This window comes from Gorilla gorilla, chromosome 9 (assembly GCF_029281585.2).
Source record: "Gorilla gorilla gorilla isolate KB3781 chromosome 9, NHGRI_mGorGor1-v2.1_pri, whole genome shotgun sequence".
Lineage (NCBI taxonomy): Eukaryota > Metazoa > Chordata > Mammalia > Primates > Hominidae > Gorilla > Gorilla gorilla.
In genome coordinates this window covers 133,686,886-133,975,243 of record NC_073233.2, presented here as the reverse complement: position 1 = coordinate 133,975,243, position 288,358 = coordinate 133,686,886, and the positions used below count along the sequence as shown (strand labels likewise).

The 288,358-nt window shown below is 41.0% G+C and overlaps 8 protein-coding genes and 1 long non-coding RNA gene across 20 annotated transcripts in view; 3 read left to right on the top strand and 6 right to left on the bottom strand.

The window, feature by feature from the left end:
- The window catches only part of CDON (cell adhesion associated, oncogene regulated), a 106,072-nt gene extending 13,441 nt beyond the window's left edge, over nucleotides 1–92,631 (top strand). For 3 of the 5 annotated variants that reach the window (XM_019037649.4, XM_055356347.2, XM_063693656.1), the window contains exons 2-20: nucleotides 25,960–26,096; nucleotides 27,969–28,241; nucleotides 29,735–29,881; nucleotides 31,027–31,170; nucleotides 32,122–32,409; nucleotides 33,988–34,257; nucleotides 38,812–39,165; nucleotides 43,445–43,743; nucleotides 45,404–45,578; nucleotides 47,629–47,760; nucleotides 52,075–52,278; nucleotides 54,426–54,607; nucleotides 55,086–55,191; nucleotides 59,703–59,825; nucleotides 65,347–65,568; nucleotides 68,204–68,484; nucleotides 71,147–71,226; nucleotides 87,455–87,729; nucleotides 88,348–92,631. In XM_019037649.4, the coding sequence (XP_018893194.4) occupies nucleotides 26,021–26,096; nucleotides 27,969–28,241; nucleotides 29,735–29,881; nucleotides 31,027–31,170; nucleotides 32,122–32,409; nucleotides 33,988–34,257; nucleotides 38,812–39,165; nucleotides 43,445–43,743; nucleotides 45,404–45,578; nucleotides 47,629–47,760; nucleotides 52,075–52,278; nucleotides 54,426–54,607; nucleotides 55,086–55,191; nucleotides 59,703–59,825; nucleotides 65,347–65,568; nucleotides 68,204–68,484; nucleotides 71,147–71,226; nucleotides 87,455–87,729; nucleotides 88,348–88,511 (3,795 nt within the window). In that variant the 5' untranslated portion in view covers nucleotides 25,960–26,020 and the 3' untranslated portion in view covers nucleotides 88,512–92,631. The remainder of the gene's footprint in view (nucleotides 1–25,959; nucleotides 26,097–27,968; nucleotides 28,242–29,734; nucleotides 29,882–31,026; nucleotides 31,171–32,121; nucleotides 32,410–33,987; nucleotides 34,258–38,811; nucleotides 39,166–43,444; nucleotides 43,744–45,403; nucleotides 45,579–47,628; nucleotides 47,761–52,074; nucleotides 52,279–54,425; nucleotides 54,608–55,085; nucleotides 55,192–59,702; nucleotides 59,826–65,346; nucleotides 65,569–68,203; nucleotides 68,485–71,146; nucleotides 71,227–87,454; nucleotides 87,730–88,347) is intronic. The other 2 variants (XM_063693657.1, XM_063693658.1) reach the window with 1 other exon arrangement.
- Nucleotides 92,632–93,111: 480 nt separating this feature from the next.
- Nucleotides 93,112–103,383, bottom strand: VSIG10L2 (V-set and immunoglobulin domain containing 10 like 2). 2 transcript variants are annotated; one of them, XM_031016382.3, is made up of 12 exons: nucleotides 103,290–103,383; nucleotides 101,397–101,747; nucleotides 100,853–101,128; nucleotides 99,144–99,419; nucleotides 98,276–98,524; nucleotides 97,358–97,618; nucleotides 95,732–96,022; nucleotides 95,039–95,335; nucleotides 94,247–94,369; nucleotides 93,920–93,944; nucleotides 93,759–93,811; nucleotides 93,112–93,614 (listed from the first exon to the last, which is right to left on the bottom strand). In XM_031016382.3, the coding sequence occupies exons 1-12, from the start codon at nucleotides 103,369–103,371 to the stop codon at nucleotides 93,517–93,519; spliced, it is 2,382 nt and encodes a 793-aa protein (XP_030872242.2). In that variant the 5' UTR covers nucleotides 103,372–103,383; the 3' UTR covers nucleotides 93,112–93,516. The 2 variants fall into 2 exon arrangements, with proteins under 2 accessions (XP_030872242.2, XP_055212324.1); XM_055356349.2 differs by lacking the exons at nucleotides 93,920–93,944; nucleotides 94,247–94,369; nucleotides 95,039–95,335; ... (4 more) ...; nucleotides 101,397–101,747; nucleotides 103,290–103,383 and having other exon boundaries at nucleotides 97,358–97,577.
- Nucleotides 103,384–105,920: 2,537 nt separating this feature from the next.
- On the bottom strand, nucleotides 105,921–110,250 carry LOC129525508 (uncharacterized). The gene is made up of 3 exons (XR_008669865.2): nucleotides 110,151–110,250; nucleotides 109,261–109,355; nucleotides 105,921–106,536 (listed from the first exon to the last, which is right to left on the bottom strand). It is a non-coding gene; the product is annotated as an uncharacterized lncRNA (long non-coding RNA).
- Nucleotides 110,251–126,312: 16,062 nt separating this feature from the next.
- DDX25 (DEAD-box helicase 25) lies at nucleotides 126,313–145,144 on the bottom strand. Of its 2 annotated transcripts, none has more exons than XM_004052393.5 (12): nucleotides 144,793–145,144; nucleotides 144,095–144,161; nucleotides 143,776–143,820; nucleotides 143,186–143,321; nucleotides 141,104–141,196; nucleotides 140,889–140,991; nucleotides 138,917–139,031; nucleotides 137,906–138,083; nucleotides 132,156–132,393; nucleotides 130,608–130,770; nucleotides 128,031–128,219; nucleotides 126,313–126,590 (listed from the first exon to the last, which is right to left on the bottom strand). In XM_004052393.5, exons 1-12 carry the CDS (start codon nucleotides 144,853–144,855, stop codon nucleotides 126,529–126,531), a joined length of 1,452 nt encoding a protein of 483 aa, XP_004052441.1. In that variant the 5' UTR covers nucleotides 144,856–145,144; the 3' UTR covers nucleotides 126,313–126,528. The 2 variants fall into 2 exon arrangements, with proteins under 2 accessions (XP_004052441.1, XP_018892934.1); XM_019037389.3 differs by lacking the exon at nucleotides 144,793–145,144 and adding an exon at nucleotides 144,594–144,778.
- Nucleotides 145,105–155,562, top strand: PUS3 (pseudouridine synthase 3). Of its 3 annotated transcripts, XM_055356337.2 has the most exons (5): nucleotides 145,105–145,249; nucleotides 145,946–146,159; nucleotides 152,704–153,127; nucleotides 153,245–153,810; nucleotides 154,751–155,562. In XM_055356337.2, the coding sequence occupies exons 3-5, from the start codon at nucleotides 152,750–152,752 to the stop codon at nucleotides 155,250–155,252; spliced, it is 1,446 nt and encodes a 481-aa protein (XP_055212312.2). In that variant the 5' UTR covers nucleotides 145,105–145,249; nucleotides 145,946–146,159; nucleotides 152,704–152,749; the 3' UTR covers nucleotides 155,253–155,562. The 3 variants fall into 3 exon arrangements, with proteins under 3 accessions (XP_055212312.2, XP_018892929.2, XP_055212313.2); XM_019037384.4 differs by lacking the exon at nucleotides 145,105–145,249 and having other exon boundaries at nucleotides 145,346–146,159; XM_055356338.2 differs by lacking the exons at nucleotides 145,105–145,249; nucleotides 145,946–146,159 and adding an exon at nucleotides 147,463–147,629.
- HYLS1 (HYLS1 centriolar and ciliogenesis associated) lies at nucleotides 148,391–161,445 on the bottom strand. 3 transcript variants are annotated; one of them, XM_019037386.3, is made up of 4 exons: nucleotides 161,275–161,445; nucleotides 157,578–157,630; nucleotides 149,879–149,933; nucleotides 148,391–149,693 (listed from the first exon to the last, which is right to left on the bottom strand). In XM_019037386.3, the coding sequence occupies exon 4, from the start codon at nucleotides 149,666–149,668 to the stop codon at nucleotides 148,769–148,771; it is 900 nt and encodes a 299-aa protein (XP_018892931.2). In that variant the 5' UTR covers nucleotides 149,669–149,693; nucleotides 149,879–149,933; nucleotides 157,578–157,630; nucleotides 161,275–161,445; the 3' UTR covers nucleotides 148,391–148,768. The 3 variants fall into 3 exon arrangements, with proteins under 3 accessions (XP_018892931.2, XP_063549725.1, XP_018892932.2); XM_063693655.1 differs by lacking the exon at nucleotides 149,879–149,933 and having other exon boundaries at nucleotides 157,578–157,628; nucleotides 161,274–161,355; XM_019037387.3 differs by lacking the exons at nucleotides 149,879–149,933; nucleotides 157,578–157,630 and having other exon boundaries at nucleotides 161,275–161,391.
- A 297-nt stretch (nucleotides 161,446–161,742) lies between these two features.
- On the top strand, nucleotides 161,743–272,107 carry PATE2 (prostate and testis expressed 2). Of its 2 annotated transcripts, XM_055356345.2 has the most exons (7): nucleotides 161,743–161,851; nucleotides 204,731–204,794; nucleotides 206,455–206,513; nucleotides 267,337–267,415; nucleotides 267,562–267,585; nucleotides 268,134–268,262; nucleotides 268,617–272,107. In XM_055356345.2, the coding sequence occupies exons 2-7, from the start codon at nucleotides 204,788–204,790 to the stop codon at nucleotides 268,751–268,753; spliced, it is 435 nt and encodes a 144-aa protein (XP_055212320.2). In that variant the 5' UTR covers nucleotides 161,743–161,851; nucleotides 204,731–204,787; the 3' UTR covers nucleotides 268,754–272,107. The 2 variants fall into 2 exon arrangements, with proteins under 2 accessions (XP_055212320.2, XP_004052435.5); XM_004052387.5 differs by lacking the exons at nucleotides 204,731–204,794; nucleotides 206,455–206,513 and having other exon boundaries at nucleotides 161,772–161,851.
- Nucleotides 207,546–212,828, bottom strand: PATE4 (prostate and testis expressed 4). The gene is given in 3 exon segments (XM_004052389.5): nucleotides 207,546–207,825; nucleotides 208,147–208,263; nucleotides 212,722–212,828. Coding segments are annotated over 3 exon segments (297 nt in total). The 5' UTR covers nucleotides 212,780–212,828; the 3' UTR covers nucleotides 207,546–207,703.
- Nucleotides 254,559–259,247, bottom strand: PATE3 (prostate and testis expressed 3). Its single transcript, XM_004052388.3, has 4 exons — nucleotides 259,133–259,247; nucleotides 257,959–258,179; nucleotides 256,648–256,770; nucleotides 254,559–255,679 (listed from the first exon to the last, which is right to left on the bottom strand). Exons 2-4 carry the CDS (start codon nucleotides 258,005–258,007, stop codon nucleotides 255,555–255,557), a joined length of 297 nt encoding a protein of 98 aa, XP_004052436.1. The 5' UTR covers nucleotides 258,008–258,179; nucleotides 259,133–259,247; the 3' UTR covers nucleotides 254,559–255,554.
- Nucleotides 272,108–288,358: the final 16,251 nt, after the last annotated feature.

Sequence of the window (288,358 nt, the reverse complement as noted above, 5' to 3'; positions counted from 1 at the left end):
AAAATAGATGTTCCTCCTCCTCTGTTGAAATGAAGACTGAGTTGTAATAGCAGTGGAGTGCAGCTCCCAGTAAGAGGTGTGAGGCTGTTTATTTTCACTCTGGAGATGTATATACTACAGAAGGAAAACTCTGGCCTTGCTTAACCTAAGCAAGTCATTACTTATCTACGATCTGTCAAGCAATTTGATTAAGGTTGACAGAGCTCATATAATATCAGAACCAGGCCCTCTTAATGATTGATGATGCTTGTCTGTAAGTTTTTCTTTTTTTAATTTGAAAAGAGAAAAATTGAACAAGAAAGACTACTTGTTCAGATCTCTAATTGCCCAGTATAAACTGTCTGTAGTATTTTTATCTATAGTGAGCAATATGCATTAATTTGTATGCTGTTTTTTAGGTTGTAATTAAATGGCTTAAAAATAATAATTTTTCAGGTCTGCAGGTTAACTTGGCTTTTAAAGAATTAAATTGGGCTGGGCGCGGTGGCTCACGCCTGTTGGCTCACGCCTGTAATCCCAGCATTTTGGAAGGCCGAGGCGGGCGGATCACCTGAGATTGGGAGTTCGAGACCAGCCTGACCAACATGGAGAAACTCCGTCTCTACTAAAAATACAAAATTAGCCAGGTGTGGTGGCGCATGCCTGTAATCCCAGCTACTTGGGAGGTTGAGGCAGGAGAATTGCTTGAACCTGGGAGGCATAGGTGGCAGTGAGCTGAGATTGTCACATTGCATTCCAGCCTGGGCAACAAGAGTGAAACTCCATCTCAGAAAAGAAAAAAAAAAATAACTAAATTGTTGAAATTTTAGAGAACCTGCTTCATATCTTAGTATCTTTCTTAACATGGTTTTCTTTGATGCTATGTATTCTTTATGTAGTAGAATTTTTTAACCTGCAGGAAATTTTCCTCTTCATTCTCTAATGAAATTGAATTATTTGGAAGTCTTTGGCTTTAACTTAAGGGATTTTTGACGCTTTGCCTTCTAACTGTAAAATATGATTTGGATGATTGTAATAGCATATCTGGGGCGTTGAACGTTGCTGCTGACCTCTTTGCTCGATTGTTCCTTATCTCATTCCCATTACCAACAGATTAATACAATGTGTGATGGGAATGTGCCAAATGTTCTTGGCAACACTGTAAATCATTAGTCTATACTGTTGAGTCCAACTGAAGAAGACCATTTCTTTTCTTTTCTTTTTTTTTTTTTTTGAGACAGAGTCTCACTCTGTTGCACAGGCTGGAGTGCAGTGGTGCGATGTTGGCTCACTGCAAACTCCACCTCCCAGGGCTCAAGTGATTCTCATGCCTCAGCCTCCCAATTAGAGTAGCTGGGACTACAGGTGTGTGCCACCATGCCTGGCTAATTTTTGTATTTTTAGTAAAGACGAGGTTTCTCCATGTTGGCCAGGCTGGTCTTGAACTTCCGACCTCAAGTGATCCACCTGCCTCAGCCTCCCAAAGTGCTGGGATTACAGGCAGGAGCCACGACGGCTGAAGACCATTTCTTGATTTTTATCATTTATGTCATTCACGTACTACTCTCTGGAAGTAGATATGGGATTGAAAGACATCCACATCCTTATTTTATATAAATGTAGCATGTGGAATTTGTAGATTAATGAAATGATTGAATTTAGAATGAATTTGTGTTACATAAATGGGAGCTTTAACCTAGGCATTTTTGGGCAGTGTATTATGGCAGTTTAGACTAGGGTAGGTCCTGGAGTCAAGAGAGCCTGGAGTCAAAGCCAGGCTCCACCATATTCTAGTGATGTGAGCCCTCTGTGCCTTGATTTCCCCATCTCTATATGGTGGTACATGGGGCTATGGGATCATCCCATTTAGTCTTTACAGGCAAAATGAGGACACAATAGCTTGGGCTAGTGATTGGCACTTGCTAGGTATTTACTGCATGCAAGCAGTTGCTGTTGCTGTTCTGTTGTTCTGTTTGAGATGGAGTGCTTTTATTGACAAAATGTGATCTTATTGTGGTACAGGTTACTGAGAGACTGTCAAATCAAAATCAAATGAGTAGGATTAAAATTGAAGGAGCTCTTGCCGTGGGAATAACTAGAATTGATTGTATGTGCTTGGGTGGTGAGGACGTGGCTCCTGGGAAAGAGAGCAGTTAGGGGAGTGCTGTAATATGTAATGGTGAAAGTTTGGGTAAATTCCTGTATCTTCAAGCAACTGAACACCATCTTGATTTTCTTGCTTTAAATTTTCAATTTTGTTACTCTCCCTTTCCCCCTCCATCTCCTGAAGCTCAGTGTAAACATTCTTCAGTTTAATACCAGGTAAATAACACTGATTTTTATAAGAGATGCACTTCATACCTAGCTTTACTAGGCTAGGTATGAAGCAAGGGATAGCTAAAAGCAAGGGGATAGCTATTGTTAGAATTCTTTGCTAACTTTTCTGGTAATAGTTTTCTCCCAAAAGTATGAATGTTGTCATCGATGGGAAATCCCATTACTTCCTAGAATTTTCAGATGTATACTTAAATACTGAGCATGATTGTTACATCTGTTCTTTCAGGTTTCCTACTTTTCTTTTGGGCTTACATATGTTTGGAGTAGATAAACACTTAACTGTGATTGGCAGTATTAAAACCACCAATAAAGTACCATCCTCAAGGTGCCTCACAAAAAGAAATAGAGTAGAAGTGGGGTCACCAGAGCAGAGATTTGCCTGGAGATAGACCAGTGTGCACACTGTCAGCCCCACCCAGACACTCCCGTTTTGTTTCTAGCTGGCCAGGATAAGTACAGTAGAAGTTGACCTCAAGTGGCCATTGGAGATTGGGATTTAGTAATGGAGGGGGATCCAAAAAACTGGAGCCAGAAGGTGTTGTAGAATCGGAAAATGACAAGGGGGGCCACCGTCACCCTTTTTCAGCTGGCTCTTGCCTTTCTGTCTTCAGCAGTGACAGTAACAATGCTTCAGAAGGTAGATGCTTGTCTTAAATATTTTTTTTAAATATTATTTAGATAAGTCTCGAGAATCTCATTCTTTGACCCCACAGATTGGTCTAGTTACTGAATTTTTGTCACTGGTCTACAGGTCTTCAGAGCAGCACAGTAATTTTTGTAGCAATATTGAACGTGTATGCAGGAGAAAACATTGTACCACAGCTCTAGAAATGCCTGGACTTTACGATACTCTGTGGGCCCCCTAAAATAGAGGATAAGTTTATTGCATTGCATTTATAGAATTTTATGAGGGTAATGGTCTTCATGGCTAGGGTAGCATTTATAAGATTCTTATAACTTTTTTGATTCTAGGGAATGGGAATCTTGTATTTGAAACTACAATTCTTATCCTACCATCCCAATACCATTCTTAGTCCAGATTTGTGAAGATGTGTGATCAAGGAAACAGCTATGTGTTTGGCTAGTTATAATGCCGTTTCAGTGAATATGTCTTAATTGAGATGATAATATTCTGTATTTTGCTAAAAAGGGGCTAGCACTTAACCTTGAATGTGACTTTTTTTTTGTTTTTGTTTTTGTTTGGGACGGAGTTTCGCTCTTGTTGCCCAGGCTGGAGTGCAGTGGCGTGATCCCGGCTCACCACATCCTCTGCCTCCCACATTTAAGCAATTCTCCTGCCTCAGCCTCCGAAGTAGCTGGGATTACAGGCATGTGCCACCACGCCCGGCTAATTTTGTATTTTTAGTAGAGATGGGGTTTCTCTGTGTTGGTCAGGCTGGTCTCAAACTCACAACCTCAGGTGATCTGCCCACCTGGGCCTCCCAAAGTGCTGGGATTACAGGGGTGAGGCACTGTGCCCAGCCGAATGTGTGACTTTTTTGAAAAGGAAAAATTATTATAAAATCCTAATGTTGATTAAATAATGCTTATTTTTAATCTCATATAATTATTTATAAAATAAACTAAATGGAAACATCTTATAAAACTAAAATGAATTTCCAAAGTAAATACTGACTCCAAAATCAACACAATTCAAAAATTTAAAATAATATTTTAAAAACGTTTAGATTGCTATTGTTATGTTTAATGATTGAGAACTATTTTTGTTTATTTTATATTTCCTTTGTTTTTTGATTCTTTTGATATTAAGCATGATTACCATTATTTTTTCTTTTTAACAATTTTCCCACAAATTTAAGTGCTTTAAACATTTTAAATTATTGGCCAGGCGCGCTGGCTCACGCCTGTAATCCCAGCATTTTGGGAGGCTGAGGCAGTCGGATCACGAGGTCAAGAGATTGAGACCATCCTGGCCAACATGGTGAAACTCTGTCTCTACTAAAAATACAAAAAAATTAACTGGACAAGGTGGCACATGCCCATAATCCCAGCTACTCGGGAGGCTGAGGCAGGAGAATCGCTTGCACCCTGGAGGTGGAGGTTGCAGTGAGCCGAGATTGCACCACTGCACTCCAGCCTGGGTGACGGAGCAAGACTCCGTCTCTCTCTCTCTATATATTTTAAATTATTATAGGTACCTAATAGTTGTATGTGTTTATGTAGTACACGTAATGTTTTGATGAAGGCATAACAGTGTGTAATGATCAAATCAGGGTAACTAGGTTTTCTTTGTGTTAGGAACATTTCAATTCCACTCTTTTAGTTATTTAAAAATATACAATAAATTATTGTTAACTATAGTCACCCTGTTGTAATACTGAATACTAGATTTTATTCATTCTATCTAATTATTTTTGTACCCATTAGCCATCCCCACTTTATCCCCACCTCCCTGCTGCCCTTCTGAGCCTCTGGTAACCATCATTCTATTCTCTGTCCCCCTGAGTTCAATTTAAAAAAATTTTTAGCTCCCACATATGAATGAGAACATGTGAAATTTGTCTTCCTGTGCCTGGCTTATTTCACTTATCATAATGTCCTCTGATGCCATCCATGTTTTTGCAGATGACAAGATTTCATTCTTTTTATGGCTGAGTAGTATTCCATTTTGTGTATATACTACATTTTCTTTATCCATTCATCCGTTGATGGACACTTAGGTTGATTCTATATTTTGGCAAATGAATAGTGCTGTGATAAACGTGGGGATGCAGATATCCCTTTGATATATTATACTAATTTCTTTTCTTTTGGATATATATCCAGCAGTGTCATTGCTAGATCTTACCGTAGTCTGTTAACAGTGAATTTGTTTTTAACAATCCATTATTTTGCAGGGCAGCCACTTTAAAAGTACACCCCAATATATAATACCAAAGTATGAAGAAAACCCATTCAATGAAAACTTTTTGTTATGTATTAATAATTACTTTTTGTTGATGAACCATATTAACATGGGATCTGTGCAATATGTGTGTTCCTACTTTGTGTAAGGTCATTTCTTATGTCGTGCTTTTCAAGTTTGGCACACCAGTGCTGCCATGAACCAGAAGATAAATCTCCCACGTTTCTTTTTACCTGTTTCAAACTTTGTACAGCATTCTATAATGTCATGTGACCTTCAGATGTCATCTCTGTGATCCAAAAATGCAAATGCAACTGGGCACTGAAATTTTGGGACCTGTCTTTGGTTGATGTTCCAGACTTCGCTGGATCGAATTATCACCATAATTTATTGATCAGCAATGCATAACCACAGTGACCTTTTTTTTTCAGTCAGTTTCATACCTCCTGAAATCCATCCGCAGATTAGAATAGAACTAAAACCTGGTAAGTTTGAGAATCTTCCAGAATGACACATGGCCATCGATTCACACTGAAGTGAGTGGATGTAAGCGCAACTGTGTACTCAAGGCCTTTCTTTTGCTTAGGAAGCTGTGTATGGCGCGGGAAGGCTTAGGCCTGGGGTTGCCCTGGGTGCAAACCTCACCCTGTCTTTATTTGCTGTGGTCCCTTGGGGAGGCTATCTGAGCGTTCTTTGTTTTCTCATTTGTAAAATGGAAATAATACCTATCCTTAAGTTTGTTTGAGGATTGGTAACAATGTCACTGGTAGAGGGTCCTGACTGCAAGTTGTCTAGGTTCTTGGCATTTTGAACAAAGGATTGGACAAAACGCCCAGCAAAGCAGAGAAAGAATGAAGCAACAAAAGAACAAAAGTAGGGATTTACTGAAAACGAAAGTACACTCCACAGTGTGGGAGTGGGCCAAGCAGCGGCTCAAGGGCCCGGATACAGAATCTTCTTGGGTTCAAATACCCCCTAGAAGTTTCCTGCTGGCCACTTCATGCTCATCTCATGTCAGTTAAGTGGTAGCCTGCAATCGGTCTGACTGTTTGCAGGAAGGAGCCAACCAGAGGCCCAAGTGAAGTTACAAAGGTAATGCTCCTGTGCAAACATCTGATTGGTTGCTTTTTGCAAAGTCTTCTGTGCAAACGAAGACTCAGCCCACAATCAGTCTGATTTGTTGCAGACAGCCAGTTTCCCACCTGCCATGCAGAAAAGGTCAAAGCGAGTAGCCTCTGGTTCTTTTGTTACTTAGGTGTCGAAAGGGTTTTCCTTTCAATTTAGTTCTAGGAAGTGGTGTGAAACAGCCTTAGGTTCCCTGCCTCCAGACCCTATTCTCCTGCCTAAATAATATATGTAAAATCGGCCAGGCGAGGTGGCTCATGCCTGTAATTCTAGCACTTTGGGAGGCCGAGGCAGGTGGATTGCCCGAGCTCAGGAGTTCGAGACCAGCCTTCGCAACACGGTGAAACCCAGTCTCTACTAAAATACAAAAAAAGAAGCCGGGCATGGCAGCGTGTGCTTGTAATCCCAGCTACTTTGGAGGCTGAGGCAGGAGAATCACTTGAACGGGGGAGGTGGAGGTTGTAGTGAACTGAGATTGTGCCATTGCACTCTAGCCTGGACAGCAGAGCGAGACTCCCGTCTCAAAAAAAAAATTAAAAAGTAAATAAATAAAATCTTTGAACCATAAACTTAATAATTAGTAGTTATAAACCTAATAATTGGTAGCTGTTATTATTCTTTGAATAATCTCATAAACCAGTTGTTCAATAGGATGCATAAAAAAATATATGTTTCTGCACAATCCAGTTCTTGTCTGCTTTGTGGAAGCAAGAGGCTGGGGTGGATTAGATTGTCAGAATTATTTGGCAAGATTTTTCATACTGCATGTGTCCTACCTTCTTACCACTTACAGGTGACCCACAATTACCACTGGGAATGTGGCATAACTCTGCTGTGCTGAGGCAGAGAAATGAGTACTATCGACTAAAAACAGTTGAGTCTTTCTTGGGCAGCTCTGATTTAAGTACTTGTACAATATTTTAAAATCCTAATTTTATAATTGCATATGAAGATGAATTTATGTAAATAAATCAGCAAATTGGCCGGGCTTGGTGGCTCACGCCTGTAATCCCAGCACTTTGGGAGGCCGAGGCAGGCGGATCACCTAAGGTCGGGAGTTCGAGACCAGCCTGACCAACATGGAGAAACACCATTTCTACTAAAAATACAAAATTAGCTGGGCGTGGTGGCTCATGCCTGTAATTCCAGCTACTCGGGAGGCTGAGGCAGGAGAATCGCTTGAACCTGGGAGGCGGAAGTTGTGGTGAGCCGAGATCACGCCATTGCACTCCAGCCTGGGCAACAAGAGCGAAACTCCGTCTCATAAAAAATAAATCAGCACATTGATATTGCCTAATATTGACAGGAAACAACTCACATGCAAGCTGGATTAACCTCACGTGTATGTGTAGGTTAAATTAGCATTGTGGCAGATTGTTTAAAAAGTGTATTGACTTTCCTTAGATATTTACCAAATTTAAGACTTAAAAAATGTTGGCAAGAGGTGGGATAGATTGACCTGATGGTTTTAAGAAGATTTATTAAACTATTTGTGGTTTGACCCAGTTAGTTTGTCCAATACTGTTAAAATCTACTTAAAATTTATCCTAAGAAGTTATCCTATTTAGTACTAGCATTATGTGGTAGAATTTTGTTTTAATGTGGTTTGCTATTACATGATTTTGACTATACAGAAGTTCATATGTTGTAGGAAGCCCAACTATGTTCAGTAAAAACCTGATAGTTTAGCCAGTAATGCCCATCTGTGTCATAAGTGTGTGAAGAGAGTCTGTTGTGTTTGTTTTGGCTACAGATCCTTAGAGCATCCTAAATGTAGAGATTTCCATTTACCCACCGTTGGTCATATGCCTTTTAGAGCTTTTAAGATCATGATGTTTTGCAGCCCACCAAGTCATTTCTATTTGTGAACAAAATAATAGTGCCTTTGGTGTTGTTTGTGGTCTTTTCCCCTTAGGTTTAAAGGGATCCTTTTGTTAAACTATTTTAATTTTTGCCCCCTTTTTTTTTTTTTTTTTAGACAGTCTCACTCTGTTGCCCAGGCTGGAGTGCAGTGGCGCGATCTCGGCACACTGCAACCTCCTCTGCCTCCCAGGTTCAAGTGATTCTCCTGCCTCAGCCTCCTGAGTAGCTGGGATTACAGGTGTGCACCACCACGCCCGGCTAATTTTTGTATTTTTAGTGGAGACAGGTTTTCACCATGTTGGTCAGGCTGGTCTCGAACTCCTGACCTTGTGATCCGCCCGCCTCGGTCTTCTAAAGTGCTGGGATTACAGGCGTGAGCCACCATGCCCAGCCTGCCCATGTTTTTACTGTAGTAGCGCTGCACCATGCTCTTGGTTAGTTGCCTTGACTTTAGTACCTATTTTTTTTTTTTTTTTTTGGAGACGGAGTCTTGCTCTGTCACCCGAGCTGGAGTGCAGTGGCACCATCTCGGCTCACTGCCAGCTCCGCCTCCCGGGTTCACGCAATTCTCCTGCCTCAGCCTTCCGAGTAGCTGGGACTACAGGCACCTGCCACCAGGCCCGGCTAATTTTTTGTATTTTTAGTAGAGATGGGGTTTCACCGTGTTAGCCAGGATGGTCTCGATCTCCTGACCTTGTGATCCGCCCACCTCGGCCTCCAAAGTGCTGGGATTACAGGCGTGAGCCACCGCGCCCGGCCTTTAGTACCTATTTTTAATTATATATCCTATAATCACTTTTTAAAAATTGTTGTAGTAAAACATAAGTCATTGTGGTTGTTAAGTAACTTCATAATTCCCAGAAAACATTGCTGGGTTTCTCACAGTGTAAGTTCTTTCATTTATCACAATTTACTAAGCACTCATTTTGTGCAAGGTATTTCCCAGGTGGTGTCTGTACAGTGATGAGCAAAATAGACAAGGTCCCGTTTCTCATGGAACTGACAAACTAGTGGTTAATCTAGTTCCTCTAGAAATTTTTTTAAAAATTATTTTTTAGAGCAATTTTAGATTCACGGCAAAACTGAGTGGAAGGTACAGGGATATCCCATATACCCCCCGGTCCTCTGTTCCCAAAGACCTTTTTTGCATTTATGTGACCTGTGAGTAAGCTAGTCTAGCTCTTTTACTTATTTATTTATTCATTCGAGTATAGTGAGTCAGGTAGGATCGTCTGCTCTGTCCGTTCATGACCCTTCCTTGGCTATGATTTTTACACAGGGGAAATCAGATTAAAATGAAAGTGAAGGCCATAAGTGCGGAAGGAAAACAGTTTTAAAACATGATGTTGGAGAGCAGTGTGCTGAGAGCAAGCAAGGGGGCAGTGGGGGGTTTTGAGTGGAATGTAGGGCTGCTTGTGATAAGGGTCCTGCTTCTGAGACATCAGCTTCCCATCAAGGTCTAAGAGTTCGGCTTATTTTGGAGGGGAAGCTTAATCAAGAAGACACGGATGGGACTCTGGGACACATTGGGTCTTTTTGAGTGGCAGAAACCTGTCACTGCTGAGAAGAGTGATAATGCTGCTTTAGGGAGACCATTGGCTGACACTGAGGATGAAGAGCTGAGGAATACCTGCGTTTACAGATGACTCAGCCTGTTTCATAGCCAAATGTGTGGTGTTGAGCAGTTGTAGTATAATCCTGCTGATTTAAGACAGTGAAAATGTTAAGTCTCTAGATTAGTTGTTTTTTGACACTGATCTTTGAACCAGCATGATCTTTAATGAAGGTTTTATATTCGTCTGGAGTAAAATGAGAAGCAGCTAACCAAAAGACTTAAGCTGCATTTATACTGAAATTACTTCTTGCTTACTACTTTGTTTTCTAATGAAATACCAATAGTAGATGGCAGTGACTAATTTTTAAAAAATGTTTTTAGGGCAGATTTTGGAAAGCTTACATAGGATATACAGGCGTTCTGTTTGTAAATTTTCTGTTTATTGAAATCCCAAAGTTTGGGAACTGTTGCTGTAGTTTCCATTGAGTAAAATGACCTATGTACAATTATCTGTCTTGGAAAATGGTTTCTGTGCTGTTTCTCATGCTAGATGCTTCTTCACCTGTAAGATTTATGCCCAAGTTTTTGTGATGCCTCAGTATCAAGTAGGGTTCTCTCTCTCCAGCCGTAGACTTAAGTTGGCTTTTTATTCTTCTCCAACAGAAATGGAAATAGCTCACTTCGTTTTAGGGGCACATTCATTGTTCCATGTACTGAGGTTAGGAGGCGAGTACCTAAAAGCCTCTGTCTATATAAAAGCTGCTTTGTAGATGTTTTATTAGTACTACTGTTGGCTCTTTTAATTAGTAGTATGTTTTATTTGCACCCCGAGGCTGTTCAAGCAAAGAAGGTAATTTAAATCAACAAAATCATTTCTTATGTTTTGGAATACCTACACTTGCCATCTGATCCTTTACTCCTGAGGTACTTACTTATGTTGGCAGGGAAGCTAGGAAGAGAAAAAGATGTTTATGTGGAGTTATGAAACATCTTAAAACGTAAGTTCTTGGAACACTTTGCAACTAAATAGTTTTCAAATTGGAAATGCTCTTTTGTTCATAACCAGAGATTCTTTTTTTTTTTTTTATTTTGAGACGGAGTTTCGCTCCTGTTGCCCAGGCTGGAGTGCAGTGGGACAGTCTCCGCTCACTGCAACCTCTGCCTCCTGGGTTCAAGCGATTCTCCTGCCTCAGCCTCCCGAGTAGCTGGGATTACAGGTGCCCGCCACCATGCCCAGCTAATTTTTGTATTTTTAGTAGAGACACGTCTTCACCATGTTGGCCAGGCTAGTCTCGAACTCCTGACCTCAGGTGATCCTCCTGCCTCGGCCCGCCTAAGTGCTGGGATTGCAGGCGTGAGCCACCATGTCAAGCATGAGATTCTTTTTTTTAAGATAAATACTGAGTCTTCATGAGAAGACCTATCTCTTCTACTGTATACATATTTCTGACAGTCTTTCCAGAATTCTACAGATACCGCAATGATTGTTTGACAGTGGCTGTGACTTTCACAAAGTAAAGTTGGCTAGGGAAATTTCTCCAAATTCTTTACCTGAGTATAAAGTGAAAGGCCCGCCTCTCCAGGTTCTTAGAATGAAACTGAACTTCACGTCTCCTACTGTTTTTTTTCTTTTCAACTTAGCTTTTTGATTTTTTTGACTGAACATGAACAGTCTTTTTGCTTGCAAACTGAAGTGATGAACTTAAATGTTTAGAGCTGAAATTTTGTTGACTTTGGATATCTTTGCTGTTTTTTCCCCTTTCCTCTTAGTGCAGTCATTTTTGGAGCCTGCCATAGATGAGGCAAAACTATAGTGTAAGATAAACTTTTAAGTGTTAGTGTGTTTTTTCATTTACGCATAGCAGTTGTAAATATTTGTCATAGAATTCCAAAGCTGGAAAAAAACTGTGGAGTTTTTTTTCCTTTTGCAGACAGAACCTAAGCCATACTAAGTAAGTGTTCTGCCTATCATTCTCTGGGAAAAGGAGATAAATCCATTTAGACTACCAACTAATGATTTTGTTTTAAATATATTGTTTTAAAAAATTAGGGATCCTGTCATGTTTTGAAACTTTTTTATACCAAAAAAGTTTTAAATTCAATTGCTTATGAATTGCTATACAAGAGTTGAAGATGTCAGAGATTGAGTGTTTTAAGAAATGAGGTCAAGGTCTCTGTTATTTTATTCTGCTTTATCCCCCACCCATATTTGTTCCCTAACTGCTTTGAATATAGGTACTCAATATATTTTTGCTGTATAAATGAATGAAAAACTGCTCTTTGCAGTTTTAGGTTGTAGATTCCAACCCCACTCATAGTCTGTCCTTAGAAAATGGGTTGAATGGGCTGGGTGCAGTGGGTCACGCCTGTAATCCTAGCACTTTGGGAGGCTAAGGTGGGCAGATCCCTTGAGATCAGAAGTTCAAGACCAGCCTGGCCAACATGGTGAAACCCATCTCTACTAAAAATACAAAAATTAGCCGAGCGTGGTGGTGCACACCTGTGGTCCAGCTACTCGGGAGGCTGAGGTGGGAAGATCGCCTGAACCCAGGGAGGTCAAGGCTGCAGTGAGCCATAATTGTGTCACTGCACTCCAGCCTGGGCAACAGAGAGAGACTCCATCTTCCAAAAAAAAAAAAAAAAAAAAAAGAAAGAAAATGGGTTGAATGAAGAGATTTTAGAAAATTAAGGATCCATCCCCCAGCATTCTTATAATCCTCAGACTCAAATTAGTTATATGATGTTATATAAAGAATAAAGTTGTAGGCTGGGTGTGGTGGCTCACATGCCTGTAATCCCAGCACTTTGGGCGGCTGAGGCAGGCAGATCGATTGAGGCCAGGAGTTTGAGACCAGCTTGGGCAACATGTGAGACCCTGTCTCTACAAAAAGTGGAAGAATCAGCTGGGCGTGATGGCTTGCGCCTGTGGTGCCAGCCACTTGGGAGGTTAAGGTGAGAGGATCGCTTAAGCCCAGGAGGCAGAGGTTGCAGTGAGCCATGATCGCACCACTGCACTCCAGTCCGGGCAGCAGAGCGAGACCCTGTCTCAAAAAAAAAACATAAGTAAAGTTGTACGTTTAAAGAAAACTCACTAAAAACAAAAGAAACCCTCATGTTGTGCACAGAAGTCAACAATGACAAGTCATTCAAAGAAGAGTGAGGCCTACAAGGGTATATACGGGTAGAAATGTATTCTGTAAACATAAGGTCTGTTATTGTTTGACTATGAAATATGAGTATAGTATAATACAAAAGCCTTAAGAACTATGCCAAGACTTATACATGAGAATTGTTTCTTTAAAGAAGCCAGTTACCTTGGGAAACTCCGTATTTACCCTCTTGTTACTGTTATTGTGTCAAGAAATGTGGAGTTCTTTTAAAATTACCTTTATTGCTTGTGGTACATTAAAGAAAGTGTTTGATGTTCTTGATTTTTTGGAAATAGTCATTAATGAATAAATTGGGCATAATGTTGGAGTTAAGACTATATGTGTTTAAAAATCAGATGTAATCATAATGAGAATATTCATGCCTGCTTTATACATTGATACCAAAAATAATTAATAAGGGATTATGTTTTGCACAGAGAAGCATCATTGGAATAAGTTTATCTGGGTTCCAGGTTGGGTCTATCTGCGGCTGTGTTTTTTTAGTAGTATGTATACATATGTGTGTATTTATATGTGTGTGTATGTACCTTTTCTGTATCAGTGTCTGTGAATTATTTCTTTGACCATCCTGCCAGTGTTGTGTTACAATCTGGCCACTGCCGCTTCATGCATGTGTGGCCTAGCAGAGTTGTTCCAACAAACTTTGCTTTATTTTTGATAGTCAGGCCGGACCTGATGCCAAAGACCACTTCTCGGGCTTTTCTGCTTGGACTAAAACTTCATGCTATGTTGTGTTATGTTTACAAAGATATTGTGATCCTAATTGATTTGTTTTTCTATTTTCTAGTTTCATCAGGGCATTGTATCCTGATGGTTACTTCGGTTTTAACTGCCTGGCACTGATTTTAAGTTTTCAAGGGTGCAGGTTTTCCTGACATAGGCCAATTTGTGTTTTTACTTAATTTTAGACTTATCAGTCAGTTGGTGCCAATTATGTACTAACTGCGTAGTAATCTCTGATTGACTTGTATGTCAGCTTATGAATGTGCTTGAAGAACCCCTTTATCAATGCACAGCCTCTCTTCCATGGTAGGATGACAGCTTTGATGAAGCTGTGTCTGACCTAATTCCCATTACCAGTTTGAACAAAGCAGGGGCTGATAAGAAATCTAGATTTCTTCCATTATTTTATGTGGCCAAGTTTAAAGATGGAATAAGGTACTTGGAAACTAGTATTAATATGTTCTAGGTCTCTAGGAAACTCATAACTTGACGGTAAGATAATGTAAAAGTCATCGTGGCAGAGACCCAGTGTTCGGCCAGCGTTGATTCAAGTTTATTTGCAGCAAAGATCCTTTTCCAAGATTTGTTTTTTTCTTATCTGCCTTTTCAATGCTTGACTGTGTATATTTGAATAATGTACTTCATGGAAATGAGTTTCTCCTTGAGGATTTTTTCCTTGTTATTAAAATGGAATCTAAGCCAAACCCCATGAGGGTGAGTCTTTTGTAACTGCCAGGGAAACCCTTATACTTAGGTTAGTCCAGTGCATAAGTCAGTAGGGTCTAAGCAAAGCGCTGGACCTGTTAACAACTATGTTAATTATATTACCTAACACCTATATGGGGCTCTTTTTCAAATGTTTCCATATTCCTCCTCGTCATCCTCCAGCAGAAGTTAGTCAAATGTGTGTCTGCATCTTTGCAATAGCTAGTTCTTAGCAAACTTAGCTTTTAGCATTTGTTTTGTGGTTACCATAACGGTTATTTTTTCCCATAAAGCCAATTCCAGTGACAAACTTGAAAAGCTACCAAGTGCTGGATTTGTGGAAGTGTTGACTCCATGGGACTTGCAAAATAATCCCCTCGAAATTTTCTGTATTTTGTCTTTTTAATAATCTCTCTCACGCTGCTTTTTAGAATTTCACCATTTGTATGCAGCTATGCTTTTAAATATTTATAATGCTCCTGTACAACCCACTGTGGATGCCAGGATTATCTTCACAATTCTTGGCTTCCTGTGCTCTAGTGGCAGGAAGAAATAGTCTCTTAGAAAGAGAGTGGAACAGGAACACTTGACTTTTTTTTTTAAACACACAAATATTGTGAATAGAACCTAACTGAGCTTTTGCCCCCTCTCCTTTGGTGTAATTAGGACCACATTGATTCCTGTTGCAGCTGGCAGCCCCTCACTGTTGCCTTTTTCTGCGTGTGACCCTTGATCTCAGTGACCTTTCCTGGGGTTCGTCCTGGGCCCTTTTCATTGTGTTGGAGCTGAAGTGGCTCATGTGGAGTTGATTATTTCTTTGCTCATTTGGCCTTTTTGGTGCCATAACTCCAAGTCACTTCCATTTTCTTCCTCTACTTTTGGCAGGCCACGGTGAAAGGAAATGCTTTCGCAGGCAGCAGGATCGTTTGTATGCTTGGCTGACTCGACTGAGACTTGGGAGAAGTGGGGGAAGGGTTGCGAAGTCTGTAGGTGTGAACTTTTTTTTTTTTAAGTTGATCTGAATGATTGCACGATCATTAATAAGTGCTTATAAAGTGAGTACTATGGAAAGCTGCATTTCACACCCAGGGGCTTCATCCTGGCAGGAAGAGAGCACTCCCAGTGATTGGCAGGGGGCCTTGGTGTCTGAGATCCTGCAACTTTACTTTGATGAGATTTATATGTTCCTCCTATGGACTGGGAGCGATGCGGCAGGTCAGAAGATACATCATTGTTAATTGCACATGACTGCTTTAAGAAATTCTTTAGTTTCTAAAAGAACCCCCATAAGCCCCAGAGAGTAGCATGCTATGATAGTATGTTTGTTGTGACTAGACTTGTAGCACTCTGTTTGCCTCTCCTTTCCTCCTGTAGAATCATGGAAGATGTATGCCAGCTGTTACTCTCATTTTGGGAGAACCCCTGTGGATAGCATGAAGACCATCCCTAATCAAAGCCTTTAGTAAGCATGAAGGAATGTGTCTGATTACCCTACACTGTAGTACCTTGGAAAGGTGTAACAGTGTGAAATGTGAAATTAAATCACATTAAGAAACTCATTTTTAAAGTCTGACTGTTTGACTCCATCCCTGGAATATCATTTCTGTCTTTTCCTTTTTTTTTTGTTTTAAAACTTTTTCATTAGTAGTATTGATAGTGTGGTTTATTTTGAATGAGGAGTTCCTGTCCCTTCAAGCATGGTAGTTTTGGGATTCAGCCTGAGCCATAGTTCCGTGTGTCTGCTGTTGCCCACCAGAGTGTCATCTGTGACCCAAATCTCTTAAGAGCTTCAGGCTTCTTTCTGCTTGCCTGCCCGACCTTCCTTAGAACCCCACTTATTTCCAGCTCCTCTTGTTATCTCCACACTTTCAGACGCTCTCCATTCCCTCTACCACCTCAAACAGCAGCAGCAGACCACAGAAGACCCTGCTGCTCCCATCTCAGTAAATGCACATCATCCACTCACTCACTTGTCTAAGTCAGAAGTCTGGACAGCAGCCTCGATTCCTTATTTACAGTCACAGCAGTGGGGAAATAGAGCAGTGGACAAATGAATGGATTCCAAAGATGTCCTAGGTCCTAGTGGTCTATTCTTTTCCAGTCCAACTCATTCATTATCCAAGTCCTGTTGATCACAGGGCCTCACTCTGTCACCCAGGCTTGGAGTACAGTGGTGCGATCATAGCTCACTGCAGCCTCAACCTCCTGGGCTCCAGGGATCCTCCCACCTCATCCTCCCGAGTAGCTGGGACTACAGGTGTGCACCACCACGCCTGGATAATTTTTGTATTTTTGGTAGAGATGGGATCTCCCTATGTTGCCCAGGCTGGTCTTGGAATTTCTGTGCTCAAGTGATCCACCCACCTTGGCCTCCCAAAGTGCTGGGATTATAGGTGTATGCCACGGCTCCTGGCGTCTTACATCTTTTAAATATGACCATGTCTTAAAAATTTTTGAAAAACCTTTCAAATTTATCCTGTGATATTTCTCCAGTACAGGTCCCCGTATCTCTCACCATAGCCTTCTAACTTCTCTTATCCTCAACTGTTTTCCACATTGCAGTGTCAGTGATTTTTCAAAGGTACGGGACTGGTCATGTCCTTGCCTGCTTAAAAGCCTTTGACACCCTCCTCTCAGTATAAAAGCCAAACACTTTAATATGATTTATATTGTTCTTTACACTCTTGTTTCTGCTCATTTATGTTGCTTTCCCCTCACTGTGTCTTATCCTTCTCTTCTTACTGTATTTTCCAGCCCAGACATCCTTACTCTGATTCTACAAACACACTGTTCCTTCTGCTTGAGATATTTCCTTCCTTCTCTTCCTCCCTTCCTCTACTCCATCCCCCAAACGTATCCATGTGATTTCACCTAGTCAGTTGTTTCCTCTGAGAAGTCTTCACCTCTCCAAGTACAAATCTAGGTTAAGTGAGCCTTCTCTTTTTCCTGGAGCACCTGTATTTGCTTTATTCTGTTGCTTACCTGTCCCTTTCTCATGTAACTGCTTTAATCTCTGAAAACCTTTATTTCCTAAAAATTCTGCCTTTTAGTGTAAAGCATGTCTATTGCTTTTCGTGGAAAGAGTCATGATGTGTTCTGTCCCAATCCAAGATAGCCAGATTTCACAGATAGAAAAACATGTCAATGGAGCAGTGAAAGCACATTTGTAGAGATGGTAAAAGATACTTTAAAAGTAAATAAATCCAGTTTGTTCTTAAATAAAATGCACTGAGTTTATTATGCTTGTCAAAGGAGGAAGAGAAGCCTTGAGGCTGGTGAAAGAGGAATGGTGAGCAATTCCTTCCCGGGTGGTGTAGAGTCAGGAAATGGATTTTTGGACACTGGAAGTCGTCTTAAGGCTCGTAGTTACCTCGCATTCAAACTGCACTTAGAAAATAAAAGCACTTAAAATCACCTTATGGCAAAGCAAAAGCTCAACACAAGAGTGTTTCACAACTCGCGGAAATGGTGCACACACACACTGCAGACAGAAGATTAGTAGAATCTCACTAATTAGTGAAATCTCACAGAAGATCAGGAGAATGCCCACTGTCCTCCGCCTCAGTTGGCATCTGAACACAAAGCACAATGTTTGAGGTCATCCAAACACAGCAAGCAATTCACTTTTTTCTACATGACGTGGTGTAAAGTCTAAAAACTGTGGTATTATATAAATTGGTGTGTGCAGCTTTGCCTGAAGCTATAATATCACTTTTTAGAGTGTTTTTCTTTAGTTTCTGATTGGAAAAGTTGTACTGAATAAAACGAAGCTGTATTTTAAAAAAAGTGGAATAACTTTCTAAGAGCCATTATTGCAAAAAGTTGCTATCTGAGCCATTCCCATGTTAAGAGGAGTCTGTATTTTAATTGCTTCCTTACTTGTCACATGTCCTCACCTGGTTGTAAGCCTCATGTGAGCAGACACTGTGTCTCTTTTATTCATGGTTGAGTTTCCAGGATAGCTTAGTGCCTGGTATATAGTAAGCATGCACCAAGTATTTACTGAATAAAAGATGAATTCCTCTGCTTTGAACTCTTTCAATACTTTTTACTCTCTTATTGCATTTAAGACTTTTTTCTTTATTCTGGAGATAATTATGTTCATGCCCTTCTTTCTCAGTTGAGCAGTTTCCTTTAGTTTGGTATATCTTTGCACCCCTCATAGGTTCTTGCCCAAAGTAGATGTTCTATGTATTAAATGGTTTGATTGAATGAATATTTACTTGAAAAGTAGAGTTATTTGAGAAGTTTGTGTAGGAAATGATGTTAACTTCTTAGTTAAATTAAATATTCAGAATGAAGAAAACTGACAGGAGATTTAAAGTTGCCTGTGGTTAAGGTCAAGGTAGCCCAATGGGTTAAAAAACAGTATATACTATATTTGACTTCCATAATTGAAATTGGACTGCACTAATCTTGATAGTACTTAATCAAGAATTTTTAAGTAGACATGTTTTAGTTTTTCTTTGTAGTTCTGAAAATAATTTTTTCTTAGTTGATCAATAGCATATTTTGAGATAGATTGAAAATCGAGATGAATCATTGTTTTAAAAAAGGAAATTACCATGTTTCACACAGAATAAGATTCTTTTTAAAAAATGGAATCTAACTTAAATAATTTCCTATTTTGAAGAACTATAACTGATCTCAAAGCCAAGTTTTTGTTCACAAATTAATCACGGTTATTTCCTAAGCTTGAAAGAAAACTACAAGAAAGTTTGAAATAGGAGGCTAGGAAGAGGAATGATTCAGAAAGACAGCCTTGATCATCCTTATGAAAGCAAAGGCGTTGCTTCAAAAACAAAGTAATCAAATCTAGAAATTCAGGAAAGACTTTTCCCAAAGGATTATTCTGGCAGCATGTTGAAAAGGGGTTATAAAAGCAATAAGTTCACAACCTGAACAATAAGTTAAGTAAACGTTAGGAAAGTATTTCCTTTCTTATTCTAAGATGAGGTATACCTTTAGCTTCCCTCTGCCCACAGAAATGCTCTAAGCTTGGCATGGCATATAAAGTAGAGCTTATAGGACAGATTGCCTTCTATGTGGATGTGGGAGAAAGGCTTAAAGAAAGCCCTATAACTTAGGAAACACCAGCTGTTGTTTAGTGACATTTGGACTTTGGGAGCAGTACTTGTGCCACACGAGACTGGGGAGCCTCCAGAGATTTTTACAGCATTGAGCAATAAGTTGTCCTGCTTTGTAGATGGTCGAATGGTTTTACTACACTTAGCTGCATTTTGTGTGTTTGTGTGTGTGCATATTCTACAATCTTTTCTGGAGAGACTGTACTACCAGGCGCTTTCCCGAGAGCAAAGGGACCACTAAGCATCTTCTCAGACAAATCACCCACTCAGAATGTCGGTGAAAAGAATGGAATTACGTTGGCCACTAGCTTTATATGAAGATGGGAAGGAGATGGAAGAACTTTCTCGTGGTCATGCTAATTCCATTTGAGACCACTGGGTTCGATGAGCCCATCACTTCTGTTTTTCACATAAGGAATCAAATTCAAATTCTAACCTCTTCACTGATTTTATTACCTCTAGTAGATTAGGGAAATAGAGATACATACATATATATATATATATATATGTTACATGGACAAGAAAAGCAGTAAGAAAGGGAGAATACGGTTTTGAAATGAATGGCAATTTACTGTTTTGAATGTCAGCAAATATTCCCTTAGAGTGTCAGCAGTTTTTGCCTACAAATTTATTTTGAGAAGTACGTGTAATGAGTTAAAACCAGACAGTGTAACAACAGTAACTCCTTATTCTACTATATAATAGATTATGGGTAAAAAGCAGAGATTTTGTGTCCATGTTGTTTTTTGTCATTGGAAGTTCAAGGATTGACAAGGTTTGATGAATATGGCCTGCAATGCCCATGCCTTACATTCTTTTTCCAGTTACTTTTATGTAACTTTAGAATATTGTTTAAAAAAATCCCTAATAGAGAGTGAAAGTTGCTTTATGCCTTAGCAAGTATTTTAGTTCGTTACCCAAAGTCAAGATTTATATCCACACTTTGCTTACCACACTGTGAGGATCTAAACCATATGTCAGTGATGGGGAGTTACCTTCATGTGCCAGTTTTGGTTGTGAGGGATGGGGTTGGCTATTGGGGGCCTCTTTTTGGAACACGACTTGACAATATGTATTAAGAGTCTTGAAAATGTTTGTACTCCCTGATCCAATAATTCTACTCCTAAAAATGTCCTAAGGGCATAATTAGAAGAGTGGCTTAAGATTTATGGACAAAATATTCATAGAGTGTTATCTAGAATAGCAAAAAAGTAACATATATATATATATATATATATACACACACACACACACACACACACATACATATACACATATATAAAAATGTGGCCTAACTATCCAAAAGAGAATGGTTAAGTAGACTAAAATACAAGACATAATAAATAAATAAATAAATTCTCCGCAGCTGTTAAAAGTTTTATTTATGAAGAATTTTAATAAGGGCCAGGAGCAGTGGCTCATGCCTGTAATCCTAGCACTTTGGGAGGCTGAGGCAGGCAGATTGCTTGAGGCCAGGAGTTCGAGACCAACCTGGCCGACATGGCAAAACCCGATCTCTACTAAAAGTACAAAAATTAACCAGGCATGTTGGCACGTGCCTGTAATCCCAGCTACTTGGGAGGCTGAGGCAGAGAGTCGCTTGAACCTGGGAGGCGGAGGCTGCAGTGAGCCAAGATCACGCCACTGTACTCCAGCCTGGGTGACAGCAAGATTCCATCTCAAAAAAAAAAAAAAAAAGAATTTTAATAAGGAAAAATGATCACTAAATAATAAAGCATTTAAAACCCTAACATGTATTATCACAATTATGTAAATACCGTACACCACATATATGAAAAAGATGAGAAGGAAGTGCATCAGAATGTTGACATGGTATCTATAGGTGGCGAGATTGTCGTGTTTACTTTCCTTTTTATACGTTTATGTATTTTCTGCACATTCTGTATTGAATGTGTACTTTTTTCGGATGAGTATTCATAGAAATTTAGCAATTCTTGTAAAACCGACATATAAAATATGCGAAGAAAACTTGAATATTTTGTTTAAAATATCACCAGGCATTATGTTGACAACATAGAGTGCTTTAAAAAAATTCAAAATAAAAGTAACCCTAAAGTAAAAAAAAAAAAAAAAAAAAAGGCAGTGTGATTTAAGTCAGAATTCTATTCTATCTGACATGATTTAAATCAGAATTCTGTTTTTAATTTTTACGTGAGGAGATTTGAATGTTATGTTCACTAGAACAGAGGTTAAGCACGTTTGGCAAGTAATGTGCCCATGTTATGTGTGGTGTAGAGTAGGATGGTTGTCCTTATCATGGATTGTTTTCTCTGCTGGTCATTATTTCCAGATTGAAAGAAAAGATAAGGAGGATGGGATAACAGCTATGTAGAGGAAATTAGGGTTATCGTCTCCCTTGCCAAGGTCAATTTCTGTAGGTGAGAAAAATGACTTATACATTAAGGCTGCTGACTTGTGAATAAGAAGATGGCAGAAACCTTGTTTAGTTATGGTAAACTTTGTCAAACAAAATTGTGTTTATTTGCCAGAGCAATGTAGGGGAACTTAAATACACACACACACACACACACACACACACGCATTTGCATGTATATATACACACACATATGAATAAATTATATATTTGGTTTTCTAATAACTTACTAGTTAAATAACCATAACACTAATATTAAGGGTTTCTTTTTTGATAAAGATAGTACTTTTGAAAATGACGTACCATTGAAAGATTTTCCAGTAGTACTAATGGATATACTGTGATTTCTGCGTATCTAAACTTTGTGTGGTCAGTAATGTTTATTTGTGAGGTTGGGCCTGGGGTGCTGTTACTGGCTGTTGACTCTAATGTCGAACTACCCAACTCCATAAAACAGCAGAATCCAACTCCTTGTTGTCATTATCACAGTTCTTTAACAAACTGAGCAGGCTTGCCTTGGATACATGTAAACCAAGCCAACACGTGTTTAGTAAATGCCTTTTCTGGCCATAGGTTCTTTCCAACTTCCAAAATCAACTGAGAGCATGTAGAGAGTAACCCAATAGAAAGATAGACTTAATAAAGAAGATTCCTGTGTGATAATATTTAGGTAGCTGTAATGAGCTGTGAAACTTTCAAGGACAACTATAAAGTCACTGAGTAGGTCATGCACTAGGGTTAAAGTTGACTCTGAAATTTGTTTCACTGCTTTTTAATAAATAAATAGCTGAAAGATTTGGCAAAAGGAAGAAACAATCCTTCTAGTCCTCATTCTCTCAGGAAAATGTCTCCTGTTAACAAGTTATTTGAATGTTTACTTTGCCTTGACTGCTTTCCAGTGGTGTGTCAGTTCTTACCCTTGAACCAAGGGAGAATTCAAATAAACCAAAAAAGTTTTCACACAGCTGGACTCTTCTGCCGATGAGTCATTGCCAGTAGTCCCTCTCCCACTTTTTAAAGGAGGTCAGCAAGAAAAAACTGGAAAAGCAGATTCATAATCTGATATCCACGAGCTAGAGAAACTTAAGTTTGTACCTTTTAGATTTTAGAGTACTTGGCATAGAGAAGGTGAGCAGATTCTGGGAGATACTATTTGATTTATTAAAAGCTGTACTTAAGGTGCCTTCCTCTGTATTACTACCTAATTTTATTAATGGTTAGCGTTAACCTTTCTTTGCATAAATGAAAATGCACATAAAATTCTCATTTCTAAAATGTCATTAATGTAGCACTGTCATTAGATTTTGTTGTATTCTATAGTCGTAGGTCCAGTGTCTAGCCCTGGCTAAGCAGGAACATGGGGCAGGATTCGCAGACATAGTAGCCTAGTCTAGCATGGTGCCTGGCATATAGTAGGCACTTACTGTATTTTTTTGTTGATTTTTAAAATTATACATATGAATGAATAAGTGAGTGAAGGAATAAACAATATATCTAGAATATACTAAATTCAGATGAGATGGCAGTTCTCACTAAACACTACTTAAGGTACTTCTGGGAATTGCATTCTATTGTATTCCTTTCATTTTAAGAAACATTTTTGAAATACCTACTTTCTGCTAGGCACTAAAATTTTGCAAAGCTAAATATGATGTCATTGTTGCCTTCAAAGAGGTCACAGTTGTGTCACCAGATAAGTTACATAAGAGAGTATTGAGTGCTGTGGTTTCGCATGTCCCAGGTGTAGAAGTAGCATAGAAGAGAAAGAATTGGCCATATCTGGAGAATGGCATGGACATTGTTAGTTTTACTAGTTTTATTTATCTTTTATATTGTCCATCTCTCCTACTTGAATATATGGTATACATTTTTCGTCTGTTACTTATTTTTGTGTATACATTTTTAATTGCTCAATTCCCACCTCCTAGAATAGTCTTAGCATATGATAAGCATTCAATAAGTATTTGTTGCATGAATGATTTTTGATAGAAATAGCAGACTGCCTCCAAAAAGTATGTACTGATTTTGTTTCCACCAGCAATATATGATAATGATTTTTGCTCACATTCTTGCCAGTGCTGGGTTTTGTGAAACTTTTTTAGTTTTACCAAATGTGCTATACTGTCTCTATAGTAAAATACACACACACACACACACACCCCCACAAACAAACCATCTCTTGACTACCATTTGTCTTCAGCAATTCTCCCTGTTTTTCTGCTGCCTTTGTATAGCAGAACCCTGGAAGGAAGTGTCTGTGTCTGCTTTCTGTTTCCTGTCTTCCCATTCTACCCTGAACCACCATCACGCTTTTGTCTTTTCTCCACTGAAACCACTCTTGTCAATATCACCAATGACCTTCAGTAGTCCTTTCTGATGGTGTCTCATCTTACTCTGCTTCTCATCGATGTTTGAGGCCATGGATCACACTCTTCTTCTAGAAATATTTCTTTTTCTTATTTTTTAAATTTATTTTTATTTTTTTGATATGGAGTCTGGCTCTGTTGCCCAGCCTGGAATGCAGTGGCACAATCTTGGCTCACTGCAACCTCCACCTTCCAGGTTCAAGCGATTCTCCTGCCTCAGCCTCCCGAGTAGCTGGGATTAGAGGTGCATGCCACCAGGCTCGGCTAATTTTTGTAATTTTAGTGGAAACGGGGTTTCACCATGTTGGCCAGGCTGGTTTCAAACTCCTGACCTCAAGTGATCCGCCTTCCTCAGCTTCCCAAAGTGCTGGGATTACAAATGTGAGCCACCGTGCCCAGCCTAGAAATATTTCTTATATTCTCCCTGAACAAATAGATTTCTTTCTGTTTCATTCACTACCTCTGCTGAGTGTCCTTGGCTACTTCCCATCTCTAAAGGTTGGAGTATTCCAAGGCTCTTCTGTTTTATCTCTTCTCCTCTCCTCAGTCCTCTAAACATATTTTCCTTAGAGCTCATCTAGTGCCAAGGCGTTCATACGTTTAAGATCTACATTTCCAGCTCTGACTTCTTCCTACAGCTCCACACTCACACATGCAACTCTTGACTTGACAGTAGTAGTTGGATGTCTAATAGATAGCTTAGACTTACCTTGGCCAAAACAGAACCAGTGATGAACCCTCTCTTCTGTCTCTCCTTCTCTAGTCTTCCCCATTTCAGTAAACAGGGCTATTATTTATTTTGTGTCACCAAAACCCAAGTGTATCCTTCACACATCTGTGTCCCACACTCTATATCCAAGCCTTTGACATGTCCTGTTGGGTCGACCTTTATAATATATTCTGAATCAACTACTTTTCTCCACCTCCACGGTTGACTCACTGCCGTAACCACTGTGTCCTCATCTGTCTCCAGGGTGATTACAGTATGTCCTGCTTAGTCTCCCTTTTCCACTTCAGCCAGTGATCTTTTTAAAGCATAAATAAAATTACATCATTCCCCTTCTCTGTGTCCTCTAAGGGTTTGCTCTTGCATTTAGAATAAATCCCACGATCTTTACCATGGCCTTCAAAGCTGAATGTGATCTGGTCCAGCCTTCCTCTCTGGCTTCATCCATTACTATCCTTTTCTTGGCTTATCCCACTCTCACAATAGTGCCAAGCCCAATCCCAACACAGGCCTAACCTTGATATTCTCTGTGCTTGACCAATCCATGAGCCAGGAGTCCTCCATCTGAAAAAAGGGACAAAAATCAGTAGTACCTGTCTCACAGGGTTGTTGCGAAGATTAAATTCGTGTATTAAAGCACTGAAATGGTGTCTGGCACATAGTAAGCACTCCGTAAATGTTAGCCATTATTTTGTTGTTTTCCTTACAGTTACTATTTTAGGGGATGTGAAAGAGGAATACATGTTGGTTGCATTGAGTTTTGTATGTTTATGAGATGTGTAAGTAGAAATGCATTATAGGCAGTTGAATGTATTCATTCAGAGTGATTAGTTCTGTGTAGTAGGAGATATCCTAGGACCTTGGAAGAATGAGCAAAACTTCTAGCTCTAGTGTCTAGAGATCAGTCTGTGAATTGGGAAGATCTGGATAATTAAGTGCCTAGTATTTGACGTACTCTACACAGAGCTTTCAAAATAGATGGCAGCCGTCATGCTCACAGCTCCAGCTGCTCAGACGAAAGATTTCAATGGTTTAGATTTTCTTTCCTTTTTCTTTTTTAGTGAACCAAGGCCTGGATTTTGCTCTGGAAGCCTGTCCTGACTGCTTCTGTAATCTGGCGCTATGCATCCGGATCTTGGACCCTTATGTACACTGCTGTATGTTACTCTTATAATTCTGTGCTCTTCTGTGAGTTCAGGTAAGAGTAGAATTGGGGAGGGGGTGGTTTGGCCTTTACTCATCTTAATCCTATAAAACATAAACTTGTACTTCAATGCTTTGTGATAATGGTGCTATCTAAAGATGTTTCTAAGATTGGTTTGACCAACTACATGATTTAAAGACTTGATAAATTAAGCAATTTAAGGATCTCTTGGTAGTGCTTTGGGCATTAGCAGGCCTTCTTGTCCTGGCCCTTGTCATTTATCCCTTTCATTTTTTTAAAAAAATACGTATTTTCCAATCATGCTTTTTTTAAATAAGGGGATATGTTACTAATTTCTGAATTTGGAAAGAACAGGAATAAAATGCGGACTAAATATACCAAAGAGAAGTTTTAGAATCAGCATGATACTGTGTTCAATTGGGAGTGAGAGAACTTGGTTCAAATTCCAGGTCTGCCACTTTCTCTTATGACGTTGCCTAATTTATTGTCTACCTCTTTGGGTTACTGAAAAGCATAAATGTGTTTGTTGTTAAATGTGTATGTAAGCCCCATGCCTCAGACATGGTTCACGTGCATTTCTTTTTATTTTAGACTTGTGTAAAGATGAATATATAAGTAGATACAAATACAGTGATGTTTATTCATTGAGTACGATTTATTTTTAATATCTGCTAAAAGTACTATATAGCTGTATTAAATTTAATAAGGGGAAAATTGGTTTTGTGGTTTTACTTCTGTTTTGCTAAACAACCACCCCAGATTCAGCCAAAAGAGATACTTCCCCTTAACTTCATTTCTGATTATTCTATAGAAGTAGATTCAGCAATTTATTGATTTTTTTTCTCTTAAGTATTTTACTCTAGAAAATTAACAACTATTTCTTCTCCCTTCCCACTCTCGGGTTGGAACAGAAGGATCTGCATGGATACTTCAGTGCAAGAACACCCTCGCCTTCCCATGTTCCTGGAGTAATAGAAATAACAGACGAAACCATTTCAAATCCCAAATAAAAATACGAAGCCCTGTGTTTAAGAAAGGATAGCCTTTGTATTTCAATTGTGGCTTCCTAGCTTTCTATTTCTGTTTTCTTAAAACTTAAACATTCTTTTATACTGAAGGGAAGTAGTAAGGAAGTACCACAGGCCTCATTTGTAGAAAAACTTGCTCTCGTAAATCAAATGCTGTTGGTAAAATAGGGGAGAATTCTTTTTATTTGGAAAGTCATCTTCACTTTTTTCAGGTTCTTAACTTCCAGTTCTTCCAAGTCACTTTATTAAAAGAGCTGTTTGCCACTTCCTTCTTTCTTTCTTTCTTTTTTTTTTTTGAGACAGGGTCTCCCACTGTCACCCAGGCTGGAGTGCAGTGGTGCAGTCATGGCTCACTGCAGCCTCCACCTCCTGGGCTCAAGCAATCCTCCCACCTCAGCCTCTGGAGTAGTAAGAACTACAGGTGTACACCACCACATTGGCTAATTTTTGTATTTTTTATTGAGACAGGGTTTTGCCATGTTGCCCAGGTTGGTCTTGATCTCCTGAGCTCAAGGATTCACCCGCCTTGGCCTCCCAAAGTGCTGGTATTATAGGCGGGGGCCCCAGGGCCCAGCTGCACTTTGCTATTTCTTATTAATAGGATTGGTACTGTATCTGATTTATATCATCAGCATTCTTGTCTTTTGTACCCTAATTGTTAAGTCCTAGGCTAACATGTTGCTCTTTTTTACTTCTAACAAATAGGCTTATAAGAATTTTGCTAGAACTTTTACAAGCATCAAGAACCATAACATATATAAAATAAGAGATTGCCTTTAGTTATAAAGATACAGATGAAATGTGTTTAATGTAATCTTCTTTCTCTCTCCTCTTTTCTCCCCTGCTTTCTTTGCATATGGGGAATATTCCCTTGTAGACTTGGCACCTTATTTTACTTCTGAGCCGCTCTCTGCTGTCCAGAAACTTGGTGGACCTGTAGTACTGCATTGTTCTGCTGAACCTGTGACCACTCGTATCTCATGGTTGCATAATGGAAAAAAATTGGATGGAAACCTGGAACATATTAAGATTCATCAGGGGACTCTGACAATTCTTTCTCTCAACTCCTCTCTTTTGGGTTACTACCAGTGCCTTGCCAACAATAGCATCGGTGCCATTGTGAGTGGCCCTGCGACAGTATCTGTGGCAGGTGAGTTTAATTTTGTCCCTGTTAGGTATGGGTTTTCTTGAAATTACTGTTAGTGCTTGTATTTCTGAAGAGGGGAAAGACCATGGGCTTTGGTGTAAAGCATATAGGAGTTTTTATCTCAGCCTTGACTCTTGCTGTGAGTATATTGTGGAAGTGCACTTAGACCTCTGTGAGCCTGGCCTCATGTCCTCATCAGTAACGATGATATGGAAATGATTTTTTTAAAGTTACGCAGTTAGGACGCTTTTTTTTTTCTTTGTAATCTCTGCAGCTTTGCCAGGGAAGGACACTTTTTAAATGTGAATTCTGAACAATTTCTTTGTGAGTGCTTGGAAATCCATGATATCATTAACAACAAAAGCTGTTGTCTGACAGTTAGTTAGTTATTTCCTGGAGTCCTTTGTCTTTCTTTCACATCTAATTGTTTTATTTGCCTTGATTACTGAGTGATTTTAATGTATTTAATTGAAGCCATGGTTAAAAAGCAGGAAAAAAGTAACTGTAAAGAAAGGAATGTTGAGTATTGAACTTACGGAAAATCTGGAATGCGTGGTTTTTCTTAGTAAGTTGGAGCCATCTGCCTTTCAAATGGTGATGGCTTCCAGTAATGGAAAACGTCTTTGTAAGGGCACCCCTATTTACAGAACAAATCTGGATTCCCCAGGAGTAGTGAGTTTGTCATAACTGAGAAGAGTAAATGTTTTTGTAGAGCTGTGACCCATGGACAGCTGTAAGACGCACACTGGAGGGCTGAATTCCTCGTGGTAGGCTGCTGAGTGCTTTGAGACCTAGAGATCATAAAGAGTTCCCCTGCAGGCTCCGTCCGTAGTGAACTGAGACTGAGAGGAATTGAGACCAAGTTAGTAGATTCAGATAATCTAAATAATGATATCCTTCCTTATTTTTTTGTTGTCCTAGGTTCATTCCAGAAATCATTTTATTGCAATGTGAATAGCTACAAACAGATTAAAGATCCGTAGGGAAAGTGAGTTTTGATGGGGCACTGGATTGAAAAGGATTTATCTTAACCGAATGGGAATAATTATGCTTTATAGTTCTAGATGTCTTAGGAGCAGTTTATATTTATTCCCTAGAAGCATTGACTTATGAAAAAGGGTGCCGTGACTTAGTTCTTAGCCGTCAACCATGCACATCTGCCTCAGCTGCTTTCTTTTTTCTTTTCTTTTTTTTCTTTTTTTTTTTTTTTCTCTTGAGACAGGGTCTCACTCTGTTACCCAGGCTGGAGTGCAGTGGCACGATCTTGGCTCATCACAGCCTGAACCTCCTGGGCTCAAGCGATCCTCCCACCTCAGCCTCCTGAGTAGCTTGCCCCAGCTGCTTTCTGAGATGAAAAGATCATGCAGCCCTCTGGACTGGGGTCAGCTGCCACAAAAGGCCATGCTGCAGATGTTGTTTCTAATTTTTAAATTTCCTTTGGGAAAAAGAATTCAAATTTGCATGTATTTATTTATCTGTTTCCTTATATATTTCAGTTCTTGGTGATTTTGGTTCATCCACAAAGCATGTTATTACAGCAGAAGAAAAAAGTGCTGGTTTCATTGGCTGCAGGGTACCGGAGAGTAACCCCAAAGCTGAGGTGCGCTATAAAATCCGGGGAAAATGGCTGAAACATTCCACAGGTGAGACCTTTTGTGAAAAGCCGGTGGCACACACACAACAAATGTTCATTAAATAAGCTGCTTCTAAGCTCTGTGTGCTAGGGATGAACTGTGGATACAAGAAGGCGTGAGTGGAGAGGACTAAAACAAATGGTTACAATATACAAATAATTACGGCCCCATACCCTGCGGCCTCACTCCCTCAGTTCCTTCAGACCCCCCGTCAGATTTCACTTCCTTGGAAAAGGTAGCCCTCATGGTCCTATCTAAAATAATATGCCTGGTGCTCTCTGGCCCCTTTATTTAGTTTTGCTTTTGTTTATAGAATTGATCACACCTGATACTGTGTTATTCATATTTCTGTTAGTTTATTATTGTTTGTCTTTTCCTCTGACCTCCGCACATACCCCTACTGGAATGCCGGCTGCATGCATGCAGGGTTTTTGTCTGCTCTTTTCCTTGCCGTAGCACTTGTGCCTGGCCATTGTTGGCAGAAAGTAGCCCCTTAATATGTATTTGTGGAAAAAAAATGAATGACTAGACGGTGCAGGAACACCATGTGACCAGTGCTGTAGGTAGAGGTTTGCCAAAGTCAAAGCATGTTTCTTATGCTTTGAGATTCACTACCGTTAAAATGCTTCTGCTGGGTTTGGTTTGCTATGCTAGTTCTGTAGACTTTTTTTTCTATTCTGCCTTGACTTTCCCTTTCCTTCATTTAAGAAATTTTCCTTGATTGCTTCTTTACTGCTAATCTCATGTCTAAATGTAACGCAAGCTGGCCGGTGGCTCACGCCTATAATCCCAGCATTTTGGGAAGTTGAGGCAGGAAGATCACTTGAAGCCAGGAGTTCAAGACTAGCCTGGGCAATATAGTGAGACCCCATCTCTACAAAAAATTTAAAAATTAACTGGGTGTGGTGGCGTGCACCTGTAGTCCCAGCTACTTGGGAGGCTTAGGTGGGAGGACCGCTTGAGTCCAGGAGTTCCAGGCTGTAGTGAGCAATGCTTATGCCACTGTACTACAGCCCGGGTGACAGAATGAGACCCCCATCTCTAAAATAAAATAAGATGGAATAGAGCATAATGATCAACCTTTGTGAGTTTTAGTTGTGCTGTGGTGTCCTTCATAAAGGGAGAGGCCTAACTGCACTCCCTTCCTTCCTCAGAGAATTACTTAATCCTTCCATCAGGAAATCTTCAGATTTTGAACGTATCCTTAGAGGACAAGGGATCATACAAATGTGCAGCTTATAATCCTGTCACACATCAATTAAAAGTTGAACCTATTGGCCGAAAGCTCCTTGTGAGTCGTAAGTATTTGGGAGAATAATGGTAACTGGAAGAGGAAGAGTCCTCATAAAAAGTTGGGCAATGATAGTTCATTTTTTTTTTCAAATCCTGTTTGTTTATCATAAAAAGTCTTACCAAAAAAGTAAATACAGGCTAGGTGTGGTGGGTCACCCCTGTGATCTCAGCACTTTGGGAGGCTGAGGCAGGTGGATCACCTGAGGTCAGGAGTTTGAGACCAGCCTGACACGGTGAAACCCTGTCTCTAATAAAAATACAAAAATTAGCTGGGTGTGGCAGCATGTGCCTGTAGTCCCAGCTACTTGAGAGGCTGAGGCAGTAGAATCGCTTGAACGTGGGAGGCAGAGGTTGCAGTGAGCTGAGATTGCACCACTGCACTCCAGCCTGGGTGACAGAATGAGACTCTGTCTTAAAAAAAAAAAAAAGTAAATACATGAATGCATTATAGAAAGTTCTGTACATGCTTTAAAAATGTAACTTACAGAAGGGAATTTTGGCCAAGGTGACAGAATGAATACATGTGGAGGATTTTGCCCTTTGTTCAAACAAGAAGAAATAGAGGAGATACAACTTTATAGTAGTGGTCATTAAATTGATGTCTGTGAATTTTGAAAAAAAAAAAGAGATATGTCTGTCCTCTTTCTTTCAGATGTAATGAAAATCACTGTTGATTTTTAGGTTATGGCGGTTGAGTTGAGGTAGCACCAATAGAGCATAGCAGAGGCGTGGCTTCTGAACTTGTTGGGAATTCTGCATTTCCAAACTGCCAATTCAGAAGTAGCCCTAAAGGACCACAAAAATCTTTTAATCCTCAACTAAAAAGGATTTAACCACCAAATAGGACCTTGTAGTATAAAGAATACGTGGGAAAATGGTGATGCCCACAGGTTTGCTAAGCAAGAGATTAGAAGCGAAGACTTACTAATAATCTCTCATCTCCTTTCCTTTTCCAGGTCCTTCTTCAGATGATTTTCACATTCTTCACCCCACGCATTCACAGGCATTAGCTGTTCTTTCTCGTAGCCCTGTAACCTTGGAGTGTGTGGTGAGTGGGGTCCCGGCTCCTCAAGTGTATTGGCTAAAGGACGGGCAGGACATTGCACCAGGAAGCAACTGGAGAAGGTTGTATTCTCATCTTGCCACCGATAGCGTTGACCCGGCGGACTCCGGAAACTATTCCTGCATGGCGGGAAACAAGTCTGGAGATGTAAAATATGTGACTTACATGGTTAATGTACTTGGTAAGATGTTAGTTTTTAGTTTTTTTCAAATGAAGCCATTTTTCTGGTCTAACTGATATCTGAAGGAAAGATCTATTTGTGAAATTGAAATAGGGAGTATCTAGAACTATCTATACCCTAGCCAGAACAAGTTTCATTTTTATAATGGACTGCTGAATTAGGCCATTTTTCTGGGTGGCATAGAGCATTTCGCATGGAATATTCTTGGGAACCTCACCCCCAAACTCGTTGTACAATATAGAGATTATTCTCCCTTCTTCATAACATGGAGGAAAAAACTGGAAATCAGGAGAATGGAAGAATCTAGCCTATATCTGTGTGTAGTATCCAGTAGTAGTAACTAAGACAGAGTACTGATGAGAAAATGTCAGGCCAGGCACGGTAACTCACACTTTGGGAGGCTGAGGAGGGCAGAATACTTGAGCCCAGGAGTCCAACACTATCTTGGGCAATATGGCGAAACCCCATCTCTACCAAAAATACAAAAATTAGCTGGGTGTGGTGGCACAGGCTTGTAATCCCAGCTACTTGGGAGGCTGAGGTGGGAGGGTGGTTTGAACCCGGGAGGCGGAGGTTGCAGTGAGCTGAGATCACGCCATCGCACTCCAGTCTGGGCGACAGAGCCAGACCCTGTCTCAAAAAAGAAAATGTCATCTCAAAAAGAAATCAATCTATTTAATTTAATTTTCTTTTTTTGGATGCTCTTACCAATGCCTGGGTGATAAAATTGAATTATTTCCACCCACATTTCTATGTATACTTTATTTCAAAGCTATTCCTTTGTTTCTAACCAGCTACCTACCTCACTATCATGTGTAGCCGCAGAAAATGTTTTCCTTTATTGAAACAGATTTTCATGAAAAAATTAGGTGGAAAGTGGTTTCATAGTGAATAAAATTTTTGTAAACTCTTTGCATGTATTTATAATATTTATAACCATGGCCTGCTATAGGTTAGCAACACTGGAATTAACATAAGTGTATGACAAGTGGGCTTTGGAATTCAGTGATTAGGACTGGATTAATATGCATAATTTAGACTGAGGCTACAAATTCTGATAAATGATACACTTGTGGGTAATACGTGACTTTAAGGATCCCTAAAGGAAGTTTTGTTTTTTTATTTTCACCTGTTGTACATCTAACCTCAAAGTTGAATTGACCGTAAACATAATTTAACCTCTGAGTAAAATGTTCTTCTGTTTTGGCTTCTGTTTAGTGTGAAATCCAGGGAAATTGTTACTGTATTTCAAACTAGTCACCTGAAATAAATGCTAAGAGAAGCCCAGGATTAGAAACTATTTGTATATATGTGTGTATTCGCGTATGTTGTGGGGAGTTAAGTGGGTGGTATGATCTATGAAAGGAGACTATATCTTATTAGCAACATATGGTTTATCCTATTAGTGGAACATTTCTAATTTTTTTCTTGATTACCACAGCCGACAGAAGAATGTGAATAAACAATGCAACTTTGTTTCAACTGGTTATTGGTAGAGAGAAGATTTTTATCACTCGAGTGATAATTTAAGAAGTACATTTTGAGGGCTAGAGTTTAATTTGTGTGTTTTATTTTCAGAACATGCTTCCATTTCTAAAGGACTACAGGATCAGATAGTGTCTCTGGGTGCCACAGTACACTTTACTTGTGACGTTCATGGGAACCCAGCCCCCAACTGTACCTGGTTTCACAATGCACAGCCTATTCATCCTTCTGCACGACATCTAACTGCAGGAAACGGACTGAAAATCAGTGGGGTTACCGTGGAAGATGTTGGGATGTATCAGTGTATAGCAGATAATGGGATTGGATTTATGCACTCTACTGGAAGACTTGAAATTGAAAATGGTAGGCTTTTAGGTCATGCCAGTCATAAGAACTTTTATTTTACAGATGGGCTTTTGTTGTGGTCAAAAATGAAATTATTTTTACTAAAAGAAAATAACCCTAGCACCGTACAAGAACGGTGTTCATTTTCCATGTTCCTGGCTAGTGACAGGTAGGCATTTCCATGAAGAAGTAATCTTAGTAATCAAGCTCATTAAAAAAAGTTTTTAAAAAATTTTCAACAGATTCTGCATACTTTAAAAATCTATATGGTACAATCTCTCTCTTACTCTTATTCCCTAGACAGTCAGTTCCTCTCTTTAGAAATAATTAGTTTTATCAGTTTCTTGAGCAGCCTTGTATGTAGTGCACATACGAGTGGTTTCACACAACATGAGAGAGTGTGTGTGCATTTTATAACAATACCTGTTTTTGTTTTTTTTACCTAAATAGTGGTAGCATTCTTTACCATAAATTTTTTACTTAACATCTTGGGATATCTTCTCATATGGTACATAAAAAGTATTTTCATTCCTTTTTTAAAAGTTGCTGCTTAGTGGTCCATTGTGTAGTTGTAACAATTTGACTAGTACCTTATTGATGGTTGTTTTTAATCTTTTGCTATTACAAATAGTTCTATAATGAATGCCCTTCTACAAAGATTATTTTGCGCCTGTGTGAGTATTTGTAAAAGAAATTCCTAGAAATGAACTTGCAGAATAAAACCATATCTGTGTTGGTAATTTTGATAGAGATTACTGAATCACTCTCCATAGTCGTTACCAGTGTACACTCCCACCAGCAATACTTAACTCTCCTTGTTTCCTCAAACCCTCACCAACATGGGGCATTGTCAATTTTTAAAGTCTTTGCCAATCTGATAGGTAAAAAAGAGAACCATTTAATCTATATTTCTTTTATTACAGGTAAAGTTGGGCCTCTTTTCATGTTTTTGAGCTCTTTAAATTTGCATTTCTGTGTATTGACTGTTCTTTGTCTTTCGCTCATTGAAAAAATTAGGTTGTTGGTCTTTTTTCTTCTTGATTTATAAGAGTTCTTTATCTGTTAGGGAAATCAATTGTTTATGATATGAGTTATAAATATTTTAAATTTCAGAAAATCAATATAATATGGACCAAATGTTCTGACATTAGTGTAAGTTATTTAGAAGTTAATAATGAAAACAATTTTAAAAAATTGGCATGTATTTGGACATTTAAAATTATACTTCTCAATAGTTGGATCAAAAAAAGAAATCATAATGGAAATTTAAAATACTTTGAACTGAATGATAATGAAAATGCTACAGATCAGTTTTGTAAGAGACAGTCAAATGGAATTTAAAAGGAAATTTATAGCCTTCTGTGGCTGTAAAAGAAAATTAGACTAAAAACTACTGAGTGAAGTAAAAGGATAACAGAATAGATTCAAAGAAAGAAAAAAGATCATAAAAATAAGGGCAGAAATCAATTAAATAGAAAACAAAGATAAAATACAGAGGATCAATAAAGATAGAGGTTGGCCCTTTGTAAAGTCTAAGAAAATGGACACATCTTTGGGGAAAATGATCCAAAGAAAAGAAAGAAGGTACAAATAATATTAGGAACAAAAGAGGGCTATAAATACAAGTCTTACAGCAATTAAAGATAATAAGATTAAGCTAAATTTTGTGACAAAAAATTATAATAAAGACAGAAATGGACAAATTCTGAGGAAAAAATGTAACTTAGCAATGCTGACTGAAAAGAAATAAGCTTGAATAGTCCTACACCTATGAAAGAAGTTGAATTAGGAGTTAAAAATCTCACAAAGAAAATAAGGGGCCAGATGATTTTATGGAGGTTCTACCAAACTTCGAAGTGATAGACCATTTCAAGTATTATACAAACTGTTCCAGAGAAGAGGAAAAGATGGAAACTCTCCAGTCTTGATTCCAGAACCACAATAAGATGGTGCAAGAAAGGAAAATCAAAGGCCAATCTCATTTATGAACATAGGTGTAAAAATCCTAAATAATATATTAGCAAGCCAGGACAGTGTAAAAAAGAAAATACGTCATTTCTGAACAGTTATCCCAGGAATCCACTTGAAAATGTAGAGTGTCATTCACCCTATTTATTGAATAAAGGAGAAAAACAATATGATTATCTCACTAGAGATGGAAAAACATTGGACGTAATTAAGTATCCATGTTAGACACTTAGAAAAGTAGAAATAGAGTTGAACTTTCTTAATAAGGAGTGTCCAACAAGGACTTACAGGAAACATTGCATTTAATGGTGAAATATAAGAAGCACTCCCTTTGAAAATCTCTTCTGGCCATCATTACACTGGAAATCCTAACCAGCACAGAAAGACATGAAAAAGAAGGAAAGAACCCAGATCATTGTTAATTTACAGCCGGATATGATTGTCAACATGGACTATCCCAAATAGTTTGCTGGCCATTATGATGGCTGTTGTATGTCCTATTATGACCTATTATGATAAATAATAATATTTAGCAAGGTGGATGGATGAAGACCAATGACCAAAAATCAGTTGCCTTGGCCAGGTGCGGTGGCTCACGCCTGTAATCCTAGCACTTTGGGAGGTTGAGGTGGGTGGATTGCCTGAGCTCAGGAGTTCGAGGCCAGCCTGGGCAACACAGTGAAACCCCGTCTCTACTAAAATACAAAAAAAAAAAAAAAAGTCAGGCATGGCGGCGTGAACCTGTAGTCCCAGCTACTCAGGAGGCTGAGGCAGGAGAATTTCTAGAACCCGGGAGGTGGAGGTTGCAGTGAGCTGAGATCGCACTACTGCACTCCAGCCTGGGCGACAGAGCGAGATTATGTCTCTTAAAAAAAAAAAAAAAATCAGTTGCCTTTCTGTATACCAGCAACAAACAGAAAGTATAATTTAAAAACCACGTTTTTTATATCACAGCAGTAAAGCACAGCCAGTTATATAGGAAGATATATCAGTTCCTCAATATTATATATTGTATTCAGTATTATATAGTTATCTGGTCTTTCTAAAAATTTTCTGTGGATTTATGCAATTCTAATTAAAATCCCATCATAATATTTTAAGGACCTTGACAAACTGATTCTAAAATTTATATGCATAACCCAATGCCCAAGAATGGCAAAGACACGCTAAAGGAAGGAGAAAAAGAACATGGGAGACTTGCCTTAAACATGTAAAATATCTGTAGTAATTAAGAAAATATTATATTGGTACAGAAACAGATAGACTCTTAGAACAAGATAGAGACTTTCAGAAAGACATTTGCATGTAAGGGCTTGACTGAGCCGGCATTGCAGATCAGCAGGGAGGAGACCCATTTCGCATTTTGATGTGGGATAATTGTTATCAGCATGGAGGTAAAAGTGAAACTCAGTGTCTTACTCACATTGTATAAAAGATACATTCTCAGTGGATTAAAGATCTAAATATGAAAGACGAGATGAAAAAAGTTTTCAAGAAAACATTGAAGAATGTATGATCTGTGGGTAAAACTTTTTAATAAGACATTTTAAAAGGCTCATTTTAAAGGATGACCACATTGAAATGAAAACATCTTCCTAATAGATACTGTTAAAAGCTGAAAAGAAAAGCAGTACATTAGGAAGGAGATACTAGTCACATACATACCTAAACAAAAGAACAGAATCTAGTATATACAGAGAACTCCGAATCACTGCAGAAAAGATTCATGACCCAATAGAAAAACTGACAAAGGCATTTCACAGAGGAGGAAAATTAATAATGTCACATAATCACATGCAAAGATGTTCAGCCTCATTAGTCCTCAGGAAAATGCATGTTCTGACCAGTGAGATAGCATTTTACACTCAGTAGCTTGGCAAAAATCCAGAAATCCGGTATCAGTTGTTGGTTGTTTTTGTCAGACATGGGAAGGAGGACTGGAGAAAAAGACAGACATGCTAGAGAAAATGTCATTTACTTTGATCAATATTCCATTGTAAGCTCTCTTCAAAATACCTCCCGAGAATACCAGGACCAAAAGGAAAGATTTGGTGCCACTTTAATTTAGAAACAAAAATTCTGTTCATGCCTATGGGAAAAAACATACAGGTATCATCAGTATCAGCTTTTATTGAGAACAGGTTTTTTTCTCCCAGGCTTTTTATAATCAGATTCCTGCCTCTGTTCCCACCCTACCCCACAAAATTGACTATTTTCTTGAAGGAAAATTATCTACTTTTATACTTATTTACACATTTTTCCTGTTAAGGTCTGAGGTTTCAACCTCATATGTTCTATATTTGCAGTGGTCAAATATGTGTAGTGTACCTTCAGAAAACTCTCAAAAGATTTCTTTATCTGTATTCCTTTCTTTCTGAAGGACAGGAAATTTACGTAGGAAATGTTTGGGAGCCCACAGCTATGAAACAACTCTACCATTTATTGACAGTTTTACTTGGTGAAAGTTGAGAAGGGAACTAACAAGGAGGTAGCTATCTTGGTTTTAATCATTACTCCCACATTTACGTGATAGGATGAAGTTGTTTTGCATCGTAGGTACTACAATGTTCTTCATTTTTCATATGTGAATTACTTTTTTAATAGACGGTGGATTCAAGCCAGTTATAATTACGGCACCAGTAAGTGCAAAGGTTGCAGACGGAGACTTTGTCACTCTGTCCTGCAATGCCAGTGGGCTGCCGGTTCCGGTCATTCGTTGGTATGGCAGCCATGGATTGATAACCAGCCATCCATCTCAAGTCCTGAGATCGAAATCCCGAAAATCACAGTTATCAAGACCTGAGGGCTTGAACCTGGAGCCTGTGTACTTCGTCATGTCCCAAGCTGGTGCAAGCTCTCTCCATATTCAGGCTGTGACTCAGGAACATGCGGGGAAATACATGTGCGAAGCTACAAATGAACATGGTACCACACAGGCAGAAGCATCTCTCATGGTTGGTGAGTTGCCATTATTATTTATTTTTAGTTGAGTAATTTCCTTTTATAATAGAAGATAAAGTGATTTGAAATATGTTATTTTAATGAATCCAGCAATCTCTCTATATTTTTTCCTGATGACAGTGAAATGTAGAACTGTATTTCTTGGTATTTCACTTTATGTGAATCACATGAATTTTGGTCTCTGTTTCTGATGTGTTTGTTAAGATTGTAGGTGCAATACAGAAAGCTCTCATTTGGGAGCAGGCCCAGAATATAACCTGTCTTTGAGATTAATGCTTTTGGTTTTCTAAGCTACCGAAAATGATATTGCAGACATTTTTTATGCCCTTGATAACTACAGTATTGGGTCTAAAGGACTGGCCTTCATTGAGAATGTAGAGTTGTGGTACTATTAAGTAATACCTGTATGTATATATTCCCTGTGTCTTATCCAAAGTTATTTTCTAATGGGATGTATAATATTAATTCTTCATATTTTACTGATTTTTTGTGATGATGACTTAAAAACTATATATGATTTTTGATGTACTGGTATATAGACTATTAATATTCATGGAAATGGACTCAAACTTGACTTAATTCAAATCCAGACCTTCCATCATTAGGCATTTAGGGCAGCTTTCCCCAACAGCTAGTCAGTTGGGTGTAGATTGTCATCTTATTTGTCTTGTGAGAGGCCCAACATCAAAGGCAGTACTGCCTTTAGTTTTGGGTAACTGAGGTCTCTGACCCTGGCCTCTGCTTTAAGGGGCTTAGCGTGGCTCTCTTCTGCCTGGGGCCGTGGTCCCACAGGTTAAAGAGCCCATAGGGTCAAGGAGCAGTGCTTATGTTGAGCTCAGAGCCCACGTTCCTCCTTCTAGACAGGTCTGGGGCTCCAGCATTTCCTGCTTTAGTGAGTTCACAGTCTGGTCCCCACAGTTCCTCTCCCCTGGCCCATCCGCCACAGTCTGGACCACACGACCAGTGTGTGGGCACCCTTAGCCAGAGCAGTGGTCAACGGGGGGTCCTTGGCAGAGGAGTGATGGTTGAAATAAAAAAGAGTTCGTATGTGCACATACAATTTCCCTTCACGTGCAAACAAGGATGCCCTTGCTCTGAATGAAGCTGGAGGCGGAGGAGAAGTGGTGGAGACCAGGGACTTCCCCTTATCCTCTTGTGCATGTTAGAGGTGGGAGAGATGTGGAGGCTGAGCACGTGGGCTGTGTCAGAATCCTGGCTCTGCCACTTAGCACCTTTGTAACCCAAGGGCAAATCACTGCACTTCTCTGTTCTGTTTCCTCATCTGTGTAACAGGTATAGTGAAGGTGCCCCACTCATAGGGTTGATGTGAGAATCCGAGGAGTTAATGCATAGTAAGTGCTTAGAATGGTGTCTGGCAATAGAAAGCCCTCCATTGATACTAAGTATAAAGTTATGATTGTTACTGTCTAATTATTATTAAATTACAGTGATCTCTTGTGGCAGTGTTAAGGGAAGGAAGAAATAGTTACTGATTTTAGAAACATTAAGAATCCTTAAATGAAGAAAGTAGTTCAGTGTTACATAAATTTGCACCTATAAATGAATATGCGTGTGTGTTTATATTTCTATTCCTCTAGGCAAAAATAAGAGTGGCTCTGCTCGAAATTGTCAACTGCATGACAGGTGTAGTTGCAGGAGCTCCTTGGGTAGAATTTAGCTGAAGGGATTATGTGAATACAGGGTGTAGAGAGACAGATGTCATAGTTTTATGGCTGATGGAACTAGATATTTTGTCTAACTTCCTCACCTTAAATATGAGAAATTGGAAGCCCTTTGAAGTTATGTGAACTAACTTTAGAAGATCTTTAAGATTCCCCTGTGCTCCAGGATTTTATGTCTTGATAAATACTACTTTTATGTATGGTAACCCCATCAGCTGTATTCTACCAAAGAGGTCCTACGTTGTCTTTTGTTAATTTTCGAGTATAATTATTAAGATCCAACCGAGTTTATTAAAACTCAAAACAATACATGACAACTCACTTCTTTGCATAGGAATCTGAGCCTTATGAAATTCTAGCATCCTGACAAGTCATTTGACTACTGTACTGTAAAGGGGAGAGCAAGCTAGGTTAGAGAGAGAGATAACTCTCTCCCCAGCCTTTTGTTTTTTCCAGAGACTTTGGGTTTTTGAGGTCCTGGATGTACAAATATTTGTAGAGTGTGTGGTACTCTTTAAAACTATAATGAGGGTTGGTGTTGGTTTTCTAAATAGTTTGGGTTGTGAGTTGTTGGCAGCAGTGGTCACAGTGGGAGCATCTTTGACAGATATGGTTGTACTCCCTCCCTATTTAATTAGTTTCCACTTAGAGTCATTAAATTTATTTACATTGCCGTAGTTGCATCAATCTCTTTTCTGATTCAAAAAACATTCTACCTTAAAAGATGCTAGATGCCTGTTCTACCCATTTCATAGAGTTCTGAAGATAAGTTGAGATAATACATGCAAAAACACCGGGGAAGTACTGGTAAGGTCTTTTCAGTTGTATTGAGTGTATCTCCCAAGTGCCCAGATTATATCATTGAAACAGAAGAAGAAAGTTAATTGAATCCCCCTTTTAATAAAAGTTCTGGAGAGGTCTCATTGCATCTTAAGTCTTACAGAAATGGAATTTTGATACTCAGACAGTGGAGAAGCTGCAGCATAACGTTTTTCTCATGCTTCTGTATGAGGCATGTGGCATTTAAACTCTTTTACAGCCAGATCCCACTTCCCAGTGGAAAACTGCCCGGAGGATCCACTAAACTTCTAATGATAAAAAGGTCCTTCTCCACTACCTCAAGCCACAGTTAATTACCTCCACTTGCTGAGTCCTTCTCTCTGCATTAGCAGGCACCAGATCACACCCTGAACATCAGTCCACAGTCTGACTCACTAGATAAACACTGCTGTTCCAGGAGCAATATTTTGAAGTTGTCTCAGTGAACTTAATTAGTTTTCTTCTACATTATTTCCTCACTAGCTTCTTGTTTTCTCTGATGGAGGATGCTTCTGGGACACCCTTTCTCTCTTTTAAACTAACAGAGAACTAACCTTACACTGTTAGTCCTGTTTTCTGTTGGTTCTCTACTGCAGTGCAGCCCTTCTCCCGAAAACACACCCATCTTTTACCAGGAATCTGACTTCATTTTGGAAATAAAAGTAGTATGTTGTTTCCTCTGCACTCTTCCTCCACAAAAGGAGTGAAAAATAGAATTTTCTGTTGCCAGTATTAATAGCACTTTAGAGAAACCAAGCCGTCACTCCTTAGGTTTTATTGTGCTGGCAGTATATTTGTTTTCATAAATTGTTCTTATTATTTTTTTTTCACAGCAGCACCATTAACATTCTTCTGGCAGCCTTCACTTAGTCTCTCTGAACCTTAATTTCTTCATCTGTAACATGGGAGTATTACCATCTACCTAAGAATGTATGGAGAATTAAATGAGATTATGTTTATAAGATAGCTAGTACAATGCTTGGCACATAATATGTGCTCAGTAATTATCTTTGACTGTATGCAACCTATTTATTTTTTCAGTGCAGATAGATTATTTTTATCTTCCTCTGTATATTCTGATGCTGTTAGTAGTAAGTGTTAAGGCTGCCTGCTTGTTTTATCTTTTTAAATTTTTTTGAGAGGTGTAGTTGCAGGATCCCCTTGGGTAGAAGTTAGCTGGCCTGTTGCCCAGGCTGGAGTGCAGTGGCACGATCATGGCTCACTGCAGCCTCAACCTTCCCAGGCTCAGGTGATCCTCCCACCTCAGCCTCCCAAGTAGCTGAGACTACAGGTATGCGCCACCATGCCTGGGTAATTTTGGTGTTTTTTGTAGAGATGGGGTTTCACCATGTTGCCCAGGCTGGTCTCGAACTGCTGGGCTCAAGTGATTCCCCTGCCTCGGCCTCCCAAAGTTCTGGGATTACAGGTGTGAGCCACCATGCCTGGCCAACTTGAAATCTTCTGAGGTTAAAGTAGCAAATGATTATTACTAAAAAGAATACTCTTAGAGAACAAGGAAAAAATAAGAACTTTAACTGCTACACTATTGCATCATATAATTGGTTTTTCAAGTAATTCATTTGCTCCACCATGAGAAAAGATTGCAATTAGAGGTTAAACATTTCCATGAATTATAAATGGCAGTGTTACCTGTTTTAACTTCTAGGGCTCAAATTGTGCTAACAATACAAGTGAGGGCAGTCACGTCACAAACTGGGTAGAAGACAATGAAATGAGGAGTGTCTTCAAGCTGTCTCCCCTCTCTCTCCCTGCAGTTCCTTTTGAAACAAATACAAAAGCAGAGACAGTCACACTTGCTGATGCTGCTCAGAATGATGACAGAAGTAAGAGAGATGGTTCAGAAACTGGGTTACTGAGCTCATTTCCGGTGAAGGTCCATCCCAGTGCAGTGGAATCAGCACCAGAGAAAAATGCCAGCGGCATCTCTGTTCCTGATGCCCCCATCATACTGAGCCCCCCACAGACCCACACACCAGACACGTACAACCTGGTGTGGAGGGCAGGCAAGGATGGTGGGCTGCCCATCAATGCTTACTTTGTGAAGTATCGTAAGGTAATGTCTTGTCGTTTATCATCTTTCTCGGCTCACACCTGAACGTTCTTTGTATAACATATACTGTTGCCTTTTCCATTTGTAGAATGGCAGGAAACAGAACAAGAGTCTTCCAGACTGATGAGTTTGTCAGAGATCCCAGTCATGCTGGATTTACCAATCCTAGGAAAGCACTGAGAATGAAGTATAATTTCCCCCCAAATTGGAATTCTAGGAACCCAATGATGTCTTTACATGTTTATTCAAATGTTTTAACCCTTCAACATAAAGCTCTATAACCACTTTTAAAACACACATTCCTTCCCTCTCTAAGGTAGTAGAATACCATTTATGTAGCAAATAAAGCAGTTTCTTATTAAAAACAACTGTTTGAACAGAGTTTCTGGCATAATTTATGCCAATTGTTTGCATTTCAAGTGTTTTTTGTTTTTTTTTGTTTTTTTTTGAGACAGGGTTTTGCTCTGTTACTCAGGCTAGAGTGCAGTGGTGTGATCTCGTCTCACTGCAACTGCTGCCTCCCGGGTTCCAACAATTCTCGTGCCTTAGCCTCCCAAGTAGCTGGGATTGCAGGCATGCACTACCACACCTGGCTAATTTTTTTGTATTTTTAGTAGAGATGGGGTTTTGCCATATTAGCCAGACTGGTCTTGAACTCCTGACCTCAAGTGATCCACCACCTAATCCTCCCAAAGTGCTGGGATTACAGGCATGAGCCACTGTGCCCAGCTTCAAGTTGCCTTTTTAATTGTATTAAAGTCACACATTGTTAGGTCATTTTTGGTGGTAAACCTTGGGCCTCTCTCAGTTAACTCTTCAAATATCATTTTCCCCATGGGCTTGTGTTGGAGCAGAATGGAAAAGCTCCTCTCTGTTTAATGAGACCAGTAAATGAATGAAATGGGAGGGATGCATTCCATATTTAAAATCATTTTCTTTGTTCAAGAAATTTTAGTATACATTGTTGAATGGTAATGTTTTTAATGACTAGGAAAAATAACATGATGATATTTTAATATGATGATATTTTAAGGTTTATGTACTATTTCTAACCTGATGAATGATTCTAGATGAAGAAGTTTTGCTAGTAATCTCATCTACCCTAATACCTCCATGCAATATTGTTTCTTGGTTCCATTAATCAAGAAACAACTGATTAGATCTTTTTATTTCCTCTAACACATATTGAACAGTGTCAAGACATGAAGCAAGAATGCCGGAAATATACATAATTATATAATTCATATACATATAATATCATCTTAATTTACCATGTATCTATTATGTATATTATATAATTACCAATGATACCTATTATTTTATACTTATTTTATTCTTCATTAGCCCAGGAAGAAAGAAGGTATTGTTTCCATTACAAGTAAAGGAAACAGAGTCTGGGAGGGCAGTAACTTGCTTGAGGCCACACATTAGTGGTCAGATGCAGAGCCAGGAGTCTTTCTACAGTGAGAATTGCAGCGTTCTTGCAACAGATCTTCTATTTCTTAATATGAAGAAGTATTGTGTCTTTTTTACTTACCATGCTGTATTACTTCTTAAAACTCTTCTAGAATTAAATGAATCCTAGTTTTGATCAAATGTGACTGAAAGATTTCCTATCCTCCATCTCCTGCTTTTCTTTTCTGGTGTGTTTTCTCTTGGGCAGCTGGACGATGGGGTTGGCATGCTGGGAAGCTGGCACACGGTTCGAGTCCCAGGAAGTGAAAATGAGCTCCATTTAGCTGAGCTGGAGCCATCTAGTCTTTATGAAGTCTTGATGGTAGCAAGAAGCGCAGCAGGTGAAGGCCAACCTGCCATGCTTACCTTCCGAACCAGCAAAGGTGAGTGAGGGCTTCATTTGGAGGAATGAGCTGGCTGCCCTGATGTCAATTTATTAGTAAGAGTTATTAATTTATTTTTTTTGAGATGGAGTCTTGCTCTGTCACGCAGGCTGGAGTGCAGTAGCACAATCTCAGCTCACTGCAACCTCCGCCTCCCAGGTTCAAGCAGTTCTCCGGCCTCAGCCTCCCGAGTAGCTGTGACTACAGGTGCGTGCCACCATGCCCGGCCAATTTTTTGTATTTTTGGTAGAGACGGGGTTTCACAGTGTTAGCCAGGATGGTCTCGATCTCCTGACCTCGTGATCCGCCCACCTCAGCCTCCCAAAGTGCTGGGATTATAGGCGTGAGCCACTGTGCCCAACCAGAATTCTTTTGGATAGTAGAAATTCCTATCTATAAATTCACTAAACGACCCTATTATAGCCTCCCCCTTCCATTTTGGGGTCACATTTACGTGGTTGTATTGTCCTATTCTATAGAATATTCCACAGATGTTTTTGAAAGCTTATGTTATACAAGGCAGTGAAGATAGTTGATATAGGGAAAATGAAGGTGGTCAAAATGAGATCCATCCCGACAGAGCTTATACTTTGCTAAGAAAGCGAAGATGTGTAACTTAATACCAACTACAAGACAGTATTCAGTTCAGCTAATATTTATTGAATGCCGTTTACATGTTAGGCAAGAAGCAAAATAGACAAAACTTGTGGCCTTATAGAGCTTACATTCTAGTTGAAGAGACTTATACATAAGTTATAAGTACATTAGAAGGTGTTAACAGAGATATAAGTTAGGGGGTGGATACAGGAAGTATATGGGGTAGGAGTTGTTAACAGTTTAAGCAGACAGCCAGAAAAGTCCTCAATGAGCAGTCGACAGAGCAGAGACATGAAGGAGGGGAAGTAGAAAGCCACATGTCTCTCTAGAGAAAGAACATTCCCAGCAGAGATAGCAAGTGCCAGGGCCCAAGGTTGGGTGTGCATGGTGTTCACTAGGAACACGAGGGGGCTGCTGTGATGGGAGCAACGTGGGTGAGGAGGCTGTAGGGGAGAGAGCCCAGGGAACAACGGGGTGTCCACATCACACAGCACACCATCCACCTTGGGACGACTTTGATTTTACCTCTGAGTGAGCTGAGAAGAGCTGGAACATTTGAGGTGGCTGGAGTCTGGATAGTGTGGAGGTGGGCAGGATTGTAGGCAAAGAGACCAGAATATGCCAAGTACCACAGGAGATTTCCAAGGACAGTGCTGGGGAAGCACAAAGGAAGGATATTCTTTCTGCAGGGCGGCTTGTGAGGGAAGGCTTGATAAAAAAGATGCCATCGTGGCTTGGCTGTAAATGAACAAAGAGACGTTAGTGGGTAGAGAGGGGAACTGGGTGGAAGAGTATTTTAGTATGGCACTGTAACGAAAAGGAGGTATGAAGATTGAGAAGAAACCAACTTAGTGGCTTTTGAAAAAGACCCTTTCATCTAATTACTAAGTCTGGCCAGAAAAATAACGAGTACTTTCTATTTTAAATGTATCTTGAGTTCATTTTCATAATCAGTCATTAGGTGTTCATGGAGTCTGACCTATAAATACTGAGTAATCCTGCATTTCAGTTTTTAACAAATCAATTTCACTTTTTGCCTCTTGAAATATTAAAACGTTGTGACGCTTTTCCTTAGAAAACTTAGCAGAAGCTCTTTAATGGTGAGTTTTATAGCTTAGAATTAAGAAATATATACAGTAAAAAGAAAAATGGACTAATAGTTTGAACACTTAGTCATTTGGCTTTTTCACCTATTTTTTTGCATACGTAAAGTTAGAATGAAGAAAGACATATTTTAGCTTTACTTTAAAGATACTAGAAAAAAACAAAGTAATTTTTGGTCAGTTCCTCAGATCAGCTAAGTATTTATGAAGTAGGTCTTACATTCAGATGCTGTGTCTGATAAGTTCATAAATTTATAACCACATACCAGGTAAGTTTCACAGTACTCTTTTTTTTCCACTTTACATACATATATGCTTATGTTACTGTATATGTTTATTTACCTTTCTAGAAAAAACAGCATCATCAAAAAACACCCAGGCATCCTCTCCACCCGTGGGCATCCCTAAGTATCCCGTTGTTTCAGAGGCTGCAAACAACAATTTTGGAGTGGTACTTACAGATTCCTCTAGGCACAGTGGAGGTAAAAAGAAGAATATTTTATTGTTTCTTTACAAATATAACTGACCTGCTTCAGATTTTGGGAGGTGGGGTGGAATAGGGTGTTTGTTTATTTTCATATCTTACCATACAGGTCTTTTAGGTTCTATTTCAACAATTTTAATGTCCTATATTTAAACTTTGGCATCTCAGTGTCATGATTAGTACTTAACTTCATTAACTCTGACTCAAAATGTTCTGGTACTAAGTTTTTAGAACTCAAGAAAGGAGTTTTGTGGCTAGGCACTGTGGTAGGCTGAGGTGGGCAGATCACTTGAGACTAGGAGTTTGAGACTAGCCTGGGCAACATAGGGGGAGACCCTGTCTCTACTAAAAATTCAAAAAAATTAGCCGGGTGTGGTGGCACACGCCTGTAGTCCCAGCTACTCAGGAGGCCAAGGTGGGAGGATCGCTTGAGTCTGGGAGGAAGATGTTGTAGTGAGCTGAGATCACACCACCGCACTCCAGCCTGGATGACAGAGTGAGACCTCAAAAAAAAAAAAAAAAAGAAAAAGGAAGGAGTTTTCTGTTTCTTCTCTGGTAAGAGAAGGACATTTATATTTTGAACTCTGAAAATCTCACTTTTCATGTGTGTGACTCATCAAAATGTATAGTGGTACCTGCAGTAAGTTATTTTACTGAAGGATTACATGTTACTTTTTATTTATTTATTTTTTGCTATATCTAGTTAATCTTATGGTTTTTAAAGGTCTTAGCTGTATAATTTTCAAAAGACTTTTTTAGTATTTAAATTTCACACTTATATGAGCACTACGCTTATAGCCAGGTGTGCTTTTTGTGATTGTCCTAAAACATCAGGACATCTAGGGAAGACTTAAAATTTCATTGCTAAGCTCTGAGAATTTTCAGACTTCTCTTCCATATTTTTACAGTTTTCCATGAATTGATGTCAGACAAAAGCAGGTTATAACACTTTGAACTCCCTCCGAAGCACCCCTGTATCTTCAATATCATGAATCTCTTTTACTTGAGTGCTCTTATCTTTGAGGCACGTTTCAGCTACCTTAAGCAGATTACGTATATGAGTATTAATTTCATGTGAATAAAAGTAATGTCTGAAAAACAAAAACCTTACCATTTATTTTACACACCCTCTGGCAGATACTGTATAAAATGCTGGAACAGCAAAGATAAAATAATCCTTGCCTTTAAGAAGTTTACAATATAGGCCTAGCATGGTGGTGCACAGTGGCTCACGCCTATAATGCTAGTGCTTTGGGAGGCTGAGACAGGAGGATGGCTTGAGTCCAGGAGTTTGAGAAATGCTTGAGCAACGTAGTGAGACCCAGTATCTACAAAAAATTTAAAAAGTAGCCATGTGTGGTGGGGTACACCTGTAGTCCTAGCTACTCAGGAGGCTGAGGCAAGCAGATCGCTTGAGCCCAGGAATTTGAGGCTGCAGTGAGCTATGATTGTTCCGCTGCACTCCAGCCTGGGTGACAGAGTGAGATCCTGTTTCTATTTTTTAAAAATATTACAGTATAGTGGATGATATAAATAGCTAAACCCATTAACAATATGTGGATAATATAGACAAACTGATAACAATTTTGATTGCTTGTGCTCGAGATTATACCCTTGGTGTTATGGGTTCACGAGAAATATCTAAGTCGGTCACTCAATGTAGACAAGGGTGAGTAGATAAGAGAGGCTTCTCTGCATCGTAAGCTAAGCTTCAAAGGAGAACGAAGATACAGACAGATGAAACAGCAAAAGAGTTTCTAGCAAAGACATCTCGACAAGTGGCTGACATGTTCTATTATGTTTAGAGATTGAGAGGTTAGAGATTTTATTTAGTGTGACTGGTTACTATGGGGAATGCCTTGTGTGATATGCTTCAAAGCTGAATCTTTCCTTGAAAGCTATAATGAACCCTAAAGGATTTTAGAGAAGGAGAAGGGAGGAATAGCAAAAGAAAAGGCTAGAGAAATAAGGGGAGTGACGGTGTGGATGGAGGAGGGGGAGGACCTGTATGAGAGATTAAGGGAATGGAGTCCACACTGAATGAGAAGGAGAGAGATGATGGATTGGGTGTGGGCGCCGGAAGACCATTTACCAAGATAAGTAATAAGAGTTTTTAGGTGAAGATTATGGATTCAGTTTTGGAAATCATGAGTTTGGAGTTGTCCAAGAAGAGATAACCACAAGAAAAGATTTATTTAATATTCATAACAACCTAATGAGGAACAGATTTCCACATCTGTTTTACAGATTAGGAAACTGACACACGAGGAGGTTAACCATGCACGATGCCTCAGATCATCCAGAAAGTGGAGAAACGGCTTGCTACCCAAGTCCGTTTCTAACTCCAAGTGCCGTCTTTCTTTTCTACCTTGTTAACAGTCACATGCTATTTCTTTTAGACATGGAAGATATTATTTTCTGGGCAGACATTTTCCCCAATAACTTTCTTTTTCCTATTTGAACTGTGGTGTTTGGTGAGTTTTGATTTCAGACGAGTCAACATAAGGAAGTTGTTTGGTTTTTCTAGTATTAAAAAAGATTCACTAACCATATTATTCATTCTGTTTTCATTGCTTTCTAACTTGAAAGGAATACAGTAAGTATCACTCAGCATTGCCTGCTTTGAATACATTCCTCTTTTATCCCTTAAGCAATTTATTTTTTTTTAAATGCTACAGTTTTCTCCATACAAATACCACATTCAACTTTATTTTCTTCTTTCTTATGTATTTGTATGGTGGGTTGAAGACATGTTGAGGTGGAAGGGTGTTACTCAATTGAGGAGCATGGCATAGGCTAGAGATGGGGCTCCCTAGTGGCTTTCTCAAAGTAACTAGCATCACCATGGCCCAGAGTTGGCCCTCCACATTCCAGCTCTAGAAACTTGATTGTCAGCATGCCAAAAGATCACTGGTCTCTCAAAAACCGGCTCATGTCTATCCAGTTCACGGATGATCAAGGCAAACCAGAATGGCAATTACAAGTTTGCAATGTCACTGTCATACAGACCGGATTATTTCTGTCAGCATTCTTTCCTTGTAGGAACCAAGTGGGAAGCCAGTTACAACCACAAGATTGCTTGTTGTGTTAGCCTGTTTGTGTTGCTATAAAGGAATACGTGAGGCTGGGTAATTTATAAAGAAAAGAGGTTTATTCGGCTCATGGTTCCAAAGGCTATGCAAGCATGGCACCAGCATCACTTGGCTTCCGGTGAGGCCTCAGGTTACAGTCATGGTGGGAGGTGAAGCGAGAGCAGGCACGTCACATGGTGGGAAAGGAAGCAAGAGAGACGCCACATGCTTTTAAATCACCAGCTCTCTGTGTGAATCAACAGAGCGAGAACTTGCTTACTACCATGGGGAGGGCACCAGGCCATCATGACGGAACGGCCCCCATGACACAGACACCTCCCACCAGGCCCCACCTCCAACATTGGGGATCACTTTTCAACATGAGATTTGGAGGGAATAAGTATCCAAGCCATATCACTTGGTCATCAAGAAGAGTTAGATACATGGTTTCAATGGCTGATGAGCTTACTCCTCGTGTTTTCACCTCCTGCAGAGTCTAGACCATCTACCTGGTGTGTTAGGGCATCCCCTTTCCTTGGCAGTGCTAAGTGAAAACCGCTAGACCCTAGCTCCCTGACCCCCCTTTTCTACGTTCACGTGGATCATGTTTTCTGCTAGCACTTTTGTTTAATGACATATCCTGTCTTCCCGTATTCATCCTGAGCAGCATTCTCTCTCCCCTTTATTAACAGTATTGATTTTATCAGTCAGATTTTATCTCTATTTGCCACTTATAGTCTGTATTTTGGAGTAACCTTCCTATAGCCTTGAGGTGTATTAAGATAATATGGAATAGTAATAGTATAAGAATTAGTAGATTGCTGAGTGCATTTTGTGTAGCTTGGATAGATGAAGAAAAAACATTTAAATAAGATAACACATAATTATGAAAATTTATTATAAATTTTAACCACAATCAAACTTGAAGCACCAAATAATACTTACATTTTATTTCAGCCATGAATCTGAATAGCATGGTCAAAATGATCATACTTGTTAGCTTTCAGTTTTTCAGAGCTAATTATCAAATTTATAGATCATTTTACTTTCTCTTTATTTCCTGTATTCCCATTAGATTTTCACAGAGGACAGGAAGACTGCTGTAAATGTTATAAACTCTGGCAAAAAGTTTGGTCAAGAACCTTTAATAACATGAAGTTTGGGACTTATCCCTTTAATTTAACTATGTTATTCTCGTCTCTGACATGGTGGGTTTTTGAAATGAACGTTTCCGTGTTTAGTTCCAGAGGCACCAGATCGGCCTACCATCTCCACTGCATCAGAGACATCAGTCTATGTCACTTGGATTCCTCGGGCAAATGGGGGTTCTCCAATCACTGCCTTCAAAGTCGAATATAAACGGATGAGGACCAGCAATTGGCTGGTGGCAGCTGAAGACATCCCTCCTTCCAAACTTTCAGTGGAAGTTCGTAGTTTAGAACCAGGTAGTAATATTCAAACGTTTCCTTTTACCATCGATGTGAACTTTAGATACATATATTTATATATTTTGAGACGGGGTCTCACTCTGTTGGCCCAGGCTGGAGTGCAGTGGCCTCCCAAGTAGCTGAGACTACAGGCACTCACCACCGTGCCTGGCTAATTTTTGTGTTTTTTGTACAGACAGGGTTTTGCCACGTTGCCCAGGCTGGTCTTGAACTCCTGGGCTCATGCAATTTGCCGCCCTCGGTCTCCTACTAAAGTGCTGGGATTACAGGCGTGAGCCGTAGCACCTGGCAGATGCATATTTTTAGTAGTCTTATATTTTTTTTCGAATTGTTAAAGTATTCACGCTTATTGTATAAAAATGTGACAATAAAGAAAATATAAAGAAAATAAGTCACCTAAAATTCACCCATTCAGAGATAATCATTGTTTATATTTCGTTGTATTTTTTCTTAGCCTTTCTTCTCTCTCTCGTTTTTTTTTTTTTTTTTTTTTTGAGATGGAGTCTCCCTCTGTCGCCCAGGCTGGAGTGCAGTGGCGAAATCTCGGCTCACTGCAACCTCCGCCTCCCGTGTTCAAGCGATTCTCTTGCCTCAGCCTCCCGAGTAGCTGGGATTACAGGTGCCTGCCACTACGCCCAGCTAATTTTTGTATTTTTTAGTAGAGATGGGGTTTCACCATGCTAGTCAGGCTGGTCTCAAACTCCTGACCTCAGGTGATCTGCCTGCCTCAGCCTCCCAAAGTGCTGGGATTACAGGCGTGAGCCACCGCAGGATCGTGCCATAAATATTGTTTTATTATCCCGTATTCCCCATATTTTATCATATATGTTTTCCAGTATCATTAAAAATTCTTCACAAACTCAACTTTTAGTAGAGATTTACCTTTCATATAAATAAATATACCATAATCCACTTAGCTATTCTTTATTTCTGGGCTTTAGATTATTTCTGTTTATTTACAGTTGGAAATACTGTGGTGTACGTCTTATATGTGTGTGTGTGTGTGTGTGTGTTTTGCTGTGACTGAATAAGAGGAAAATTGCTTGTTATTTGACAAAAATTATTTGATCTGATGCTGAATTTCAGCACAGTTGTAATAACTCAGTGCTTAGTGTTGTGGACATGAGTCAATGATGAACACGCGTTTGTTCTTTAAGTTTTGTTTCAGCAGAGGAACCCTCCCCTCCCCACAAGAATCTTGAGGCTATATGAGAGAAATTAAACCATAAAAGACAAAAAGCATAAATAAACTTTCTGTACTTTCATTCGTTTAGGTTTCATGGCAATTTTTTTCAGGACTTTTAAATGTACGTTAGTAGCAAATGCGTGTGGCTGTCAAAACAAGCAACGTGCGCAGCATAGGATCATGTAGGTATAGTTGGGAGAAGCATCAGTTTTAAATGTGGGTGAAGCTAAGAAACATTCCATAGATTGAAAACACTGTCTTCAGAAGCTCAGTAATTATTTTTGAGCTATCAGGAAACTTGCTTTAGGATTTTAATTTATTCTTAAGGTTCCGATTTTCAGAAATTCACAATCCTCTACATTTTTTAAAGTTCCTAATATCTAATTCAAACAATTCCTTCCACAGTAGTCAAATCTGCTCCCTCTTACTCTTACCCTGTTAGCAGTGAAACCAGAGTGACATCTGCGGCCGCCCACACAGTGCCTCTTTATGAGTGTATTCAACATATTAAACCGTGCTTCAGTTGTTTCTTTTAAAGTGAAAAGAACCTAGTTTTGGGGACAGATAGTTCAACTAATACTGTCATTGATGGGTATGACTTAGAACAGGATGGTGAAAAGAGCAAATGTCCTCTTTCCTATTCTCTACCTGCTTCTTCCCTGAGGTGTCATTAATCTTTTGCAGTCCTCTTTCTTGGTGACTCCTAAGAAGGTCTTGGGATCTTGAACGCCATGCACGGAGCAGCCACTCCCAGTTGATTGAGATTGTCAATTGGGTTGAAATCTGTTTACCATACAGGCTTTAGATACTTTAGTATAGATAGGTACTTAAGCACAATTGCCATATTTTGACTATTCTGCCTTTAGTTGTCTTATTATAGCTTTTCTTAGTTATGTTTTTTTTTGTTGTTGTTGTTTGTTTGTTTTTGTTGTTTGTTTGTTTTTGTTTTCCCTCAAAGGTTCAACATACAAATTTAGGGTCATTGCCATCAACCATTATGGTGAGAGTTTTCGGAGTTCAGCATCTCGTCCTTATCAGGTGGCTGGCTTCCCCAATCGCTTTTCCAACCGTCCAATAACTGGACCTCACATTGCATACACAGAGGCTGTCAGCGATACTCAGATCATGCTAAAGTGGACGGTCAGTAAACATCTTCCGGGATGAGATTTTGTGGTTTGGTCATGTTAACAATCAATTTAATATTCTCATGACACAATACAGTAAACAGCAAATTTTGAACTTTTAATTGAGGGGAAGTGCAAGGGCACCAATATTTGTCTAAATAAGAGCACATATTTTGAGGAGGGGCAGGGTTAAAAGGAAAATTATTGTTTCCTCGGCTCTTATCCAAATGTTGTTAACTTAATTGCCATCATGATTCATTTTGAACCAACTGTGCTTTTATGCTTTTGAACCCAGGGAAACGTACTGCCTTATTTCTGTTTAACCTCGCCATAAGCTAAATGCTTTTAATACCTTTGAAGTAAATTAAAAATGGCCATTATTAGTATGTTTGCAAAATGAACCTAGAAAAATGTGACCAAGTAGATAAAGAAACCTTAATGAATGAGGTTACATTTATTTTTCTCTTTGACAAGTCTTTGCTTCTGTTTTTTAGTACATTCCATCAAGTAACAATAACACTCCCATTCAAGGATTTTACATCTATTACCGACCAACAGATAGTGACAATGACAGTGATTACAAGAGGGATGTTGTAGAAGGTAAGTCCCCTGGCACACTGGAGTCCCTGTAAAGGCGCTTTGGAGAAAGAAGGTTTATGAATATAAAATGCATCATCCCAAGTTAAGACAGTACCAAATGGAATGGTGTATGTGTTATTGCTGTTGAATTTGTCCCAAAGAAAGCCACCTTTTCCCGCTTAATATATGCAGCACCTTATATTCTGGTTGCAGAAACTTGTACAAACATTTTGGGGAAATATGATTAATCAGTAGTTCATCTGAAAGAAAATTTTGATTTCTGTTTCATTTAAATGAACAGTGACCTGAGTATAAAAATCCATTATAATGTCTAGCTACTTTAAAAAAATATTATCTCACTCATTTTCACTGGAGTCTGTCCTAGAAAGATGACATCTTAAGCATCTTGCTCACTTGTAGAGATGCTGAGAAATTGGAATGCATGTAGAAAAGAAAGAAAACAGCTAAGATGGTGAAGGGTGTTGAAACTGCTTTTTTTTTTACTGCATTTAAATAGAATCCACAATTTTGCCTATGGCCTGAAGGCCCCACCTGACCTGGCTGGCCCCTGCCTACACCACGTCTCTTGCATCTCTCCCTTTCTGGCCCTTCTTTCAGTTTCCTTGTGTGCACCGAGACATTTTTGCCTCAGGACCTTGGCACAGGGTAGTTCCTGTTGCCTTTACCTAGTTGTGTGCACAGAAAAATTGTCCCACTTTTCAAAATGTTTGACGGTCAAGTTACAGGGAGTGAAATCTTCCCCCTAACTTCCCCTCGGGTGACTTCCTCTCATTTGCATGAGAGGGTACCTTGCTGTACTTTCTAACCATACCCTTTATGTTTATTTCATAGTAGTTACCAACGTTTAAGCACGTGGTTTTGTGTGTGTGTGTGTGTGTGCTCACGCGCGCGCATGTGTGTGTGTGAGAGACAGAGACTGTGTGTGTGTTTGAAACTATTTGCTTAAAGTCTGTCTCCTCTACTAGATGTTAACTCCCTTGTGAGCGTAGGACCTTTTCTCCCACTGCTATGTCCAGCCCCTACAGTGGTGAGGTGGCCAGTATTGAATTCATGTATGAATGGAGTCCACAAAGAACAAGGGAATCTCTAACGATATTCAGGTTGAAAAAGACTAGCAGAAGCAACACGATAGCTGCATTCAGATATTTAAGGACTATTGTGTGGAAGAGGAGCTGAGTCAATTGGGGGAGGGGAAGTTGCAAGAAAGCAGCGTAAGAAAGAACTTTCTGACGAAGCATTTCTAGCATAGGTTCCCCCACAAAGTCGTAAACTCCTTAATGTTGGAAGTGCTCAATAGAAGCTGAATGCCCACTTCTCAGTGACTTCTTGGAAGGGATTCTTGCTTTGGGAGGAAGGCTTTTTCCAAGGTCTTTTTTGCATTCCAAGATTCTGATTCTTTGAAATAAGAGATGTCCTAGTGAATTATGTCAGAAAATTGCCATAGGCCAAGGTTATTTTCCATATGACTTCTTGACATGAAATACTGCATATAGTTTGTGTTATAATAAATTACATTATGCTGTATCACATTTCTTAAAATACTGTAGCAGTCCTTTTCATATTTATCCAGTGGAATGACTTTTGTAATATAATGAGAAATTTATGATCCAATTTTTAATGCTCAGCACATAGTAGGTGCTCAATAAATATTTTTTGAATGAGGGAATGATTGTTTCTTTTCTGCCGTAACTTTTAGTGCCAAAACTATTCTGTGCTCTTAGGACTCACGATAGTAGCTCTCATGGGAAAGCAGAGCCTGGAAGGGGCATGAGGGGATGTTTGGGGTGGGGGGCTTTCCTGTGTTCTCTTTGTTGACTTAGGTACGGGTACCATGAGCATGTCCAGCTTGTGAACATTCATTGAGCTGTACAGTTATGTGGACTTTTCTGTATGCATACTTTATGCCAGTAAAAAGGCTATTTTTAAAGAGAAATGGAAGGATAATATTTAGGTTGGTGCAAAAGTAAAAAGTAATTGCGGTCTTTGCCATTACTTTTAATGACAAAGACCGCAGTTACTTTTGCACCAACCTAATAGTGATTGTCCTCCATTTGGGGCCTGTCTAGGTCTTCCTTTTATTTCACTGGGTTTAGGGCAGTGGGGACGTCAGAATTTTATTTTAAGAATTTTTTGACAGAGGCTAAATATTTGCCATAAAATGGTTCTAAACAAGACATGTAAATAAAATGAGTATCTGTCTTTGTCTCTCTTTTTCTCTCATCATCATCACCCTTCTTGGTTCTATGTTCTAGAAATATCCACTAATAAACAGTTTTCCAACTATATTCTCTAGTCAAATCTTTGAGCTTTTACAAAATTCTGTAATATGCATATTGAGCATGGAAGTTGGAAATTAAGAAGCTTTTATATCTAGTAGTAGTGTCTGCAAATGTGAGTTTTGCCTTAGGTTCACAGAGCACTTGTTTATAAATGTAATATACTGAGCAGTTAGATGTTTAAGTGGACTTCACTATGCTGTGTAATTTGCTTATTCTATATTTTCAAGTTTATGCATTTGAAATTCTTTTTGTAGCAGTTGGAAACTATTGGTCTGTTCTCCAAATCACAGGAACAAAAGTATTCATCCTTTGTACTTAAAGTTTTTTTTTTTTAAGTTTTAGATTACTTGTGAATTGACCCAAAATTTAAACTTTTGAAAATAAAATTAAAAGTCAAATTGTAAAAGAGTACAGTAAGAGAAGGACAATTAAGCTATCCTATTTTCTGAATTAGGTTCCACATTTAGATAAACTATAAATGTTTCCAGCACACCCGTGTTTTGGTGTTGAATATTTTTATCTTCTAAAGTTAAGTCAATTCCAAGTAAAATATCAGTCATTCTGATCTTTAAGTCTGTGTTTTCGTTTCTCTCTGAGGTAAAGCCTTACCTTTTCTAAAATATCCTTTGGGAAAATAATTGCCTATTAATCAAAGGATACATGCTGGTTGGTCAGTTTTAAACCTAATGATGCACTTAGTTGTCTTATTCATCAATGATCAGTAAAATTATTTCTCTTTGCTGATATTTCCTATAATTTTAGCCAGTGGAAGAATAACTATAACAATGGAATATTAATCTAACAAGATATGTATCATTTTAACTATTTTTCTCTTCTTAGTAACATATCAGAAGCCTAGTTTAATGCCATTTTTATGAACGCTATGAAAGGAAAACTTCAAATCTAGTGTAGTAATTATTCAAGAGAATATTTATAGTGTAGGTGAGTGTAGGGCTGGGTTGGGAAAGACCCAAGGCTACAAAAAAAGAAGTTTTTTGGAAAGCCTTTGGATTTCAGAGACAGATCTATTCCATTTTCAACCAGTTTTGGAGTCAACATCTTTTGGGGGATCCTTTTTACATTTATAAATGGGGCGTAGAACTCCTCACTTTTGAGCCTTTCAGAGACGATCCTAAAACAAGCAGATTTTCTTCCTTAAAAAACGCAGGTCTGTACAAGTGAAGGGTTTTGTACTGTTGACCTGAAAAGAGGCTTGTACTTTCAGATTGAAATATTTTTGTCTGTGTTCAGTTAGAAAGGAGTCTGGCGATATTGGTCCTGTCAGCCAAGTAGATTTAACTTGCATGTGTGGTTTTGTTTTGCTTGTTTTCTCCCCCTTTAGTTAATTCTTAAATCAGTTGGGGGTATACTTGAGTTTCTAAGAAACAGTGGAGACAGTCTGAAGAGATGTTTCCACAAGGGATTAAGGGTGCTTGAAGAGTTAATTTAATCTGGCAAAAGTGTCCCTGCTTATGAAAGATTGTCACAGGTCCATGGAAGTCAACATGAAGAGTGATTTCTACTGAAGTGTTCAGTTTAGGAGTGTTTCTAAATGAAATGTTGGCTGTGTGCCACGGATAACAGAATCATTCTACTAGAGATACTTGTGTGGTTTGGAGATCTTGACTCAAAAGAAAAGCAGGAGTGGGGGTGGTGGCCAAGAGTTTCCCAGCGTAGATTTTGCTTTTTGGTGATCCTCAGCAGTTTATTCAGGCATTCGGTCATATGTCAGTTCACGTTGCATCCATGACAGTGGAATTGAGAGCTTTGCTAAGGCCATTCTTGTAACTGGTCAGTTGCTCTAGGTAGTGTACCTTTTGCTGGTCCCGAATGTCCTGTTGCTTTTTGGTGGGGGAACATGGTGGATTGACTTGCTGGGTTAAGATAGGGATGAAAGGACTTGGGCTTTCTTTCCTATGCGTGAAATTAACATGTATTTTATGAAAGACTCCCACTAATTATTTTTAGTGAAACAAGTATTATTGCCAACACACAGATACAGTTTTAGGTCAGTTTATCTCCTCTCTTTACCTTTTTTTCATGCCGTGTAATGGAAATGCTGTGTATCTGTGGTGCATTAGTCAAATACTTACTATTAAGTACATTTTTATTGCACAAACTACTAGATGGTAGTGGATGCTGCTCCAGCCTCATCCTGAAAACATTAACTAATTATATTGACATTATCATTTAGGCTGTATGATATGTAAAGCCTTTTATTTTTCCTTTTAGGTTCAAAGCAGTGGCACATGATTGGCCACCTGCAGCCAGAAACCTCCTATGACATTAAAATGCAATGCTTCAATGAAGGAGGAGAAAGTGAATTTAGCAATGTGATGATCTGCGAGACTAAAGGTAGGAGAATTTTTACTTTTCCCTGGACAGTGATAGAATTCCAACCCTGGATTACTGCTTCTGACTACTGACATATTCTGGGTTTTGTTTTGTCTTGTTTTGAGACACGGTCTCACTCTGTCACCCAGGCTGGAGTGCAGTGGTACAATCTCAACTCGCTGCAACCTCCACCTCCTGGGTTCAAGCAGTTCTCATGACTCAGCCTCCCAAGTAGCTGGGACTGCAGGTGCGCACCACCACACCTGGCTAATTTTTGTAATTTTAGTAGAGATGGGGTTTCACCATGTTGGCCAAGCTGGTCTCGAACTCCTGGCCTCAGGTGATGTACCCACCTGGGCTTCCCAAAGTGCTAGGATTACAGGCGTGAGCCACCATGCCTGGACATGACTTGATGTATTTGCCTAAGGAAATTTCTGCTTTGGACCATTTTCTAGGTGCATACACTTTGACTGTCCCAACAAATGTATAATATGTGGGCTAGAATGCTTGTCTAAAAAATAGTTTACATAATCATTAATCCTGTTCATTAATTTCTGTGTGACTCTAAGTAAATCACCTCCCTTCCCTTTTCTTTATTTTTATTTTATTTTATTTTTTTTAGAGACGGCATCTCACTGTGTTGCCCAGGCTGGTCATGAACCCTTCCCTTTTTCTTTACAAAGATATTAGAAATATTTGTTGACTACTTTCTAGATTGCTGTGAGAATGAGAGTACTAACAAAAGTTTAAGAATATTAAGGAGAAGCGCAACATATGTTTAAGGTGGTTTCTTGAATGACAGATATGTAACTTCTACTTGTTTAATTAAGTGTAGTAAAGTTTAGAATTAGCAGTTGCTAATTCTAAATTGAACATTCTCAACTCTGCCTACATAGGTAGATTCACTGTCAAATGTTGCCGTCTTTAAGAAGAGAAGGCACCACAGGGGAACAATAGAAATAGCTCATTAGATGTTTACGAGCAAAACCACTCGTCCACAGTCTCAGTTAATCTTCACAACAACTTTGAGAATACTGTCAACTGCAAGGAACACGAAAATCTCCTCTCAGTAGGCTTCAACAGTGAGGAAATGTGTTATCCCAAAAATAAGCGGCCCAGAAGTAGGTAACTAACTCCAACGTTGTTAATTCAGGAGGCTGAGACAGGAGAATCGCTTGAGCCTGGGAGGTAGAGGTTGCAGTGAGCCAAGATCGGGCCACTGCACTCCAGTCTGGGCGAGAGAGTGAGACCTTGTCTCAAAAAAAAAAAAAAGTTCATTTTTTTCTGTCTTTCCTGTTTGTCATGTTCCCATTGCCAGCTTGGCCCTAAGACTAGCACTGCTGATAGCTCGCCACAGTTCTGGGCATCACCTTTAAAGTGTTATAATATCTGACAGTGTCTATTTTCAGGAACAAGGAAAATTTCCCCCAACGTCCTCTACTAGATCTTCCCACCAGTCTCATTAGCCACAATTCAGCCCCACACAGCCCCTAAACCATTGACCAGATTTATCCCAGAGTTCTGTGGGGTTGAGGTAGACACCCAAACAAAATTGGAGCTCTCATAACATGATAAAGAAGGCTGTTGAGTGAGCTGGGCAGCCATCAGGGTCTCTACAGGTGATCTTATTATTCCTTTTTAAAAATGAGGACATGAAAAAGTACGTTTTTAAAAATTGAGGAAATGGAGGCTCCAAAAGATTGAATGATAAGCCAAGGCTTAGTTCCAGCTTTTAAACTCTAAACCATGTGTGTTTCTGCTGCAATACTCACATCTTAAGCCCATATTTAAACATATATCCACATACCTTTAGACTTACCTTGAATTTCATTTGTTTAGCATATATTTGAGTGCCTTTTTGGACCAGACGCTGTGATGTGTTCATGGGATACTTGAAGTAAAGTTAAATAAAAATGAAATTTATCATCTCTGTCCCCAGGACATTTAAGAATCTAGCCAGACAAAACATAAAACATTATAACTGTTATTTATAATAGTATAATAGTATAGCTGTGATTACAATAGTATACCTCATTTTCTGACATCAGTAGGGAATGAAAAGGTTCTACCTACAGACTTTCAGGTCAGTGGAAAACAAAAAACTTCTTTGAAATGTTAACTATTCGTATTGAATGACTTTTATGTAATTACATATTACATAATTCCCAGCCTGTTTAGATGGAAGATCTCATGTGTACTTCAACCTTTAAAAAATGACTGTAGGTTCTTGTGAACAATGACGGTTTTATCTTGAGTAATTGAGGAAGGTTTTCAGGGATGACAGAGGCGCTGAAGCCTGGCCGTTTTCCCTTCCCACCGAAGATCAGAGACTGCTGTGATGTTTCTTTTAGTTCTTTGGCTTCTCTTTATGTTTTTCATCTCACCTTTCTTTTTTCAGGCTGTTAGCTGTCTCTTCCTATCAGTGTTAATGGATCTCACTCACCCTTCAATGCAAGCCATCTGTCCTCAGTTTTTAACTTTAGCAAGGGGTTGGAAACCAGATAATGAAGCTTGGTAGAATTACAAATGAATTAAGAATAAAGAAAGAGTGATTAAACCTGATGGACTTCCCTAGGAGTAATCATGATCTTTAATATATGATACGGAATATCCATTGTGCCTCAAAAACTCTTTTGTTTTCTTTAGGGTTGACCAGGACATAGAATTGTATAATCTAACATACCACCTCAGGTAGAAATTTCCTTTAGCATCTCTGCCAAGTATTCATCCAGCTTTCAATAAGAGAGAACACCTTCTCTTGAAAGATGACTTCTTTTCTCATTCCCAGCTCTGTTGTGTGTGGTTGATGCTGCTCGAAAATTGAACCCCAAGTTAATGTTGTTTGTTGAATAGATTTTTTTTTTTTTTTTTTTTTTTTGAGATGGAGTCTCACTCTGTCGCCCAGGGCTGGAGTGCAGTGGTGTGATCTTGGCTCACTGCAATCTCTGCCTCCCAGGTTCAAGTTATTCTCCTGCCTCAGCCTCCCGAGTAGCTGGGACTACAGGCACGTGCCACCAAGCCTGGCTAATTTTTTGTATTTTTAGTAGAGATGGGGTTTCACTGTGTTAGCCAGGTTGGTCTCGATCTCCTGACCTCGTTATCCGCCCAGCTCCGCCTCCCAAAGTGCTGGGACTACAGGCATGAGCCACTGCACCCAGCCGAGTAGATTTTTATTTTTAATTTCCTTTCCTGGTTTTCCCTCTTTTTTTTAAATTATACTTTTAAGTTCTAGGGTACATGTGCACAACGTGCAGGTTTGTTACGTATATATACATGTGCCGTGTTGGTTTGCCATACCCATTAACTCATCATTCCTAATGCTACCCCTCCCACATCCCCCCACCCCATGACAGGCCCCAGTGTGTGATGTTCCCCGCCCTGTGTCCGAGGGTTCTCATTGTTCAATTCCCACCTATGAGTGAGAACATGCAGTGTTTGGTTTTGCTCAGAATGATGGTTTCCAGCTTCATCCATGTCGCTACGAAGGACATGAACTCATCCTTTTTCATGGCTGCATAGTATTCCATGGTGTATATGTGCCACATTTTCTTAATCCAGTCTATCATTAGTGGACATTCGGGTCGGTTCCAAGTCTTTGCTATTGTGAATAGTGCCGCATTAAACATATGTGCGCATGTGTCTTTATAGTAGAATGATTTATAATCCTTTGGGTATATACCCAGTAATGGATTGCTGGGTCAAATGGTATTTCTATTTCTAGATCCTTGAGTAATCGCCACACTGTCTTCCAGAATGGTTGAACTAGTTTACATTTCCACCAACAGTGTAAAAGCATTCCTATTTCTCCACATCCTCTCCAGCACCTGTTGTTTGCTGACTTTTTAATGATCACCATTCTAACTGGTGTGAGGTGGTTTTGATTTGCATTTCTTTGATGACCAGAGATGATGAGCATTTTTTCATGTGTCTGTTCAACTGAGTAGATTTTTAAAAAGCTGCTTTGCTTCTGTGGTTTGTTGGCACCATAACAGGAGATTCGGTATAATAAGCAATAATAACAGCAGAATTGATTGACCACCACTCTGAGCCAGGCTCTAAGTGCTTTCCATGGCTTAACTCATTTACCCTTCATTACCACTAGATAATTGACAGAGCTCTTATTAATATCCCCATTTCAAAATGTAAAAACTAGCTAGGCACGGTGGCTTACGCCTGTAATCCTAGCACTTTGAGAGGCCAAGGCGGGCGGATCACTTGAGGTCATCAGGAGTTTGAGACCAGCCTGGCCAATATGTTGAGACCCTGTCTCTACTAAAAATATCAAAAAAATTATCCGTGTGTGGGGGCACATGTGTGTAATCCCAGCTACCTGGGAGGCTGAGGCAGGAGAATCGCTGGAACCTGGGAGACGGGGCTGCAGTGAGCTGAGATCACACCATTGCACTCCAGCCTGGGCGACAGGGCAAGACTTTGTCTCAAAAAATAAAAAATAAATAAAAACTGAGGTTTTGGAGGTAAAAATCATACAGCTAATGATAAGTGGAGGTGAGGTGTAAACATAGGCTGTGTGCTTCCAGAGACTGGCACCAACCACTTTGCTCTACTGCTTTTCTGTGACATTTAGAGACTTAAGAACATATGATTTGGGGATGAGAGAATGAGGTTTGAGTCCCACCTGTTACTAGCTTTCGTTATCGCTATTACCCAGAATACCGATGAACCGGGTAAAAGTACTGCACCTACACGGGCTCCAAAGTCTTTGTTTTTGGAATGCTTAATACTATGTGTGAGGTTTTGGAATGTCATTTTTCTAGTAGTCCGAAGCTATAACTTCTAATATTGGTAGTGAATTTTATATACATGGTAGAAGCATAAAATATGTAATCCTGAGTCTTGTTTAGCTCAAAATATATCTAACAGAAAGGAGTTTTTGTTCCATCCATAAGTAGAAATACTTTTTTTTTTTTTTTTTTTTTTTGAGACAGAATCTCACTCTGTCGTCCAGGTTGAAGTGCAGTGGTGTGATCTGGGCTCACTGCAACCTCCTCCTCCCGGCTTCAAGCAATTCTCCTGCCTCAGCCTCCCCAGTAGCTGGGATTACAGGCACCCACCGCCACGCCCGGCTAATTTTTGTATTTTTAGTAGACACGGGGTTTCCCCGTGTTGCTCAGGCCGTTCGCAAACTCCTGAGCTCAGACAGTCTGCTCACCTCGGCCTCCCAAAGTGCTGGGATTACAGGCGTGAGCCACCGCACCTGGCCTAAGTGGAAACACTTTTATTTCAACTCTGGGAGTTTTCTCCAAGTACAGTTAAGCAGATAATCATATAGCAGTTTGGATTAGACCAAGTGCATATGTTTCTTTGCCCTTAGGATTTCTCTAACGTTTGTGGACTAAAACTTTGGCACATCAGGTTTTTAAACTTTGGAGCCCTCTTTGTGACTCATTGGTGGTCAGGTCATCTCAGTAACAAGAGTAAACAGACTGGCTTGCATTCCTAACCAGACCTCCTTCAGAGAGTAAACCATTTCATGGAGTCTGTATTCACTCTGACATCATGTTTTCCTTTATATTTCAACTAGTGAAACGTGTTCCTGGAGCTTCTGAATATCCTGTCAAAGACTTGAGTACCCCTCCAAATTCTTTGGGAAGTGGAGGAAATGTGGGGCCTGCAACCAGCCCTGCCAGAAGCAGTGACATGTTATATCTGATCGTTGGCTGTGTGCTGGGCGTCATGGTCCTCATTCTGATGGTTTTCATTGCAATGTGCCTGTGGAAGAATCGCCAGCAGAATACCATACAAAGTAAGTCACTCATAAATATTTCCTTCTCTTTTTCTAAAGATGGGTAGACAAATATTGTCAGAATAAATATTGATTTCTAACACTGTTGTATATTAGTGTCATGGTATGAAACACATTAGATACTCTTCATTCAGAGGAGATGACTTTAAAACTGTTCTAGCTGTCAGCCAGAGTAAGTGGAGCATCAAATTAAATTGCCCAGCAGACATAAACACCAAAGCCAAAACTAAGCAGGTCTCCAAGTAAATAGCTGACTTATTGCTGGGAAACTCCAGCTTTGTTGGACCACCAAAGAGGGCGCATATTTGAAGCCTGAGCTCTGGAATTGCTGTAGGAACACCTTTACACTGGTACAGAGCTTGTCAACAGGGAATAGAAAAGCCATGATGGAAAGCAGGTAGTGAAAACTTGTCTAAGTCACTGTCACTGAATGGCACTTCACCGATGAGGATAACGCAGCCCTGTTTCTGTACCTGATGGACTCAAGACTGCTCCAGCATGGCATCCTCTCCCTGGAGTGTGTCTAGGAATACGTGTGCTTGAACATCGATGATGGCCCTGCTTTGAAATAACAGTGAAGTAACCTAGAACCCCCTTTCTCTTTTCTCTTCCTTCAGTTCTCTTCACCTCACTGTCCTACTTTTCCTGTTATCTCAGCTATTATAAAATAGGATAATCAAATCAAGCAGAGAGTTTAGTCTTTGGTGGGAGGAAGTTTTTTGGTTTCCCCTTTGGCTCCAGAATAAGGAAATGAAAGAAAAGTGAGGGAGGACCCCAGCAGGCACTTCCAGTGGCTGTTAGCCAGTTCTCACGCATGCTCCCCTTTTAGTTACCAGTTCTGGGGGAAGAAAGTACTCTGTATTGAATGGTGCCTTCCAAGAGATAGGGGGAGAGATGGTGGCTGTATCAGGCTGAAAGGGATGGTGATCGTTTGATTTTCTCAGTGGTTTTAATGCCATCGCCTTTAATTGTGTGAGTGCGTGTTGAATCATGAAAAGAGAAGTATTAATCTGAAAGGGATGGTGATCATTTGATTTTCTAAATGGTTTTAATGCCATTGCCTTTAATTGTGTGAGTGCGTGTTGAATCATTAAAAGAGAACATTAATCTGGTCGTCCCAGCCATATTAATCAGATTAAAGTCATCCTACTTTGTGACCTGATAATGTTTAAAAATGGAAAATTCTCATGGTGGTGTTCATTCAGTCATTTGTTCAAAAGATAATCATTGTCTTCTGTATACCAGGCACTGTTCTGGACAGTGGAGATGTAATGGTAAATAAAATAAACACCACCTCTGCCCTCTCAAAGTGTGTAGTTTAATGAGACCACAAGCAGGTGTACTGAGACTACACACCTGGGCGAGAGCACACAGTAATGCAGGCAGCTAAGGAAAGGAGGGACACCTAATCCAGCCTTGGCAAGCTCTCCTACCTTCGAAGAATTTATCCAGACTCCAACAATAAATCCTGTACAGTTTGGACACTCTAGTTTCTAAGAGATACTTTACTTTTTCTAAATATATCTGGTAGATGTGCCTCTGGAAATCAGTTTTGAGGCAGTCATTTGTATGCTTTTAATAGAAGAAAATAGAAGGCTGGGCGGAGTGGCTCACGCCTGTAATCATAGCACTTTGGGAGGCCGAGGTGGGCGGATCACGAGGTCAGGAGATCGAAACCAACCTGGCTAGCACGGTGAAACCCTGTCTCTACTAAAAATACAAAGAATTAGCCGGATGTGGTGGCACGCACAAGCTACTTGGGAGGTTGAAGCAGGAGAATTTCTTGAACCCGGGAGGCACAGGTTGCAGTGAGCCAAGATCGCGCCATTGCACTCCAGCCTGGGCAACAAGAGCGAAACTCCATCTCAAAAAAAAAAAAAAGAAAAGAAAAGAAAAGAAAATAGAATCACTTTTTGCCTTTGGTACTCCACACCTTCCAAATTGGCTGTAATGACTAAGGAGCTATATGAATGATCAGTGACTGTATATACAACTCCATCCTATTACTTAACAGAGTTGTTTATTGCTACTTGAAATACCCCACCTAAAGCTAGTCTTTTGTTGTCATTTTATGCAGTTTTTTTCAGCACTTAGAAGTATAATATATAGGAGTTTAAGCACTTTTTCCTAGTATTGCCAGTACTCTGATAGTTTCAGCTTGCCCAATATATTCATTCTCTTTTGAGTAATTTTTCCCTAGGTGATTTTTCTTCCCGTTAACAGAATCATAATTAACTCAGAGTTCACAGCTATCTCTACACTCTATGGAAAATAATAGCAGTAACTTTATTAAAGCATGTCTTACAAGTAGGCTTTAAGTGAACATTTTAAAAATGTTTTTATTTTAGTCTATTTGTAGTTTCGTAGGGATTTTATCTGTAAGACCTTCTCAGCAAGAAGATTGTCCTTTTTAGTGTCTTACTGTGTGTGTGTGCGTGTGTGTGTGCGTGTGTGCGTGCGTGCGTGTGTGCATGTGTGCGTGCGTGTGTGCATGTGTGTGTGCGTGTGTGTGCGTGCGTGCGTGTGCGCGTGTGCGTGCGTGCGTGTGCGCGTGTGCGTGTGCGTGCGTGTGTGTGCGTGCGTATGCGTGCGTGTGTGCGCGTGTGTGTGTGTCTTTTTTGTTCTCTTTTAACAGAATATGACCCACCAGGGTATCTCTACCAAGGATCAGATATGAATGGGCAGATGGTGGACTACACCACTCTCTCAGGAGCAAGTCAGATAAATGGAAATGTTCATGGAGGCTTCCTAACCAATGGCGGTCTCAGCAGTGGCTATTCCCACCTTCACCATAAGGTCCCCAACGGAGTCAATGGAATTGTGAATGGGAGCCTAAATGGAGGGCTTTACTCCGGGCACAGCAACTCTCTAACGAGGACACACGTGGATTTTGAACATCCTCATCATCTAGTGAATGTAAGAGACCTAACTATAAATAAAAGCCCCTCTGTCCCTCAGGGTGCCAAGTACCAGAACAGGGACAGCATGCTTGGCTTTGTTCAGTATAGAAACCTCACAAGTTTCCTCGAATGGAAACAGCGTGGATCACTGGCAGCCCTTTGATCCAGAGTAGTCTTTGTAAGTTGTTTTCTATTGCCAGGTAATAGTTATGTTCATCAGTTTAGTTTCATTTTAAAATTATTTAACACTGAAAGTGGAATACCAGCAATGAACAGACTGGAAGTTGTTCTTTAGATGAAATGGAAATACCAAATACTTTAAATCTGATTTATCGAGAGCAGGGTCTTGAAAATGCAAATGCCGAAGAGTCAGGCAGATCAGGAAATTGTGGGAGTGAGATGGTAGCACTGGAGGCGATGGCCACCTGGAGAGCACAGACAGTGTCTTCAGGAAGCAGCCGTGGTTTGACACTTACAGTCGTCATGGGCTGAGGGCGCAGTGTTGCCAAATTTTCTGATTTTTCAGAACCTCTGTAAATCCAAGTGAAATTGACAGATTTTTACATGCTGGCACCTAATTCAAATTTTTGAAAACATACGTAGGCCATGCCAAACATCTCTGCAGGCCACCGGGTTGTGACTTCTGACCTTTCATGGGCTTCTTTTGTTTGTTTTGCCCGATATGTTTTGTTGTTGTGGCTGGTAAGCTTTTTACATTTTACAATGTTAGTATTCTTTAGCCACACAAAGAGTGATAAACCCTTAAGACAACCTTATTTCAGAGATAACTAGTTGATAGCGTTTAATTTTCGAAATGGGAGTAGAGTGACTAGCATATTTTAGACTTACGTGGGGTTCTCTGCACTAGAAAGTTTGATTTATGACATTGTTTGGATGCACATCTGTATTACTTTTGATCAAATAGATAATTTGTTTAATTGGTGGAATTAAGCATTCAGTTTTTGTCATTGTTCTGATTACAGATAAATTTACCATGACCCACAATGTGCTACAACTTGAAGAAGCATAGAGGATTTTTCCCCCCATCTTCAGTTTATTAAAGATTTGTTAAAATCCATTTGGAGAACAAAACTAATATATACTCATATTTTAAAGCTAGAAATTGAATAGCTTTTATGTGACCTAGCTTTTGTATGTTGTGGAAGAAATATTAATTTGCTTTGATGCATCTCATTGCTAAAAGAGAATCATGATTTCACTATTTTGTGTGGAAAGACACAGCATGTATTCAGACTTTCTAAACTTTTTTGGTCACCATTCCTAGTCCAAACTACTACCATTGTCCGAGAAAACTGAAGGAGAGAGCATTAACGTTTGAATAGCACACACTGTTTCCATAAGAAGAAAACATAAGGCCCATGTTTGCTTTAGTGTTTGAACACGGAACCTTGGGTTTTTTGAACAATGAATTTCTATTTAAATAATAGGTGCCCCATTTGGTGTACAATGTCAGAAGTTATCTGTAATTCTAAACTATTCGTTTTCTTACTTTTCTGGGTGGGGGAAATAGAGAAATTTTAACAGTGTTAGTGACCCTAAAAATCATTGCACTAACTTCAACGTGTTGAGGGATTCAGAGAATCCCTAAGTTACAACGTTACCCTGCAGGTTGTGAACTTCATTTTCTGAGCCTTTCAGGTTTTCCCTCAGATGGAATATAGTGTAGGAGAGTTCTTTCTCTCGATATGTTCTTAATAATTCCTGTTGCTGGTTGGATCAGAAACACTGAAGGAAATTTTCAGCACTTTTGGTTTGCTTAGATTCTGGCTGCTGTTATGAAATGAATGGAAATGGAAAGTATTCTAGGAAAAACAATTGCGTGAACTTTTCCTAACCTTGAAGGCCTGCTTTGGGTTTGGGTGCAGTGTGACAGCCTCTCCCACCTTTTATCAAATTCAGTTCTGCTGTTTTTCTTCTGAAAGCAGAATTCTGCCCCTGACTATCAGGCTAGTTTAATTTTTAACTTCATTTTTGAAGAAACTTGCTGTCTGTCAAGTGAACATTTTACAATGAGGTATGTGTTAATCTGGGCATTTTTCTTAATTGCTGGGCAGTTTCCGCCAAAAGCAACATCCAAATATTAACACACCCCCTCCAAGTCATTGCTGGCTGAAGATCTACTCCATCTGGAAAAATATAGCATGCTTTAAAACTTAGCGTTGTCAAGTGAACAGACCTAATCGAAATAATTACAGGAAAATGAAGATGAGTTTATCATGTGACATCATCTACACAGGTTTTACACCCTGTTTCTCCAACTGGCATCACATGAAATTCTTCCCTGACTGCCAAGAAAGGGAAAATGAATGGAGGCTGTAACGTATAACGTATTTTGAGCCCACAAGATTTGAAGGGAAGTGACTAAACTTTTCCCTTCATTTATTTACCTTTGTCTAGTACAGAAATACATAGGAAAACATGGCAGTGAAGTTTTTGGAATACAGTTTAGTCTAGTGCAGAACTCTCATTCACTCCTTTGTGAATATGGGTCAGTGCTATTCACAATGACGTTGCTCTGGGAGTTGGTTAGAATATACTGTGTGCCCATTTATGGTTGACATGGCTCATGTGTATTTGTGATTATTTGGCTACTGGTCTGTGAGTACCTTCAGCATTCCTTCTTCTTTTCTTTTTCTCTGACACTCCTTCCTGTCCAGGGTGGTGGAATGTACACGGCCGTGCCTCAGATTGACCCTCTGGAGTGTGTTAACTGCCGAAATTGTCGAAACAACAATAGGTATGTTAATAATGTGTCTGCACAAGCTGTTGTGAATAAGGCATATGCATCCTTTTATTTTTCCCTTCAGCAAAGAAAGTTCTTGGAATTTTACCTAGGATATCAAGTTCAGGATTTGCAATCTTAAGTTTAAAGCTGTTACTAATTTTTTGCCTCTGCTTTCCAATTTTTGTCTTTTTGTGCCTCTGTTTCTTCAGCTATATAGAAACAATCTTAAAGGCTCTATTTGTCACTGAAATATTATTATAAGGCTTAATGTTTTTGAAATTTTTAAATTAGAGTCATCCTCTGTTATAAAGACTTTATCTTTTCTCACCTTTTATTTTCTACTCTATGTTATGGGATGTTATGAGGATGAATGACAGTGTGTCTGAGTGTTGGGGGGAGGCGGGAACCCTCTGTATATAGTAATTTTTTTCATAGTAATGTTACTGAAATTTTCCTACCAGATTATCCAGTGTTTTTTTTAATTCTTAAAATCTTAAGAAAATTAAGCAGCAAACCCTTGCTTTGAATTTTGTGTTTTAATTTTAAAAGTGATATGTACTCACAATATTTCAAACAAGATAGAAATATGGAGAGCAATGTGCATTTAACACATAGGATACTCGGCACACTTTCCTACGACCTCTCTCTAGAGTAATCCCAAGGATTACCAAGCTTTTTGTTGTATTAAAGTTGTTTCAGAAATCTTAGTTCTTTCTTTTACATAATGATGTTATTGAATTACATGGTGTCAAAAATCCTTCCTTCTCAGTCCTAAAACTCTACAACCAAAAAGATTATGTCATAGTTAGTTCATAAAATAACTGGAGTATGGGTTGGAGTTTAGATATTTTATTATTGAAGTGATGTTTGACCTATATATTTAAAATGGAATTAACAGGTTAAGAGTTGTCTCTGGGAGTTATTGAAACCAGAACTTGAAGAAGGATCAGGCCAACCATCAAATTAAAAATACATTGTTTCAGCCTGTGTTTTGAGAGTTGCAGAACAAAAGCAACAGAGCTTCTTGGAGATTGTTTGTTATCATTTACTTAACCTATTTCAGGGTGTCTATAAAAGAGCCATCTGCTTATTTTATGTACTAAGGTTTGCTTGTTACGTATTTAAATTCTATATGACCCTGGTTTTGAAAATGTTCATAACATTGAAACCACATTTTTGTCTTGAGCTTTTCATGGACTTTACCATAGTTTGTTAGGCAACATGCTAAAGACCTGGTAAAGATGGTTCATGTAGCTGGCGAGTAATCAGATGGATTTAGTTACAAGTCGTCTTGCTTAAAAATTTAACGTGTTTTCCTTTGTGGTTCTTGGTCATCAGCAGATCTTGGTTCTCCTGGACAATACAATGGTATAACGACAGGATCTCTGGTCTAAGAATAAGTAGACCTGGGCTGTGACATAGCTTAAACCTGTGATCTTGCGAAAGTAACGTAATGTTTCTGAAGCTATTTCCTTAACTAAAAAGGGGGAAATTGTCCTAGGTAATATAAGATTGCTCCCAACATAATCTGATGGTAGTATCTGGCAAGTTCCTGCCAATCATGTCTTTTTGATGAAGTATCATCTTAATATCAAGAATACATCCCATTTCCTTTGAAGGACTTATATGACCTCTGCCATTTAAATGACCTTGGCTTTGTGGCTATTTGTATGTGTAGTGTGTGTGTGTGTTTGTGTGTGTGTGCATGTGTGCGTATGTAGTATTTTAGTATTTTCAAGTTTTTATTATGCAGTTTTTTTTTCCTTTAAGACAATGGACAATTGTATTTCTATTAATTTTCAAGTTAATGACTTACTACATTTCATGTGTATGGGTTTTACTGTTATCTGGGAATTTAGGTGAATTCTCTTCAGCTTGGAACACCAGATTCTTTTTCTTCCTGGTTTCAATTTTCTTCCTCATGAGAATCTACCTGTTTAGTGCAAGTCTTTACTTGCCTGCATTGCCTTCAAGGTTAGCCAGTGTCTCACCTGGCTCCCAGGAGCAACCGTATGATTTTGACACTCAATAATTGGACAGATAAGTATCAATAAGTACCTATCTTCAGCTCTAGAAAATTTGAATTATTAAATTTAAAGATTTTAAGTCTTTTCACTTTGGAATTGAGAACAGGTATCTCCTCTTAAGATCTTACAAATGACAAAATTTGTAAAAAGCTGTGAATGCCGAAAGGTAGATGATACGTGGTTTACTCTCAAAATATAGAAAATGATAGTCAATTTATGCTTTTAGAATATCGACATTGTTACTATGAATGAGTTTGCATTTCTGAATGTCAGCTGAAATAGTGTAAACATAAAAAGAAGCATGATTTCAGTTAAGTTATATGAGGGCTATCAAGTGGGCCTCATATGGTTTTTGGCTGTTCAGTCAAACAAAACAAAACAAGCATTTACTGAGCACTACCCAGGCTCTGGACTAGGTTCTGAGGTGTTTCCCCGTAGAAGGAATGTAAGAACAGTCATGGACATAGAAAGGACAATGTTTACATAAGAATGAATAGGCGACTTCAGTGGTTCTCAAACTTTAGCGTGCATCACTTGAAACACTTAATAAAAACGCACATTACTAGGCTCTACTCCTACTCCTATTCTTAGACCAGAGTTTCCCATTCAGCAGGTCTAGGGTGGGGCCTGAGAATTTGCATTTCTAATGAGTGCGCAGATGGTACTGATGCCCATGGTCCTGGGACCATGCTTTGAGAACCGCTGGAATAATTTGACCGGCTGTGAAGTGCAACTAGAGAATAGTAGGATATTGAAATTGGACAACTGGACTGAGTTTATATAGTGGATAACCCTGAACGTCAAGGTTTAGTAGTTTATTTAATAAACAAGTCCTATTAAATACTATTACTTAATAATAGTCCTATTAAATATTATTTATTAAATAAGCAAGTTTATTTAATAAACAAGGCCCTTTATTGAGTGCCTGTCATGTACTAGGTACTGGCCTAGGCCCTGCCTTCAGAGAGTCCATAGTCTAACAATAGTGATTCTCAGACAGAGGTAGGGATATAGTGAGTAGAGTTTGAAGAAGCACGTTGAGTTTTATAATTTTATATTTAAAGAATAGAAAAAAATCTCTATGTCTGTAATGTCTATGTATACAAGGGTATGCAATTTTTATATTAATCAAAAGGGGATATGCGTTAAATGTTGAGAAACACTGGGGTAGCAGCATCATAATTGTTGCAAAGCTTGTTGAGAACAGGAATGATCTGTTCAGAGATATGCTCAGGCGGGATGAAAGATGGCGGTGCACAGGAGGGAAGGGAGGGAGGGGATCAGTGAGACATGGGGAATGGGGATGAAGAGGAAGGGATGAGTGAGACTGCAGACATGGAGTCTTCAGGACTTGGCCATTGACTGATAGGGATCCAGAAAAACAGAAGATTCCAGATGCGTAAGAAGTTTCAAACATGGATGATCTGGGTGGTAGTCATAGTAATAAGAAACTTAATAAAATGATACATCATGAAAAGGTGATAAATTTGGTTTTAGAGTTGAAGTGTGAGTTGATATCTTAAGGAGAAAGATGAAAATGCTGTTCTTGGGTTCAGGGGGTAGAATGGAACTGTGATACAGATTTAGGACCATTTTAAGTTCTATCCAAGTAATAGAACTTAAAAACAGATGAGACACCAAAGGAGACAATATCCTTGGCAGATTGATTATTTTTATATATTTAATTATTTGATGCATTTATTTGCTTTTATTTCTTATGTATTTAAAGTGATTAGACATTCTTTTTATAAGACATCATATCTTTTGTTATTTTTTCTTACTGCCTTAATACATCTTCAGAGAATAACAGAGATGGGAAAAGGAGAATGATAAAATAAGGAGAGTAAAAAAGAAAAAGAGAATTCCCTCCCTCCCTCCCTCCCTCCCTCCCTCCCTCCCTCCCTCCCTTCCTCCCTTCCTCCCTCCCTCCCTCCCTTCCTCCCTTCCTCCCTTCCTTCATTCCTTCCTCCCTTCCTCCCTCCCTCCCTCCCTCCCTCCCTCCCTTCCTTCCTTCCTTCCTTCCTTCCTTCCTTCCTTCCTTCCTTCCTACCTACCTACCTACCTACAAATGTTTGCTGCAGGTCTGTAGTGAGCCAAGCACCAAACTACGTACTGGGGATATGGCAGTGAGCATAACAGGCATTGCTCCTGCCTGCGTGGAGCTTAGAGTTTAATAGGGGAGACATATCTTTTAAGAAAATGACATAAATCGGCTGGGTGCAGTGGCTCACGCCTGTAATCCCAGCACTTTGGGAGGCTATGGCGGGTGGATCACCTGAGATCAGGAGTTTGAGACCAACCTGGCCAATGTGGTGAAACCCCATCTCTACTAAAAATACAAAAATTAGCTGGGCATGGTGGCAAGTGTCTGTAATCCCAGCTACATGGGAGGATGAAGCAGGAGAATCACTTGAACCCAGGAGGCGGAGGTTGCAGTGAGCCAAGATCACGCCACTGCCCTCCAGGCTGGGCGACAAGAGCAAAACTCTGTCTTAAAAGAAAAAAAAAATGACATAAATAATAAAAATGAATATGTAATTAAATCTGGGTGCTTTAAAGGAAGAGTAAAGAATGTGGGAGAGAGGAAAGCCCTCTGTAAGCAAGTGGCATTTTGCTCAGCTCTGAAGATTTATAAAATTAGGTCTAAGGGAAGGAAATAGGTTTAGAGCTTTCCAGGCAAAGGGGACCATTTATACACAATCTCTAAAACAGAATGCCTGAATCCTCAAAGAACTTAAAGAAGGTCAACATAGCAGAAACCTAGTAAGTGGAGGAGTCAGAATTAAAAGGTGAGTGAAATCAGATCACACAGAGCCATGGCACATCTGTGGATGGTTTTAAGCAGGAATTCGTTTTTGTTTTCTGAGACGGAGTCTCACTCTGTTGCCCAGGCTGGAGTGCAGTGGCACAATCTTGGCTCACTGCAACCTCCACCTCCTGGGTTCAAGCAATTCTCTGCCTCAGCCTCCCAAGTAGCTGGGATTACAGGTGCCCGCCACCACACCCGGCTAATTTTTTGTATTTTTAGTAGAGACGGGGTTTCACCATGTCAGTCAGGCTGATCTTGAACTCCTAACCTCATGATCCACCCGTCTTGGCCTCCCAAAGTGCTGGGATTACAGGCATGAGCCACCATGCCCAACTGAATTCGGGTTTTTAAAGAACACTCTGGATGCAGTTTGGAGACTAAATTGGATGGGGCAGGAGAGGATACCTGGAGACCAGTTAGATGGCAGTTGCAGTAGTCCAGATGAGAAACAGTAGACTAGCATAGTTGTAGGGAGAGAAAGAGAAGAGTTTTGAGAGAATTAGGATTTAGAAAGAGATGAGTCTGAATGAGTCTGAGGGATTAAAAAAAAAAAAAAAAAGACCAAGTAATTGGTTGAAGAGGCTAGTGGAGGAAGCAGTTGAAGATGATGTCTAGGTGTCTGGGCGCAGTCACTGAGGCAGAAAACACTGCAGGAGATGAAGAGGAGCTGCTACCCCACAGTATACTTCTGGGGAGTTGTCCTCTGAGATCTGGTGGTGCCTCTGCAATTCGCCTTCTTTATTCCACGGATACTGAGAACTGGAGAAGTCTTCCGTGGGGCCTTTTCTGTATGGACTCTTACCTGCCCTGTGCCCTGCCACTCCAGGTTCTTTTTTCTCTGCCTTCTCAGCTGTAAACTTAAGCATATTTCTTGGAGTGAGCTTTTAAGAAACATTGCCAACCCTTGACCCCTTTTATCACCCATCTATTTTAGTAATAACCATCTGGAGGGAAAACGTTGCCTCTATTATGTAAATGAGAGTATGATGTGAAAAGTTGAGAGCAGGTGAGGGGAAGGTGCACCGTATAGATCTGTGGGGAAGTTTTAGTTGATTCTGGGGCTCTTGTGACATGCTGTAAATGACAGCTTGCCTCACTGGGTTCCATGACCTTGAATCCTTTTTAATTTCTTTTGATTTTCTTTTGTTTTTTTTGAGACAGAGTCTCACTCCAGTACCCAGGCTGGAGTGCAGTGGTGTAGTCTTGGCTCACTGCAACGCCGCTTCCTGGGTTCAAGCGATTCTCATGCCTCAGCCTCCTTAGTAGCTGGAATTAACAGGCGTGTGCCACCATGGCTGGCTAATTTTTTTGTATTTTTAGTAGAGACGGAGTTTTGCCATGTTGGCTAGGCTGGTCTCGCACTCCTGGCCTCATGTGATCTGCCCGCCTCGGCCTCCCAATGTTCTGAGATTACAGGCGCGAGCTACTGCGCCTGACCCCTTTGCAGTTTTTAAGAGTAATATGTAAAGCTCACTATGAACGCCTAGAAAGAAGCATATTTAAGGCAGCTTTGCAGAGAGCCAGTTCCTTACACCAGAGACCTAATCAAGAAATCCTTGTGCCATTTGGGCATTTCAAGAGTTAAATGGATTTTAATCAAAAAACATCAAAAGCTTTCTACCCTTCTCTTCTCTTCTCCTGAATTCAAAAGGCAGTAATGCAGTTCTGGATATGTAATTAAATGTGGCTTATTAGTTGCTTGGCTAGTTTAATGGAAAGGGATTGACATTAAATCTGGTCTTTTTTAGCATCAGCCTTGATAATTTGTAAGAGAGTGTAGAGAGGACACTGATGAAATTCACAGATGAACGAACTGAGAGATCCCATCAGGAAGGAATGAGAAATTAAGTTGAAGGGTCGTAGAGAGACTGGAGATGGACAGGAAGTCTCCCAGCGAAAATCACTTGGAAAAATTATATAATTCATCTGGGAAAAAAAGTACAAGTTACATGGCTGATAGTCAAGAGAAGTAGTAAAACTACTGGGAACAGTGCTTTAGAGAACAAAGATACTACAAATGACTTCAGAGTTTTGTATAATGACAACCTCAAAAGTCTGTGTGTTGGATTTGGGAATGCTCTTTCACCAACTTGAAACCTTTCATGGATGTCAGATGTCCTCCGATGACAACAACATGTAGAGATGAATACGAGAATATTAATAATAATTATTACTAATGTATTTATTTATTTATTTATTTATTTTGAGACGGAGTCTCGCTGTGTCGCCCAGGCTGGAGTGCAGTGGTGCGATCTCGGCTCACTGCAAGCTCCATCTCCCAGGTTCACGCCATTCTCCTGCCTCAGCCTCCTGAGTTGCTGGGACTACAAGTGCCCGCCACCACGCCCAGCTAATTTTTTATATTTTTAGTAGAGATGGGGTTTCACTGTGTTAGCCAGGATGGTCTCGATCTCCTGACCTCGTGATCCGCCTGCCTTGGCCCCCCAAAGTACTGGGATTACAGGCGTGAGCCACTGGAGAACATTAATTATCATAGTAGTACTTTCAGGCCTAAGGTTTGATCTACCCAGTTGGTTTGCTAAGTATTAAAACAACAAGTTGTCCAGTTCACCTGAGCTTTTTCTTCCAGCAGAAAACAGGCATTCAGCTTCTCTTCCATCTGTGGTAATCTCCCTATTTCCCTAAGAAATTCAGAGTGCTGTGTTGAATTTTAAAAATTGATCAGTGCTTTCCTTTTGGGGAAGTTTTATATCTCCCCAAGTCTGTCTCGTATTTCTAAGATGGAGACCTAGGGCCTGTTGTCAGGGAGTCCAGCTTTTTGTCTTTCTTTATAAGCTCGTGTGTGTCCGTCAACTTGCCATGTTCAGGAATGTACTCGGTCATTTGTTGTCACTCAACATTTACTGTCATGTTTTATGTGACAGCTGCTGATAGATTAATTCCCAAAAGGAAACTCCCACTCTAATGCTGCGGTCATTGCAGCATCCAACAGAGCAGATATCGAGAAGGGAAGACGGCCGTGGCCCTGGAGCGGTGCCATCAGGGTTCTTTAGGTAGTAACTGATAAGCTCTCGAAAATAAGAGCTGGGTCAGCAAAATGACACAGTGACAAGTGGAAACAGCAGAGGTGAGTGGAATTTTAACATAAACTACCGGCCGGGTGCGGTGGCTCACGTCTGTAATCCCAGCACTTTGGGAGACTGAAGCAGGCAGATCACAAGGTCAGAAGTTCGAGACCAGCCTGACCACCATGGTGAAACCCCATCTCTACTAAAAATACAAAAATCAGCCAGGCGTGGTGGCACGCGCCTGTAATCTCAGCTACTCTGGAGCCTGAGGCAGGAGAATTGCTTGAATCCGGGAGGCAGAGGTTGCGGTGAGTCGAGATCGCGCCACTGCACTCCAGCCTGGCGACAGAGCAAGACTCTGTCTCAAAAAAAAAAAAACAAACATAAACTACCACCAAGATGTAACTATTTCCGAAGTCTCAAGAATATATGCATGAGAACAAGTATCACACATCCAAGAAATTCACGGATAGTTCTTTCCCTCTAGGCATAATCAAAAGAGGAAACTTAATGCAAAAATTATATAGTCATCTAATCAGAGTAATTCTGTACATAATCATGCTTAACAAATATTCAACTGTGTAATCAGAAGTGGAATACTTCGAATACATTCTAGAAAATATTTCAGAGGTGCTGTATAGTTTTACAAGAATATTCTTCCAAGCACAATCCTGCACTACTCTTCCAATCTTCTATTTCCTAGTCTGCTATTCAGAGTGTTGCTTAAAGAATATTTTATTATTTTTTGTGATACCACAATAGAGTCATTTTCCTATCTTTCAGATTGGTCAGACAGGCCTTTCCTGTGTTACTGAAAGGTATCTTAGTAAACTAACAGGTCCCAGACCACCTGAGGTTTTACAAAACAGCTTAGATTTTTGTATGTAGCAAGATGCATAGAGCTACATTTACTCAATGTTTTTAAACTTAAGATTAAACAAAGTAGTTTCATTGAGCTAGAGAAAACTCAGTAAAAACTTTTATTCCACCTTAAGCCAGTAATAACTGCATTTGAAAGACCATTTGAGAAGCCTAAGATAGTGAAGTTACAAACTATTTGCATTATATAAACTGTAAAATGTGCATTGTGAGAGCATTTTATTGAATGTCATATGTTTGCAGACATTTGTCCTGTTTTCTTATTTACTACCTTAGATTTGTCTCTTAAGTTTACATATGTACAGATATTTTTGTGATCATCTAATTGCTTTGGAAATTTTAACTAAAGCATTATTAGTAAAATATTTGCTTTCACGGGCCAGGCGTGGTGGCTCATGCCTGCAATCCCAGCACTTTGGGAGACTAAGGTGGGCGGATCACCTGAGGTCGGGAGTTGAAGACCAGCCTGACCAACATGGAGAAACCCTGTCTCTACTAAAAATACAAAATTAGCTGGGCGTGGTGGCGCGTGCCTGTAATCCCAGCTACTCGGGAGGCTGAGGCAGGAGAATCACTTGAACCTGGGAGGCGGAGGTTGCAGTGAGCTGAGATCACGCCATTGCACTCCAGCCTGGGCAATGAGAGCAAAACTTCATCTCAATAATAATAATAATAATAGTTTTCATATATCATATCTGGTTATATTCAGAACAGACTATGTTCCTTTTTAGCAGACGATGTTCTTTATGCCTGTATCTAAACATGTAACCCCTAAGTTAAAGCCATTTTTATGCTGACACATGTAGACATCTGGAATTGAACTAAAAGTAATATAACTGAATCATTTACATTTGGTTAGCTAATTGGTTAATTACTGATGATTATGAGTTAAGATTCAGTGTACTAGAAAATTTTAAATCAATGTGGTTGATGCTGAAATTCAGGTCACAGTTGCTTTACAGATCTAACTCCCAAGTATGTTACCGTCAACACCACTCTAGTGACTGAGGATCATAGTTCAGAATAAAGTAAACACTGCTATGATTTCCTGTTTTACTTATCTGAAAAACAGATGCTAAAGAGTAGGTAATAGGAAATCGTACTTCTCTCTTGCTAAATATCTGTAATTTCTTTAAGAAGTGTGTGTATTTCATACGCCTGTTAGCTCCCAGCACATAAAACCTGTGTCGACACGCTGATAACCACACTTGTGGTTGGCCCTTGCGCCTGTCTCGCCTGCTCCTCCAGGCCTGCCCCATGTGTAAAACTTCACTGTCACTCTGACAGAAGTACTTTACAAACTATTAGTCTGCCTTTAGACTTCATTAAAAAATCTCATTCTGTAACTTGGCTTTAAATTAAAGACAAGAGCAGAAAAAAAGAAATTAAACAGAAGGAAGCAGAAGGCTTTGAGGGCATCTCATTGTCTGGTGAGTCATCATTGTTTTGTTATATCAACATTATGAGTTCATTCAAGTTCAATCTATATAAACAAGTTATTAATTTCTAATATTTTGTAGGGAACTGTCCTAGGTTTTCAAATTCTGGCAAATATGTGTGTGTGCGTTTTTTTTCCTGCATCTTAATTTTACTTCTTTTAAATGAAAACTTTTCTTTCTGATCTGATACTTCTTCATCTTTAAATATAGGTTTTAGCCAGGCGTGGTGGCCCACACCTGTAATTCTAGCACTTTAGGAGGCTGAGGTAGGAGGATTGCCTGAGCCTAGGAGTTCAAGACCAGACTGGGCAACATAATGAGACCCCCTTCTCTACAAAAAAAATTTAAAAATTTTTCAGGAATGGTAGCACGTGCCTGTAGTCTGATTGAGTCTGATGCAATATGGAAGAATATACTGGGACTAGTCTCTACCTAGAATGTGGGAAGTGCCCTATTCTCATAGCCTCAGCTACTCTGGAGGCTGAGGTGGGAGGATCACATGAGCCAGGGAGGTCAACGGTGCAGTGAGCCATGATCGTACCCAGCCTGGACAACAGAGTGAGACCCATAAAGAAAATACAGGTTTCTAGTAGCTTTTTTATTACCTCCAGTTTCTTGCAGAGCAATGCGACATCAAGGCAGAAGATCACTTAGTGTATTTTAGGCCATCACTGTTGAGGGATTTCATTAAGTACCTGACTGTGCTGTGTGTCCTAAGGTATCTGACACTGAGAACTGTCATTGCCTTTGCTCCAGGAGATTGAAGTGTAAGTCAGACAACTTTGAAGCAGACAGATAATAGAAGGACCTTACAGATCACAGAATCAATATTGAACTAGGACAGAAATAACTACTATCATTAAAAAAGCAAAAAGTCTGGTGTTCTAATGTTTATCATTTTTAAAAAACATTTTTGAGGTCCTATTGTGTGTCGTTTTCTATGTGCTTGGTGCTAGCCATTATGACATTAGTTAGAGTTTAATGTGAATTATGACTTTTACCACTTTCCAGACAATACAAATACTTTAGAACACTTTAACTCCATTTCCCCCTCCAGTGTTTTGTGTTGTTTTCTTCATATGTTTGTATTCTAAAAATATTTAAAATCCTCTAAGATATTAACATTACTGCTTTTGCAATCCATATTTATTCAGAATTCCCTGCATTCCTTTTTTTGTTGCTACTCATTCCTTTCTGTATTTCCTTTTTTTTAAATCTGTTGCTAGTCATTTTCCTTCAACTTGAAGAGCTTCCCTTAATATTTCTTACAGTACAAGACTGAAGGTGACAGATTTTCCCAGCTTTTTTGTCTAAGAATATCTTTAATTTGTCTTCCTTTTTGAAGGTTTTTTTCTTTTTTTTTTTAACCTCTAATTGACTTCTAGATTGGCAGTTACTGTCTTTCTGTACTTTAAAGACATTATTCTGTTACTTTATTGCTTCCGTCATTTCTGTTGAAATGAGTTTAGAAAACTCTTAGCTTCTATGTCTCCAATGTGGCTTCTGTTGCATTCTCTCTTTTCCCCCTGCAGGGAGATTCCAGTTAAATATAGAGTTTTTCGCCATACGGTGCCTCCTCTGTTCCTTCAGCTGCTTTCATATTTTCCATCCCTTGTCGTGGGAACTGATGTGCTTCGTGGTCAGCAATCCTCTGTTCGCCTGTGCCCAGCATGCTCTATCCCCATGTCTTGAGTTCTTAAAGTTCGGTTACTTTACTGTTAATTTCAGAATTTCCAAGTGATTATTATTATTAGATTCTAGTTCTCTGTTAAAATTCTTGTCATCTACTTTATTGAATGTATTCATCCAGTTTTTAAAGTCTTTGCTCACTCACTATCTGCATCACTTGTTTTTCTCTTGTTCTTGTCTCCTGATGTGCCCAGTACTTTTTATCGAATTTTTTTTTTTTTTTTTTTTTGAGATGGAGTTTCGTGCTTCTTGCCCAGGCTGGCGTGCAATGGCATGATCTTGGCTCACCACAGCCTCTGCCTCTCGGGTTCAAGCGGTTCTCCTGCCTCAGCCTCCTGAGTAGCTGGGATTACAGGCATGCACCACCACGCCTGGCTAATTTTTTGTATTTTTTAGTAGAGACGCGGTTTCTCCATGTTGGTCAGGCTTGTCTCGAACTCCCGACGTCAGGTGATCCGCCCGCCTCGGCCTCCCAAAGTGACGGGATTACAGGTGTGAGCCACAGTAACCAGGCTTTTTATTGAATTGTACACATCAGATATACAAACTTGCAGAGTTTCTGGAAGATGTTTTCCCCTCTAGAAAGGATTTACTTCTGCCTTTGGCAGGCAGTTGGACAAAGGCCAGATCACTTTAAGTCATTCTGGGATTGACATGATTTGCTCCTGAGTTGCAGTCTTTGTAAAAGCCCTCTCTGCTCTCTTCCTGCTTCACTCTTATTTTTAGGGTGTAGCCCTTCAAGGGTCCCACTTAAAAGCCTAGGGTGTTTACTGGGCCTTTTCTCCTTGGCAGACTCTGAACTCCAATTTTTGTCGTCCCAGTGCCATGAAACAGCCAAAAGCTCTGCTCAGCTTCTTATCTGTCTCTTTCTTCTTGACACCTCCTTGTTTCCTCCTGCACTGAATCGAGCAGATGCCTCCAGAAGAAAAGTGGTGCTGATGCTCAGGGCCACTTGGACCTTTCCTGCAGAATCTCAGCCCCTCGAGTGCTTTGGTAGCCCTCACATGCCTTTAACAGATTTAGGACAAAATTCCTCCATTTTTTTTAGTTGTTCTTAGCAGGAACAATCAGAATTGTTCTGACACAAGCTAATCAGCCATAGCCAGAAGTCAGGAATTTAATTTTTAAGAATTATTTTTGGCCAGGCGTGATGGCTTACGCCTGTAATCCTAGCACTTTGGGAGGCAGAGACGGGTGGATTGCCTGAACTCAGGAGTTTGAGACCAGCCTGGGCAACACGGTGAAACCCCGTCTCTACTAAAATACACACAAAAAATTAGCTGGGTGTGGTGGCATGCACCTATAATCCCAGTGACTTGGGAGGCTGAGGCAGGAGAATTGCTTGAACCCGAAAGGCGGAGGTTGCAGTGAACCGAGATCACTCCATTGCACTCCAGCCTGGGCAACGGAGCGAGACTCCTTCTCAAAAACAAACAAAAAAAGAATTATTTTCAACAAAACGTGGCAGCCATATAGGTTGCCCCGACGAAAGATATTTCTGATCTTTTGATATTAGAGTCCTTCTTCCTCTCTAATTCCATAATTGTTCTCTAATGTAATTTTCCTGATTATGAGATGATTGAGTCTGATGCAATATGGAAGAATACACTGGGACTGGTCTCTGGCTAGAACGTGCAAAGTGCCCTATTCTTGTCAGCCACACATCTATGACTTATCTCAAAGTTAATTGCTCCCAGTGTCTTTTATCTTTTCTTAGATAACACTACATTATATTGATTATATTGTAACCTCTTTTTTTTGGTCTGTCTCCTTTGCTAGACTGGGAGCTGGAACTCTGCTTTACTTACCTTTGAATTTTAGACATCAGATACACAAACTTGCAGAGTTTCTGGAAGATGTTTTCCCCCTCTAGAAAGGATTTACTTCTGCCTTTGGCAGGCAGTTAGACAAAGGCCAGATCACTTTACGTCATTCTGGGATTGACATGGTTTGCTCCTGAGTTGCAGTCTTTGTAAAAGCCCTCTCTGCTCTCTTCCTGCTTCACTCTTCACTCTTTCAGTGCCTACCACGATGTCTGACCTAAGGAAGGTATTTAGCAAATGCTTTCTCAATAAAGGGTTCTTTCAGATAAGGTTAGTTATATAGATGGATAATCATTAAATTCTCAGCAGTAGTAGTTTGAACTCACAAAGGCTTTTCTCCCCGCGACCTTGCCCCACATTTCACCCTGTTTAGTCTGTAGATTCCATGCATTGAATACATTCAGGGGGACTTGAGGGTTCCCTGAGTATTGGGAGACTAAGAACAAAATGCAGGAAAGGAAGACACCGATCACATGGACATTTTTAAGTGGGTTTCAGATTAGTGCTCACCTTCGCCAGCATCCAGAAAATTTTTCTATAAGTTCAGGGTTGAATAAAATAGACAAGAGAGTAAGTTGGGAATGCTGTACTCTTCTGTAGTCATGACACGTCTAGACCAGTGCTCTGATTGTGGCTCCAGTTAACGTCCTTCTGCACCAGAGCTTTCTTCACTATTTATTCAGTGAAGACATGTGTGGAAACACATAGGTTATATCTAAATCAGGCATTTTTTTTTTGCTATAGAATTAAACATTAAAATCAGAGTTGTATTAGAAAATACCATACTCAAATTATTCTGCACAGATGAATACTTGTCACACTTTACTTACCAGGTGACTGGTCTCTGAATTTAATTATCTATATAGTGAGTATATTTCTCTATTTGAAACTATAAAGTTGGAGTTATTTAAATTAAAGATTTGGTTTGCTGACAGATATCTTATTCTCTTTCAGGTTCATATCTGTCTTCGTGCTTAAGATTTGGTATTTCCAGTAACTTGAACGAGTGTAACTGCTAGCAACAGTTGATTAGACTTTTACTGATTTTTCTTTGCCCCAGAAACATATCAGCCCATGTTTAAAGGATGCAAATCCAAATAATTCTTATCTTCATTGCCTAGCATTATCTAGCTCCAGGATACTACTGGTCAGTCCTATGTGTTTCCTACCTAACATGTCCAAATCAAAGCCCAGTGCAATGTCATCTCCAGACTTTTCTTACTCCCAATTTTAGGGGGGAAAAAAAAGTGTCTCTGAGGCTCCAACTTCCAGTAATGGTGAAATAGCTTGATCATCAACAGATAATAATGATAAAATCTGGATAATTTGAAAGTATTGGAGAATAAGCAGAAGCAGGCAGAAACTGAATAAGAGTCTACCCTTGAAATAAAATGTGTGAGATTTATGAGTTTATGGGTTTCTGTCTGAAAGCATTCTCCAATCTTGGGGCAAGGATGCAAGCAGAAGCTATCAGAGAACTGAGTTTGATGCCAACAGAGCAGCCAGAAAATTAAAAGGAAAATCTAGTTTAAAAAAAATTATTATATATGTGAAGAAACAGGAAAATGTGATAATTACTTAAGGGAAAAAAAGTCAATAGAAACAGACTCTGAGATGACCCAGATGTCACAATTAGCAGATAATGACTTTAAGCAGCCATTATAAATATGTTCAAGGATTTAAAGGAAGGTATACACATAATAAATGAACATATAGGGAATTTCAGCCGATAAACAGAGCCAGTACAAAAGACCAAATGGAAATTCCAGAGCTAAAGAGCTCAATAACTAAAATGGAAAATTTACTAGATGAGCTTAACAGTTGTTGGAGACCACAAGTTAATGGACAAGAAGATAGATCAGTAGAAATTGTCCAGTCTGAAGAACAGAAAGAAAAAAATTAAAACACACATTGTACATAAAGGCAGGAAGTAAAAGTAGAACAGAATTGACGTGAAATACTCAGTGGTAATAAATTCCAGAAATTCTGTGAAGAAAAAAGTTGAAAAATTAAAAATTCCTGGATTTTGAATGTCTAATCCTTATAGCGTTTCCTCCAAGAATGAGGGGGAACATATCATCTGATTTCAAAGCAGTGTGTTTTTGGTTAACTTTCCTAAGGTTGTTTCTTTCATGTGGCCATACATTTCTTAGCTTCCTGTCCTCCTCTTCCTCTTTTATTCTCTCATTCTTCCCAGTAGCTAATGGCCTTTTCCTTCTGGGTGCTACTTTTGGGAGCCAGTTAATAATGAAGTAGATGACTTCTGACAGTGGACTAAGACAAAGGAAGCCTGTGTGCTGGGACATTGAATAAGGATGCATTCTTAAGTATTCTTTTGGTGTATTCTCCGGTTGTATGGCACTTTCACTATCATTTTGAAATTCTCAGTATTTCAAATCATAGTGAATCATTTAGTTGTTTTTAAGCATCACTCTTTCTTAAGAGTCTGTGAATACAGAATACCAAATGATATTTCAGAATAGGCTTATTTTAATTATTGGTTCCTCTAGACACAGTTCTGTTTCTTTTGGTTTAACCTCTGCAGGTGTTTCACCAAAACCAACAGCACTTTCAGCAGCAGCCCTCTTCCTGTGGTCCCTGTGGTAGCACCTTATCCTCAGGATGGTTTGGAAATGAAGCCCCTCAGTCACGTGAAGGTGCCTGTATGCCTGACTTCCACAGTCCCTGATTGTGGCCAGTTGCCGGAGGAGAGCGTCAAGGACAATGTGGAACCAGTCCCTACTCAGCGTACCTGCTGTCAGGACATTGTAAATGACGTCAGCTCTGATGGCGCAGAAGATCCAGCAGAGTTCAGCAGAGGTCAGGAAGGCATGATCAACCTTAGGATTCCAGATCATCTTCAGTTAGCTAAGAGCTGTGTATGGGAAGGTGATGCTTTCAGAGTTTCCCCTCTATGATTAGTTTACATATTTCTTAGGAGACTGGGTGGGGTGCTGGGTCCTTCAAGAAAAGATAGGACTCAAGATAAAGGATTCTTTGAAATTCTGTTATTACTCATGTCCTTCATCTCAGGCTGTCAATCCCATCACACTTTGGAAAATCTATTTGGAAATAGGCTTTGATTTCATTTGTAGGGTAGCAGAAGACTTGCTGGAAGAATGCATTTTGTGAACATGAGCCCCTTTTTGATTTGAGTTGGTTCTGGAGTTGTAACCTTTCTTTCAGGTGGTTATTTTAGGGCTTTTAAGGGGTTGCTTTACTTCTCAGGTGAATTGTATAGCTTCTCATGAGAGCTCAACTTTATTTTAAACCTTTTAAACCTTCTGTCGCCCTCAAATTCTAACCAAACACAAAGCAGGTTCTATGTATGCTCGTTTTTCTTTCTTCTTGGCTCAAAGTGTGAAGAAGTTTTTAGACTGCTTTGTAAAAATCAGCCTTTATCATTTGATAATGCTCCCAAACCCTGCTGTGTTTCAGGAGACAGCTGTGCCCATTCAGAAACAGAGAACAACATTGTAAGTTGGAATGCTCTTATTTTGCCACCTGTCCCAGAGGGCTGTGCTGAAAAGACAACGTGGTCTCCGCCTGGCATTCCTTTAGACAGCCCGACAGAGGTCCTTCAGCAGCCCCGGGAAACCTGAGGACATGCAAACAACCAGTCGTGTTCCAACTTCAAGCCAGTAACTGCACACAACAGGCCTGGGAGCGAACTGTGTGAAGGACCTTAATTCAAATCAGAGAAAATCATTATTTATTTTTTTGTAGTAGTAATGTCATATGAATGTATCTTAAAACGTGTGCCCTTTTATATTATTTATGCCTTAAATGTTTTCTTCCCCATTCCTTCCTCCCCCTTGGTAGGAAACAACCTTGTTTTGCATAGTATTCAGTCACCTGGAGGGCAGAGGGGTCCTTCCATGTTTTCTAACAGCTATAGTGACAGCAAGAGCTCCTCATGCAAAGGATCCCATCTCTTGGCTGCTTCTGCTAGGAGGGAATGCAGGGGCCAGTTGAAGGTTGCCACCAGCTGGGTTTTCAGGTGGAAAATGGTCTTTCAATAGTGTATTCTCAGACTTTTTTTTTGGTTGTTTTTTGAGATGGAGTCTTGCTGTCATCCAGGCTGGAGTGCAATGGCTCGATCTCGGCTCACTGCAACCTCTGCCTCCCGGGTTCCAGCAATTCTCCCGCCTCAGCCTCCCGCGTAGCTGGGACTACAGGCACCTGCCACCACGTCCAGCTAATTGTCTTGTATTTTTATTAGAGACAAGGTTTCAGGCTGATTTTGAACTCCTGACCTCAAGTGATCCACCCGCCTCCGCCTCCCAAAGTGTGAGGATTACAGGCGTGAGCCACCACGTCCGGCCTGTATTATCAGACTTTCTGAGAACACTTTGAAATCAACTGCAGTTGTGACCCATGTTTATAATAACAGACCTGGCTGACGGATTTTACAAGAGTGCCTTCCGCAAAAGTGGTAATGTGACCTGTTGACTTTGTATCTGCACGTGGGCACGAGTGATGTTCAGTTTGCTGGGCACTAGTCACAGTGTTATGGACGTGGTGGAGTGTAAGGTCTTGATGAATTACGGCAGAATGCAGAAAAGGAACCAAGGCCGGAGAGACAAATAATGCCTCGTGTCCCACTGCTTTAAAATTACATTAATTTATAAAATGGCCACTATGGGCTCTTTTTGACTGTTTCTCAGAGTAGGAACAAAATAAGACATTAAATGGTGGCTTGAAGAGAGAGATACACATTTTCAGAAGAAAGAAAGGGGAGGGCTGCAGGGAGCCTGTCTTGGCGGGAGCTCTCCAGTCTGCTGGATTAGCACGAGGACACGCTTAGGACACGCTTATGGTGCCGTGACGCCGAAACTAGTCATCCCCCATCTCCAGCATAGGCAACGGCCTGCAGGGGGCAGTGTCAGAAAAGACTTACTTTGGAAGAAAAGGGGTTTTTTTTGTTTGTTTGTTTTTTGTTTTTGTTTTCCTGAAATTTCCTGATATCTTTTTCAGAATGTCACCCTTGTAAATAGGCACCTAAAGCGTTGGTCAGCAGAGCTCCTGACCACGGCTGCCTCTGCGTGACAAGGACATTTGCAGCTGCCTTTGGAAGGCTCTTCACATTAAAAAACAATAATTATGTAAGTGTGTTTCATAGCTTGAGTCAAGCTTTCAAGGATCACTGCTCCTTTTTGCATTGTGCATCCCTTTGGGGAAAGAAACAGAAAATTATTCTCTTTCTATAGAGTCAAGCAATTCCAGCAGAAGTGAAGAAATGTTAGTTTCCCAGAAATCGCAGTGGAATAGAATATAATACTGTGTTAACCAACTTTCTGTATAAATGCATCAGTATTCCCTTACATATGTCTACATATTTTATAATAGAACTGTTAGTGAAAATGTGCTTGTTTAAGCTGGGTCACTATGCAAGAGTTACTTCCAGTAGAATGTAGTGAATGTAATTCCCTAGTCGGATATTAGGGATGCTGTAGACCCAAATTCTACATTCCAGATGTCCGTGCCTATAGTATACTGGATTTATTCTTCATGTTGCTTAGATGCAATTAGCTCTGGAGGGGGATAGCTGCATCCCTTATTTCTGTGACTAGCAAAGGACAAAGTCCCAGCACACAGAATATGAAAACATACCCTGTGTTAGCCAGTCAAGTTACAGCAATGCTGTCACAAAGGGAGTTTTAGAAAACTGGGGAGTCACTGACTGTAGACAGCCATTTTGATTCAGGAAACAGGTGTATTAGCATGAGCCTTAGGTCATGAACTGCTTTTAAAGATTGAGTTTGAATATGGGATCTGTCCATGAGGAGGAGAAAATGGCTTTACCTTTAGGACAATCTCATTGTGAACTGCTTTATTTATGTTATTAGTAACGCTGTTTTAAGTGTTATTCTTTTTATTGTATTTTATTTATAAAAAATGCCTTTATATATTGAAATATATAAATATATATATATATTATATATACACACACACACACATATATATAATTGCCTTTATGTTTAGCCGGTATGAGTTCTCCCTAAGCATGAGTTGGCTCTGAACCTTTCTGCCCTGCACAGGCACCCAAACAGTCCTACCTAATGTCACTTCACCAGGAAATGAGAGGACATGGTACAGTGTGGGAGATAGCACTAACACGTGTTGAATAACTACTGTGTACCAGGCACTGTGCTTGGTGCTTGTTACTGTTAACTCATTTAACCCCCACAACTCATCTGCAAAGTTGGTGTTAAAATCCCCAAGTCACTCAGTGAGCCATGGGACCTGAATCTGAACCTAGTTTATCTGGAGCCGTAATCTGGGCTCCTCCCATTTTTCCATACTGCTTTCCAAAAGCATTGCGGTTCACTCTTTGGATGGAACCAGTCCCGTTCCGTATGCTGTGATCTATCCCTGCCGTGGAATTCCTCCGAGGCTCCAACTCTGCAGCCGGAGAAGCTGCCCTCTGGCCTCCGCGGGCAGAGCTCTGCTTATGACTTCGTCTTCCAGAGGTCCACACTTCTCCCCTTGACGCCCCGTCTACCACCTCCACCTGGAAATTTGATCTTTACTGTGCTCAGTGATCACGAAATTGGTCAAGCCTCTTCATGTTCCTTCTCATCTAGAATTCTGCATGATTGTTTTAGCATAAACTGCCCCGCTCCCACTGTATCATTTCACGATCTCCTTTTAATGTTTTTCTTTCAGTTTTGCACTGACAGTCTGGTGACAGGTGCTGCCAGGGTGCAAGTTACATTGCAATGTTCTAAACCTTTTGAAGTGTTCTTAGCAAAAGCCTTTCTTTCTGGGTGTTGTTTTTGTCGAATGAGTCTATGAAGACTCAATGCATCCATCTTGGGCTGATCATGCCGCAGATCTCATTCCAGCTACAGTACTGCCAAGAAGTGAAGTTTATCATTGAATTTTACCTGTGTTGCTCTCTTTTAAAGTAAGGACTTTGAGATGCATGCTTTGTATCATATTGAAAAGTATGTTTTATTTTCCTTAAAGTGTAATATTATGTGTGAAACTGTACATATTTTAAATGATGTAGCTTTGGCAGGTTTTATTTGGTTGATATGATTTTATATTAAAAGAGAAGGCTGCTTTCATATAGCATAGCCCCTGAAGGTGGGGATACTCCCTGTTTGTACAACGCTGCTTATAGTTTGTGATTGGGGTGGGCGAATGTCTTCCTCTGAAATTCTTTGGAACCCCCACCCCTGTCCTCCCCTGAAACTCCCCTGTGCACACCCCTCTGTTCTGACTGCAGAGATCAAGGCCCTGAAGGAGCAGGATCTTGGGCAAGTGTTTTAGGGGAGGCTGAGAACATACCTGACCCTGGGGGCGATGTGGAGGCAGGCCCACCTCCTCGGGGCAACTTTGCATTTCTTTGGAAGGAAGGGAGGTGGGTAGGAGAGGAGCTTGGGAGGATGAGGAGGAGCGGTCCTGCCTCACACATTGTCTATTTTTACCATTAACCTAGGGCCACATGTTTATGAATTTCAGGATAGAAATTTAGCCTCCTTGTGAAAACGTTTTGTTTTACTGCCCTAAGAAAATACACATCTCTAGGCTTGTCTGACCAGAAAGCCAGCATCTTTTGCATCGGGTGTGGCCCTTTTGTATTTTATTTCCCATATTTAAATAAGCCTTCCTTAAACCCTAGCCCCAGTCCTGAGAGCTTTGAGGGTAGCCGAAACCCCTTATCTAATAAAGTCTAACTCTGTGAGAACCACAGAATCTTCTTAAGTTTCTCAATTTTCTGTCTCCTTTTAGGCGCCACGTCCCTTGTGCTGGCGGGTCCCCCGTTGGCTTTCTTGCCGTTTCTTCTCATCTGTGTCTCCTGCAGAGGCGGCTCGGAGTCCCGAGTCTTCTAGTCAGTTGAACAAGCATTCATTTGTGTTTTCACCCAGATTACAGACACACACACAAACAGACACACACACTTGGAGCTAGTGAGTCATGCTGGCAGCTGACATTGTGACTCTGAAACAGCCACGGTGCTCTGTGGGCCAGCTCCCCCAGCCTGGGGGCGGGAAGCTACATCTGCAGTACCTCTGCTCTGTATCTTGTGGGCTGCGACTCCTGGAGTCGGACCACTGCAGCGTCAGTGGTGTTTGTAAGCTACGGTTGAGCAAAGGAACACACACCTACACACCTTGCTTCTTCCCACTAGCCAAACCTGGGACCCAGCCATCAGCCTGTCTCTGTAGGAGTCGCAATGGAAATAGCCCTCTATTGGCGTGAACATCAGCTGTGATTTATTTAGGAATTGCTCCATCCACAGACTTTTTTTCTGGAAGCAGCTAGCTTGCTCATACTTCTATAGCACCACAGATCCTTCCCAGTACCATGGCTTTCACTTGCCCTCAGACACCCAGAGATCCCTGTCTCCCCATTGTGGGTCCTCTTCCTTGTCCTGCCACCTCTGTCTTCCACAAGGTGGGCCAGGGCTTCTCTTGTAACCATGTCACTTAGGGACACTGCAGCTGGGCCTTGTACCAGTTGTGAAGACTGGGTATTAAGTGAAAGTGGTAGTTGGTGTCTTAGCTACGTTGGTTTTATGACCAAAGTCTGACAGAAGGGCTCTTCCCAAATCCCACCTGTCCTCCCTAAGCCTATTTGCATCTTCCTCTTTGGGCCTTATGGTGTTGCAGTCACTGTGATGGTGACATTCACTGGAGAATCCGTGGTTTCTTGTGCAGGATCCAAACCTGGGGTGGTGGTTGGTGTTTCAAGGCCTGTGAAGAGCATATGTGGGCAAAGAACAGAGATGCTTTGGGAGTGTCCAAATGTTCCCAGAGCTCAAGAGAGACCAAGCATCACCCTCAGCACCCAGCACTGGTCTTGCACACGAGTCGTCTTTTTCTGGATAAAGTGCTTACCTGCCTGTGCCTCAGCATCTTCTCTGGAACCCCTCTGTTGGTGCCTTTGCTCCCTGAGAGTGAAGTGGGAGAGTAAAGTTAGTGGCAACTCACTTCCCTTGCTTTCCTTTCCAACTGGAGGAAAGCCCTGGCCCCCAGGATGACTGGGGTTCCACACTCACGTGGGAACAAGCAATTGACCAAGGCCTGTAGGAAGGAAAAGAAAAGGAGCATTACTTGGCCAGCCCAGCAGAGATCCCAGGAGAATGGCCCTCTCTTTCCCAGTGGGCTCTGTACTAGGGCCTCAGGAACCCAGAAGGGGACGGCCCCAGGTGCCTGGGTTGGGGGTTAGAGCCCTGAATGGCAACATCTAGCACTGGGGAGAGGGTCTGAATTAAGGAAGAGCCTAGATTCTTCTCCCCCAGGAGTGCTGCATCTCTCCTTTGGATAGGTCAGGGCCTGGCCACCCTGTGGGGTCAAGCAGCCCGTCCCTTCCGGTTCCCACTCACGGGGGAAAGTCTCTGGGTGCCGGGCAGCATACTGGAACACCAGCAGAGAGGCCACCGTTGCTGCCACCATTCCTGTGCCTGCTGCACCCAACACCGCTGGGTAGGCGCTGAAGGGGGGATCCGCTAGGAGGGGAGAGCACAGGTTCCATGGTTTAGAGCCACTGCAGAACTTGGGCCACAGTGGCTCGCAGGGAACCACTAGGGTTCTGGAGAAGTGGTGCCCTGCTCATCCAGCTCCCCCTGCAGCTGACATGGGGACCCAGAGAATCCTGGAGATCAGGTCTCTCCCAAGGAAGGCGGCGCTCTGTCTGCCTAGTGCTCTGGGGTTTCACTCTCCCGCCAAATCCCCTGTTTCTGGTGCAGAAGACAAAAGGTTGGTTATCTTGGCGGCTTGGGGCTGAAGGGGAGTATGCCGTAAAATCAGGAATTCCCAGGATGGAGAGGGGGCAGCAGGAAGCTGAGAGCCTGCTTGTAGCCCTGGAGGGGAGACTGAGGCACAGAGTCGGCTCCTGTTCTTAGTCACCAGCACCTTTTCCTTCCTCTCTATTCTGATCACATGAATTAGGGTTCCTAACCCTCAGCCTGGAGCCTCCCAAGCCCCCCAGGGAGGGACAGGAAAGAGTCGTGGAGATTATCTGAGGGGAGAGTGGAGAGGAGGACGGGCTGGGGATGGGAGAATTCACTAGGAAGCGAGCAAAGGAAGAGAGGAGGGGTTGCCCTGTGAAGAGGAAGATGAACCAGGGGCCAGTGCTTTGGAGAAAAGGTGGGTCCCTCCCTGGCATTAGCTGGCACCTGGTATCTTCACCTCAGAGGGATGTCCTGCAGTGTGGTGATTCAGAGCCAGGATGCGGAAGGCATAAAGGACCCCGGGGTCCAAGCCCCCCAGCCGCCGTCCTCGGCTCTCTGGCTCGATGTCACTAGCTGCTGTCTCCCACGCCCCAGCTCCTGGGCCCAGGGCACTGGCCTTCCGCTGCACCAGGAAGCCCGTCAGGTTCCCGGGTCCTAAGATGGCCCACTGAAGCTGCACCTCTCTCCGGTGCCTCCCGTAGGTCAGGCGGCTGATGGTGACATTGGGAGGAGCTGGATATCCTGGGTGAGGGTGGGGACAAAACAAGGCACATGTATACCTACAACCACGTGAGCTTGTGCCCCCAGATTTGCTCCTGTCAAGAGACAGCCTGGCAGTGTGGACAAGGCACTGGATTGGGGTCTGTGGACCTGAGAAGCCCTGTCTTGTCCCATCAGTTTTTTTCATCTATAAAATGAAAGGCGATCCTGCCTGCATGGCGTTCTGTTTGCCGTGAGTGCACCAGATTCACGCACATGTTGCCCATCTATCTCTGGAGTCCTGCCTTTGCCCAAGGAAGCTCAAGCGTCCACATTTTGGAGCAGGGAATCCTTGTGCCTTTCCACTTAAAGCACTCTGTGGCTATTGGTCTCCCAGCCCCCACCTCACCACACACACGCACTCAACCCCTCACTCACTCAGGACCTCCAGCAGCACACTCTGACTGCTATTGCCCACGGCGTTGCGGGCCACGCATTGGTAGGTGCCCCTGTGGTGTGCCGGGTCAGCATCGTAGATGCCCAGGCGCAGCTGGGCACCCTCAGGGTGCAGCATGAATCCTGAAGTGCCGGGGTCCACTTTTTGTTGTTGAGGCCCCAGCCAGAGGAGCTGGGCAGGTGGTGTGCCCCCGCGGAGAGAGCACTCCAGCCAGGCCTCTCCCCCCTCCAACACTGACACGCGGGGCTCAGCCACGTCCAGCTGTGGGGCTTCTGCGGGGACAGAGAGGATGAGGCTGGCTAGTGGGAGGGCTTGGGGACAAGGTGCTGGCCAGCATTGGAAGGCATGGAGAGGAAATGGAGCGGAGATGGAGCGGGAGAGCTGCGGAGTTGACAATGAGGCTTGTCTGGGGCCAGTCTGCCTTCTCTTCAGATTCCCATTCTATGCCAAGTTCCTGTCACAGTGTGCGCCAGGGCTCGCTAATATATGATAAAATCAGCAGTGTTCCTCCCTGCTCCTTCCCTGCCCCACCCTAGCCTCGGCTCCTGCAGGTAGGGCACTGCCTTACTAGTCTCTGCATGAACAGCCCCTTCCAGCACCTGGCCTCCCTCCCACTAGTGGCCCCCCACCTCCCAGCTGGCTCCAGGCATAGTGCTGGGACCATAGCAGGTGCTCAGATTTTATGGACTGACTTATTAAAGACCCAGACTCTCAGGTGTCAGTGAATCTCCTACGATGGAATTTCCGGTCCTGAGACCGAGTAATAGGGAAGGAAATATTTGGGGTTGAGGCCTCCTTAGAGGCCTGAGAACATGCTAGTTACCAAGCCTTTGGAGACCAAGAGGTAAAGCATTCTGTGAGAACTGTTGTATGTGACAGCTTCTCTGTTTGCTTTTCTCACATTTTTTTTTTACTTTGATATTTAATTCTTTTTTCCTGGTTGCAGTAAATAGACTGGCAGGGCCAGATGAAGATAAGGAAGAACCAGACCAAAACCAAACAGGGTAAGAGAGGTAGAGAACTGACTTCTGAAATATTAATATAATCAGGCACCTCTCTTATGCAAATCCATGTAAGTGAAGATTATGCAATTGGCATTTCCACTTCATCTAGATCAGTGCTATCCAATATTGTAGTGACCAGCCACGTCAATATGGGAACTTGAAATGTGGCCACTCCAGATTGAGATGTGCAGTAATTGTATATATACCAGATTTTGGAGACAAGATAAAAAAAGAATGTAAAATATCTCATTAATAATTTTTATTATTACATGTTGAAATGATATACTGGATATATTGAGTTAACTGAAGTGTTTCACTTGTTTCTTCTTTTTAAATGTGGCTGCTAGAATATTTTAATTCACATATATGGCTCACATTATATTTTTATTACACAACTCTGACCTAGCCTAACCCCCTCATTTTATGGATCAAAGAAAACTGGAGTCCCTGGGAGCTCAGCTCCTACCTACCTCCTAGCTTCCCCATCCGCACTGACTCACTTTCCATGCCAGCACAGCCACCCCCTAAGATCTCTTTATCCTGATTCCAAAGGGTTCCTCCTCCTGTCCCAGCCCCAGAACAAACTCGCTAGCCCCTACTCACCCAGCTGGAGGTGGCAGTGGGGGTCAGGGGTCCTGAGCAGGTGAGTGCCCCGGCAGGTGAACTCTCTGCCAGCCAGATCTTCTTGGGCCTGCAGGAGGTGAACGGCCATCGAGGAGCTGCTGCCGCCCAGGGGCTGCTGCTGTTCGTCAAGCCAGCCCAGCGTGGCAGGGGGCTCGCCACCAGGCCACTCGCAGCTCAGCATGATGAACTGGTCCCCCATTGTGGCTGTGCTCCAGCAGGTAGGCCTCCCGAGAGGCTCCCCTGGAAGGAATGATGGCTCAGTATGGCCCTGTGGAAGGAGGAAGGGCTTGGCAGTTCCACCCTATCCCCCTTCCTTCATTTGTTCCTTCACTCCCTCCTTCCTTCATTACTTTGTCACTCACTCATTCACACACTCATCATTTATTGATCATGTACCAGGGAAATGGTGGGAACAGACATTAAACGATTATTATGATTTGATGTGTGCTAGAATATAGACAGAAAGACAAACTCCCTGGGGCTTCCGGAAAGAGGACAGGATGACATCTGGACTCTGTCTTGGCTGACGGCTGGGAGTTTCTCTCTGCACACTTGGCAGAGAGAATGCTGAAGGCAAGTATCAAGCCCAACATGCGTCAGAGCGGTAGAAGGGCAGTGTAAGGGCGGTGAGAGCCTGCTGCTGACCCTGCAGGCAGGGACAGTGGGGAGGTGTCAGGGCTCCAAGCCCAAAGTGAGGGGAACAGAGCACAGTGTGGATGGGAAAGATGGGAGATGGGGACTGAGAGCTGAGTGCCGCCCACCTCCTTGTTACATGGCGTGTTTTGGAGCCTGCGGTCTGGAGCGCCACCCAGATCCCAGGCCCCCCGCCTCTACCCTGACCTCTACCCACACTCTGCCTGGAATGTCAGAGCCCTGGGGTTTCCTGTGTCCACTCACAGAGCATGACTGTGCAGAGGGCAGGCGGTGCCAGGGCTGGGTGCTGGCCAGTGCAGGTGAAGACGCTGCCACTGGGGAGCTGGGCGGCTGCATGACTCCAGGTGATGTTGCTGGGGGCAGTAGGGCCAGGTCCCTGGGGCCCTTCCCACTGCAGCTGGGCAGGCGGAAGCCCCCCAGGCCAGGCACAGAGCAGAGTCACAGCCTCAGGGCTGGGATGCACTGCACAGGAGGGCTGTCCCTCAGGGGGATCTGGATGGGGAAGTGGGTGAGGCTGGAGCAGGCTCCACTGCCAGTGCCCTGCAGCCCCCAGGCCCAGGCAGGGGAGTCTGGAGGCCAGGGGTGTCAATGGGTAGGGGAGTAGGGAGAAGTAGGTTAGGGGAAAGATTGAGTCTCTCTGAGGGGCTGGTGAGGAACAGGCTGAGCTCTCAGGTCAGGGGCAGGAGGTTACCGAGTGTACAGGAGTTTGGAGTCCCCAAGGAATCCCAGAGGCCCCATGGAAGGCCCTATCTCCCATTCTCGTCTCTGTCCCTGGGCACCCAGGAGCCAGCACACCTTGCCTCACTGCCATCGCCCTTCTCTGTGCCTCAGTTCAGTCCGCAGGGCCATGGGAATAATCACTTAGCGGCGGGGTGCTATGTAGTGTCGGTAGCTTCCCCCTCCCTTCCCCTTCCCTTCCCCTTCCCACAGTTTTCTTCTCCTCTTTCCCTGCCTCCAAATCCACTTGGTTGGAGACCTCCCTCCAATAAGAGCAACTTTGGCACACGCCTCTCCACGGGACGGCGGCGTCTGCCCCAGAACAGCCCCACAAAGGCTCCAGCGTGAGTTGTCCCCAGGACAGGTCTGGGCGTCACCCGACCCCCACACTCACAGTAGATGGTGAGCTGGACAGTAGTCTGGGTGCGGGTGTCCAGGTAGCTGTTGCGGGCCAGGCAGGTGTACAGGCCTGTGTGGACACGGCCAGCTCTGGCGATGACATAGGTAGGCCCCGTGTGGACTTGCGTGTGGTCACGGAGCCACACGTAGTGACTAGGTGGGTTGGAGGCAGCCAGACAGCTCAGGGTCACCTCTTCCCTCTCACTGGCCCAGAAGCCCTCCTCAGTGAGTCCCAGTGGCTCCATGGTGATCACAGGCTTGTCAGGACCATCTGGAGAGCAAGGAAGGCCAGTTACACCTCCCCAGCTTCATTCCTTCATTCATGCACATGCTCATCTCTCAATGTATGCATCCATCCCAGGGGCATGTAGTATGCACTGGCCCATGTCCACCCCAAGGCTAGGCCCTCTTGGAGCTCAGAGTCCAGGGGCCATGGGCACAGTCCAGGGTGCTCAGGGCTTATGTGTGGAGGTGAGTGCCCTGGGCTGTGGGCACTTCCTCGAGGGACTCCTGGGTTGGGCCAAGGTGGGGCAGAAGAGAGGTAGGGGACCAATGCTCCCCATGTGCCTGAGACTGAGGGGCTCTTGGAAGCAGACAGTCGGCCACTGTAGACTGCAGAAGTAAGATGCTACCATGGGATGATGTCCTGAATCCTATCCCAGCAGCCACCTCCTTTCACTTCCTTGTACTCCACCTTCCCCTCTCTCCTGCGTTCCAAGCTCAGGGTCACCATCTTCGAAGCTCTCCCTGACTCCAAAAGAGTTCTGAATTCTTTGCCTACTTCCAGTCTGCTCCTGCCTCTTTCCCAAGAACTCTCCTGCTCACCTGCCTCAACAGTCCTCAGTTCACAATTTCCACAAACCGCCACCGTGAAGACCAATAAATAGGACGCCATTCATCCTCGCTCCTTAAAATGGCTAAGACCAGCACTGTCCAATAGGCGGATGCCAGACACAGATTTTTTTTTGTAACATTTTCTAGTAGCCAAATCTTATGTAAAAATGACCAAACCCGATCAAGCAGAAAACAAAAACAAAAACCACCAATAGGTGTTTTACTTTAAGAATATATTTATTTAACCAAATATATCCAGAATGTTATTTCAATATATAATCAATATAAAAGTTACGGATATTTTACATTCTTTCTTTTGGACTAAATCTTCAAAATCAAGTGTGCCTTCCATGCCTACAGCACAGCTCAGTTTGGATTGGCTCCATCTCAAGTGACCGAAGATACACATGCGTGGCTGCCATGTGGGACAGCGAGCTCCAGGCCACCCTGGCCTTCACCTTTCAACCGGGGCTCCTGACTTCTAACTTCAGGCTTGCTGCCCTCTCCTCCCACTGTGGCCCCACTCCTGTCTCCTGGGGTCCTGTTGGTTTCTGAGAGCCCTCCAGGCTCAACCTAAAGGCAGACTCTCCAGGCCGCCAGTGAAATGGTGAGTGAAATTGTAAGCATGAATGTATGCACGTTTTCCTGGAAAAGGGTGTCCTTGACCTTTATAAGGGTAACAGTCTGGAACTAGAGCTGCAGTGGGCACCAGGGGCACAGCACCCCGTGACTCTTGCCTGCTGGAGACTTTTAGAGGGCGAGGCACTCCTGCAGTGGAGGGATTTGGGGAGTTCTGAGGTGTGGAAGGCTGAGTGTGGATGGGGAGATGGGTGTCAGCCCTGACAGCCCCCCCACCACAGTCTGACTCACAAATGACATCCAGGAAGGCCCCGTCACTGCTCAGCCTGTTCACGGAGTTGCTGGCGCTGCACATGTACCAGCCTAGGTGTGTCCGGTTGACAGGGTCCAGCTGGAATAGTGGCTCAGTGACCCCCACCAGGGCCTCTCCAAGGCCTCGGGATGCCCGATGCTGCCAGGCAAAGGTCACAGGCTCTGTGCCCTCCCGCACTGCACACGTGGCCACCACGGAGGCTCCCTCCACAGGGGACGGGTTACTCAGTCGCACTTGAGGCTTGGACACCGGCACTGGCCAGAGGAGGGAGAGGCCCGCTGTGTTATTACAGACCCAGGACACGCCCAGCTGTGTCCAGCGCCCCCACCCCTGCTGGCTGGGGACTCACCGGCCCACCCACCCTGACCATCCCTTCCTCATCACCCCAGCTTTCCAAAGTCCCTGGAGTGGGGTGCCCTTTAGAACCTGGGTCCCGCACACACACAAAGGGAATGGGCAGCACACTTCCAGAGAAATCCAAAGCAGCCCGCGGACTAGCTGCAGCTGGGGCCAGGCCCTCACCCAGCACAGCCAGCGTGAGGTGGGAGTAGGCAGTGTGGAGCTGGCCGTCAGCCACGTGCAGAACCTGGCATAGGAAGTGGCCACGGGCACCCTCGTGAAGCTCCCCCAGCACCAGGCTGCTGTTCCTCAGACTCACGACTCCCAGAGCCGAGGCGATGGCCTCCACCTTGGACATGGCTCCATCAGTGACGGCCACAGGCCGGGGAACCAGGGAGCCCAGGGGGGTGAAGCTCCAGAGGACCAGCAGCGGGGCAGGCCCTGAGCCACAGGCCAGCTCCACGGAGCCACCTCGCACTCCCTGGACAGACACCACCTCCTCTGCAGGGGCCTCAGGGGTCGGGTGGGGCTGGCCTGGGGAGAGAAGGGGCATAGCAGGACTTCTGGGCTGCTCTGGGCTCTCCTGCACTCCCTGCCTTGCCTGGAGCCTCTCTTTTTGGTTCTGCAGTCCCAAGCGGCCCAGGCAGGGTTCAGGAAGACCACATAAAAGCACTTCTGGAGTTGGTGGGCAAGAGACAGTTTCTGTGGGAGCCTCCGGGTTTCCTGTTTGGATGCACTGAAGGAGGGGTTGACTGAAGTCAGAGAATGGACTGGAGCAGAGATCCCCACTCCTCATGGATCACTAGACCATTCAAAAGGCAGATTCGTGGACGTCACCCCAGACTATCAAGTCAGACACTCCCAGTGGTGGTGAGGGGGTCAGGGCCCAGGAATCCATATTTGTAACAAGCGCCCCAAGATCAGTCTGATGATCAGTCCCATGACGATGGTGACCCTGGAGATAAGGAGATCTGCATGGCCACTGGTGGCTCGGGGTCTGGAGTTCCTGTGTAAGGATTCCAGGAGGATCCCAGGGCTCCATCCCACCCTGTTCCAGTTGATTGCAGCAAGGGAAAGAGGACACCGCCCGCATCAGCCCATCCAGCATTCGTTCAACTAAGCATAGAGTGCCGGGGTCACAAGGACGAATGAGCCCCCCCACCCCTGCTCTCATGGAGTTCCCAGTCTATCAGGGACCAGCCATTAAGTAGTTCCTGTGGAGTAAGTCACTTAACAGGTGTTCTTGGCTCAGGGCCCAGCCCTCAACCCCAGCCTAAGCCCAAGTACCATGTTCCCCGCTCTCCCCTCACATGTGGCCAGGGTGGGCCTCATGCCATGAAGTGCTGAGGACCTCAGCAAATTTGCATGAAAGTAAGTCCCTGGGGCCGGGCTCAGTGGCTCACACCTGTAATCCCAGCGCTCTGGGAGGCTGAGGCGGGCAGATCACCTGAGGTCAGGAGTTTGAGACCAGCCTGGCCAACATGGCAAAACCCTGGCTCTACTAAAAATACAAAAATTAGCTGGGCATGGTGGCACACACCTGTAATCCCAGCTACTTGGTAGGCTGAGGCTGGAGAATCACTTGAACCCAGGAGGCAGAGGTTGCAGTGAGCCGAGATCACGCCACTGCACTCCAGCCTGGGTGACAGCAAGACTCCATCTCAAAAAAAAAAAGAATAAAAATATGTAACCCGGAAACCAATTTCTTCCAACTCCATGGACATTGCTTTGGCCCAAGATGCATCTCTCACCTGGATTATGGCAATGATCTCCTGATTGCCCTAATCCCCCTCAAAACCAGGGAGCTTTCTGAAACCTGGATCTGACCATACCACTCCTAGGCTTACCACCTCACAGTGGCTCTCAGGATGACTCCAGCTTCTCAAGGTTAAGCAGAGTGCTATCACCTACGTGGCACATAGTAGTCGCTCAGTGAACGCTAGTTAAATGTCTAGCGATGAATGACTGAACGGACTTCATGGAATGGAGTGCAAAAGGAGGATCCCCCAGGAAGTGGCAGGAATAATGGGATGGGAGTGGGAAATGAACCCCCTGGGGGGTCTGAGTATCACTCACCTGAGGCCCTCAGGTGCAGAAGGCAGAGGTGTATCAGCAGCAGGAGGCTGACTGGGCTGTGCTGGGCCCTCTGACCCACCATGGCCCCATCTCCCTGGTGGCCACCCACCTGAGGCTCCTGCCTGACCTGTGGGCCCCTTCTACCCAGAGCAGAGCCCAGCCCTGGGAGGATGGTGGTCTGGCTCAGGTTGCCAACTTTAGCCCTGCCCATGCCTCCACCCCTGCTCTCCTGTTACCCTCAGTGCCTCGATGACTCGTTAATTATTTACCAGATGATTCACTCCATCCATAATGCAGAATTGGGGAGGGTAGGACGTGGCTGGGGCAGACCCAGGGGAGAGGACCACGAGCTCCCTGCATTTTCGCTCGAAGGATATTGTAAAATTAGAATCACTGGACAGAGTTGAGAAAGGCCCCCAAACTCTTCTGGTCCAATTACCTGCCCAACACAGGACTCTCGACCACAGGGACCTTGAGGTTCAAACAACTTTTAGGTGGAGCGGCGGGAGGAGCTGTGGAGTCAAACAGCTGGGGTTGGTGATAAACTGAAAAGCGAGGACGTTTCCGAGCCTCCCTGGGCCCTAGCTTCCTCACAGATAAGTGGGAATAATAACACCTTTTTTGTTGTAAAGAGTATATTATGAATATCAAATGACAAGACAAATTAGCACACGGGGGTGCTTTTTGGGTGCTGAACTGTGCTGTTCCTTGAGTCGAGTGAGGGTTACAGTTCCTCAAGCTGTACATTTATTTTTTATGTACTTTACAAATCTTTGATATAATTCATGCACACATATGTGTTTGATATCATTCATTCATTCATGCCTGTCCACGCATGCGCTCATGCACACACACGGGTGAACAGTGCCCAGCATGCAGTAGGTGCACCATTCATGCTCCTAGCTAGATGTGAACTATCAAGTCTGGACCCTGGAGCTGGGCTGGAGCCCAGCATTCCTGCTGTCCAGGGCTCTCTGAATTCTCTGTCTCTCTAGCTCTTGGAGCATATCCTGTTGTCTAGCTGTCTCTGAATGACAGCCCGAGAGGGGGTCAGATTTTTCCATCCTCTGGTGGCAGGGTTAGACGGAGGATGAGATTCCTGAACCCCAGTGAGAAGGGGGATCTGATGTCCGGTTTCAGGTTCTCCAAGGCTCAGCCAAGACAGGAGCTGTCAGAGTTGAATTCCAGGTGGCTCCTCCAGGGCCCAGAGATGTCACTGTGGCACTCTGGCTTCTCACTTGCCTGGGACAGTGGCTGCATGAACAGAGGCTGTATGGACAGACCCCTATCCCACCCTCACTCGATCCACGGCCAAGCCCTTCCATGCCTTCCTCAGGGTCTCGAGTTCCCTTTCCCTCCTAACTCAGCTATGGAGCAGAATGGCAGGTGGTCCCTGAGAGTCAGGTTTGACTGCCCCTGGTGACCAGTGCATACGGGCCATTTGATTCCCCCACTCCCCAGACTGGGAATCTCCTCCGAACTCCCTTAGAGGTTCCTATGGAAATAAAGTGTGGGGATCCGGCAGCACTCTCCACCTCAGCGTGGCCGGCCCCTGTCTCTGGAAAGAACGGGAGAATTCTAGCCGTGTGAATCAGCGGAGCTTTAAAGGATCCTCTGGCAGTGGCAAGAGCTTGTGCTGATGCAGAGTTAGTCTACGCTGCTTGCGTTATCAGCCCCCCAGCCTTTTCTCAGCTGGGGCATCAGGAACACGGAAGTCAGGTGGGGCTCCTCAACCTGCTCTTTCCCCTTAGGAAGGGGACCCTCGAAGGGAGAGTCAGGGAGGGAGGGCATATTAGTCAGGGGTCTCCAGAGAAAGAGAACAAAGAGGCTGTATGTATATACAGAAAGGGATTTATCATAAGGAATCGGGTCATGTGATTATGGAGGCTGACAAATCCCAAGATCTGCTGTCCACAGGCTTGAGATCCAGGGAGAGCTGAGGTTTCAGTTTGAGTCTGAAGGCAGGAAAAGACCGCAGTTCCAGTTCAGGCAGTCAGGCAGGCGGAGTTCCATCTTACTCAGCCTTTTTGTTCCGTTCGGGCCGTCACCTGATTGGATGAGGCCCACCCATGTTGGGAAGGGCAATGTTCTTTACTGATTCTATCAATTCAAATGTTCATCTCACCCCAGAACACCCTCCCGAAACACCCAGAGGGATGTTTGAAATATCTGGGTGCCCCATGACCTAGCCAAGTTGACACATAAAACAGACCATCACAGAGGTGAAGCCTACCCCCATCCTGTGTCCTGGCTCTGCCAGAACAGGAACCCCATGGCAGAGCCACAGCCCCTGTCTGGAAGAGAAGAGATGTGTCTGGAATGGGAAAACAGGCCCAGGGCTCCTGTCCCTGCTGCCTCGGGAGGTGAGGAGCTGGGAGAGACAAGGTGAGCTGGTTCCTTGCTTTGAGAGACAAGAAAGTGCAGTAGTGAGAACACACATTTATCTCTTTATTGCTGTGTGACCTCAGCATCTTACAGAACTTCTTTGAGCTTCAATTTCTTCCTTTAATGGTTTTCCTGTGAGGAACACATGAGATTATGCATGTATAGCTCCTGCCTCTTAAACTTACTTATACCTCTTAACCAAAGAACGTAAACAATAAATTGAACAAATGTTTCTTGAGCGTCTAAGTTTAAGGCACAGGGATGGGGTCAGATTTTTCCATCCTCTGGTGGCAGGGTTGGAGGCCTGACAAGAGATCCTCTCTTTCCCTCCTTCCCCTCTTCCCAGTGAGCTTCAGCCAAGCTGAGGTCACCTGGAGCTGTGCTCTGCACTGTGCAAGCTCAGCAGCTGGGCCCTGGGGCAGGTAAAGCTGTGGATTCCCAGGTTCTGGTGCCTGCTTCTCATTGTCCCCTCCTGTTCAGGGCCTGTGCTTTCCACCCTCACTGAGTGGCCTCCATCCCCAGCCTGCCTGGGCCCCCAGGGCTCACATCATCCTGGAGGGAAGGACAGGCAACTGTGTGGACTAAGGGGCAACCTGGAGTCCCTGGAGTGGCCTCGTAGCTGAACTCAGAAATGAGGGGCTTATAAGGAGGGACGCAGGACCTAGACTCCAGTAGTTTGAGGTGAAATTCTGGAGGACCAGGCTGAGGTTCCAAAAGGGCTGGTGGGACCTTCCTTTGCACAAGGAAGCCCCTCTGCCACCTCCTCGAGAGAAGGCCCTGCAGCTCCTCCCGGGGGAACGTCAGATGGGCGCTGCATGACCTTGGTTCAGTGACTCGCTCCGTCTCCATCTTGTGGCCTCATCTGTGAAATGAAAATAATAACTCCCTCTTCAAGTTATTGGACAAGTGACATACAACCACCAGTATTAAACCCCTCGCAAGCACCCAGCATGGCACGCAGATACATTGAATCAATGTTAGCTCTCGCCCTCCTTCTCTTTAAGTTGAATGAAAATCTGCTTCCCTGACACTTCTATCCTTGGGGAATTCTTTCATGGAAGTTTTGTAAAATTACTCAAACCCCACTTCCAGATGAAAGTCATTCGCTATTTGAAACTGCGTGTGCTGCTCTTCTCTTCTTCACCTAAATAAATAATACTAGTCACCATTTGTTGTACACTTACATACACCAGGCGTGGGTTAGGGGTTCCCAACAGCCCCATGAGAAAGCATTGCTATTCATATTTTATGAATGGGCTCAAATGCTCCCCTATTTTCTCCCCGTGGCTTGATTTCCTGTGCCCCAGGTTGCTCCCCATCTTTGGACATTCTCTGGTTTGTCCCCGTCCACTCTGAGACGGTGGCTCACTCAGTCTGGCCAGGGGCCTGTGGAACTGCTAAGTCCCTTCTCTTCTGACAAGAATGCTCAAAGTCTTGCTCAGTTATTTACTGAGTTTCACGGATCCCCCTCAGCTAACGTTTATCCTGTATCAGGGCATGTTGGCTACACTGCCCCCTTGAGGCCTCCCCTGGCTCCTGAGGACGGCTGGGCACACCTGGCTCTCCTGAGAGGAAGCGGCGGCTCCCTGAGTCTCCCTGTGTCTTTGGACGAGGCAGTGGTGCGGCTGGAACAAGCACCAGGTGCCTGCAGCTGCCTCCTCTCCAGGACCCTCCGCTGTGCATGGGCAGCAGCTACACCAGACCGTGGGTACTTGGTAAACTCAGGGACAGATGACGCTTGTCTCGCACCACATCCCTGTGCCTCTGAGCCAACCTACAGGCCCCTCCTTTTGTGCTGTGGGTTTTAACCCAGCTCTCCTGCCTTGTGACCATTTTGAATCCTGATTCTGAAATCATAGGGCTTTGGAGCAGCAGCATGTGAAAGGACAGGGACAGCTGGGCTGGGGAGGGGAGCAGATGCTCCTGGAGGAAATGGCTTCTCCATGTGTGCTGTCGGGCCAGCCCGGCCCTCCGGGACCCCAGCAGGAGACCAGCCGAGGGCTGCAGAGGAAATGGGTTAGAGGCTCCACAGGCAATGTGTCCCTGGCTGTGTTCATGGCTAAGGAAAGGAAGGAGGACAACAGGGACAGAGGACAGGCAGGGGCCACTGCCTAGTCACTTTGTAAACTGATCCTTAGAGACTAGAGAGGAAATGAAGGAGGCCCTGGATGGAAGGGTTGGGAACAGGAGGTGAACAGATCAGGAGAGGAAGGAAGGGGAGGCAGACGCAGGCCAAGGCTGAGGCAGTGACAGTGCTGGGAGAGCACCTGTTGGGGCCGCAGGGAAGGAGGCCTAGTTTCTGGCACCAGCTTCACCTGGGAGCTGACCCTCCTTCCATCTGCTTTCCATTCCCGGAGCCCTTTCTCAACCAGCCCTACCTGGGCACGTGGAGCAAAACACTCATGGCTTCTGTTTCCTGATTGGTTAAAAATGTGATTGCAATGCTCACCCTGACACTGCTCAGGGCTGTTGTAAGAGCGGGATGGTGGATTAGTAAGAGCGTATAAGCTGCTGTGCAGAGATGTGAAGAAAGAGGAGAGCTGGAATCATATCAGGGTTCAGATCTTGGTTCTGTTCCCACTACCTGAGTGACGATGAACAAGTTACCCACTTCAAGTCTTAGTTTTTCCTCTGTGAAATGGGACTAATTGTTTATTAGACAATATTAGAAGCCAGGCGCGGTGGCTCTCACCTGTAATCCCAGCACTTTGGGAGGCCGAGGCGGGCAGATCACTTGAGGTCAGGAGTTTGAGACCAGCCTGGCCAATATGGTGAAACCCTCTCTCTACTAAAAATACAAAACTTAGTCGGGTGTGGTGGCGTGTTCCTGTAGTCCCAGCTACTCAGGAGGCTGAGCCACGAGAATCACTTTTACCTGGATGGTGGGGGTTGTAGTGAGCCGAGACCGCGCCACTGTACTCCAGCCTGGGCAACAGAGAAAGACTCAGTCTCAAAAAAAAAAAAAAAAAAAAAGTTAGAAAATTAATTTTGTTATATGTGAGAATAGTTTTTGATTATGTAAGACAATGTTTCTGTTTTTTAATGAATACTAAAACACTCAGCAATGAGATGTCCCGATGTCTTTAGCTTACCTTAAACTACTACACAAAAATAGACCAGAAGCTGCTTTCACCAGGCCTCTAGCCCTGCATTGCCATGGGGATTCTTGCAGGGAAGAAGCTGTACATTAACATCTTCCTAATTTTGTAAAAGTTGTGTGAGGTATGCCGGGTGGTGGAAGGGGTGAGATGGAGAAAGGAGAGTGCCTCTGGGGGCAGTTAGAGCAGAGAGGAAGAGATTTCCCTGAGTTTGGGGACAGGTCAGAGGTCACTAGGTAACTGGGAGAAGAAGAGTCTGGAGACAGCAGGCCAGGACCCCAGAGCGTACAGGACTGGAGAGCTATTGCTGACTGCACAGGCCCACAGAAAGCTTGGACAACGAGCAGGCCAACAACCACCACGATGGACCAGCAGTTAGAGGCCTTCCCTTGGTTTCATCCCTCCTAAGTTTCTTAGTCAATTTGTGTGGCTATACTAGAATACCTGAGACTGGGTAATTTATAAAGAACAGAAATTTATTTTCTTACAGTTCTGGAGGCTGGGAAGTCCAAGACTGGGGCTCCAGCAGGTCCGGTGTCTGGTGAGAGCTGTTGTCTTCCAAGATGGCGCCTTGTCACTGCATCTTCCAGAGGAGACGAAGGCCATGTCCCCACACAGTGGAAGGCAGAAGGGCAAAAAGGGATAAACTCCCTTTGTCAAGCCCTTTTATAAGGGCAGCTACTCCCATTCACAGGGGAGGAGCCCTCATGGCCTAACCACCTCTTGGAGACCCCATCTCTTAATACTACCACACTGGCAACACCTGAATTTTGGGGACACATTTAAACCATAGCAATAAGCCCCCGGGTTCTGGTGGGACACTGGAAAAAGGCAGGAGCCACAGGAATGAACTCAACTCTACTTGATTTTAGTGAAATAGAGAAATGGATATTTTTGTGCACCTAAGTTTGTAGAGTAAGAGTCACACCTACTGCACCACTACTATTATTATTATTAGCGTTGCTGTTGTTGCTGTTTCCCGGGCTGTGACACTAGGCCTCAGTGCATTTGAGTGCTGTCTGATATGAGCAAAGTGCTCAGGACAGCTGCAGTTCCTTCCCCCAGGAAAGACTCCTAGCCTTTCAGTTCCCAGGCTCTTCCTGGGTTCTGCCCCATCTGGCAATGGTGCTGCTACCAGGCCGGGAATGACAATATAGGGACAGTTCTCTGTAGTTGAGGGTCTGGTTGGAGGTTCCTGGTAGGAGTCTGTCTGGACCCAGCACAGGGGATGCCTACCAGGCCGGCCCTAGCCTTCAAGGGTGGGCCAGACTTTTGAGGTCTGTTGGGGAAGCCAGGGCCCAGGGAAACTTCTAGTTGCTCTCTCCATCTTCAGGCTTGTCACCTCCTCTCTATCCCCTCCCAGTGCCCTCCACCCAACCTGGCTAGATTCTCCAAGTTCCCTGGCTGAGGAGCAGAAAGGAGTGGGGAGTTTCCATAATGTCTCTGTAGAGCTCCAGGGTGAGGCTTGGCAACTGGAAATTGTCAGCCGTCTCCTTGGCGACCAGCAGCCAAATAATTCTGGGAATGGAGGAGGGAAGGGAGCTCTCAGCAGGGCGGCCAAGAGAGGCAGCCCTCACTTCCCCGAAAACTTCAATTCCTCATTACCTGTGTCAGCTGGGGTTCAATCAGGAGACAGAAACCACACCAGTTAGTTTGAAAAGAGAATTCAGCATAAGGAACTGATAATGAGGTATGAAGTTGTTAATTAGGTAAGGAGAGGGTAAGGAGAGAGAAGAGTAAGGTTTCATGGGGGTTGCACCTGCAGGAGCAGCTACCACTCCAGGGCTGGAGAACCCTAAGGAAGAGTTTTGAAGGAGGGTTCCAGAGCCTGTGACCCAGACATCTGAGGAGGGGGCTCAACTCAGCGGGATCTGGGGTCTCTGGGTGTGAAGAAAGGACTCCTGCACCCAGACCTCTGTGGAAGGGGCAGCTGCCAGCTGGTGCTGGGGTCTCTCAGGTAGGGATGCAGGGCTGGGGTGGGGTGGAGGATGAAGCTGCAAGTGTTGGAAACACTGCAAACTGGATCAGGTGCTGCTCCAGGAGGGGCCTGCTGTTCCTGGGGTGAAGATGTGTTGCTGGGGTGCCCTCACAGGGAACACACAGATGCAAACAGGAAGGAGCCTGTCCACACTTCCTGTCCCGCCTGCAGCCTCCCTCTAGTGACTGGCAAAACAGAAATGGAGTTGGTAGGGTCCAAGCCCAACATCACAAAACTGGCTGCAGAAGATACAGGTCCAGAGCTGAGAAATAAGAACCTTGTTACCCCATTGCTGGAAGTTCTGGTCTTCCAGCCTTGTCGTTAGTGGTAAGAGCAATGCTGAATGCATAGTGGGTGCTCACCTAATGTCGTTGTCTGGCCGCTGCCTCAGCTGATTCCTGAAAAGGCGCATGGACAGGTAAGGGACAGGCCCATCCCTCCCCTTCTTGGCTTTATTCTGGCCTGTTTTGAAGTTACTGACATTCACAGGCTCTGATAGCTGGAAGGAATTTTTATAATGGTAATGATGAAAACAACAGCAGCGAAGAAATATTACAAGTGGCCTAAGGAAAACTATAAAATTACTGGTATCAAATCGCACATTAAAAGTACAGGACAAGATAAATAGCCCCATAGGGCAGAAATAGAACAAAGTTCAGAAATTTATCCCCGTGCGTATGGATTATAGGGTACAATAAAGGTGGTATTTCAAACCAGTGGATTCAAACTATGGTTTCTTTAATAAATTGTATAGGCACAGTTGACTCTATGTCTGAATGAAAAAAAAAGGTTACGACCTCTACCTCATTAAGTTATTAAAACAAAATTTCAGAGCCGAAAGATTTAAATGTAACATTTAAAACAGTTTCATGAGGAAAAATATTAGAATATATGATCTAGAGTTTGAAGAGATTTTTCTAAATAAAGTAGAAAATTCAGAAGCTACAGAGGAAAAGAGAGACATAAGATGCTTAAATTTTAGAAAGATAAAATATACCACTGGGATCATGAGGTCAGGAGTTCAAGACCAGCCTGGCCAACATAGTGAAACCCCATCTCTACTAAAAATACAAAAATTAGCCAGGCATGGTGCCACGTGCCTGTAGTCACAGCTACTCAGGAGGCTGAGGCAGGAGAACTGCTTGAACCCAGGAGGTGGAGGTTGCAGTGAGCCGAGATTTCACCACTGCACTCCAGCCTGGCCAACAGAGTGAGACTTCGTTTCACAAAAAAAAAAAAAAAAAGAAGATACCGCTGAGTGCAGTGGCTCACACCTGTAATCCCAGCACTTTGGGAGACCAAGGTGAGCAGATTGCTTGAGCTCAGGAGTTCCAGACCAGCCTGGGGAACACGGTGAAACCCCGTCTCTACAAAAAATTCAAAAATTAGCCGGGTGTGGTGGCGCATGCCTGTAGTCCCAGCTACTCGGGGGGCTGAGGTAGGAGGATGGCTTGAACCCAGGAGATCAAGGCTGCAGTGAGCTATGATTGTACCACTGCACTCTAGCCTGGGCAACATAGTGAGACTTTGTCTCAAAAGACAAAAGACAAAAAAAAAAAAAAAAAAAGAAAACAGAAAGATAGAAGATACTATATGTAAAGTCAAAAGACAAACTATAGACTGGAGAAAATATTTCAATATGTACCACCAATAACGAGTTAATATCTGGTACACAAAGATCCTGTCTGTCAATAAGAAAGAGAAATAACCCAGTAGAAAAATAGGCAAAAGATAGAAATAGGTGATTCGTGGAAGAGAAAATCCAAATGGATAATACGTTTATGGAAAGATGCTGAACCTCACTAATAGTCAAGGAAATGCAAATTTTAGAGATGGGATACTGCTTTTCATTTATCAGAATAGCAAACTTAATAAGAATGATCATACCTAGGGCTGGAGAAGATGGGGGAGAAACCACTCTTAATCACAGCTGGTGGATATGTGAATTACCCCAGACTTTTGAGAAAGGGACCTGGTAAGATATATGAAAACTAAAAATATACATCTCTTTGACTGAGCTATGTAATTTTTGGAAATTATGCTATGGGGGAAAAAAAGCAAGCTTTAATATTTGAGGATGTGCATACAAAAATATAGCATTTTTTTGTAGTGGCAAAACCATTAGTATTGATTGAATGATATACATATACCCATGTAATGTAATGTTATACAACTTTTAAAACAATACATTACAGAAAGACAAATGCTCTAGGATTCCACTTAGATGAGATACCTAGAGCAGTCAAAACCACAGAGACAGAAGGTAGAAGGGCAGCTACCAGGGGCTAGAGAGGGAGGGGAAATGGGGAGTTGTTTAATGGATATAGAATTCCAGTTCTGGAAGAGAAAAAGTTCTGGAGACGGGTTGCACAACAATATGAATATAGTTAACACTACCGAACTATATACTTGAAAATGGCTAAGATTGTAAATTTTATGTTATGTGCATTTTACTATGATTAAAAAAAAAGAGAATAAATTAGAGGGATTTTCACAATGTTTTGTTAGGTGAGAAAAGCAATCTGCAGAGAAATCTATGTGGTATTTGTAAAATAAATGACGATAAAGGTAAATAAACGCCTGCTGGGTAATCCAGACCTGCCTGGCCGCGCCCAGAGTCCTCCAACTGCAGAGCACTCTCCAGGCTGGTCCAGGCCTAGCGCTCCGGGCAGGGGCTGGTGTTGAACTAAGCTTACCGGCTTTGCCAGCCCTAGGTGGCAAAGCACCCTTTAAACAGACTTCTGCCCTGGTGTTCTCCGTCTCGACTCTCCTCCCCCAAACACTAGGCCCCCACAGGTTCTGGCACAGCCAGCCAAGTCCCACAGCTGTTTCTAATATTCTGCACACACTTTATTGAAATGAGAAGCCCCGTTTATCATCCTTCAGGCCCCTGCTCCTCCTGATTAGGTACAGATGACCTGACAGTCAGCGGGGCCTGAGCCAGCAATCAAAGAGGAGATTGTTCTGAGCCAGGAGGTGAGAGGGGCAGAGGCCTGGGAAACCGAGCAGGGTCCAAGGAGACTTGGGCCAGCCAGGAGGAGATGGGGGAGGTTCTCAGGCTGGGGGAAGGAGGGGAGGGCAGGGCTGAGTAAATTCTTCAAGGACCCCTGGTTTGCTCATCTTCTCTGGCCATATATTCTCTCTGGCCTCCGAGCCTCCTTCAAAAGGCTTGCATTCTGTGCTAGAAACATCTCCTCATCTCCAGTCTCCAAACTCAGCCCCCATTTTGCTTTACTTTCATCTCTCAACAATACCAGTAAACCTCTCTGGATGTAATAAAAAAACAGGGCATCTCTCTACCCTTGGCATCTCCATAATTCTACTCTTCCTAGAGCTACAGAATCAAAACTGAAATATTGAAAACAACCTAGAAATCACCTAAGTGTCAATCCTACAGCTCCCTCTACAGCATCCCTGACCAGCGGCTATTCCAGTTTATGCCTGAGCATTCTAAACTGTGCTGTCCAATATGGTAGCCTCTAGCCACATGTGGTTATTTAAAATCAAACTAAAATTTCATTTTTTTTGGTCACACTAGCCACATTTAAAGTGCTCAATGCTACAAGAAATATGAAGGGTCGCATATTTTACCACAGTTGCAAACTAACAAGTTAGTCTGACCATTTCATGGATGCTGGCAGAAGAGATGAGACTCCTGGGTCAGAGACAAAGAACTTTATTATTTATAGCAATATCAGTAACCAGAGTATCAGTATTTTCTTGCTCCAGTTTCCTGAGCTCCAATTCCCACAGGGCAACATGAATGAGGCCAAATGATACCCACACATACAGTGGGTTGCTGTACAAGAAAGGAACCCTGAGTTTAGGAAACCTGGTTCTTTTGCAATGTGCAGTAAGCATCTGCCCTTTGTGCTGGAGGAAGACATTGTCTTCCAAGACTGCTGGTTACATATTAATACAAAAATCCTTGAAAGGTGTCCAGAACAAAGGCAGTGCCTCTGCTTACAAAATGTGTAGAAATGCGGCTGGGCACGGCGGCTCACACTTGTAGTCCCAGCACTTTGGGAGGCTGAGGAGGGCGGATCATTTGAGGTCAGGAGTTCGAGACCAGCCTGACCAACATGGTGCAACCTCGTCTCTACCAAAAATACAAAAATTAGCAGGGCATGGTGGCGCGCACCTGTAATCCCAGCTACTCGGAAGGCTGAGGCAGGAGAATTGCTTGAACTCGGGAGGTGAAGGTTGCAGTGAGCCAAGATTGTGCCACTGCACCCCAGCCTGAGTGACAGAGTGAGATTCTGTCTAAAAAAAATAAAAAATGTGTAGAAATGCACGAGACCCATGGGGAATTGTCTCCCAACACAGTGTGGATATGAAACATTGCCATCATTGCAGAAAGTTCTATTGGAACTGCAGGGCTCTAGGGAATGTGGAACTCACTTATTTGCTAGGTCCTTTCCATCATTTCTGAATCCTGGCCCAAGGAGTCACAGAAAAATAAGCAAGCACTGCCGCTTTGTTACAGGAAAGAGGTCCTGATCCAGACCCCAAGAGAGCGTTCTTGGATTTCACGCAAGAAAGAAAAGCAAAGTGCAAAGCAAAAGCAAGTTTATTTAAAAAGTAAGAAATAAAAGAATGGCTACTCCAGACAGAGCAGCCCTGAGGGCTGCTGGTTGCCCATTTTTATGGTTATTTCTTGATAATATGCTAAACAAGGGGTGGATTATTCATGCCTCCCCTTTTGAGACCATATAGGGTAACTTCCTGACGCTGACATGGCATTTGTAAACTGTCATGGCGCTAATGGGAGTGTAGCAGCGAGGACGACCAGAGGTCACTCTTGTGGCCATCTTGGTTTTGGTGGGTTTTGACCAACTTCTTTACTGCAAGCTGTTTTATCAGATCTTTATGACCTGTATCTTGTGCCGACCTCCTATCTCATCCTGTGACTTAGAATGCCTTAACCAACTGGGAATGAAGCCCAGTAGGTCTCAGCCTCATTTTACCCAGCGCCTATTTGAGGCGGAGTTGCTCTGGTTCAAATGCCTCTGACAACTTTGCATGCTCATGTGTAAATTTCAAGGTGTTTTCCTTGAGGCAGATGTTCATCACATTATAATCACTGTCTTTCTGAACTCAGCCATGAAAGGCTGAGTCTGATTTCATGTGCTCTGTCTTCATAATGACACTGTGAGAAGAGGAGATCAGAGTAATCCAGGAGGGGCAAATGGCTCTGGCAAAGGCCCAGAGGTGGGGTGAGCAGGGCATGGCTGGAGGGGCTGGGGGGCACACAGGTGAAACGACCAGGACACTCTTAAGTGGTCAAACACTCTAGCAAAGCGAACATTTACAGGCATCAGGATAACAGAAGAGTTTGAGGGGGAGATTGCTGAGCCCCACCCCCAAGGGCTTCTGATTCATGAGGTCTGTGGTGGGGCCCGAGAATTTGCATTTCTAAGAAGTTCGTAGGTGCTGCTGCGCTGCTGCTGCTGATCTGGGGACCACATCGTGGGAACCGCTGCTCTAGTGTGATAGATGCACTTTGGGCAGCATGCTAGTGACACGTGGATGGACAATTCTTTTATTTGTTCTAATGCACATTGGAAAAATGCAACTAGCACATCAAACTAGTTATATTTTTAAACAATCAGTAGATTTAAGAATATAGTTACATATACATGTAGCTGTGTGTAGTATGAAGACTGGCGAAGATGGTGATGGTGCTACGGGAATGATTGAGGTTTGGGCAGTGCTGACGCAGGAAAGGGCCAAAAATGGGATTCAGACAGGACCCAAATTCCACTTCCACTGTGTGATGGCAGATGCAGCCTCTCAGCTTCCTTGTTTATGAAATGGCATTACTGCATTTCCATGAGTGTTTCTCAGGATGTGTGAGGATCAGCTAACAACTAACTAGCTCCTTCCCTCCTTTCCATCCTTCCGCAGGAGGAGGGCACAATCCCTGCCCTTGGACTGTTCTCATTCTAGGCGACAGGCTCTGTCACCTTTAAATGCCAAGAAATTGTGAGGGGCTATTAGAATCCCAGGTCCCCACCCTTAAGACAGAAGCCACCCCTCCCTCTGGCTGAAGCCTGAGGATTCCGGAAGGGGAAGCAGGCTTGGGCTGGGGAGCAGAGGGTCCCGCAACCGTCCCCCCCGATGGGCAGGCACAGACTCTGGGCCCCCAGCTCCCCTGCCTCCCCGGGCTCAGGCGGCACAGTGCAGTCCCGTGGGGCAGCAGTGCCTTTTCTAATCTTGCTGTCTTAGGTTAATATCAAAGCTACTTGGCGAATCCTGAGCCCGTGCCCATGTGAGGTGGGTGGACCTGGGTCTGGCCTGGAGAATCCATCCAGGACTGAATACACGTTCCTTTTTCAGGGGCAGTAGGCCCCGTCACAGGGCCTAGTCTTAATGGTAGTGGGGCAGCAGCAGAGAAAACAAATGACTTAACAAGGAAAATTAAAATATTCTTGGGATCATCAGCATGGAGAAACCTCTCTGGAGGCACCCTCCAGGAAGCTCATACTCCAAGCAACTGGTCTTGCTCCTGTCCAAAGGACTACTAATGGGAGGGGTGACGATGGGAGACACGCAGCGTTTAAAGTGAACCCCTAAATCCATGTCTTTGGCGGAGCCCTCTAGATTCTAGTGGTGTTTCCATCACACCATTCATTCCACAGGGCTTTCTGCTCCCTTCCCTCCTCATTTTAATGATCTCAGACAGACATAAAAATGGCTGAGCTCAGCATAAGTGACTGAGACATGAGCATTGCCTCAGGGTCCCCGTGGACCCCAGCTGGGTACCATGCCGCCCTAGGTTCTACTTTGACAGGATAAAGTGAACTCATATATTCAGTTGTTTTAAGTGAGCTAACGCTAGGCAGTGCCAGAGGACGAAGACATAAATCTTTCCTAGAGCTCAGAGTCACTGCCAAACACCTTGGATAAAACTTTCTGCTTGTTCAAGATGGTTTTTCCTCCCCTCTAAAAATGAGGAGGGGAAAAGTACTAAAAAATCTAAGGGGCTAGCAGGAGGGTGTTAGCAGATTCTGGGACTGACAAACTTGTCAACGCTTTGGCCTCATAAAAATTCTTTTTGTAAGAAAGGCAAACTTTTAAATCGATTTTTCTTACCGCTCTTAGTGGGTACCAAGGGTGTCACTGGTCACCTGGTCTGCCTGTGTGTTAGCCCTGGCTGGGGAATGAAGGCTTTTCTTATATCTCTGCAGGCTTCATTTGCATCAGAGGTGGGACAGCTTGTTACATATCACCCTTGGCTGTGATCATAGCCTCAGATGCTTCTCAACTGGAGCAAACTCAAGCAGGCGGTTTGAAAACATTTTGAAAACCTCCCAGCCAGAAACCTTGTTCCAGCAGTGCAGAGCAGCTCAGGTAAGAGGCAACGAGTGGTGTGCCCCACATGGCCTCTGTGTGGCTGAGAATGAACTGCTTTTTTCCCTTTCACTGATTTTCTTTGCAGTTTTTATTCTTTGCAAACACTTTATAGCAACAAACACGTAAAAGAAAGTCACCCACACTCTTATCAGCCCTATAATTTGTCAAATGGCTTTGTGTTTCTAAGTTTCTTGCCTATACACATACCTTCTATTTTTATTTTTTTATTTTCTGAGACCCAAGTCTCACTCTGTTGCCCAAGTTGGAGCGCAGTGGCATGATCTTGGCTCACTGCAACCTCCGCCTCCCGGGATCAAGCAATTCTCATGCCTCGGCCTCCCAAGTAGACGGGACTACAGGAATGTGCCACCACGCCCAGCTAATTTTTGTGTTTTTAGTAGACAAGGGGTTTCACCATGTTGGCCAGGGTGGTGTCGAACTCCTGACCTCAGGTGATCCACCTGACTTGGCCTCCCAAAGTGTTGGGATTACAGGCATGAGCTCCTGCACCTGGCCTGTACACATACCTTTAAAGTATAACTGTGACCAGGATTCTAGCACCCCTAACCCCACTCTCCTTTTTTTCAGTCAAGAATCCTCACCTAGATCCGTGTTCTAAAACTTTGCTACTCAAAGTGTGGTCTGGAAACTAGTAGCAGCACCACCCCAGACCTACTAACCCAGAAATCTGCAGGTTAACGAGATCCCCAGGAGATCATATTTATGTTAAAGTTTGAGATAGAGTGTTCTCAAACAGGGATCCCCAGCCTTTCTGCCACCAGGGACTGGTTTTGAGGAAGACAACTTTTCCACGGACAGGGGTGTGGAGGGAATGGCTTCGGGATGATTCGGGTGCATTGCATTTATTGTGCACTTTAATTTCTGTTATTATGTTGTAATATATAATGAAATAATTACACAACTCATCATAATGTAGAATCAGTGGGAGCCCTGAGCTTGCTTGTTTTGCAACTAGATGGTCCTATCTTGGGGTGATGGGAGACAGCGACAGATCATCAGCATTAGATTCTCATAAGGAGCGCGCAACCTAGATCCCTCACATGCACAGTTCACGATAGGGTTTTGTGCTCCTATAGGAATTGAATGGCGCTGCTGATCTGACAGGAGGCAGAGCTCACGTGGTAATGTGAGTGATGGGGAGGGGCTGTAAATACAGATGAAGCTTCGCTCGCTCACCTGCCACAAACCTGCTGGGCAGCCCGGTACTGGTCAGTGACCCGGGGGTTGGGAACCCCTACTATAAAACACATTAGCTAAGACAAAACTCTACTACAAATTGGGGTTACACAATTTCCTCCTTCCCTCCTTCTTGCCATAGTTGTGGAACATCTAGGGGGTGCTAGGCACTGGGTTGGGTGCTGGGCCTGACAGAGAGCCAGGTCCATTACAAATGGTCTCTATCTTCAAGCCACGTAGGCCTGTCAAAGGCTGAAGCATGATAGCACTGTGGTGTCAGGGAGGAATAGGATTGTAGAGCTGGAAGAGTCCTGGGGAGGTGGGGCCCAGGCAGGTGATGTGGCTTTGTCCATGGCCACAGAGCAGGTTCATGGGCAGGCAGGACTTGAGCCCAAGCTTCCTCCCCTCACGTGCACTCACTCTGCCGGCAGAATTCGGACCCCTGGCAGACAAGTTGGCATATGGAGATGCATAGAAATGAAATGCCCGAGCTTGCTGCCAGGTCCTCCTCCGTCAGGCATGCCCCTGGAGACCACCTCAGTGCCGACCCTCCCTGCCTCTCCCCTCGGCTAGCACAGCCTCTTGCTCAGGTGTCTAAGGGGCTTTGCTCCTAGCATATCTCCTGACCTTTTTGAGACAAGAGAGATCTAGCATTTGATTCAAAACTGTAAAGAAATCTATTCTCCACAAAGTAATGTATGGACTGAATACATTACTCCTGCCAAATGGATCCCATCAAATAAAATATCAGAGGAACTTTTGGAAATTGGTTAAATGGATCTAAAACTAATCTTGAGGAATAAACTGAGTAATGACATTTTTTCAAATATGAGAGATAATGAAAATAGCCAAGAGGGGGAACAAGTCCTTAAAATAAAACACATTGTATAACAATAATACATAAAACTGTGGTGTTGGCCCAAGAATAAACTGGCATTAAGTAGATACCCAGAATCTTGTTTTATGTGTCAGGTATGTAGAAATTTAATATGACAAGGAAGATATAATAATAGGAAATAGAGGTTTCTCGGTGATATACCTCACACCAGAACAAATTACAGATGGACTAAAGCTGAGTATCTTTTTAAAGATAAAAATCACAATAACTAAAAATAAAATTAAACATGTTTTCTAGAGCAGTGCTAATATTCTAGAACCAGTAGACAATCAATTATTGATATATTTCATTACAAAAAATTAAATAACTTTGTGTGAAACAGCTATAACACATTTTAAAATGCAGTCAGACTGAGATGGACAATATGTTGTCAGTAAAATAGAAGGTTAATGTCTTTATTTTATTTGGAAAAATAAATTCACACATATATTTCACACAACTTGACAAGGAAAACATTAACATCCCACAAGATAAATGGGCAAAGAACACTACAGATGCTTTTCAAATGATGAACCACTTTAAAAAATATAATCTTGTTTGTACTAAGAGAAACATAAACCAAAAAAGTTACCAAGCAGTTTTAAAATGAAAATATCCCTTGCTGGTAAGGTGAGGTGAATTTGGTGTGCAACTATATATTGGTATAGCCAGTCTACTGAATGCAATGTAGCTCTAACAAAATCTGTTAAATGCTGTTAAAGTGCTTCTAGTTTTTGACCTGGTACTCGCACTTAATGTCTCTAATCTTAAGAAATAATTCGGAATATTGGGCGAGAAGATATTTACTGCAGCATGATTTATAATTAAAGCTTTGGAAAAATGGACATCCTATAAATGTTCAACAAAGTCAGCTATATGCATATTCACTAGATAGGACAATCTGGTCAATTATTATTTTGAAAATATAATCCCAAACACTGTGTGGCAACATGAAAAAAAAACTTGAATGTTTCAAATAAAAAGATATAATACTATAATTAACCACAGATGTTTATATTAAGAACACGACTATATCAAGCTGATAATTTTTATGATAAGGTCTTTGGATTGTTGATATTTTGCTCTACTTTGCTGTTTCATTGCTTTTATAATATGAACACTAAATTAAAAATAATCCACATTCAGCATAAGCTTGGTATAAAGAGATGGTCACATGGGGAAGGAACCAATGCATCTGAACGCTAAGACAGGGTGCAATTAGAAGTTAACCACCCCATTTTCATTTGTGGAAAACAATCTTCTTTTGTGCAAAGCTTCTCAGACTCATGTTGCTCCACCTGTGTAGCTATTGTGTGTAGGGTCATGGAAACATGGTGTCTTAGAATGGACAGAGTCTCCGAGATCATTTTATTCTAAACTCCTGGTTATTCAAGAACCAGAACTACAGCATCTGATTAACTATTCATCTTCTGATTGATTGAATGCTCTCATGAATGGGGAGTTCACCACCTCACAAAGCAGCCTGCTCAGTCTGTGCCTTCTAAATCATGCCTGAGGCCATTATACATGACCTATACATGTTACCTCCGAATAGAACAGAAAGCAGAGATTTCAAGCCATGATCACACACTAAGGAACTGGAGTGAGGCAGTACCATTCTTTCTAGCAACAGAAAAATATTAAGCTCAAAATAGGAGACCATCTTCATTTATGAAAATTATATTCTAGAAACTGGAATAGAGAAACCCATGGTTATTCTACTGAACAGAAATAATTATGAGCAAAGGTTAATTCCCAAAGAAAAATGCTACAGATAGTTGCCATGCTTCTCTAGAGACTTATGAAAACTTTCAGTTCTTCTGAATACAAGAGGGAGAGAGAGCCCCTCTTCAGAGCTCATCTTTATTATATCAGAGCCTCTGGCTGTTTCTAACCTCAGCAGAGATGGAAGGCTGATAAACCGGTAAAGGAGGGCCAGGCAGTTCCAGACATGGGCCTGTGGGCCCCTCCGTGGGTTTGCCAAACACAGTGGGACATCTCTCAGCCAAGAATCATCCCAGTTCAGGTGTGTTTTCTGTATTTCACTAGAAGAATCTAAAAGTTTAATGTTTAAAGGGGGATGGAAAATCCACATTAAAAATGGAGAATGGTGCTTCAGCCCCACCCACATTTAAAACTGATAGTTTGCAAAGCAGTAAGAGAAACCAGCCAATGGCTCAAACTGCATCTCTCCAGGCAGACACCAGGCAACACAGTGAGGGGCAGCGAAGGAGGGTGTGGGAAGTCCAGACCCATCCTTCTGAGGGACCCAGGCAGCATAGGAGGGTGGCAAGGGATAAGGCAGAACCCCGAGGGTGAAAACATCAACCTGTGGATGTGAGCAGCAGAACGGGAAGAGGAGTCAGCAGACAGAAATGAGAAGGGGAGGCTGGGCGCCGTGGCTGACGCCTGTAATCCCAGCACTTTGGGAAGCCAAGGCGTGTGGATCACCTGAGGTCACGAGTTTGAGACCAGCCTGACCAATACGGTGAAACCCCATCTCTACTAAAATAACATACAAAAATAAGCCAGGCATGGTGGCATGTGCCTGTAGCCCCAGCTACTCGGGAGGCTGAGACAGGAGAATTGCTTGAACCGGGGAGGCAGAGTTTGCAGTGAGCCGAGATCACGCCACTGCACTCCAGCCTGGGCAACACAGTGAGACTCCATCTCAAAAAAAAAAAAGAGAGAAGGGAAAATGTCAAATTCTCTCAGCCACGGATTAGCAAAAGTATAGAAAATGTTGGGGTTGAGTGCCTCTTGGATTCCTTCTAGGGCAAAAAGTTGGTATTCCCTGTAGCATAGAACAAGACTGTGATGATTTCATAGTCTGTGGGTTAATATGATATGAGGGTCTTGAATATACATCATTATTCCCCAGAAGTAGTGGAGAGTTGAAGTGAGAGGGTTAGGATTGAAGAGGATCTGACCTTTCTGTTACTCCCTTGGGAAAAGCAGTACGTGCAAGATGGCTGGGCTCCTGAAGACCCTCCTGCAAGGCTGAGCATGATGGGCTGTCTGTACAATGTGGGTGAGAACATAGTAATGCCCCCCGGTTCAGAGAGCAAAGTGCAGGCCCATCCCAACAGCTGGACTGTCTCTGCAGGGGTTCTCTTTCTAATCTAGGTCCTGACTTGAATCAAAAGGAAGGACACTGAGCCTCTCAGAGGACCAGGAACCAAGCCAAGGCTTGACAAAACCAGCCTCTCTCTCTCTGCTGTCTGGAAAGGTACTGCTCACCACCCACCACCCCCATCACTCCTCTCAGATTTTCCACTGTTGGTCATATGTGCAGAGACCGCCAGCAGCTTTCATGGTGACCGAGCTTTGCTGAGGAGGATCAACACTTTCTCATGACCAAAAGCAATAATGTCTCTTGAAAAGCAGCTGTCACACATCCTACCAGACTATGACCAACTTATTTGCCTTTCCTATTATTAATGGTTGCCTTAGATCCAGCACCTAACATCATAGCAGCCGTGTTCCATGCGAGGTGTTCACTCACCCACTGGAAATCACAGTCCTGCTCTATGTAATCATGAATTTCAATATGCTAACAGTATTAAGCTGGCCAAGATAAACTTAATGGATTTGGTTTAGTATTTGGTGCCAAGAAACATACAGCTGATGAACCCAGCTCACAGTTGCACTGAAATCACCTGGTGTTTCCTTGCCTCTCTATCTACTCTGTCCTCAGGCAGGCACTGAGAGAGATGACCTTGGCCAGGCCATGCAGGAAGACGGGAAAATTGCTTACAGCTCTGACAGGAGCTGCACCCTGCAAAAAACAGCCTTTGGATTGTTGACTCACCAAACTAGCCAGTTCGTGTTAATGCAGCTGTGACACAGGATGGCTTTGCTGCCTCCTAGGTGGTGAGACAAAGGGACGTGAGGAGGGGGCAAAAGGGAACACAGAAAAATACCTGGTTCATGCAGACCCGTGGGAACAGCTGCCAAACAAAAATTACTGAGGACATTTGTGAGGGTAACTGGCGGAGATCTTACCAGAGATTTGAACTGTAAAGGAAAGTGGTAAAGTTTTATTTAGGACACCCAAGGCGGAGCTGAGCACGGTGGAAGGTCCAACTCGATTCTCGAATAGTAAGAGAACAAAGTATCTGGATACACTTCTCATGCTCATTCATCCTGTGCCATATAATTGGGGTTCAAAACTAGGATGGAAAACCTAAAAAAAAATTATTAGTGAATGAGGAAGTGGCAAAAGAAAAAAAAATTTACTCAACAAAGACAAAGGTTCCTGGGGCACTTAGAATGCACTGGGCACTGTGTTAGGGGTATTGAATGGACAAGAGTGATCACCAGCTTCCAGTCCAGAGAGGAAGGCAGATGTAGGATAAGGAGAACCAGGATGGACACCGAGCAGCAGGAGTTCCATGTGTTACAAGTTCTGTCCCCAAGGGCCTCTCTGCCTGAGGGTCTCCCGCTGGGACGGCCGTCTTCGTTACCACTGCTCTACCTGCACTTGCGGCTCCCTTATGGAAGTGGGTATTTCTGGGCTCTGCCCTCGGAGAGTCTGCTTTCATCTGCATGGGGAAGGAAATCTGTATTTTTTTCCCCGGGCTCTCCAGGTAATTATGATAAACTGGGTCTGGAACACTTCCTCTCATAGACTCAGGTTAGAAAGTTGCTGGGTGGTACAAAGTCCATGCTGAGAAGGCACAGTTGAATACATCCTGCTCTCCTGTAGGAGATCCTGAGTGTCCTCTCCTCTGGGAGCCAGCCTAGATGGTGTTAGGGTCCCTCCTCTGTGCTACACTAGTGATCTGGGCCCGCTTGCTTTAGCACAGTCTGTTATCATGCTGGCTTATTCTAGGTCTCCGCCATTAGGCTCTGAATTCCAACATGGCTGTTGTATCTCACTCACCTCCTTTTCCCTGGTGTTTAGCATAAAGGGTATACAATAAATATCTGTTGCTAAATGAGGGAGCGTGTTTTTTTTGAGAAAGAGTCTCACTCTGTCGCCCAGGCTGGAGTGCAGTGGCATGATCTCGGCTCACTGCAATCTCGGCCTCCTGGGTTCAAGTGATTCTCCTGCCTCAGCCTCCTGAGTAGCTGGGATTACAGGCACGCATACCACCACGCCCAGCTAATTTTTATATTTTTAGTAGAGAAGGGGTTTCACCATGTTGGTAAGGCTGGTCTTAACTCCTGACCTCGTGATCCGCCCTCCTTGGCCTCCCAAAGTGCTAGGATTACAGGTGTGAGCCACTGTGCCCAGCCACGTGATGATTTTTATGTATTTCTGAGCCCTGCTCTCCGGGAGAAAACATGGGCAGGGTGACATGAAAGAGGGATATCAAAATAGATATGTCAGGAACCACCATCCCACCGATGACAGGGCCACTCACTGCAGCCACTGGTGCAGTTTGGTGCCGTGACAGAGCTGGTACCGGCGCTCTGGTTACAAGATCCGCTCCGGCTTTCTGGGGGACTCTCCATTTACCCCATCTTCTCAAGCTCACTACACTTTACTTTTGAGTAGGAAATATGAAAAATTAAAAAGTATCTCAATGGGACTTGTGGGAAAATGTCCAGGATTCTCAGACATACCTTTAAATTCTTAAAAGCAAAAAACTTTTGCTCTCTAAAATGTTACTTCTTTAATAGGGTATGTGGGTTTTTTTTTTACCCTCCCCTGACTGCTTTTAAGAAATGCCCATAATACAGCCACACTTTTAGAGACTATGAAATAACTGATGAGGGAGTAAATCTCTAATTTGAAGAGAAGCAAAATAGAAAAATACTCTGAAATTCTGTATGTCCCTTGAAACATTAAAGAAGTAAAATACTTTTCTTTCAAATGGTTTCACTTTTTAAAAGTTTTAATCTGTACTTTCACTTAAGAACATGCATGTGCATGCATGGGGGAGTTTAAGGCGGGGAGCGGGGAAAGGCATAAATGGCTGGAAAGGGCACCTGTGAGTGAGGTCTGAAGACATGGGCTTTTTCCTACTCGCTCTGCTTCCAAAATCAGCGAAGCTCTACCGCCCTCTCGTGACACAGTAAGATGCTCCCAAGAGGCACGATCTGCTCAGATTGTATCAACCAAATCCAAAAACACCCCCACAGCCCACATTGAGACATTACCTGTACAAAGATTAGAATAAGAAATAATCTTGCCTTTTTTTTATTCAAAAGGATCACAAGCTTCACATCAATTTGGTTTCAAAAAGACCTCATGTCTTAAAACTAAGTACTGTGACATTTATTTTGCCATCTGTGACAGTTTCACATTGAAAAAGCCTCAGCATAAAAAAATTACCTTCAAAACCCACTGAGACATTCTCACATAAACTAGGATACTGCACAAACAATAAAGTTCTTTCTTCAATAGTCAATCTTTTCAATTTCATCCATGTCTTCAGCGTTGAGTTGCTTAATACTGCTGTCTAAAAGAACAAAAGAGAACAGAACTAGTCTTACGTCAGGGTCTAAATGGAACTTCATTCCATCCATATTTCTGAAGACAGTGATACCTCATATAGAAAGCCTTGGTATAGGAACATAAGGAAGGAAGGGTGCCAAAATCACTGACCAATACTAACTCAAACAGCATCAAATGCACCAGACCATGGAATGTATGTATCTAGATACGCTGGGGCAGAGAAGGCCAGAGTGGAAGTGAGGAGAGCCTGGGAGGGACTGAGGCTCTTCTACTGCAGTCACTTCCTGAGACCAGGGCCTTAGGAGCTCACCATAGCGACAATGGCCTTAACGCATCTTCCTCACCCTGTCCTCCCCAGTTAGCCTAACACAGGGGCAATTAACCTACTTCCCTGAAAGGTCGGTGGATGTGCTATACTCAGTCTGCCAACCTGTGAAAATTATATTCCAAATGGCATGTGTGTGCCTGTGTGCACTTCCCTGGGGACAGCGCTTATTGCTTTCTACAAGGTTAAGTACCACTGTCCTGGAAGGTGTTCCTTCTCCCCTGCTCCCCAGCCACATCCATGGGCTTTGGGGCACAGGACAATTTGAACCATGGGACCTTTTGAGTTTCCATCAGAGAAATCTGCCAGTCCAGAGTTCCAGCAGGCCATCATCAGAGCCTGCCTTGTTTAGATGGGGGACTGGAGGAAAGGTCGCGGACTTCAGAATTTAGGACTTTCCTGTTTGGGAGGGTGGGCAAGAGGAGGGAAAAAGCGTAAGTAAAAGAGGAGAACTGAAGAGAATCTTAAAGGATGTTACTACTTTGCTTAGGGAATTTCTTTATAAGATACGAAAATCTGCTTCTGTAATCTGCTCTGCCTTCACAAGATGTGAAATTCTGACTCCAGAATGAGTTATAACATGTAAATCTGAGCTCAAATTTTATTTTTTTGAGACGCAGTCTCGCTCTTTCGCCAGGCTGGAGTGCAGTTGTGCGACCTCAGCTCACTGCAACCTCCGCCTCCTGGGTTCAAGCGATTCTCCTGCCTCAGCCTCCCCAGCAGCTGAGACTACAGGCATGTGCCACCACGCCCAGCTAATTTTTGTATTTTTAGTAGAGATGGGGTTTTACCATGTTGGCCAGGATGGTCTGGATTTCCTGACCTCGTGATCTGACCACCTCGGCCTCCCAAAGTGCTGGGATTACAGGTGTGAGCCACCACACCCGGCCTGAGCTCATATTAATTCTGCTTGATCAAAATAATTTTTAATTACCATATAAGCATTATATAATCATCTGTCTCATATTAGAACCCTGGTCCTGTGAATTAGAAGCCTTCCAGCTCGTGCATTCTGCTTCTACTACTCTCATGAGCCCCTGGACTCCAGCTCTCCAGCACACATCATCGCTGTCAGACCGGCAGGTCTGTAGTTCATATTGTGAGGGTGGTGCTACTTACTAAAGTGGTCCTGGATCTTCATGAGCGAGGGCAGCTTATCCACTTCAATCATGTTGAAGGCAAGGCCTTTTTTCCCAAAGCGCCCCGTCCGCCCTATGCGGTGGAGGTAGGTCTCATAGTCCGGCTCCTCTCCTTGTTTTACAGGGAGATCAAAGTTCACAACAATTGTGACCTGCTTCACATCAATCCCTAGGAGAGGAAAAACACTGTAGGGTCCTGCAATGCTTTCCTCAGTACACGGGCCATTCAAGTACCATGTCTGCCAAGGGAATTCCTATTTATAGAGAAAATTTAGAAATCCAACCAGGGCTTATGGAATTGAGACAGGTACTTTGGTTAGGAAGTTTGCTTGCATGCTGTGATGTCTATGATGCTAGATGAGCGTGTCCATAGAGAATGCTACAGAAATGTAAATATACACAAGGCGTGTGTGTGTGTGTGTGTGTGTGTGTGTGTGTGTGTGTGTGTGTGTGTGGTGGAGAGGTACCCTCACCAAGCCCACAGAGCCACCCTCTCCTCTCTGCTCCTGCTGTGCCAAGTCCCCAGCAGGCCCCGTAGTCTCACACCCGCTTACCCATCATGGGGCTCTGGCTCTGCTCCATTTCATGGCTACTGTTCTGGTCAGGTCTTTTTAAGCCCTTGCCTCAGTGGTTACAACAACTTCCAGACTGGTTTCTCACCACTCTCTTCCCCTACTCCTCTCATGTCTCCTACGCGATGGTCACCACAGCAATGTCCAGCACACTTGTGTTCAAAACCCACTGCCCGAATTGTACAGGAAAAGTACAAGCAATTCAAGACCTCAAGCCACCTAAAGTCTCATCTCTTTCTCTCCTGACTCTCAAATACAACACTCCAGTCAAGGTCTGGCCATTTCCTGAACAAATGTAAATTCTCATTCAACTGAACTGCTACCCTTCCTGCAAAACTTTTTTCTTTTTTTTTTTGAGATGGAGTCTCGTTCTGTAACCCAGGTTGGAGTGCAGTGGCACGATCTTGGCTCACTGCAACCTCTGCCTCCCGGGTTCAAGCGATTCTCCTGTCTCAGCCTCCCGAGTAGCTGGGATTACAGGTGCCCATCACCATGGCTGGCTAATTTTTGTATTTTTAGTAGAGAAGGGGTTTCACCATGTTGGTCAGGCTGGTCTTGAACTCCTGACCTTAAGCAATCCACCCGCCTCGGCCTCCCAAAGTGTTGGGATTACAGGCGTGAGCCACCGCACCCACCCCTGCAAAACCCCTTTCAGATTGAAGGCTGCCTCGGAAGACTTCTGCACTTCCCCTCCCCACTGTACCTTCCTTCTCAACATTAACAAGCTGTCCGGGTCAGGATCCTTGCACTCCTTGCACTGTGCCTTGACCTGGAGCTCTCTGTGCCTTCCTTCCTCTAGGGTCTAGGGTTACGCTGTCCAATATGATAAATGTTAGCACCATGTGGCTATATTTAAATAAAATTAAAAATTCAGTTTCTCAATCACACTAGCCAAATTTCAAGTGCTCAGGAGCTGATATGGCTAGTGGCTACCCACTGAAGAGCACAGAATAGAACATTTCCATCACTGCAGAAAGCTCTGTTGAATAGTGCCAGTGTAGAGAGGGAAGAGCCTAGGCTGTGAGCTCTGAAGGGATAGAGACATCATCCTTTTTTCAGGATACCTTTCCCAAGAGCAGAGTCAGCATCCACTCCTAGCATGGCAGGTTGTCAGTTCTCTGTGCTAAACTAAGAATGAACTAGGAAATGTGGTTTGAGTATGGGGTGCAAGCAATGATTTAGGAGGGATGAAGAAACCCGGAAGGCCCTTCTCTTGAAAAAAAAAAACAAAGGATTTTTTTCACCAGTAGTCAACACTTTTAAAATTAGAAACTCCAGAGAGATGCTCAACATCATTAGTTATCAGAGAAGTGCAACTTAAAACCACAACGAGATCCCAGTATACAGCCACTAGAATGGTTAAAATTAAGAGTGACGTTAGCAATTGCTGGCAAGAATGCAGAGCAACTGGAAGAGTTTTACAGCTTCTTATAAAGCTAAACGTACACTTATCATAGGACCTAACAACCCCACTCTTAGATACTTACCCAAGAGCAATGAAAGCATATCTCTAAATAAAGACCTGCACATGAATTTTTATTACTGCCTTGTTAAATATAGCCACAAACTGAAAGCAATCCAAATGTCCATCAACTGGTGAACAGATGAACTATCAATAGAATACTATCAGCAATTAAAAGGAAATGAACTGCTGGTGCATGTAACAATACTAATGAAATTCATTAGTATTATTATGTCAGGTGGAGGAAGTTACACAAAGGCTATATACAGTATGATTTGATTCTGTGTCTCCAAAAATATGGAGACAGAAATCTGATCAGTAGTTGCCAGGGGCCATGGGATGGAAAGGGAGACTGGCTGAAAAGGAGTGTGAGGAAACTGGGGAGATGGAGATACTCTGTATTTTGATGACAGTGATAGCTGCATGATTGCATGTTTGTCGAAACTCACGAAACTGTACACTTAAAAGGAATGCATTTTATCATATGCAAATTAGAACTCAAGACCTGACTTTTAACACACACCTCGGGCGCAAACATTGGTTGTTATGAGAACCTTCTCTTTCCCATCTCGAAACCTCTGAATGATGGAAGCTCGCTGCTCCACGGTCAGCTCCCCGGTTAACAAAGACACCTGGTGGCCATCCTGTATCATCTCCACGGTCAACCACTTAGCGTTTTGACGAGTCTATGTAAAAAAGCAAAACCCAACACAGCACCCCAAGATTAAGCAAAGCAGCCTAGCTGTGCTTGTGACACCATGCATGCAGGGCGGGGGTGGGAGAGGGCTGCAGAGGAGTTGAGCTTCACCTCTCCCTCAGTCCTCCAGGGCCTTAAAATGTGGCAGGGCATCCTCCCTCCACCTGTGTTTCTAAGGCTTACATCCTCTCCACCAGTCAGACCTCTGGCTTTCTCACGCATGAAATGGAGATAAATGTGCTACATCTGCCTCACATGTGCTATGATGACAAAATGATATCATGTAACAATGGCAACGACAGACACTCTAAGAGTGCTTGCTTCCCATGTGCCAGGCATCTGGCTGAAATCTTTATGTGCATTATGGTAAGGGTCATGTGTTTTCACAACAAATTAATGAAGTAGCAACCTAATTTCATTTAAAAAATTAAAAACAGGCCAGGTGCCGTGGCTCACACCTGTAATCCCAGCACTTTGGGAGGCCAAGGCGGGTGGATCACCTGAGGTCGGGAGTTCGAGACCAGCCTGGCCAGCATGGTGAAACCCCGTCTCTACTAAAAAAATACAAAAATTAGCCAGGTGTGGTGGCAGGCGCCTGTAGTCTCAGCTACTCGGGAAGCTGAGGCAGGAGAATTGCTTGAACCCAGGAGGCGGAGATTGCAGTGAGCTGAGATCATGCCATTGCACTCCAGCCTGGGCAACAGAGCGAGACTCTGTCACAAAAAAATAAAAATAAAAAAATAAAAAATAAATTAAAAATTAAAAACAGACAAAACTCCCAAAGCTTAAAAATGTTATGTAACTTGCCCAAGGTTGCATGGTTAGCCAGTGGCAGAGCTGAGCTTTCTTTTATTCTACAAATATGTTTTTGGTGCTGTCCATGTGCCAGATAGGTGCTGGTCTAGTGCAGTGGATATGGGAGTGAATGAGGGAGAGGAGACCCTGCTGTCATGAAGCTTAAAGTGTTTACGGGGTAGTGAGAAAATAAAACAGATGAACATGAGAATGTCAGAAAGCAAAAAACAAACATAAAAATGGGGTGCTGTTAATAGTGAATAACATCCTTCACCTGATAAAGGGTATCTGTACAAGGTACAATAAACATAAGCTGAAATGGGGAAGTGTTAGAAGCAGTCCCTCTAAAAGAAGGCCCTGTGTTTAACATCACTTTGAAGATCCTATTCCATTACTTAACCTTTTTACGTTTCACCCATAAAATACAGGTAATTTCTGTTTAGAGCTGTTCTGAAGATTAAACTGGAGACACACAAGAAGTGCTGAACATGGTGCCTGGTTCTAGGGCACTTAGGATCGTCCCCCACCTCGGCCTGTAGGCATATCTGGGCTCGATGAAGACACATCCACAGAGTGTACCTGGCAGAAGATGATGGCCTGACCAATGGTGATGCTGCCATAAATGTTGCACAGAGCTTGGTATTTGTCTTTCCTGTGCTCACACAGCACGTAATATTGCCGGATGTTGTTCAGTGTGAGCTCCTCTTTGCGTAACTTGATAACATTAGGGTCAGGGATGATTCGCTCAGCAAAGTGCCACACAGAGTCCTCAAAGGTTGCTGAAAAGAGGAGCATTTGGCATTCGGAGGGTAGAGCTCTGTGATAGAGAGAAGGCTGTCACCAAGCTGCCATCCCATCACTCTTCTTCAAGCACTTCATGCCACTGCCATCAGCCGCTGCACGCACCCCTGTTCCATGTGAGGTGCTGCCTGCAACGACCAGCTGTATCTCCAGGCAGATAGCCAAGGTCCTGCCCCTCCTTGCCACCAAGAATTTAGAAAAGTATATAAACAGAATGTGAAGCGTAGGGCAAAGTTTAGGTATATATTCTGGAGGGTCTGAGGTTTCTCATGCCAACTTCCTCCTTAGGAGAGGCAGACTCATGCAGCCACAAGAAGGGTAGACTAGATGCTCTTTATAGTTATAATCTCACACAAAGGTAAATGGAGATGAAGGAAACAGAGCCAGTTATTTGACAGCAGGCATTATATATCTTGGGAGGGAAAGAACAACCACAACTAACTTGATTCAGAACGGGAAGAACTAGATACAAATTAAAGGGGAGCAACAGGGGAAAGTACAGTGACTGAAATGTACCCATTCTGAACCCAGAATGAATACAGGGCTGATTCACATAAAGTTAAAAAACAGGTGAAATAAATCTGCGGAGTTAGCAGGATAGAGGCTAATCCTTGGGAAAAGAGAGGGACCAGTGAGCAGAAAGGGGTTATTAAGGAAATTCTAGGGTGCTGGTAAAATTTTATTCCTTCATCTGGGCTGCTGTTACAAGAGCATGGCGTCTTGTGATAAATCACTCAATGGTACACTTATCATTGGTGTATTTCTCTGTATATATTTCATACATCAATAAAAAGTTAACTTTTTAAAACAAAATAAATGACAGAGACCAGAGGGAAATCAGCTCTTTTGAGAGGGAGACAGAGCACTTTGAGGAATAAACTGTTAGTGCTAAAAGGGAGTGAAAGAGACCATATAGTCCAGTGATTCTCAAACTCAATTTTAAGCCTAGGGTCTCGATCATCAAACAACAATCCGACAGACCTCTGGTCAATGATGTCAGACCGTCTACCTGTGTTATCTTCTCAGCTGCCCAAATCCCACTAATGTGATCATAAAGAGATAAAAAGAATCCACGAAAAACGTGGAGAATGGGAGAGAAGAAACTGGTGGATAAGTTATCTAAATACATTTTTGGAAGACGGAAGGGGTGGTAAATGAGAAAGTGGATGAAGCTACACCATGAGCACTGCAGAACACAGAGTTGATGAAAACGCAGCTAACCGTTCCCTCAGAACCACCGGGAGGTCTAGGAGCTGCGAGCTCCAGGAACCAGAGAATCAGGGGGAAAGAACTGAAAACAGGACATATGTTAGAAAACATGAGGAAAACTCTGCATTCCACATGCTAGAGCCTCTTGGCCACCTGCTGGGTCACAATCCTGCATCTGGAGAAAGATGGCACAAGGATTTATATCCTAAGGCTTGGGCCATTTTACTGGGATAAATATTGTGGAGAAGTAGTCTAGTTTGAAGCTTAGTGAAAGTTTAAGAGTTTGGATTGTTATTCACAAAGAAAAAATGTATACAATACATAAGGAAAGAAAACCATGGCTGTTCTGTAGAACACACTGGATTTTGAAGACTTAGTATGAAAAAAGAATGTAAAATATGTCATTAATAATTTTTATATTGATTAACTTGTTGAAGAGATATTTTGATACAATGGGTTAAATAACATATATTTATTAATTTCATCTCTTTCTTTTTGGATGTGGCTACTAGAAAATTTAAAATTATACACGTGGCTTGTATTAAGTTTCTGTTTGACATCACTGGTTTAACCTGTTTTAAGCAAATGGAAGGAAGACTGTAACAATGGAGGGCTGATCAACCAACATAAATGCTCTAATTATTACTTAATATTCTCTTGAGTATAAAGTAAAAGAGACTTTCTTAGAAAGCCCTTTTTGGGGCCAGGCATGGTGGCTCACACCTGTAATCCCAGCACTTTGGGAGCCTGAGGCGGGTGGATCACTTGAGGCCAGGAACTTGAGACCTGGCCTTGAACTTAATGTCACCCTGATATCCAGGCTTTTGTTTATTACCGTTTTTTGGTCATAAACAAACTGGCCAACATGGAGAAACCCCATCTTTACTAAAAGTACAAAAATTAGCTGGGTGTGGTGGCGCGTGCCTGTGATCCCAGCTACAGCTACTCTTGAGACTGAGGCAGGAGAACTGCTTGAACCCAGGAGGCAAAGGTTGCAGTAAGCCAAGGTGGCGCCACTGCACTCCAGCCTGGGTGACACAGTGAGACTCCGTCTCAGAAAAAAAGAAAGCCCTTTTTCACTACTAAATATTTCCTAGAGTTTTGAATTTTTCATCTGCTATTACATAAAACAAACCAACTTATTGGTAAGAGGATGACAAGAAGGGAACTTCCTTTGATCTCTGCTGAAAATTATTTTAAATAGGAAGGCTGAGGCAGAAAATACGTATAAGGAGCAGGTGGATCCCCCTACTTTAGGTAGCTAGGCCTGTGGAAGCAGAAGATTAGATGTTTATTCTGTGCAGAAATTCCAGATTTGGGGATACAAGCCTTAGTAGAAAGTGGGGGCAAAACATATGGCTGAAAAGAGGAGATCAAGTGAAAATATGCATACCGAATGGGACGGCCCTCTCAGCATGTTCCCCTGCCTTGCTCCCAGAATGTCAGCAATCAAGGGTCTATCTCCCAGAAAAGAGAACAGAGACATTACATAGTCCTAAAGACCTCCAGATGACAATCGTCACACAGTAGGGCTTCCCAAGTGACAGCCCCAGCCATGCACACAGAGCTGTCCATTGGAATTGTAGCTTCTCACCCTAGATCATGAAAGGCTAGCCAAGTGTCACCACATATAAAGAGGAACGTTCTGCTGTGAAAGAGGCTGTAGCAAACAAAAAGGAAACTTGGATAATTCACAATGTTAAAACAGAAAAAAATTTTAAATACTAGAATTAATGTTCTCAGAGAGACAACAGAAGATACTGCATCTGTAATGCAAGAAGAGGAAGCTCTATAAAAAAAAAATCAGAGACCACCACCAGTGTGATTGAGACAGACAGAAACGGAATGCTCAATGACTGTGTTATTTTAATGACAAATGGAAGGAAACACACAACAAAATAATAACCCTGTGTATGACTATTTCTTCTATTTTATATCATTTTTTTTTGGATTGTTATGATTGTGTCCCAGATGGGCTCTCTAAAAAGTTGGTCACTTTGGGGAAAGAGATAACTGAAGAAATTTTCCCAGAACTGGCAGGCCCAGGTTTTGAGAGTGAAAGGGTGCAGTATGTGTCTAGTATGATGAATGAAAAAAGACCTGAACCAAAGTATGTCACTGAAAAGTTTCAGAATACCATAAAGAAAGAAGACTCCAAAGGCTTCTCGCAAGAGAAAAAAAAAAGGTCATAAACAAAAGCTTGGAGATCAGGGTGACATTAAACTTTTCAGTAATAACAGTGGAAGCTGAGGATATTAATTATATATTAAAGTTATTTTTAAAAACTTTTCTGTTTTCAACATTTCTCTGAATTTAGAGAGAGAATGACACAGGACTCCTATCCGGGCAAACTATTAGTCAAAAGATCAAATTTACAGGTACAGTAAGGACATCTTCAGACATGTAAGGGCTGAAAAACGAATCTCTTTTATATTGTTTTTCAGGAAGGCATTAGAAAATATACTCCAGCATACTGAGGAAGTACTCCAAGAAAAACGACCCAAGATATAGGAGATTTAAAACTTAAGTGAGCAAAGGAAAGACCCGTGATGACAGCTGTACAGCAGATCTACCAGACTGAAGCTGGAGAGAGGGAGCTTGGAATATTGGCAGGAAAAAAGAGAAATGGATGGATTTTTTTTTTTTTTTTGAAATGGAGTCTTGCTCTGTCACCCAGGCTGCAGTGCAGTGGCGTGATCTCGGCTCACTGCAAGCTCCGCCTCCTGGGTTCACGCCATTCTCCTGCCTCAGCCTCCCAAGTAGCTGGGACTACAGGAGCCTGCCACCACGCACAGCTAATTTTTTTGTATTTTTAGTAGAGATGGGGTTTCACCGTGTTAGCCAGGATGGTCTCAATCTCCTGGCCTTGTGATCTGCCCGTCTCAGCCTCCCAAAGTACTGGGACTACTGGTGTGAGCCACCGTGCCCAGCTGAGAAATGGATGGATTTTTAAATTTTATTTTACTATTTGGAGATATCACAGACATATGACACATACGATAGAATAGCTAAGGGAAAATTAAAGATCCTTACACAGTGATACCAACAAAATGAAAAAAAAAAAGCAAAAGCAATGATTACTTCTAGAAGAAAAAGCTTTACAAGAAAAACAGCCCTTTATATTAGTGCCATCTGTATCTGTGGGCTCTGCATCTGTGGATTCAAACAACTGTGGATCAAAAATATTTGGAAAAAATTGTGCTCGTACTGAATGTATATGGACTTTTTTCTTGTCATTATAAATAATCTAGAAATGATTTAAAGTACACAAGAGGATGTGTATAAGTTACATGCAAATACTACAACATTTTACATCAGGGACTTGAACATCCACAGATTTTGGCATGTGCAAGGGGTCCTGGAACCAATCCCTTGTAGATACGGAGGGGCAACTGTAATTATAATAATACGCTGTTTGGCTCAGCAGTGAACAATACTTACACTGTCACATGATATCAATACTGACAGTTACTGTAACCTAATTCATGACATAATTACAAAGAGGTGATGGGGGGATAGGAAAGGTAGAATGGGTGGTGTTTTCAAAGAACTCAATTCCCACTTCCTATAATGGGAAATCAGCTGACAATGACTATACATCAGGAAACAGCAGTATGAAAATATTACTTAAAAGTATGAAGGTTAATATCAGAAAAGAGAAGTATTCTCTTCAGGTTGGAGCAAGGGGTTACTGTTTTTCATTACAAGTCTTTCAATACTAATTGAATTTAACATTGAGTATGTAATACTTCATTAAAAAATACGTGACACAGATTCCTAAATCCCACTTACAGAAACTCTCATTCAGTAAGTCTGAGGCTGCGTCCGGTAATCTGTAGTTTTAAATCCCTCAGGTGATCCTGATAGAGAGGCCTAGGAAAATGACACGGCTTTTTACAAATTAGGGGGAAAGTCAGGACTAGATTACCAGTCTCCTGATCCCACATTACTGTGTCCTCTACTCTATCTCAATTATCCATCGTATTCTCACTAGGCTTTAACAGATTCTCTTTAGAATTTTGGCCAAAATATAGAACATATTGGCAAATTTGGTGCAGATGCACTATATATTAATAGAGTCCATCTGTAAGCTGTGTTGCAAAGTAAAGCACTCAGGCAAGATTACAAACTGAAGAAGCTGGAAAACTATAGCAGTCTGAGGGACCCTTGAACTGGTGAAAATAATGTAAAAACTCAAATTTATTTTAGAGGTGAAGGTGGTGAGGAGTTAAGCAATAAAGATAATGTGGAGGAGTAAACAAATGAAATTCCCCATCTGGACAGAAGGCTGAGGAAGAGAGGAGGACTCTGAAGATTACCTTTGAATACGAATACTATGATCTGAGAATCCTTGAGTGTCAATCATCACATCTGCTTCATCCAGGACAAACACACGAATCTTAGTCAAATCAATCAATTTTAGTTTAAAACACCAATCTAGGACAGTCCCAGGAGTGCCAATTATAATCTGTTTAGTGATGTCGGTGCCTCTGGGAACTGGGGAGAAAAGGGTTTTAAGCACTCCTTCAGATGCAAACAACTCCAACAGGTCACAGTTCAGGGCAGTGCAATATAAAGCTCATAAGCAAAAATACAGTTTGTAATAATTTTCCAAGTGGAAACCCTGAGGGTCATTGTGGTTTTTGATTCTGTAGAATTTTTAAGATAAATTTCTGACTTTTTCTTAACTGTGAAAAATGGCACTTCCCCAAACAGAAAACAACCAAAATGTCCATCAATAGGTTACATTAAATAAATCATGAAATACTGGGCAGCTAGTCAAAGGAACAAACAGTATGAAAAAAAAGTCCTTCTATTTTTGTAAACACTCAATGAAAACAAATATAAATATGGGCATTTGTATGTGCTTGTATGAGCTCAAAAAAAAAAAAAGCAAAAAACAAAGGCTTGCCTGTTTACTATGTGATCTTTGGGATTACGTTTCTGGAGGGCAATGAAGAACAACTTTCACTTTTAATCTTTTTGTCTTTTAAAGTTTTTTCCCCATTATAAGCTTATAATAGTTTAATGAAAAATCCAAAAATAAAAGCTGTCCTGCACAGAACAACCAAGTGTTGAATTAAGGACAAAGGCATCCTCTTGCAGGATGTGGAAATGATGTGGCTAACATTTAGTGGGTCCTTACTACGTGCCAGGCATTGTGTACAATGCTTTACCAACGTCATCTCAATTCTAATAACAACTCTATGACATGAGTGGTATTATTTCCCCCATTTAGAGATGAGAATGCCAAGAAGTTATATAAAATGCTTATTAGTGGGGAAGCCAGGATTTGAAAAATCAGCCAGGACTGGCTTACTGGTACATACTTCGATTTCCTCGAATGGCATACATCACTTGAACATCCACACAGAATTTTCCCATCTGCTCAACCACACGGCCAGTTTGCAGAGCCAATTCATAAGTAGGAGCTAGGCAGAGGCACTGTGGGATAGAGAGAGAAGAGGGGAGGAGAAAGGTTCTTACAGGCATCTTTCAAATTTCAACTACAATAAAAATTTGTACAGGGAGAGGCACAGAAAGGAAATTGAAGGTTTTGGTTGAATGAAGTATTTTTAATTGGATACAGTTTAATAGTTGACAGATTTGAGGTGAATGTTGAGTATGAGAAGGGGAAGGGGCCAAGGAATGGAGAAACAGCTACCTTTTACATATTCCTCTCTAAAGGGTTATTTAGAAACACAAGTTACTAGTCACCCTTTTTGGAGTGGGGGAGGCATAGGAGGGGGAAGAATGGGATGTAGGGAAGCTGGGAATCAATGAATGCAAGGCAAATTACAGTTTGAGCTCTATCCCATAGCCTCTCATTTGCTATTAAAAGTCTGTCTATTTTTGAGGTTGGGCACGGTGGCTCACACCTGTAATCCCAGCACTTTGGGAGGCTGAGGTGGGCGGATCACCTGAAGTCAGGAGTTCGAGGCCAGCCTGGCCAAAATGGCAAAACCCCATATCTACTACAAATACAAAAAAATTAGCCAGGCGTGATGGCGGGTGCCTGTAATCCCAGCTACTCGGGAGGCTGAGGCAGGAGACTCACTTGAACCCGGGGGGGCAGAGGTTGCAGTGAGCCAAGATCATGCCACTGCACTCCAGCCTGGGTGACAGGGTGAAACTCCATGTCAAAAAAAAAAAAAAAAACACTGCCTATTTCGGGAACACTCCTTGCTTGATCCAATCTGTTTATATTATCTATATCTTTACAATACATAATATGATATATATAACATAATACATAATAGGCAGAATAGTCCCCCAAACTCTGTTATTCCATACTCCATAAAAATGGTGGTTGCTGATGAATAAAGACGCTGATGGAAAAAACCGGTAATATCTAATGCACTTATATGTGTCAATTAGGAATCTGTGATAGGGAAACATAGTCAAAGGGCTAAAAATATCTTTCCCACACATTTTTCAAAATGTGCTCAAACATAACTTATCCTACATAATTTTTATTGATAATATCAAACCCTAAACATAAATTTCACTGAACTTGTCTAAAATGCGTAAGATTTCCTATGCCTTACCTATAGCTGACCTGGCTGATCAGAGTGGAAGCTTACTGAGAGAGCCTTGGTATTCCCCACAGCACTTAATGCATATGGGTACTCAGCTTGTCAAGCAAATAGGGAGAGACGACCAGATACTTTTCATGAGTGGAAACTACACTAGGAGAATGGTAAACCGGGTACCAGTGCCAGTCTTGACTCAGCCACTCTCTGTGGACCTCAAGAAAGACACTTCCCTCTCCAAGCATCAGCCTCCTCCTCTGCTAGAGTGAGGTGGACTACATGACCTTCTGGTCCTGCAGTTAGATGGCTATAATTATTGCATGCTTAATTTATGCCAGGCACTGTGCTAAAAACGTAAATTACTTCATTAAATCCACATGATGACTTTATTCAATGTTTAATGAGTGGTTTCTACAAGCCAGGCACTGTGCTAGGTATTAGGATTTAAGGGTGAACAGATCAACTACGATACATTCCTTTACAGATGCTATCTTTACAGACAAGGATTAACAGACTCAGATTTATTAACTTGCCTAAGACATTCAGTTAGTAAGTGGGAGGCTAGCATTGAAACCACTCAAGACTATAAAGCCTGTCCTCTCCATCACTGTCCCATGCTGCTGCCCAATGCTCTATGATTTTATGAAAACATGTCTTTTCTAAATATTTCATCACCGTAGTAACCATATCATTGCACAGGAATATCACCTATTACTAAATTAGCACTGGTAGTGCAAGCATTCCCAGTCTTCTCTCAGCCTTCCCTTACCTGTGGGAACAATTCCAAGGCATTAACTCTGCTTAACATTGCCAACACAAATGCCGCTGTCTTTCCTGTTCCAGACTGGCTCTGTGCTATGAGGTTCTGGGGTCTGTAGAAAAGAGAAGACCACTGGGCATAAACTGAATACAAGAGAGTGGACATAAACTGAAAATAAGAAACTAAACATAGCCAAGTAGAATACCACTACCCTGGAAACTCACGGATGTGCCAGCATCATAGGGAGAGCCATCTCTTGGATTTTAGATGGCCTATTAAATCCCATTGCATAGATTCCTTTTAGTAACTCTTCCTTTCTGTCAAAAAAAAAAAAAAATCAAACACTTACAGATTATAGTTGGTCAGTAGCATCAGAAATACATACCTGAAAGGTGCATTTCTAAATTAAGTCACTTTGCAGCTGAGCTTTAAAACTAGTATTTGGAGATAGATCATTCATACCTCAACTTCCAAACATAAACAATCACGCCTGTAGAGCTAGACCACTAAAATAATAAGCTATGCCATAAGCCTAGGCGAAGGACAGTGGTAAAGGCCTTAAGTCAAACCTTCTGTTGAACAAAGCAAAAAAGGAAAAACTCATCGCATAAAAAGAATATATCTGTTTGCCAAGAGAGTTATATTTTCTGCCTAAGCAGAAAACTAAGTGACATTTACTGTTTTGTTCCTTTTCACGAATGATACTGACATTTTTAACAGTAATTTTCAGAGAAGACAAATTTTTATTTAGGTGATTCTTATATTAGTTCTTTCTAGGAGTAGAAGACACAATATTAACTCCATCCTTCTGAGGCAATATTTTAAAATGCAGCTTTCCTGAGGGTCTTAAGAAAAATGCCAGAATGAGGATAAATCAAGTGGACTACAACACTTCAACTTTTTTTTTTTTGAGACGGAGTCTTGCTCTGTCGCCCAGGCTGGAGTGCAGTGGCGCGACCTCGGCTCCCTGCAAGCTCCGCCTCCCGGGTTCACGCCATTCTCCTGCCTCAGCCTCCCGAGTAGCTGGGACTACAGGCGCCCGCCACCACGCCTGGCTAATTTTTTGTATTTTTAGTAGAGACGGGGTTTCACTGTGTTAGCCAGGATGGTCTCAATCTCCTGACCTCGTGATCCGCCCTGCTTGGCCTCCCAAAGTGCTGGGCTTATAGGCGTGAGCCACCGCGCCTGGCCAACACTTCAACTTTTAATGGCATGCACATTTGTGTATGCTTAATTGGTAGAGGACTGGTAGCCCATCTTAAATCATGGGTAGGCTTCTTCTACCATTTAGAAAATGTCTGGGAACTAGGATTTTGGATTTTTACCCTTTACATAAGTAGGTTTCAGTGCTTTTCTTGTTCTGTAAAAATACATTTTTTTAGAGTCAAATGATAAATCCCTAGGGAATGCAAACCCATTTGGGAAAGTTATTCAGTTTAATATCATTTGAAACAAAATATAATCAGGAAAGTAAAAGTTTGTGACTTATCTATAGTGGGTGAAGGAGGATGTCTGGGTCATCAGAATCTGGGTTCTGATATGGAGAGGGGCAATCTGGCTGTGCCTAGCTTAGCTATCTATCCCCCTGAGCACTGCAGGATGAAAATATCTTACTATCAAAAATGTTCTCAATTTGCCAGGCAACTTGAGTATCCTAATGTTCTTTTTTAGAATATCCTTTTTTTTTTTTTTGAGACGGAGTCTCACTCTGTCACCCAGGCTGGAGTGCAATGGTGTCTCGGCTCACTGCAACCTCTGCCTCCTGGGTTCAGGCGATTCTCCTACCTCAGCCTCCTGAATAGCTGGGATTACAGGTGCGCGCCACCATGCCCGGCTACTTTTTGTATTTTTAGTGAAGAGGGGGTTTCCCCATGTCGGCCAGGCTGGTCTCAAGCTCCTGACCCTCGGGCGATCTGCCCTCCTCAGCTCCCAAGTGTTGGGATTATAGGAATGAGCCACTGTGCCTGGCCTGAGCTATATTTTGATTGCATGGAAAATGTACAAATCTCAGTTTAATACTGAATATTAAAAATTAACTGGGCATGGTGGTGCATGCCTGTAGTCCCAGCTACTCGGGAGGCTGAGGCAGGAGAATCGCTTGAACCTGTAAGGTAGAGCAGTGAGCCGAGATCGTATCACTGCACTCCAGCCTGGGGGCCAGAGTGAGACTCTGTCTCAAATAACAAAAACAAAATATTGAATATCAGAAAACAAAGAGGAGATCCTGATGGTTTTTACTATAAGCAGACGTGTTTGTTCTGTGGTTTTCAGCATTTTTCCCACATTAAAAGAGTAAAAACACTCACAGCCGCAGCTCTTCAAATGTCTTTACTGAGTAAAGTGGAGAGCTGGGATCCTTCTGTAAAACTTCCACATGGTGACTGGATTCTACTAAGGATTGACGGATTAACTTGTTTAAGAGTGAATTAGCTGCCAAATCCACTAGAAAAGCAAAAATAAAAAAGAGGACATCAAGCTTCCTGAATGACATCAAATAAGTTGCTCTTTCTCTTTCAGTGGTTGTATACTTTTTCCTCTAAAAGAGGGTTCCAGAAAGAATGATACAGCACTGAGGATTCGTTCTTTATGAGGATTCAGTTTCTTATGCTCTGTTACTTCACCATCCTCTAACTTCAAAGTAGCCTAAGTCCATCTCCATGAGACCAAATCCTTGACAGATGGAAATTCTGAACCCAATCCCTGCATATTCCATTTCAACTTCCTTCAAATAAATACACCTTACTCCTAATTTAGTGTGTCTCCTGATAGTCACCATAAGAAAATAGGAGCAAAGACAGGCCTTTTCCAATTGAGATTATATTATTCACTCACACTATTAAAGTTATAAACGAAAACAGAATGCTAGTAGATACATGCAAATGAATTCATCTCCTACCTACATCTTCTTCATCATCTTCTTTGATGTTATTAATAGAACCATCTGGAAAGGATGGAAGAGAAACAATACAAGTAAAGACAAATGCTGAGCAGAAATGTAAAGCATACTATTCAATTTTTTCTTCCTGACTCTTCAGTGTCTACTGGCAAGAAGAGTCATTTCATGGAGGAATGGACGAAACGATTGGGAAGGTAATGGAGAGTGTTGAATGTCACACTAATGAATCCGTGGTGTTTCACTTGGCAGGGACGTGATGAAAGCAAAGCAATACTTTTTAATCATTGAGGTCGCTCTGCTTTGCCCTAACAGCACTCACCTATGTTTCGGACTGCAGTACTCTTAATACCCCAAAGGTTCTTCCGGGGGTGGCTGAGGTTTGAAAACTATTGAGAGACACAAATTTCAACCAATATTAGGATGCAAGCCCTCAAGCAGCCCAGTGCTTCCCTACCACAGGGGCTGGGAGGGATTCAGGGAAGGACACCCGGGTATTGCTTCCTTTGCAATATTAGGTAGCAGCAGATTCCTTTCAAGGTTGGGTTTCCTGTATGAGTTATCCTAAAATTGGAGATTTTCTGTATCCCCTGTACATGCAGTTTCTCTTTCCTAGGCCTCTAGTTTAGAGTTGGGCAGTACTAGGGGCTCACGGCACCAACAAGGGGAGGGTGGCTAGGAAAGTGCGCTGGCAAATGGATGGAAGCGAGGTGAGGCTTAATGGGCAAATGGGCAGAGTAGAAAACTCGGGGTCTAGCTGGGACTACCAGCTGCGTTCCCACCCTGGATTTCCAGGGGTCGTCATTTTTGCCCTTTCTAACCAAAGGTCTTGCCTCTCGTGGGGGTGGGGACGGGGTCTCCCTCTGTGGCCCTCTTCCAAACCCTTCCCGCATCTCCCCTCCAGCATCTGACGCCCCACTTCGAACGCTCGCGGGCTCTCCCTCCCCTCCCAGCCGATCTCCCTCTGCGAGTGGGAGCTCCACCCCCGCGGCTGTGCCCCCCCGGCTCGGTGGCGGTTACGTGGCTGTTCAGCCGCTCGCTCTCCGCCGCCCCTGCGTCGCCTCCCCACAGTAACGACGCCATGGCTGCGATTGCTGCTCCCGCCCCCAGCACGTGCTTCCACCACCGGCGCGAGGCGGTGCTGGCCCCATCCGCTGGCCAATGGGCTTCCTTAGGGGGCAGGCGTCCGCGCCCGCGACCACCGCGGTGCGGCGCGCAGGCGCTGGAAGGCTGGGTGGCGCGCGGAAGGGGCGGAGGGCAGAGAGCGGGGCGGCGGGCAGAGAGGGGGGAGAAAGGGCGCGGACCGGAGGGCAGAGGGGGCAGCTTCCGCAGAGTGGAGAGCGCCCCCCGCGCCGCCCCGCGGCCCGCCGCGCACACAGCCCTCCAGGCGGGAGCCCCCCGGACTCCCCGCCGCGCTTTACGCCCCGTGTCGATTTCCCTGGAAATTTCAGCCTCCACATCACAAGATGTCAGAAAGGTTAGCGAATGGGTTAGGAAAGTGGAGACAAAATCTGATGAATTTGATATGACGAATAACCTCGAATGCCACAGTTGCGGAAAGGAAGCAGAACTGTTCAAGCTCTAACTGCTGTTCCTGCCCTAGATACCTGTGATGTTCCACATAGGCTTTTTAAAGCGTTTATTCTGAAATGTGTTCCCTTGTTAAAAACATTACCTTTCGGTATAACATCTACGTCCTACATGCGTTTGCATAATCCGGTATAGATCCCTGGATCCCTGGTACTAATGATTTAATGACCGCTCAATTTGGACGAAAGAACCAAATTCCACCTCCCCCCCGCCCCCCAGTTTTCTAATTGTAATTTTGAGATTTTGATCAGCATTTCTGGAATTGGGGGCAAAAATACAAAAACCCACACGAAACTGCAGTCATGATCTCTCCGTGGTGCTGAAGCAACACTCCCCGCTCTGTTCGGTCACTCTCAGGGCACCTAGTCGTTTGTTTTGAGATTATCATATTCATTTCAGCTTTTAATTTGAATTCTAATAGTAAATGTTTTCGTCTCTCAATGGTAACTTTCTTCTCATTTAACTAGGTATAAAATCGAGCCAAGATCTTCAATCTTTTAGTTTTCGTATAAGGATAGCAGAATTTGAAAAATTACCTTTTTTCTATTATTTTAGCGTAGCACTACAATTCCTCCTTTTATAGCTGTCCTGCCACAGGCCCAGATTCTCCCCTGTGGGTGGAGAAACGGTAGCTGGACTAGAAAACCTGAGGTAGATTCTAGCACCAAGCTCGGTTCTCAGAACTACATTTCCCACAAACTTGGACTACACCTCCCATGAGGGCTCGGGCGCGTGCGCAGAAGACGCACAGTGACAGCTTCCTGTTTCGGAAACGCGGCGCGGCCGGTTGCCGGAAAGTAAGTGTGGGATTTTTGGAGTGGGTTGCTTTCTGGGTTCCACAGGGGAAGGGACAAATGGACACACTGCTGAACGGTTGTCTGTTGTCTTCTTTTTGCCCTCTTTCACATACTTTGGTCTTTTCAGGAAAGCATTGCCGTATGGAAATGAGACCTCGCTTAAGACCATGTATTTTTCTTTTGTGCCTGGTACTTTCTGGAGCTCTCAGTGGAAACTCGCCGCAGTAGAGTCGTCTTTAATTCCGTTGTGACGGGAGCTTCAGTGGTACTTGTACTGTGGAGTACAAAAGTGCTCTGCTGCCCCACTTAGAACTGGGTGCTCATAAAACAGTAGAGGTTGAGAACCCAGGAGTATGTGGGAGACTGTGGCAGCAATTTTCAAATTATTTTGGGGATTGCCTTACATACAGACCACGACTGCTTTCTAGTGATCATAGTGCGTGTCTGCTAATCCTTTGGACAGTACTCCCTCTTCTTCCCTTTGGATTAATATAAAGTTTATCAAGAGGAATGCTATTTATGTGTTAACCCACTGGTTCCTGAGATTAGGACTTTTTTTTTTTTTTTTTTTAAGACTGTCGCCCAGGCTGAGTGAAGTGGCGTGATCACTGCTCACTGCAGCCTCTACCTCCTGGGCTCAAGCGATCCTTCCACCTCAGCCTCCAACTAGCTGGGACTGCAGGCGTGCGCCATCTTGGCAGCCTAGTTTTTAATTTTTTAATTAACACACGGTCTCGCTGTGTTGCCCAGGTTGGTCTCGAACTCCTGGCTTCGAGCGACCCCCCCCCCCCCCCCCCCCCGCCACCACCCCGTCTTGGCCTCTCAAAATGTTGGGATGACAGGCGTGAGCCACGGCGCCTGGCCCAATGTATGGAACATCTGGTGATGGCTGTTTTAGTTTGTAATTGGTGCTTACGGGACACACGAATTCCCTCTTTGTGGTTACTTCGCAGCCCTGGCCAGGGTGTTACTTTAAACGTCTGCTTGGGAACTCCTGCACTTCACCCTGAATTAGGGTAAGGTGTGCTGGAAAAAGCACTGTAGTGTACCAAGTCCTGTTTTTGCCACAAATCTGCCTTATGACCAACTAGACTCACTCCCTGGCCTAGTTCTTTAGTTAGCACGGGAGTTGAACTAGGTAACTTTGGAGACTTTGGTAATGTTGGACTTTGAGATCCAAATAATCACTGGAGTGTTTTGCATGTTAAAATCACCATGTAATTTTTGACCTCATAAAAAGTTGAGGTGTAAATACAAATTACCTTTAATCCCACTACTCGTTAGGTTTTGATCTTTCCCTGTGTGTACTGAGATCATCCTGTATAGTTTATGATACATTCATGTCACTTAATTTTCATCTTCCCATATTACTTTCCCAAGATTCCCAATGACTATTTAATATTCTAATGTCTTTAAAGACATTTACTATTCCACTGTTGGTGGACAGTTTGCAGTTTCTACTTTTTTGCGGTGAGTATATCCTACATGTACCTGAGTCGTTGATTACTTCTTTTCCAGACAAATGCCTAACAAATAGAACTGGCTGAATGTGTGAATTATGTGGCTTTAAATGTTACAGGGAAAATGATTTTCGCAGATAGTAACGGTCAAGGTCATTCACCTTTATGTTAGAGCTTTTTCTCTGTGAACAAGCAAACTGTGCTATCATTCTTCTGGCCTCTGGTGTTAAAACTGACAACTTTCAGATTTTAGATGGTCCCCGTTGGGTCAGAAATATCAAGAACAGATAAATTACAATTTAAGGTGAGCAGAATTCCTATTTTGATCTGCACCCAGACAGGCTAGGTTCATATTGGTATTTATGTTTGCATCTGATTCCAGATATTACTAGTTTGAATTTCTACTGGAGTAGGAATAGCCTTCCAAATGATGCATAATTCCTACAAAAATCTCAGGGGCAAATTATAAAAAGAATGGTATTCCAGAAGTAACAGCTGGCAGGCAAAATATTAATGAAATAACTCTGAAATAAAACAAGTTTGAATCCTGTATGTTATATGGTACTGTTTTGGGGCATTTATTAAAAAGTATTTTAAAGCTACTTGGATTTGTTGTACACCTTTAGTAATGAGGCTATCCATGTTGTTAACCTCTCCCATCCTTTAGGACTGTGTAAAAAGCAGGTTTTTGTTCCTTCTTTTGAGCTCTCATCATAGCCCAGGTTCAAGATCATCTTAGGCAAGTATTTCATGAAATAATGTTCAAGTTCATGAATTTCCAAAATCCTTTAATTGGTAAGTGTAATGCCCAGCAACTTAAAAAACACACATTAAAGCACAGCAACTCATATTGATAGGTAAAAAAGGTTACAGGACACAAAGGGCCCTTACTAATTTGACAAAATAGAAAGACCAGGTCTGTTGTTCTTTCTCTGATATGATTTATCTTGCAATTGCTGGATTTGAGTGGCAATTTGGAAGTATCATCTGATACCAATGTGATATATAGCTAGGAAAGACTAATGATAGGTGAAGTCCTTACCATAAAATGTTTCGAAGAGCTTTTCAAGACAGTTGTTTCTATTTAAAAGGGAAGATATAAACAGCTAGGTTATCTCAAACAATCCTATGAAAGAAGTTTAAAAAGATTTAAGAAGGAGAAAGAGGGAAGGGAAGCTTCCTGGGTATGACACCATTTGCAAGGTCACAACGAACACCCCAACGGAGTGCAGACCTTTTCTTCTCTGTTGGTACTAGATAATTGTTTGGGACATATATGTGCTGAGGTTTGGGTTGGGGTTCTGCTCGACAAAGCATCTGCTCTCGGACACCCCAGCGTAATTCCTTCCTATGATCTTCACCAGGTAAACGTATTGAGTCCCAGTCCCGTTTGTACTCAAAATACCGGGCTACCCGGTCTGTCTTGCCCCGGTTTCGGCTTAACTGGTCCAGCTTTGGGAGAATAAAGGACTTGGGTCTGCTGGCAACAATCAGGTCTTGTTCGTAAGCTGGAGAGCCCATTCCTTCTCTTTGTAGAGAGCAAATGAGCTGATCTTGAGAAATTCCTTGGTATTCATGTGGTAGGTTAAATTTTTGTGAAACATCAAATGAAGATTCCTTGTCTTCCTGGAACTGTACATTCATCAGCCTTTGTCTTAAGTCCCAGAGATCCTGATCATTTTCTGTACCAGATTCTGATTCACTGATAATCGACTCATCTGTTACTAATACTTCCCCATCTGGCTTTCTGCGCAGCACCTTTCTCTTCATCACTGGCTTTCGGAGTCTTTGGGAGGCCTCAGAGACTGTTTCTGAAGGGACATTACTTTCTACATGTGGGTACTGTAGTTGCACAGGAAGAGCAGGTCGCTTCCCTGGGGCTACTGAAGCTTTACTGTAGGGATCATATTGGATAGACTGGGCTTCTCTCCTGACATCTCCTTCACCCTGCCCTGCACAGATGTGGGTAAAAGCTGTAGCAGCTGCCAACATTCGTTCTTCTGGATCCATATTAGCCCATATTTGTCCATCAGGTAGAAGTTCTTCCATTGCTCCCCCTACACTGTAGGACCTTCTGCAAGAGATAACATTGGTCAGTTTTCTGATAATAAATTCCCAGCTCATAAATTGCTTATTCCCTTATCTCCCTTTTATAGCAGTCAAATGGAGAAAGAATGGCTAAGGCCATCATAAATTCAATACAGGGTAGTATCAGAACAGTTTAGAGGGGCATTAACTCAGTTCTAGGGAATCTATTACCTGCTTTCATTTCCACTCTTACTCCTGCTTTCTACTGTCTTGCCACCTTCAGGTCCTAAAACAGGACAGTATAGTTCTGGCATAAGAAAAGCTTGAAACTACATGATAATGGGGCATACTGCTTAATGTACATTATGTAACAGGTACTTAGGGAGTACTTTATGTGCCTGCCATTGTTCTATGTGCTTTACATTTATTAATTCATGTAATTTTCAGCTGTGGGATTATCTGCTTTTCACAGATGAATAACATGAGGCACAGGGAAGTTAAATAACTTGCCCAAGGTTACTCAGCTAGTAAGTAGTGGAGCTGAAATTCTAACTCAAGCAGTTTGGCTTCAGACTGAGTCCCTGCTTTTAACCATAAAAGAGTGATTTGATCTAAAAAAAAATAAATCACAAAAGCAGTGTTGTGTCCTCTCACACACATATAATGTGTATATACGTACATACATATAATTTCTATGCTTTAATAATTTTTTTTTGAGATGGAGTCTTGCTGTCACCTAGGCTGGAGTGCAGTGGCACGATCTCGGCTCATTGCAACCTCCACCTCCTGGGTTCAAGCGATTATCCTGTCTAAGACTCCGGAGTAACTGGACTACTACAGGTGTGGGCCACCACGCCTGGCTAATTTTTGAATTTTTAGTAGAGATGGGGTTTTACCATGTTAGCCAGGCTGGTCTCAAACTCCTGACCTCAGGCAACCCACCCGCCTCGGCCTCCCATTACAGGGGTGAGCCACCCTGCCCAGCTGTCTTAGTAGTTTTAATGCATCTTCAATTGCCAGCTAAATCTGTTTATTCTAGTGTCTGAAATAACTTGGTATCCACATCAATCAGCCACATACCCAATGCTAGTTTCCTGACTGGATCTGAGATAGGTATCTACTGTCCACTATTTCCTGTGTCCCCACTATTTTTCTTTTTAAACTGAAAAACTAATACATGCACATGATAATTTTAAGCAAGGATTTTCCCTCCCCCACCAAGTTTTACTCTCAAAGGCAATTTCTTATGATTTATCTAGAAATTTTCCATATTCACATGTACTTTTTTTTTTAATACCGTAAAGGACAACACTACACAACTCTTCTGAACCTTAAAGATAATCTTGGTTATCCAGCTGTATCAGCACAGGCCGACATTCTTCATTTTATGTTGCGCGGAATTCCAATGTATGAATGTATCATAAATTTAGTCAGCCATTCCCTTACTGGTGTAATTTAGGTTTATAGGTTTACTGATGCTAACACGAGTATCTTGCAAGTTTTTATCTATTTGTGCAAGCATATGAATGGATTAAATTTCTAGACATGGGAGAGGTGGGCCAAAAGGTATGTGTATATTCAATTTTGACAGCTGTTGCCAAAATGTTTACCTCCAAAGAAGCTGTACTGACCATACATTAATAGAGCTTGTGTCTCTATTCCCTCTCCAAAGTGGTATACTATCAAACTTTGTCTTTGCAGTCACTTCCTTGAAAAATAGTTCATATCCTTTTGCATTTATCTCAGCTGAGTAAAATTGAGCATTTAAAATTTTTTTAAAAAAATTTTTATAAGCTTTTTTCTTTTTGTTTGAAATGCTTGGTCTTTGCCCATTTGACTCTCAGGTTGCTGGATTTTTTTTTTTACTTTTTCATTAAAACTGATTTATATATTCATGAAATATATATTAAGGAAGGTCGCACTTTACCATCACTTATTTTTTTCTTCTCAGTTTGTCGTTTGCCTTTTATTTTTTGCTGGCAGAAGTTTTTCCTTTTAGGTCACATCTTTTTCTAGTGTCTGGGTTTCTAGACTGTTTTGCTTAGAAATGCCTTTCCTACTCCAGAATTTCAGAAAAAAGTTATTCCATGTTTTCTTCTAGTACTTTCAGTTTCATTTTTTACAATTTAAACTTTTAATCTATTATAGATACAGAAACTCATAGTAAAAAACTAAGCTACCTACACTTAGATAACATGGCCTTAGAACAGATGTGGAGATGGTCTTCTCTAACTAAAGTAACCATCAGTCACAGATTGTCTAGGACCATCCCAATTTTAAGGATGTAGTACAGTTGTCCTCAGATTATTGAAATATTACAGGAATTTCTACACTGACATCTACATTACATCAGACTGACTTTTTAAACTATTAGAGGCACAGAAATCTTTTATCAAAATATGCATTTAATTCAGCTTTAGAAAGGGGTCAGAGTGCTTAATTACCTTTTTTTCTCCCATCAAAATTGCTTAAAGTGAGAAAATCTTGTCTCTAGCTTCTACTTCCAATGTGAAATACAACCATCGGTAAGCTTCTTCAGTTAGGCTAGCTTCTATTGCACCACCTAATATTCATCTAATGAATATTAGATGATGGAGCATACAAGTCATTTATTTGAGATAATGGAAAGCAATAGAAACTCAGAGCAGACAAAAGTAGCCCATATAAAGAAATCTTATGACTAGCAAATTGAACAAATACAGTGAGAAATCAAATGGAAATGTTTTAGAGAAAAAAATCTGTAACATCAGTCCTCAATCAATTCAGTGAAGATAGAGAAATGAAATCTATAGACATTCTCCCTGAATTTTGACTGCTTTAATGAAACCTTAATAATGACAACTGAATAACAAACAGTTCTTTCCCTCTGTGAACTGGCAAGACAGGATGGAAAAGAATGCTATCTGTGGATGATCAACCCACAATAAAGCTAATGCTTGTATCCCTGGAAAAGCTAAAGTATATTCTTTGGGCATTAAATTAAATCTTATATACCATTAGAACATCGTCAAAGGAACTAGCATTGAAACTGTTGTATCCCTTTGCTCTCTTTTCAGACAGGGCAGACCTGTATGATTCGTTTATTCCTGGGGTTGTCATATCATGGCTGATAATGACACAGACAGAAACCAGACTGAGAAGCTCCTAAAAAGAGTACAAGAACTGGAGCAAGAGGTGCAAAGACTTAAAAAGGAAAAGGCCAAAAATAAGGAGGACTCAAACATTAGAGAAAATTCATCAGGAGCTGGAAAAACTAAGCGTGCATTTGATTTCAGTGCTCATGGCCGAAGACACGTAGCCCTAAGAATAGCCTATATGGGCTGGGGATACCAGGGCTTTGCTAGTCAGGAAAACACAAATAATACCATTGAAGAGAAACTGTTTGAAGCTCTAACCAAGACTCGATTAGTAGAAAGCAGACAGACATCCAACTATCACCGATGTGGGAGAACAGATAAAGGAGTTAGTGCCTTTGGACAGGTAAGGGCCAATACACTGTTTCTCAAAGCAAGCAATACTAGGATATTCTAGGTATACACACTGAGTACTGAGATTATTTGTGTCTCTAAAACCCAGTATCTTTGTCTAACTCCACAGGTGATCTCACTTGACCTTCGCTCTCAGTTTCCAAGGGGCAGGGATTCCGAGGACTTTAATGTAAAAGAGGAGGCTAATGTTGCTGCTGAAGAGATCCGTTATACCCACATTCTCAATCGGGTACTCCCTCCAGACATCCGTATATTGGCCTGGGCCCCTGTAGAACCAAGCTTCAGTGCTAGGTTCAGCTGTCTTGAGCGGACTTACCGCTATTTTTTCCCTCGTGCTGATTTAGATATTGTAACCATGGATTATGCAGCTCAGAAGTATGTTGGCACCCATGATTTCAGGAACTTGTGTAAAATGGATGTAGCCAACGGTGTGATTAATTTTCAGAGGACTATACTATCTGCTCAAGTACAGCTAGTGCGCCAGAGCCCAGGTGAGGGGAGATGGCAAGAACCTTTCCAGTTATGTCAGTTTGAAGTGACTGGCCAGGCATTCCTTTATCATCAAGTCCGATGTATGATGGCTATCCTCTTTCTGATTGGCCAAGGAATGGAGAAGCCAGAGATTATTGATGAGCTGCTGAATATAGAGAAAAATCCCCAAAAGCCTCAATATAGGTGAGTTAAAAATAAAAAATAAATGGCACATGCCTGTAGTCCCAGCTACTCAGGACGCTTGAGGCACAAGAATTGCTTGAAGCCAGGAGGCGGAGGTTGCACTGAGCTGAGATTGGACCACTGCATTCCAGCATGGGTGACAGAGGGAGACTGTCTTAAAAAAAAAAAAAAAAAAGAAATAGCATATCCTCCTCTCCACCGTAACTGTCTAAATAACGAAGTCACTGATTCTGCCTTCATGAAGCTTTAATCTGAATTGTAGAATGTTATGAACATGTAAGAGGGAGCAGTATATTTAAATTTCCTCTCATTGTTCTATCCCATGAGTAAAGAGGCAGGTGTTTTGAACAGGCTCCTTAAGTAAAAAGACATTAATTTCTACATCTTTGTTGTTTCTGAATTTATGTTAAGAGGTATTACTGTTAGGGTGTGGTAAAATTAAAATGAACAAACTATTCATATTAAATCTTGCTTGTTTTATATCACTGAGTAGTCATCCTACTGTACTTCTGAATTTTTCCTAATTTCCTATTTCCAAAATGGTAGGAAAGAAAGAATAGTCAAGATTTTTCTTTTGAGAACAGGCTGAGATAGATACCAATAATTCTACTCATACTATACAAAATTGCAATGCCATTAACAAATTTGGAAAAAATACCAGCTGTTTTTAATTTTATAGCAGTATGATGGAGCCATGTCTTGTTAGCACTGACATTTACCTTACATAGATCAGGTTGATCTATGATTTGTTGTATTTTTCATTATTGTAATAAAGGTGTTCAAGGTTAGGGATGGTGAGATATTTTCTCAGCTATTAGTCAATATTAACATCAATGGTGGCCCCCTACCCGGCTCCCTTAACGCAACTAACCCTTAGTTTTTAAAGAACTGTTAGATGGATGCTATGTATTCTCAAACTTTCTTTTCTCTTTTTCTCTAGTATGGCTGTAGAATTTCCTCTAGTCTTATATGACTGTAAGTTTGAAAATGTCAAATGGATCTATGACCAGGAGGCTCAGAAGTTCAATATTACCCACCTACAACAACTGTGGGCTAATCATGCTGTCAAAACTCACATGCTGTATAGTATGCTACAAGGACTGGACTCTGTTCCAGTACCCTGTGGAATAGGACCAAAGACGGATGGAATGACAGAATGGGGAAATGTTAAGCCCTCTGTCATAAAGCAGACCAGTGCCTTTGTAGAAGGAGTGAAGATGCGCACATATAAGCCCCTCATGGACCGTCCTAAATGCCAAGGACTGGAATCCCGGATCCAGCATTTTGTACGTAGGGGACGAATTGAGCACCCACATTTATTCCATGAGGAAGAAACAAAAGCCAAAAGGGACTGTAATGACACACTAGAGGAAGAGAATACTAATTTGGAGACACCAACGAAGAGGGTCTGTGTTGACACAGAAATTAAAAGCATCATTTAACCATAGACAGTTTGCCAGGATCTAGGAACCACCTAATGGTAGGTGGACACAAAAGGAAAAAAAAAAAATTTACTTGCAAGTACTAGGAATTCAGATGATGAGCTCTTAAAAAAAAAAAAAAGCAAAAAGACTAAAGTCCTATTAAGGAAGTTATTGCTTTAATAAGAAATTTCAAATATTCTCTTATCCTGGTCCAAAAGGCTTAAGCGATTAAAGAAGCAAAAAGCAGTCGTAAAATGGAGATGTATTTACATACACCTGGAAACCTGTGCCTTGTATTCAAATTCATTAAAGCCTAATCCTGCAAGTATCTGATTTGTTGTGTTTTTCTCCCCAAAGCAGATAAGATATTCACTACTCATCTGAATTTTCATAAAGTGCTGCATCTGAGTGTCTTATTTTCTAAGACAGAATTTAAGAATATTAAGTTCATTTAATTAAAGATTGGATAAATTGGTTTAATGCCAGGCACAGTTACCTACCTGGAATAAAGCAGAGTACCTTATCTTACAAAGCATATAAATCTAGTGCAGAGGTTGGTAAATGTTTTCTGTGAAGGATTAATGAGTAAATGTTTTAGGCTGTGTCAACAACAAATGGCCTCTATTGCATACATGTTTTTACAATCCTTTACAAATCTAAAAAGCACTCTTAGTTCATGGGCCATGGTGTTTGCCAAGCCTTGGGCTAGTGACTATAGGCAAGTTCTTATAGAGGAGATATTAAAGCTAAATCTTGCAGAACAAGTGGGAGCCAGTTAAAATGAGGATAAAGAACCACTTTAAATGTGTCTAAGGCAGAAGATCCAGTTTGTATAAAGGGTTAGAGATGACAACATATGCATTCAGGCAGCTGAATTCTTTAATACGGCTTGAGAGTGACAAGAACATAGTTTAAAAAGGTAAGCAAAGGTCACATTTGTAGAGCAAAGACATTCCTTAAAAAGCTTAGATTTTGCAGGGCCACTGAAAAAATTTACATGCCCGATAGAATTGTGTGGCAAAAATATTGCTCTGAGTATTCTGTGGATGGGAAGAGGGCAAGATTGGAAGCACTGTGACCAATTAGGGGCTGCTGGAGTAATGGAGGCAATAGATGATGAAAATGGCCTAGAAGAGATTTTTAGTGAGGCAAATGGACAGAAGTAGATGAATTTAAGATTAAGAAAGTAGAAACAACAGGACTCAGTGAATAAATATGCTGTTCAAAACTAGGGAGGCTTTCTAGATAACTCCTAAGTTTCAGCTGTGAGCAAAATGAGTGGCTGGTAGTACCACATACTGAGAGAGGAAAAATGAGATGGGGCTTTGCTTGTTCTCAAAGTTAATAAGTGATCCTCAAAATATTACTTGTGAACACCAGTATTTATTCAAAAGAACTCAGAGTTGTCTTAAGTACATTATCCTTTGCAACCATAAAAATAATAAACATCAAAGTTTGAACTCAGACCTTCTTCCTCAATAATAATTTTCATTACTAAAGCGAGTGTTCACCACATTTGGAATTTTTACAAATGCCACCTCAGAGAACGAGTAATTTTGCAAACTTACATTTGAAGGCTTCTTGTTTATTTTACCTATGATGACTGTCTTGACTTATGTAGTCACTAAATTCTTACTCTTCTAGATTGGATAGTATAATCTAGTCAACCTTGAAAGATTTTACTTAAGATCTAAGACCCTGATCCTCTAATTTAACAATTCTACCATGTTTATGAGATCCAAAGTTTTACTTACCAACCAATAATTAGTTTTTTCCTACCCATGTTCAAGACTTCAGGTATACAAATATGTTTTCTATCCTCAAGCTGCTAGTGCAAATAACACATGGGACAATTAAAAACAATACTAATATATAAATCATAAACTAATGCTGCATAATTGCTACAGAAGCCCAGCAGGGGGTGGACCACAGAAATAGACTTCACTGAAACAGTTCCAGATTTAGGAAGTAAAATAGCATACAAAAGGTGAGGTGACCCTGTAGTACTAAAAAGTACATTATAATAGCTGTTATATCCTAGCAGACAGGGAACCAGAAAATACCCCATTTTAGAGATGGGGAATTAGTGGTACAAATTACTTAAGATTTATTCAAAATTGCCCATTGTATGATCCAAGTCTTCTGGATTTGAATCATTATCACTGCTTTTTGGGACCCAGTCTATCAACACTTCATTATGTCCTGAGTATTCTTAAAATATAATTACTTTGGCCTTTAATTTTGATTTAAAGATCCTCTTTTTCATGTAATCAATGATCATGGTGGAATAAATTAAATATGTAAGTGCAAACCAAGGTGTTTTTTTTTTTTTCAATTTCTTACCTTATTTCAATGTATCTTGATTGGCATTTACATTCAAGTAAAAAAAAAAAAACCTAGAAAAGAAGAATAGAGTTTAAAAAAATTAACTCTGAAGCAGTGATACATGGAACAAAATGCACTAACCATAAGTCATTGTTAGGATACTGTGTAGAAGCAAAGGAATCAGAAGATCAGGGTCTTAGATCTTAAGTAAAATCCCTTCAAGTCTGGCTAGATTATATTATCCAATCTAGAAGAGTAAGAATTTAGTGACTACATTTTTGGTAGTTGCCATAGAGACAGTCATCACAGGTGGAACAAATGGGAAGCCCCCAAATGCAACTTTGCAAAAGTACTTGTTCTCTTAGACAGCATTTGTACAAATCCGAAGTCTCTGACCCATGTAAGGACTAAATAAATGTTAGAATGAAGGAACTATTTAGGTTGTGAAATTTAAATGACACTTTTTATATATTTATACATAAATAACAATTTGTGAGACTCTGTTTGGGCTAGGAAGATTTTTGGCAGTAAAGCCAAGAGTTAGTTTTTTTTTTTTTTAATGGCATGTGTCCTACTATACAGTGATTAATGTGTTATTTCCTCTGCATTTCAACTGTGTCACACTCCTATTTTTTTCCTTGAACATATGAAGATGATGTTTGCAAACAATAAATAAAATAGAAACTTTAATAAGGTCCATAGGTAACTGTCAGTTCCTTCTCTTTCTAATATAAAAGATCGAACAATCCTTTGTCTTTAGAGGGAAACTTTCACATAAAAGCTAGAGCAACTTGTATTCTGTAAACACAGACAACATTGACCGAAATACCTAACAATATCTTCTCTTCAAAAATCTTAGTGACTCAGCATCCTAGGGTTAGCCAGTTACAATCAAAAGGATTTCAAGGGTAGAAGGGGCAAAGACTTTAAAATGAGATAAAGGGACTGGGTCAGTAGACTGCTACAGGGAGGCTATTGCAGAGTTATAACAAATTTCTCCACCTCTGTGGAGGTAAGCAAGAAGCTTAAAGAATCATAGTATTAAAACAAAACAACCTACCACAAAGGCAAACAATACCATAATGAAGGCAAAAGAGACAACAAACTGGGAGAAATATTTGTAACACGTTTAAAAATCAGTAATTTGAATTCCTCTTAGAAAGCTATTAAAGGGTACACATATCAGTAAGATAAGGGAGAAAAGACAGATGCTTTACCACACAAATAATAACTAATAAACAGGCTGGGCGCAGTGGCTCATGCCTGTAATTCCAGCACTTTGGAGGCTGAGGTGGGAGGATCGCTTGAGGCTGTGAAGGAGTTCAAGACCAGCCTGTGCAACACAGCAAGACCCCCATCTCTCAAAAAAAAAAGAAAAAAGATTAGCTAGGCGTGGTGGCATAAACCTGTAGTCTCAGTACTATGGGGGCTGAAGCAAGAGGACCACTTGAACCCTGGAGTTTGAGGCTGCACTGAGCTATGATCTGGCCACTGCACTCCAGCCTGGGCACAAAGCCAACGTCTGTTTCTAAACAGCAACAAAAATTAATAAATAGAAAACATGTTCAATTTCAGTAATGTGTATAAAAGCATTAAGACATCATTTCAGATTGACAAGATTTTTTCAGTACCCAGTGCTGGCGAGTGTGTGAAGAAATACAAACAAGCATCCTTATTATGCCCTGTGTGTTGGGGATAATCCGTTTTTCCAGAGGGCAGTTTGGCATTATTATTATTGTTTTTTTTTTTTTGAGACGAGTCTCTGTCGCCCAGGCTGGAGTGCAGTGGCCTGATCTCGGCTCACCACAACCTCTGCCTCTCAGGTTCAAGCGATTCTCCTGCCTCAGCCTCCCGAGTAGCTGGGATTACAGGCACCTGCCACCACGCCCGGCTAATTTTTCTTCTATTTTTAGTAGAGACGTGGTTTCACCATGTTGGCCAGGCTGGTTTCAAACTCCCAATCTCAAGTGATCCGCCTGCCTCCGCCTCCCAAAGTGCTTGGGATTACAGGTGTGAGCCACCGCGCCCGGCCCAGTTTGGCATTATGAATCAGAATTTAAACTGTACCACAACTTCTAAGTCATAATCCACTTCCAGGAATTTATTCCAAGGACATAAATTGGACAAGAATGCAAACATGTATACATAGAAGTGACCACTACCGTACCATTTTATGATTATGAAGAGACTGGAAACAAATGTACATTAGTAGGGGACTGGTTAAATAATATATGATACAATACAGCCATAGCAAGAAACGCCACGCATCCATTAAAAATGGTAATGCATATCGACACTGACAGAGAAATGTGTTCCCAATTTATTACTGACTCAATAATGTATAATCTGCTTAACTGACGTTCTTTTAAATTAACATACTTTATTATATTCGTAACATGCAATTATTTAAAACACATTTTATAAGGAAATCACATAAATATAAGGTATATATTATGAATATATCTGAAGTAAACCTAAATGTGAACAGTGTTTTCTTTGATGGTTATCTGTGACTGATGAAATTTCGAGTATTTTCTTTCTTCTTTATACGTACTTAAATGTTGCTGGGATTGCTAAAAACATGTACATACTATGTTTGCATTCTTGTCCGATTTATGTCCTTGGAATAAATTCCTGGAATTGGATTATGACTTAGAAGTGATGGTACTATTTGAATTCTGATTTATGTTTTTCTTTTTTTTTTTTTTTTTTGAGACAGAGTCTTGCTCGGTCGCCCAGGCTGGAGTGCAGTGGCGCGATCTCGGCTCACTGCAACCTCTCCCTCCCGGGTTCAAGAGATTCTCCTGTCTCGGCCTCCCGAGGAGCTGGGACTACAAGCGCCCGCCACCAAGCCCGGCCAATTTTTGTATTTTTAGTAGAGACGGGGTTTCACCATATTGGTCGGGCTGGTCTCGAACTCCTGACCTCACGTGATCCGCCCACCTCGGCCTCCCAAAGTGCTGGGGTAACAGGCGTGAGCCACCGCGCCCGGCCTGAATTCTGATTTATAATGCCAAACTGCCCTCTAGAAAAACAGATTATCCCCAGCACACAGGGCATAAAGGTGTTTGCTTTCATTTCTTCACTCTCTCAGCAGCATTGGGTACTGAAAAATCTTACCAATCTAAAAAGATATCTTAATGTTTTTCTTTGCCTGCTTAGTGAGATTGTATACCGTTTAGAATAAAAAAGATTTACTTCCATTTCGGGGTGGACAAACACCTTGGACGGTTCCATGCTGCAGTCCACAAAAGGTGCAGCTAGAAGGCGACAAGACACGCTCCGCCTTTCAACGGCAAAGCTCGCAGTCGTCCCGCCAGGCCGTGGGCGTGGCTAGGACCCAGGTCGCTAGCGGCCTTCGGGACTCCCCTCCAGCCCTGGGGCCATCCCCTGCCTCCGCCTGGTCCCAGGGGCGCGGCCCAGGAGCTCAGAAAGACCACCGGGGCAAAGACCGCAGCGGCGGCCAGCGCACACCGTGACCTCCAGGGACTGCGGCCCACCGCGCACATCGCCTGTAGCTCACGCTGTCCCGGCCGCCTCCCTCAGGAACGCAGACGTTGGGGACGGCTCGCCAGGCAGGACCTGGAATCCAGGGAGGGAAGCTGCCACTCTGCACCGTCCCGACGGTGGGAAAAGGAGCGAGGGCTCCCGCCGCAGTGGGCCGGTAGCCACCAGGTCCCCGCGTCCCTCCGCTTCCGGCCTTCGCCCGGCTTACCCGCGTCGCGGAAGTCCGCTCTCTGCACCGCGTCCTGCCAGTCGCCAGCAGAGCACCGCTGATTGTTATCTTTCGCGTAACTTGCGCAGGCGCACTGCCGGCCCACGCGCCGAGCCTGCGGTTAATCGCCGACCGCTGAGGTTTAAATCCAGAGAGCGAACCGGCATCCTTGGCCCGGTCCGCCCTCCCTCTTATTGGTCCTGAGGGTAAACGTCCTCCAAGTCTGTATCCTGATTGGCGCACATTTTGTCTGGGCCTTCTCCGCCGGCGGGAGCAAGCCCGGGATTTCCAATGCGGCCTTAAAAATATCCGAGCCCGCCTAGCTGAGGCGCGCAGGCAGCAGCCGTTGCTGCGACGCCTCTGGTGTACTAAATCTGGAGGGGAGGTTGGGCCCTCGAAGAGAAGGAGAAGACCCTAAAACCTTGGCTAACGGCGACGTAGCTGGCTTTTTGGAGAGGCCGCCTAACGTTGTGCCACTTCATTGGAATCAGCCTCCGCCCTTTTCAACTGGCTGCTGCGGGGCCAGTGGTGCCGGGAGACGAGGGCGGACGCTCAGGCACGGTTGGAACAGTCTGGGGTGAGTCCGCCTGTGCGCTCTAGACATTTCCTTGGGGTCTGACAAAGCGGCTGTATGAAACCCCGGCGCACTGAGCTCTTCCTTTCCTCTGCATGGTGTGCAGGGCCCTGGCGTGACCCGTGGCTGCGTCTCCACAGCTCCTCCCACGTTACTCTAACTGCGCTCCAGCCACCGACTGCCTTGCTCCAACATGCACTTGTTTTCTTTTGGAATGTGCCTGTCTCCTTCACGTGGTGTTACTGTAAACTTTTTTTTTTTTTTTTGAGACGGAGTTTCCCTCTTGTTGCCCAGTTGCCCAGGTGGAGAGTAGTGGCGCGATCTCAGCTCTCTGTAACCTCCGCCTCCCAGGTTCAAGCGATTCTCCTGCCTCAGCCTCCCGAGCAGCTGGGATTACGGGCGAGCACCACCATGCCCGGCTAATTTTGTATTTTTAGTAGAGATGGGGTTTCACCATGTTGGTCAGGTGATTCTACCCCCTCGGCCTCCCAAAGCGCTGGGATTACAGTTGTGAGCCTCTGCGCCCAGCCGCTAATTTTTTTTTTAAACCCGATGTTTTAACTCTTTTTGCATCTGTACCTGTAAAAGAAAAAAAAATCTAGTGCTTGGGGATTGCTGAGGATGAGATCTGTAAAAGCAAGAGGAGAGGCCCTCAGGGTTCAATATCCTAGTCAATACCAAGCAAACCTATCAACTGGTCCTGAGTCCTGAGCATTGCATTTTCCACCTTAAACAAATAGGTGCTAGTTGTCAAGTTCATCTTACACTATTTCTTAAATCCAGGATTCAGTGGGAGGGGAGAAATGCTTAATCCTTTTCCTCCAAACACTTCGTATTATCTCTTACTCTCCCTCTTTGCCTCAGGGCCTTTGTGCTACCTCTAAGGCACTTTGAATTTGTGGGAGGAAGAAAATGGAATGAACAAAGGAGGGAAGATGACAGAAGTAGGTTGTGGAGATTTGAGTGACTGCCCCTACATCTGCAATATCATAACACTCCTTTAGTGCAGCGGTCCGAACCTTTTTGGCACTAGAGACAGGTTTCATGGAAGACAATTTTTCCATGGCTCAGAGAGGGGTTATGGTTTTGGGATGATTCAAGCGCATTACATTTATTGTGCACTTTATTTCTATTATTACATTGTAACATATAATGAAATAATTATGCAACTCACTGTAATGTAGAATCAGTGGGAGCCCTGAGCTTGTTTTTCTGCAACTAGATGGTCCCATCTGGGGGTGATGGGAGACAGTGACAGATCATCAGGCATTAGATTCTCGTAAGGAGCATGCAACCTAGATCCCTGGCTTGCGCAGTTCACAATAGGGTTCACGCTGTTGTGAGACTCTAACACCCCCGTTCATCCGACGGAAGGCAGAGCTCAGGCAGTAATGCCAGATGGGGAGTGGCTGTAAAAACAGATGAAGCTCCTACGGCTCACCCCCTGCCTTGCGGCCTGGTTCCTAGGTGCCTGTCCATGGCCTGGGGGTTGGGGACCTTTGTTTTAGTGCATATATTCTTTTCTTTCCATAGGAGCAAATTTAATATGCTCAGGTTTTGTCTTATGCCAGCATGACTTTTTCTTTGGCTTTGAATCTCCAATCTGTCTTAGAAACCAAAGAGTAGATGGAATCATTTTTCTTCCAGCTTTGAATCCCCCAGTTCGTTTCTTTTTCTTTTTTTTTTTAATTTTTTTTGAGACACATCTCTCTCTGTAGCCCAGGCTGGGGTGCAGTGGCACAATCTTGGCTCACTGCAACCTCCACCTCCCAGGTTCAAATGATTTTCATGCCTCAGCCTCCTGAGTAGCTGGGACTACAGGCGTGTGCCACCACGCCCAGCTAATTTTTGTATTTTTAGTAGAGACAGGGTTTCATCATATTGGCCAGGCTAGTCTTGAACTCTGACCTCAAGCAATCCGCCGGCCTCCACCTCCCAAAGTGCTGGGATTTCCAGCGTGAGCCACTGTGTGCAGCCCCAATTAGTTTCTTGTTATCCTTTATATTAAATTTTGATCTTTGAAAACGTTTAGTACATAGCAACTTGAAGGATCCACTCCTGAATATTTCATATTTCAAGTGGTATCTTGTGTTCTACCCAACCCTGGTTTTTTTGTGGATTACTTAGTCCTCCAATTTTTCTTAGATCTGATTTAATAATGCTTGTGGTTCCCAGAAATCTACTGAACCCAGGTCAAACTTTAAACAAGAAACTTTAACCAAGACCACTTAAAATACAGTATATAGAGAAAAGTCCTACTCCGCAAACCAAATCTCATCTTAAAAATTTGTTATGGAAAATTTCAAACAAATGTTAAAAAACCATACATAATGAAGCCCAGTGAACTCAATACCAGATTCAGCAATGATTAACTTATGACTAGTCTTGTTGCTTCTATATCACTAACCACATACCTTGTCTTGTATTATTTTGAAGCAAATACCAAGTATCTGAAATCTAAATATTTCAGTATGATCTCTGAAAAATTAAAGGACCTTTTAAAAGCATAACATAATACTATTATCACACCTAAAGTAGTTAATATATTTTCTTACTATCATCAGATATCCAGAGTTCAATTTTCTACTTGTCTTTCTTTTTTTAAAGTTTGCTTAACTGGGTCAGAATTCAGTCAAATCCACATGATATGTCAAATCCATATGTTCTTTAAGTTTCTTTTATTCTTTAAATTTCTCCCTCATTTTTTTCCTTGTAATTTATTTGTTGAAGGAACCAGGTTATTGGTCCTGTACAATCTCCCACAATCTGGATTTTGCTGATTACATCTAAGCGGTGTAGTTGAACATGGCTTCTTTACCTTTTGGTTGCAACACAGCTCTCTTCCGTATGCTTTCCCTAATTAGGTGTTGTTGGTTTATCAACTCATCAACTTCTTTATGAACTCAAATATTGCTTTCAACTGGTTATATCATCATGCTTGTTAACGACTCTTCTTTTTTTGAGACAGAGTCTCGCTCTTGTCGCCCAGGCTGGAGTGCAGTGGCGCGATCTCGACTCACTGCAGCCTCCGCCTGCCGGGTTCAAGTGATTCTCCTGCCTCAGCCTCCTGAGTAGCTGGTATTACAGGCGCGTGCCACCATGCCCAGCTAATTTTGGTATTTTTAATAGAGATGGGGTTTCGCCATGTTGGCCAGGCTGATCTTGAACTCCTAACCTCAGGTGATCTGCCCGCCTTGGCCTCCCGAAGTGTGAGGATTACAGGCGTGAGCCACCGCGCCCGGCCAAGTTAACCACTCCTTTATGATATCTTTGCTTACCTCACCTCTTTGTTGACATTTTCAGACAAACTTTTCAACTATAGTCCTCCCTTATCTGCCTAATTACATCCTGTACCTAATATTTTCAATTCTTCTCTGTTTAAGTCTTCTCAGTATTGGAGGCAGAACAATAATGGCATAAAGAATAACAAAATGAAAATAACCAGCTTTCCCTCGACACTGCTGCTCCCTTCTGTCAGCCTTTTTGTCCATCCTCTCTTCCCTATTTTCTTTGCTCAGTTGCTCCTTAAGTCCCTGCATTCTGGATTCTACCCTCATCAGTATATTCAAACTGTACTTTCAAAGGTCACCAGTGATCTTGGTAGTCAGCTCCAATCGTCTTGCTCAGCCCTCATTCTTTTTTACTTCTTAAAAGTATTTGATAAAAAGGCCAGGCGCGTTGGCTCACGCCTGTAATCCCAGCACTTTGGGAGGCCGACGTGGGTGGATCGTGAGGTCAGGAGATCGAGACCATCCTGGCTAACACGGTGAAACCCCGTCTCTACTAAAACTACAAAAAATTAGCCAGGCATGGTGGCCAGCGCCTGTAGTCCCAGCTACTCGGGAGGCTGAGGCAGGAGAATGGCGTGAACCTGGGAGGCGGAGCTTGCAGTGAGTCGAGGAGATGGCACCACTGCAGTCCAGCTTGGGCGACAGAGCGAGACTCTGTCTCCAAAAAAATAAATAAATAAATAAAATAATAAATAAAAAATTAAAAAAAGTATTTGATAATCAGTTCTGCAAATATTTAATGAACACCTGTGGTAAGTACTGTGCTGTCTTGGTGATTTGATAGTGAATAAAAAGGCACAATTTCTGCCCTTATGGAGCTGTTGGTCTGATAGGAGAAATTGACATTGATCAAACAATCACAAATTACAGTTGTCCCTCAGTATAATCTGGGTATTGGTTTCAGGGCCCCTGCATATACCAAAAATCCATGCATACTTAAGTCCTAAAGTTAGACCTACAGAACCCACTTATATGAAAAGGTTGGCCCTCTGTATACCCAGGTTTCACATCTCTCAAATACTGTATTTTCCATTGCCTTTTGTTGAAAAAAATTCACGTATAAGTGAACCTGTGAAGTTCAAACTTGTGTTGTTCAAGAGGCAACTGTATTATAAAATTACAGTTGTGTTCAATGCTAAGGAAAGGCAAATGGTTCAATGAGAACATTTAATAATAGGGAGATTTGGCATAGTGTCACTGAACCAAGAATTGAAGGATAAGTAGGTGAAAGGACGTGGAGGGAAGTGAAGAGGGTGAAAGGAGTTTGCTAGGTAGCGGGAAAAGCATACTCAAAGGTCTATAAGAATGGAAGAGTCAAGAAACAGAAAGACCAGCAAAGAAAATAATGGTAGAGATGAGACTGAGAAATAGGCAGGGGTCAAATCGTGCAGGTCCTGTAGGCCAAGGCAAGAGATTTGATAAGAGCTATAGAAACTGAAGTGTTTTAAGCAGGGTTGGGGCATGGCTAATTAGTCAGATAAGGGCTACATATTCAGTTTTGCATTTGAAATTATCTGTTGGCAGCACCGAGGAGAATGGATTTGAAGAGGGGAAGATTGTATGTGAAGTCCAAGTGGGAGATAGTTGCATTATTCCAGGTGGAAGACTGTGGTAGTTTAGGCTAGGAGGATAATAGCCAGAGATTTCAAGAAGGGGATAGAGATAGTTAGTTGCTAGAACTCATGATGACTTGAAATGGATTGACTGGGGTTGGGATGTGAAAGAGAGGCAGGTCATGGATTATTCATAGGATTCCTGTTTGTGCAGCTGAATTCTGTTTTCTGAGATAGGGAATACAGGAAGAAAACTGTTTTGAGAGGCAGAGTTAGATTTTGGGCATGTGGAATTTGAGATACCCTGGGGACCTCCAGGTGGAGATAAAAGTAGGTAGAATATAAGCTCATATTATGGTATCATATTATCTAGGCACAAATTCTGCCTCCTCTACTCCCTGGTTTATGATAAGGACAAGTTACTTAGCCTACTTTTAAGAAGTAAAAAAGAATGAGGACTGAGCATGGAGCTTAGATGAAACATATGGCCTGGAGATATGGATGTATGACTCATTTGCATATAGGTGGATGTAGTTTAAGTAAAGGGTAAGAACAAAGTCTTCCAGGGAGAAAGTGCAGAATGAAAGAAGGCAGCCTGTGTGGTACCAAGTGTGTTCACTGCCTTCTCCTGAAACTCTCATTCGTGGAACTCTGAGAGTACCCTGTCCTGGCTCTCCTCCCACCTCTTTTCTGCCACTCAACTATTGCTGTACCCCAAGTATTGATCATTTCCTTTTTTTTTTTTTTTTAAACCTTGGAGAGCTTAATGGTTTTGTTGCTTCCACTATCCATTTTATGTGGAGTAATTTCAAAATCTGTATTTCCAATCCTTACCTCTTTCCTGAGTTTCTAATATCTACCTTAGCTGTATTCTAGAATTTCTACATAGATGTCTTTTCATCTTCCCAAATGCAACATATCTGAATTTTTTTTGTTTTTTGTTTTTTTTTTTTTTGAGACAGAGTCTTGCTCTGTCGCCCAGGCTGGAGTGTAGTGGCGCAATCTCAGCTCACTGCAAACTCCGCCTCTTGGGTTCACGCCATTCTCCTGCCTCAGCCTCCCAAGTAGCTGGGACTGCAGGTGCCTGCCACCACGCCTGGCTAATTTTTTTGTGTTTTTAGTAGAGACGGGATTTCACCATGTTATCCAGGATGGTCTCAATCTCCCGACCTCATGATCCGCCTGCCTCGGCCTCCCAAATATCTGAAATTTTTATTACTCATCTTTCCTCTCTGGATTCACCTTGCGATTCCCCTGTTTCTATCTGTGGTATTAATCACTCCCAACACTTAAGCATTTTTTACTCTTTCTCATCCCCATTTTTCTAATAAACATTACATTATTCAGCTTTATTTCTCTCCATTTCCTTTTTGCTATTAATTACTAGTTCAGTCCTAATTATTTCATTCTTGGATTCTTTCAGTAACACATTTAATAATATGGGAGGACATGACTATCAAAAGATACGATTACAGCAAATTTAGCTTCAAGTTCAAATTGGCTTTTATTTGTGATTCCAGAATCAAACAACACCTCATTTTATAAAATAGTGTTCAGATGAAGTGAGCAGAGGAGTTTGGCTTCATAGGCAGAAAAGGGTAGAAGAAAGCAGAAATGGAACAAAAAGTAGATTGGTCGGTTCAAAATTTCTTTCCTTATAGTGTTAAAACAGGGAACATCCTCATCATGCTAGCTTAGGTAATCCGTACTCCTGATTGGCTGCTATGAATCTTCTGTTTTTGGAAAACTGGCCTGTTTCAGAGGTCAGTTTGATTACGTGGCACCTAATGTGAACGACTTCATTCTGGTTTGTTTGGTCTTTTGGAACCTTGTGCAGGAAGCTAGTCCAAACAGTGGCCTCCCATACTTTGTTTACATGGCATAGTTCAGAATATAAGCTCATATTATGGTGTCATATTATCTAGGTACAAATTCTGCCTTCTCTACTCCCTAGTTTGTGATAAGGACAAGTTACTTAGCATCTCTTTGACTCAATTTTCTCACTTATAAAATGGGGATAATACACTTGAGCATGGGAGGTAGAGGCTGTAGTGAGCTATGATCACACCACTGCACTCTAGCCTGGACGACATCTCACCCAGGCTAGAAATCTCACCTTTGAAATCTCTTAAATAAGAGTGGCTTTTGAATGCTAGTGAGATGACTGGTTGCAGGATGGGGGCTGGTCACCAGAAAGACCGAGGCATGACGAGAGTTGGGACTTTCAGCCCCATCTCCCGGCCACCAGGGAGGGGAGAGAGGCTGCAGACTGAGTTGATCACCAATGACCAGTGTAATCAATCATGCCTATGTAATAAAGTTTCCATAAAAAGTTAAAAGGATAGCTTGTGGGGAGCTTCTGAATAGCTGAACATATAGAGGTTCCTTGAGGGTGGCATGCTCAGAGAGGGCATGGAAGCTTCATACCCCCCTCACATGCCTTGCCCTGTGTACCTCTTCCAGCTGGCTGTTCATCTGTATCCTTTGTAATATCCTCCGTAATTAGTGAGTTGATGTAAGTAAAATGTTTGCCTGAGTTCTGTAAGCTGCTCTAGCAAGTTAACTGAATCTGAGGAGGGGGTTGTAGGGGCTCCCAATTTATTGCTGGTCAGTCAGAAGTATGGGTGACAATCTACTACTTGTGACTGGCATCTGAAGCGGGGGGAATTCTTGTGGGCCTGAGCCCTCAACCTGTGGGATCTGACCCTATTTCCAAGTATATAGAATCATAATTGAACTAGCAGACACCCAGCTGATGTCCACTGTAGAGCTGATTGCTTGGTATGTGGGGAAATAACTCCCACACATGTGGTGTGGGAAGTGTTGTGTTGAGTGGTATGTGAGAGTGGAGGGGAAAAAATGTTCACTAATTCAATTTCCTTTGTAGGGTTGTGGTGAGAATTAAATTAAAAAGTGCATGTTAGCACAGTGTCTACCAAGTAATAATAACTAAATACATTATAGATATTGTATAGTATTGTTATTCTTTATTCTTACTCTTATTAGATGAATAGCTCCCTGCCTTCCCTTATATCTCTCTTGGCTCAATCCATCCTACGTCATTGCCAGATGAATCTTCCTAAAACTTTAATCGAGTTATTCTGCTTAAGCACTTGCAGTGACTTCTCTTTGCCAGAGTAAATTCAGTTTGCCTGGGTTCCTGCACAATCTGGAGCCATCGTGCCTTTTCAGTCTTATTTCCCCTCTCCTCAAGTCCTCTACTCTAGCTAGTTTTGTTTCTTCGCTGTCCTGAAAGCCACTTGGTTTATTTAACTCTGTGCCCTATACTGCCTTCTTTATCTAGATTGACCTCTCCTCTCTTTCCAAATCCTATGGAGCTCTTGAATTCTCAGCTCCAACTCACCTCTTCTACCAAGCCCTGCCTAACTACCCTTAAGCCATCGGAATCTGACCATCTTTGAAATTTTTGTAGCACTTGCTTTTATTTGTCATTTAACATCTACAACATTTAGATTGAGACTGTTACTATTCTGTTTAGTCTTATCTTTTCTTCTTGAGATGCTCATTCCTTTCCAATCTTACTTTCTGATATTTCATAATGTGAACCCTTCACCAGTATGTTTACTAAACACTCAAATGTCAGCTCTGATGGTGATGGACAATCAAAAATGTCTCCAGACATCACCAAATGTCCACCGTGGGGTCAACATATCCAGGATTGAGAATCAGCATCTAGTATTCACAACATCTAGCATTGCTACACGATGATGAAGAGATGATGTACATTTCCACTGATAGTCATACACGGCCTTCTCTGTTTATGTCTTTCCAGCAATCACAAAGGCAGTGTGTTATACAGGAAACAGCAACAAAGGATCAGGAATCAGGAGACTAAAGTTCTGGTCTCAGTAATTTGCTCTCATAATTTGGATAAGTTAGTCGGTCTGTGTTTCAGCTACTTCACCTACAAAATAAGTAGTTAAATGAGATATTGTTAATTGCTTCCATTCTAAAATTCTTTTCTTCTTAAATCTATTTTTTAAAGGCCAACTCATTTTTCTCAGTTATTCTTACTTACATATTAAGCATTTTTACTCATAATTTGCCTTACTGTTATTACTTTTCCAAGTATATATGTCTTATTCTCTCAAGAATATTAAGCTTTTTGGGGCACCATATGTCTTATATTTGTTGTTATTCATAACATCTAGTATTGCCACATGTACAATGAAAATCAAGTTTGGTTGAATTAATTTTGCTTTATTTTCATTTTTGGTAATTTTAGCCTTTATCCCTCAGGAGAAGAACATTTAGTTACTACCTTTCACTTAGTAATTTATTTCACTTAGTTCCTGTCCTGAAATTACTAATAATCAATGAGATTCCTCATTTGGGAGGGACAGATATTGTAAATGTTGATGCAGAGTGAAAGATATTAATGTTGTAAATCAGGGTTTCTCAACCTCAGCACTATTGACGTTTTTGTCTTGATACTTCTTTTTTTGTTTTTAATTTAATTTAATTTAATTTAATTTACTTTATTTTATTTTTGAGATGGAGTCTCACTCTGTCGCCCAGGCTGGAGTGCAGTGGTGCAATCTTGGCTCACTGAAAGCTCCGCCTCCCGGGTTCACGCCATTCTCCTGCCTCAGCCTCCCGAGTAGCTGGGACTACAGGCACCCGCCACCACGCCCGGGTAATTTTTTCTATTTCTAGTAGAGGCGGGGTTTCACTGTGTTAGCCAGGATGGTCTTGATCTCCTGACCTCATGATCCGCTCACCTCGGCCTCCCAAAGTGCTGGGATTACAGGCGTGAGCCACCCACCCAGCCTTGTCTTGATACTTCTTTGTTATGGGGGCTGTTCTGTGCATTTTAGGATGTTTGGCAGCATTCCTGGCCTCTACCCACTAGATGCAGCAGCACTCTTTCTATTGTGACCATCAAAAATGTCTCTAGACATCACCAAAAGTCTACTGTGGGAGTTACAGCATCCAGGATTGAGAATCAACTATTTTAAATAAAAGGAAGACTAGACACGCCAGATTGTGAATGAGGTTTTCTTGTATTTCTTTTTTTTTTTTTTTAAATTTTACTTTAAGCTCTGGGATACATATGCGGAATGTGCAGGTTTGTTACATAGGTATTCATGTGCCATGGTGGTTTGCTGCACCTATCAACCCGTCATCTAGGTTTTAAGCCCCACATACATTAGGTATTTGTCCTAATGCTCTCCCACCCCTTGCCCCCCACCCCCTGACAGGCCCCCATGTGTGATGTTCCCCTTCCTGTGTCCATATGTTCTCACTGTTCAACTCCCACTTATGAGTGAGAACATGCAGTGTTTGGTTTTCTGTTCTTGTGTTAGTTTGCTGAGGATGATGGTTTCCAGCTTCATCCATGTCCCTGCAAAGGACATGAACTCGTGAATGAGGTTTTCTTTATATCATATTTCTTTGTATCTGATTTACTTCTTAAATTTTTAGAAATAAAAGATCCTCTGTCACTTTATCCAATTATCTCCACTGGTAACATCTTGCAAAACTACAGTGCAATATCACACAAGGATATTAACATTGATAAGGTCAAGATAAAGAACAAAGTTCCCTCATGTTGCCATTTTATATCCACACCCAATGTCTTTCCACCCTGACTTCCTATTTAAATGGAATCATACAGTATAGAACTTTTTGGGATTTTTTTTTTCACTCAAAAAATTATCTGGAGATTCATCCAGGTTGTTGTTCTTTTCCATTGTTGAGCAGTATTCCATGGCTTGGATGCATCACAGTTTGTTTAAACATTTACCCGCTGGGGGACATCTGGATTATTTCCATTTTTTTTTTTTTTGCAATTTTGAACAGTGTTACTATAAACATTCACATACAGATTTTTGTATGAGTATGTTTTCATTTCTCTGGGATAAATGCTCAAGAGTACAGTTGCCTGGCTATATGGTAGTTGCATGTTTAGTTTTAAAAGAAACTGCCAAACTAATTTATTTTCATGTACATTTTACATTCCCATCAGTGGTGTATGAATGATGCAGTTTTTGTGCATCCTCACCAGCATTTGGTATTGTCAGTTTTTAATTTCAGCCACCCTCTAGGTATGTAGTAACATTTCATTGTGGTTTTAATCTACATTAAATTCAATGTAGCTAATAATGTTGAAAATCTTTTCATGCATTTGTTATTTGAATATTCTCTTTAGTGAACTGTTTTCATGTCTTTTGCTAATTTTCCAGTTGTATTATTTATTTTTTTAATGTTGAATTTTCAGAGTTCTTTATATATTCTAGATACTAGTCTTTTGCCAAATAGGTGGTATGAAAATATTTTCTCCTGGTCTATAGGTTGTATTTTTATGCCCTTAATAGTGCCTTTCACCAGGCAAAACTTTTAAAATTTATTAAGTCCAATTAATTAATTTTTCCTTTTATGGATCATACATTTAGTGGAAAGTCTAAGAACTCTTAGTTCCAAATCCCCAAAATTTTCTCCTTTTTTTCTAAAAGTTTTATATAGTTTTACATTTTATATATTTAAGTCTGTGATCCATCCTGAGTTAGTTTTTGTATAAGGAGGATATGGTTTGGATATGGTTTGTTTGTCTCCACCAAAACTCATGTTGAAATTTGATCCCCTCTGTGGTGATGTTGGGCTGTGGGACCTAGTGGGAAGTGTTTGGGTTTTGGGGGTGGATCCCTCATGAAATGGCTTTGCATTCTCACTCTGGCAACACAGGAATGGATTAGTTCCCATAAGAGTGGGTTGTTATAAAGCCCAGATGCTCTTCAGGTTTTCTCTCTTTGTACCTGTTCTCTTCTCTTTTGACCTTGTCTGCCATGTTATGACACCCTCACCAGAAGCCAGGGTGGCCATGTCCTTGAACTTCCAAGCCTGCAGAACCATGAGCTAAATAAACCTCTTTTCTTTCTAAATTACCCAATCTCAGGTGTTTAGAGAATGGTTTACCCTTAGAGAATGGTTCTGGTGAACTTCTGGATTTAAAATCTCCTTACTAATTAAGTACTGTTTTAACTGGGGGCAGAATGTGTGCCTTAAAAGAACGTAGGGACCTAATGGCTGTTTTCCTGCTGATGGGACAGTATCAGAACTAAAATTTGGCTTTGGAGGACATTTTACTCCTAATTGATGAAGGCAGAGTTTTCCCATTCACAGAAGGGGCATAAAGCCTGGTCTCTAATATAGGGGTGCAAAAAGGGAGGAGAATTGGGAGGCTAGAGTGTTACAGCAATGGACCAACGCTGTGCCTCATGGAGAGGATTCCTATTCCACTAGGTGGCGACGTTGACCTAGAAATACCGTGCGCTTCCCAGAGGAAGGGTAGAGGGAGAAATGCTTATTGAGAAAGGCTCTTTGCTCCTAGAAAATGACAGAAAACAGCATTCCCTTGTGCTATATTCTCAGTTACTATGGCATTCGCTAATCTTTCCTAACAGGACTATTTCCCTGAACTGTAAAAATTCTCAAACACTGCATACACAGAGAGGATAGGAGACATGGCATTTGCAGATAGGAAATGAGGAAATTTCGCGATAGGACAGCTGTAGATCCTGTTGCGGACACCCAGCCGGGCAGTTGGAGGCGGGGTCAGTCCAGAAGCCTTCAGATAACACCAGGGTGTAGCCCTGGCGAGAAATCTTTAGTTGCTTCAGGACCTTTTCTAGCCCCACGCGACGGCTAGGTCCTCCGTGAGAGAAAACTGGTTCGAGAAGCATGGCCAACATTCCCAATGATCCGTGAGTATTGAGAAGTTCTCCATGTTCTCCCAAGCAAGCCTAACATCTGAGACTTCCAGGATGGCGGCCGCCCTATTAGCATTTAGGTGGCTATAGGATGCCCATTGTTTGAATTTAAGATGGAGGCCGACAGCCTCCAAATGAAAGGACAGAGTTGAAAGTTAAGTTCTGCGCCTGTACTCACCCCTCTGATGAATATACCTTCTGTTCTGATTCTGATCCTGGGCGAGTCCCCACAATGAAGTGGTGTTGTTTGTCTGGGGAAATAACTGAGGTTCGTTGTCTCGCGCTAAGGAGAACAAAGATGTGGGCACACACGGAATGGGTTTAAGAGCAGAAAGTTTAATAGGTGAAAGAAACAAGAGGAAAGCTCCCCTGTGTAGAGGAAGGGGGTTCCGAAGGGATCTCCCAGGTTGCGGTGGGAAGCGGCTGGTTTTATAGAGGGCTTGAGGAGGCAGTATCTGATTTACATAGGGCCTAGGGATTTAGTTGGACGAAGTGTGGCATTTACATAGTCCACAAAGAGGCTGGCCATCCCACCCTAATCTTTCTTTTATTAGGCAGATGTGGTTTCCACCTGGTCGGTGCCATGACACCAGCACACATGGCGACAAGGAGAAGGGAGAAGAAAACCTCTATGTTGTATATACCTGGCTTTTGGCATAGCTGCCGGGATTCACCTGTGCAAGTTTCCAGCTTGCTTATCTATGCTTGCAGCTTGATTTTTCAGGCTACTTTCTGTTAGAAAAGAAACGATTTGGGGGCTGCTTTCTATTAAAAGAAAAACCTTACCAAGGACTCCTGTACCCTCACTATCTGCCTAAATAATTTCTTAACGCCTATATTATTCCCTTTAAATAGATTTTTTTGTGGTGTTTGTCTTATTGTTATTAGGTTATGAGAATTCATTATATATTCAAGAAATATAGAATTCATTATATAAAGATAGTTTAATAAATTAAATATAAATATATAATTTATTACATAGTCAGGAAATATATTCAGTCCTTTTTGGGAAATGTTTTCTCTCAGTCTATAGTTTGTCCTTTGTTATACTTAACAGTATGTTTTTTAGAGCAGAAGGTTTTACTTTAAAAAATTGTTAATATTATTTTGACTGATATCTTTGGCTAGAACATTACTGGTGTATAGAAATGGCGCTGATATCTGTACATTAATTTTGTATCCTTAAACTTTAACTGAATTCATTTGTCAAATCTAAGCGATTTTTGGTGGAGTCTTTTAGGGTTTTCCAAATATAAGATTATATCGTCAGTGAACAGGGATAATTTGACTTCCTCTTTTTTAATTTGGATGTCTTTTATATTTTTCTCTTGTCTGATTGCTTTGGTGAGGACTTCCAGTACCATGTTGAATAAGAGTGGTGAAAGTAGGCAACTTTGTCTTGTTCCAGTTCTTAGAGGGAATGCTTTCAACTTTTTCCCATTTGGTATGATGTTAGCTATGAGTTTATTATATGTGACTCTTATTATTTTGATGTACATTCCTTTGATGCCTAGTTTGGTGAGGGTTTTTATGATAAAGAGATGCTTAATTTTATCAAATGCTTTTTTAGCATCTATTAGATGATCATATGATTTTTGTTCTTAATTCTGTTTATGTGATGTATCTTATTTGTTGATTTGCAAATATTGAACCATTCATGCATTTCTGGTATAAAAGTCACTTGATTGTGGTGTATTATCTTTTCAATGTGTTGTTGAATTTGGTTTGCTGATGTTAAATACAGTGAATTCTAAATTTTTCTTCAAATGATCAGTATGTCAGTATGTTCAGTTCTTTGTTCTCCATTTTAAAGTTTAACTTCCTCATTCTCCTCATCTCCTTGCCTGTAGTTTCAGTAAACAACCTTTTACACCAGTTCTCATCAGTAGTTCACATCTGTTCCCCTGCTCACCTGCTCTGCCCTGAGTCACTCCTGGTCACCTGCTCTGTCCTGAGTCACCTCTGGTCACCTGCTCTGACCTGAGTCACCTTTAGTCACCTGTTCTGTAACCATCCTTCCCGCCAAAACTGCTCACCCCACCACTCTGGTTCATACCCCTGCTCTCTTTAAAATAGCCAGTCAGAATTAGCTTAGACTGTGTGGTTCAACCCTTGCCAACAGGGGAATGACACAGCAATAGGGGCTACCTGCATCAGGGATAAGACCCCCTTCTCCTTCTTTGTTCAGGTGTGCTCTTGCCATTGCTCCATCTGTGAGATGCACCCTTCTACAGAAGTAAATTGCCTTGCCGAGAAAATTTATGCTCGAGTGCTGTTTCTTTTGCAGCACTGAAATACAAATACAAATTTGAGGGCTTGTCCAGGATTCCCATTCTCTTCTGGGGAGGGTCTAGATCTCTCCCGTGAGGAGGCGTGCCCGCTGCCTTGTTGCAGTGGCCTCAGGGGTAAGGAATCAAGACCCACGTAGTGTGACGAATAAACCCAGACTCTCAGCAATGCAGAAAGAAACCAGCTGGCGACTTGGGGGAAAGGATCCTCACATACAACTGCGACCAGGTAACTCTGTGCACAGACCAAGGTAAGAAATGTCGCAGGGACAACAAAATACTTCCTTGGTGGTGGGGATATTCTGGGGGTTGAAAGTGTGCGTGAATGCAAGGAGCCTCCAGCAGGTGGGGCTAAAGGATAGGCGAGACATCTCTAATATGAGCGATTGAGTCTAATAGCCCCAGCAAGCCTCCAGAGAAGGCTAGGCGAGACATCTTTAATACGAGAGATTGAGCCTAACCAGGACCCAATGTGGGAAATACCCCAAGAAAGACAAGGAGCAAGAAGGATAAAGATGGTAATAAGGATATTCCCCTTGATAGCCCCCTAGATCTCATGTTAAAATACTGGAAGGATAATGAAGGGACTAAACATAAGAAGAAACAACAAATGATAAAATATTGTTGTTTTATTTGGACTCAGGGCCCTATCCTCAAACCCTCAATCTTCTGGCCAAAGTTTGGGTGGAATGAGAATGTAATGTGCTAGCTTCTAATTCAAAATGTTAATGATAAAAGTCCAGTTTCTCAAGAAGAACAGGTCTTTGTTGGAGGCAGGGACCTGTCCTTCTTTTTTCCTTAAAAACAACTAGGGAAGAGCCCAATCTTGCACCTCAAAATGAAAAGTCAGAGGAGCCAATTCCCATGCCTAAAGACTCCAGCGCATGGGACCCCCTAGACCATCTATGCCTGCTCAGTGTCCCCAATCTTTCCCCTCAGACAGCTGCTGCTGCCTCAGATTCCATTCCAAATCCTTCTTCTGTTCACGTTATCCCTCCTTCTTATAACCCTGACTCTTGGGAATTACCATCCCAAGAGCCTGTTCTCTCCCAACCTAAATACCCCTCTCTGAAAGTACTCCAGTGTGAAGTAGAACATTGTAAAAAAGATAATCAGAATTTCCCATTTCCCTCCGCACCTAAGGAGTCAGCCTTGACTCTCTTTCCCTTAAAAGAGGTACCAAAAGGAGGGGGAGCCATTGGCTTTATAAATGCTCCCTTAACCAGTTCAGAAGTCCAGAATTTAAAAAAGGAGCTTAAGCCACCACTAGATGACCCTTACGGAGTGTCAGATCAAATTGATCAATTCTTAAGACCTCAGTTATATACTTGGGTCAAGTTAATGTCCATCTTGGGCATCCTCTTTTCAGGGGAAGAAAGGAGTATGATTCATAGGGCTGCTATGGTAGTTTGGGAACATGAGCATCCTCCTGGTCAAAACGTTCCTACCGTGGAACAGAAATTCCCTGCCCGAGACATCTGGTGGGACAATAACAATGCAGATCACCGGGAAAACATGCAGGACCTAAGAGCGATGATAATAAAAGGAATTCGGGAATCAGTACCCCAAACCCAAAATCTTTCTAAAGCATTTGATATACAATAGGAAAAGGATAAAGGGCCTATGAGATTCCTAGACAGACTGAAGGAGCAAATGAGACAATATGCAGGCTTCAATTTGAATGATCCCCTTGGGCAAGGAATGTTAAAACTCCAATTTGTCATTAAAAGTTGGTCAGACATTTGAAAAAAATTACAAAAGATAGAAAATTGGGTAGACTGGCCCCTAAGTGAACTTCTCAGGGAAGTTCAAAAGATATATGTGAGGAGAGATGAAGAAAAGCAGAAACAAAAGACAAAACTTATGTTATCCACCTTCCAACAGATGGCTCCAAACCCATGTACTTTTAAACAGAACTTCCAGGGAGCCAGAAACTATAAAAGGTCCAAACCCTCCTTTAAAGGACCCCAGCCTCCATCTGGAGGACTAAGACCAAGGGGTTTATCAGGCCCCCTAAAGGGTGTGGGGGAGCAAGGTCAAAGAATCCCAGAACTGAGAGGGAGGAAGTGTAAGATAGGTGCTACCAATGCAGAAGAACAGGTCACTTCAAGAGAGAATGTCCCGAACTAAGAAAGGAGAAAGAAGCCCTTCCACTCATGACTTTCGAGGAAGAATAGGGGGGTCAGGGGCTCTGTCTCTTTTATCTTGAGTCCCACCAGGAGCCCTTGATAAATTTGGAGGTGGGACCTAAACATGAGCTTGTCACCTTTTTAGTCAATTCAGGGGCTGCTCACTCCTCTGTTTGTCCATCTCCTCGATGGACAGTCTTGCCCCAAGACAGACTCCCCTAATCTTTTTGGCCAAATTTTAGAACAAGTGTTAGAAAAAGTGGTCATCCCAAAGCAAATATGCTTGCTCTAGTACATGGATGATATTCTTATATCTGGTGAAGATCTAAAGAAGGTAACTGACTTCTCTACACATATTCTTAACCATCTGCAGTTCAAGGGGCTATGAGTCTCAAAAGGAAAGCTTCAGTATGTAGAGCCTGACGTTAAATATTTAGGCCACTTAATAAGTGCAGGCAAGTGAAGAATAGGGCCCGAATGAATTGAGTGAATCATGCCCCTACCCTTGCCTCAAACTAAACAAAAACACAAGAAATTTTTAGGGTTAATTGGATACTGCTGCTTACGCATTGACACGTATGCACTATACAGTAAACTGTTATATCAAAAACTTGCCCAGGAGAAGCCTGACCATCTCCTGTGGACTCCTGAGGAAGTTGATCAGGTCGAAGAGCTGAAAAAAGACTCATAACCACCCCTGTTTTAGCCTTACCTTCCCTAGAGAAGCCATTCCACCTTTTGTCAATGTGAACAATGGAGTAGCGTTAGGAGTGCTTACTCGAGAACACAGAGGCTGTCGGCAGCCCATGGCCTTTCTGCCAAAAGTCTTAGATCTGGTTACTTGTGGATGGCCTCAATGCATCCAGTCCATTGCTGCTACAGCAGTATTAGTTGAAGAAAGTAGAAAGTTAACCTTTGGAGGAAAATTGACAGTACGCCTCACCAAGTTAGAACTGCCTTAAACCAGAAGGCAGGGAGATGGCTTACTGACTCAAGAATCTTAATGTATAAGGCCATTCTGTTAGAAAAAGATGATTTAACATTAACCACTGATAATTCACTTAACCCAGCAGGTTTCCTAACAGGGGATCCAAATCTAAAGAGTTTAGATTTAATTGATTACCATACAAAAGTCTGACCAGACCTAGGAGAAACTCCCTTCAGGACAGGATGACACTTGTTTATAGATGGTTCCTCCTGGGTGATTGAGGGAAAAAGACACAGTGGGCATTCAGTAATTGATGGAGAAACTCTCATAGAAATAGAGTCAGGAAAATTGCCTAATAAGTGGTCTGCTCAAACATATGAGCTGTTTGCACTCAGCCAAGCCTTAAAGTACTTACAGAACCAGGAATGAACCATCTATACCGATTCTAAGTATGCCTTTGGAGTGGCTCATACATTTGGAAAAATTTGGACTGAATGAGGTCTCATTAATAGTGAAGGTCAAGACCTTGTTCACAAGGAGCTAATCACCCAAGTATTGAATAACCTTCAGTTGCTGGAAGACATAGCTATTGTCCATGTTCCCGGACACCAGAAAGGCCTTTCTTTTGAAAGTCAAAGAAATAACCTAGCAGATCACATGCCAAACAGGCTGCTGTCTCCTCTAAAGCGCCTATTTTCCACTTAACTCCCTACCTTCCTCCTCCTACCGTAATCCCCATTTTCTCTTCCACTGAAAAATAAAAACTAATAAAAATAGGCACTAAAGAGAATTCAGACAGAAAATGGATATTGCCAGACCAGAGAGAAATGATGAAGGAAATCTTATCCCAACTACATCAAGGGACCCACTGGGGACCCCAGGCCTTGTGTGATGCAGTTCTCGGAGGTTATGGGTGTATAGGAATTTGTACCCTGGCCAAACAAGTTACAGATAGTTGCTTGGTATGTAAGAAAACTAATAAACAAACTTTGGCAATTGAGACAGGATATAAAGATGCGAATGCCTGGTTGGAATGGATCAAGCATTCTGTCCACACTTTAAACAGAAGGAATTGTTATGCTTGTGCCCACGGCAGGCCAGAGGCCCAGATTGTCCCCTTTCCACTAGGATGGTCCTCCAGTCGACCAGGCATGGGCTGTATGGTAGCTTTTTTCCAGGATTCCACAGCCTGGGATAACAAGCCATGCCAAACTCTCTCTCTGCTATATCCTAAAGTTCGACACCCTGTGGGTCAGCCCCTGAGGGCCATCCAGCCTCCATCTCCCAAAACTAAGTTCACTTCATGTCTGTCACGACAAGGAGGAAACTTAGCGTTCCTTGGAGACTTCAGCCTTCCAAGTAGCTGGGATTACAGGCACCTGCCACCACGCCTGGCTAATTTTTGTATTTTTAGTAGAGATGGGGTTTCACCATATTGGCCAGGCTGTTCTCGAACTCCTGACCTTGTGATCTGCCCCGCCTTGGCCTCCCAAAGTGCTGGGATTACAGGTGTGAGCCACCACGCCCAGCCTACAATACACTTCTAATCCCTGAATATGGGATAGATTTCCATTTTTTGTTTTCTTTAATTTCTTTCATCAGTGTTTTATAGTTTCCAGTATATAGATTTTTTACTTCCTTGGTTAAACTTACACCTACATATTTAATTTTTTTGTTGCTATTTTAAATAGGATTATTTTCCATTAATTTCTCTTTTAGATAGTTCATTTTTAGTACATAGAAATGCTACTGATTTTTGTATGTTGATTTTGTGTCTTGCAACTTTGTCGAATTCATGTATTAGTTCTTTTGTAGAATCTGTACAGTTTCTACAAACTGTAGAATTTTTTGTAGAATCTGTACAGTTTCCCATATATAAAATTATGTCATCAGCAAATAGAGACAATTTCACTTCTTCCTTTTTTTTTTTTTAAAGAAATTAGGATGCCTTTGACTTCTTTCTCTTGCCTAATTTCTTTTGCTAGAAATTCCAGTACCATGTTGAAAAGAAATGGTGAGAGTGGGCATCTTTGTTTTGACCCAATCATGGAGGAAAAGCTTAAAACTTTTCACCATTGAGAATGATGGTAGCTCCAGATTTGTCACATATGGCTTTATTGTGTTGTGGTCCATTCCCTCTACATCTAATGTGTTGAGAGTTTTTGTGATGAAATGGTGTTAAATCTTGTCGAATGGTTTTTCTGCATTTATTGAGATGATCATAGGATTTTTATCTTTCATTCTGTTGATGTGGTGTATTACATTAATTGGTTTGTGTATGTTGACTCATCCTTGCTTCTCTGGGATAAATCCTACTTAATCATGGTGAATAATTCTTTTTTTAAATTATACTTTAAGTTCTAGGGTACATGTGCACAACGTGCAGGTTTGTTACATATGTATACATGTGCCATATTGGTGTGCTGCACCCATTAACTCGTCATTTACATTAGGTATATCTCCTAATGCTCTCCCTCCCCCCTCCCCCTACCCCACGACAGGCCCGGGTGTGTGATGTTCCCCATCCGGTGTCCAAGTGTTCTCATTGCTAAATTCCCACCTATGAGTGAGAACATGTGGTGTTTGGTTTCCTGTCGCTGCGATAGTTTGCTCAGAATAATGGTTTCCAGCTTCATCCATGTCCCTACAAAGGACATGAACTCATCCTTTTTTATGGCTGCATAGTATTCCATGGTGTATATGTGCCACATTTTCTTAATCCAGTCTATCACTGATGGACATTTGGGTTGGTTCCAAGTCTTTGCTATTGTGAATAGTGCTGCAATAAACACATGTGTGCATGTGTCTTTATAGCAGCATGATTTATAATCCTTTGGGTATATACCCAGTAATGGCTGGGTCCAATGGTATTTCTAGGTCTAGATCCTTGAGGAATCACCACACTGTCTTCCACAATGGTTGAACTAGTTTACAGTCCCACCAACAGTGTAAAAGTGTTCCTATTTCTGCACATCCTCTCCAGCACCTGTTGTTTCCTGACTTTTTAATGATTGCCATTCTAACTGGTGTGAGATGGTATCTCATTGTGGTTTTGATTTGCATTTCTCTGATAGCCAGTGATGATGAGCATTTTTTATGTGTCTGTTGGCTTCATAAATGTCTTCTTTTGAGAAGTGTCTGTTCATATCCTTCACCCACTTGTCGATGGGGTTGTTTGATTTTTTCTTGTAAATTTGTGTAAGTTCTTTGTAGATTCTAGATATTAGTCGTTTGTCAGATGAGTAGATTGCAAAATTTTTCTCCTATTCTGTAGGTTGCCTGTTCACTCTGATGGTAATTTCTTTTGCTGTGCAGAAGCTCTTTAGTTTAATTAGATCCCATTTGTCAATTTTGGCTTTTGTTGCCATTGCTTTTGGTGTTTTAGTCATGAAGTCCTTGCCCATGCCTATGTCCTGAATGGTATTGCCTAGGTTTTCTTCTAGGGTTTTTATGGTTTTAGGTCTAACATTTAAGTCTTTAATCCATCTTGAATTAATTTTTGTATAAGGTGTAAGGAAGGGATCCAATTTCAGCTTTCTACATATGGCGAGCTAGTTTTCCCAGCACCATTTATTAAATAGGGAATCCTTTCCCCATTTCTTGTTTTTGTCAGGTCTGTAAAAGATCAGATGGTTGTAGATGTGTGGTATTATTTCTGAGGGCTCTGTTCTGTTGCATTGGTCTATATCTCTGCTTTGGTACAAGTACCATGCTGTTTTGGTTACTGTAGCCTTGTAGTATAGTTTGAAGTCAGGTAGTGTGATGCCTCCAGCTTTGTTCTTTTGGCTTAGGATTGTCTTGGCAATGCAGGCTCTTTTTTGGTTCCATATGAACTTTAAAGTAGTTTTTTCCAATTCTGTGAAGAAAGTCATTGGTAGCTTGATGGGGATGGCATTGAATCTATAAATTACCTTGGGCAGTATGGCCATTTTCATGGTATTGATTCTTCCTATCCATGAGCATGGAATGTTCTTCCATTTGTTTGTGTCCTCTTTTATTTTGTCGAGGAGTGGTTTGTAGTTCTCCTTGAAGAGGTCCTTCACATCCCTTGTCAGTTGTATTCCTAGGTATTTTATTCTATTTGAAGCAATTGTGAATGGGAGTTCACTCATGATTTGGCTCTCTGTTTGTCTGTTATTGGTGTATAGGAATGCGTGTGATTTTTGCACATTGATTTTGTATCCTGAGACTTTGCTGAAGTTGCTTATCAGCTTAAGGAGATTTTGGGCTGAGATGATGGGGTTTTCTAAATATACAATCATGTCATCTGCAAACAGGGACAATTTGACTTCCTCTTTTACTAATTGAATACCTTTTATTTCTTTCTCCTGCCTGATTGCCCTGGCCAGAACTTCCAACACTATGTTGAATAGGAGTGGTGAGAGAGGGCATCCATGTCTTATGCCAGTTTTCAAAGGGTATGCTTCCAGTTTTTACCCGTTCGGTATGATATTGGCTGTGGGTTTGTCATAAATAGCTCTTATTATTTTGAGGTACATCCCATCAATACCTAGTTTATTGAGAGTTTTTAGCATGAAGGGCTGTTGAATTTTGTCGAAGGCCTTTTCTGCCTCTATTGAGATAATCATGTGGTTTTTGTCTTTGGTGCTGTTTATATGCTGGATTACATTTATTGATTTGCATATGTTGAACCAGCCTTGCATCCCAGGGATGAAGCCAACTTGATCATGGTGGATAAGCTTTTTGATGTGCTGCTGGATTCGGTTTGCCAGTATTTTGAGGATTTTTGCATCGATGTTCATCAGGGATATTGGTCTAAAATTCCTTTTTTTGTTGTATCTCTGCCAGGCTTTGGTATCGGGATGATGCTGGCCTCATAAAATGAGTTAGGGAGTATTCCCTCTTTTTCTATTGATTGGAATGGTTTCAGAAGGAATGGTACCAGCTCCTCTTTGTACCTCTGGTAGAATTTGGCTGTGAATCTGTCTGGTCCTGGACTTTTTCTGGTTGGTAGGCTATTAATTATTGCCTCAATTTCAGAGCCTGTTATTGGTCTATTCAGGGATTCAACTTCTTCCAGGTTTAGTCTTGGGAGGATGTATATGTCCAGGAATTTATCCATTTCTTCTAGATTTTCTAGTTTATTTGTGTAGGGTGTTTATAGTGTTCTCTGACAGTAGTTTGTATTTCTGTGGGATTGGTGGTGATATCCCCTTTATCATTTTGTATTTGATTCTTCTCTATTTCCTTCTTTATTAGTCTTGCTATGGTCTATGAATTTTGTTGATCTTTTCAAAAAACCAGCTCCTGGCTTCATTGATTTTTTAAAGGGTTTTTTGTGTCTCTGTCTCCTTCAGTTCTGCTCTGATGTTAGTTATTTCTTGCCTTCTGCTAGCTTTTGAATGTGTTTGCTCTTGCTTCTCTAGTTTTTTTAATTGTGATGTTAGGGTGTCAATTTTAGATCTTTCCTGCTTTCTCTTGTGGGCATTTAGTGATATAAAATTCCCTCTACACACTGCTTTAAATATGTCCCAGAGATTCTGGTATGTTGTGTCTTTGTTCTCATTCATTTCAAAGAACATCTTCATTTCTGCCTTTATTTCATTATGTACCCAGTAGTCATTCAGAAGAAGGTTGTTCAGTTTCCATGTAATTGAGCAGTTTTGAGTGAATTTCTTAATCCTGAGTTCTAGTTTGATTGCAATGTGGTCTGAGAGACAGTTTGTTATAATTTCTGTTCTTTTACATTTGATGAGGAGTGCTTTACTTCCAACTATATGGTCAACTTTGGAATAAGTGCGATGAGGTGCTGAGAAGAATGTATATTCTGTTGATTTGGGGTGGAGAGTTCTGTAGATGTCTATTAGGTCTGCTTGGTGCAGAGCTGAGTTCAATTCCTGGGTATCCTTGTTAACTTTCTGTCTTGTGATCTGTCTAATGTTGACAGTGGAGTGTTAAAGTCTCCCATTATTATTGTGTGGGAGTCTAAGTCTCTTTGTAGGTCTCTAAGGACTTGCTTTATGAATCTGTGTGTTCCTGTATTCGGTGCATATGTATTTAGGATAATTAGCTCTTCTTGTTGAATTGATCCCTTTACCATTATGTAATGGCCTTCTTTGTCTCTTCTGATCTTTGTTGGTTTAAAGTCTGTTTTATCAGAGACTAGGATTGCAGCCCCTGCTTTTTTTTGTTTTCCATTTGCTTGGTAGATCTTCCTCCATCCCTTTATTTTGAGCCTATGTGTGTCTCTGCACATGAGATGGGTCTCTTGAATACAGCACACTTATGGGTCTTGACTCTATCCAATTTGCCAGTCTGTGTCTTTTAATTGGGACATTTAGCCCATTTACATTTAAGGCTAATATTGTTATGTGTGAATTTGATCCTGTCATTATGATGTTATCTGGTTATTTTGCTCGTTAGTTGATGCATTTTCTTCCTAGCATTGATGGTCTTTACAATTTGGCATGTTTTTGCAGTGACTGGTACTGGTTGTTCCTTTCTGTGTTTACTGCTTCCTTCAGGAGCTCTTGTAAGGCAGGCCTGGTGGTGACAAAATCTCTCAGCATTTGCTTGTCTGTGAAGTATTTTATTTCTCCTTCACTTATGAAGCTTAGTTTAGCTGAATATGAAATTCTGGGTTGAAAATTCTTTTCTTTAAGAATATTGAATATTGGCCCCCACTCTATTCTGGCTTGTAGAGTTTCTGCCGAGAGATCTGCTGTTAGTCTGATAGGCTTCCCTTTGTGGGTAACCCGAGCTTTCTCTCTGGCTGCCCTTAACATTTTTTCCTTCATTTCAACTTTGGTGAATCTGACAATTATGTGTCTTGGAGTTGCTCTTCTGGAGGAGTATCTTTGTGGCATTCTCTGTATTTCCTGAATTTGAATGTTGGTCAGCCTTGCTAGGTTGGGGAGGTTCTCCTGGATAATATCCTGCAGAGTGTTTTCCAACTTGGTTCCATTCTCCCCATCACTTTTGGGTACACCAATCAGATGTAGATTTGGTCTTTTCACATAGTCCCATATTTCTTGGAGGCTTCGTTCATTTCTTTTTATTCTTTTTTCTCTAAACTTCTCACTTCGTTTCATTCATTTGATCTTCAATCACTGATACCCTTTCTTCCACTTGATCAAATCAGCTACTGAAGCTTGTGCATGTGTCACGTAGTTCTTGTGCCATGGTTTTCAGCTCCATCAGGTCATTTAAGGTCTTCTCTATGCTGTTTATTCTACTTAGCCATTCGTCTAATCTTTTTTCAAGGTGTTTAGCTTCTTTGCGATGGGTTCGAACATCCTCCTTTAGCTTGGAGAAGTTTGTTATTACTGATCGTCTGAAGCCTTCTTCTCTCTACTTGTCAAAGTCATTCTCCGTCCAGCTTTGTTCCTTTGCTGGCGAGGAGCTACGTTCCTTTGGAGGAGAAAAGGTGCCTAATTTTTAGAATTTTCAGCTTTTCTGCTCTGGTTTCTCCCCATCTTTGTGGTTTTATCTACCTTTGGTCTTTGATGATGGTGACATACAGATGGGGTTTTGTTGTGGATGTCCTTTCTGTTTTTTAGTTTTCCCTCTAACAGTTAAGACCCTCAACTGCAGGTCTGTTGGAGTTTGCTGGAGGTCCACTTGAGACCCTGTTTGCATAGGTATCACCACCAGTGGAGGCTGCAGAACAGTGAATATTGCAGAATGGCAAATGTTGCTGCCTGATCCTTCCTCTGGAAGCTTTGTCTCAGAGGGGCATCCGGCCATATGAGGTGTCAGTCAGCGCCTACTGGGAGGTGCCTCCCAGTTAGGCTACTTGGGGGGACCCACTTGAGGAGGCAGTCTGTGCGTTCTCAGATCTCAAACTCCCTGCTGGGAGAACCACTACTCTCTTCAAAGCTGTCAGACAGGGACATTTAAGTCTGCAGAAGTTTCTGCAACCTTTTTTTCAGCTATGTCCTGCCCCCAGAGGTGGAGTCTACAGACACAGGCAGGCCTCCTTGAGCTGCGGTGGGCTCCACCCAGTTCAAGCTTCCCAGCCGCTTTGTTTACCTATTCAAGGCTCAGCAATGGCGGGCACCCCTCCCCCAGCCTTGCTGCCACCTTGCAGTTCAATCTCAGACTGCTGTGCTGGCAGTGAGTGAGGCTCCGTGGGCGTAGGAACCTCCGAGCCATGCGCGGGATATAATCTCCTGGTGTGCCATTTGCTAAGACCATTGGGAAAGCACAGTACGCAGTATTAGTGTGGCAGTGACCTGATTTTCCAGGTACCGTCTCTCACGGCTTCCCTTGGCTAGGAAAGGGAATTCCCTGATCCCTTGCACTTCCTGGGTGAGGCGATGCCTCACCCTGCTTTGGCTCATGCTCCATGGGCTGCAGCCACTGTCCTGCACCCACTGTCAGACAAGCCCCAATGAAATGAACCCTGTACCTCAGTTGGAAATGCAGAAATCACCCGTCTTTTGCGTTGCTCACGGGGGGTGCTGTAGAATGGAGATGTTCCTATTCGGCCATCGTGGAACCTCCTCCTAATCATGGTGAATAATTCTTTTAATGTTTTCTTGAATTCAGTTTGCTAATATTTGGTTGAGAATTTTTGCATATGCATTCATCAGGGATATTTTCTGTAATTTTCCTTTCTCCTAGTGTCCTTGTCTGGATTTTATATCAGGGTAATGCTGGCCTCATAAAGTGAATTTGGAAGTATTCTCTCCACTTTGATTTTTTGGATGAGTGTGAGAAGATGTTAGTTCTGATGTTAGTTCTTCTTCAAATATTTGGTAAAATTCAGTGGTAAAACTCTCTGGTCTTGAAATTTGCTTCTATGAAATGTTTTTATTATTACTAATTTGATCTTCTTACCCTTACATCTTACTTCTTACTTTATTTGTTCACATTTTCTATTCTTGATTCGGTCTTGGTAGGTTGTATTTGTCTAGGAATTTGTTCATTTCTTCTGGATTATCCCATTTGTTGACATATGTTTGTTCATAGCAGTTTCTTTTGATTCTTAGTATTTCTGTAGCATCGGTTACAGTGTCTCTTTCATTTCTTATTTATTTGAATTTTTCTTTTTTTCCTGGTTAGTCTAGTGATTTTCTTAATCTGCTGAAAGTATGTATCTTTTTATAAAACCATTTCTTAGGCCAGGCACAGTGGCTCACGCCTGTAATCCCAGCACTTTGGGAGGCCAAGGCAGGCAGATCACGAGGTCAGGAGATCAAGACCATCCTGGCTAACACGGTGAAACCCCGTCTCTACTAAAAATACAAAAAATTAGCCAGGAGTGGTGGCACATGCCTGTAGTCCCAGCTACTCGAGAGGCTGAGGCAGGAGAATCGCTTGAACCCTGGAGGTGGAGTTTGCAGTGAGCAGAGATGGCACCACTGCACTCCAGCCTGGGCAACAGAGCGAGACTCCATCTCAAAAAACAAAAACCAAAAAACCATCTCTTAGTCTTGCGTGTTTTTTTCTATTGTTCTTGTAGTCTCTACTTCATTTATTTCTGCTTTGATCTTTGTTAAATACTTGCACTACCTTTGGGCTTACTTCTTCTTTCTCTACTTCCTTGGGGTGTAACATTTGATTGTTTATCTGGATTATTCTTAAATGCAAGCATTTACCATTATAAATCTTTTTCTTAAGACTGTTTCTGCTGAATCCCATAAGTTTTGATACATTGTGTTTCCATTTTTGTGTTGAGGTATTTTTAAAAATTTTTTTTTTAATTTCTTTTGAGATCCTTTGGTTGTTCAGGAGCATGTTGTTTAATATCCACATAGCCGTGTTTCAATATTTCTTCTGTGATTGATTTCTATTTTATTGTTGTTGTGGTCTGAAAAGATGCTTGGTATGGTTTCAATTCTCTTAAATTTGGTAAAGTTTGTTTTGTGGACTAACATATTTTCACTGAAGAATTTCCTGTGTGTGCTTGAGAAGAATGTGTATTCTGCTGCTATTAGGTGGAATGTTCTGTATGACTGTTAGGCCCATTTAGTGTAAAGTGTAATTCAAGTCAGTTGTTTCATTATTGATTTTCTGTCTAAATGATCTGTTCATTGTTGAAAATGCAATACTAGTATAGTATTGCTGTTGATCTCTCCCTTCAGATCATTTAATAATTGCTTTATGTATTTAGGTGCTCAGATGTTGGGTTTGTATATATTTACAACTTATATATCCTCTTGGTGAATGAATTCATTTATCATTATGTAATGACCTCTGTCTTTTTAACTAATTAATTAATTATTATTACCAGATAAGGAGAGTGTCTTTTTTAAAAACTAGTTTTTGACTTAATGTTTATTCTGTCTACATATAGCTATCCTTACTCTCTTTCATTTCCATTTTGTGTGGAATACCTTTTTCCATTCATTCTCTCTCAATCTATGTATGTCCATACTAGCACTGTGAATCTCTTACATGCATATAGTTGAATCTTGTTTTTTCAATCCATTCAGCCACTGTATGCCTTTTTATTGGATAATTTAATCCATTTACATTCAAGGTAATTATTGACAGTTAACAACTTCCTACTATCATTTTAGTATTGTTTTCTGATTGTTTTGTAGGTCCTTTGATTCTTTCTTCTTTTCTTGGTGTCTTCCTTTGTGGTTTGATGGTTTTCTGTTGTGGTATGCTTTGAATACTTTCTTTTTATATGTCATGCAACTATTACAGTTTTTTGCTTTGCGATTACCATGCAGCTTACACAAAATATCTTATCCTTATAGCAAGCAACCTTAGGGTAATAACAACTTAACTTTAATCACATGCAAAATCTCTACATTTTCATTCCATTCACACACCTTTTATGATTTTGATATCAAAATTTACTTTTTTTGGTAATTTTTATCCCTTAAATTTTTTTTGTAGGTACAATTATTTTTAATAGTTTTGTCTCTTAACTTTCATGGTAGGAATAAAATTGCTTTATACATCACCTTTATAGTGCGAGAGAATTCTGAGTATGGCTCTATTACTTATAGCAATGGGTTTTTTACTTTTTTTTGTTTGTTTTTAGTTAATGGCTGTTCGTTTTAGCTTAAAGAACTCCATTAGTAATTCCTGTAAAGTAAGCCTAGTGGTGAAGAATTCTCTCGTTTTTTATTTGTCTGGGGAAGTTTTAATTTTTCCCTTATTTTTGAAGGACAGATTTGTCAGGGGAAGTATTCTTGATTAGCAGCCTTTTTCCTTCAGCACTTTGAATATATCATTCTACTCTTTTCTGGTCTGCAGGGTTTCTGCTGAAAAATATACTGAAATCCATATTGGGGCGCTCTTGAATGTAATATGTCTCTCATCTGTTGCTGCTTTAAGTATTCTTTCTTTTCCTTTAAGTTTTGATAATTTGATTATGATATGTCTTATTATGATTCTCCTCTTTGGGTAGAATTTGATGGTGATCTCCAAGTTTCCTATACCTGAATGATATCCCCTTTCATCAGATTTGGGAAACTTTCATCCATTATTTTCTTAAATATGCTTTGTAAATTTTTTCTTTCTTCTTCCTTCAGGAACTCCTATTATGTCAAGATTTGTTAAGTTTATGGTGTCCCATAATTTCCACCGGTCTGCTTCACTGTTTTTCTTTATTTTTTTCCCCCGTTTCTTTCTTTGATTGGATAATTTCAAACGTTCTCTTGTCAGGCTCATCAATCCTTTTTTTTTTTTTTTTTTTTTGAGATAAAATCTCATTCTGCCTCCGAGGTTCAAGTGCAGCGGTGCGATCTCAGCTCACTGCAACCTCCGCTCCTGAGTTCAAGCCATTCTCCCATCTTAGCGTCCCAAGTATCTGGGACTACAGGCTCCTGCCACCATGCCCAGCTAATTTTTGTATTTTTAGTTAGCATTACCCGACCAGACAAAGACACATCAAAAACAGAAAACTCCTGGGCAACATCTCTGTTGAATATTGATGGAAAAATCTCCAACAAAATACTAGCAAACTGAATTCACCAACATGTTAGAAATATCATTGATAACCAAGTGGGATTTATCCCTGGGATGCAAGGATAATTCAACATACATAAATCAATCAATGTGGTACATCACATCAACAGTATGAAGGACAAAAACCAGATGATATTTCAATTGATGCTGAAAAAGCACTTGACAAAATTCAACATCCTTTCATGACAAAACCCTAAAAAAACTGGGTATCTAAGGAACACACCTCAACATAATAAAAGCTATGTATGACAGACCCACAGCTAATATCATATTCAATGGGGAAAAACTGAAAGCCTTTCCTCTAAGTACAGAAACATGACAAGGATGCTCACTTTCACCACCATAATTCAACATAGTACCAGAAGTCCTAACTAGAGGAATCAGACAAGAGAAAGAAATAAAGGACATCCAGATTGGAAAGGAAGAAGTCAAATTATCTTTGTTTGCAGATTATACAATCCTATATTTGGAAAACCTAAAGACTCCATCAAAAACCTGTTAGGACTGATAAAAAAATTCCATGAAGTTACAGGATAAAAAAAATCAACACACAATAATCAGTAGCATTGCTATATATCAACAATGAACAATCTGAAAAAGGAACCGAGAAAGAAATCCTATTTACAATAGTCACAGAAAACATTAAATACCTAGGAATTAACTAAAGAAGTGAAAGATTTCTACAATAAAAACTATAAAACACCAACGAAAGAAATTGAAGAAGACACCAAAAACCACAAAGATATTTCATGTTCATGGATTGCAGGAATCAATATTTTTAAAATGTCCATGCTACCAAAACAATCTAAAGATTCAATGCAATTTGTATCAAAATATCAATGATGTTCTTCACAGAAATAAAAAAAATCCTAAAATTTATACAGAACAACAAAAGATCCAGAATATCCAAAGCTATCATGCACAAAAAGAACAAAACTGGAGCAATCACATTACCTGACTTCAAATTATAATATAGAGCTATAGTCACCAAAACAGCAAGGTACTGGTATAAAAACAGACACATACACCAATGGAACAGAATAGAGAACCCAGAAACAAATCCACACACCTACAGCGACCTCATTATTAATAACAATGTCAAGAACCATACAATGGGGAAAAGACAGTCTTTCAATACATGGTCTTGTGGAAACTGGATATCCATATGCAGAAAAATGAAAGTAGACCCCCATCTCTTGCCATATACAAAAATCAAATAAAAATGGATTAAAGACCTAAATCTAATACCTGAAACTGTAAAACTGCTACAAGAAAACATTGGGGAAACTCTCCAGGACATTGTATTGAGGAAATATTTCTTGAGTAATAACCCACAAGCATAGGCAATCAAAACAAAAAAAAAAATGGAGGCCGGGCGCGGTGGCTCACGCCTGTAATCCCAGCACTTTGGGAGGCCGAGGCAGGCAGATCACGAGGTCAGGAGATCGAGACCATCCTGGCTAACACAGTGAAACCCCGTCTCTACTAAAAAATACAAAAAATTAGCCGGGCGTGGTGGCGGGCGCCTGTAGTCCCAGCTGCGCGGGAGGCTGAGGCAGGAGAATGGCGTGAACCCGGGAGGTGGAGCTTGCAGTGAGCCAAGATCACGCCACTGCACTCCAGCCTGGGCGACAGAGCGAGACTCCGTCTCAGAAAAAAAAAAAAAAATGGAGAAATGGGATTATATCAAGTTAAAAATCTTCTGGACAGCAAAGGACACAATCAGCAAAGTGAAGAAACAACCCACAGAATGGGAGAAAATATTTGCAAACTACCCATCTGACAAGGGATTAATAACCATAATATACAAAGAGGTCAAACAACTTTAAAGGAAAAACATAATAATCTAAAAATGGATAAAACATCTGAATAGCCGTTTCTCAAAAATAAGACATGCAAATGGAAAACAGACATATGAAGGGTGCTCAACATCATGGATCACCAGAGAAATGCACATCAAAACTACAATGAGATATCATCCCATTCTGTTTAAACAACTTTTATCCAAAAGTTAGACAATAACAAATGCTGGTGAGGATATTGGGAAAAGGGAACCCTTGTACACTGTTCATGGGAATGTACAACCACTATGGAGTTTGGTGGTCCCTCAAAAAACTAAAAGTAGAGCTACTATATGATCCATTTTACCCTCATACCTATGTTCATAAATTTTGATTATTCTCAACTAATCATAAAGACATCGGAACATTATATTTATTATTCAGCACATGAGAATAGTAGGAACTGCCTTAAGTCTCCTAATCCAAGCATAACTGGGTCCACTCCTAGGAATATATCCAAAAGAAAGTAAATCAGTATATTGAATAGATACCTGCACTCTCGTGTTTATTGAAGCACTGTTCACAATAGCCAAGATTTGGAAGCTACCTAAGTGTCCATCGACAGATGAATTGCTAAAGAAAATGTGATGCCTATACACAATGGAGTACTTTTCAGCCATACAGAGAATGAGATCCTGTCACTTGCAACAACATGGGTGGAACTGGAGGTCACTATGTTAAGTGAAATAAACCAGGCATGGAAAGACAAACTTCACATATTCCCATTTGTTTGTGGAAACTAAAAATTAAAACAATTGAACTCATGGAGATAGAGAGTAGAAGAATGGTTACCAGAAGCTGGGAAGGGTAGTGGGGCAGGAGGTGGGTGTGGAGGAAGTGAAGATAGTTAATGGTACAAAAAATAGAAAGAATGAGTAAGACCCACTATTTGATAGCATATCAGGATGAATATAGAAAAAAATAATGTGGCCGGGTGTGGTGGCTCACGCCTGTAATCCCAGCACTTTGGGAGGCTGAGGTGGGTGGATCACTTGAGGTCAGGAGTTCAAGCCTGACAAACATGGTGAAACCCTGTCTCTACCAAAAAAAAAAAAAAAAAAAAAAAAAAGCCAGGCATGGTGGTGGTGGACACCTGAAATCCCAGCTACTTGGGAGGCCGAGGCAGGAGAATTACTTTAACCAGAGGCGGAGGCTGCAGTGAGCTGAGATTGCACCACTTCACTCCATCCTGGGTGACAGAGCAAGACTCTATCTAAAAAAAATTTAATTTTATATTTAAAAATAAAAAAACAGTATAATTGGATTGTTTGCAACACAAAGGGTAATTGCTTAAGTTGATGGATATTACATTTAACCTGATGTGATTATTATAAGTTGCATATCTGTATCAAAATATCTCAGGTACCCCATAACTATATACACCTACTATGTACTCCCCAAAATAAAAATAACAGAAAAGAAAATGAAATAAGTGAAATTGAAGGGGTGCATAGAGTGCAAAACAGGAGACATGAGGCAGAACCTACACTTACTCACAGTTTGGTGAGATTAAAGAACATGAGATGAAGGGAAAATTTCAAATGCTTTCAGAGAGAAGGAATAGGCATTTACATAGAAACACAAATCAGATTCAATTCAGAATTGTCAACAGCAACACTGGATACAAAAATACTACAATATAATTTTTCAGCATAATGAAGGAAAATAACTTTGAAAATACACAAATCCTAAGGAAAGGTGGCTTTTTTCAATGATTTTAGAAAAGAAAAAGAAATGGTGTTCTGACTAAATAGTCTGCAGATGATATAACATTTATATGGGAAAATAAGGATAATCCATATAGAAAGGTTGCTGGTTATGATGGTTAATACTGAGTATCAACTTGATTGGATTGAAGGATGCAAAGTATTGATCCTGGTTGTGTCTGAGGATGTTGCCAAAAGAGATTAACATTTGAGTCAGTGGGCTGGGAAAGGCAGACCCACCCTTATTCTGGGTAGGCACCATCTAATCAGCTGCCAGCACAGCGAGAATGTAAAGCAGGCAGAAAAATGTGAAAAGAGTAGGCTGGCTTAGCCTCCCAGCCTACATCTTTCTCCTGTGCTGGATGCTTCCTGCCCTCACATATCAGACTCCAAGTTCTTCAGTTTTGGGACTCAGACTGGCTCTCCTTGCTCCTCAGCTTGCAGACAGCCTATTGTGGGACCTTGTGATCATGTGAGTTAATACTTAATAAACTCACATGATATGTGTGTTAATACTTAATATGTGAGTTATTACATAATTATGTAATTATTATATAATATGTATTATATAATACATAATATATATTTATTATGTATTATATATGTAATATGTAATATATATAATATGTAATATGAATATATAATATGTAATATGTATTATATATAATATGTAATGTATGTAATATGTAATATATATTTATTATATATTATAACATATATAATTATGTATTATATAATACATAATATGTGAGTTAATACTTAATAAACTCACATGATATATGTACCCATTAGTTCTGTTCCTCTAGAGAACCCTGACAAATACACTGGGTATAAAATCAACTTACAATATTTTTTGAAATTTTACTTTATTTTAAATTCTGAGATACATGTGTAGGACGTGCAGGTTTTTTACATAGGTAAACATCTGCCATGGTGGTTTACTGCACCTACCAACCCATCACTTGGGCTTAAGCCCAGCATGCATTAGGCATTTTTCCTAATGATCTCCCTTCCCCAGACCCCCAACCCCTGACAGGTACCAGTGTGTGTTGTTCCCCTCCCTGAGCCCGTATGTTCTCATTGTTCAGCTCCCACTTATAAGTGACAGCATGTAGTGTTTGGTTTTCTGTTCCTGTATTAGTTTGCTGAGGATAATGGCTTCTAGCTGCATTCATGTCCTTGAAAAGGACATGATCTCATTCCTTTTTATGGCTGCATAGTATTTCATGGTGTATATGTTCCACATTTTCTTTATCCAGTCTATCATTGATGGGCATTTGGGTTGATTCCATGTCTTTGCTATTGTGAATAGTGCTGCAATGAACATATGCGTGCATGTATCTTTATAATAGAATGACTTATTATTCCTTTGGGTATATAGCCAGTAATGGGATTGCTGTGTCAAATGGTATTTTTGGTTCTAGATATTTGAGGAATTGCCACACGGTCTTCCGTGGCAATTAGTTCAACAATGGTTGAACTAATTTACATTTCCACCAACAGTGTAAAAGTGTTCCTATTTCTTTGCAACCTCTTCAGCATTTGTTGTTTCTTGACTTTTTAGTAATTGCCATTCTGACTGGCATGATATGGTATCTCATTGTAGTTTTGATTAGCATTTCTCTAATGATCAGTGATGTTGGCTCTCTGCTTCTCTGTTGTTGGTATATAGGAATGCTTGTGATTTTTGCACATTGATTTTGTATCCTGAGACTGCTGAAATTGCTTTTCAGCTTAAGAAGCTTTTAGGCTGAAACAATGGAGTTTTCTAGATATAGAATCATGTCATCTGCAAAGGCAATTTGACTTCCTCTCTTCCTATTTGAATACTCTTTATTTCTCTTGCCTGATTGTCCTGGCCAGAACTTCCAATACTATGTTGAATACAAGTGGTGAGAGAGGGCATCCTTGTCTTTTGCCAGTTTTCAAGGGGAATGCTTCCAGCTTTTGCCCATTCGGTATGATATTGGCTGTGAGTTTGTCATAAATGGCTTTTATTATTTTGAGGTATGTTCCTTCAATACCTAGTTTATTGAGAGTTTTTAATATGAAGCAATGTTGAGTTTTATTGAAGGCCTTTTCTGCATCTATTCTATTGAGATAAAAATGTGGTTTTTGTCTTTAATTCTGTTTATGTGATGAATTACTTTTATTTATTTGTGTGTGTTGAACCAGCATTGCATCCTGGGGATAAAACCTACTTGATCATTGTGGATAAGCTTTTTGATGTGCTGCTGGATTCAGTTTGTCAGTATCTGAGGATTTTGGTATCAATGTTTATCAGGGATATTGGCCTAAAGTTTTCTTTTTTTATTGTATCTCTGCCAGGTTTCAGTATCAGGATGGTGCTGGCTTCATAAAATGAGTTAAGGAGGACTCGCTGCTTTTTAATTGTTTGGAATAGTTTCAGAAGAAATGGTACCAGCTCCTCTTTTTACCTCTGGTAGAATTCAGCTGTAAATCCATCTGGTCCTGGGCTTTTTTTGGTTGGTAGTCTATTAATTACTGCCTCAATTTCAGAACTTGTTATTCGTCTATTCAGGGATTCAGCTTCTTCCTGGTTCAGTCTTGGGAGAGTGTATGTGTCCAGGAATTTATGCATTTCGTCTAGATTTTCTAGTGTTTTTTGCATAGAGGTGTTTATAGTATTCTCTGATGGTTGTTTATATTTCTGTGGGGTCAGTGGTGATATTCCCTTTAACATTTTTTATTGTGTCTATTTGATACTTCTCTCTTTTCTTATTAGTCTAGCTATCAGTCTATTTTATTATTATTATTATTATTATTATTTTTTTGCAAAACCAGCTCCTGAACTTGTTGACTTTTGAAAAGTTTTTATGTCTCTATCTTCTTAAATTCTACTCTAAACTTGGTTATTTCTTGTCTTCTGCTAGCTTTGGGGTTTCTTTGCTCTTTGTTCTCTAGTTTTTTTAGTTGTGATGTTAAGATGTTGATTTGAGATCTTTCTATCTTTTTGATGTCAGCATTTAGTGCTATAAATTCCCCCCCATAACACTGCTTTAGCTGTGTCCCAGAGGTTCTGGTACATTGTGTCTTTTTTCTCATTAGTTTCAAAGAACTTCTTGATTTCTGCCTTAATTTCATTATTTACCCAGGAGTCATTCAGGAGCAGATTGTTCAATTTCCATGTAGTTGTGTGGTTTTGAGTGAATTTCTTAATCTTGAGTTCTAATTTGATTGTGCTGTGGTCTGAGAGACTGTTTATTATTATTTCAGTTCTTTTGCATTTGCTGAGGAGTGTTTTACTGCCAGTTATGTGATCAATTTTAGAGTAAGTGTCATGGGGTGTCTTAGAAAAATGTATATTCTGGTTTTTTTTTTTTGGTGTGTGTGTGTGTGTGTGTGTGTGTGTGGAGAGAGAGAGTTCTGTAGGTATCTATTAGGACTACTTGGTCCAGAGCTGAGTTCAAATTCTGAATACTTTGTTAATTTTCTGTGTCAATTATCTGTCTACTATTGACAGTGGGTTGTTAAAGTCTCCCACTATTATTGTGTGGGAGTCTAAGTCTCTTTGTATGTCTCGAAGAACTTCTTGTATGAATCTGGGTGCTCCTGTATTGAGTGCATATATATTTAGGATAGTTAGCTCTTCTTCTTGAATTGAAGTTTTTACCATTATGTAATGCACTTCTTTGTCCTTTTTGATCTTTGTTGGTTTAAAGTCTGTTTTGTCAGAAACTAAGGGATATAATTTGGCTGTGTCCCCACCCAAACATCATCTTGAATTGTAGTTTCCATAATTCCCATCTGTTGTGGGAGGGATCCAGTGGGAGGTAATTGAATCATGGGGGTGGTTATCCCCATGCTGGTGTTCTTGTGATAGTGAGTGAGATCTGATGATTTTATAAGGGGTTTTTCCCTCTTCGCTCATTCTTTTTTCTCCTGCCACCATGTGAAGAAGGACATGTCTCTTCCCCTTCTGCCATGATTGTAAGTTTCCCGAGGGCTCCTCAGTCATGCTGAACTGTGGGTCAATTAAACTTCTTTTCTAATAAGTTACCCAGTCTCAGGTATGCCTTTATTAGCAGCATGAGAATGGACTATTACAGTAAATTTGCAACCCCTGCTTTTTTTGTTGTTTTCTATTTGCTTGGTAAATTTTCTTCCATCCGTTTATTTTGAATCTGTGTGTGTCTTTGCATGTGAGATGGGTCTCTGGAATACAGCACACCAATGAGTCTTGACTCTTTATCCAGTTTGCCATTTTGTGTCTTTTAATTGGGGGCATTTAGCCTACTTACATTTAAGGTTAATATTGTTATGAGTGAATTTGATTCTGTCATCATTATGCTAGCTGGTTATTTTGCAGACTTGTTTATGTAGTTACTTCATAGTGTCATTTGTCTGCATTTTTGTAGTGGGTGGTAATGGTTTTTCCTTTCCATATTTAGTACTTCCTTCAGGAGCTCTTGCAAAGCAGGCCTAGTGGTGACAAATTCCCTCAGCATTTGGTTGTCTGAACAGGATTGTATTTCTCCTTTGCTTATGAAGCTTAGTTTAGCTGGATATAAAATTCTGGGTTGGAAATTTTTTTTTTTAAAGAATGTTGAATATTGGCCCGCAATCTCTTCTGGCTTATAGGGTTTCTGCTGAGAGGTCTGTTGTTAGTCTGATGGGCTTCCCTTTGTAGGTGACCTGGCTTTTCTCTCTGCTGCCCTTAAAATCATTTTCTTCATTTTGACCTTGGCGAATCTGATGATCATGTGTCTTGGGGTTGATCCTCTCATGGAGTATCTTACTGGGCATCTCTGGATTTCCTGATAGAATATTGGCCTGCCTTGCTAGGTTGGGGAAGTTCTCTCTGGATGATATCCTGAAGTGTGTTTTCCAACTTGGCCCTGTTCTCCCCATCTCTTTTTGGTACCCCAGTCAGTCATAGGTTTGGTCTTTTTACATAATCTCATAGTTCTTAGAAGTTTTGTTCACTCTTTTTATTCTTTTTTCTCTAATCTTATCTGCCTCTCTTATTTCAGCAAGATAGTCTTCAAGCTCTGATATTCTTTCTTCTGCTTGGTCTGTTCATCTATCGATACTTGTGTTTGCATTGTGAAGTTCTTGTGTTGTGTTTTTCAGCTCCATCAGGTCATTTATGTTCGTCTCTAAACTGGCTATTCTGGTTAACAGCTCCTGTAATGTTTTATCATGGTTCTTAGCTTCTTTACATTGGATTAAAACATACTCCTTTAGCTCAGTGAAATTTGTTATTACCCACCTTCTTAAGCCTACTTCCATCAATTTATCCATCTCAGCCTCAGCCCAGGTCTGTGCTCTTGCTGGAGAGGTGTTACAATCATTTGGAGGAGAAGAGGCTCTCTGGCTTTTTGAGTTTTCCGTGTTTTTGCATTGATTGTCATCTTCATGGGTTTATCTACCTTCAGTCTTTGAGGCTGCTGACTTTTGGTGGGGGTTTCTGTGGGGTCTTTTTCATTGATTTTGTTGTTGTTGTTGCTTTCTGTTTGTTTTTCTTTTAGAAGTCAGGCTCCCCTTCCCCAGGGCTGCTGCAGTTTGCTGGGGGCCCACTGCAGACCCTATTCACCTGGGTCCTGCCTGCACCTGGAGGTATCACCAGTGGAGGCTGCAGAACAGCAAAGATGGCTGCCTGTTCCTTCCTCTGGGAGCTCCTTCCCAGAGGGGCAACAACCTGATGCCAGCTGGAATGCTCCTGTATGAGGTGTCTGGAGGCCCCTGTTGGGAGGTCTCACCCAGTCTGGAATAACAGGATTAGGACCCTGCTTAAATCAGCAGTCTGGCTGCCTCTTGGCAAAACAGGTGTGCTGCACTGGGGGAAAACTTCCTCACCCGGGCTACCCTAACTCTTCAGAGCTAGCAGGCAGAAAAGACTAAGATGGCTGATCTGTGGAGACCACAGTGCCCCTCCCACTAGGGGCTCATCCCAGAGAGATCAGAGTTCTGTCTATAACCCCCTGGCTGGAGATGCTGAAATTACCATAGGGAGGCCCTGCCTGGTGAGGAAGGATGGGTCAGGGTCCCACTTAAAAAAGCAGCCTGGCCATGATCTGTCACAGCCACTGTACTGTGCTGTGGGGAACTCCTCCCAGTCCAAACCGCCCTGTCTCACTGGCACTTGCAGGGGAAAATGACTGACTGGAGCTGCAGTGATGGTGGTCACCCCTCCCTGCCAGGAACTCAGTAGTCTTAGGCAGTTTCCAGCCCTCTGGCCTAACTGGCAGGGATTCCAAGCCAGTGGGTCTTAGCTTGTGGGGTTCTGTGAGAGTGGAGCCTGCTGAGCGAGGCCCCTTGTCTGTCTGGCTTCAGCCCTTTTCCTACAGGAGTGGATAGATCTCCTGCCTCATTGGATTTCCTGGAGCTAAAATATGCAAAACTCCTGCATCTCAGTGCCTGCCCAAGTGGCTGCTGACCTGAACGGTTGCTGTGAGTCTGCACAGCTCTGTGCTTTGGACCCAAGGCCCTGGTGACGTGGGCTCACTAGGGGATCTCCTAATCTGTGGGTTGCAAAGATCTGTGGGAAAAGCATGGTTTCCTGAGTGGGGTAGCACAATCACTCACTGCCTCCCTTGGCTGGGGGAAGGAGCTCCCTTTGCCCCATGCAGCTCCTGGGTGGGCCCTCACTCCACCCTGCTTTTGCTCACTCTCTGTGGGTCGTGCCAACTGCCTAGCCAGTCCTAATGAGAGAACCTGGGTACCTCAGCTGAAGATGCAGAATTCACTCACTCTTTCATTCTTCTTGGTGGGAGCCGCAGACTGGAGCTGTTTCTACTCGGCCATCTTGGCACCTCCCCTACAACTTATAAAAATTAATAGCACTTCTCTGCATCAGTAATAATGAAGCATAAGATATAATGAAAAGCTAAGTTACTATTCACAACAACACATATAGAAAAGTTTCTAGAAATTAATTCAACCAAAAATACTCAAAAACTTTATGGAGAAAATCTGAAGATTAATAAATGGTTTTGATTATAATATGAAAAAATGGAGAATTGTTTCATGTTCTTGAATGAAATGTCAACTCACCTCAATAAATTTTCAACTGCACTTTTGTTGCATTTAATAAATGTATTTAAAATTTATGTGGAAGAATAAATGCACACAAATATCAAAATCAGCCTTGAATAAGAAGAGTTAAGAAGAATGTATCTGTTAGAGTCCAGTTAAGAAACATTAACCTTTCTCGAAGTCATAATATCAAAAAGACACCTGTATACATATGTTTAGTTTATTGCAGCACAATTACAAAGTTATGGAACCAACCTAAATGCCCATCAACCAATGAGTGGCTAAAGAAAATGTGGTATAGATACACCATGGAATACTACTCAGGTATAAAAAGGAATGAAATAATGTGTTTTGTAGTAACTTAGATAGAGCAGGAGGGCATTATTCTAAGTGAAGTAACTCAGGAATGGAAAACCAAATACCGTTATGTTCTTACTTGTAAGTGGGAGCTAAGCTATGGGGACACAAAGGCATACATAATGGTATAATGCACTTTGGAGATTCAGAAGAGGGGAGGGTGAGAGGTGGCAAGGGATAAAACTATATATTGGGCCTGGCACGTTGGCTTACAGCTGTAATTCCAGCACTTTGGGAGGCTGAGGCGGGCAGATCACCTGAGGTCAGGAGTTCAAGACCAGCCTGGGCAACATGGTGAAACCTCATCTCTACTAAAAATACAAAAATTAGCCAGATGTGGTGTCACACGCCTGTATTCCCAGCTACTTGGGAGGCTGAGGCAAGAGAATCACTTGAACCCAGGATGTGGAGGTTGTGGTGAGCCGACGTCATGCCATTGCACTCCAGCATGGGGGACAGAGACTCCATCTCAAACAAACAAACAAGCAAAAATGAAGCAAAAAAAAACCCCAAAAACTATATATTGGATGCAGCGTACACTACTCAGGTGACAGTTATGCTAAAATCTCAGACTTCACCAGTATACGATTCATCCATGTAACCGAAAACCACTTGGACCCCAAGAGCTATGGAAAAAAAAAAAAAAAAAGAAACATTCACATTTCTAGGTTTTCAAGCAAGGGGAAGTAAATACAACAAAATGGTTACAAAAGTGTTGAGAGGTTGAAGGAGCCAAAAAGGGAACAATGCTATTCCCCAGGGAACAGTACCTGTGAGAAGCTGTTATCATCCCTAGGGCTGCAGGAGCAAAGGGAACTTGGTATCATCTAGAGTCCATAAGTTCTGGGGGGTAGCTGGAGTGAGGGAGAGCCTGCTGCTGAAACTGCCTGTGTAATATTGTCATCACCACTTTTCAGGAAGCCAGGAGCCTATATTTTTGCAGAAGCAGAAGTTGCTGATGCTGTTGGATTTGCTGTCACAGCTGCCATGAATATGGTGCTATTGTGTTAGCTGGCAGTCTCCTGCAGTTGCTTGCTGCTGCCACAGCCAGAACCACAGGCTCATTTTGAATTTCCTGCAATTCAGAGAAGAGGAATAATGGGCAGGAATGGAACTGAGAGCCAACAGACAAAGAAATGGCACAATGAGGGAAATTTCCCTAGCAGATTGAAAGACATTCTACAAAACTATAGTAAAAAAAATAGCATAGTATTCATTCGAAAACAAATTGTCTTAGTGTGTTTGGGCTGCTATCAGAAAAATACCATATACTGCGTAATTTATAAACAATATACATTTATTGCTTAGAATTCTAAGCAATAAATTAAGATTGCTAAGGAAACTTAAGATTAAGGTACAAACAGATTACATGTTTGGTGAGGGCTCACCCTCTGCTTTCCAGATGATGCCTTCTTGCTGTGTCCTCACATGGTGGCAGGGGCAAACAAGCTCTCTCTGGCCTCTTTCATAAGGACAGCAATGCTATTCATTAGGGCCCCATCCTTATGACATAATCATCTCTGAAGGGCCCTACCTCTTAATGCTATTGCACTGGGGATTTGGTTTCTGCATATGAATTTTGGTGGGACACAAACATAAAGACCTTAGCATGAATAGACAATGGAATAGAATGGAAAGTGGGTTTTTTTGTTTTTTTTTTGTTTGTTTGTTTGTTTGTTTTTGAGACGGAGTCTTGCTCTGTCGCCCAGGCTGGAGTGCAGTGGCGCGATCTTGGCTCACTGCAAGCTCTGCCTCCCGGTTCATGCTATTCTCCTGCCTCAGCCTCCCAAGTAGCTGGGACTACAGGCGCCCACCACCATGCCTGAGTAATTTTTTGTATTTTTAGTAGAGACGAGGTTTCACTGTGTTAGCCAGGATGGTATCGATCTCCTGACCTCATGATCCACCTGCCTCTGCCTCCCAACATGCTGGGATTACAGGCGTAAGCCACCGCGCCCAACCTAGAATGGAAAGTTTTATATACATGCACACACATGGCCACGCACAAAACATATTTGTATGTATATAATACTTTGGTGTAATAAATACAAAATTGATACTAGAACAACACAGGGTTGAACTCTGTGAGTCTCCTTATATGTGGATTCTTCTGCCTCTGCCACCCATGAGATGGCAAGACCAATCCCTCCTCTTTCACTTCCTCTTCAGCCTAGTCAATGTAAAGACAATGAGGATGAAGACCTCTACGAAGATGACTTCCACTTAATGAATAGTAAGTGTACTTTCTGTTTCTTATGATTTTCTTAATATTTTCTTTTCTCTAGATTATTGTAAGAATATAGTATATAATACTTATAATGTACAAAATAAGTATTAATTGGCTGTTTATGTTATCGGTAAGGCTTCCAGTCAATAGCAGGCTGTTAGTAAAGTTTTTGGGTAGTCAAAAGTTATATATGGATTTTTGACTGTTCAGGGGTTAGCACTCCTAACCTGCATGTCGTTCAAGGGTAAACTGTATATTTTGGTCTTTTTGTCCATGTCCTGGCACAGAGCTCCTAAAACCCTTGTAGTTTTCTAAGTGATAAGAGCAATAGGAGCATCTTTTGTTGTAATATTTGGCATTTTGTCCTTGGCTCATGAAGCATTTGCATGTCTTACAACATATCCTGTAACCATGCTTGACTTTATATTACTGAGGTGATTTTTGGAAAGCCTTTTTCAATAATCACAGAATAAGGGCTGGTTGCCAAGGGAATCAACCATGTGATTAGAGGATTAGAACTTTCAACCCTCCCTCTCGACCTCTGGAGAAGGGAGGACTGGAGGCTGAATTAATCACCAGTGGCCAATCATTTATTAATAATCAATCATGTCTATGCAATGAAACCGCCATTAAAAATTACTAATTAAAAGGGTTTTTGGAGCTACTGCATGATGAACAAGAACACGTCTGTGTGCTGGAAGGGTGGTGCATTCCAAACTCCACAAGGACAGAAGCTTCTGTGCTCAGGACCCTTCCAGACCTTGCCCTATGTACCCCTTCATCTGGCTGTGCATCTGTATCCTTTAATATATCCTTTGCAATAAATCTGTAATCGTAAATTCTCTCCTCAGTTTTGTGAGCTGTTCTAGCAAATTATTGAACTTGAGGAGGGGAATATGGGAATTTCCAGTTTGGACCTAAGTTGTGCATAACCTGAGGACCCACAATTTGTGATTGGCATCTGCAGTTGGGGGGCAGTTTGTGGGACCGAGCACTTTGTCTGTGGGGTCTGAATTAACTCTGGACAATTAGTGTCAGAATTGAGTTAAATTTTAGAGCACTCAATCAGTGTGCACTGGGTGATTGGTTAATTTGTTGGTGTGGAAAACCCCACATATTTCGTGTCAGAAGTGTTGTGTGTGAGACAGTATAGTAGAGAAAACGGTGATTTTTTCCTTTATAATTAATGATAAAAATTGTATCACAAGTGAACGGAGAAAGGATAGACTTTGTAGTCAATGGTGTTAAAAAATCTGACTCATTCTATGGAGAAAAATAATACTGGATCTTTACTTAAGGCAGTATTACAAAGGTGGCTTCACATAGGTTAAAGACTGAATATAAAAACAATAACAAATCAAAACAAAGTCCCCAGAGACCCTCACAGAGGATTCTTCAGAGAGGTGGGAGAACTACAAATGTACAGTCATAGGAGCTAAGAGAGGAGAGTTTTAAGAAGGGGACTGATATGCTTTGGCTGTGTCCCCACCCAAATTTCATCTTGAATTCCCACGTGTGGTGGGAGGGACCGGTGGGAGGTAATTGAATCATGGGGGCAGGTTTTTCCTGTGCTATTCTCGTGATAGTGAGTAAGTCTCACGAGATCTGATGGTTATTATAAGGGAGAGTTTTCCTGCACAAGCTCTCTTCTCTTGTCTGTCACTAGGTGAGACATGCCTTTTACCTTCTGCCATGATTGTGAGGCTTCCCCAGCCACGTGGAACTGTAAGTCCAATAAACCCCTTTCTTTCGTAAATTGCCCAGTCTTGGGTATGTCCTTATCAGCAGCATGAAAACAGACTAATACAGGGACATTAACTGCTAAAAGAATTTCAGTGAGTACACAAGCTAATGAGGAACTGATAAATTGAGCTATTAGGACATCATGTTTGATTGCTTCAGAACATAGCAAGGCACCATTTACCACAGATACACCTAAAGGATTATCTACAGCATGTCATGAAGTTTAAAGTCCACAAATTGATCTCCACATTTATTCATAGCACGTGCTCTGTTATTCCTCTCTTCCTGCAGGTCACTGTAAGCCCTGAGCGGTGGATACTGTTGTCATCTAGACTGGCGCCTGGGTACTCAGGCTTACCAATGATTTGAATTCCTAGAAGTTTATTTGGATTGTATTAGTTTCCCATTGCTGCTATAATAAATTATTGCAAACTTAGTGGCTTAAAACAATACACACTTTGTGGCTGAAAACAACACCCCCTTAGAGTTCTGGAGGCCAGACATCCAAAATGAGTCTTACAGGGCTTAAATCAAGGTGTCGGCAGGGCTGGTTTCTGGAGGCTCTGAGGGGAGAACCTATTTCCTTGACTTTTTCAGCTTCTAGTGGCCTCCTAGTTTTAGCTTATGGCCTATCCCTCCATCTTCAAAGCACATGGCTCCAATCTCTGCTTCCATTATCACATCACCTTTTCCTCTTCTTTGTCGTATCTCCCTTTACTTGCATCTTATTGCATTTTGCATTTTGATTCCACTTAGGGCCCCCCCCCCCCAGATAATGCAAGATAACCTCCCCTTCTCAAGATCCTTAATCACATTTTCAAAGTCCCTTTTACCATGTAAGGTAACATTCACAGGTTCCAGAGATTAGGATGTAGAAATATTTGGGGGTCCATTATTTAGCCTACAAGGGATAGAAATCAGAAATCAGGAGTAGAAGACAAAAGAATAAGCATAGCTCATGGAGGATTTTGTTTCAATGCTCATGATTTTAGGAATCTAGTGGTGGAGGTGGGGTGTGGGGAGCCCCTTCATTGCAATGAGGACAGCCCCTGCGGCTCTCTCTGGGATCTTAGGCCAATGTGGAATTTGGTGTGGGAAATAAAACAGTTCGTGTTGGTTGGTCTTGATTCTGGATCTTGATCAGATGATCCTCTGCAAGTTCCTAAGCTCCATTAGAAGACATTACAGAAGTTTCTGTCACAGCACAGTGTCACTCTCAACAGGCCTCTTTTGGAGGACTCCTCTTCTCGGCACTTATACTGACACATGTGTGTTGAGTACATATGTTTGTCTCCTAAAAATGAAGAAGCCTGTTATAAATGCTGGAGGAGATTGCCTTACTAGTGACTTAATAAAACTCACCACCAAGAGGAATAGCACTTAACACTGGGTCTCCTTCCCGGCTCCTGGGTTCATGTTCCCAATCGCCACCGTAACTGGCTCTGGATACTAAACCCTACAGTGTGAAGTTGGAAATTATCCCTTCTTGCCCCCTCTTTTGTTCCTTGCCTTACCTCCTAGCAGAGCTAAATGATATCGAGTTCTTTATTCCAGGCACTAGCAAGAGTGATGGTTCTTTGCAGGCAATTTTGGAGTCTTCATGAGCCCCACTTACCCCTGAAATAGGCTGTTGTTGAACATAACTCATTTTCTTTTGCAATGCAAGTGCCTCAGCCTGCCATACACTTCCATCCTTTTGTGTATATGCAGGTATTACACTTCAGACCCATAACTGCAGGGTGGAGAGAATAGAATATTCAGGCTGGATTGTGGGACAATGGAAAAGTGAGTTTTCAGCATCAGTAAGAGGTTGCATATTGACGATACTGTCCACTCACTCCATTAGCTGGTATTTGTGGAATTCCTGATTAATTTAGCTTTGTAAGTTAAGCTAGGAGGTGGATAAAAAAGATAAGACACAGTCTCTGTGACCTGAATAGGGTCCATTTATATTTGAAGGCAAGATAAACTTGTGAAATAATAAAAGAACAGCAAAGATAATATATAGTCAACCAAATAAACCCTGTGATGCCAATTAAGAGTATAGCAACAGGCAGATTACTGTGGGCTGGAAAAGCAGGGGAATACTTTAGCTAAAGACTTGAGCTGGCTCTTGAGATGTAGGTTAAACTTGGGGAGGTGGGGGCAGGGGATGGGCAGAGAAGGTGTTCCAGGTAGGTAGTCATAGTGAGGGAGAACACAGAGGTAGGAATGAAAATGGCATGTTTAGAGTGGACTGTCTGAGATTACACCCTCTGATAGCTCCATCTGGCTTGGTCTGGCCTTTCTCTTTTTTCAGGGAATAACTGCAACCAGGCAGACAGAGAGGTGATTTGGGAGTCCCTGTGACCAGGAAGTAAGAGGAGAGGAGACGCAGGGTAGGGAGACGACATTGGAGCCTATGGGTAATTTAGATTTAAGGACTAAGTGATGGTGATGATGGGGAAAGTAGATTATTTCAATCTTCATCTCAGACGTTCCAAGGTTATAGAATCCGAATTTATATGGAGCCCAGGAGGACTTGAGTGCTATTGATTTATGTCCAATTTTGGGAATGGTCTTGTGGCATCTCTTCATTCTAAATTCCATTCTCACTATTCCATCAAGACTATCTTGTTGCTAACGACCTCTTAATGATAAATCCAGTTGCCTTTGCATAACCCTAAAGTTTATTCATTTTTTCCTTCACTCAACAATGTTGAATTGAAATGGTGAGAGTGAACATCCTTCTCTTTTCCTCTTATTTAGAGGGAAAGGATGATGTTAGTTGCTGGTTTTTGAGCATGTTCCACATTCTGGACATTTTTTTAGGTGCTGCGAATGCAAAGATAAACAAGTGTTTATATACATGCTGGGGAGACAGGCATTAAACAACCCCTCCAAATTATGTACCATTGTATTATAATATCAAGAAATAGTTAAACTTGCAATGAGAGCATTTAAGAGGGAAGAACTAACGTATTTTAGAGAGCCAAGGAAGGTTTCTGTGGGGAGTGGGATGTAAGGTGAGGCCTGATGATAAATAAGAGTCAGCCAGGTAAGTGGGTGGTGTGGTATGGGCACAGTGAAGAACATTTCAGGCAGAGGGAACAGCAGTGAAAAGAAGCTTGTCTGCTGAGGGACAAAAATGCTAATGTAACTGGGGCACAGAATGGAGTGGGTTGTGCTATGAGACATGGCTGGTCAGGTGAGCAAAGATTCAACTTCCTGAGCCCTCCTAGGCCAAAGACATGAGTATGGTTTTTGATCCATGAGCAATGGGAATTTGTCGAAAAATTTTAAGCAAGGAAGTGATCTGATCCTATTTACATTTATCTAGCAGGTCAACATGGGACTTAAAAGGGGCAAACAGAAAATAATTTTATTCTTCTGCCCACTACCCATTTGAGTATTCTTTCTAAAGCTAGTTCTCCTAGTCCTGCAGGTAATTTCAGGCAAGGCTCCTAACTTGTCTATGTACTTTTAGAAAAAAAAAAAAAAAAAAAAAGTCTTGCCATCACTTTCGGGCATAAGAATAATCTGGGTTCAGTAATTTATGCATCGAGTGCCATGCAATAATAATACAATAGCTCTATTAAAAGCCCACATTTCTCACCAACAACCCGCTCTCCCTGTATGCATGCCCATGCACACCCACCCACACGCACACACGTATGCACAGACACATAGCTCAGGCTTGCTTAGGTGTTTGTAATGGGCAGGAGGGGGTGGCTTTAACTTTTTCTCTATTTCTCTTCTTGGTTTCCTCCTACTCACCTCTGGCTTATGAGTGATAGTTTCTGACCCATTTCAGTTGGTGAGAAGGAGGGGGACAGGTAAAAGACAGGAAAGATGTCATCGGACTGGCTCTGGTGCCGTCATCTTTTGTCTATGGTAGTTACTTAAAACCCAATCTCTTGGACTTTGTGTTTAATGAAAGCTGACTCATTTTCTTGAGCCAGGAGAACTCATTTTCTTGAGTTCCTTGAGTCAGGAGAACATTTGCGGGTTCTTCAGGATTTCCCCCACAAAAAATATTCAAGTCCACTGCTGTATCGTGAGTGGTGTATTTCCCGCAGCTGGTGGTTATATTTTCTCTCAGCTGTAAGAAGGTAGTGGCCCACACCTTGCTAGAATACCTTTTTCCTCCAGACAGCGCTCTTGGATAGAACTTTAAACAGCTCAAGCCTGACTTGCTTGATATGGCATGGCCCAGATCAGATCCAGGGGAATGTATGCACATCCTCCCTGCTTGTATGTAATGCAACTCAGCTGTCTTTCAGTTCCACCATTTCAGGGCTGTACCCTCAGGCTCCCTCGCACCTTTAGGTTCCTCAAGCTCACTGTGCCTTCCAAACACCAGAGGACACTATCAATTTCTCCCTGAAGCAACTTTCATGAGGCTTCTCTCTCTCAGAGGAGTTGGGAGCAGGCTGCGCAGTACACTGATAATGCTCTTCGAATAATTGTCTCTTTGATCTTTAACCTGAGTATTTCCAATTTCAACATTTTAAAAATGCATTATTTAAAAATAGGTAATACATTGATGTGACTAAATAGTAAGTAATAGAAAAAGAATGTTGTGTAAAGTTGATCTCCCACTCTTGCCAGCTAGTTATCCAGTTTTCATCTGCCAAATAAAGGAAACCAGTTTTATTCATTTCTTTTATATCTTTTAGATTGATTTTCAGTATATTCAAGCAAATATAAATATGCACATGTATCTTTTTACCCCCTTTTCATAATTGGTAGTATACTATACATACTCTGCACTTTGATTTTTTGAATAATGTATACTAAGTGTATAGTGTTCCACTGTAGTGCTGTACCATGCTTTAATTAACCAGTCTCTTATGAGAATTTAAGTTATTTGCACTTTTTGATATTATCTGCTGCAATAAATAATGCTGAACATATTTCATTTGTGTGGGAGTATATCTGTAAGATAATTTCATGCAAGCAGAATTGCTGGATAAAAAGTAAACACTTCTGTAATTTTGATAGGTATTGCTGAATTGCCCACCAGAGGAGATGTAACTATTCTGTTGCTATCAATGCTTGGAAAATTCTTGTCTCACCACAACTTTAATACTCAAATATTTTATCAAACTCCTGGATGTTGACAATCTGATAGGTCAAAAATGGTGTATCAGTGTTCTTTTAATTTGCATTTTTCTTAGTATGAGTGAGATTGAGCACTTTTTATATGTTTAATAGCCATTTTCATTTTCTTTTGTGTGAACTATCTACATACTTTGCCCATTTTTCTATTAGGTTGTTGGCCTTTTCCTTTTTGATTTTTTTAAAGGAGGCATTACATATCAGGGATATTAGCCATTTGTTTGATGTGAGTTGCATTTTTAATTTTTGCCATGAGGAATATTTTGATATTCATGTGTCAAATTTGTCAGTTTTTCTTTTAAGAGCTCTGGATTTTGAGTCATAATTAGAAAGGCCTTTCTCATTTCTAAGCTTACAAACAAATTATGTCACATTTTCTTATAATTCTTTTATGGTTTATTATTTCTAACTAAGTGTCAAAAGGTAGCAAAATAGAAATATAAGGTAGAAATATAATCATATTTGAAGCACATTTAATAGGTAGAAAGCATAGGAATCATTCACTAATTTTTAGTGAGTGTTAAGGGAGAGGGAGATTTCAAGGGTGACTTCCAAGTGTAGGAGGTGTTTGTTGATGAAAGACTGAAGCTCAGAATAGAAATCTGGCTAGGATATAAAACTGGGCATTTTCAGCATATAGATTGTAACTGAAGCCATGGAAGTGGATAACTTGATATAGAGGAGGGTCTGAGTGGATAGTATAAAGCCTTGAGGTATCCCAGTGTTTAATGATCAGGTAGAATAAAGAATCCTACAAAATACACTGAGAAGTAGCCAGAGGAAAGGAAAACTAGGAGAGCGTAGAAGAGAATAAAGGAGAAAAGTATATTAAGAAAGAAAGGGTCCAAAATGAGATAAGTATGGATGAAAAGTCAATTAATATGAAGTCGGAAAATTGTCCTGTTTCCCTGCAATCAGTACATTTTCTTCCGGGTTAGTGTGTTATATATGATCTCTCTGACATCCTGAAACTCAGATTGTACTGAGTCTTTGGGTCTCAGCTGGAGCGTGTGAGTGAGACTTGGAGAGTAGAGGTTTAGAGAACAGGACCGCTAAGTTGCCTCCCTCCACCCCCATTGTTCAAACTTACCCTCTTTGAGGTAGAGAAAAGAGAAGCTCACAAGGAGCAGTGTGTTCATTTTCCTCATTGGATGCTTGTTTGGGTGACAGACGGTGTGCTGAGTGAGGTATTGGAAAGGGCAGCCACTAGCTTGCTTTATAAAGCTTAGATGTTCAATCACAGCCAGTAAATAGAAAGGAGGGAGGAGTCCCTGATAAAGGCATGAGGCAGAACCATCCTTTCCCCACTCCCTTCTCTTAAGGAGCCATAAATCTGTACTAACGTGGAAAGTGCAGGCTGGTGAGCAGTGTCAGGGAATGCTTCTGGCTAAAGTTGAATTAGATTTCCACCCCTGACTCTCCATCCTCCCTCTGCCTTCCCTGCCCCATATCTGTCTTCTCCTCACTTTTTTTTTTTTTTAAGAGACAGGGTCTCACTCTATTGCCCAGGCTGGAGTGCAGGGGCTCATTGCAGCCTCAAACTTTTTGGTTTACACGATCCTCATGCTTCAACCTCCAGTGTAGCTGGGACTACAGTCGCTACTCACCCTTTTTTCTCTATGTGTCTGCATGTGTGTGTGTGTGTGATTGATACGGTTTGAATGTTTGTCCCCTCCAAATCTCATGTTGAAATGTAATACATAAAGTGGAGGTGGGGCATGGTGGGAGATATTTGGGTCATGAGGGCAGATCCCTCATGAATTGCTTGGTGCCATCCTCATTGTAATGAGTGAGTTCTTGCTCTGGTAGTTCAAGCGAGAGCTGGTTGTTTAAAAGAGTGTGGAACCTCCCCTTCCCTTCTCTCTGTTGTTCCCTTCTCTCTCTTGCTCCCGTTCTTGCCATGTAATACACCAACTCCTTTTTTGCCTTCCACCATGATTGTAAGCTCCCTGAGGCCCTCACCAGGAGCAGATGCCAGCACCATGCCTCCTGTACAGCCTGCAGAACTGTGAGCCAATTAAATCTCTCTTCTTTACAAATTACCTAGTCTCTGGTATATCTTTATAGCGATGCAAAAATGCACTAACAGAAAGTTGATACTGAGAAGTGGGGTGTTGCTCTAAAGATACCTGAAAATGTTGAAGAAGCTTGGGAACTGGGTAATGGGCAGAGGTTGGAAGAATTTAGAGGGCTTAGAAGACAGGAAAATGGGGGAATGATAGAATTTCTTAGAAACTTGTTACGTGGTTTTGACCAAAATACTGATAGAAATATGGATAGCAAAGGCCAGGCTGAGGAGTTCTCAGATAAAAATGAGGAAGCTATTTGGAACTGGAGCAAAGGTCACCATTGCTATGCCTTAGCAAAGAGCTTGGCTGCATTGTGTCCATGGCCTGGGAATTTGTGGAAGACTGAACTTAAGAATGATGACCTAGGGTATCTGGCAGAAGACATTTCTAAGCAGTACAGTGTTCAGGATGTGATATGGCTGCTTCTAACAGCCCACAATTATGTATGGGAGGAAAGAAATAACTGAAAGTTGGAACTTACATTTAAAAGATAAGTAGAGGCTGGGCACAGTGGCTCAAGCCTGTAATCCCAGCACTTTGGGAGGCCAAGGAGGGCGGATCATGAGGTCAAGAGATTGAGACCATTCTGGCCAACATAGTGAAACCCCATCTCTACTAAAAATACAAAAATTAGCTGGGTGTGGTGCACACCTGTAGTCCCAGCTACTCGGGAGGCTGAGGCAGGAGAATCACTTGAACCCAGGAGTTGGAGGTTGCAGTGAGCTGAGATCACACCACTGCACTCCAGCCTGGTGACAGAGTGAGGCTCTGTCAAAAAACAAAAACAAAACAAAACAAAAAAACGACAAGTAGAGCATAAAAATTTGGAAAATTCATATGTGGCAGAGAAGGAATGAATGTTTTCAGGAGAGGAATGCCAGTGGCCTATGGAGGAACTACTTGCTAGATATATTTGCATGACTAAAAGGGAGCCAAGAGCTGTTATCCAATAATAGCTATTATTATGTAATAATATATTATTGGATAACAGCTCTTGGCTAATAATATCCAAGACAATGGGAAAAAGGCCATGAAGACATTTCAGAAATCTTCAAGGCAGCCCCTCTTATCACAAGCTCAGAGGCCTAGGAGGAAAGAATGTTTTCAGGGGCCAGGCCCAGGGCCCTTCTGCCCTGTGCAGCCTTGGGACACTGCTTTCACATCCTGGCCACTCCAGCTCCAGCTTCAGCTCAAAGGGGCTCTGGTACAGCTTGGGCCATTGCTCTGAAAGGTTCAAGCTGTAAGCTTTGGCAGCTTCCACATGGTGCTAAGCCTGCAGGTGTGCAGAATGCAAGAGTGAAGGAGGCTTGGCAGCTTCCACCTCAATTTCAGAGGATGTATGGAAAAGTCTGGGTGCTCAGGAAGAAGCCTGCTTCAAGGGTACAGCCCCCACAGAGAGGATCTACGAGGACAGTGCCAAGGGAAAATGTGGTATTGGAGCCCCCACAAGAGTCTCGACTGGAGAGCAGCCTAGTGGAGCTGTGGAAAGGGGCCACCACCCTCCAGACCCCAGAATGGTAGAGCCACTGGCAGCTTGCATCTTGAGTCTGGAAAAGCCACAGCTACTCAACTCCAATCTGTGAGAATAGCCATAGAGGCTGCACCTTGCAAAACCACAGGGGCAGATCTTCCCAAGGCCTCAAACCCACCTCTCACATCAGTATGCCCAGGATATGGGACATGGAGCCAAAGGAAATTATTCTGGAACTTTTAAATTTAATGACTGCCTTGCTGGATTTCAGACTTGGATGGGCCTCTTGTCCTTTTCTTTTGGCTGGTTTTTCCCTTTTGGAATGGGAATGTTTACTCAATGCCTGTACCACCATTGTATCTTGGAAGTAAATAGCTTGTGTTTGATTTTATAAACTCATAGATTGAAGGAAATTGCTTTGAGAATCAGATGAAACTTTGGACTTTACATTTTTGGGTGATGCTGGAAAAATTAAGACTTTGGGAAACTGTTGGGAATAGATGATTGTATTTTGCAATGTGAGAAGGACATGAAATTTGAGGGGCCAGGGGCAGAATGATATTGTTTGGATGTTTGTCCCCTACAAATCTCATGTTGAAGTGTGATTCCCAATGTTAGAGGTTAGGTCTGGTAGGAGGCATTAGGTCATGGGAGAGGATCCCTCATGAATGGCTTGATGTTGACCTTGTGGTAATAAGTGAATTCTTACTCTATGAGTTCATGTGAGGCCCGGTTGTTTAAGAGAGCCTGGAACCTCCCCTCCCTTTCTCCAGCTCCCTCTCTTGCCCTGTGATGTGCTGGCTCCCCCTTTGCCTTCTTCCATGATTGTAAGCTTTCTGAGGCTTCTCCAGAAGTGGATGCTGGCACTATGTTTCATTACAGCCTGCAGAACCATGAGCCAAAATAAAACCTCTTTTCTTTATAAATTAACTAGCCTCAAATATTTCTTTATAGCAATGCAAAATGGCCTAATACAGCAATACTGTCAGATTTCTGGTTCCCTGGACATTTCTTATGCATACTAAGTGAAAGAGTGTTTATTCATCATTAGGACAATGACTTATAAAATGGGATGACATATGAATCTCAGAATTCAAAGGTTTCCAGAGAGTTTTATGTAATATGAGGTGTACTGATACAGCTTACCCCAATACTGAAAAAAATTTCCCCAGTTTAAGGCTTGGGCAAGGGTTGTTTTTTCTTTTTCTTTGAGATGGAGTTTTGCTCTTTGGCCCAGGCTGGAGTGAAGTGGTGCAATCTTGACTCACTGCAACCTCCACCCACCGGGTTCAGGAGATTTTCTTGCCTCAGCCTCCTGAGTAGCTGAGATTATAGGTGCCTGCCACCACGCCCAGCTAATTTTTGTATTTTTAATACAGACGGGGTTTTGCCACATTGGCCAGGCTTGTCTCAATCTCCTGACCCCAGGTGATCCACCCGCCTCGGCCTCCCAAAGTGCTAAGATTATAGGCATGAGCCACCACACCCAGCCAAATGTTGTTTTTTCTCCTAAGCACCACACCACAGTTCTCCTAGGCTTCTAACTTCCAGCACTGTCATCTTCACCCTTTGGAAACCTTGAATATTTCCTATGTCTGGGTGTTGGGAATATCTAGATAGGCTCTTGGAAGTTCCCAGCAAATCTCTTGGAGATTAGAAGTTTAGGGATGCAGGAAGAGATGCAAGAAGGGCTTCTCCAGAGACTTTTTGGGTGAGGTCCTTCTTGGGATCTCCACACATTTTCTGGATATTTTCTTAACATTAGCTCTTCTAGTATTAGAGCCAGAACTATGTCTCAACTATTCTCAGATATGTCTCAAATAATGTCCTTGCTCTTTACTCTTTAGGGAAACAGTGCATTTGTAACCTCATCCCATATCCTTCAGTTTTATTTAGAAAAAAACTTCTAGAAGAAGATTTCTTGATTTTTGCCCCTTAAACATCTCAATCTTCTTGGTAAAATGTAACTCTTTCAACTGCCGTCTCCAAGGTCACTCTTCCCCCCTCCTCATTCCAGTTGTAGCCATTGTCTCATTGTTCTCCTTGCCCAGGTGCCCTTGTCTGTGCATGGCACCAGCTGGATGAAGCCTTTGACATCTACCCTAGCTAACAGGTCTGGATTTCCTTTCAAAATAACCATCATTAAGATCTTCCCAGTTTCCACTTCAGCCATGTCCTTCTTCTTGGGTATTTGGTGCTTGGCACTTTCTAGGATCTTAATATGGATTGCCCACCTTTCCTCCTTTCATATCCTTTATTTTACAGAAACCCTGTGAGATACGTACAATTGTCTCATTTTTACAGATGAGATAATAAGCTCAGAATGGTTCAGTAACTTACTCAAGGCCACACAGCTAGCAGGTAGCAGAGAGTTTGAACCCATGACAGTGTATAGCAAACTTACACTTGAGATAAAAGGAGATATCCTTTCTAAGAGTCATCACTGAGGCAGATAAGTGTGCTTTTTGCTGTATTTCCCAACCCTTGGAGTCCTTTGTTATTGATTTCCTGGAACTGCACCATAGTAAACGAGAAGTTCAAATCTATAATTTTTGGCTTAAGTACTATGTATTAGTTTGCTATTGCTACTATAAATAAATCAGAAATTTAGTGGTTTAAAACAACACAAATTTATTCTCCTAAAGTATTGGAGGCCAGAAGTCTGATGGGGCTAAAAGCAAAGTATCAGCAGAGTTGGTTCTTTCTGTAGGCTCTGAAGAGAGAATCTGTTTCCTTGATTTTTTCAGCTTCTAGTGGCCTCCTGTATTCCTTGGCTTATTGCCCATTCCTCCATCTTCAAAGCATATCACTCCAGTCTCTGCTTTCATCATCACATTGCCTGTTTTTCTTCTATAATCAAATTCTCTGCTTCCTTCTTATAAGGACATTTGTGATTGCATTTAGGGCCACTGAGATAATGCAAGATAACCTCCCCAACTCAAGATTCTTAAATTAATCAGAACTTCAGAGCACTTTCTGTGTGTAAGGTAACATTCACAGGTTTCAGAAATTAAGATGTAAAAATCCTTGGGGGTCATTATTTAGCCTAATACATATTCTCAGAGGCACAATCATTGCACCATCCCCTTCATCCCTTCTGTTTACCCATAAGCAACCACTTCTTATGGGTAAGATATGTCTTTCTTTGCCTGGCTTTCTTGCCCATCTACATTCCTATTATCCCTTTATTTGGGCCATAGCAAACACCTGCTCTTCTAACAGTCGGATGGGTTGTTTGATAAATCTATGCTTTGATATTTTGTGTTCTCTTGGCACCCTCCCCAACTCCTTCATTTAGCTAACTCCTCACTAGCTTTCAAAGTCCTGCTCTTCCACTCCCTCTTCAAGGAAGCCTTACCTGATCAGGTAGTTTAATTTGAATGCCTGTCATTTAAGCCTCTGTGTCCAGCTGTGGTTGATGTATTTGTGGTCTTTTAAACTAGATTCCAAGTTCTGTGAGGTCATCAATTAGTGTCTTAGACTAATGGAGAGTCTAGCACTTAGTATGTGATCAATGATGGTTCCTTGAATAACAAAGTTGGTAAATTAATAAGTGGAAATTATAGGGACAGAGACTTCAGCTCAACTTTGGGGATATTTTTATAATAACTTGAACAAAAGATACAATGGAGGCCTTTGGGTAGTAAGTTTTCAGTAGCTGGAGGATTAGAGTAAGCATTGTCCTGGGAATGCTGTGGGGAGCTCAGGTAGGGTGGCTTGGTTTTGGGGATTGTAAGTGGCTATGGGATTTTATGATTCTGTGATATTAGGTAAATAGCCCAAGAATGATCATATGGGGAGAACAGCCAGCATCTGCCACAGGGAGCTGCACATGATAAAGCTCTCAGGATGTTTGTTTTGCACCTCTGTGCCTACTGGGCATGGTTGCTCAGCTCTGTCCACTTATAGATAACTCCTGGAAACAGAGGTGGGCAGAGTGGTTGACTGAGAGGTGAAATGATGCTGGGGAGAGGATGCTTATTGATGTACTTGAAGACATAGCAATGGAAACTATTCAAAATGAAGCAAAGAAAAAACCAGGAGAAATGAACAGCGCATTGGTGAACTGCAGAACAATTTCAAATGGAATAATACACATATAATTAGAAAAAAAGGAAAGAAAGAGAAGAACAGAAAAAAATATTTGAAGAGATAATGGCCAAAATTCTTCCAAATTTGAGGAAAACAATAAGCCCACAGATTTAAGAAGTTTAGAAAACCCCAAACACAAGATACATGAAGAAAACCATAACAAGGCACATCGTAACCTAGTTACTTGAAACAGTGATGAAAAGAAAAATGTTAATATCATCCAGAGGGAAAGGCACATTACATACAGTGGAATGAAGATGACAACAAATTTCTTGTTGAGAACAATGCTAGTCAGAAGACAGAAAAGCAACATCTTCAAAGTATTGAAAAAAAAAAGTGACCTGTAAGCCTAGAATTCTTTACCCAGAGAAAATATCTTTAAAAAAATGAAGGTAAAATAAAGACTTTTTCTAATATGAAATCCAAAGGAAATTCATCATCAGTAGACCTGTTCTATAAGAAATGTTAAAGGATGTCTTTCAAGAAGAAATAAAATGATATCAGGCTGAAATCTGGATCTGTGCAAAAGAATGAATAGCATCAGAAACAGTAACTACATGGATAAATATAACAACTATTTCTTAGTTTTAAATCTCTTTGACAGAATATTAACTTTTCAAAACAAAAAATAATGAGGAATTATAAAATTTCTTAATATGTTTAAGTAAAATGTGACAACAATAGCACAAGGCCCGGAGAAGAGAAATGGAAGTTGAATGTTGTAATGTTCTTTTACTATATTTGTGATGATTAATATAACTTGAAGCTTACTTAAAAAATATACCCCAGAATTTGTTTTACTCAGATATGGTAAGGCATGCAGATATAAAAATTGCTATCATGAAGAAAGATTTTGCTCGTATTTACCAAGAAGCAGGAGGCACAGAACACCATGCAGGGGGTGCACATAGAGGGGCACATAGAGAAGCACCAGGATTGGTCAGGAAACGAAGCGAGGGGAAAACATAGACAGGAGTCTTTATTGTTTCTGTGGGAAAAGCAATTCAGGGCAGGGAAGTAGGCTTGGAATTGGCTAGTTTGCATCATTTAGCAGGTTCTGAAGTGTAAGGGCTGTCTCTAGCTGTCTGGTACCTGGCCCTTTGGTGATTAGGGCAAAGAAATGGTGAATCAGAGTATAAGAGGTTGATAAAGGAGGTGGTTGGGGTTATGAGCTTCGGATTGGTTGGTTTTCCTATGAAAGGTGTAACTCATAGACAAGTTGTTTGCTATCTCTAGACATTGGTTTGCTCTGACGGGACAATCTGACTAGGATCAGTTAGGCCCACAGATGTCAAAGCATCAGTAAACACAGAAAATAAAAACATAATTAATACAAAGGCAGGCCGTGGTAAGTCAAAGAAAAAACCCTGTGTTTTATAAAACTTAAAGCAACCACTAAAATATAACAACAAAGAGTTATACCTAATAATCCAATGAAGGAAATAAAATGGAATCATTAGAAATAATCAATACAAAAGAAAATATTAAAAGAAGAAAAAGGGAACAAAAAAGTACAAATAGAAAATGAACAGCTAGATGATAGATTTAAATCCAACAATAGCAATAATCACATTAAATATAAATAGTTTAAACACTCCAATTAAAAGGCAGAGTTTGTGCGATTGGATAAAAACACAAGAACCAACAATATAGTGCTTATAAGAAACACACTTTAGGTACCATGTCGTTAAGCAGATCTCTAGAGCTTATTCATCTTGCTGGACTTAATGCCTGTGAATTACCAGCTCTCTGTATGTCCTTCCACTCCATTTACTTTATTTGTTGAAATTATTTCCCTTCAAATTCTTTTTTATTTTTAATTGCAGCAAAATATATGTAACAAAATTTACTAACTTAAAAAAAAGAAACACATTTTAAATATAAATAGATGGATTCAAGAGTATTTACTACATTGATGAATAAAAAGAAGGGTTAAATATTTATTAAACAACCACCACTCAAAACTTCAAGTCTTGGAATAAAGGAAGGTATATAAACCAGCCATTGGTATTCTAATATTTACTGTTAATCAATTTAAAACTTTGCTTAACCCAAAGCATTTATCTGGGATATGCCACATATAATTTGTGTGGAAAAATTATAGCACCTCCTTCTTTTTAAGAATCAGTTACATTTTACCAAAAGGTTAAAAAATACTTCATGTAACTCTCTGTGTAGCAATGTTGCATAGTTGTTAAGTGCCTCAACTTTAGGAACAGACAGGCTTGATTGAAGTCCTAATTTATCACTGAATATTGCTATTCAGCCTTAGGCAAATCTTTCTCTTTTTTTTCAGAACAAAAGATAGAAGTTTTAATACAGAAAATTTCAAACATACGAAGAAGTGAAGAGATATGATGAACCACAATATAACCATTACCAAGATTCAACAATTATCAAGAGTTGGGCATATATGCTCTGATTTCCTTCCTTTTCTTTCCTTCCTTTCCCTTCTCATCTTTTCTTTTTCCCTTTCTTCTAAAGTTTTTAAAAACAAAGCCTCAGACATCATTTGATTTTACTCCTACATACTTCAGAATACATCTCAAAAAAATTAGATGTTTCTTACATCACCACAATGCTAACATTATCCCTTACAAATTAGCAATAATTCCACTTAATATTCATTCTGTTATGGACTGAACTGTGTCCCTCCAAAATTCATGTGCTGAAGCCCTTACCCCCAACATGACTGTACTTGGTGGTATGGCTTTTAAGCAGGTAATCAAGGTCAAATGATATCATAAGGGTGGGGCCCTAATCTGATAGGGCTTCTGTCTTTTTTTTTTTTTTTTTTACTTTAAGTTCTGGGATACATATGCAGAATGTGCAGGTTTGTTACATAGGTATACATGTGCCATGGTGGTTTGCTGCACCCATCAACCTGTCATCTAGGTTTTAAGCCATTACGAAAAATACCTAATGCTCTCCCTCCCCTTGTGCCCCACCACATGACAGGCCCCAGTATGTGATGCTCCTCTCACTGTGTCCATGTGTTCTCATTGTGCACCTCCCACTTATGAGTGAGAACATGTGGTGTTTGGTTTTCTGTTCCTGTGTTAGTTTGCTGAGAATGATGGTTTCCAGCTTCATCCATGCCCCTGCAAAGGACATGAACTCATTCTTTTTTATAGCTGCATAGTATTCCATGGTGTATATGCACCACATTTTCATTATCCAGTCTATCATTGATGGGCATTTGGATTGGTTCCAAGTCTTTGCTATTGTAAATAGTGCAGCAGTAAACATAAGTATGGATGTATCTTTACAGTAGAATGATTTATAATCCTTTGGGTATATACCCAGTAATGGGATTGCTGGGTCAAGTGGTATTTCTGGTACTAGATACTTGAGGAATCGCCACACTGTCTTCCACAATGATTGAACTAATTTACATTCTCACCAACAGTGTAAAAGTGTTCCTATTCCTCCACAGCCTCGCCAGCATCTGTTGTTTCCTGACTTTTAAATAATCGGCATTCTAACTGGTGTGAGATGGTACCTCATCGTGGTTTTGATTTGCATTTCTCTAATGACCAGTGATGATGAGCTTTTTTTCATATGTTTGTTGGCTGCATAAATGTCTTCTTTTGAGAAGTGTCTGTTCATATCTTTTGGCCACTTTCTGATGGTTTTTTTTTTCCTGTAAATTTGTTTAAGTTCCTTGTAGATTCTGGATATTAACCCTTTGTCAGATGGATAGATTGCAAAAATTTTCTCCCATTCTGTAGGTTGCCTGTTCACTCTGATGATAGTTTCTTTTGCTGTGCAGAAGCTCTTTAGTTTAATTAGATCCTATTTGTCAATTTTGGCTTTTGTTGCAATTGCTTTTGGTGTTTTAGTCATGAAGTCTTTGCCCATGCCTATGTCCTGAATGGTATTGCCTAAGTTTTCTTCTAGGGTTTTTATGGCTTTAGGTTTTATGTTTAACTCATTAATCCATCTTGAGTTAATTTTTCTATGAGGTGTAAGGAAGGGGTCCAGTTTCAGTTTTCTGCATATGGCTAGCTTGTTCTCCCAGCATCATTTATTAAATAGGGAATCCTTTCCCCATTGCTTGTTTTTGTCAGGTTTGTTGAAGATCAGATGGTTGTAGATGTGTGGTCTTGTTTCTGAGTTCTCTAATCTGTTCCATTGGTCTGTGTGTCTGTTTTTGTACCAGTACCATGCTATTTTGGATACTGTAGCCTTGTAGTATAGTTTGAAGTCAGTAGCATGATGCCTCCAGCTTTACTCTTTTTGCTTAGGATTATTTTGGCTTTACAGGCTCTTTTTTGGTTCCATATGAACTTTAAAGTAGTTTTTTCAAATTCTGTGAAGAAAGTCAATGGTAGCTTGATGGGAATAGCATGGAATCTATAAATTACTTTGGGCAGTATGGCCATTTTCACGATATTGATTTTTCCTATCCATGAGCATGGAATATTTTTCCATTTGTTTGTGTCCTCTCTTATTCCCTTGAGCAATGGTTTGTAGTTCTCCTTGAAGAGGTCCTTCACATCCCTTGTAAGTTGGATTCCTAGGTATTTTAGTCTCTTTGTAGCAACTGTGAGTGGGAGTTCACTCATGATTTGGCTGTCTGCTTGTCTATTATTGGTGTATAGGAATGCTTGTGATTTTTGCACGTTGATCATATATCCTCAGACTTTGCTGAGGTTGCTTATCAGCTTAAGGAGTTTTTGGGCTGAGACGATGGGGTTTTCTATATATACAATCATGTTATCTGCAAACAGAGACAATTTGACTTCCTCTCTTCCTATTTGAATATTCCTTATTTCTTTCTCTTGCCTGATTGCCCTGCCCAGAACTTCCAATACTGTGTTGAATAGGAGTGGTGAGAGAGGGCATCCTTGTCTTGTGCCAGTTTTCAAAGGAAATGCTTCCAACTTTTGCCCATTCAGTATGATATTGGCTATGGGTTTTTCATAAATAGCTTTCATTATTTTGAGATATGTTCCATCAGTACCTAGTTTATTGAGTGTTTTTAGCATGAAGAGGTGTCGAATTTTATGGAAGACCTTTCCTGCATCTGTCAAGATAATCATGTGGTTTTTATCATTGGTTCTGTTTATGTGATGGATTACGTTTATTGATTTATGAATGTTGAAGCAGCCTTGCATCCCAGGGATGAAGCTGACTTGATTGTGGTGGATAAGCTTTTTGATGTGCTGCTGGATTCAGTTTAACAGTATTTATTGAGGGTTTTCACATTGATGTTTATCAGGGATGTTGGCCTGAAGTTTTCTTTTTTTATTGTGTCTCTGCCAGGTTTTGGTATCAGGATGATGTGGGCCTCATAAAATGAGTTAGAGAGAAGTCCCTCTTTTTCCATTATTTGGAATAGTTTCAGAAGGAATGGTACCAGCTCCTCTTTGCACCTCTGGTAGAAGTTGGCTGTGAATTTGTCTGGTCCTGGGCTTTTTTTGTTTGGTAGGCTACTAATTACTGCCTCAACTTCAGAACTTGTTATTGGGCTATTCAGGGATTTGACTTCTTCCTGGTTTAGTCTTGGGAGGGTGTATGTGTCCAGGAATTTATTCATTTCTTTTAGATTTTCTAGTTTATTTGCCTAGAGGTTTTTATGGTATTCTCTGATGATAGTTTGTATTTCAGTGGGATCAGTGGTGATATCCCCTTTATCAGTTTTTATTGTGTCTATTTGATTCTTCTCTTTTCTTCTTTATTAATCTAGCTAGTGGTCCATCTATTTTGTTAATCTTTTCAAAAACCCAGCTCCTGGATTCATTGATTTTTTTGATGGGTTTTTTGTGTCTGTATCTCCTTCAGTTCTGCTCTGATCATAGTTATGTCTTGTTTTCTGCTAGCTTTTCAATTTGTTTGCTCTTGCTTCTTTAGTTCTTTTAATTGTGATGTTGGGTGTTGATTTAAGATCTTTCCAGCTTTCTGTTGTCAGCATTTAATGCTATAAATTTTCCTCTTAACACTGCTTTAGCCATGTCCCAGTGATTCTGGTATGTTCTCTCTTTGTTCTCATTGGTTTCAAAGAACTTCTTGAGTTCTGCCTTAATTTTGTTATTTATCCAGTAGTCATTCAGGAGCAAGTTGTTCAGTTACCGTGTAGTTGTGTGGTTTTGAGTGAGTTTCTTAATGCTGAATTCTAATTTGATTGCACTTTGGTCTGAGAGACTGTTTGTTATGATTTCTATTCTTTTACATTTACTGAAGGGTGTTTTACTCTAATTATTTGGTCAATTTTAGAATATGTGCTATGTGGTGCTGAGAAGAATGTATATTCTGTTGATCTGGGGTGGAGAGTTCTGTAGATGTCTATTAGGTCCTCTTGGTCCAGAGCTGAGTTCAAGTCCTGAATATCCTTGTTAATTTTCTGTCTCATTGATCTGTCTAATATTGACAATGGGGTGTTAAAGTCTCCCACTATTATGGTGTGGGAGTCTTAGTCTCTTTGTAGGTCTCTAAGAACTTGTTTTATGAATCTGGGTGCTCATGTATTGGGTGCATATATATTTATGATAGTTAGCTCTTTTTGCTGCATTGATCCCTTTACCATTATGTAACGTCCTTCTTTGTCTGTCTTGATCTTTGTTGGTTTAAAGTCTGTTTTATTAGAGACTAGGATAGCAACCTCTACCTTTTTTTTTTGCTTTCCATTTGCTTGGTAAATATTCCTCCATCCCTTTATTTTGAGCCTATGTGTGTCTTTGTACGTGAGATGATTCTTCTGAATGCAGCACACTGATGGGTCTTGACTCTTTATCCAATTTGCCAGTCTGTGTCTTTTAATTGGGAAATTTAGCCCATTTACATTTAAGGTTAATATTGTTACGTGTGAATTTAATCCTGTCATCATGATGCTAGCTGGTTATTTTGCACATTAGTTAATGCAGTTTTTTTATAGTGTCATTGGTCTTTATATTTTGATGTGTTTTTGCAGTGGCTGTTACCAGTTTCTCCTTTCCATACTTAGTGCTTCCTTCAGGAGCTCTTGTAAGGCAGGCCTGGTGGTGATAAAAATCCCTCAGCATTTGCTTGTCTGGAAAGGATTTAATTTCTCCTTCTTGTATGAAGCTTAGTTTGGCTAGATATGAAATTCTACATTGAAAATTCTTTTCTTTAAGAATGTTGAATAGTGGCCCCCACTCTCTTCTGGCTTGTAGGGTTTCTGCAGAGAGATCCACTGTTAGTCTGATGGGCTTCCTTTTGTAGGTAACCTGACTTTTCTCTCTAGCTGCCCTTAACATTTTTTCCTTTGTTTCAACCTTGGAGAATCTGATGATTACGTGTCTTGGCGTTGTATCTTAGTGGTGTTCTCTGTATTTCCTGAATTTGAATGTTGGCCTGTCTTGCTAGGTTGGGGAAATTCTGCTAGATAATATCTTGGAGTGTGGTTTCCAACTTGATTCCATTCTCCCTGTCACTTTCAGGTACACTAATCAATCATAGGTTTGGTCTTTTCACATAGTCCTATATTTCTGGGAGGCTTTGTTCATTCCTTTTCATTCTTTTTTCTCTAATCTTGTCTACCTGCATTATTTCAGTAAGTTGATTCTCAATGTCTGATATTCATTCTTCACTTGATTAATTTGGCTATTGATACTTGTGTATGCTTCACAAAGTTCACGTGCTGTGTTTTTCAGCTCCATCAGGTCATTTATGTTCCTCTCTAAACTGGTTATTCTAGTTAGCAGTTCCTGTAACCTTTTATCAAGGCTCTTAGCTTCCTTGCATTGGGTTAGAACATGCTCCTTTAGCTCAGAGTTTGTTATTACCCACCTTCTGAAGCCTACTTCTATCAATTTGTCAATCTCATTCTCCATCCAGTTTTGTGCCCTTGCTGGAGAGGAGTTGTGATCATTTGGAGGAGAAGAGGCATTCTAGTTTTTGGAATTTTCAGCATTTTGGGGCTGGTTTTTCCTCATCTTTGTAGATTTATCTACCTTTGATCTTTGAGGCTGATGACCTTTGGATGGGGTTTTTATATCGGGGTCCTTTATGTTGATGTTGATGTTATTCCTTTCTGTTTGTTAGTTTTTCTTCTAACAGTCAAGCTCCTCTTCTGCAGGTCTGCTGCAGTTTGCTGGAGGTCTGCTCCACACCATGTTTGCCTGGGTATTACCAGTGGAGGCTGCAGGAAAGCAAAGATTGCTGCCTGCTCCTTCCCCTGGAAGCTTTGTCCCAGAGGAGCACCAGCCTGATGCCAGCCAGAGCTCTCCTGTATGAGGTGTGTGTTGATCCCTGTTGGGAGCTTTCTCCCAGTCAGGAGGCACCGGGGTCAGGGACCCACTTGGGTAGGTAGTCTGTCAGCAGAGCGTGAGTGCTGTTCTGGGAGAATCCTCCTTGTCAGGATCAGCTGCTCTCTTCAGAGCTGGCAGGCAGGAAAGTTTAAGTCCACTGAAGCTGCTCCCACCACCTCCCCTTCCCCCAGGGAAGATAGACATTTTATCTGTAAGCTTCTGACTGGGGCTGCTGCCTTTCTTTCAGAGATGACTTGCCCAATGAGGAGGAATCTAGAGAAGCAGTCTGGCTACACTGCTTTGCCACGCTGTGGTGAATTCCGTCCAGTCTGAACCTCTCAGCCTTCTTAGTACTGTCAGAGGAAAATCACCTAGTAAAGCCTCAGTAGTGGCAGACACCTCTCCCCATACCAAGCTCAATCATCCCAGGTCAACTTCAGACTGGTGTGCTGGCGGTGAGAATTTCAAGCCAGTGGATACTTAGCTTGCTGGGCTCTGTGGGAGTGGGACCTGCTGAGCAAGACCACTTGCCTCCCTGGCTTCAACCCTCTTTCCAGGGGAGTGAATGGTTCTGTCTTGCTGGGGTTCCAGACACCACTGGGGTATGAAAAAGACTCCTGCAGCTGGCTCGGTGTCTGCCCAAACAGTCACCCAGTTTTGTGTCTCAAACCCAGGGCCTTGGTGGTGTAGGCACATGAGGGAATCTCCTGATCTGCAGATTGCAAAAACTGTGGGAAAAGCATAGTATCTGAGCTGGGTAGCACAGTCCCTCACAGCTCTCCTTGGCTAAGGAAGGGAGGTCCCCTGGCTCCTTGCACTTCCTGGGTGAAGTGATGCCCTACCCTGCTTCTGCTCACCCTCCATGAGCTGCACCCACTGCCTAACCAGTCCCAATGAGATGAACTGGCTACCCCAGTTGAAAATGCTGAAATCATCCACCTTCTGTGTTGGTCTCACTGGGAGCTGCAGACCGGAGCTGTTCCTATTCGGCCATCTTGCCACATTCCCCCGGGGCTGCTTGACAAATATTTCTAAGCCTCATTTTCCTTCTATGAGAAATGAGAATGATAATAGTAACTACCTCATAAGATTGTCATGAGGATGAATTGAGATAATGCATGGAATTTCTTGGCATAGAGTAACTACTCAACCAATATTTGATATTATCTAGTCATTAAATCAACAAAAATGATGCTGACATTTCTGTGAGAGAATTCTGTAGAAGAAAAAAGTTAACAATTCAAGGAATTGAAAGAAATCTTTGGTACTTCAGTGGTTGGTGTTATTATGTATCCTACACAAACACAAAATTTGGCCTACTTTCATTTTCGAATTTCCATATAACTCAAGCTAGTAAAAATTCCCAGCATGAGACTCCTTCCACTAGAGAAAAGAAGGAAAAGTAAACGGGACTTTGTCTTTCACCTTTGGTACCAGCTCAGCCACCGGTGGGTGGAGCATCAGGTGGGTTCTTGGGGTCCCTGATTCCAGGACTCAGCTCATGGATGGCATTGCTGGACCAGCCTTGGGCCAGAGAGGAGCCCAGTGTCCTAAATGGTGAGTCCCAGGCCAGGCAGCATTCACCACGAGCTGACTGAAGAGCTCTTGGACCTTAAGGGAACATGTATGGTAGCTGGCAGTACTCACTGCGGGCCTGTAGTGTTAGTGGCAATAGGATAAGGCTCCTCTGCTTTTGGAAAGGGGAGAGAAGAGTGGGAAGCACTGCATCTTGTGGTCTGAGTGACAGGTCAGCTACAGGACAATAGAATACCAGATAGACTTCTAAAATTTTTTGACTCTAGTCTCTGGCTCCTGGATGTCACCTTTGCACCCATGTGTGGCCTGGGGGAACTTGCCACCCTGAAGGGAAGAACACAGGCCTGGCTGGTTTTGCCACCTGCTGATTGTAGAGGCCCAGGGCCTTGAGTGAACATAGGCTTGACACGGAGTGGTTACAGCAGGCCTTGGACAAGACCCTGTGCTGTGCTAACTTCAGGTCTGACTCAGCTCAGTCTTGTGTCAAGGGCCACAAGGGTGCTTGTGTCACTCCATCCCCAGCTCTAGGTGGCTCAGAACACACACAAAGAGACTTTGTATGTTTAGGAGAAAGTAAGGGAAGAGAACAAGAGTCTCTGCCTGGTAATAAAGAGAATTCTTCTGGGTCTCATCCAAAACCATCAAGGCAGAACCTCTACAAGTCTGCAAAAACCAAAGTGGTACTGTGCTTGGGATGCCTCCTAAAGCAGATACAGCTTAGATAACAATATCCAAGTCCTTTCTAATATCTGGAAAGCTTTCGCAAGGACAGGTGCAAACTAGCCCAGACTGAGAAGACTACAATAAATACCTAACTCTTCAATGCTCAGACACAAATGAACATCTACAAGCATTAAGGCCATCCAAGAAAACATGACCTCCTCAAATGAGCTAAGTAAGAAACTAAGGACCAATCCTGGAGAAACAGAGTTATGTGACCTTTCATACAGAGAATTTAAAATAGCTTTTTTGAAGAAACTCAAAGAAATTCAAGACAGCACAGAGAAGAAATTCAGAATTCTATCAGACAAATTTAACAAAGGGATTGAAATAATTAAACAGAATCAAGTAGAAATACTGGAGCTGAAAAATGCAACTGGTATACTGTAGAATGTATCAGTCTCTTAATAGCAGAATTGATCAAGCAGAAGAAAGAATTAGTGAGCTGAAGAGAGACAGGCTATTTGAAAGTACACAGTAAGAGGAGACAAAAGAAAAAAGAATAAAAAACAAGGAAACATGCCTAAAGGATCTAGAAAATAGCCTCAAAAGGGCAAATCTAAGAATTATTGGGCTTAAAGAAGAGGTACAGGAAGAGATAGGGGTAGAAAGTTTATTCAAAGGGAAAATAACAGAGAATTTCCCAAACCTAGAGAAAGATGTAACTATCCAAGTCCAAGAAGATTATACAACACCGAACAGATTTAACCCAAAGAAGACTACCTCAGGGCATTTCATAATCAAACTCCCAAAGGTTAAGGGTAAAGAAAGAATCCAAAAAGCAGCAAGAAAATAAAGTAAATAACATATAATGGGGATCCAATGCATTTGGCAGCAGACTTTACAGTGGAAACCTTATAGGTCATGAGTGAGTGGCATGGGATATTTAAAGTGCTGAAGGGAATAAAAACCTTTTACCCTAGAATAGTATATCTGGTGACTATATCCCTCAAACATAGTGGAGAAATAAAGATTTTCCCAAATGAACAAAAGCTGAGGGATTTTATTAACACCAGACCTGTCCTACAAGAAACACTAAAAGCAATTCTTCAATCAGAAAGTAAAAGATGTTAATAAGCAATATGTAATCACCCAAAGGCATAAAACTCACTGGTAACAGTAAGTACACAGAAAAACACAGAATATTATAATGTGGATTGTGGTGTATAAACTATTTTTAAGTAGAAAGACAAAAAGATGAACAAGTCAAAAATAATAAGTACAACAAATTTTCAAGACATAAACAGTACAATAAGATATAAATAGAAACAACAAAAAGTTAAAAAGTGGGGGTAATGAAGTTAAGATATAGAGTTTTACTTAGATTTCTTTTTGCCTGTTTATTTCTTTGCTTATGCAAACAGTGTTAAATTGTTTCAGCTTAAAATAATGGGGTATAAAATAGTATTTGCAAGCTGCATGGTAAGCACAAACCAAGAAACATACAATGGATACACAAAAGATAAAAAGCAAGAAACTAAGTCATGTAACCAGAGAAATCACCTTCACTAAAAGGAAGACAGGAAGAAAAGAAGAAAGAGAAGACCATAAAACAAATAAAACTGCAGGAGTAAGTCCTTACTTATCAATAATAACATTGAATGTAAATAGACTACATTCTCCAATCAAAAGACATAGAGTGGCAGAATGGATTAAAAAAATAAGACCCGATGATCTGTTGCCCACAAGAAACACATTTCACTTGTAAAGACACACAAAGATGGAAAATAAAAGCATGGAAAAAGCTATTCCATGCCAATGGAAACCAAAAAAGAGCAGGAGTAGCTATACTTGTATCAGATAAAATAGATTTTAAGACAACAGCAGCAAGAAAAGACAAAGAATGTCACTCACTATATGATGATAAAGGGGTCAATTCAGCAAGAGGATATAATGACTGTAAATACATATGCAACCAACACTGGAACACCCAAATATATAAAGCAAATAATATTAGATCTAAAGGGAGAGAGAGGCCCCAATACAATAGACTTCAACACTCCACTTTCAGCATTGGACAGATCTCCCAGACAGAAAATCAACACAGAAACATCAAACTTAATCTGCACTATAGACCATATGACCTAATAAATATTTAGGCAACATTTCATCCAATGGTTGCAGAATACACATTCTTTTCCTCAGCACATGGACCATTCTCAAGGATAGACTATATGGTAGGTTACAAAACAAGTCTTACACCATTTTTTAAAAAATTGAAATAATACCAAACATCTTCTCTGACCACAAAGGAATAAAAACAAAAATAAGAGGAATGTTGGAAAATATACAAATACATAATAATTAAACAATATGCTCCTGAATGACCAGTAGGTCAATGAAGAAATTAAGAAGAAAATTGAAACTTTTCTGACACAAATGAAATGGAAACACAACACAAAACATAGCACAACCTGTGGGATACAGTGAAAGCAGTACTAAGAGGGAAATGTCTAGCTATAAGTGCCTATGTCAAAAAAGAAGGAAAACTTCAAATAAACAACCTAAAAATGCATCTTAAAGAACTAGAAAAGCAAGAGCAAACCAAACCCCAAATTAGTAGAATAAAAAAGATCAGAGCAGGAATAAATAAATTTGAAATAAAGAAAACAATACAAAAGGTCAATGAAACAAACAGTTGGTTTTGGGGAAAGATAAAATTGACAAATCTTTAACCAGACTAACAAAAAAAAAAAAAGGAGAAGACTTAAATAATCAAAATCAGAGATAAAAAGGACACATTACAATTGATATCACAGAAATTTCAAGGATCATTAGTGGCTACTATGAGCAACTCTATGCCAAAAATTGGAAAATCTAGAGGAAATGGATAAATTCCTAGACACATGCAACCTACCAAGATTGAACCATGAAGAAATCCAAAACCTGAACAGACCAATAACAAATAAAAAGATCAAAGCAGTAAAAAAATACATCTACTGGGAAAGAAAAGCCCAGGACCTGATTGGCTTCACTGCTGAATTCTACCAAACATTTAAAGAAGAGCTAACACCAATCCATTCAAATGATTCCCAAAAATAGAGGAGGATGGAATACTTCCAAACTCATTCTGGGAGGCCAGTAATTACCCTGATAGCAGAACCAGACAAAGACATATCAAGAAAAAAAAAAAAAAAACTACAGGCCAATAACTCTGATGAATATTGATGCAAAAGTTTTCAACAAAATACTGGAAAAAACAACACATTAAAAACATCATTGATTATGACCAAGAGGGATTTATTCCTGGGATGCAAGGGTAGTTCAACATATGGAAATCAACCAGTGTGGTACATCATATCAGCAGAATGAAGGACAAAAACCACAGTCATTTCAATTGATGCTGAAAATGCATTTGATAAAATTTAATATTCCTTTATAATAAAAACCTTCAAAAAACTGTGTATAAAATGAATATACCTCGACATAATAAAAGCCGTAGACAGACCCACAGCTAGTATTACAGTGAATGGGGAAGAACTGAAAGCCTTTTTTCTAAGAACTGGAACATGACAAAGATGCCCACTTTCACCACTGTTATCCCACATAGTAGTGAAAGTCCTAGCTAGCACAATCAGAGAAGAGAAAGAAATAAAGGACATTCAAATTAGAAAGAAATAAGTCAAATTATTCTTGTTTGCAGATGAGATGATCTTATATTTCGAAAATCTTAAAGACTCCACCAAAGAACTATTAGAACTGTCAAATTCAATAAAGTTGCAGGATAAAGAATCAAGATACTAAAGTCAGTAGCACTTCTATATGCCAAAAGTGAACAATTTAAAAAAGAAATAAAGAACATAATCCCATTTACAATAGCCACAAATAAAATTAAATACCTGGGACCTAACCAAAGAAGTGAAAAATCTCTATAATAAAAACTATAAAACATTGTTGAAATAAATTGAAGAGGATACCAAAAAAAAGGTAAGATATTCCATGTTGATGGATTGTAAGAATCAATATTGTTAAAGTGTCCGTATTACCCAAAGCAATCTACAAATTCCCTGAATCTACAGATTCAATTAAATCCCTATCGAAATATGAATGACATTCTTCAGAGAAACAGAGAAAACAATCCTAAAATTTATACGGGACCACAAAAGACCAAGAGTAGACAAAGCTATGCTAAGTGAAAGGTACAAAACTGGAGAAATTATATTACCTGACTTCAAATTATACTACAGAGCTATTGTCACCAAAGCAGCATGGTACTGGCATAAAAATAGACACATAGATCAATGAAGCAGAATAGAGAGCCCAGAAACAAATCCACACACCTGCAGCAAACTCATTTTCGACAAAGTTGTCAAGAGCATACACTGGGGAAAAGGTAATCTCTTCAATAAATGGTGCTGGGAAAACCAGATATCCATATGCAGAAGAATGAAACTGACCCCAGTCTCTCCCCACATACAAAAATCAAATCAAAATGGATTAAAGACTTAAATCTAATACCTCAACCTATGAAACTACTACAAGAAAATATCAGGGAAAGTCTACATGACACTGGTCTGGGCAAAAATTTCTTGAACAATCCCCACAAGCACAGGCAAGCAAAGCAAAAATAAACAAATGGCATCACATCAAGTAAAAAGCTTCTGGACAATAAAGGAAACAGTCACCAAAGTGAAAAGACAACTACAGAATGGGAGAAAACATTTGTAAACTACCCGTCTGACAAAGGATTAATAACCAGAATATATAAAGAGCTCAAACAATTATATAGGAAAAATCCTAATAATCCTATCAATAAATGGGCAAAAGATTTGAATAGACATTTCTCAAAAGAAGACAGAAATGGTAAACAGGCATATAAAAAGTTGCTCAACATCATTGATCATCAGAGAAATGCAAATCAAAACTAGAATAAGATATCATGTCACCCCAATTAAAATGGCTTATATGCAAAAGACAGGCAATAACAAATTCTGGCAAGGATGTGGAGAAAAAGGAACTCTCATATGCTGTTGGTGGGAATGTAAATTACTACAACCACTATAAAGAACGGTTTGGAGTTTCCTCAAAAACTAAAAATACAGTTACCATATGATCCAGGAATCCCACTGCTGGGTGTATACCCAAAAGAAAGGAAATCAGTATATTAAAGAGATATCTGCAGTCCCATGTTTGTTGCAGCACTATTCATAATAGCCAAGCACTGGAAGCAACCTAAATGTCCACCCATAGATGAATGAATAAAGAAAATATGATACTTATACACAATGGGGTAATATTTATCCATAAAAAGAATGAGATCTTGTCATTTGCAACAACATGGATAGAACTGGAGATCATTATGTTAAGCGAAACAAGCCAGGCACAGAAAGACAAACATTACATGTTCTCACTTATTTGTGGGATCTAAAAATCAAAACAATTGAACTCATGGAGATAGAGAGTAGAAGGATGGTTACCAGAGGCTTGGAAAGATAGGTTGTTGGGGAGGAGGTTGGAATGGTTAATGGGTATAAAAACTAGTTAGAAAGAATGAATAAGACGTAGTGTTTGATAGCACAACAGAGTGACTATAGTCAAGAATTATTTAAATTTATATTTAAAAATAACTAAAAGTATAACTGGATTGCTTGTAACACAAAAGATTAATGCTTGAGGGGATACATACTCCGTTTTCATGATGTGGTTATTACTCATTGCATGTCTGTGTCAAAACATCTCATGTATCCATAAATATATACATCTGCTATGTATCCACAAATAAAAAAAATAAAAAATTTCCCAGCAATGTTGTGTCTGGAAATAACACTAAACATTCTCCTTGGAAAAAAACTTAATTCTGACACTGCAAGTAACCAAGCCATCTTTGTTTAGATGTAGTTTAGTGCCATGCCTTTTTATATTCTTTTATTAGCTTTTGAAGCATGAAAAGAAAAACCTATCCTTATTTTCAAAACATGAAATATACAAAGGAGCAAAAAGAACCCAAAACATAAAACATCTATGAATCCATCATAAGAGGAGACTCCTGGTCAAATTTCCCTTTATAGATATTAAGTCTTCTTAATATTACTATCATAATTTTTCTATTTATTGATAAAAATAGAAATAACTAATTGTAATTTTAACTATTTATCTCAAGCATATAACTTCAAGATCTATGTGTATTTTTCTCTGAAATATAAGGTTCAGGTTATTACACCAAACAGAATACTCGATACCTGTAAACTTCATGTGAAACGTTTACTGTTTAATATTCCTTTCATAAAAAAATCAAATGATGTAAGGGAGTTATAATTACAGCTTTAAGAGATGTGATAAAAGAAATTATAACACTACCACTTTTGAAGCAGATATCCAGTTATAGGTAAAATCCTGTGTGCCTTGCCCCTACAAAGGAAGGAGAAGATTCACATTTTCTAGGACATACGAAAATGAAAACAACTGCACAACTGAGAGATGAAACTTACATGGTGATTGCTTTGTGTAGAAAGTTTTAAAAATTAGTAAAATATTTTTGAATCTCTAAATTTCATTTCATTAAGAATGTATGGTTCAGTGTTTATTTCTATAAAAATTTAAAGAAATATAAATATGAGAAAAATCTGCATGAATATTAATATATAAAAATAATGTTCTGTGGGGTTTGAAATGTATATAAAATTAAAATACATGACAATAATATAATATAATATTACTTGGAAAAATAAATGGAGTTAAGATATTTTGGGGTCCTCTTATTATCCAAGATACAGTAAAAGTACTAACTTATATGAGAGTTACCATTGGAAAAGTAACAAGAGTAACCATTGGAAAAATAGTAAAATATTTGATAATTCCAAAGCAAAGAGAAGGGGGATACTGGGATAACAAAAAAAAGATACTTAATCCAAAAAAAGACAAGAAGGAAGAGAACAGTAAACACCAAATAAGTATGATAAATAGATAATAAGTACTAATATGTTATATTTAAACTTGAATATATCAGTAATAAGCTAAATATTCCAATTTAAATATGAGACAGACTAAAACTTTAAAAACAGCATACACTGTTTACATAAGACACAGTATAAGGATACCAAAGTTGAATGTAAGTGGACTGCAAAAATACAGTATATAAACACTATCATAAAACCTGGTAGTTATATTCATAGCAAAACTGTAGACATTAAAGGCTGAAAGCATTACCAGAGATGAATATACGGGTAATTCATGATGATAAAAAGATCAATTTATCAAAAATATATAACAGTTCTAAACTTCCATGCACCTAATAACATAGCCTCAAAATATAAAAAGCAAAAATTGGCAGAACTAAAAGGAGAAATAGACAATTTATCTTTTGAAGATTTTTACATGCGCTCTCAGTAATAGATAAAATAAGCAATAAAAAAGTAAGGATACAGATGCTTTGAAGACCATATCTTAGAAAGTTGACCAAACTGACTTATTTAAAATATGAATCTAGCAACTGCAGAACACATTTTTTTCTAAGTGCACATTGAATACTCACAAAAACAGACCACATTTTGGGACATAAAGAAAATCTCAATAAATTTCAAAGACCTCAAATCACATAGACATGTGTTCTCAGACCAGAGTGCAATTAAATTATTAATAACAAAGATAACTCCAGAACCATGAGCTGAATGCATTTCTGTTCACTATAAATTACCCAGTTCTGTTGCAGCGATAGAAAATGAATTAAGACAGCATGTGAGGGATGCCCAGTCCTCAAAAATATTCAAATATCACCTCATATTCTACGTACTCATTGATAAAAGCTGATTGTTTTTAATCGATTGGCACAGCCCTGTAACAAAAAATGTTAAGGAGAGATAAGAGTTTGAGATCATCACTGTAGTTTTCTTAACAAAAATAATGTTATGAGATAACAATAATTAATCCCTGAATTATTATTGGTTGACTTTAGTTTTACGTTCTAAAAATGATTTTAGCCATCCTATGTATTAGACTCTACAGACACTATGATATGTATTTTTTTAGCTTATAATTATATACACACATATGTAATATTATCCCAGGATTGGTCTCATCCCTATTGATATCCAGGATTATGACTGCTCATTAGTTTGTGTAATGTTGTATTTATATAAGTAGAATTAAATATTTAAATCTACAAATAAATTTAAAAATATTTTCAATATATGTATGATGAGATTTCTCCCAAATTTTATAATATTTGGATGAATACTATACTTTAACGTCTTGAGAAATAGAAAGTAGATTCTTTCATGCAGGGTTGATTAATTAGTTTAAATGGAGAGAATGAAGATGCTGGCAGTAGGTTCTAAAAATGCAATGATTCATGGTATTTACTGGCTCTGAGCCCAGCCCAGCACCAGAGTTCCCTATGAAGTGCAGTCCTTGTGTCCCTAGACTGCCTTTCAGTTTTGCCTAGGACCCCAAAGCACTTTGGCTTGCAGTGACAAGGCTTGCGGAGAAAACTCAAGTTCTAGCTTCTGGGATGGGTGATTACCCTCTGGCTATGGCTGGTCCAAATTGTTCCCTCTGTACACAAGTGCTGGCTAAGCCCAGCATGGCTTTACTCTCCTCTGTGACAGGACAGCACTGAGTTCAATGCGAAGTCCCCCAGTTGCTGCGATCTCACTCCCCCAAATGCACAGGGTCTCTGTGCTACATGGCCACTGCCAGAGGATGGGAGAATGGTAGTTTCAGCAATTCAAGGCTGTCTCTTCTACCCTCTTTAATGCCTCTTTCAGTGATATAAAGTTAAAACCAGGTACTGTGATTGTTCGAACAACCTGATTTTTGTTCTTGTGATGGTGCTTTTCTGTGTGCATGTAGTTGTTAAAATTTGGTGATCCTACTAGAGGGACAAATGCTGTAGGCTTCTTTTCTACCATCTTGCTCTGCCCTTCTCTGTGTATAATTTAAATGATCCATAATTAATTGAAAATTTTATTTTTACATTTCTTAATTTTTTTTTTCTCTTGGCTGGGCCTGGTGGCTCATGCCTGTAATCCCAGCACTTTGGGAGGCCAAGGCGGGTGAATTGCTTGAGCCCAGGAGTTAAAGACCAACCTGAACAATATGATGAAGCCCGATCTCTACAAAAAATACAAAAATTAACTGGGCATGATGGCATGCACTGTAGTCCCAGCTACTTGAGAGGCTGAGATGGAAGGATAGCTTGAGCCCAGGAGATTGAGTCTGCAGTGAGTTGTGATTGTACTACTGTACTCCAGCCTGGGTGACAGTGAGACACCATCGCAAAAATTTGCATGTGTGTGTGTGTGTGTGTGTGTGTGGATTTATGGATACAAGTGCAGTTGTGTCACATGAAATATATTAGTCTGGGCTTTTAGTGTACTATTTGCTTATATATTGTGTTTTTAATGCCAGGTTACCCTGCCTCCTGGCCCTCAGTCAGGGGAAACAACTCCCAATTGCTGTGAACAGCAACTGAAAAGAGGCTGTGAGTCATGAAGGCTGAAGTTGACTGCCTTATAATTCTTGGGTTAATTTTAAAAGGCTTTGCTTAGAGCTATCAACATAGTACTCTGAACTTTCAATTAGGACATATTGGAGGCAGCAGTATAGTTTATGAAGCTCTGTAAACCCTTTTACAAAAGCATGTAACACTAGGATAGCAAAGGGAACATGCCATAGACAAAATCAGGGAACCAGGGTTCCCCAAGCCCTTGGATATCTCAGATATATGGAAATATGTCACTAAAATTCCTTTCACAAAATAGAGCTTGATCCTTAGGAAGAAAGGAACTGTTAGTAGAAACAAAATTGAGCTGGGTATAAAGACTGAGATTATCAGAGAATATAATGTTTCTTTTTTGTTTTGTTTTGTTTTTTTTTTGAGATGCCCAGGCTGGAGTGCAGTGGCGTGATCTTGGCTTACTGCAAGCTCCACCTCCCAGGTTCATGCCATTCTCCTGCCTCAGCCTCCCAAGTAGCTGGGACTACAGGCGCCCACCACCATGCCTGGCTAATTTTTTGTATTTTTGGTAGAGACGTGGTTTCACTGTGTTAGCCAGGATGGTCTCAGTCTCCTGACCTTGTGATTCACCCACCTCAGCCTCCCAAAGTGCTGGGATTACAGGCATGAGCCACCGCACCTGGCCGAGGATATAATGTTTCTGTATGTACATGTATTATCTAGCTTTGAACATGGAGCGGACATAGAGCAGTAACACCACAATAGCAATGGGCACACCTAGCACCTGTATTTTCGTTTCTAAATATCCTTTCCCATTAAGAAGAAGTAGGTGGGGCTCCTTGCAGGGAAAATACAAAATGAGCCTGGAATATTTAGGCCAGGGCTGAAATAAGGAAGTGTTCAAAGAATGGTGGAAATGCTGAAAGGATATTGAATCAAGCTTAAAGGGACTCTCACTGGCCAAAATTGAGCATCAAAATAAATGTTATAATGATCAATATGACTCATTGAACAAAATAGGAATGATTATACTTATGTAATCAAATAGGTAAATAAGGAGAGGAGAAAACTTTTCCTTACAGTAGATTGCCAGCTAATAAATTAGATTCCATCTAATAAACACTGAAGGAGTATTGAAATTGGAAAATCACCATCTGACAAAAATGCTAAGAAATAATTCATTAATTCAGGCAAAAATGCTAAGATTGTCACTAACTTATTAGTGTTAACAGATGATGAAACTAGTAAGTGATAAAACTTGTTGGTGAAAATGGAAAGATACTGGGACATTCACAAAGTCTGAGAACCTCACCAGAAAATAGTTAGCAATTACAAAGGGAAAATGAGTAATTTTATAGAAGAGAAATAATTTTAATTGTAATTAATTAACATCACTAGTAAAGAGATAAAATTATGTGCCCCTAGATAGAATGCACTGAGAACACAGCACCACTTCGGCGAAATTTTTGTCAAAGACCTATTATCTGTATCTAATCATGCAGACATGTTGTGCAGGCCCAATTTGAGGGGAATTATATAAAATACTAGCTTATAATTTTAAAAGTATTAAAGCCATGAAAATAAGACTGTGAACCTATTCCAGATTAGAGGAGACTAAAGAGACATTGCAAATAAATGCAATATCATGATCCTAGATTGAATTATTTTGCTATGAAAAATATTACTGGGAAATTGATAAAACTTGGATGGGGTCTGTGGATTACATGATAGTAATTTGTCAATACTAATTTTGTGATTGTGATGATTGTATTGTGGTTATAAGAAAAAATATCTCTGTTTTTAGGGAACACATAGGAAAGAGTTCAGAAATAATGAGGCACTGTGTTATTGTATCATTAGCAAGTAGTTCAGAAAAAAGACATTCTTTGTAGTATTAGAAACAGTAACTCTTCAGTCAAACTATAATCAATCTAAAGTATATGATTTAGCTTAGAGTTTGGCTGTGTTAAATACAATTTGAGAAAAATATATAGAAAAGCTTAGAATGGAGATGGCTAGAAAAAAAAAACACTGTAAGAGATATGTTTGAAAATACTTGTAGAAAACGTTTCAGAAATGAATACTGTGACTTCTGGCTCTTGGTTATAATGTGGAGAGTTGTTGGAAACAATGCATGCCTTTGAAATAACCAGAAAGGTGGATAAAATAATAGTCAAATATTTATTATTATTATGTTTTTGAGACAGACTCTCGCTCTGTCACCCAGGCTGGAGTGCAGTGGCACAATCTCGGCTCACTGCAACCTTTGCCTCCTGTGTTCAAATGATTCTTCTGCCTCAGCCTCCTGAGTAACTGAGATTACAGGCACACGCCACCACGCCCAGCTAATTTTTTGTATAAATAGTCAAATATTTTAAAATGATATGAGAGGTGTGTGGATTCAGAATAAAAAGAAACTCAAATTCCAGAAAGGAAGACCCCCTTCTAAGATGAGCAGAGATGAACAGGAACTTTAAAGATATCTGCCAAGACTTTTCACAGTTAATAGAAGAACAGGTTTGCCATAGACAGAGAGACTTTTTGAACTTAAACCAACCAAAGCTTCAAAATAGTCCTGACCCTGCTCAAATCTGATGTGATCTTGGTGATGAATTCCTCCATGTATCTGCTTCACAAAGAAAGGAGTGTGCTCTCTCTAGGGGAAGATAATGCTTTCTACAATGTTGGGAATATAATAAGAATTTATGTGACATATGAAGAAGCAGGAAAAAATAGGTAATAGAAGCAGACCAGATGTTGAAATTATAACATGATGACTTTAAAATAACTATTAAGATATATTAAATGAGAGAAAAAAATGGGCAAAATGAAAATATAAATGATTTTAACAGAGAAATAGAATGTATTAAAAAGAACCTAATGGAAAAGTGACTAGCAAGATGACCATATAGGACGCTCAAATGATCACCACTTGCAAAAGCATCAATTTAAACAACTATCCATCCATGAAAACACCTTGACAAGAGCTAAGGAATTCAGGTGAGAGATTATAGAACCTTAGTGGAGTACACAAATAAGAAAAGATGGATTGAAGAGAGTAGGAAGAATAGTCTCGCATTACCCATATCACCCCTCCCCCAAGCCCAGGCAGTACAACATGGAGAGAGATACCCTCTGCATGGAGTAAAGAGAGTGAAATAAACACCCAGTGTCACTGCAGACCTTGTATGAGCCACTCCCCCTACCCCCGTCAACCCCAGTATCAGGCTCTCCTCCATGGCTTCAGGCTCTGGGCCAGCCCCCATGGACCTATGCTCCAGGTTTGCACCCACAGAGCCAACCATCAGTCTGTCCCCCAACATCCAGACTATAGACTTTCCCTTGTGGCCTCAGGACTCAGGCTACTCCCTGCAGACCCAGACTCCAGGCTACCACCTGCAACCTCATGCTCCAGGTTTGCCCCAATGCCATATTAGCCCCTGTGGACTCAGGCTCTATACAAGCTCCCACAGGCTCAGGCTCAGGCTCCAGGTCCACTCCAATGCCAGGCTGACTCCTATAGCCCTAGCTTTCAGTGGCACCAAGTTCCAGGCCTGCTTCAGTGGATCCAGGGTATAAGGCCACTTGAGACCTCAGCACTGGACTGGTCCACATGAACCTAGTCTCCAGGATCACCCTTCCAGACCAGATTTCAAGATGATACCTTCAGATCAGAACCTAGATCCACCACTATGGGCTTAGGCTTATTGCCCACTCCAGTGCTAGAATGGCCTCCATGAACCTAGGCTCCAGTCCCGTGCCTGTAGACCCAGGCACCGGGCATGCCCCAGTGGACCCTGGCATAAGGCCAGCAGACTCAGGACAAGGCCAATTCCTGTGGACCCAGGCACCTGGCTCACCTCATTGTTAGGCCAGCCCTCTTGGACTCAGGCACTAAGATCTTCCACTTGATAACCCAGGCACCAACCCGGCACCAAGATCTTCCACTTGCTAACCTAGGCACCAACCAGCTCTCCTGAGGACTCATGTAATAAGCCTGCTCATAGACCCTGCCAGGCAGCATACCTAGAATCCTTATATGTGTTAACTGGTAAAGGGCTTTACTGGCCAAAGCCAGTCTGTAAAGACTGGAAGAAGTGCATAGTTCTTCAAATGTACAAACACCAACATAAGGCCACAAGAATCATGAAAGATAATAACACCAGCAAAGGGAAAAAAAGAAGTGTCAGTATATGACCCTAAACTAATGGAGATCTATGAACTGTCTGACAAATAATTTAAAATCATTATCTTTAAAAAACTGAGTTACAAGAGAACACAGAATCAAACAAAATCAGGAAAACCCAATACATGAACAAGATGAGAATTTCAACTGAGATAAAAACCTTTAAAAAGAACCAAACACAAATTCTAGAACTGAAGAATACAATGACTGAAATAAAAAGTTGAATTGAGAGCTTCAATAGCAGACTCAATCAAGCTGAATAAATAATTGGTAATCTTGAAGACAGGTCATTTGAAATTACCTAATCAGAAAAACAAAAAGAAAAAGGAATTAAAAAGAATGCAGAAAGCCTACAGGACATATAGGACACTGGCAAGGAAATTAATTCACATGTTATGGGAGTCCTAGAAAGCAGAGCACGAGAAAAAGATGGAAAGCCTTTTTTTTTTTAAAGAAATAATGATAGAAAGCTTCACAAATCTGGAGAAGTAAATGAACATCAGATCCACAAATCCCAAAGAACAAAGGTTTAAATACAAAAAGCCTTCTATGACCACATTGTAATCAAATTCTCAAGTAAAAGACAAAGAGAAAATTTTGAAAGCATTCAGAGAAAATAAACTCATCATATAGAAGGGATCCTTTGTAAGACTATTAATGATAGTCTCAGCGGAAAACTTGCAGGCCAGGAGAGAGTGGGATGATATATTTAAAATGCTGAAAGAAAAAAAAAAATACTTGTCAACCAAAGATACTATACTCAGCAAAACTGTCCTTCAGAAATGAAGGGGAGATAAAGACTTTCCCAGAAACAAAAGCTGTGGGAGTTTATCACCAGTAGACCTGCCCTAGAAAAAGTGCTAAAGAGAATGCCTTAAATTGAAAGAGAAGGATTCTAACATCATAAAAACATATGAGAGTATAAATCTCACTATAAAAGTAAGAATATAGTCAAATTCAGAATACTTTAATACTGTATTGGTAGTGCATAAATCAGTTTTAACTCTAGTAAAAAGTTAAAAGACAATGACATTAAAAACAACTATAAGTACAATAATTTGTTAATTAGTAAACAATATATAAAAGATGTAAATTGTGCATCAATAAAATATAATGTGAGGGAAGAAGAAGGTAAAGTGTAGAGTTTTTGTATGCAGCTAGTTCAGATTTCATCTGATTAAAATAGGCTGTTCTAATGATAATATGTTTTATGTAAGCCTTGTGGTAACCAGGAAGAAAAAGTCTGTAGTAGGTACACACACACACACACAAACACACACACAGAGACAAAGATAAAGGGATCAAGGCATATCACTACAAAAAAATCACATCATGAAGAAAGATAGGAAGATAGTACAATATGATATTTGGATATATATAAAAATTGTGAAATGGTTAAATCAAATTAACATATCTGTCTCATATACTTGTTATGTTTTGTCATTAGAACATTTAAGGTCTACTTTTAGCAGTTCGTAAGTATAAAATACATTATCATTAGCAATAGTTACTATGCTGTACAATAGATCTCTGGAATTTATTCATCTTGTCTGACTGAAGTGTTGTAACTCTTTGATGTTTCCTGAAGCCGAGATTCCCCACACAGATTGTGACTGCACAATCCAAAGACAGAGTGCGGTCTCTGTGCAAAAAAAGGACTGCAGAATTTGTGCATGGGATTTCTCTCAGATCTCCCAGTATTTGTCTGCACTGTTTCATTTGCTGCAGTCTTTTATCTTTAAATAAAGACCTTATTAAGTATGCTCTATGAATTTATATGTTCCACAGAGAATAAGTGTGTTCTATGAAGTCTGGTGGTTCTTTCAAATATCTGAACTTGAGAAACCTTTACAATGCCTCAAAGAAATACTTGATAACTTCCAAAAATAGAATTAACATAAGCAATATTCACTTACTACAGTGCAATAAACTAGACGCTGAAAACCAATCCAAAAAAGCACTGCAAGCTGGAAATGTAGCAACATACTATTTAGCAACTCTTACATCAACAGAAAAATTTAAGACAAAAATGCAGAATTTTTTAATAGCAAGTATAGGGAAACATAAAATATCAGAAATTATAAAATATAGCTAAGGCATTTTTCAGAGAAAAATTCATAGTATTAAATATACATAAAAAGAAAAAGAAAAGAAATAACCAATACACTCAACTTAAAATAGTAGACAAAAAAAAAAACACAAAAAAAATCAGAAAGAAGAAAAGGTGTAGCAAAATAGAAACTAAAATATATAAAAAGCAAGAAAGAAACTAAATCATATCACCAGAGAAAGTCACCTTCACTAGAGGAAGACAGAAAGGAAATAAAGAATAAAGAGAAGACCAAAAAAAAAAGCCAGAAAAAAAATAACAAAATGGCAGGAATAAGTCCTTACTTATCAATAATAACATTGAATGTAAATGGACTAAACTCTCTGATCAAAAGACATAGACTGGCTGAGTGGATGAAAATACAAGACTCATTGATCTGTTGCCTGCAAGAAACATACTTCACCTACAGAGACACACATAGACTGAAAATGAAGAGATGAAAAAAGATATTCCATGCCAATGAAAACCAAAAAAAAGCAGGAGTTGCTGTACTTATATAAGACAAGATAGATTTCAAGATAAAAACTAGAAGAGGCAAAGAAGAAGTGATATCATTATATCACTACATAATGATAAAGAGGTCAAGTCTGCAAGAGGCTATAATAATTTTAAATATGTATACACTGAACACTGGAGCACTCAGATATATAAAGGAAATATTATTAGAGTTAAAAAGAGAGGTAGACTTCAATACAATAATAACTGCAGACTTTAACACCCCACTTTCAGCACTGGACAGATCTCCCAGATAGAAAATCAACAAAGAAACATAAGACTTAATATGCACTACAGACCAATGAATCTAGTAAATATTAACAGAACACTTCATCCAAGAGTTGCAGAATACACATTGATCTTCTCAGCACATGGATCATTCTCATCATATGTTAGGTTCCAAAACAAGCCATAAAACATTTTTAAAAAATGTAATAATGGCAAGCATCTTCTCTGACCATAATGGAATAAAACTAGAAATCAGTAAGAAGAGGAACATTGGAAACTATACAAATACATGGAAATTAAACAATATACTCCTGAATTGCACCTAAATGACCAGTGGGTCAATGAAGAAATTAAGAAGAAAATTGAAAAATTTCTTGAGACAAATAGAATGGAAACACAATACACCAAAACCTATGGGATATAGCAAAAGCAGTACTAAGACAGAATTTTATAGCTGTAAGTGCCTACCTTTAAAAAACCTTCAAATGAACAAACTAACAGTGCATCTTAAAGAATTAGAAAGACAAGAGCAAACCAAACCCAAAATTAGCAGAAGAGAAGTAATAAAGACCAGAGTAGAAATAAATGAAATTGAAATTAAAAAATACAAAAGATTCATGAAACAAAAAGTTGGTTTTTTTGAAAAGTTAAACAAAATTGACAAGCCTTTAGTCAGACTAAGAAAAAAGAGAGAAGATTCAAATAAATAAAATTGGAAATGAAAAAGAAGACATTAGAACTGACACTGCAGAGAATGAAAGGATCATCAGTGGATAATAGGAGGAACTATATACCAATAAATTGGAAACTCTAGAAGAAATGGACAAATTCCTAGATACATACAACCAACCAAATTGAATCAGAAATCCAAAACCTGAACAGACCAATAAGTAATGAAATCAACATTTTTACTACTGAATTCTACCAAACATTTAAAGAACTAATACCAATCCTACTCAAACTATTCCAAAAAATAGTAGAGGAGGGAATACATCCAAACTCATTCTATGAGGCCAGTATTATCCTGATACCAAACCAGAGAAAGACATATCAGAAAAACAAAACTACTGGCTCACATATCTGATGAATATTTATAAAAAAAAACTTCAAGAAAATACTAGCAAACTGAATTCAACAACACATTAAAATATCATTGATCATGACTGATATGGTTTGGCTGTGTCTCCACCCAAATCTTATCTTGAATTGTAGTTCCCATAATCACCACGTGTCGTGGGAGGTACCCAGTGGGAGGTAACTGAATCATGGGGGCAGTTACCTCCATGCTGTTCTCATGATAGTGAGTGAGTTATCCTGAGGTCTGATGGTTTTATAAGGGGCTTTTTCCCCGCTTCAGTCTGTACTTCTTGTTGCCACCACACAAAGAAGGAGAAGAAGAACCTGTTTGCTTCCCCTTCTGCCATGATTGTAAGTTTCCTGAGGCTGATCAGCCCTGCAGAACTGTGAGTCAATTAAATCTCTTTCCTTTGTAAATTACCCAGTCTCAGGTATGTCTTTATTAGCAGCATGAGAACAGACTAACACAGTAAATTGGTACCAGGTAGTGAGGCATTGCTGTAAAGATACCCAAAAATGTGGAAGCGACTTTGGAATTGGGTAACAGGCAGAGTTTAGAACAGTTTGGAGGGCTCAGAAGAAGGCAGGAAAATGTGGGAAAGTTTGGAACTTCCTAGAGACTTGGAGGTCTCAAAAGGCAGGAAGATGTGGGAAAGTTTGGAACTTTACCTAGAGACTTGTTAAATGGCTTTGATCAAAATGCTGATAGGGATATGGACAATAAAGTCCAGGCTAAAGTAGCCTCAGATGGAGATGAGAAACTTGTGGGAACTGGAGTAAAAGTCACTCTTGCTATACAAAGAGACTGGCAGCATTGTGCCTCTGCCCTAGAGATCTGTGGAACTTGGAAGTTCAGAGAGATGATTTAGGGCATCTGGCTGAAGGAATTCCTAAGTGGCAAAGCATTCAAGAGGAAGCAGAGCATAAAAGTTTGGAAAATTGGCAACCTGATGATGTGATTAAAAAAAAATCCTGGGGAGAAATTCAGTCTGGCTGCAGAAATTTGCATAAGTAATGAGAAACCAAAAGGTAATCTCCAAGACAAAGGGAAAAATGTCTCCAGGGCATGTAAGAACCCTTCATGGCAGCCCCTCCCATCACAGGCCCAGAGGCTTAGGCGGGAAAAGTAGTTTCCTGGGGCGGGTCTAGGGACCCCTGCTGTGTGCACTGCATCCCAGCTGCTCCAGCTGTGGCTAAAGGGGACAAGTTGCAGCTCGGGCCATGGCTTCAGAGGGTTCAAGCCCTAAGCCTTGGTAGCTTCCACGTGGTGTTGGTCTGGCAGGTGCACAGAAGTCAAGAATGGAGGTTTGGGATCCTCTGCCTAGATTTCAGAGAATATATGGAAATGCATGATGTCCAGGCAGAGGTGTATTTCAGGGGTGGAACCCTCATGGAGAACCTCTGCTAGGGCAGTGCAGAGGGGAAGTATGGAGTTGGAGCCACAACGCAGAGTCCCTACTGGGGCACTGCCTAATAGAGCTGTGAGAAGAAGGCCACCATCCTCCACACTCCAGAATGGTAGATCCACTGACAACTTGCACCGGTGCCTGGAAAAGCCATAGACACTCAACACCAGCTTGTGAAAGCAGCTGGGAGGGGGGCTGTACCCTGCAAAGCCACAGGGTCAGAGCTGCCTAAGGCCTTGGGAGACATGGAGTCAAAGGAGATTGTTTTGGAACTTTAAGGTTTAATGCCTGCACTATTGGCTTTCAGACTTACATGGGTCCTATAGCCACTGTGTTTGGCCAGTTTCTCCCAAATAATAGTGGTTTTGAGGAAACTCAAAGAAATTCAAGATAACAGAGAGAAGAAATTCAAAATTCTATTAGACATCTTTAACAAAGAGACAGAAATAATTTAAAAATCAATGAGAAGTTCTAGAGTTGAAAAATGCAATGGACATTTTAAAGAATGCATCAGAGTCTCTTAATAGCAGAATTGATCAAACAGAAGAAAGAATTAGTAATCTTGAAGACAAGCTATTTGAAAATTCACAGTCAGAGGAGACAAAAGAAGAAAAGAATAAAAAAGAAGGATTTCTCCATGAACTCCTATACCTTCTTTAAAGTCAGAATAGGTATCTTAGTTACTGACAGTTTTCAGGTTTTTTTCTCCCTTGGTGATGATATGTTATTCCATCAGTGAAAAAGTATTTTTCTCTAAGGAGTAAGAAAGATACCCTGGTAATACATTATCATCAATCATTAAACAGTAACAGTCTTGGCACTTGTCTTAAAACCACCCATCTATTATAACCAGAAAGATTATCTTAGACTGTCCTTCACATTATACTTTACTTACTGCCTTGTAAGAATAAGAGTTGCTCACTGTGTTTATTTGCTATCCTCCATATTTTCCATTGCACCATTGGAGTATAATGTTAAAAAGAATTTCATTGAATATTATTTGAAGTATTACAAAAGGCAGCTTGCTTTTTAATCTATGCATCTTTGGGGGTTTTGAAGAAGAAACTGAATTCTTTGATGTAAAAAGGAGCTGTTAAAAGAGGTGGAAACTCTGCACCTGTGTATATATATTTTTTAGCAATAAAGCAGCATGGGCTGAGAATGCAAAAAAAAAAAAAAAAGAATGAAGCATGCCTATAAGATGTAGAAGACAACCTCAAAAGGGCAAATCTAAGAGTTATTGACCTTAAAGAGGAGGTAGAAAAAGAGACAGTGATAGAAAGTTTATTCAAATGGATAATATCAGAGAACTTCCCAAACCTAGAGAAAGATATTAATATTGAAGTACAAGAAGGTGATAGAACACTGAGTGGATTTAACCCAAATTCCCAAAGGCCAAGGATAAAGCATGGATCTTAAAAGCAGCAAGAGAAAAGAAAGAAATCACATACAATGTAGCTCCAATATGTCTGGATGCAGATTTTTTAGTGACGACTTTACAGACCAGGACAGAGTCCTAGAGCATGAAATATGTAAAGCAAATGTTATTAGAGCTAAAGAGAAATATCTCAATAAAATCATAGCTGAATACTTCAACATCCCTCTTTCAGCATTGGACAGATCATCAAAACAGAAAATCAACAAAGAAACATCAGACTTTATCTGCACTATAGAACAAATGTACCTAATAGATATTTACAAAACATATCATCCAACAGGTGCAGAATACACATTCTTCTCCTCAGCACATGAATCATTCTCAAGGATACGTCCTATTGTAGGTCACAAAACAAGTCTTAAAACATTCAAAAAAGTTGAAATAATGCCAAACATCTTCTCTGAGCAAAAAGGAATAAAACTAGAAATCAATAACAGGAGGAATTTTGAAAACTATACAAACACATGGAAATTAAACAGTATACTCCCAAATGACCAGTGGATCAATGAAAAAATTGAGAAATTGAGAAATGTCTTGAAATAAATGATAATAGAAAGATAACATACCAAAACCTATGGAATACAGTGAAAGCAGTACTAAGAGGTGAACTTACAGCTATAAGTGTCTGCATCAAAAAAGAAAAAAACTTCAAATAAATGACCCAATGATGCATCTTAAAGAACTAGAAAAGCAAGAGCAAACCAAACTCAAAATTAGTAGATGAAATAATGATCAGAGCAGAAATAAATGAATTTGAAATGATGGAAAACAATACAAGAGATCAATGAAACCAAAAGTTGGTTTCTTAAAAAAGATAAACAAAATTGACAAACCTTTATCCAGACTAAGAAAAAAAGAGGGAAGACCCAAATACTTAAAACTAGAGATGAAAAAGGAGACATTACAACTGATACCAGAGAAATTCCAAGGATCATTAGTAGGTACTATGAGCAATTATATGCCAATAAACTGGAAAATCTAGAGAAAATGAACGAATTCCTAAGCACATACAACCTGCAAAAATTCAAACATGAAGAAATTCAAAACCTGAAGAGACCAGTAAAAAGTAACAAGACCAAAACAGTAATTAAGAGTCACTCAGTTAAAAAAAGCCCAGGACCTGATGGTGGTGCTGCTGAGTTCTACTAAACATTTAAAGAAGAACTAATGTCAATTCTACTCAAACTATTCTGAGAAATAGGAGAAGGGAATGCTTTCAAACTTATTCTATGAAGCCAGTATTACCTGATACCAGAACCAGACAAAGACACATCAAAAAAAGAAAACTGCGGGTAAATATCACTGATGAATATTGGTGCAAATATCCCAAACAAAATACCAGCAAACCTAAGTCAACAATACATTAAAAGGATCATTCATCATGACCAAGTGGGATTTATCCTAGAGATGCAAGGATGGTTCAACATATGCAAATCAATCAATGTGATACACCATATCCACAGAATGAAGGACAAAAAAATATGATATTTTCAACTGATGCTAAAAAGCATCTAATAAAGTTCAACATCCCTTCATGTTCAAAGCCCTCAAAAAACTGTGTACAGAATGAAAATAACTCAACATAATAAAAACCATATATGACAGACCCACAGCTAATATCATAAAAAATAAAAAAAAAAAAAACAGAAGGTCTTTCCTCTTAGATCTAGAATGCCCATTTTCACCTCTGTTATTCAACATAGTACTGGAATTTCTAGCTAGCGCAGTCAGACAAGAGAAGAAAATAAAGGGCATCCAAATTGGAAAGGAAGAATTCAAATTGTCCTTGTTTGCAGATGATATGATCTTATAGTAAGAAAAACCTAAAGACTCCACTGAAAAATAGAACTGATAAACACACTCAATAAAGTTGCAGAATACAAAATCCACATTCAAAAATTAGTAACATTTATGTATGCCAATAGCAAACATTCTGAGAAAGGAACCAAGAAAGAAATCCAATTTATAATAGCCACAGAAAAAAATTAAATACTTAGGTATGAACTTAATCAAAGAAGTGAAATATCTCTACAACAAAAACTATAAAACACTGATGAAAGAAATTGAAGAAGATATTAAAAAATTATATTTCATGTTCATGAATTATAAGAATCAATAGTGTTAAAATGTCCATACTACCCAAAACATTCTACAGATTCAATGCAATTTTTATCAAAATACCAATGACATTCTTTACCAAAATAGAAAAACAATACTAAAATTTACATGGAATCACAGAAGACCCAGAATATCCAAAGGTATTCTGAACAAAAGAACAAAACTGGAGGAATCACATTACCTGACTTCAAATTATAGTACAGAACTATACTCACCAAAACAGCATGGTACTGGCATAAAAACAGACACATAGACCTATAACAGAATAGAACAGAATACATAGAACACATAGAACAGAACAGAGAATTCCGAAACAAATCCACACACATACAGCAAACTTATTTTTGACAAAGGTGCCAAGAACATACACTGGGGAAAAGACAGACTCTTCAACAAATGGCGCTGGGAAAACTGGATATCTATATGCAAAAGAATGAAACTTGACCACTACCTCTCACCATATACACAAATCAAATCAAAATGGATTAAAAACTTTAACCATTAAAAGAATGTAAGAAAACTTTTAGGAAACTCTCCAGGACATTGTTCCAGGCAAAAATTTCTTAAGCAATACCACATAAGCACAGATAATCAAAGGAAAAATGGACAAATGGGATAACATCAATGTAAACTTCTGCATAGCAAAGGAAACAATTAACAAAGTGAAGAGACAACTCACAAAATGGGAGAAAATATTTGCAAATTACCCATCTGACAAGAGAATAATGACCAGGATATATACAGAGCTCAAACAACTTTATAGGAAGAAATCTAATAATCCAGTCAAAAATGGGCAAAAGATTTGAATAGACATTTCTCAGAAGAAGACATGCAAATGGAAAACAGACATATGAAAGTGTTCTGAACATCATTGATCATCAGAGAAATGCAAATCAAAACTACAATGAGATACCTTATCCCAGTTAAAATGGCTTATATCCAAAAGACAGACAATAACAAATGCTGGCATGGATGTGGAGAAAAGGGAACCCTCACACACTGTTGATGGGAATGTAAATTAGTACAACCACTATGGAGAACAGTTTGGAGGTTTCCCAAGAAACTAAAAATAGAGCCACCGTATGATCCAGCAGTCCCACTGCTGGGTATATACTTAAAAGAGAGAAAATCAGCACATTGAAGAGATATCTGCACTCTGTTGCAGCACTCTTCCCAATAGCCAAAATTTGGAAGCAAGCTAATTTTCCACCAATAGATAAATGAATAGAGAAAATGCGGTACATATACACAAGCGAGTACTATTTAGCCATAAAAAAAGTGAGATCCATTCATTTGCAACAGTGACAACAATGAATGGAACTGGAGGTCATTATGTTAAGTCAAATAAGTCAGGCACAGAACGACAAACATCACATGTTCTCACTTATTTGTGGGATCTAAAAATCAAAACAGTTGAATTCATCATGAACATACAGATTAGAAGGATGGTGACTAGAGGTTTGGAATGATAGTGGGGGACTGGAGGGGAGGTTGTGATGGTTATTGGGTACAAAAAAATAAAAAGAATGAATGATATTTAGTATTTGATAGCACAACAGGCAACTATAGTTAATAATAATTGTGCATTTAAAAATAACTGAAAGAATATAATTGGCAGGGCGCAGTGGCTCAGGCCTGTAATCCCAGCACTTTGGGAGGCCGAGGCGGGCGGATCACAAGGTCAGGAGATCGAGACCATCCTGGCTAACATGGTGAAACCCTGTCTCTACTAAAAATAGAAAAATTAGCCAGGCTTGATGGCAGACGCCTGTAGTCCCAGCTACTCAGGAGGCTGAGGCAGAAGAATGGCGTGAACCCGGGAGGCAGAGCTTGCAGTGAGCCCAGATCGCGCCACTGCACTCTAGCCTGGACGATAGAGACAGACTCCGCCCATCTCAAAGAAAAAAATATATATATATATATAATTAAATGGTTTTTTAAATTGTTTGTAACACAAAGGATAAATGACATTCTCCATGATGTGATTATTGTGCTTTGCATGCCTTTGTCAGAATATCTCAGGTACCCCATAAATACATACACCAACTATGTACCTACAAAAATTAAAAATTTAAAAATTAAAACAGTATTATGGTGGGTAAAAGAAACCAGGTTTAAGTGAATAGTTTCTGTGTGATTTCATTTATAATAAGTTCCAGAACAGTTACAATTATTTCATGAATATAGAAGTGCAATGCTAATTACCAATCCCAAGCAAGGACTCCCACTTCCTGGAGAATAACAGTAATCAGCACTCTGCCCATCACCAGAAACAGGAGTCCCACTATATCTTGGGCTACTATTTAGGTCCATCATGCTTTAGTTACCTATTTGTCTGAGTTCAATGAGACAGAACACACCAACACACAACAAGTTATGTGAAGTCGGTTTATTACTTAAAGATGGGCAGCAAGCGACAGACAAATCTCTTTGACCCAGGCCCCCAAGTCTCAAGAAAGCTGTACAGGGTAGATGGTATCTTGACTATGTTTGACTCCCTTTGATGAGGGATCCTGAAAGGCAGCCCACCCTAGGTTATATGCCTCAGGTGCCATCTGACGCATGGGGCAAAGCTTCGAAGGACCTCCTGCCTCTACAGGGAGAGGTTGTGTGGCAATGGGGAGGTGATAATGGAGGTGGGAGGTGATAGTAAAGGTGAATGGCAAAGGGGGAAAGGAAGAGAGAAGGTTTAGGAAAGGAAGGGGAAGAAATGAGAGTTCTGATGTACCTTGAATGTACATCTCGATAGGAGTAGCAGTGGCTGTGTGAGAGCTCGGTGAATGTCACAGAGGCCGGGAAGATCCTTGTTTGCTATCTCCTAATAACAGTGTAAGGATGTAGTTTGTAAATGCCAAGAAAATCACAATGGTTGAGTTTGAAGTGGGCACTGCCTGCTGGTAGAAATAACTTGGTGTCCGTAGAGAAAAATCTTCAGTATCCATCATCCATTTTATTGCTATTTCTGCTTAGTCATTCTCCGGATACATGGGAATTTTAGATAAAAATATTGTGAATTTTTAGCTGAAGGCTTTCTAGTGTACCTGAACTAGTTAAGCAAATTAAGATTCTAGAATATTCCTGCTTTAAATTTTACTGTACAGGAACTCTTGGGGCAGGTTTCTTGGAATATGGCCATGCCAATAATCCCAATAATAGAAGAAATCCATTGTTCAGAACCACTATTCTCTGACTGAGGGAGAAGCCAAGCTGAAGACACCAGAAAGGATCACACTAGTTTAGTCTTCTTAGGTTAATGAGAGGGCAGGGGTATTGTCAGGACAGACACGGAAGGGAAGCAAGGGCCAGCAGAGTGTGAAGGATGAGCAACATTGGGGACATTCCAAAGCGAGACCTCAGGAGGGCAAATATCTTAGAGTTTAAAGTTACAGTAATTGTAGTTGCAGCATGTATGAACATAAGTCTGATTCCTGAGATCAAATGTCATGTCTCTGCAGAATTTCTGACACACCATGTATGATATCTGGAGAGTATTGCCTAAAATAGGAAAGAACCACAGAAAATAAGCATTTGATTTAAGCTCTCCAAGGTGAGTCAAACCCAGCACTAGTTCTGTTGGTGAAAATTTAATCAGGGTAGGTTGAGGAATGGCTTCCCAGCTAATACTCCCTAAAAGCACCCAGGCAGGGAGATACAGAGGCCACTGATCAGCTGCAGGGCTTGTTTGCCTGAGGTCCCTGAAAATCCTCAACTCTATGTACCTGCTTCATTTTTCTCTCTTGCTAGAAGATTAGCAACTAGTGATTTAGTGTCTTCAAAGTCAAAATCTGTTTAGTCATTAACCAGCCTGTCTTCATCCTCTCCTTCCACCACTCTTCTCAGCCTTTGGTAACCACCACTCTAGTCTCTACCTCCATGACATTAACTTATTCTTTAGCTCCTGTACATGATTAAGAACATGGGATATTTGTCTTTCTGGGCCTGGCTTATTTCATTTAATATAATGACCTCCAGGCTCACCTGTGTTTCTGCAAAGGACAGAATTTCATTTATTTTTATGGTTGAATAATATTCTATTGTGTGTATATACCATATTTTCTTTATTGTATATTTCAAAATAGCTAGAAGAGAACATATGGAATGTTCTCAATACAAAGAAATGATAAATGTTTGAGTTGATGAATATCCAGTTACCCTGATTTGATCATTACACATTGAAGGCTTGTATGAAAAATCACATGTACTCATAAATATGAACAATTGTTATGTGTTGATTATCAAAAAAAATCTGTTTGGTCAGTTTTCTTGGAAATATAGAATCCCCAAGTTCTCCCTCCTGTCTCATTGACCCAAATTATCTTCTGTCTGTATGCACAGGGACCTGTGCTACCACCTGTGCTCAGGGGCATTCTGCATTGGTTCTTCTCTTGAGATATGAAATTGCTGAAGCACTATCCTAAGAATTCTAAGAATCTTACAACACCTTCCCTGACCCTCTAACTTACGCTGGTAAATCCTTAAGAGCATGCATGCCTCGTCCTTCTGAGCAGTACAGACACCAAAGCCTCTTCTACAGCGGTCTGTCCGTGTGCGAAGGTGGCATGTTACGCACTGAAGTGATGTCACTGCTGGAGAGAGCATAGAGATGGTGTGAGACTAGGCAAAAGCAGGGACTTGGGATGGAGTTAGAAATATTCAGATGGAGGTGGGGAATGAATAGTGGAGGGGGCAGGCAGATGAAGAGCTACTGGTTGGGGTATTTAGGTGGTAAACAGTTGGAGCTCTTATCAACTCCTCATTTCAGAGTAATAAAAAGAAAATGTCACCAAAGGATTCTGACCCCAACTTCAGCCCTTTTAACCTGGATAACTTTAAGCAAAAAGTTAGCCTCCATGTCATTGACTTCTCTAGCTTAAAAATGGTGCTATGAATGCTAGCCTGGCCTACTAGAGATATGGGTGTGATAAGGAGGGTGAGGGCTTTAAAACATTTCACCAAAGCTATTGTTACTATTGTTAGGTGATATATTCTGTTCTTTTGAGCTTCAATCTGAATCTACATAAAGGCATCATCAATAATAGTACCATAAGTGACACTTTTATGAGGTTCTGCGGGGTGAGCTATTCAAAATACAGGTTTAATTTTAAAAAATTTCCCTAGTGCACCTGAATGAAAAAGGAAAGTAGCAATGATTGAGCATCCCATTTGGGCCATGTTCTCTCAAGTTGCATCTGATTTAATCCTCACAAAAGCCTTGTAAGCAGGCACCATTGTCCCCATTTCTTGAATGAGCAACCAAAGGTACAGAGATTTTGAGACTGTGACTACAAACCATGAAAAAAATCTGTCTGATTCCAGAGCATTCAGTACTTCCTCTCATAGAATTACTTGTTGTAATATAAAGTCTCTGAAAAGGGTATCAAAAGCCATTGTTCACTCCTAAAATAAACTGAAAATTATTCATTATAGACTGACCAGCTCCATCAACAAATGGGATATAGGTTTACAAATAAAAAGGATGTCCTAAGGAAAATCTTGCCAGGGCTTGGGATTATTATGGGGAATGGTAGGGACAGAGGGAGAAAATGAGTTAAAAGGGCAGGACAGAGGCCTGCCCACCTGGAGGAGAATGGCAGGAGGCTGAAAAGGATGGAAGAGTTGGCAGGGAAGGCAAAGGAGCATTCTGGAGGCTGGCTTCTCCTGGCTCGTAAAAGTGGCCAAAGCTCAGCCCTGCATGGACGCATGCTACACATGTAGTTTCCCTGGAGCTCCCTAGATCCTGTCTCTCAAGTATACCCCTCAGGTCCAGGACTCACCCACAATGAGGCAGTAAAGGAGGAAGAGGAACAAGAAGTGTTTGTTCATTCTGACCCGGAAATCCCTTGTGCAGGAAAAAGAAGCTAGGGGCTGCAAGCACAGGTCTTTAGGCTCCAGAGAGAAAACTTTCTTCTTCGTTAGAGGCTAGTGATTATTCATGCCTAGGGAGAGCCTGCCACACAAGGTTTCCTCTTGGAGCTCAAGTTCATTGGCTGTCCTCCTCAAGGCAGAGAAAAAAGAAAATTAATAAATGTTGAGGTTTGCATGGAGCTAACCTTTTTAAAAACATATACTTTTGATATTATTCTTATCCCAATTTCAAGAGGAGGAAACTGAGGCTTGTTGAGGTTCCAGAAGCTTACCCCAGGTCACATATTTGTGAGATAGTGCTGTTACTCAAAATTTGACTTCCTAATTCTAGAGTCCACGTTTCACCACCGTGATTCAATGCCTCTCTGAGATTTATTCATACATTCAACAAATATTTGTTGAGAAATTGTATAAGCAACACAGTTACATGAGTAAGACCAAGCAATGAATAAGGCAGACAAGCTCACCTGGCTCCTCACATTATGGGTAAGAAACCAGAGAGTGAGAGAGGAAAAGATATATAGTCTGTGACCAAGCTTGACCTTCCACCTAGAACGTTTGATTCTCAGTCGAGAACTCTTCTACTTACAAGAAATCTGTCCTTCAAGGCCAGCGACTGTTTACTTTGTGGAGCCATTAAATCCTCTCTAGAATTATTCCATGACTTGATCTTTAGCAAATTTATATTTTGAATCTGGCTAGTTTTTTGTTCATGATTTAGATGTCTATCTTTATGAAAGCTAACTCAGTTAAGATTCACTATGGGTAAAGTACTAGAAAACCATGACCACTCCTGGCATTCTAAGTCTCCTAAACCACCAGCCCAATGGCTGATGGTGCTTGGTTAGAGATACTAGAAGTATTCCATATTAAACTGATTTAACAACATGTTCTTTAGTTGTAGGAATGATATGATCATTGAAATGTATTGAGTCTGACATTTTTTAGACATCAGATGACGATTGGGTAAAATATGATCTTATGTTAAGTGTCACAAAATTTATAATGTTTCTTCTCTATGAACAAACAGAATATGGAGCCCACCTTTGCCTAAGAAGAGAGCAAGAAGTCTTAGAGACTTACACATGAGGGAGCTGGTTCCTTTGAAATAATAGATTCCAGAATGGAGAGTAAGGTTGTGAGGCCTTTGAATCTAGTTTTCTACTCTGCCATATTTTAGAAGAGGGTGTTGAACACTGGATAGCATTTTTGAGAACATTCCCAGGCTTATCAAGAAGACAAACTTCTGAGCCTTTGGAGCCTGGGCTTACCAAGTTATTAGGGTATTTCATTTGTCACTTGTTTCCTCTGCTTTATCCTCTATTTAAAAATTACCTGCTGGGTATAATGTTCACTCTTCAGGTGATGGGTGCACTAGATGCCCAAACTTTACCATTTGACTATCTGTCCATATAGTAAGCCTGTGTATGCACTCCCTGAATCTATAAAAATAAATATAAAACATAAGAAAATAGAGAGAGGGAGCAGCACTAGAATCAGAGCAAAAGAAGCAGACATTCTAGGTTAAACTGCGGTGGAGTTTTTTTCTTCTTCCTTCAAGGTTCTCCTTGGCAGATGCCTTCTGAAAGGCCAGTTGTGTTTTGAATCTCCATTGTACTGATTATTTCCAGTTAAGATTGTAGATGTTGGAGTCCTCTGACCTACTTCTCAGCCTCCCACAGTACCTCATCCATCACATTTTCTCTTGAAAATAATTTCTTTCTTCATTTATCATGGGGTAGAAGAGAAGAAGGTGTTAGAAACTATTAATAGAGGTAGTGTGGCATAATGGAAATAGCATTTTCCTGAGAGTCTGGAGACCTGTGCCTGATCACCAGATAACTCATTGTGTCTTCAGCAAATCATTTATCTGTAATATCAGATTTTAATCATTTTAAGGGCCCTTTAGAACTTTAACATTCTGTGGTTCCACGACATATGTCATGAAAATGAGTAGCAGGTTCTGTTATTCTGAAGTTCCTAGCACTCTGCTTGGCACATGATACCACTATCTGTGATGCCACTGTCATTGGCCACAGCACCCAAATTGATGTGCCCCCATGCCTAGAAAGCCCTCCACTCTGAATAGATGCTCTTTGTTCTGCTCTGAGGAGGAGGAACGAGAACATCGTGTCTTCATGTTCATGGTCTTTCTTGGCTCTCTTGGCTCCAGGGTGGGTGACTGAGATCTTGGTGATAGCACAGATGAGCAGTCCCGTGAACTTGTCTTTCTAAGTGCTGCCTTTTATTTTAGGGAAATGGACTTTGGCATAGAGTCAGGGATCAGGCTGCTTTGTTCCTGGGTTCCCAGGGGCAGCATTGGTTTTTCAGAGTGTATACGAGGAACAGAGCAGGAGATAATGGCCCTTTAAAAATATCTGGTGGAGGAGTGCCTACTTGCAGGGCCCAGGAAAAACACCTAGAGTATACATCCAGCCCTTCCTACCTCCAGTTGCTGGTGGAGAGTGAGGTGAAGGAAAAAGAAACAAAACCAACATGTATTGAATGCTTACTATGTGCCATGCACAAGGCTGGCCCTTCTATGTAGATTGTCTCGTGGAGCCCTGGTGACAACATGGTGGTGAAGTGTATATCAAGGAGCAAAGCTGGGGTTCAAGCCTAGATCAGTGTCACAAAAATTCACGTTTCATTCACCACATTGCTGTTAATATGATGCTTCAGATGAAAAATCACAATGAATAATAAAAAGTTGCAAAAAGCTCTTTCAGAACATTTATGGACTGATTTTATACTTGCAAGTATCAGATTTTTGTTAGCTCCTTACCTCCATTCCTGAGCAAGGTTTACCATTATGGGTCTAGTGTCCTCTTAGTTTCATGGAGTCCATGAACTCTAATAGATAAATGTATATTTTTATTTTTTATTAACTTCTAATTGATGTGAATAATTTCTTTTTCTACTGAATATTGTCAACAAACTATGAGTATTAGCAGTGCCTGAGACTTTGTTACCAACAGAAATAAGTGAAAGATCAGGAATTAAATGATTTCATTTGCATCTTTGAACTTGTTAGGACACAAAGGTCATCCTGGTTTTATTTCTGTGAAAACATTCTTGTCAATGGAAGTGTGAGGCCAGATAAAATGAAAGAGCATCTTATTTCTGCATGTGCTAGAAATGCATCTCAGGATGTGGGCTATTTTCCTGATAAAAAAGCTCGATTTGAAAAAAAAAAATGGCACATTTTGAAATACAGTTTTGCTGTTTTACAAAACCCTTTTCTTGTGGCTTCTTCTACATTTTACTAGCTTGCTAAATGAAAGATGCTCCACGTGATCAGCAAATTCCAGTAATCTATGTTAGAAATGGTTTGTGGACTGCAACAAAGGGACAATTTATTATTCACTTTCCTTCTCAAATAGAATAGTTGATTTTTTAAATTGTACTTTAAGTTCTAGGGTACATGTGCACAACATGCAGATTTGTTACATATGTATACATGTGCCATGTATACATGTTGGTGTGCTGCACCCATTAACTCGTCATTTACATTAGGTATATCTCCTAATGCTCTCCCTTCCCCCTCTCCCCACCCCACAACAGGCCCTGGTGTGTGATGTTCCCCACCCTGTGTCCAAGTGTTCTCATTGTTCAATTCCCACCTATGAGTGAGAACATACGGTGTTTGATTTTCTGTCCTTGCGATAGTTTGCTCGGAATGATGGTTTCCAGCTTCATCCATGTCCCTACAAAGGACATGAACTCATCCTTTTTTATGGCTGCATAGTATTCCATGGTGTATATATGCCACATTTTCTTAATCCAGTCTATCATTGTTGGACATTTGGGTTGGTTCCAAGTCTTTGCTATTGTGAATAGTGCCGCAATAAACATACGTGTGCATGTGTCTTTATAGCAGCATGATTTATAATCCTTTGGGTATATACCCAGTAATGGGATGGCTGGGTCAAATGGTATTTCTAGTTCTAGATCCTTGAGGAATCTCCACATTGTCTTCCACAATGGTTGAACTAGTTTACAGTCCCACCAACAGTGTAAAAGTGTTCCTATTTCTCCACATCCTCTCCAGCACCTGTTGTTTCCTGACTTTTTAATGATTGCCATTCTAACTGGTGTGAGATGGTATCTCATTGTGGTTTTTATTTGCATTTCTCTGATGGCCAGTGATGATGAGCATTTTTTCATGTGTCTGTTGGCTGCATAAATGTCTTCTTTTGAGAAGTGTCTGTTCATATCCTTCACCCACTTTTTGATGGGGTTGTTTGTTTTTTTCTTGTAAATTTGTTTGAGTTCTTTGTAGATTCTTTGTCAGATGAGTAGATTGCAAAAATTTTCTCCCATTCTCTAGGTTGCCTTGTTCACTCTGATGATAGTTTCTTTTGCTGTGCAGAAGCTCTTTAGTTTAATTAGATCCCATTTGTCAATTTTGGCTTTTGTTGCCATTGCTTTTGGTGTTTTAGTCATGAAGTCCTCACCCATGCCTATGTCCTGAATGGTATTGCCTCAGTTTTCTTCTAGGGCTTTTATAGTTTTAGGTCTAACATTTAAGTCTTTAATCCATCTTGAATTAATTTTTGTATAAGGTGTAAGGAAGGGTTCCAGTTTCAGCTTTCTACGTATGGCTAGCCAGTTTTCCCAGCACCGTTTATTAAATAGGGAATCCTTTCTCCATTTCTTGTTTTTGTCAGGTTTGTCAAAGATCAGATGGTTGTAGATGTGTGATATTATTTCTGAGGGCTCTGTTTTGTTCCATTGGTTTATATCTCTGTTTTGGTACCAGCACCATGCTGTTTTGGTTACTGTAGCCTTGTAATATAGTTTGAAGTCAGGTAGTGTGATGCCTCCAGCTTTGTTCTTTTGGCTTAGGATTGTCTTGGCAATGAGGGCTCTTTTTTGGTTCCATATGAACTTTAAAGTAGTTTTTTCCAATTCTGTGAAGAAAGTCATTGGTAGCTTGATAGGGATGGCATTGAATCTATAAATTACCTTGGACAGTATGGCCATTTTCACAATATTGATTCTTCCTACCCATGAGCATGGAATGTTCTTCCATTTGTGTCCTCTTTTATTTTGTTGAGCAGTGGTTTGTAGTTCTCCTTGAAGGGGTCCTTCACATCCCTTGTCAGTTGGATTCCTAGGTATTTTATTCTCTTCGAAGCAACTGTGAATGGGAGTTCACTCATGATTTGGCTCTCTGTTTGTCTGTTATTGGTGTATAGGAATGCTTCTGATTTTTGCACGTTGATTGTGTATCCTGAGAATTTGCTGAAGTTGCTTATCAGCTTAAAGAGATTTTGGGCTGAGACGATTGGGTTTTCTAAATATACAATCATGTCATCTGCAAACAGGGACAATTTGACTTCCTCTTTTCCTAATTGAATACCCTTTATTTCCTTCTCCTGCCTGATTGCCCTGGCCAGAACTTCCAACACTATGTTGAATAGGAGTGGTGAGAGAGGGCATCCTTGTCTTGTGCCAGTTTTCAAAGGAAATGCTTCCAGTTTTTGCCCGTTCAGTATGATATTGGCTGTGAGTTTGTCATAAATAGCTCTTATTATTTTGAGGTACATCCCATCAATACCTAGTTGATTGAGAGTTTTTAGCATGAAGGGCTGTTGAATTTTGTCAAAGGCCTTTTTTGCATCTATTGAGATAATCATGTGGTTTTTGTCTTTGGTGCTGTTTATATGCTGGATTACATTTTTGATTTTCGTATGTTGAACCAGCCTTGCATCCCAGGGATGAAGCCAACTTGATAGTGGTGGATAAGCTTTTTGATGTGCTGCTGGATTCGGTTTGCCAGTATTTTATTGAGGATTTTTGCATCGATGTTCCTCAGGGATAGTGGTCTAAAATTCTCTTTTTTGTTGTTGTGTCTCTGCCAGGCTTTGGTATCAGGATGATGCTGGCCTCATAAAATGAGTTAGGGAGTATTCCCTCTTTTTCTATTGATTGGAATAGTTTCAGAAGGAATGGCGCCAGCTCCTCTTTGTACCTCTGGTAGAATTCAGCTGTGAATCTGTCTGGTTCCGGACATTTTTTGGTTGGTAGGCTATTAATTATTGCCTCAATTTCAGAGCCTGTTATTGGTCTATTCAGGGATTCAACTTCTTCCTGATTTAGTCTTGGGAGGGTGTATGTGTCCAAGAATTTATCCATTTCTTCTAGATTTTCTAGTTTATTTGTGTAGAGGTGTTTATAGTATTCTCTGATGGTAGTTTGTATTTCTGTGGGATTGGTGGTGATATCCCCTTTATCATTTTTTATTGCGTCCATTTGATTCTTCCCTCTTTTCTTCTTTATTAGTCTTGCTAGTGGTCTATGAATTTTGTTGATCTTTTCAAAAAACCAGCTCCTGGCTTCATTGATTTTTTAAAGGGTTTTTTATGTCTCTATCTCCTTCAGTTCTGCTCTGATGTTAGTTATTTCTTGCCTTCTGCTAGCTTTTGAATGTGTTTGCTCTTGCTTCCCTAGTTCTTTCAATTGTGATGTACACATACAATATTAACCTTAAATGTAAATGGGCTAAATGCTCCAATTAAAAGACACAGACTGGCAAATTGGATAAAGAGTCAAGACCCATCAGTGTGCTGTATTCAGGAGACCCATCTCACGAGCAGAGACACATGTAGGCTCAAAATAAAAGGATGGAGAAAGATCTACCAAGCAAAAGGAAAACAAAAAAAGGCAGGGGTTGCAATTCTAGTCTCTGATAAAACAGACTTTAAACCAACAAAGATCAAGAGACAAAGAAGGCCATTACATAATGGTAAAGGGATCAATTCAACAAGAAGAGATAACTATCCTAAATATATATGCACCCAATACAGGAGCACCCACATTCATAAAGCAAGTCCTTAGAGACCTACAAAGAGACTTAGACTCCCACACAATAATAATGGGAGACTTTAACACCCCACTGTCAACATTAGACAGATCAATGAGACAGAAGGTTAACAAGGATATCCAGGACTTGAACTCAGCTCTGCACCAAGCACACCTAATAGACATGTACAGAACTCTCCACCCCAAATCAACAGAATATACATTCTTCTCAGCACCACATCGCACTTATTCCAAAATTGACCACATAGTTGGAAGTAAAGCACTCCTCAGCAAATGTAAAAGAACAGAAGTTATATCAAACTGTCTCTCAGACCACAGTGCAATCAAACTAGAACTCAGGATTAAGAAACTCACTCAAAACCACTCAACTACAAGGAAACTGAACAACCTGCTCCTGAATGACTACTGGGTACATAATGAAATGAAGGCAGAAATAAAGATATTCTTTGAAATGAATGAGAACAAAGACACAACATACCAGAATCTCTGGGACACATTTAAAGCAGTGTGTAGAGGGAAATTTATAGCACTAAATGCCCACAAGAGAATGCAGGAAAGATATAAAATTGACGAGCTATTGTCTAATTTTTTTCCTTACTGATATATTAAGTTACAGCCCCATCAGCAAGGTATGACAGTGCTCATTTTACTCCATCTTGCCAACACAGTTGTGTTACCAAATTCTGATTATTGCAAATCTGTTGAGTAAAACTAATATCCTAAAATTAGGAGCAAGGTTCACCATATGTCATGTGTTTAAGAAGCATTTCTGTTTCTTTTTTCTGTGAACTATGACATTATTATTGACTGCGTCTCTCCCCTTTGAATTGTTAATCTTTTAAAAATCAATTTCTGGAATATCTTTGTATAATAGGGAGATTCGCTCTTAGTCTGAGATATGAGTTGCACATATTTTCAATGGTTTATTTGTTATTTGGTCTTTGCTTATGGATTAATGATTGGTTTTCCATCTATGTAGAAGATTTTTTAAAAATATAGGTAAACATATCTTTTTTATGGTTCTGTTTTTTGAGCCATATATAGAAAAGTAACCCTCACCCTAGACTATAGAAACTCCTTCCATTTTATTTTCTGGCACTTCACTGTTCATTTATACCCTCCAGGTGGGCAGCAAGTCCAGGATATTAAACACAGTTTCATTGATTTTCTTTGTAAATCTGCCTAAGTAGCATGGCATTTCACTTTGAAATGTGAAACACTTGCTACCTACTGTCTTGGGACCCTTGCTGGAATGTAGAAAGTCTCATTTCTTGTCTTTATTATAGTTCAAAAAACCAATCTGATAAAGCTGGATGCTCTGTGGAGAATGGACTGGAGGGATGCAAGGCAGGATATGGGAAGAACATTATTAATTCCTCCCACAAATATTTGTTGGGCATTTCCTTTGTCCCAGCCTCTAGATGCCAAGTGTGCCATGATAAACCAAAGAAACTCCTTGCTTTGTTCTAGTGGAGGAGTAAAAAAGTGAGCCAATAGGAATGTAAGATCAGCTTATTAGAATTGCTATGAAACATACCACAGGGAAAAAGGTAGGAAATGAAGGCTGTCATTTTCTAGAGATTAAGCAGAAAATGCTGCTCTGTCTGAGGGAGTGACATTTGAGCAAAGACCTGAGTGAGCAAGGGAAATGTGGAGAGAAAGGAGATTGGAGGGGAGGCCATTGCTCATAATGACAAAGCCATTGCCGGCTATGATAAAAACTGGATTTTCTTTCAAAGGTAATAAAAAGTCGTCAGAGTGTTTTCAGCAGGTGTGTGGCATCTATGACTTGTTCTCTGACTGCTTTATGAAGAAATGATTATGAAGGGGCAGGGGAGAAGCATGGAGGCCAGAAATAAGGCCATTGCTTGGTCCAGGCAAGACATGATAATAGACTGGATTATGGTAATGGCAGTGGCGACAGAGAATAATAAACCCATGTGAGAAGTTAGTAGGTAGAATGGATAAGACTTGCTGTTAGATTGCTCAATGAGGATGAAACACAAGAAGATGTAAAGAACACCTCCCAGATGTATTAAAACCTGCAACATTGTGAGGAGAGACTGGGCAGGACTGAATAACTGTTGGGTGCTGTGTTCACTACCTGGGTGACGGGATCATTCGTACCCCAAACCTCAGCATCAAGCCAGATACCCCTGTAACAACCCTGCACATGTACCCCCGAATCTAAAATGAAAGTTGAAAATACTTTTTAAAACTCTGCAATATTGAAGTAGGAGCAGGTCTGGTGAATCAGGAACATTACCATTTCATTTTCATTAGAGGATTTGCACAAAATCAAAGTGAGTACCCTCTTTAGAATGCTGTGCAGCAATCAGATATGGTGGTTTGGCTCTGGGAACATTGTCATACTGTCCGTCCCTGAAATTTTATGATTATATAATTTAGATGACTAGCCCAAGGACAGATCACAAGAGAACAACTTGCTCCTTCCACAGGAAGCTGCACCTGACAGAAGCTCCAGGATGCTTGTTCTCTTTCTGCTGGGCACAGTCTTTCTGCTCTGCCCATATTGGGGTAAGTCCTGGAGACAGAGGGGAAGCTGGTGGTTGGTTAAGAGATGGACAGATGCTGGGGGAAGAGAAAGTTTTCAAAATTGGCTCTTGGGGCAGTGGCAGATGTATGTGAGATTGTAACATGGAAGGTTTTTCTTCTTTTCACAGGTGAACTTCATGACCCTATAAAAGGTACAATCATGGCTTCTCTGAAGTCCTTGGTAAACAGGCAATTTGTGACATGTTTAGGAGCAAACCTTCCCTTCATCTTCAGAGAGCCCTGTAATCCATTTTTATTATAGAATCCTAGGGGTTTTGCCTCCTGCCAGACCTGTTTTGTCCATTTCTTAGAGTAAGGAGGCTAAGATCCACTTTACTTTCTTTTACCCATTACTCGGCAAAATCATCAGGCTAGATAAGGGGTTCATTACTGGAGGTCCATGGATAAATTTCATGGGAACCCTGACCTCCTGAAATCATATACAGTGTTTGATTTATGTTTGTACAGGTTATCTTTCACAAGTTTTTTTAATTGGAGAAAATGTGTACAAATTTATTAATGTGTACATGGGGAGGACCGCAGCATGATTATCCCTATCTTTCTCAAGATTACCAAGAGTCCATGGTCCAAAAAATGTTAGGAACCACTAGGCAAGAATAAGGTCCTGTAGTGAAGCCCCCAGCCCCAGAGAATATTCTCAAGACTGCATCCTCTAAGCACCTCTTTTTGTATCTGGCAGCGACTGAAATAATGTGTTATGAATGTAAAAAATATCATCTTGGGTTATGCTATAGTGTCATGACATCCTGCTCCCTGAAGCATAAACAGTCCTGTGCAGTTGAGAACTTTTACATCCTTACAAGGAAAGGTAATGTGGAGTATAGAGTGACTGGAAAATCACCACCACCATCCCTGAGAACAGTGGTGTTCTTTTGCCCTCAGCGTGAGTGGGTGAATGGGATGCGTGAGTATGGGGTGGTCTTGAGGGGAGGGCAAAGACAGACTTTTCCCTAAGACCATATTGGGTGAAAAAGAGGCTGATGTCCCTTACCTGGCAGGGAATAAAATCTACTCTCTGGGTCGGCAATTAACAGACTCAGCTTTGGAACTCATTTGGGCCTAGAGAAAGGTTAGTGAGGACACAAAAACAGATTACTCCTAGGAACGCAGTAAAAGGAAATGAGGTCATTATGATCATCTTTCCTCTCTTTTACCTCCTCAGGGCAGAGCATGTATCATTATTCAAAACTGTCGTGTATGACCAGCTGTGAGGACATCAACTTCTTGGGGTTCACGAAGAGGGTAGAGCTCATCTGTTGTGATCATAGTAACTACTGCAACCTCCCTGAGGGAGTTTAGTTCTACGTCTCTCCTGGATTTTGGGTTCTTTTTCAACCACTACGCTCTTTTTCTCTTCCCTGAACCTGAATTTTGCTCTCCTCTTCTATGCATTGGTAGAGAGTGAGAAAGCCAGCTCATAGTGAAAAGACAAGCAGGCATAAGGAGACACAGTGCGGACAGCAGAGCCTATTGATGATGGAGCACTAGACTCACTCTTTGCGCATCCCTGTCGCTAACAGGTGGGAGGGGTTTTGCTCTCCTTACGTGATACTGCCATGAATAAGCTCAGACTTGGTCATTTATTATCTCCTGTATGAAAATGTGAACACTTGGGCCATAATAATCTCCAATTTGTACTGAGAATTCTGTGACTATCCTCTATCCTCATCTACACACACACTCCTCTCCGTTGGAATTCTCTTTGGATTAGCCCTGACACTTTCTGGCACTGTCCTTTTCTGCCCATGGGTTCTGGAGAGGGCTAACCCCAGCTTCCCAGTGTGTTGGCAGCATGGGCCAAGTCTTTCTCTGATAGAGCTCTTGGGGGAACCTCAGGGCAGAAAAAAAAAAAAACTGAACAGACATAGGGATGAGCATCAAAGAAAACTTCAGGGGGCATTTCAATTGGTAAAAACTAAGATCTGAGAGATAACTTGCTGTGGGTGGAATTGGCTTGAATTATCATTGCCCTGGCTGGCCAGGCAGCCTTGGGCACATGGTTGAACTAGGTGATTGGATTGGGAACAGAGTGTTTTTTTAAGGATGGCTAGTCAGGTTCTTCTCATGGGACTGAGAAAACAAAATGCTGATAATGTGGCAGGTGGCGTAGTAGTTGAAGATAATAGGATGTAAATAGATACCATGAGGTAGTGTTCAAGTAACAGAGTGCCCTGTGTAAGAGGAAGTTATGAGTATGCAGAAAGTGTGAGAAAGGTAGCATATATGGGTAACAGTGGTGGGAAGAGAAGAAGGAAGACACAGAAACAGATAGGAAGAGAAACTGAGTAGCATTGATGTTGCAGCACACCTGTGGCCAAGGTGGCACATTTTCCTTGGATACACACTAACCCTGGTGTTTCTGTCCTTATAAGGCTGACTGCACCCTAGATGACGGGTTGATGGGTGCAGCAAACCACCATGGCACATGTATACCTATGTAACAAACCTGTATGCTGCACTTTCTTTCATGTATCCCAGAACTTAAAGTAAAATTAAAAAAAATAATAAGTAAAAAAAGGCCAGAAAAATTGGCCAAAAAATCTGAATAGAAAAAGATATACAGATAGTAAATGAGCATATGAAAATATGCTTAACATCATATCTCACTAGGGAATTGCAAATTAAAACAACAATATTATGCAACTATACATTTTAAATGGTCAAAATAAAAAAAATAAAAAAAACCCTCACAGTAGCAATTTTTGTCAAGGATGTAGAGCAATAGGAAATCTCATTTATTGCTGGCAGGAATGCAAAATGGTAATGCTGTTTTGGAAGACAGTTGGTAGTTTCTTAGAGAGGTGATTATACTCTTGCTATGTCATTCAGTAATCATGCCTTTAGATATTTACTCAACCAATTTGAACAGTTATGCCCACACAGAAACCTGCACACAAATGTTAAAATCATATTTATTCATAATTGCCTGAGACTAGAAGCAATAAAGACGCCCATCAATAAGTGAATGGATATGTAATCTATGGTACATCCAAACAGTGGGATGCTACTCAATGATGAAAAGAAATGATCTATCAAGCTATGAAAGGACATGGATACATTTTTAAATGAATATTGCTAAGTTAACGAAGCCAGTCTGAAAAGGCTACATACAGATGCTCCTCAACTTATGATGGGGTTATATCCTGTTATAACAATTGCAAGTTGAAAATATTGTGAACTGAAAATGCATTTAAAACACTTAACCTTCCAAACATCATAGCTTAGCCTAGCCTACCTTAAATGTGCTCAGGATGTTTACATTAGCCTATAGTTGGGCAAAAGCATCTAACACAAAGCCAATTTTATAATTGGCTTTGAGTATCTCATGTAATTGAGTATTTCATGTAATTTATTGATTACTGTACTGAAAGTAAAAAACAGAATGCTTGTATGGGTACTAAAGTATGGCTTCTACTGAATGCTTATTGCTTTCACACATCTTAAAGTTTAAAAAAATTGTAAGTCAAATCATTGTAAGTCTGGGAACATGTGTACTCTGATTCCAATTTTGTAAAAGACCAAAGTATAGGGTTGGTGAAAATATCAATGACTGCCAGTGGATTAAGAGGAAAAAAGGGATTGAATAGGTAAAGTATAAAAGATTTTTTAGGGTGATGAATCTATTTTGTATGATACTATACCAGTAAATACATGACACTATGCACTTGTCAAACCCCATAGAACTTTACTGCACAAAGAATGAAACAATGTATGAGAATTAAAAAAAAAAAATCATTTAGGAAGTCAGAGGATTCCAGGAAGGAATGCAGAATGTGACAAAAATGATGTAACTGTTACAAATGTGTGAAACAATCTCTCTGAGTTGAGTTGGGGGAAAAGTTTCTGATCTGAGTAACTTTGTAAATGAGTGGAGCCTGTAAGCTTAAAGGCAAAAGAAAATGACACAAGCTCTGCACTCTAGTTGATAAAGTTGTTTTCCCCAAGGTTATAGGTTAATAATTCTGATACTGCTCTACAGGTACACTGTAATTGAACTCCTAAGCAAATGAATGGGGGCTGGGGGAATCCAGGTTTCTCACTGTTGGAGTTAGAAGTTACAGATAAGCAAGAGAAAGGTGCTAGAATGATCAATGAGGTAATGAATTAGACATCAGTATGAATTCATATTTAGTTAAATACAGATTATTATAAATATGTATATAAAAGAAAGAAATATTTATAAATATGTATATTTATGAGTTATTATACATACATATATTTCCTTGCTCTGTCAAATAACAATAACAACAATAGTAATGAGTACCCCTAGCACCCAGACTGTGGTTTCTAATACCATTCTCAAAAGAAAAAAGAAATCAAGTCCTTGGAGAAATGGCTGATTGTAGGACTGGGGCAGGAAATTAAATGAAGAGAAGATGAGCCTGTAAATCTGAGGGAGTATATCAGAGGGAAATAGGAACAAACTGAGAGATCTCCCCATGGCCCAAACTGGATCAATTTGAATGACAAAATAAATGAGCCCAAAGGTTAAAATAAATTACCATGAATACAAGATGAATGCATAAATAAATTATTGAAAAAAATGGGAGAAATGATCTGATTGTCCCAGCTCATTATTTGTTGTTACTTTCGTAGATCCATTGCTAGTCTACACATTTGTCTGCACTTGCCTCAGGTGCCTGCTGTAGTGCGAAAGGCCATGTGGTTGTGTTGTGGAGGACATGGCTACACAGGGGCTGTGGCCCTCACAGATCACTTTAGAAGGAGGCTTGGAAGACACAAGCAAGGATGGTCGAGCCTAGCTGTCTCCTTTCCTTCTGTGTGTAGCCATCCTCTGCTTTATCTAGCAACCATTGTTATAACTTTAACACATTATGAATTTGTTCTTACTTCTTACAAAGTTACATAAAAATGTACTCTCTCACTGTCCTCCACGTTATTAAATCCCTATTGAATTATGACTAAGCAGTCAGCTACTGACAGCCCAGCCCTTGAGAAACTCTGCTTCTTTCCCGCTAACAACTCATGGCCACACTCTTCTGAGCATTGCTCTCAGACAGGAGGAGCTTCTCACTTGAAATGACTGGAAGGTTTGCCCTCTCCCCAAGGGTGCCCCACAGCCAATGGTTGACTGATATGTGTGAATAAAAGGGAGGTTAACTTGCACAAGTTGGGGCTGGGTATAGTGTCATTTATGTTCCAGAGTTATCTTTTGGACAAAGCCTGACTTCACCTGAATCACATCTTCTTCAAGCATCACCCCATTGTACCGTTTGCCTAATTCCCTTATAGTTTTCTCCTGAGAGCACTTCCTCACTGCATTATTTACACCAGAATCCTCTTCTCAAGTTCTGCTTCTGTGGAACCTGACCAAAGACAGTTGGTAACAGGAGTGGTCACAAAAAGCAGGCCATAATAAGGAATATTGCATTGGATTGTTCAACTGGCTAAATGTCAATGAGTACCCTATGGTGGTAGGTGGAGTACTGACCGTTGCTGATATGTGGTAGCAGTGTGATTGTTAAAACTTTCAATTGTGGTGAACTTGGACTTAGAAGAGGTGGAAGATGAATTTGCTCGTGGGTATCTCTGACTCCTGAGAAATGCAGAGATGATAGTGATGATAAGGATTGTGGCATTGGATGGCTGTTGCTAAGCGTGATTGGAGCACCAAAGACAGAAAATGGCAGGCTCGTATTTATTAATCCAAAAATTTAGAGCAAAGTGTGAGTCAGAGGCCTTTCTTGGCAGCATTTAGAAATACCTTCATTTCTTGCAGCTGATAATGAGGCAAGGCATTCAACTGTAAGAGTTGGAGAACTTTAGAGAGAATGAAATTCTTAGCCCAGACAAGTCTCCTGAGCCAAAGTCAGGGCCCTCATAAGGAAGGAGTGTGACTCTGAGACTTGGGATAATGGGGATATCTGGATTGGTATACTTAACTCCTTAAGCCCTGAAATTTTTCTTTTGTCCCAATGACCATGCAGGAAGATAGCAGTCTTCTTGCTAGAACAACATGGAAAGACCACAAAAATGTCTTACGGGATAATGCCTGACTTTCCCAGGATCTGCCCATACTTCCTCTGCTGGCAACCAGAGCAATGAATTGGGTCAAAGCTCATCATAGACCAACTGGGGAAGTGCTGCTCTTTTTAAGGGAGGAGAGGGATTTGACACTGAAGGAGCTGAAGAGCCTGCCTGACATATTCTGGCTACAACTGGGAGAACATACCTGGAAGTAAATCCTGAGGGTGCTGGATTGATAAGGATGGAATATGAAACCAAATAAGGGAGAATTTTTTTATGTGGCACTTTCCCACGGTAAGTGCACTGGAGACTGATTGTTCCTGATCCACCGATGGATGGCTCTTGACAAGTTGGAAAAAGTGTCAGCCCACCTTAAATAAAGTAGAAATGCAAAAACTGCCTTGTCAGATTGCGGAAGAGGGGAACGAAAGGCTCAGAGAATTCAGTGTGTTAGAGTAGATCACTTATATAAGTTTGGAAGCAATACTTGCTGGCCTGTATCAGGGAAGTAAAAATCTGCAGGTGAAGGATTTGTCAGCATAATTGAGAAGATCACTAGTGACTTTCCTCTGTAGGCTTGAGCTGATGGAAAGAGGCGCTGCCACAGAATTGGGCTCCCTAAGAACGGGGAAGATAGGATCACGAGCTAGGAAGAGCCAGGTGTCAGCACTTAATCATCAGATTCGAGGTAGGCAAAATTCCTGTAATGGGTAGCAAGACTGGATGGTAGCCATAGAATCCTGGCCCCTAGAACTCTACAGAGATAACGAATAAAACCTGGTTTTCTTAGGAACAAGTTGTGTGCTCCTCCAAGAGTAGTGCTTAATACATATGATCAAAAGAAATAAAAAATGAATGAGTAGAATATGGGCTTCAACTGACGAATGACAAGTCATAATCCCTTGCCTAGTTTTCATACCCGAGCCAGTTCTCAGACCCAGGAACATTAAGCCAATGGCCATTATATGGTGTAGTGCCCCCGACAGATAGAAACGTGAGTTTGGAAACCAACAAGCTTGGAGATCCATTTGGGAAACCACTTGGGGGATCTGTGTTTGCTGCCCTGTAGCTTGACATCGTGTGCCTCTAGATGTCCTGATGTCCAGAGGAGAAACCCTTTCATCAGGTGACTCAGTAGGTGTCTCACAAAACTTAAAGCTACGGCTGCCTCCTGGACAATTTGAGCTCCCCGTGCCAGTAGACTAACAGACACAGAAAGCAGTTACTATGCTGGAAGAAGTAATTAGTCCTGAACATCACAAGAAGGTAGACTACTACTATGTATGAAGGCAGTAAGGAATACGTTTGGTGTTCAGGCAAACATATTCATAAACATGCCCCACTGGGGCATCTCTTGTTATTCTCCTGCCCAGTGTGAAATGTGAATAGGAAAATACAACGCCGTAGTCTCATAAGTTCATACAGACCAGGAGCACAGACCCCTCAAGGATAAGGGTCTGGGTTATCCCACCTGTCAAGCCACCTAGACCAGCAGAAGTGAGACTGGTGTGGGTGAGGAAAGACGTAATAAATATACCTTATGTCCCCTTGACCAACTGCAGCAGTGGAGAGTAGTTCTTCCTATTAACCCTCCTCTAAAAACATTTGCAAGAAATTCTGGCTAATTTGGGGAAACTGCCTTGATAGAGTAGTTTTTACTGTGAGAAACAAGTTGATCTCAGTGAATAAGGTATAGACTCTAATAGATGCAATTGGAGCCCTGTCCAGGTCCTCTTTACTTGGCAGTGCTATAAATATTAGCTACTAATAGCTACCAGTGACACCCTTCTCTTGAGAATTGCTCTTGGATCAGGGGATCCACCTCACCTAGAAATGCCTCTTGTTGTGGGTGACACACAAAAAAAGGACTGATACAGGGACACATGAGGTTGCCCCTTTGCCTAGAGATGGGATGAGCCTGTGCTGTCAATTATCCCCTGGCATGCTCTTAAGCCTGATGTTTAAGCTGAAACCACGCTTGTGCCTTGTTTCTCCCCTTGCTCTCTTCTGCTTTCTTTACTCCTTTACAGGTTATTCCTGAAAGTACTTTTTCAATGAATCACTTGCATTAGAATTCGTATCTCAGATTCTGCTTCTAGGTAACCAAACCTAAGATACTCATCATTTTTTCAAACAGTCTAGCCCACGGGTCAAATCTCCCTCATTATGCATTGGTCCTGTAACTCCTGAAAACACCTGTTTCAGTACTTTGCGGCATCCACCTTGGGCAGCACACCTTCTTCTATATCACCTGGCTGTCTCAAGGTTTTAGCCAAAGTCTCAAGAAACATGTTAGTATTATTTGGGTTCAAATAGGAAACAGATGGCACATTAAATTAGCATTTCAACAAGTTTTTTTTATGAAGGGTCTAATCACACAGGGTTATGCAGGGAATAAGGGAACCACAAGGAGAGTTGAGGGATCAGAGCAAGAGGAGGTTGGATTTTCACCACCCTTAACCTAAAGAGATGAGGTAGAAAGGATGTTGCTGGGACTGGGAAGAAAGTGTGTTGAGCAGCAACTTTTTGTTGGGAGCACAGCCAGCCCGAAGCCATGTCCTACAGCGGGAACCGGGAGACCAAAGCCTGTGACCTCACACTATTTCCTTCTGCTGATCTGCATTAGCTTCCCACTGGTCACTTAAACAGAGTCCAGAGGCTTTGGGGGCCCAGTGATATAATCCATATTTGATATGGGGCAGAGAGCAGGCTGGAGAAGGGTAGGGAATGGGTGTGAAAGGGGTAAATGCAGGAAAGCCAGCACACCCAGCACACCCCACCCATTTTGCCTCTGAGCATCCATTCTTCTTCATCTGGGTGAGAGAATGCACAAATTCTCATTACAATCCTATGCTTGAGAGGTGATAGCAATTCATCATTCTGTCACCAAAAAGACCACGAAGCAGCCACCATCAGGGCACTTGCTATAAAGCCGTGGAGTTCAAGGAAGGCAAATGAAATGACTAAACAATATAAAAATATTTGCTGCAGCCTCCACTTCCTTAACTGGCTGTGATGTCTGAGCTGACAGTCAAAGTGGCCCTCTTGCACTTCCCATCCCATGCTCTTACTTCTGTAGCATCTTAGCTGGGCGGGGTTCTCAACCTGGGGACATACCGTGCAGGATTGGAATGCCTGTTCGTTTGTCTTACTGCATCGTTACAGTTTACTTCTTTCTTTTTGAGACACAGTCTCGCTCTCGCCCAGGCGGGAGTGCAAGGCGCGATCTCGGCTCACTGCAAGCTCCGCCTCCTGGGTTCACGCCATTCTCAGCCTCCCGAGTAGCTGGGACTACAGGCGCCCGCCACCATGCCCGGCTAATTTTCTTTTGTATTTTTTAGTAGAGACGGGGTTTCACCGTGTTAGCCAGGATGGTCTCGATCTCCTGACTTCGTGATCCACCGGCCTCGGCCTCCCAAAGTGCTGGGATTACAGGTGTGAGCCACCGCGCCCGGCCATCGTTACAGTTTTCTAATGAACAGGACTATTAGGCAAAGGAGCCAGTGAATTCTCTGATTTTCAAATATTGTCTTTCTTGCCCCCATTGCGTAATAGAAATTTCAATTCTTGTAATCAGAATAAATTCCTCAGTCAGTACAGTGACTTTTCTCTCCACCTATCAGACACAACCAGTTGAGAAATTTTGACATTCTGCTATCTTTACTCTCTCATCTCCCCTCTTCCCATTCTCTCTTTCTAACATAGAGCCGCTGAGGCTTCATAGACTAATGGGCTGAAAGTATCCCCTCTAAATCATGAGACTGTTTTTTGATATGTGTGCCTCAGGCTCAGTTGTTGATACAATAGATGAAAGATAAAAGGAGTTTGGAAAACCCCTTCTCAAAATAATTCCCCAACTTAAGAGGCTGCAATCATGTTGCGTCATCAGATTTTAAATGTCAAACCCTGTTTATTACTATATTATTTTAGTTTTTTTTCTGTACCAAATCTTGTTTCACTCCTGAACAGAGAGATACCTAGGTTATACCAGCATCAGGATGGCTACTGTAGGACACAAAAGAGAAAAATCACATCAAAAATAAAATAAACCTTTCCCCGTTACAACTTCTCCAAGTCTCAGAAGCCTCTGAGGTCCTGCCCGCAGGCCCTCGGCTGCTTGGCCGGATCTACTTCAGCGCCTCCTGACAAGGCTGAGCTTGGGTTCAGAATGCCAACTTGAGAGGCTTCTTATCTTTCCTGCAAACTGAGAACTTTGATTTTTTTATCTTGCTCAAATCCTAGCTAAGGGCCCTGGGGAATGTGCCCTACAAACCGTGAAGTCTCACAGGAGGGATTTTATTTAACCCTACGTATTGTGGCCTGCTTTCCAAACTGACTCTGGCACGTCACATAACAAATAAGAAGGGAATCAAAATATTTTAACCCCGAATATATTTTCTTGCCATTATCTTGAAATTACCCTGCCATAAGGTTGTCTCTTGTGGGAATAATCCATTTTCTGTAGAGAATCCCCTTTCCCCCACTTTTTCGTTCTTTGCAGACCCAGGAAACAATCATCTAAGAGCCAGGCACCCTTTTAAGCCCAACAAGAAACATTTTACAACCTGCTTCCTCTGAAGTCTCATGAGCGCTTCCTCAGCACAGTAAAACTTGGTCTTCACAACCCTCTATCTTAACCTACACGTTTCCTTTCTATTGATCTCAAGTCTTTAGATAAACTTAACCAATTGTCAACCATAAAATTTTTAAATATACCTATAAGCTGGAAGCCCCCACTTTAAGCTGTCCTGCCTTTTGGGAACAAACTACTGTATTTCTTAAATGTATTTGATGGAAGTCTCATGTCTCCCTAAAATGTATAAAACCAAGCTGCACCCCGACCACCTTGGATACATGGTCTCAGGACTTCCTGAGGACAGTGTCATGGGCCATGGTCACTCATAATTGGCTCAGAATAAATCTCTTCAAATATTTTACAGAGTTTGAGTCTTTTTGTTACAAAACCAACATAGTGTTTCTTCTCTCTTCTTCTTGTTGAATTAACTATGTTAACAGTGAGAATTTGCCAGGAACTGTTCTTGCATCTCATGAAATGTAAGCTTCTACAATAATGTCTCACTGTTAAAAACCTTGGACGTCTTCTCCAGTGGGTCCTGAATTCCCAAACTGGGCTCCCATGTTTCCTGGGTCCAAGTTATTGCCTCTGCAATAACTTATTTAACCTCTACATATAAGCAAAGATTTTCTTTTTTCTACTGAGGTGGTCAGAAAGTTAATATGTTTTCTCCAATACTATCTGTGAAATCAGGTTTCTGTTTGCAGGCTGATAAGTGTTGGCCATCTACTCCAAGGCATTAGCTGCTTTGAACCCACAGGAAGGATCTAGGGCCAGGCCTACGGGCTCTTTCTTACGCTTGGCTGCTCCTCTGCCTCAAGGGAGGACAAGCCTGTATGTTTCAGGGGTTTGGTCCAGCAGCAGTTCAAAATACTCCTCTTCAAATTCAGTTTCTACACTTCCTGAAAATTCCCCCTTCGAAGTGCTCTTCTTGCAAGCACATTTGAGGGAAAAGATTAGTCTTATTTTGCTAATAATTCACTTCAATGCTATAACTGCACATCTCATTTCTATCACGAGCCCTCGTTCATTTACAACAGGTCACTCCCTGGGACTCAATGACAGTCCTTCTTGATATAATAAAATTTATTATGATTATAGTTTTAATATTAAATAGATAATGAGCACTTTCTTGTGCCAAGTGCTGACCTGAGCCACTTATGCACATTATCCCATTTTATTTTTTCTACAAGCTTATGAAGCATAGGGAGGTCAAGTTACTTTCGTAAAGTCCAATAAGTGGTACAGTAGAAACTGTAGGAGCTTTATCCCAAATATGATGCTGCTGCCATGACATGGGTCTCAGTAAAGAATTTAACTAGGTGGGCCCAGCTTCTCTATTTCCAACAATACTATCATTCAGGGATGTATAAATGTATCAGACTTACTGAGCAGCTGGCATAGGCAGAACTCAAATGCAAACTACGCATTCAATATGACTCCACAGTCCAATGGAAAGAGAAGGAAAGTGAAATCTATCTCAGGTGGTCCTCTTGTGGATATAACCCAGGTCCTAGTTTTGTTCCTCTATCCCCAAGTCTCTGAATCTTTCTTCAAAACACCATTGTTTTCACTTGTCTCTTTTGTTGTAAGTAGTATTCTCAGTACCTCAAGCCACTTCTCAATACCTAGCAGGTGGCAGGCATCCAATATATACTTGTTGAAGGAATGAACCCAGGAATAAGGTAAGGCCTGTCTACTTCCCAGAAGTCTGAGAGTGGTACTCAGTAACTCATGGAATTTTACTTCCAAAGCAAGGAATTGATCAACATTGCTGCAGACATGGGGGGCATGTTATTCAGGAGGACAGGCTAGCATGGGCTTTAGCTCTCCAAATTGTGCAAGGAGCAAGGATTGGTTTCAGCTCTTGGACTCCTGTTCCTCATAAGAGCTTCCCAGCAATACAAGGTGAGACAATGCCTCTTCCATCATGGGGTATCCAGTTGGAAACTGGCTTATCCCAAATGCAAACATCAATTTACAGAGATAAATATTTTGCTGAGTAAATTAGAACCTAATATAAGTCCATCAACCATGAGGATGAAATTAATGTTACTTGGTCCTAATTATTCATCCTCCTGCTTCAAGCCTGCCCAGAGGTTCAGGGGCATAAGAATGAGGCCATGGGTCCTACACTTTTAAGCAACAAAACCTCCGTAATTTGATACTCAATGATTGACTTCACAAAGTCTGAGCTGAAGTTTTGAATCTACTACCTTTTTTCTTTCTTTCTTTTTTTGTGTTGGGAAGACTACTATTTTAGACAGATTTCTATGTCATTCTCTCTGTTTGAATAGGGATAGCAAGAGGACTCCATTTTATTAAATCCCCCAAATAAATGAGGAATCAGAGACGTGGTTGTGTATGTGTTGCTACATATGCAGGGAAATGGGGTGGCAGGGTGGTTGTTCTTCCAGATACACACAATTTTGTGAAACACAGCGCAATGTTTTCTAGGTCATTTCCTTATCTGATGCATTGAAAACCTCCCCCAAAGTTCCTGCTTTAAATTCAGACAAGTGAGTGTCTAAATGATAAGAAACTTCTAATCTTAAATGACCTCCCCATAGAGATAAAGGAACTATTCTTAGCCAGTTTTCTACCTCTTTTACCCCACAACCAGGATTCAGTGAGGAAGTGACTTCATTGAACAAGATAGCAAGGGCACTGCTAGTAAAAGAGGGCAGGAAAAGAGAGGCAGAGGCAGTAATGGCAGCAGCACGTGAGACCCTTGGAGGGCAAGCAGTAGAAATCTTGATAGCAGTTAATCAAAGAATTTCCTGATGATCAGTAATCATTAAGAAAATCAGTAAGGTAGATAATCAGTAAGGCAGTATCAGGCACTGCTTTCCCTTCCCTTCCTCTGAGCATGACGTTCTCTATCATTCTCTTGCCTGGTTCCTGGTTCCTTCCACTCATTGTGGTGTAAGTAAAGGAGTTCTTGACCTTCTCATCTAATAGAGTGTAATCTGTGAGTTTACACCATCTGGGGCCTCAGGAAACAACTGAGTGGTAAATTTCCTGTCACAATGTGTTACAGCTTGGGAAATTTTGTCTGACTTGGACTTGGGTGCAGAATAGGTTATATCCCAAGAACACTGACCAGTCCCTCTAGGCTTTCTCCTTCCTTTTTTCCACAACCTCCTCACTCCTCAACAACCTACAGAAGACTACCTATTCCTACAAGTTTGGAACAGCTACAAGGGCACTTCAGAGTCGTCAGCAAATCTCCAAGAGTTGGGAACTCTAGAAATGGGAAAGAGACACTAGGAGAGCCTCTCTAGACATTTCACCTGAGCTTCTGGGAATCTCTATGCGTTCTCTAGATATTTCCTCAGTCGGTGGCAACCCAGAATTGTACATCAGAGTCTAGTCTCACTGAATCTCAACAGTAAATCTCAGTGAATGTCCTAATTTCTCACCCACCAAGAAAAGCCAGATAGTCTGCTCTGAACCTGAGCCTTGACTCCAAAGGCCATCTAGAAGAAACTGTTCTTGATCTCCTGCCCACTCCAACATGCAAGCCAAATCTAAGCCTTAGTGGTATTTGACCTTTATCAGGCCACTCCTGCAGCCACCCCACTGCCAGGCTCTTTCCCTTCCCATACCAGAGCATCAGCTGTAGACCCTAGCTCACTGCCCTCCCCGGGCATGTGACCTCTGAGAGTGGCTCTCGAAGCCTGAAATTTCTGACATCTACCCTGGCTAGGGGATCCGAGCTACTGTCGAAAACAAGAAAAAAGAATGTATTCAGTGATCTGTCCTCAGCCATAGCATACAACATTTTTAATTTTGGCAGACAGGGTGAGTGCCTGCCTGGATCACTCTTGGTCTGGGAATATAGAGACAATGGATCCCACAATATCATGTTCAGTAGTACCACTTCCTATTCTTTCTGAAGCACTTTTATAATAAATTTACGTCAACCAAAGGTCAATATTATCACTCTCATGTGCTTTATACAAAGGTTTTCTCAGGCAGGGGAGAACAGGCAGAGGTCACAGCTAGGGAGCTACCCCATCCAGTCCCTCCTGTCCAGCCTGACTTGTCAGTGTCCCAGCAGCCTGCAGTGGGAAGGGCAAGTGAGAGATCTGCTGAAGCTGCAGCCATAGAAACTGCTCGAGAACTGCTGTTTGGGGGTGGCTTGCAGGAATCCCCCATCCCTATGCTCGTCACTCCCAAAGGTGGTGTGCTACCATCACACTGAGGGTGTGGAAGGCAGGAGGCTGGCAAGCTGGAATAAGGCTGGAGGGAGGGACACAGAAGAAAGCCATCTCACCCTCAAAGACTGACATCCTGGTGACTCAGGGGAGGCAAAGCCGTAGGAGCAGGGCTATGGGGCTCCTTTCACCGAGTTCAGTAAGTTATGCCCTATGCTAGGCATGTGGCAGGAACTGAACTAATGAAAGGAAATGACTCAGAATTCGTATCTCACCCCCAATTCATATTCCATGGTTCACTTACCTGCCAACATGGTGTCTGGCCTGATAACTGAAAGCGTATGAATCAGGGTCTTCCTCCACCTTGATTTAGGTTGATGATATAATTGAGTCCTCTTTCTTCTGTAAATTAAAGGCATCTGACTATATTGCTTCTATGCCTAACTCCTCTATTTTATGCATAATAGTGCCTTCCATGGTACCTTCAAGGCTGTCTGAGGCTAGAACGTTTGGAGGGCAGTTAGGAGGAGGGTAAGTGGGGCTTCGTCAGCAGGCTGATGTGAGTTGGCCATACAGTAGGATATGAAGAGTCAGGAGTTTTGGGGAGTTTGGGGATTCAGGCAAGCAGTCAGAGCAAAGTCCTGGAGTTGCTCTGAGATGCTAGAAGAACATCAGGTCTGAGACAAGGACATGGATCTATCAATCCAGAAGCTCAATAAACTCCATATAGGATTAACCCAAAGAAATCCATACTAAGACACATTATAATCAAACTGTTGAAAGCCAAAGACAAAGAGAGACTCTTGAAAGCAGCAAGAGAAATGTAACTTGGCACACACACACAAATACTCTGTAACATTATCTGTGGATTTCTCATCAGAAACTTTGCAGGCAAGAAGACAGTGGGGTAGTATATTTAAAGAGTGGAAAGAAAAAACTGTCAACTGAGAATTCTGTATCTGATAAAACTGTTATTCAAAAGTGAAGGAAAAAGTAAGAAATTTTCAGATAAATAAAAGCTGAGTGAGTTTATTACCACTAGACCTGCCAGATAATAAATTCTAAAAGAAGTTCTTCAAGTCGAAATAAAAGTATGCTAGAGAGTTACTTGAAGCCTTACGGAAATATGCTGATGTCTAGTAAAGATAAATACATAGACAAATATAAAAACTGATGTTATTATAATTTTGGATTGTAACTCCACTTTTTATTTTATACAGATTACAAGAAAATGCATAAAATAATTATAAATCTGTGTTCATTGGTACACAATACATAAAGATATAATTTATGACATCAATAACATGAAGTGGCAGAACTATAAAGGAGTAGAGGTATTGTATGTTATTGAAGTTAAATTCATACCAGTTTAAAAGCCTTTGGAATGGGCCAACCAAAGACTACAGAATTGTAGCACTGTCAGTATGCAACACCAGCCTGAGAGAGCTGCAGGCATGAGAGTCCAATCTATGAAAGCTTCTGGGTATACTGAGCCCAGCAAAGCCATACTGGAGGGGATGTTTGAGGTCTTGATAACCCAAATCCAGTGTGCCGAGAATGGTGTCAAAGGAGATTATTCTCCAACTTTAAGACTTAATAATCTCCCTGTTGGGTTTTGGACTTATTGGGGACCAGTTACCCCTTTCTGTCTTTGTATTTCTCCCCTTTGGAATGAGAATGTCTATCCTATGCCTGTCCCAGTATTGTATTTTAGAAGCACATAATTTGTTAATCTCACAAGCTCACAGGTGAGTATTTGCCTCCAGTTGGATCATGCCTTGAGTATCATCCTTATCTGATTTAGATGAGATTCTGGGCTTTAGCTTTTTGAGTTGGTGCTGGGACAAGTTAAGACTTTTGAGGCTATTAGGGTGGAATGAATGTAATTTGTATGTGAGAAGAACATAAGTTTTTTGGAGGCCAGGTGCTGAATGCTATGGTTTGAATGTTTCCTCCAAACCCATGTTTGAAATTCACTTGCCAATGTAACAGTATTGGAAGGTGAGGCCTCTAAAAGGGGATTATATCATGAAGGCATTACCCTCACAAATAGATTAATACCATTATCATAAAAGTTGATCAGTCATTCCAGGAATAGGCCCCTGATAAAAAGAGTTAGTGTGCCTTGATTTCCTCTCTGTCTCACACACCCACTTTCTCACCATGTTATGCCTTTTATCATAATGTGACACAGCAAGAATGCCCTCACCAGATGTGGCCGCTTGATCTTAGAATTCCTAGACTTCAGAACTGTGAGAAATAAGTTTTTTTAAAAAGATATATTATTCAGTCTGTGGCTTTCTGTTATAGCAGCAAAAAACAAACAGAAAACAAATTAAATGGCAAAAGTAAATCCTTCCTATCTGTATTTTCTTTACATGTAAAAAGATTAAACTCTACAATTGAAAGACATAGATTAGCAGAATGGATTTAAAAAACAAGACCCAACCACACACTGTATATAAGACACTCGCTTTAGATCTAAGAACATGCACAGGTTGAAAGGGAAAGAATGGAAAAATATTCAATGCAAATAGTAATCAAAATAAGACAGAAGTGGCTATACTAATATCAGACAATATAGACTCTAAGGCAACGTTTTTTTAATTTTGATTTTTTATTTCAATAGATTTATGGAGAACAGATTGTGTTTGGTTACATGGATGAGTTCTTTAGTGGTGATTTCTGAGGTTTTGGCGCTCCCATCACACAAGCAGTGTACACTGTACCCAGTGTGCAGTCTTTTATCCCTCTTTCCCTTCCAACTCTTACCCTCCCACCCTTACCATCCCACTCTGATGATAGTTTCTTTTGCTGTGCAGAAGCTCTTTAGTTTAATTAGATCCGATTTGTCAATTTTGGCTTTTGTTGCAATTGCTTTTGGTGTTTTAGTCATGAAGTCTTTGCCTATGCCTATGTCCTGAATGGTATTGCCTAGGTTTTATTCTAGAGTTTTTATGGTTTTAGGTCTTATGTTTAAGTCTTTTATCCATCTTGAGTTAATTTTTGTATAAAGGGGTGTAAGGAAGGGGTCCAGTTTCTGTTTTCTGCATATGACTAGCCAGTTTTCCCAGCACCATTTATTAAATAAGGAATCATTTCTCCATTGCTTGTTTTTGTCAGGTTTGTCAAAGATCGGATGGTTGTAGATGTGTGGTGTTATTTCTGAGGTCTCTGTTCTGTTCCATTAGTTTATATAATCTGTTTTGGTACCAGTACCATGCTGTTTTGGTTACTGTAGGCTTGTAGTATAGTTTGAAGTCAGGTAGCATGATGCCTCCAGCTTTGTTCTTTTTGCTTAGGATTGTCTTGGCTATACGGGCTCTTTTTTAGTTCCATATGAAATTTCACACAGTTTTTTCTAATTCTGTGAAGAAAGTCAATGGTGGCTTGATGAGAATAGCATTGAATTTATAAATTACTTTGGACGGTATGGCCATTTTTGCGATATTGATTCTTCCTATACATGAGCATGGAATGTTTTTTCATTTGTTTGTGTCCTCTCTTATTTCCTTGAGCAGTGGTTTATAGTTCTCCTTGAAGAGGTCCTTCACATCCCTTTAAGTTGTGTTCTTAGGTATTTTATTCACATTGTAGCAATTGTGAATGGGAGTTCACTCATGATTTGGCTCTCTGTTTGTCTGTTATTGGTGTATAGGAATGCTTGTGATTTTTGCACATTGATTTTGTATCCTGAGACATTGCTGAAGTTGCTTATCAGCTTAAGGAGTTTTGGGGCTGAGATAATGGGGTTTTCTAAATATGCAATCATGTCATCTGCAAACAGAGACAGTTTGACTTTCTCTCTTCCTATCTGAATACGCTTTATATCTTTCTCCTGCCTGATCGTCCTGGCCAGTATATCCAATACTATGTTGAATAGGAGTGGTGAGAGAGGGCATCCTTGTCTTTGCCAGTTTTCAAAGGAAATGCTTCCAGCTTTTGCCCATTCAGTATGACATTGGCTATGGGCTTGTCATAAATAGCTCTTATTATTTTGAGATATATTCCATTGATACCTAGTTTATTGAGTGTTTTGGCATAAAAGGGTGTTGAATTTTATCAAAGGCCTTTTCTACACCTATTGAGATAATCATATGGTTTTTGTCATTGGTTCTGTTCATGCGATGGATTACATTTATTGATTTGCATATGTTGAACCAGTCTTGCATCCCAGACATGAAGCTGACTTGATCGTGGTGGATAAGCTTTTTGATGTTCTGCTGGATTCAGTTTGCCAGTATTTTATTGTGGATTTTCACATTGATGTTCATCAGGGATATTGGCCTGAAATTGTTGTTGTTGTTGTTGTTGTTGTTGTTGTTATGTCTCTGCCAGGTTTTGGCATCAGGATGATGCTGGCGTCATAAAATGAGTTAGGGTGGAGTCCCTCCTTTTCAATTGTTTGGAATAGTTTCAGGAAGAATGGTACGAGCTCCTCTTTGTACCTCTGGTAGAATTCATCTGTGAATCCATCTGGTCCTGGGCTTTTTTTGGTTGGTAGGCTATTAATTACTGCCTCAATTTCAGAACTTGTTATTGGTCTATTCAGGGATTCGACTTCTTCCTGGTTTAGTGTTGGGAGGGTGTATGTTTCCAGGAATTTATCTATTTTTTCTAGATTTTCTAGTTTATTTGCATAGAGGTGTTTATAGTATTCTCTGATGGTAGTTTGTGTTTCTGTGGGATCAGTGGTGATATCCCCTTTATCATTTTTTATTGTGTCTATTTGATTCTTCTCCCTTTTCTTCTCTATTAGTCTAGCTAGTGGTCTACCTATTTTGTTAATCTTTTCAAAAAACCAGCTCCTGGATTCATTGGTTTTTTGAAGGGTTTTTCGTGTCTCTATCTCCTTCAGTTCTGCTCCAATTGTAGTTATTTCTTGTCTTCTGCTAGCCTTTGAATTTCTTTGCTCTTGCTTCTCTAGTTCTTTTAATTGTGATGTTATGGTGCCAATTTTAGATCTTTTCAGCTTTTTGATGTGGGCATTTAGTGCTATAAATTTCCCTCTAAACACTGCTTTAGCTGTGTCCCAGAGATTCTGGTATATTGTGTCTTTGTTCTCATTGGTTTCAAAGAACTTATTTATTTCTGCCTTGATTACGATTATGATTATGATTATGCAGTAATCATTCAGGAGCAGGTTGTTCAATTTTCATGTAGTTGTGTGGTTTTGAGTGAGTTTCTTAGTCCTGAATTCTAATTTGATTGCACTGTTTTCTGAGAGGCTGTTCGTTATGATTTCCATCCTTGTGCATTTGCTGAGGAGTGTTTTACTTTCAATTATGTGGTCAATTTTAGAATAAGTGCTACATGGTGCTGAGAAGAATGTATATTCTGTTGATTTGGGGTGGCGAGTTCTGCAGATGTCTATGAAGTTCACTTGGTCCAGAGCTGAGTTCAAGTCTTGAATATCTTTGTTAATTTTCTGTCTCGTTGATCTGTCTAATATTGACAGTGGGGTGTTAAAGTCTCCCACTATTATGGCGTGGGAGTCTAGGTCTCTTTGTAGGTCTCTAAGAACTCGCTTTATGAATCTGGGTGTTCCTGTATTGGGTGTATATATATTTAGAATAGTTAGCTCTTCTTGTTGCATTGGTCCCTTTACCCTTATATAATGCCCTTCCTTGTCTTTTTTAATCTTTGTTGGTTTAAAGACTGTTTTATCAGACTAGGATTGCAATCCCTGCTTTATTTTGTTTTCCATTTGCTTGGTAAATATTCCTCCATCCCTTTATTTTGAGCCTAAGTATGTCTTTGCACGTGATATGGGTCTCCTGAATATAGCACACTGATGGGTCTTGACTCTTTATCCAATTTGCCAGTCTGTGTCTTTTAATTGGGGCATTTAGCCCACTTACATTTAATGTTAATATTGTTATGTGTGATTTTGATCCTGTCATCATGATGCTAGCTGGTTATTTTGCACAATAGTTAATGCAGTTTCTTCATAGTGTCATTAGTCTTTATATTTTGGTATGTTTTTGCAGTGGCTGGTGTCGGTTTTTCCTTTGTATATTTAGTGCTTCCTTCAGGAGCTCTTGTAAGGCAGGCCTGATGTTGACAAAATCCCTCATCATTTGCTTGTCTGTAAAGGATTTTATTTCTCCTTCGCTTATGTAGCTTAGTTTGGCTGGATATGAAATTCTGGGTTGAAAATTCTTTTCTTTAAGAGTATTG

Excerpts from the sequence above, each read along its gene's own strand:
- VSIG10L2 (XM_031016382.3), bottom strand. The coding sequence starts at position 103,371 with ATGGTGGGTCAGAGGGCCCAGCACAGCCCAGTCAGCCTCCTGCTGCTG. Across the intron at positions 101,129-101,396 it reads CCTCACGCTGGCTGTGCTGG|TGCCGGTGTCCAAGCCTCAA; the intron begins GTGAGGGCCTGG and ends TCCTCTGGCCAG. Across the intron at positions 93,615-93,758 it reads AGATGCTGAGGCACAGGCAG|GCCTTGAAACACCAACCACC; the intron begins GTAAGCACTTTA and ends TGCTCTTCACAG.
- DDX25 (XM_019037389.3), bottom strand. The coding sequence starts at position 144,665 with ATGCGGGAAGGGTTTGGAAGAGGGCCACAGAGGGAGACCCCGTCCCCA. Across the intron at positions 143,821-144,094 it reads TACTGCAGTCCGAAACATAG|ATGGTTCTATTAATAACATC; the intron begins GTGAGTGCTGTT and ends CATCCTTTCCAG. Across the intron at positions 143,322-143,775 it reads AGATGATGAAGAAGATGTAG|TGGATTTGGCAGCTAATTCA; the intron begins GTAGGAGATGAA and ends TTGCTTTTCTAG.
- HYLS1 (XM_019037386.3), bottom strand. The coding sequence starts at position 149,668 with ATGGAAGAACTTCTACCTGATGGACAAATATGGGCTAATATGGATCCA.
- PUS3 (XM_055356337.2), top strand. The coding sequence starts at position 152,750 with ATGGCTGATAATGACACAGACAGAAACCAGACTGAGAAGCTCCTAAAA. Across the intron at positions 153,128-153,244 it reads GAGTTAGTGCCTTTGGACAG|GTGATCTCACTTGACCTTCG; the intron begins GTAAGGGCCAAT and ends CTAACTCCACAG. Across the intron at positions 153,811-154,750 it reads CCCCAAAAGCCTCAATATAG|TATGGCTGTAGAATTTCCTC; the intron begins GTGAGTTAAAAA and ends CTTTTTCTCTAG.
- PATE2 (XM_055356345.2), top strand. Across the intron at positions 206,514-267,336 it reads TTCCCCAGCCACGTGGAACT|GAAGCTGCACCTGACAGAAG; the intron begins GTAAGTCCAATA and ends CTCCTTCCACAG. Across the intron at positions 267,416-267,561 it reads TCTGCTCTGCCCATATTGGG|GTGAACTTCATGACCCTATA; the intron begins GTAAGTCCTGGA and ends TTCTTTTCACAG.
- PATE3 (XM_004052388.3), bottom strand. The coding sequence starts at position 258,007 with ATGAACAAACACTTCTTGTTCCTCTTCCTCCTTTACTGCCTCATTGTG. Across the intron at positions 256,771-257,958 it reads CCTTTACTGCCTCATTGTGG|CAGTGACATCACTTCAGTGC; the intron begins GTGAGTCCTGGA and ends TGCTCTCTCCAG. Across the intron at positions 255,680-256,647 it reads GCTCTTAAGGATTTACCAGC|GCAATACTCTCCAGATATCA; the intron begins GTAAGTTAGAGG and ends TTCCTATTTTAG.